Source organism: Leuresthes tenuis, unplaced genomic scaffold, assembly GCF_036924035.1.
Source record: "Leuresthes tenuis unplaced genomic scaffold, fLeuTen1.0.hap1 SCAF_22, whole genome shotgun sequence".
NCBI lineage: Eukaryota > Metazoa > Chordata > Actinopteri > Atheriniformes > Atherinopsidae > Leuresthes > Leuresthes tenuis.
The window spans coordinates 8,096,434-8,373,642 of NW_027325376.1; the positions used below are offsets into that span (position 1 = coordinate 8,096,434).

Here is a 277,209-nt window from a genome sequence, read left to right on the forward strand (position 1 = left end):
CACGAGAGCTCACCAAGCTTGCTGCCAGCTTCTCTCCAGTGTCTATAATTTAAATGCAAATTGTCTTTTACTTTTAGGTTGCTAAACTCATGAAATAGGCACAAAAAGTAGAAATCCATAATTCAAGATGCCTCCCACTCTCCACAACCAGCTCATCAGGCAGAAATCTAGACGAACCACTGTGGAAGTTTACAGCATGAGCAACTTTCTCTTTGTCTGCTAGGACGACGCACTTAGGAAAGCAGCACAGCATAGCTGGACGACAATTCAGAATTGCCTTACATTGAATGCTGAGTTGAGACAGCGAAGATAAACATTGGCTCCTTATGAATGAAAAATTCAAACTGAAAGATGAAGGTAGTGAACGTAAGTCAAGTTGGATTTTGTAATCAAAACATAGCTATCAATTAATAACTTTGGCACAGCTTTGCAGGAGAAATATATTATCAAATGAAGCATCAGAAAAATTAATGATTGTGTGTGACTTTATATTTTGTTTGAAAAAAATATTGATGTTAAGTTCAAAGTTGATATATGGCAATGTACATTTCAAGCAGATATATCACTCAGAATCAGTGGGAATGTGCAAGTTCATCTTGCTATGACAATCTACAGTGAAGCAAGGATATAATTAATGCGGCACAACATCTGTCATTATCACAACAAAATGTCCCATATATTAGTAAAGAATGCCATTTATGCTTTGACCTCAAAACAGCATGGTATGCTAGGTTTACAGTGAGTTTGCACTGCACCTCACTTTCTGCCATGTTCTTCGCATTTCTTGTTTTGTAACAGTTAGGGAACTAGCATTACCTCCGCCTTGTGGTAGGAGTAATGCATTACTACCAGGTGACAGGTTAAAATAAGGGGATCCCATATAAAGACAACAGTCGCATTGACTTTTCAATTACATCTCTAATACTGCCACCCCTACTTTCTGTCAGATAGTTTTTCATTCATTCTTCAAAACAGCAGAACTTGTTTTACTTAACAGAATATGTCAAATAGTGCTGAACTGCTAATAAACATGATAGTCTGGATGAGCACAAACCTATTAAATAACTTTGTTGCTAATCAGTGAAATAACATCAAGTTCCACTGCAAGGTATTACTTTGCATTTTGTATGTGTTTGTGTGTCATTTGATGCTATAAAAAGGCATGTGAAAAGCCTAATTAGAAACAACATGCAGAATCTGCTTCAGCTGGAGGTCTGTTCATGTGCAGAGTTTACCATACATAAAAATCAAGAGCAATGCTGTTTGGTTCTGCGTTTTTCTCTTTACCAAAATGGTAGATAATGAGCACAGATTACGTACAATAGAACAGGAGGTCAAACTTTTGTGCTGCATGCTGTGATGAGTGATGATGCAGATCGAGAGACTATACTTAACTGGAAATGTGAGTCCACTTTAGGGGTAGAAAATTATATCTAAATTTTAAGATAACCAGTTAAACATTAAATTGGCATTTCTGTCAGTTAATTAATTGTGGTAAAACACTATCAGGTTAATTTACAAGGTTCAGAACTATGTCTTCAATTACCAATATTCATAATAAGCTGTCTCTTTGAAATAAAGAAATATTTGTATGACAGTATATTCACCTTAAATGAATACTAACCTTTACTAAACTAGCTTGTATTTGACAACTTAATCTGTTAAAACAGACACATTTCTTGACCTAACCGTAATAATCAACAGTTAATGGAAATCCACCTCATACAAAGCTGCTGCACATCTCACCACACCCAATTGAAATTGTATGTTAAAGCATCTAAAAACTCTGGACAGGATTGTTACACCACAGGCTTTCCTTTGGTCACCGAAGACCATTAAGTGTAATCACTAACATCAGGGTGCAACGCATCCTCTGTGCTCTATTCGTGTAACCTCAAGGTGAAAAGAAGCACCGCCGCATGATATTAAATCAGCGACATATCCCTTCTATTTGCTCTTCTCTTTACAGCAGCAACACCAATCCCTACAGAATAAGTTCAAAACTGAATTATGTACAAATCTACTTTCTTTACAGTGTGACACTCTCTTTTCTCAAGCCTCGTGTCATTTCATTCCTTGCAGCCTCTGTCCAGTGTGTATGCCATAGTTCTGGGAATGATTAAGTACCTTAATGAACAAATGTAGACAGAGGACTAAATCGAGTTTGCTCTGGGGGTGAAAATGAGGCACATATGGGTTTAAAAGATTTTAGTCGGTGTTTGACCTTTCTGCACATTTAATCCAATGTTTTGAAAAATGATCCCAATCTTTCCTTGCACAATACTCAAATCAGTGAATGATTATTCCAGAAGTTTTAAAGATTTCATTAAGTGGTGGTCTGAAGCACCCAGATCATGATGTTGTGATAAGATGATTTTGTCACGCTGGACTGACGTGTATTTGTAGACATGGCAGACGTCCACACACGCATGTAAAAATGTGTAAGACAAGAGGAAGAAACTTTCAATACTTGTTTCATTGAGTCACTTTAAAATTAATAAAATTGCCACTAAAATGCCAAAAGGAACATTTAGTTCCCTCTGAGAGGGCCTGTTGAAAAAAAAAGTTTCAAACCAATTCTTATAATTTATTCCAAACATTTCATGATGAGTGTGTGCAGATCACAGTGTAATTAGTATTGGTATTAAGTTACTGAAGCAGAATATTTAGACTGAAGAGTGAATCTTGGACAGTTTCTAAAGTACAGCGGCCCTCACAGCAACTCATCAACACAATGTTAAGCAAAACATTATGTGTAGTTATATTCAGGTTCAAATCGCACTTGGTCTAGCTTGAAGATGGATAGCGATTAAATAAATAATTATAATAAAAAAAGACTTGCTTGAAGCAAAGAAAAAGCTGTGGTCAAAAAATGAAAATAAGAGAAAAGAAACATTGGACTGGAAAATAAACCCCTGGTGTCAAAGTTCTTTGCTGACACATCTAGAGACTGTCCTTGGAAGAAAAAAAGACAGCATCACTCATTTCTTCAGCGTCCCTGCAACAACATAAGTAGTTTTAATTTTAGGAGATGCTCCAAAATCCTTTCTTCGTCACAGTTATTAATTCCAAGAGCAACAGTAGAGGTCAGGTAGAAACTACACTTTCAGAAAAGGAAGGAAGCTTTCCAAAATGCATGAAAAATTCATCCCCAATTTGCTACAACCTTTATCGCATTGACTATTGTAAACATGGCAGTGAATGACCCCTTAACTGTAAGTGGGAAAGACGTTGCATCCTGAGTGTAAAAATAAAACCATCTAACAGACTTTATTAACAGATCTACAAAGAAGGGAGTTGTTTGACAAGATAACAGAAACTATTTCACCCAAGTGGAGTGTTGCACTGATGCAAATAGACAACGGTTTGTGTTATGTTACGTAATCTTATGTTATGCTAGTTATAAATCCTCTCCTCATAGACTGAAAATGGGATCTGGGCTTGAACAAAACGATGAACAGGTGATGGACAAGAGGAGGACAGGGCTCAGCAACAACTGAAACCAGAATACACAAATTAGATCAAATGCGTGTAAAATCTGCCAAGTAAAGCTGTTTTTTATTGTAGTACTACAACTTATATGAGGAGTAACTTCAGCCTGAATCATCATTCAAGAATTAAGGAGACTGTCAGCTTGTGCTCAGAGGGAGTTAGAATTACTAAATGTTTTATGCGTGGTCATATAGTCATCTAAAGGTCCACGACGTAAAAAGGTCCATGAGGTAAAAAGCTCAGACTGAACTGAATTTAATACTTTATTATTCCAAAGCGGAAATCATAGTGTTGCAACATCATTTAAAAGTCTTGTCTCAGTATAAATAGGAAGAACAAATATGAACTCAAGAGTGTATTTCATCTCTGGGCAAGCAAAGATTTACAGGTGTAACAATTATGCCATCAAAAAAAAAAAAAAAAAATGCTCAGGAACGGCTGAAGACCACAATGTTGACCTAAACTCCCCGCGTCCTAATCTGGCTCCAACACGTATATATCTGACTGAGCGTCCCCAGGATGTGCTGGAACCACTCCGATACATGGAGACCCCGTCCTGCAACCTGCATGGATCCACCGCCCGTCCCAACAGGGTACCAGAGGTCAAATGTTCACGCCCCACAGCTCAGAAGAGGAGCTTTTGTCACTAAAGCCAGTTTGTGTATTTTGTCATTTATAGGGGCCGCTAACCAACCTGCCTTCCTCGTTTCTTGTCGCCAGATTTATTTATAAAACTAAAAAAAAAAATATATATATATATATATCACACGTGTCTCAAAGGGATTAACAATCTGTTAAACATATGGCACGCTCTCTCACGCCCGTGATTCAGATAAGAACCGTTTTCAGAGGAGAGATTCTTCTTTCATCCTTGTGCTTGCAATCTGTGCCTCTAAACACAACACGCGGAGAAAAGATATAGACAATAATAAAGCAAATACGAAGTGTAACAAGTTAAACCATGTTTACCTGCACTGTAATATAGAATGTCTAAAAATAAACACCTTCAGCTAACGGGAATCTTTGCTTCACCTGTGCTTGTGAATTCAAAAGTAGCTTGTCAAGCGTTTTGTTGAAACAACCAAGTGCACATAATCCACCGCCAACAGCAGTGAGCTCCAACTCCTCCTGTTTCAGACACGCAATCAGTACATTCAGAAGCAGGGGACATGCAAATCATCTCACTTCACTGCTCAGCAAACTAGAAGGGACACATTTTTATGCTTTCATCTTTGGTTGTTTTGTTTTGTTTACAAATGCTCCCTCCCCCTTAATTTATGTTATTTGCATTTAGTGCAAGGTGCTACATGATAATAATGACATTTTTATTGCCAAGTCTCCTTGGCTCTCTAAAAGCAGAGATCACAGGCACATCCTAGGGCTACAGCAGGATTACTCTGTAGTGAGACACCGCACAGCAGACATCACATTAAAGCACAGACAGCTCCAAGGATGTTTATTTGCTTGATTTGCTTCTAAGATGGAAATTTACAAAGGAACACAGCAGTAAAAAAAAAAAACTAGACTAAACAAAAGAACAATAAGGTGGGGGGGACTATTAGCTGGGATTTTATTTCTGCGGAGAAAGAGGTGTGCATGAGGCGCCCCTCAGTGACTTTTTGACAGCTGTTTGTTTTTGAAGAGGCACGACGTGGTTTATTTATTTCTTTGACAGATTGTGGATATGTAAAGTGCCTTTGCTCTCTTTGCTCTCCATGTGAAAAATTCCTTGAGCCCTCTTTGTTATTCATTGTTTGAGCAACACCAAGACGGCGTGTGCAATATTAACAAACATTTCCCCACTCGAATGCATCGTCTCTTCCGAAGAGCAAATCTGCTGCTGGTTATATTTAATACATTTGCTTGTCTAAAACAATCTAATGAAAGATAATAAATTAGCTAATGTGAACGATGGCATACCACACCCACTTTCACAATGCTGATTAAGAATTAACTGCTTCAGCTGACACTTAGGCTTCAAAGCCAATTTGCTGTGGTAATTGAAGGAGATGAAACTGTGAGCACAACAGACTTGAGGCAGCTGATTATAATTGATGACTGCGTTCAGTGTTTGTGCTTTTTGTGCGCGTGTGTGATGACACACCTGCTGAGCATCGCTGGTTATGTCAGACTGTAAACAACAAAAGAAAAGATAATGTTCTTAGATTCAGCTTTAATGTTTTAAGAGATCAATCCTCTGTGTAACAAAAGCATAATTCTTATGCTGTCAGTCTAATTCAAAGTTGAGTTAAGCCCTTGGTCTGAATTAATTGCAGCCAGTCTGTAATCTTAATGCTTTGTTTCTTTCCAGTCTACATATCAAATAAACATACAGGTAAACTGCTTTACAAGTGGAGTCGGTGCTTGTCCCTCAGTAAATACGTGCGGTGAAAAACGGTCAAATCTTGACCGTTTTGCAGGCAGCCTTTATCTGCCAAAGGCTTTGTCAATACAGCCATGACTTTTATTAATTTCAGTGCTCCACTGAGACATCGATTAGAGTCTGTGTCTTAGCAATGATCTCATTGCAGGCTGTAATGCAAATCCAAAGGGTCAATACAGACATCTTACTCAGGTCTCATATTTGGCCGGTGAGGAACTGAAAGCGTGCATCTCCATGATAAAAAATATCTTCAGTTTCATGTCGTAACACTATAGGTTGTGTTGCAGAAAGATGTTTACATGGTATTAAAATACAAATCCCTTTTGGACTGCGCTACTTGATTTACAACCCATTTTCAAAAAAAAAAAAAAAAAAAATGAAAGAACGGATTGTAAAAACAGCAGGAAATACAGTTGCCCCGTTTCCACTCTTCTCTAATTCTGCATCAGTTCAACGCAAAGTTGAAATCTGAAGGAAAAATATAAAAAGTTCAATGGATGATATTAGCACATGCCCACAAGGGAAGACCGAGCTAAAAACTTTTTCAAATTGTTTCCCAAAATACAGGAAAACTGAAAAATACCGTTGAACTTTAGGTCTGAAAACAGCCGTTGACAAGCCTTTGTTTGACACCACAGTGGCCGAGTTCGTGTTTTGTAACGAGTCAAAGATCCAGACTTGTTGTTAGGAAGCATTTCCTTCCTCTTCAACCATCTTTAAACTTTTGTGTAGAAATGTGGCTATTCAAAACCCTCACAAATGCGATGTGAAATATAATTTCACTTTAATTCAAGGTGTGGATTCATTCTGAAAGGACATTTTTTTAGATAAATTAAAAGCATGTTTTGCAATACTTCACCTTTCAGAGTGTTCCTTGAGGAGGCCATCTTGTGCTTCTGTTTTAAAAGGAAGCACCTCTCAACAGCAGCTCTTTTATAGGCAGTCAGTGTGTGTTCTCAGCTTTGATTGGATCATGAGTGTGATTAAATCAAATTAATGCTGAGAAAGATAGAAAGTTAGTAGTTCTGAATGTTTTAATTGTGGATGTATGAGCTGAGGAAATGGAGTTGAAAATGTATCAATGTAATGTATCTGCCAATTATATTATTAGTTAACTTGTCTAGAAATTTAACCTGATTGGCCTGTTTGAACTCAGAGGCGGAGTCTCATGCTATTTATATGTGTACTGTCAAACAATAGGGTTGACCTGCTTGGAGGAAACACAGCTCTATGTTGAAATGATTCATTTACAGAATATCTTTTGCCACACTGTTTTGTCATTTTTGGAGGCTGCTGATTTTCTTGGATGTTTGAGAATAAATGGCTAACATCTGATCATTCAAGCCAGTGTGATGCCTTGTTCTTTCTTTCCTACGTTGAAAAAAATTCGATACACAATGAAATGAAAACTTACAATCAGAAGTGACCAAAACAGATGACCGGCTGAAATCCTTTAGTAGACAAGAATAGGGAGACATAACCTTTAAAAATGCAGCACCTGCACTGTTAAAAGAGTTTCAAAGTTTAACACATCAGTAAGATTTTCCATTAAATATGGGGTTCAGATTATTTGAAAAACATGTATTCTCTTAATGTTTACATTCTACGCAGCATCTCAGTGATTTTGGAAACAGGACTGCATTAGTATAATTTGTCTGTGTTGCTGGCATATCTGTCCTTTCAGTTTGCACCATGTTATCAAGCTCTGATTCACATCACTAAATATGTCAAATAAAAGCTAATAGACACAGTAGACAGTGTCTTTCAGTGTGACATTTGCACAAAGATATAAAGCCATTACCAAAAGGCCTTCACATAAAATGCTTCTAAATCATACTTTTAAACTGTGAAATATATCATCCATCGAATCAGATAAGGTCTCTTTTTGTTTGTCTCCCTCAACAAAACTTCCACAGAGAAACTTTCCACCACCACAACAGATAATTTCCTGCCTGAAAGCCATATCACTGTGTACTTTTGCTTTTCATAAAAGGAAAGAAACTGCACAAAATGACCTTGCAGATAAAAGTGACATGCTCTATAATAACTGCACGAGGATGCATCGATATCCCTACACTCCTTTGTCTTTTTTCTTTTTTTGCCTATTCGAGTCGCCCTTTACTTGCAGATAGGGCTTACAATGAGGTAAAAACGGGAAAAACATTGGATTAATAATACATGGGTCATTTGTAAATCAATGAAGGGGCATCAGGCCAGTGAATAGACTTGAGGATTTATTCTGATTACAGAGTGGCAATAAAGGGCCATTTACAACCTGAATGGGACAACTGGTAATTAAGAAGCCTGCATTAAAACAAAGAGAGAGAGAGAGAGACTTCCGTGGGAGTTCACCATTAACTCCGGGGGAAACCACTGCATGCTAATGGGCATGGTGTATTCCACCTGCAGTTGGGAGGCACGACCAAGAGAGCCAGCGCTTCAGGAAAATGTGCCGTAGACATCCATCTTCTTCTAATATTTGGACCGCACTGCAGTACAATACCACTGGCCACTGAGGAATTTGCTGCATTGTAAGGTGGAACACATTGGAAATTGAGTGAATGGAGTCAAAGGGGACAAGGTAGTTGGGCATGATAAAGTAAATTAGTTAAAAATGTATGCTTCTTGCTGTAAAAAAATAATCCAAGCTTGTTGTCGAAAGCAACAGCCATTTTCCCACCAATCATGACTCTTACCTCAGGTATGTCTAATTAACTTCCACTTTATTGTACCAGATTGCAAACACACCAACGTATCGACTACATTAGTGTCAATCTGATTTTATCCCCCTGACAGAATGATGGATTAAGTGCTGGTGGCTGCAGTCAGCCGCCTCTTTAATTGGTTTGTCTCAATGTTTTATGAAATCAAGATAAAATTCAATCAATCTCCCCAAAGTGCTGATTCATCCTAAAACAGCGAAGGACAATTTGATTGATCTGAGTGGCCAAGGGGGCTGCAAAGGTGATATGTGCCCGCGTAGCAACAGCTCAAGGTTAAATGGTGCTAGCAGAGAGTTTTTTACGACATAGGGGGTGGGGTGGGTGCCAACGCCCACACAGTGAGGAGAATCCTGAGGGTTTTACTGCACAACATGCCGTTGCTGCTACAGAGAGGCTATACGGATGTTGTGACTGAGGCATTTAAAAGAGCACAAATTGTGTAGAGCTGCGTGATAACTCTCACACCCTGTACAGACAAGACTCAGTTTATTCATTCCATCATCATTCAAAGAAAATCAATAATCATAAACTTTACCACTTTTGCCTCCAAATTTTTTTTCCCATTCCGTTTTCGCTCAGCGGGACAACTGTTTTGCGTTGAGCTCAAATAATACGACTAAGCTCTGATGACATTTCACCATCGAGCCTCCTCCACTGGAGAAGATGACACGACTGTGTGGCACTGAAAATAAACACTGAAATCCTCTTTTTTTTAATCTTTTTTTTATCTTGATGCGAGAAAGTATAATTATGCTTTAATGGATTTTGTAATTGCAGACAAATTGCTTTTCTTGAATGAGGATCAATGTTTTTATTTAAATGAGATTGATTTCTAATTAAAAGCTAATTGAGCATAAATAAGGGAACAGCCTTGCATTGAAAGCAACCAAAAATAACCATCCAGTTTGTCATATATCTGCACATTTCGCAGGATGAGCTGAAAAAAGGAGTTTGCGAGCTGCCTGCAGTATCTTCGCATAGATATTTTTCTACAGTGTGACATATGCTATCTGGGATGTCAGCTTAAATGAGAAGACGGTTGAAATGTAAAGCCATTTCCCGCTTGTTCTATTGTGCAGCTCAGCCATGTTGCTCACCTATTGTATGGCTTGCTCCAAGTTATCTGTCAGGCCTGGCAAGCACCCTATTATTTTCTGCCATTTGACTGTCCCTCTGCCATAGTGCAACTCTTCTGTTGTGCCATGTGATCAGTCTGATTCTTTTGACATCTCGTGAACAGTATCTAGCGATCTGTAATAGCAGTAATGTTTCCTGTCAGAAAATGTTCCCTGGAAATAGGGTGTGGGAGAGGGAGGGAAAGCTAAAAAGTGAGAATAAGAGACTGAGTAAGAGGAAGAGGAGATAACAGAGAAAGGCAGACAACCTTTATGGGAAATATCACACCCCAGTTTTTACACAAAGTCAGAAGTTTTCATTTTTTCCCTATTTCTGCTTCTACCTCTTCCTAATATTTGCACTCTCTTCCCCATGTTTTAAGCCTGTGGATAAGACAGGACATGCATCACATCGCCTTGGTGAGTATGTAACATTATTTGAGAGGCTTTTAGTTCAAACAGGTTCTATATATTGATTCTCCAAACCTTGGAGAAAAGAGACAGTAGAGGCAAACAGAAAGGGATTATCATTCCACTGCTCCTGCAGAAGTGTAGTCTTTTAGGAGACATTGTAGCTTGCTGTCACTCCAAACCGACAAAGCCATAAAGTGTGTCCTTAGCTTGTTGCACCCTTCATGTCTTGTCACAAGGAAAGGTCAGCTTTGAATAAAGCCTCAGTCATTTCCAGTTTATGGTAATCCAATGTGAAGTAAGAATTAAAGGAAACAAAAAGTGCCATAAAAAGTTTAGTTTAACAGAAAGATTCAGAGGAGGGATCTACTCAACTCTTTGCATAGTGACATACTCTTAATCTTGTGTATTAGTTTATGTATTCTGTCGTATGGTATGTATATTTGCTATATGGCAGGGCTGTACCTTCTTCAAAAATTAGGTAAGAAAATTTATGTGTGATGATACTGTGTTATGTCGTGACTCCCAGTTCTACAGCGAGTTCCCGAAACCACTCTCCTGAAACAGTACCGATGGGCCACAAACCTGTACATTTGAATCTAGCTAGTTTATGGTTGATGGTATGGTTACGAGCCTTTGGCAGGTGGTCTGCTGCAGCTAATCATGCGGAACAGTATGAAGAATGATGATGTTGAACACGTGAGCTGTCCTCACCCGTATATGGTGCATCCGCTGCTGTTTTGCTTTGGCAGGTTTGTCTGAGTCTCATTTGTTCCTGCAAAAAAAAGAAAAAAAAAGTTATAGAATTCAATCAATTGTCTTGGACGCTGTATTATTTCAGTAAACATTGCTAGAAAATACATTTGGTTTGCTACAGTAATAAGTATTCATTGATGACATGAGGATTTTTGATAACATTTGTTCTGATGAAGGAAAATGAAGATTTTTTTGATCAAAGACAATGAGAAAATATAAATAATTCCCAAACTTTTTCTTGAATTAGACCTTTGATTTTCAATCTGCTTTGAATATTCCTTCTCCAGTCTAACTGGAACACCAGAATTATAAGCAGAACCACACGCAAGTCTATAGGAAGAGAAAGAGCACAAGTTTTATCGCTTTGTTTACTACAGAGCAGTAAAACCAACGGCGTCTAAGAAGGAAAGAGATGAATGATTCAACATGAGAGTAACTGCATTTTGAACTGCATTCAAATTGTGGAAGCAAATAATGAAACAGAAAGTAATCAGAACAGACTCAAATCCTCAGCAAATAACTTCGAGCAAAAGACAGAAACCAAAGCACATCAATATTTTCTAGTTTAGTGTTATGGAATCCACAGTCTAAGATAATTAGGAAACTGTTTGTAGTTTACTGACACCACACATCTAATAGACTACAGTGACAGTGAGCTCACTTGTACAATACGAGAACCCAGAAATCTTTTCCAAAGTTTGCTTCATGTCACTCGTACTCTATATCTCCCCCTTTTTCACAATGACAGACGTTAAACATTATATCCAAATTGGATCTGGGAGATGCGCGCGTAGTCTGCATCTGCTCTGAGGGACAAATACACAGAGCTGGCTGATTGTTCCGAGGAGGCACTGAAAATTGTGCTGTCATGGTAGAAAATGCTGAGAGATTAATATGGGTGCATTTCACTGCCATCATCTCGCTTTCATTATCAAGTAACAAGCGCTGGCGAGGGGTGTAGGGGGGGGACAAAACTGTGCTTCACTGCTCAACCTGAGATGTGAGTGTGACATTATGTTGACAATTCAGAGCGTGGGTACTGTTCAGGCAGATGCAGGCATATCAGCGCGAGCCATTACCGTCTTTAGTAGACTGGCTTAGCTTTGTGCTGAGGTGTAATTGCGCAGCTGTCTGGCATTAGTCCTCCCTAACAAATTTGCTTAGGTAAGACCGCCTGACCGCCTTCCAAATGTACCAGCAATGATGCTGCAAACTGAATGTGCCCTCGCTCTTCTACTCTTTGGCAAGGACTTATTGGTCTTAACTTTTTCTTTGACATTATCATTGCAAATCTGCATTTAGAAGATGTGCGGCAGTTTGTGCTCTTTAGCGAAAAAGGTCAGAATGTGTCAACATGCTCGTCGGTCTTGTTGACCTGCCCAGATTGTCAAGGTGAAGAAGAGTAGTCCACACATATGGAAGTCTATCAGTATGCAAAATGTTGACTTTACATCCAAAAACGAGTTTTGAGCTTTTACTGTTTTTGCTGAACCGCTAAGACATGGAGAGTGACAGTGTTAATCTATGCCTGAGCATGACTCTGTCATGGGTTCTCCTTGGAGATTTCTTGGTTTCTGCCTTGACGCATGCGGATGAAATGTCATTTAAGTCATCCTGTTTAAAGCCCTGGGTTATGATACAGAGGGGGCAGTGTGTTTCCAGTAACTGTCTCAGCCAGTACGAGCTACTGATGATACAAAACTTCAGGGGTATGACTCTAAGGTAATAAGAGTAATAAAAAGGAAAACCTCTGAAATGTGTTGTTTTCACTGTGAAATCGCTCTACCTTTTCTGGTGGGGCACACTGAACATGGTAGCCTGTCATACCTCAATCCTGTGCAGTGTGAACGAGGAAAAAAAGATTTTGTACTGTGGCAGAATTAGTCTGCAGTCAGCACTACTCCACTTATTAGAAAGAAAAAAGAAAAAGATCAAATGATGACTGTGAGTCTTCTAACAAATCAAAACGTGATTAATCTCTCCTATAAGCTCTGTGGAACAGGGCCGCCTTTTTATGAATGGACCTTCAAACTCCTCATAAGATGATTAATCAATGTCCGCTGGTAGACCTTTTTTTTTTTTTGTCGAAGGGAAAAGTGTGACTTTTTTGTCAGCGTAACTCTTAATGAGTTTGCCTCCAGAATTGCAGATACCCCCCCCCCCCACACACACACACTTGAAGGGCAAATTTTTAAATACTATTGTTAAATGCAACAAATATCATACTTAGTGACATTATTATTATTGACATTCAAAGAAGGCTGTATAAATGACACTTTTCGTTTGATTAATTGATAGCATCAAATCTTAACAGATTAGCTGCAATTCAGTTTGATAGTTGTAGAGAACTGACTTTTTCATGTTTTAGTAGGATAATGACATATTTTAGTAAATCTATACATGCATTTTTTTACATGCATCCTGGTCAGTTTTTTTTCCCCAATTGAACAGGTATCCAGGTGAAGTGAACATAAAATAACACGAGGCAAATTTCTAAGATCTCAGAAAAAATTCGTACCCAATGAGCAGTCTCAGACTGTTTACGGAACCAACCAAGTATCTCCAAGCTTCATGGAATTGCAAACTGATACTATGAAAGTTTCAGTTCACCCCACTGACGGTAATCCCTTTCCCATCATTCCTTTGAATGCTTTTGGTGCAGTTAAAAGAGGAACGATCGATAATGAACTGAATCTGGCCACATTAGAGCCCTCATCTGGGATTTGAATGTTCTCTACCCCCGTAAATCTATAACATCATGGGTGAAACGCAGTGACAGAGCTAAAATGAGAATTTTTCTCCTAAGTGCACAAACTTTTTCTGTCTTTTTTAACAGTGCTAATACTAATGCAGCCCTCTTGCCCATTTACAAACCCATTGGTATCCATTCACTGAGTCCGTCATTAGTCTTCCATCAATGTCATTCAGAGGTGTCATCTTAGTGTGGTACTATCTCTGGATGATGAAATTTAACAGCATTTTCCATAACTCAAATAATACTTACTAATATCAAATATATACTATAATACTAATATAGTATTAGAAAACAAAAGGCATGTTCTTATTTCCGACATTGATTTGTGCTCTTCTATATCTTCTTTTGTTAAATCTGCTCACACGCGCCCTGTTCCCACACCTGTTTTCCACAGGGTTACATTCCATCTCAGTTAATTGAGTAATTAAATAACTTTATATCCCTGTTCATGAGGGTGGGGACAACCATATAAATACTGTAATAACTGGGCACAGTTTGGGCTTTGAAGGTCAAGCTTGTACCACTGGCTGCCTCTTAAATATTTCATTACTTCAAAATGAAAAATAGTACACCCAATTCAAACATACCTTCAAGTCATTCAAACAGGGTCTCAGTTCCAGTGTTTACAATGTAAGCAGGTTGGCATTGTTTTCATATGTTGTTGAGATCATTGTGCTTACTTGTTTTCCACTACGATCCTGAAAAAGGGACGTGATTCATCATGAGTGATGACAAAGATGGGTGGAATCCCATAAGACGAGAGTGATTGTGCATCACCTTGCTTTAATCAAAGTCAAAGAGGACATGAGATTACATACATTTATTCACTTTTGATTAGGTTTAAGGTATTTGTGGATTAGGCGATTAAGCATTTGGTTTCATATTTCATCAACAATAAAAAACTGCAGCAAAATGTTTCGGCGCTAGTCAGAAAAATCTACAAACATGTTGAATACAAACACCTAAAGAAAAGAGTGTTTAAGTGAGAAAACAAACAAATAACTCATTTAAGTACTTGCACTGCTGAAAGTTTTGCTTTGAAAAGGCTTTATGAAAAAAGAAAGAGGAATTCAAGATGGACCAGTTGCACCAATATCAAGCCTGAGGAGTCTGTGATCACAGTAGCAGTAGATAACTGAACTACAGTCATTTAAATCAGGAAGGGCTCCAGGGTGCGACTAATTAGGTCTGCACATGCATCCAAAAATCTGTGGAGTATGACCAACTTTTTTTTCTTAGTCACACAGGGCTCCTAACATTTAGCAGGTGTAAACCTCACCCTATTTTTTTGTTAATTATTTTTCAAATGTCTGTCTATGTGTGTATCAAAGGCAGAGGCGTGCCATGTCTTCCCCTCTAATTGGTTCTTCCACAGAGATTCTTTTAGGCTGATGAGTGTGTTTTAGAAACTGCGACCTGTAGTGTAGCTAACTCTGAGGAGGGAACCCATAAATTTCATAGGCACCCCCGTAGTAGCTGCTAAGGTACTTCAATATAATTCAAAGCCATAGATCATAGACTGATCAATAAATAGATTTACTGGCTGATAAAGCCGTCCCTTGAGTCATGTTGCTGGCATATCCAGTGACTCAAACTGAAGAATTCAATGCAGCAGTCACTGCCAACATCCTGCAGCACAAAGCTGCTTGGTGACATTTCAGTCATTATGAAAAACAAACACATGTGGCCTCTCTCAGTGCCTGCAAGAAGCAACAAACAAATGAATACGCAGAAAATTAAAGACTGGGTCCAACGGCAAACACCCTGCTGTGCAGCAACTTATGAGCTCACTCTGGCTGGGATAACATTAACATTGATTGGGTTGAAGACTCTCCCTTCAAAGAGCTGCAGACCACTGCTGTTCCATCTCCATCATCGAGCTCTCTTCTCTGTCGTTTGATCTTCCAAAGAGTGAAGACCTTAATGTTAAACATTAATTATTCCACAGACCAGGACTCATTTTGCTAATCAGCAATTACAGGACAAAGAGATGCAGTCGCTTGAGTGGCAAATGCCAATATGCACTCTGTTAGAGGGGGCAAAGGCATGGGTAACTGTGGATTAACAAGCCAATATGGAAGGACTGATCTATCATTTTGCCAGCCAATGTCCAGAGGCTGAACTCTGAGCCTTTCTGATGAGCGGCAGCAATTGCAGTGGTGGGGAGGGTCAACGAGCTACACCTCCCTGACAAATGCGCGGCCATGCGAATAACTGCTACTTACAGCTTTTAATTACAACAGAGAAGCAGAGGTGAGGGAAATGTGTGCCTCTCTTAGCTGCAGTATTACCACGGTACAAAATGCTCTTGTATGAGTAATGATGCTCTGCCAGTGGTATGAGTTTTAATAATTTCTCTGAAAAAGCCAAACGAAACAAAGGCCACATGTTCCCATCATATCATTGTACTCTTGAAAACCCCAGTATCAAAACAGTCCAGAGTCATCTGAATGGTTTCCATTAAAGACACAGGAGCAAAGGGTGCCTGAGTCTGAACTCATCTTCAAACAGATTGTGCACATGTTGAACCCCATTGAATCAAAGTGGCAAAAAAGTGGCCATATTTCAATGGTGCATAAATTATAACCCTCTTTCCTAAAAATGCACTCAATTCCATTCCAGCTTCCCACGCTAGACAAGCACAGCATTTACAGAGAGCTTTTAACCGATTGCATTATTTAAAAAGCCACCCCAACCCACAAAAGCAATTTGGTAGAATAGCAGCCATAAAATATAGCTTTCAGTCGTGGGCACAAATGGTTTGTCTTTCATCTCCGCTTTTTTTTCCCTGCGACTGCTTCTGTCCTCTTGTCAGACGTGACACCCACCACCCCCACCCTGTTGCTGAGAGCATCATAAGGGTTACTGTCGCACTCAAATACAATTGATCTCCCATCAGGTGCACTTGAACCCTCCAACCCCGCCCAATTCAAACAGCATTTTGTCAGGCTCCATATGGGCTCTCTCAATGGAGTTAGACGTGCCTTTATAATGGCTGCACAGAGGTGCTATAGATGTTCAAACTTTCAAAAGGGTATTGACTATTCATGTTTTGGAAAACTCTAAGCACAACACTCATCTTCATGAATTTGTAATTCAAAGTCTGAAAGACCAGTTACAAAAAGACCACTTTTTTTTAACCCCAAGTCATCTGGTTGGAGACTGCGAAATAGACAGGCTACGCAACTAATTAAAATGCTGAAATGGTATAACCTTCAGTTATTCTATGTGTAAGCCGGCCTCTCTTTCCACCAGAAAATGGTAAATTGAATTAGGTCTGAGCAGTGACACACTGTGAGAGACAAGTTCAATATGTATGATTTATCTGCTTAGACAAATGCAATCACTGTCAGCTTATTCTTGCGAAAAGGCTTCCATGTCTCCTCCTTTGGAGCAAATGCAATTTGTATCAAATTTGATTTTGTCACCCCCCCCCACCATCTCCAGTGGCCCTTGGAAATGGTTTTAAAGGGTGAACTTATAGTTTGTTCTCTCACATGAAAATAGAAAGTGGCCCTCCACTGGCACCCAAGTAGTTGGCTTGTTTCTGTTTATTAACTAATCCAATAATTAACTGCTAGTTTCAGTTGTACTTGTAAAGGCTGTTTACATGATAACAAAACATATCTGAAAGGGTCTTCATGTTGTGAGGAACAGTAAAAGATAAATATAATCAGATGAAATTATATTTTAAAAACTGGGGTGACAAGTAAACAAAGGCTTCATGATTAACTGGACTTCCTGACGAACAAGCAAAATAGGACTATTTCATAAAAAGAAAAAGAAAATCGCAATAATTTAAGTGTAAGATCTATCTGCTCCCCCAGTGCTGATCATCCTGCATCATCCATATGTTAAATAGAGCTTGAGCCCAACTACGAGTTCCTGGTGAATTGTAATTTTTCACAGGAAGAAACAGAATAAAAATATTTCAAAGTTGCTGACAGTGGATGTGTTTTAAGCAGCCAACCTCTTCCAATTTCCAAGTGATGCAACTGTCATATACTTTGGGTCTAAACTGCCTCTTTCATGTAGGAAACTTGAAAGTGTCTTGAATGTAGTCTGCAATGTGCACAGTGATACATCACTGACTGAAGCAAATGCTCTTTGAAATGTGTAATCTCAGGGTGGTTTGTTGACATCCTCTCTGCCGTCACCTATGGATACTGAGTGCTTGAAACGATTTGCTGACCTTTTCTTCACATGTTTCATAATATAACCATTTATTGAGTTGCACTAAAGACACCTTAAAAGAGGAGCTAAAAGATGTAATAGCTGAATTTAAGTACATTTCCAATTTACTCAAGCACAATCAGCCTATTTAAGGTCCCCCGGTCTCATCATTTCCCGAATAGCATCCTCAGTGGCCAACACCAGTCCGAACGATAACAATGACAAATGTGCTTATTTTCAGTCTGTAATCACATCACCTCCAAATCCATAGTCATTTTCTCCAAAAAGGACATCCACATTAGCTGAGTGAGTGATTTATGAACTTGTCCATGCAACTTTAAACACAGAAGACACAAAGAAGAGGTCGGACAATCACCGCCATATCACCTAGTGCAACTCTGAGGTGTGCTCATGAACTGTTCAAAGCAGTAATACATGAGGCAAAGGGCTTCAAAAATAACATGCAAACTGTTGTCTCATCTGACAACATCAGAAAGTTTTTGATGCAATGATTTATATTAATTTCAAAGACATAATAAAAACATAGGATGAACATTTAGCTGCCAGAAAAGTACAGTAACATCGGTAGCTTTCATAAACTGAATCTAAAGCTGTCTAAATGGTTTTTTTTTTCATGAAAGGCCTGTTGGGATGTTAGTTACTCTTTACCGAGGTCAACCCAGTTGTGAAAAGGGAAGAGAAATGTTCTACAGCAACATGTAAGATGTAAACGAAGCTCTTTATGCAGCACGCTAGCTTTGTAACTGTGAAGCAGAACAAGTCTGAAAGCAATTATTGATGAAGCCCAAGAGTATGAGAAGTGAGAACAGACAGATGCAGAGAAAAGATACTATTAGCCTGGAAAACTTGTCATCACAAGTCATATACCAAGCCAAGAAATGTCATATATACAAATGGAGCATAAACACAACACCTGAGACTTATAGCAGAGAGGCTGATAGCTAGGGACCGCCCCATTATGGTGCCGGGAGAACAAAGCATGTGAATCATCCACCTGTTCATACATGAGAGAGTCACAGATATTCCAGCAACAGATACAGATTTAGGACTCTAAATCATTTCAGCGAACACTTGAGGTGGCTTTCACTCTACGCAGTTTGGGGGAGTGTAAACAACTTGACGAATCCTTCTTAGCTGCAAAAGTTTCAAATAACTTGACTCACCAGCTGTTCAAAGTCATGTTCCTCCCAGATCCCAGGTATTCTGAGAGATTAAAGTCATTTTTAAAGAAGAGCTCTCTGCATTTTGCTGTTGCAGATGTTTACCACAGCTGTTTTTTAGTTTCTCTTTTGACTAAAAGCTTAAATTTTCTGTTTAGGAGACTTTAGGGGATGCAAATGGTCAGTCCGGCTGTTGGAGAGATGTGCAGCACAGATAAAGAAAGGTGTGACCTTAATCTCCTAAATGGAGAATCCTTTGCCTGAATCAGTCTGCCCGCACCAACTCTCTTTCTCCTTAATTTTGCATGGGGTATAATTCCAGTAAAAGCTTGATTAAACAACACTCGTGTCTTTGATCTCATCTATTCTAATGACATCAGATTTTCACATCTAATATCAGCGAGGGATTTAATTGCTTCCTGGTGACTGACTTCAAAACAGATCAGTAATGATGTTCAATGTGTCTTAAAGCATCACTTTAAAAAGCTTAAAAGGGCATCAACGGGAAATAACCCAGGGAGGGGGGGGGTACCTGTGAAATAACACTATTTATCCAATTTTTATGCTTTGTTGCTTTAAGATATTTAATTGTTAAAAGTTACATGTTGTCGTACACAACATGTAAAACAGGCAGACATTTAGAAGCACAGCAGATGATTTTGTTATTCATATATGGTTATTCTGAGTTGTGCTAAACCATAGCAGACTGTACATGAAATAGGGATGTAACCACAGTGACATCACCCACTGGTTTGTGGACTACTGCTGCTAAAGCTCACGTTCAGCATTTTGGCTATTCTCATTTTGACTCAAGGCAGTACTGCAAAACGACACACACCCATATGGAGGCACAATTTGAAAGACAAAGAATAGATTTCTGCACCTAAAATGTGTTTTTCTAAGTGCCATTAGCTGAAAGCTTATCTTGGCATACGTGTACAGTGTTTGTCCAGAAAAAAATTGAGAACGCTGGACAAGTCGAAGATAAAATAAGTGACAGGTCTAAAAAATCATCTTCAGCTGATGTAAAATATCTGAAAGTGATGTCCTTAAGTAATAGGACAAAAAGTTCTGACACAAATACTTGAAGATGCGTCTGATCCTTCAGTTGATCCAACTACTGTTCACTGAAGCCTCATAAGAAAAGGTCTCTATGGAAGGAGGAGCTGTCAAGAAGCCATTCTTAAGGAAGGGAAACAGCGCTGAGTTATGCCAAATGACACAAGAACTGGACTGAAAATCAGTGGCAACAGGTCTTATGGAGGGATGAATCCTTCCCAGAGCCTGGACCTCAACATTATTGAAGCAGTGTGGGATCATGTTGAAAGAGAACGAAGAAAAAGGCATCCAACATCCAAAGAAGAGCTTTGGGATGTCCTTCAAGAAGCCTGGAGAACTATTCCTAGAGCTATTTGTTCAAAAACAAAGGTGGTCAAATGTGTTTGGTCAAGTTTGTTAAAACTGGATTACCTATTTTCCCCTTATATAAAGGTGGAAACAATTAACCAAATAATTCAAATACCATGAGGCTAAGGCCTTTACTTGCTTCAACAGCTTCAGGTACGAGGCCTTCATTAAAGGCATGTCTTTAATTCAAATTCTCTTTATTATATATTTAGTGTTATATTTAGTGACTTATTTAGCTACTTTCCTTCCTCTAATGCCCTAAAATGAAATCTTGAACACAGCATATAAACACATTTACAAATGTTTCAACAAAGCTAGCTGTGTGTTCAGATGTGAGTCGTTTTTCTCTCCTCCAAAATTTCTCTTAAGTAAAACTGAAAAAAACAAAGCAGCAAACCAGCTACCGAACTAATGGCTCGACAAGCTCTATGCATACGGAAAATGGATGGATGGCTTGGCAAGCAGTGACTACACATTTTACATGTCCTGAACCATGTCAAATTAAAATTCCCTCTGGATTTAACTGGACAGAAACACCCCTGTTCAAAGTACGCACATCCAAATGGCATTCAACAGTTTAATGGACTGCTCCGAAGTGCTTTAAAGGCAAGGAACCAAACACATATTCTGAGTCATTTCACGTGGAAGTACAATCAAAATCAAAACACAGGCGTCAAAGAGGAGTTTATCAGACAACATTGCATTTGTTGAAATTAGTGACTGCTGGTAAATGTGTAGTCTTAACCGAGGTTATTTCAGTCGCAGTTTCTCATTCATTCACTGTCAGATTAGAGAAAGAGAAAAATGTAAATACAGGGCTTTCATAAGGGGAGTTCAGTAGTATTCAAATAAAGGATATGAAAGCAGAGATCGTAGGAATGCAAACAGATAGTAACTGCTGTCTCCACTTGAAATCAAATACAGTTCAAATACGTAGTGTTATAAGGCGCTATTATTATCAATGTAATAAAAGGCAAATTAATTGGAAGTACCCATTTATACCACCATTCTGTCTAAAGTTATGGAGATTTCAATGTGGCACTGAAATGCACTTATGGGCTCAATTCTTTTGAGACATGTACACCATGGATTAATCAATTAAATATTCAGTAGAATACTCGATTTCCAAAATAATGGAGAAAGGCTTAATAACATGCTGTAAACCCTCTCCATTCACCATTACACTTTGTACTCTACTCAACTGGTCAGCATAAGCGGACTTTTGTATTGGTATAAACTTCATTTACAAATCTATTCTTGATCTGCTGCCAACATATCCATCTTCCTACATGTCAAGCAAACAAAGCAGTCATATCCTTCACTTCCCAGTAATGTATTACCTTTAACATTCCCTCCGTACATTCACAGCACAGAAAAAAGACCTTTTTCCTATTCTGCCCCTTCGACTACATGCTACAACAGGATCTGGAGCTGTCTCGATTTATCCTACTCAGGGATTTTAAGAACAACAGGAATAGCATCCTTGGAAATTTGTTCAATTTTTTACTATTCTAGTAAACTTTTACCTTGTTCTTTGAATTGTTTACTCTCTCATAACAGGCTGGAGCAAAAGACTCACAGAGAGAGCCAGTCATGTGCCTATTGTTACACATCTATGATAAGTGTACTTCTTCCTATGTTTAAGTGCTTTTCAGAATGCATGTTTATAGTTTTAAATCCTGTTTAATTCAAGTTGAATTAAAAGTGTCTCTTGGGTTTTAGCCTTATTTGCACAATTATTTGTTGATGATTAAAGTTACTTGACAACAATTAGAACAATTAAATCTGTAATGTGCAGGTAGTGGATAATCCGCCTGCTGTGGCACCCTGAAAACTCTGTTAAGTCCATAATTGTGATTCACTTTAGATTAATAATTGAAGTTAGCTTCCAGTGCATGCAAAGCTCAACGTATTACTAGATGCTAAGGTGATACTTCATTATCTATCAAGTACTCATCATTAAGCATTGCACTCTCTCTACTACTAAAAAGTGCCTGTGTCTGCCAGACGCTGTTGTGAAAAAATCTTGCACTTCTTAATAATTTCTCAAGGGTTTTCCCTCCTTGAATTTCTCAAACTCTGAAACACTTGGGGATTGGTGAACAAGAGCAACATCTTTACCCAGAGGGACAGCTTACATTAAATATTAGCACTGAGAGGTGTAGATTTCTCATGCTAGCAGTTGACTTTGGGAAGTGTTCCCTCACAATTCTAGGAGCAAGAACTGACAACAAGAAGTCTACTTTAGTTGTGTGCAAACTCCTAAATGCAATCAATTCTCAATCAAGACCATCTACTGAAAGCGACAAGATTATGTCAAATCTGAGATCAGGATGACACCGGAAAATTGAGTATCAATCAGGGCTTTAAAAAGAAAAAAAAAGTAGTCTGCACAACCTTTCCCAATGCTAAACTGGTGTTAATTGAGGTTTCCTTTAACATTTAATCGATACATTGCCAGAAGTTTGTGAAACATCAAATATCACAAAACTGTTATCACAATCAGTGGAATTGTTGATAGGCATCAACAAATATTTCATCACGCACTCTTTCATGGACAAAGTTTGGCTGCTAAATGCTTCTGTTGGATAACCGTTTTAATTGGTTAGCTGTTAGCTGCTATGTAACTGCTTATAACATTGACCTGCATCAAGATTGAAGAAACTTTACTGGCTGCCAGAGGTTGATAAAAGCCAGTCATGACTTTACAATATGGACTTATGGACAATACGATGTGTGTGTCTGTGTCACTCTTACCTACAATAGTGGTATACAAATGTACTACTCTATAATGTTCAACTGCTGTTTTTGCTACACATGATTCATTGGGTCTTCATAAGTAATATATGTAATTATTCAAAGGTTTTTTTGGGGAATTCTGTATGAAGCTCAGAGATGCCTCATGAAGCATCAATTTATCTACTGGTTTACTGTCAGAACATCCCAACAACCTCACAGTAAAGTGATCTTTAAAGTTTAGTGGCCAAAGTTAAACTCCAACCAGTTTAATTTCTATCAAAGTGGAACCAGATTAATTATTAAATGAAAGCATAAGCTCTGTTAATGCCAGGCTTTAAAAGATGTGTTGTGTATTCTTGTCGGCACTGGTCTGCAATCACTAAATTTTTTTAGTTTGAAAAAAAACTTTCTTCACAAAGAACCAAAACCAAGACTACAAGTGCTTGAAAAGTATTTTAAAGACAACTATGATAAATGTAAATCGATGCCTCCATGCTCCTTTGTGAGTCTGAAAGAACAGACTGGTTGACATGGCATCATTATGAACTCCTACGCTGCCCCCTGTTGGCGATACTCACACATGCACAATAAAGCTTTGCTCAGATAAGAACCTCAGATTTTTGCACAACACAGTTTAATAACAGAATGTCAGAGCGACCTTGGACTGGTCGAGCAGTCATGGAAAATGGATGGTTGCATAAATGAGGATTGTGTCATGTAAAAATGTTAAAGATATTCAGACCACAACTGCCACTGTATATGCTGTACTGCTTTGGTGAATATACCAGGCTACAAAGGCTTTTATGTGCCATGTCTTACCTTTTAGTAGGATGGATTTAGAATTTTCTTTTCGTGGGGTGCATTGTTACTTACTGACAGAACAGAGAGGATAAATCAAGCCAACGGCCTGAGAAAAGTCGTGTTGCTACAGGAGAGAGGGCGGAGGAGGGATCTCGGGAGTCCACACATTGGAAAATAAACTCCCGTCTTTCAAGCCAAAATCCCACATCATGGGGAAGCAGTGATGTAGCACTGCACTGTGACAGCACCTTGTTAGTGACTTTAGCTTAAGAACTACTACTGCATTTGGCTCCTTCTGAGAGGGTAGAGAGCTGGGAAAATGAATAAAAGGAGAGAAAGAATGGAGGAGCAGAGACGAAAGTTTGAGCCACGGGGGAAAGGAAAAAAGGAACAGTGAGAGAAAGGAGATGCATGTATGGCTATGGATCATTGGGCCTTTCTAGTTCAAGGAAAGTTCATTGGAACTATTGCCCAGATTCGTGTCATCTGTTTAGCCGTTCATTGGTCCCTGGGGTACATTTCTCTGCCTTTACACCCTGTTCAACTTGACAAAAGGGCAGCAGGCTTACCAAATCTCCAGCAGGCATGAACAGTTTCTCAGCCAAGTTACATATTTCAAATAGAATTTACAACATCAATTATGCACTTCTCCCAGTATGGACAAAGTGATCTCGGTTTCTCACTGGCATATATAGGCATATGATGATTTGGAAGCTTCTGAGGGAAAAACAACCTGAATTTTGGCAGGCAGTAATACTGGACTAATTACAAACAGTGCCTGTGACAGTGAGCAAGTGGGCATGCAAAATGGTATGAAAAATTGCTCCTTCTGTCTTTGTCCAGATGACTGAAAAGCAAAAGGAATGAAAGAGAGTCCTACGTAACTGCTTCGACAAATGCCAAAGTGGCAAATAGCTGTTGTCAAATGGAGACATGTCTATGCATGCAAAGACGGAAACTTGGCAAAGGATGGCTTAAAAGACTCTACTTTATAACAAAACTCTGTCTGAAAGCTGTATGTATCAATCAGTAAGCTTCTTAGTGCATAAGACTTTTTCTACAAACTGTGCTAATACACAAACATGTGCAATTCACTGCTGTAGGCCAAAATAAACAGACGAAGAAAGGACACCAGCGTCTCATTAAGATCAGAGTTCAGAAGGCTGCTGTACAGATACATAGCATTAGCAGTTTTTAGACCTCTCAAAGAACAATCGTCATGGGAGTCTTCAAGCACACTCATAGCAAGCAAGTCTGAAATAGTGATTGTCCTGAAAATACATCATGGATCAAAACTGTAAGACGTTGAGTGTTTCTTTTTTGGACGTTAAGAACTAATCACATAATAACATGATAACATAATAACTAAACAGTCATACATCATAACCTTTTTTTTTTGCCAATTCCAGTCCAGACAAAGTGTCAGACACTGGATGAAAATAACCTGTCTTGAATATAAAACAACAAAGCTGGGCATCTGACTAATAGGTATTTTAGAGTAATTCAAGAAAACACAGATGATGATCCATGATGCTGTGGTGCTCTGCAAAACTTTTCCCAATGGGCACTGGGAAGTAAGGGTTTAGTGATGAGTGTAGATTGTATTTCACTCTGAATAGCTTCTAAGAAATACCTCCAAGCAGTCAATAAAAGATTACTGCATAATTAATACTTAAGAAGAATGAGATTATAAACTTGATGCAAGTGTATGTGTGTTTAAGATAAGGGAAGAGATTATGATGTATTATATGTTTTCTAGGCACACTGGTGAGTTTCACTGAAGCATCAATGAGAAAATAGACACTTTTTTCTTTGCATGAAGGGATAAGGTGAATTAGGTGGGACGGATGTTCACAAGAACGCAATTCTAACATGCATGATAAATATATCAGACATTGACACAAAGACGCAAGTTTTGAGGTGGGATTTGCAGACTTTATTAAACACAAACATGCAGGGTCACTTCTGCAAAGGGACTCTTTAGATTTTATTTTACGGAAATGACAAACGTTACTTACTTCGTGTGGTGTCCGGTGGTGGCTACACGGTCAGTTAAAAAATGCCTGAATGCAAAAATAACCATCTTCATTGTCAACAGAGTTGTAATAAAAATCTATCAACACTCAACATTTTTGCTTTCACATATTTTATTAATCTCAAAGAGGACAGATAACTCCCGGAATACTTTCACATGCAATCCAGTACTCAACATGTAAGGTTACTGTAGTGTGTATATTCATTTATCATACAACTGTAATATTCATTTTTCTTCCATTTTTGCATACAAAACTGGACATTAAGTCCTGGTGCCATCTTTGCAGTCCTTGGAAGATACTATCAAAGCTGCTTGGTTAGATATAGAAAAAGATTATCGCTTGAGTAAAACCCGTTCTTTCTAAATGTTTAAATCACGTTACCAGATACCCTGTCGTAGGTTACTTCGGTTACAAGTGCACACACGGTTTTACGTTGACTTTTAGTGAGAACTTTTAACACAAATATAAAATGTAATTAATGCCTTTACTGGTTCCCATTAAAAATTAATCCCGTTTGAGTTGACACTGAATAACAACTTCAATCTGTCATTCTTAAACTATGACTGTGATGTATTGCTATCTATAATAATGATTTAAAGGCGTTCATTTCTAAAATGACACGACAAATTTCTTTGCTTTCACTTAGACCTGCCTCCTCACAATCAACACTGTGATGCCCACAGACAGGCCCACATCACCAGCTGCAATCCACACCATCTCCATTTACTTCAAAGAGAAAAAAAGAAAAAGAAAATCAAGATGAAGGCATAAACCAGGGCAAAGATGGCATGATGCAAACTGCAAAAAATGGGAGAAAAAGAATAAATCGAATGATGTAAAAGGAATGCAGGAAAAATGCCAACATCAACCACACTGGAATAATCCTTTATACGAATTTCTGGAGCACAGAGAGGAGTGCAGATTTCCGCCTCCTTCGTCACTCAAAGAAGTGGAGGCTTTGCTTTCTGAGTGATGCTTCAGCTACACACAGTTCAACAATTGTATGACATTAAAAGGAAGAGAGAGACTGCTCTGAGGTCAAAAGGGGGCCCCATTCCATACTGAACGGAATATAATCATACAGCATATTGCCTCTTTCATCCAACCCCCCCCCCCCTGTTGTATTTCAATACCTTATGATGATATCCTTGTAATAAGGTGCTGTGTAATACAAACAGGAGTGATTTCTGAGCTGAAAAGGTGTGTTTCTTTTTCTTTTTGCCTGTAATATGGAGCTGAACCTCGAGATGCTGTAAAACATTCAAGAGCACCTTATTAAGCACACAGACACAGATGTGCACATACACATGGGAAAAATAAAGAGGCCTTAAATATACCTCCAGGTTGGATCAAATTAAATGTAAAAGCTGTAAAAATTAGCATCTCCATTTGTTTGCCTATTCTGCCTAAACCATGTTTCAATGTGATTAAGATGACACCAACTGCAGAAAGGCCTGAGATAATATAGCAAGAAGTTGTGAGCACATATTCTAATGCTTCAGTTAGGCACTAATTCAAATCGAAAAACAATATGGGCTCATAACAGTGACGTGATTTGCTCATGCTTGTTTTCAGCTGTTGCTTTGCTTGGAGCTGAGAACCTCTTAATTTGCGTCATCGAAACACTTTACATGTTTAATATGAATAAAATACTCTATTGTTCGCCAAACCCAAATGCAAAGCAGAATTAAATGCCTTCCTTTTGCCCTGATGTCAATGTACGACATGCTTCTCCACTGGAAACGGTGGTTATTTTTTCATCAGTTCTTTTGACACGTTTTGAAGGAATACAATCAAGGTCTGGTCTACGGTGAAGTACTTGAAAATATAGACATTTGTGATGTGAAATTTCTTTTCTTTGAGTGACACAAGATAAACAACTTTCCAATCAATGAGAAATAACAGAAATATTTAGGGATTATAATTCAAACTGAAGAAGAAGAATATGGACTGAATTCACCGCAGCGCAGTTATGTTAACCAGTAACATTCATCCACTATCTTTGTGATGGACTTGGAATAGTAGGCAGAGGTACAGAATTTCCACATTACTTTAATTAATTTGAGTCTTAAACTCAAATCATGAACTTAGCAGAAGTCATTTGATGACTCACTGGCCTTCTTTTACTCTCCTCTCCTCTCCTTTCATTTTTTTTTGCTCTCTCCCGACCGATGGGAAGGAGGAAAAAAGTCTATTTACAATTGAAAACAATTGAGAAGCACTGCAAAGAGAAAGTGGACCTTGGCTTAAAGCATTTACAGATAATTGATGGATAGATGGATGTCTGCAAATGTACCAAAATAAGTGAATCAGAACAAAATCAGAATCTGCAATCAGCAGTTCTACTACGTTGATAATTGGAGTCAACAACTGTCTATAAACATGCCTGTCCCACGCTAAAAAACATGCTCATTTTATACACTGCCTCATTTTATCCAATTATTATGAAATATTTCCTGTTATGCTGACAATTTAAGGTGCTAATATATGTTGTCTTTATTCCATAATGTACCCATCGTCACTAACAGATATATTCAATTCCTTATGAGGCTCAAAAATATCCACTTACTGAACCTGTGATGATTTGTGTGTCCTTTTAAAAGCTACGGATAATCATGCAAACATGTGGATCACTTTGTCAAGATCTGCTTTTGGTTTCCTACGAAAGAGTCTTGAAAGAGTCTTCGGTCGTTGTTGTAAACAATAAACACATTGAGTCACATGTGCAACAGCAACTCTTAAATCACAATGAACATCGTATCTATGAAGGATAGTGAGCCAGCAACAAATAAAATATGAGATGAGTTTTTTGAGGGAGAAACTTTAAATTTGTTAAACAATAACTTGTGAGAAGATTAGGAAAACAAAAATGAAGCATTTTGCTCTTGGTCCTTACTAATATTCAGATGTAAGAACACATCAGACAGATTGTGCAGAAAGTAATTTGGCTAAACAAAAACTTTCCAATCACTCGGCAGATCCTCCTGGCAAACGTCCCTGCTTTATAACTCCGTTTGGGTTTCCACGTGCCTCTTTTTCAGTGCCCAATTCATGGCAGCCAATAAAGGCCATTACGCAGCCGTTTAAAGTGACAAAGCATGTGATGTGAACAAGAAACAGGGAAGCCATTATTACCAAACCAGGCCCCAGCTGCAGTGCCAAATCCAGCTGGTACCCGCTGCTTCCCACTATTGCCCCCACGGCGACTTTAAGTCCGCCGAGTAACACATGAGTCTCACTGCCGTCCTGGAATACCACTGAACCTCATCAGGATTTAATGAGGTGACAATGCATTGTATCAAAAGCTAGTGGGGGGTCTACGACTGCCTTCCACTCTTCCCTCATTAAAACACTTTTAATGGGCTCTGTGGAGGGTGAACCTCCTCTCACTAGCCTAATGCTTGTTCAGGTTGTCAAGGAAAATTATCTTTGTTTAAGGACTAACTCGCCATTCAGCAATGAAATATTGATTCAGGAAAAATTCAAGGGAGTTACTGTCTGGCACTCATATAATGGGCGACGTGTAGGCTGTCGGCTTTCAGCGACTCAAAGACAGGACAAAGAACAAAGACTAGACGTAAGTTTAGTGAATTTATTGTTAGGTGTGAAGCAACACTGGAAGTGGTTGGAAAGAATGTACTGACATTTAACAACTGACATCTCTTCACTACCACCCTGAAAAGTAACATTAACAGCACAGTCGGTTTTCATTAGAAATAAGCAGCTAGACTCAGACAAGGTGTGGCTATATTAGGAGGGACTTTACTGGCATGCTGTTGACATTTTCCAACGCCAAAGTGTTTAGCAAACAGTTGAGATCAATTAGAATATAATCTATATGACAGAGCCATGCGCTTAAAAGGCATCAGCCAGCGGCGTACATTCAAGTTTATCTTCATTATCTGCTTTGCACTTTTTAAATTCCTGCCTCAAAAACAAGCCTCAAGCCAAACAAGATGAATATATTCTCCATTTAGTGTGACAGTTCATGGTAATCTAACAGCCCTGGCTGTACTGTTTTAGGTGGCTCTCTTTTGTTGTTCTTTTTGTAATAAACAACTAATTACGTTATCAAGCACATTAAAATAGCTTTGCATTTTAGAAAAGGGCAAACGACTTGTATGGTGCAAAACGCAATCTGCTAGTTTAATGTGTCATTGTAATGGTGCGAGAGGAGAGACGGAAGCTCTGAAAATTAAAGACAGGGCTAAATTAGATGTTAATTAGTATGACAGTAATTGTGTATTTACTCAGTTAATCGGTGCAGATGCTTCAAAGTAGATAACAGGCCAATGTGTCCTCGAGGTGGTGCAATTTTCGTTTTTTCGCTTTTCATTTGGTCAGACTCTTTATCACGGCACAGCAAAGCACAGCTAGGGTTACGATGGCTCAGCGTTCACTAATACAACCAAAAACTTTAAAGGAATTGAATAGTGAAAACCTTTAGCCACAGTATGTAGAGACTGATCAATGCATAAAAAAGGGGGGTGGGAGAATACATCTAAAAATGTACTAAATTAAGTCAAATTACCCAAAATAAACTAAATAACAAATCTGTTACTTTATGTTACTCTAAATAGTAAATGCCATGTTTACACCCAGTGAATTAACAGGGTCCAGAAACAACAGGAACACATGCATCCAAACACAGTTTGTTCACTTTACCAAAGAAATAAAATCTGCTGCTGTTCGTGGCAACTTCCTCCCATAAACCAACCACTGAAACTACAACAATAAACATTGCAACTTGAGCGATTAAACCAATTACTGACATCCCAGCGAGACCTGCAAAAAAAGCCAACACTGCAGCAACATAAACAACTAATCGCCACGACTACAATAATGCCAACCACAGTACACCTGTGATCTGTTTCAGAGGTGGACTGTGGCGTCAGACTTTACATGAAAGCATTTGCTGCGTGAAGAAGCCGACGTCAAAGACTGAATCGCTTAACTTGTGGCTGACAGACAAGTGGTAGAGTGCATGGCAGTTGCTGTGTTCACACGCATGTATCGCTGCAGAATGTATCGCTCAGTGATAATGTTTCCTTTGATAAAGTGTGAAGGAGAGGTTAAATGAAAGGAGGCGAGCACAAATTTCTAAAATATAGACCGACATGTTGAAGGTTTCAGCTCAGGGGTGAAAAGAAAGAGAAAGACAAGGAGGATACAAGCAAGCTGTTGTTCTGTTCTTCATTTTTAAATATAAAAAGTTACTTAATGTACTGAGCACGAATTACTTGTGCAATGCATATTCCCACATTGCCTGCATTTCATTGATTAAATGACTGTTTCAAATGATTAGTAACTTGCTTTTGTATGCATGCAGTGACTTATTCTTTTTTTAATGCATCAGTATAACAAATGGATGAGCAGTATGAACTCTGCAAAAATGAGAGAGTCATTATCAGTTGACCTAAACAGCTCTAAAAGGCAACGCTGAGAATGGAAGGACTTTGACAGAATTTATACTGCTGTTCCTTTTTCTGTCACTATAAGAAAAAAATAGATGATGACCTGTGCCCTCCATTGCTCATGATTCTGATGACAGAAAAGGACATAAAAGCACCACAGTGGGGACTGACCTTAAAACTTCTCCATAAAAAAAGGCTTTCGAATAAAGTTTAAGGATGTGCTCTTTTGCCTTTTAGTTTAAATAAATGCACATCTATCTTGTGCGGTGTGCTCGGTGAAATTGAGAGACAAACTTGAAATCCCTGAATGATTTTTCTGTGGTGCGAGGGGAAGTCATAACTCTTCAAAACAGCAGTTATCCCAGGCAATCTATAAACATACATCATCCTGTAACAACACATTCATCACAGAATGGCAAGAAAAAGAGCTGAGGAAGGGAAGATCTGCGTAATACCTCTGATTGAATCTCGGGAAGACGGCACAAAAGTTACACTCTTCAAGCAAAATCGTTTGTTCTTGGCAAATTAGTGTGGGCAGGTGCTATTATTCTCGCATGAACTCTTTGGCTTTGAGAAAGAAATTCATCTTTTCAGAAATGGAGGAGAGCAAATCACTGTGAAGTTATTCAATCTCCACCTAGCGATTCAAGTAAAATTACCTTTTTTGCTTTGCATGCAACCACTGGGCTTCGGGTGGCATTTAGAACAATGATAGTGACATTCAAAAAAAGAAGTCGTGCTGGTTCAGAGCACCCAGTGACTGCAACTTTATGGACTTTGTGACTGCGCAATTTCGGTTTAAAGCTTCATTTACCCCTTTGATGAATAACCTATTGCTCTACTTGCAAGGACATCGCCTAAGCTTCTCCCTTTTGACTTGCAATATTTCCACCAACAACACCTCAACGTTTTTTTAACTGACCCTTTCCTGCAAAACTACAACTGAATGCTGCTGCAATATGAATAAATGAGCAAACATACGCTCATCTTGTGCCACCTCACACAGCGTACAGTTCTGAACTCAATTTCACACTCCACTGCCTTCTCAGACAATTTAGACAGGCTGATGCCAACGGCAGAAAGTGAAGAGACAATGCATTTATTTATCGACTCTTTGGCAGAGGGGAGGATTTGTAAGACGCTGCGTGTGTGTGTGTGCGTCAGAGGAGTGAGCAAATGACAGCACGAATGTGTGCATGTGCTGCTGCACCTACTGTATATATGACAGAGACACATTGGAGGGAAGCAAGAGAAATGTGATTCAACCCCAAGGAGAAGCATAGGGAGCATGAGAGAGAGGAAGAGCAAGACAACAGGCATATCCAGGGGAATTGTTTTCTTAGTCATTCAACCAGTGTTTGTCCCAGCACTCCTGCAATGTGTCTGAGGAGGGCATAAAACAGTTCATGTCCTACGAGAAGCAGTCTCCACAGCAAGAATGCTGACAAATAAAAATGACTCCAAAGGAGTCCAAACACAACTAAGCCAGTTGTCACCATAAATCCACACAAATCTCATGCAGAACTCTGTGCTCCATGCACTCTTGCAAATGTAAGACATTTACACCACTGTGCCTTAAATTCACCTCCGACAGATGTTACAGGATGAATAAACTTATATTTCAAAACTCACTCTGTATACAAGAAATACTAAGATTTCACAGTTCACTTGATACATGCACCCACAACACCAAACCTGATGTGTTGCAAATTGTGCAGCAATACTACGGATGCCACCTCACTGTAAATTGTTTAAAAGTGTATGCAAATATACAATAGTTGCTGAAGTTTTATATGGCTGAGTCATTCCTGTAAAACTGCTAACAGATGCTTTTAATATACTGTAATTTTAGTACTGTAATTTCATATCTTTTGGGCATATGGAATCTTTCACAGAATACAGTAATGTGCTGTTATTGAACATTGGAGGTGAAATGGGCCTATTTCTCGGAACGGAGCGCCCGCTTTACAAGCTTTGGGATCAATTTGTGGCTAATGTTTGAGCTGCCTCTGCATGTCGCAGGTTTACATGGCCCTAGATCCCTGTAGTCAGGGAAATGTCAAGCATTTTCAGTTCAGTCTCCAAGCATAAGACTACAGCTTTCACCCGGTTAACACGCTTCCCAACCACGCCTAGGCGTCCAAGACAGCAGCTCCACCTTGGAATTAAAGAAAACAGAGCACATGGCTAATTAGCATACAGATATAGACAAGCTCATTCATGCAACCTCTGAAACTATCTCTCAGTTCATATTCGCAGTTATTTACTTAAACTCAAAACATTTTTTTTTCCAAACACATGACTAAAGGCATACTTAAACAGATATTAAGCAGGTTAAACACACCTGTGTTTAGCGGAAGTTTACATTCACTGCCAAGTACTTTAAATTTTTTTGACCTTTATTTGTTTGGGGCTCTTTTCCCAGATATTTTATGACTGCTCATACAGACTCACAACTTCCTTCCTGTCGCCTAGCAACCAGTGTTTCCTTCTTTCTTAATTCAGTTGCTTCTTTACACCATTGTCCAAATTGTCCAAAGCATTAATATGCCATTCATGTTTGCTGCTTATTTGTTTTGTTTTTTATTACCCAGACAAACTATTATGTCACTGATTGTAAAGGGTTACTGGGAAATCCTCTGAACTATTACTACATTTTCATTTCTGTTCTGTTGTTTGAAGTGAAAATGCAAAAGATATTCACTGAACACTGGCTTGTTATTATTGTGGCCATGTAATAGTTCTCTACTGAGTTTGTTTTTGTTATATTTTGCCAGAATATTCTGGAAATCTATGGTAATATGCTGTACATTAAAGAAACTATTGGGAATGAAGTAACAGTATAGCAAACAACGGCAGAGATAATTTTCATTGTGTGGTTACGGTAACAGCTCCTGGTTACGGGTGTAGATTTGAAAAAAAGGGGGAAATGCCTCCTGTTACAAGTTGTGCTTGTTTTTACAGGATCTAGAAAACGCAGCCCAGCCTTGCCTTCAAAATTATCTTTTTCTTCATATCAGCTGCACACACTTTACAAAGTTACATCAAGGACAAAGGCTTTAAGCTGGCTGGGGGAAAATAAAGTGTGTTACCCAAGACGAATTTCTGCTTGAAAATTATTCAAAGCACAGCCGTGTATAAAGTACCCAAGCCACTCCGCTAGTAGAACTGGGGGTTCAGGTCCACTGAGCAGTTTCTTATCACAAAGACTTGGAGTAATTGACTTAGACATATCAAATAAACTTTCCACAGAATTCACAAGTAAGCAGGTATGACATTCTAATGGGCTTCTTCATTAACTCTTCCGGCAGGGGGTAATGTGTTTGAAATTAATGTGACATTTTTCAACTCCAAAGATTCTCAGTCTTCAGTTACTTCTCATCTAATGCGTTCTTTTGTGGTAATTCATGCACAGTTGTGATCTAATAAAAAGCTGTGTTTTCTAAGCTGTTGGAATTCGAGATCATACTCTGCACAACACATGCTCTGGTAAAAGGGAAACAGAGTGCCAGTGGGGCACAAAGTGGAATCTGATTTGATCTGCAAGTTCTTACTGCAAGAGGAGTCGCCGGGTCAAACAGTCTTCCACTCTGTGGCTGCCTCTTTTTAAGACCACTCTGTGAAGAATAATGCGTAGACATTTCCACTTTGCTTGAAGATGTCCAACCATTTTCAACAAAATATGTAGCAGTTGCGACAAGGACGGATTCTCCAGCATGTCAATCTGAATTTAAAAACAGGCCGAAAACCAGCAGCTGTCACAGTTCGAATATGTTTCTGGGTTTTTGAAAAGGCAAGGTTTCAAAGACGCATACAGTTGTGTGACAAAGAAAGTGCACCCTCTGTCAGCTCTAACGTTTTACATATTTGGACATGATTTTAAAAAATCTCCTGTTCCATACCAGGTCTTATACTTGGGTGAAAACAATTTCAGATGAAAAATCATACAGTGACATTATCCATTCATCTAAAACTGAGCCAAATTGCACAAGCAGTGTGTGGAAAAACTAAAAACACCCCATAATTGGCAAGCCTGTAGAACCAGTTTTAGCTGCTTGAAGTGAAGTAATCGGCCTCACATCTAGCTCTAGTCCAGGTCCTGTGGCTGCATAACAAGCCCTAATCATCAGCCCTCCACCTCTGTGCTCTACAGTTTGTATGAGATGTTTGTACTGATATGCGATATGCTATGTTTGGTGCTGTGCTATATGACTTTTATTTAGCATGCTAACCAAGGCCTGTACAGTCTGAGATGTAGACTCTTCTTGTAGACTTTTCATTATGTCCTGATACATGAAACCATAGAATGGAATTACACTTGTCTTTTTCACATGACTATATGTGGGCTGCTATGATTTAAGAAAGAGTAGTATCACCAAATTTGTGGTTTGAGCAGCACAACTGTGTCAGTGTCCTCTTTTTCCAGAAGAGTTACTTAAACTGTCTGTCCTAGTGTGATACATGATTATGCATACTGTGTTACAAAAACTAGCAAAACTGGAATGGTTGGGAGTGGGATAACGACTTTAACTGAAGAAGATTAATGTTTTTTCCCCTACAAAATATAGGGGTTAGTCTCCCTCAGTTGAGTTTTATTCAATGTTCTGCACTATTATCATCATTTCCCAGTAAGCAGAAGCTCCTCAGATACTCCCCAGAGTGCGACATCGAGCTGTTTTAGTGTCTTTGCCGTGTTACCATGGAAACCTTTCCATGGCATAGCCCATTACAGAGGTAGACACTTACACATCACTTTGGAAAAGCTCTCAGGGAAGACTTCAACCCTATTATAAAAAAAACACAGCATATGTCTTTTGCTCAAACAAATCGGAGTCTTGCATTTTCTGTACAAGCATATTTGAGACATTGGTGGAAGCTCAGGCAGGACGAAGTCCTTTACAGATAGTTTCCCAGAAAAAGACATTGTTTGGGGTTTGGCCGTTTTTGGATGAGGCAAATGCTGCTGGCCAAAAAACTCCCAGGAACCCAGAAACGTTAAAAACAACTAGACTGCATTCAGCTTTTAACACAGACGGAGAACACACCACATAATGAAATGCACTTCTGTAATTATCTCTTAACTGCTGACTCATTTCATCAAGCAAAAATTGAAAATAACAAACAGCCCCCTAGCAGCTCCTCGCCTCGGCGTCTGAGCCCTCCATCACCTAAATGAAGACCTTGATGAGGTTAAGTACAACAGTAGCCGCTGCCCGACTGTTGTACACATACAGCTGTGGGGGAGCCAATTTTCTGGAGGCCTGCTTGGTTTTGATTAAGTCACATTTTATTACAACGTCGCTGCACCCATGTAATGAGTCTGGTTTAAGGGTGATAAAGCTTTGATGAAACATTCAACATAGCGGTTATGACTTTCAGATAACTAAAATAAATAAAGAAGGCTTTAGTGAATGCTGAGTCTAACTCTTAGTGGCAGGATGTTCTTTGTTTACCTCAAGGGAGTGGAGAATACAGAGATAGGGTGGGTATCTTTTGGCCCTAGCTGCAAATATTAAACCTGCTCTGATCGTTCGTGTACTGCAACACAACCGGCATGTCTAAAGGCACAGTCATCATTCATATCCAGAGTGCTGATTGCTCTTTTATGACATATCATTACTTCTGTGACTAATGACTCACCTAGCAATAGGTTGAGGTGAGGCTATCAATACTGAGGAGCCCTATAATTGGTGGGCCTTTGCTGTGAATACAGGATAACTTGTGATGGATCTTTTGGTTTTAAGCTGTTGATTTCTGAAGTGACTTATCACTTCCATATGACCTTTAATTGCACAAAGTGGTAGTCAATTCATCTTGGGAAGAAAAATTGCACAAAAGCTGCATTCCCCACTCTTGATTAGTTTGGGTTGGACCTGATTAAAGTAATTGGCAAAGGTTAATTACTGTTGGAATCACTTCAAACTCACCTTGATTAATTCCAGAGAAATCATCAAGTATGCTGAGCTATTTAGCCCGAAAAACAAATAGTCCATTGCCTAAACTCACTCTCACACATATCACATTGACAACTTTCCTCATCAACATTGCACCAGATGGATGTATTTTTTTATTTTTTGCAATAAATACATATGGCAATGTCATTACAGCAGTTCCACTGGGTATAGACAAATGAATGACTCTGTGGAGCCACACTGCTTCAGGCCAGCTGTGCAGATCCTGGGGAGCTGGATCTGATCCAGAGGCTTCAGGTACTCAACCTCAAAGATAAACAGCCACATCTCACATCAAACTGTCTTACTTACACCTGTTCCTGTCTATGTACATAACAGGAAAGACATTCTAACATCTGTTCCAAAGTCCATTGGTGAATCTGGACAGATATAGTGACCTCATTTTCAGTGACACAATTTGACATGTACAATCGTCATGGTGATGAGGAGCATGCTGAATACACAAGAACTATTATATTCCTGTTTTCTATATCTCCACACGAAACACATCCTCCTGATTTGAAGTAATAAAAAAGCTAGATACACCAATGATTTAGGATCACTTTGATTGAGTCATTGCTGCCTTCAAAAACATTTACTCATAATCACAGCAAGAGGTAAGCTATCAGTTCTAAGTAGACGCTTCTTGTGTAAAATGGAACAGAAAATAGCACTCCGTACATGGGATCAGATGATGAAGAGATGTGTATGGAGGTTCATACCTGAGGATGCGTTACGGGGCTTTGCTTCTGTGTGGCCCCATTTATTGGCTTGAGTGACTTGAACAACAGCTTCATGTGTTTAACTTGTTACCTTCAAAAACTCCAGAACTTAAAGGAGGTTTTATAAGATATTCTGGAAGTTATCGTCAGTCTCTATGAATTATACAGGAGAAGAAGTATGCAATTCCCTCTTTCATAAACCTTTTTTTTTTCCTTGCATCTAAATCATGGCTTTTACCAAGATAATTAATGTTTTGTTGTAAAAAAAACCCAAAACATGTCAGAACCATTAAACCAAGAAAAGGGACAAGATGGAAGTCCTGATGTAAAGATGCCCTGAAAGTCAAAAAGCAATATACTCCTCTCCTGAGATTCCCTTTGACAATTACTTATGTAATACAATAGCTTGCCAGCTGGTGCTGGGAAGAAATTTGACAGTTTTATCACAGCATTGACAAAAGTACTTTACTTGGCTCAGTTCTTTTGTTCTTCTGTGGGAAATAAATCATCCAAATAAAGAAATAAAAATAAAAAATGGCACCTCAGCAGCATTTGACAGTCCAGTGCCTTCCAATAACAGTAGCAATGGTGTAGTCTTCACCTTGAATCGTAAAAGGTTCAAGTTAGCAAGACTGTCTGTCGTTATCCATCATCCGTCCTGGGGATATTTTGGTGGTCTATCAATGTTCATTGCACTGCAGGGAGTAAAGTCATGCGACTGTTTAAACATCAGCCTCACAGAAGATACAATTAGTTTCAGGAAAGATATAAAATCACTCCAGTTTTTTTCCCATATTCTTAGGGCCTTTTGAGCATTTTCAGGGTGAATCTTCAATCTTCAATTCCTTGTGTCATGGAATCAGATGTCATTGTGCTATATATATATATATATATATATATATATCAAATATTCTATATTTTATATATAAATGAAAGGTAAGTACAAGAAAGTTTCAAAATATGTTACTTACTGTATTTTAAATTATATTTTCTAATAGTATATTTTGGCTGAAGTTACTAAAAATGTGAAATATCTGGTATTCTGCCAGTTCCTTAAATCGTAGATACAGATCACAATAAAACCACACAGGCAGACCTATAGAGGCAGTGAAACTTACCTATTCTGCAAATCATTCAAGCGGTTTCTATTTCTTTATGTAATATGCAAATGATCCGATTAGGTCGTGATTTATGACATAAGCAATGCCGTTACAGTTTGAGCAGTTTTAAGCACTTTATCTGAAATTCGAGCACTTTTTCTATTCTGAAAACAAAAGCAAAATTTTCATTATTTCAGGTTTTTCATTTTCTCCAGAATTTCTTTTTAATATGAAGATATAATGTGGACAGACATACAAAACCCATAGATGTCGCGATTTCATGTTCACTAATTGTGGAGTTTTATGGATTAATGAACACTGTAAACCACACATTTTACCCAAGTTATTTTGTTATTTGTAAAATACATTTAAGGCCATCAACTGCAATATTTGAGAGAAAACATTTTTTTAAAAAGAGACACCAAGGACTGAGCTTGTTGATCGAGTGGCAGCTGCTATTGTGGTGGGAGTTGTCTTTGATGTAATACTGGGGTTTTTCATTTGATTATGCTGATTTGATTGTGCGAGGTCATCCATCTTGACCAGTGTCTCTTGATATCCTTCAAAAGCATTTTGCTTTATTGGCTCACTGGTCCACCCAGCAGAATTTCAATGGTCGTTTGATGGTATTAATGCACCATTTGAATGCAGACCCCGAAGTTGAAGGGAGGGAAACCCACGCAGGGGGAGCACGGAATGGAATCTGAAAGTCAAATATCAGAACAGTCAGCGGAGGGGAAGAATTGGCTCCAAACGCAGATGCTACACTGGAGTGGAATATCAAATGTTCAAATCTCTTTCTGGAATTTTTGAGTATGACTGAAAAAAGAAAGCCCTCTTATGTCAAATAGCACCAAACTTACAATAACCCACTTTATTTTATTTAGGGAGAGTACTTCCAAACTTATTCCCCTTTGAGAAAAAGCCAAACATTTATGTGCACAAATGAAGGGAATGGTGAACAGATGTGCAGCACACCTGCTATCAAACAGCTTCCTCTCCATTCAAAAACTGAAGATTCAAATGACAACAGATGGATGCATTATTCCAGGACCTATATGCCTCCAGGGAGCCATCTCTTATAATACATACATCCATCCATCTATCCCTGAAAAATCTCAACACCAGCAGGAAGGCGAGAAATAAACACAAATGTTTTATATTACGTAGCATATTTCAAACCATCCTAAAGACAAAAACAGTCAAATATTAATGAAAATCATCACTGAATTAAACATTTAATCAAAACAAAGGACAAGTAACAATAAACATCTCCTCTGCTTTGGCAAGAAAAACTGTTTTGTCTGCAACTTGAAGAAAATGAAATGTGTCCGATGAGTCATTGCTTGAGGAAATCAATTAATTTAGTCATACAGAGGTGCTAAGTTATTTATTGCCTGTCAGCATGCGCTGTTGGTTCAATTTAATTTCTAGCAGGAGAAAAGAACAGAGATTGTGTGGAGGAAATTTGAAGAGAATTACTCTTCTTATGCAAACAGGATGTGTTCCTGAAGATAAGTGGCATCAACATCTTTTTTGTACTGTGGTACTACAGTATTTCTCTGTCGTACCACTGTCCTTCTACTACTTTTAAAAGGAATTCAAGCCACCAAAATGGGAGCATGAGAAAGAGCAATGTACCCAAATCCAGAAAAATCCCGACACAAACCCCAGAGATTTGCATAGAAAAACAAAAAAACAGCGCAACACAACGCAAAGCTGCAACTCACTCGTGCATTCAAAAATGGATGAAGCTCATGCACTTAACAAAGTGGAGATCAAGAGCCTCAGCTGTCACCTGTCACCATTCAGATGCGATATTAGCACTGGTACAGTAGCTGTGCTTTAACGTGACATAAACATGCCAGAGTACTGCAGATATCACGATAAATACAGCTGACAGACCATTCTAAATGTTAGCGTTTGCAATATCAAGCAACCAATAAATATGCTCCCACACCTAAAGTACCATCAGATACATACACACCAGTAAATATCGTTCTTGAGATTGTTATTTTGTATTGAAGTTTCAGTCATACTGCTGTATCTCTTGGTTTATATTCCTCCTACATGTCAATCAAGCAGAGTTCTTTGTGTATCAGGAAGCATTTGTAAAAACCCTGGATGGAATGTGGCTGTGCACTGAATTGACAATTTAAATCATAATAAAAACATAACTAAGTTTAGTTACTACTAATATACTGTTATATATAACAGTATAATAAACAAAGAGGTACAGATTCAAGTTCTAAACAGACATCAAGTGTATTAAGTGTGACTTGGCTTTGATTCTGTAAGGCTGCTAAATTCTACTAGAGGGCCCTCACTGCTGGGGTCAAGGGTTCATGGTTTTTCCTTTAATTTGTCCTTTGTAATTATCTTGATCTCTACTGGCTACGACATCTAAAATAATAAAAAAGAAAAAAAAATCTCCTTAATTGTATTAATAAGTGCTGCTGCAATTTACTAGCTTGTTAGAACTGTTGACACTTTTGAACTTTTCATTGCTCGTATTTCAATGCCTGACTGGTTGACCTCCTGCTAAAACTTACTGCTTTCATTTATGTAAAGCATCCAAACATTTTAGCAACATAGCCACAGAGAGCCTGTCAACTGAGAATGGGTGTGGTCACGATAGGAAACGATACCCGTTTTTTTTAAAGCTAAAAAGTAAGAGGTACAAATTATTCATACCCTTCAGGACGATGGATGTCTGTGCAAACTTCAAGAGAAATCCCAAACTGACATCCCTGTTTGTTAAACTCATCTCTCCCTCGCTGCAGCTTTATATTGTTTGACATTCGCAGCGTTGTGCAGTACTGGTCTCACGCACTGCTTATGCTCATGCTTTTTGTATTTGCTTTGGATTTTGAGGGGAGTCTGAGACACATTACTCCCCATGTTTGCATTTTCATTTCATTATGTGTTTTGGCCACTGGACCAAAGTGAATTAATAAATCTTATATTCTCAAATTAGGATCACTCTTTGAGGAGTGTATACCCAAACACACACACACACACATGCACACAGAAATGAAGGCACAATTGCTTAAGGTAGCCCGAGGAAGTCTTGCAGATAGCTGGCATTTCATTATCGATATAATACAATCTCTGCCTACATGACTTTTATAACACAGCAGATCCCACAATATTTAGCAGTCTTCTATCATACGTGACCGGGATTACATAATGGAGAAGAAACATTAAGATCTGAGTTGCTGCCGGAGTAAAATTAAACACAGGATTAACTGCTCTGAAAGGATTACTGTAAGGAGAGCGTTTTAAAGTCTCTAATAGCCACCACAGTACAAAGGCTTGGTCAAAACACCTAACACAATAACAGGTTTGGCTACTATTAACCAGATGCAACAGTGGCTTCAGCAGCTTTAGGAGTGACCTCTTTTTGACTTTCATAAGAACATTCACTGAAGCGTCACGCCTCAATATTTTAATGTGGATCATCAGGTTCATTTGAATTCACAAAGTATCATCTCACCTCCATCAGCCCATTTTCCAGCCCATCTTCATTGGCATGTCTGCTTTAACATCCATTTATTCTCGCAGGATGAAAAAAAAAAACAATTGGCATTCTAATAGCAGTAAAATGACACATAAATACTAACCCATCACCGGCACTGCAAGCATTTTAGCATCGTCACTAAAGCAGACATTTTTCTCTTTAGAAGAGTGAGGAAACCTGCACACAAATGCAAAGAGAATGACACATTTAACCCTCCCACCTTCACCTCTACCATGAAATAAACCTTTTAAATGCAAATACCCAGGAGGCAAATGGCTTCTTATCTCACATTTCATTGTCTGCTTTGGGGTAGAGAGCTGTTTTGCACGGCGACAGCATCAAACTACACACAAACTTGTTTATCTACTACACACCAACATACACACACAAAATGGCACTTTAACTATCTATACTGAAACAAGCCCACTTTAGAAGAAATTACAGAAAAAAATCTCTGTCATTAATTCTCGTCGATAAAGAAATTCAAGAAGTAGTAGTCTTTACTTAGATATAGATGTGAAAATAGCAAGTGTATCTTTTTGGAAGCTTAGCTGCTACAACTAAACTAACCTTTATCAGATGTAAATATGAGAGAAAGTGCAGCACATGGTATTCCTACGTCAGCTTTCTGTGTGTCTGAATGATCCTGTAACCCTGCTGCTCCTTCTCCGGCTTGCAATCCCAGGTCGACATACAAAATAAGAGCTTTCTGGTCTTCTCCAACACGAAGTCAAGGAGAGCTGCATTGCTAAGTAACATCATTATTAAGAGAGCCTGACTGTCATGCTGCCTAAGACAATTTGGCCTGTAATGTGAGCCAATAAATCGACACTTGAAGCCCTGTGCAGGTTCTGTGGCAGAGTGTCGCTGCCATCTAGTGATCAGAGGGGAAAACACATTTAAGTTAAACCATCCCAGGAAGCATTTCTACAGTATGTACAGTTTTTTTTTTGTTTATTCTTTTGCATTAAACAGACTGTAGAATCATTCCAATATGGAGTAAAAACACAATGTGGTTTGAAAATACACTCATGAAACAAATGAGGCGTTCAAAGGTAATAAATGTTTTTAAAGTTAATCCGTATCTTTCAAACATAGAATTCTTCATAAGTAAATTGAAGTGTTTGAAGACTACAAAACTAACAGAGTAAAACATGATTAAAACAAACTAAGTGTTCTTTGTTACAGTCGGCTTTTTCCCATCACTAGCTTTCATCAGAGCCTTTATGGCCCTTGCCCTCATTTCCAACTCCAGGAGCGCCAGCTGCTGAACGGACGGTTGACAAACTGCAGGGGCTCCACTTTGAACAGGTCCGCCTTGAACAGGCACACTGACGTCTGCAGACTGCGGCGGCCCGCTCATTTCTTTCGCTTCTTCTTTGCTTGAAGTGGAAGACACAGCTAAAATCTCACTGACGCTTTTGTCTATGTCGCTTTGAATGTCTTTCTTTGGCTCTGGATTCGCCGGCTCAGGGTCTCCAGCTGAATCAGAGCTTTCCCCTCCAGCGTCACCTGCTTTGACAGCCACATCTGCAGCTTTGGCAGCCTGCTCCTCTTTGGGTCCCTCTATGTCACTATCATAAGTGTCGGCGTTTATGCTCAGGACATCACTCTCTTCGCCAGAGCCACCGCCTTCTGTAAATAAAAGTACAACAAATGTTAAAGGCCCTTTAACATTTCCTTTCCTTTTTAAGGCCAGTTTCAGTTTGATGCTTTTGACCGAATGCTTGATTGAAACAAAAGACAGAGACGTTCTTCGTGAGTATTTACCTTGCTTAGGGTCCTCAGTCTTTGTGGTTTCTTTAGGGCACGATGTCGAGTCGATGTTGTTGTCTTGCCTAAATGAAGGGGAAAATAAAAGTAAATACCAAGGATGAAAACTATCTCATTCTGAAATTTTGCCCTGGATATTTACACAACCGAAAACTCACTGGCTCTCCAGGGTCCCTTTGGGGTTTTCACAGCCGTGTCCGGGTGTCAGTTCTTCCCCTTTAAGTGAGTGAAAAAACATGGTTTATGACATTTTAAGCACACATGCTCCAAAAAGCTGCTTTGAAAATTTGCCAAACCGGCCTTAAAAAATTTTACCTGCTAGAACCTGCATCAGGTGTTTCTCAGAGAACGGCTCCAGCTGATCCCAGCAAAGCGTTTTGATTTCCTCTAAACTACAGCCCTGTGAACGATAATGTCTTTAAAGAGTGCCAAACAGAAAAGTTCACTTTTAATCAAAACTTCTTCAAGCAAACAAGCTCCACTGCGTTTCTATAGCTCAGCTCAGCACCTAAACAGACAATATGGAAAAAAAACTATGTTTTTAACTAAAGCAAAGTTTTGAAATGCTGAGGGAAAGAGCTAAATATGTCTGCTTTTCTCAGCTTCACAAGAAAAACAACACAACATAATGACAAAAGCCTGCGAAATCTTTCCAAGAGATGATAACTATCTCCCTGAAGAACAGTCATGCGTCTTCCAGTTTCTGTTTAAAGAGAACAACCTAATGCAGAAAATAATCTGAATCAAACCACTAACCAATAGAAGGCAGATATCATCTGGCATTGCTGTAAGTTATTCAAGTGTCAGACATTCGTGAAAACATGCTGGCATTTCAGACATAAAGTCCACATGCTCACAAATCACCTTGAGTTCATCAGGCAGCATCTTCTGCAGCTTCTTCTCCCCCAACACGCGGAAGCACTGCTCCAGCATCTCCTTCTTGTTCCCGATGTAAGCTGTGATGGGCTTGAAGGGCAGGCCAAGGTCCAACCCCCCTTCCTCAATGTCACTGCCAATCCTGTCTAGCTCAGGGTCAGCGAGCTCATCCTTGGAGTCCTTTGAGATGGAAACAAAAAAAATAAAATAATTCAAATTAAATCCTTGAAACTGCACAGCTGTTCTCACTGGATATGATTGAAAAAACAAAAATGTAAACGTCTTACATTAAAACAGCTTTCAAAGACAAACCGGTGCAGGGCGAGGAATGCAAATTCAGCTTTGTTAGGAACACAATATTCACACATTCTTTGAAAACAATCAGAGCAAAAACAGCATTGGAAATCAATAGAAGAATACAAACTCAACTGGAAGTTATGAACTCAATAAGTAACAATAAATATCCTTCTGAGGCTTCATTTTCAGACTTTTGGACAAAAAAAAAAAAAAAAAAGAGTTACTTTGATTCCACAGGAAAAAATATCAACTTCAGCAACTGTGGCTTCCAAAACACCAAAGTAACAATATCCATGTTGTCCATTTGTTTTCCGTTTGGCTGGTTTCAGTAAGAAGGCTATTCTAACGATGTCTGAAACCATTCTAACTGCATTACAGTGATTGCTTTGAGATGAACGATTTAGTTTTCATTCACCTGTATAAAAAACGAGATCACACCCATCTTTAAATACAGAGGTATAGTTTTTAATACTCCGATTGTTTCTACTGTTTTATGTTTTGACTAAAATCTTTGATGAAAGACTTAATCATCGTGAAAACCCTACATGTCTGCATGAATAAAATGGAGAAGCATCGTCTTATGCCAGGAGAGAGCAGTACGTGCATAGCTGCTTACTTTGAGCTGCACTCTGACTTTGAGATGCAGGAGTGGCAGACTTGTTAGAGTGGCTGCATTTTGTTTACGGAGGAGAATGGGCAAGATTCTCCCCAGACCATGCGTGCAGATAACCTGACCTGTAGGGATAGTCTGGAGCAGGTTTGGTACCACCCGCCCAGGTGGAGAAACGCTCTGGAGGGATGACAAGTCGCATAGAGTAAGGGGTGGAGGAGTTTAAAGGCCAGGAAGGCAGGATGGAGCACAAAAGAAGATCAATAAGATCACAAACAGGGGTTAGAGGTAATAAAGACAGAAAAGTGGAGCTGGAGTCGGCGGATTGGAAGACGCAAAGAATCCCGATGCCAGATACGAGGACGCTCTGGATTTGGATGAATTCAGAGAGACGCCGTAGGTGCAAATGTTGTGGTACAAGTATGAGCTGGGAGGGAGAGTTGGTTTGGGCATGTTTTTGTGGGGGAGGATGCTGACGATGGAGCCGTCAGGCCAGAGGAAACGGGAGAAGACAGAAGAGATTTATGGATGCGGGGAGAGGAAGATGCATGATGGGAACAGGAAGAAACGAAAAGCAGCGACTCGTTTTGGCGAAGTCGACAGAAGAAGAATGAAACAAGTAAGAAGAAACAACATGATGTAATTACCAGGGAGTTGGAGGTTTGAACCGTTTTTCTTTTCTTACACTCAAGTAAAGAGACCATCATTGTAATAGACAGTTATCTCATCAGTATGTTTTAGAAGATATGTTTGCCTTTTACCGTATAAGGCTTATTTGCTAAGGAGGTGCATTGCATATCAGACACATAGCTTCATAACTGAAGATAGAAAATGAAAAGAAAAAAAAACAAGATATGAAAAGGAGCGTTTAATAGATTCATAGTGCTTAAAATGCATTTGTTCAAGTAATTCCAACAACAAGAGGAACACAGTATCTAATTTAGTGTAAGCTCGTAAACTTAGATAAATGTTAGTTAGTCAATGTTAAAATATTTAGTATATAAAATTCCCCAGTACAGCTTAAATGGATAAAGCATTACTTGTCACAAATGCGGCTTGTACTTGGAGCATGGACAAATAAATCATTTAATACCAGCTGAAGCTTTTCCATTTTTGCTGTTTTTAATACTTCATTACCAGTGAGCTGTCTGAAGTCGAGTAAAAAAGGCAGCAGAGAGGGCTAATCCCACATCTTACCTTTTAAAAAAAAAAAAAAAAAACCTTTGTCTACCATACAGAACGAGGAGAAAATATACATTTAATCCTCCTTAATTCTTGCAATCGCGACATCCTTTCTGAAGTTAAACTGCACACGAGAACTTTTAAAGACTCAAAGCACTTGCTCTAAAGCCTGCACTATGAGGAGTCAGAACATACAACTCATCACATGACTAATAAGTCCATCTCCAACCACTCTTGACACGCACACAGAAGAGAACAGGTGGCAACATTCCCGTCGGTCGGATCTCACTGCTCACATGCTTTAAACGTGCGTACCCATTTGGTTAAGTCCTAAGAGTTTGAATAGGCTCAGCTGGTTGACTTCTTGGATCTTGAAGATGCTTCACCTCTCATCCCGTAACAACTTATAGGTTAGAGTGACTTAAACAACCCAATACATCGGTCCGGTGGCTCAGTGACACGTGGCCGAACGGCCTCACTGAGGATCGACACCGACTATTTGATTTAGATTTCCTGCCAGCACTTTCTAGTTTAAATTGCCAAACTTTTCAGAAAGGTTCTTGCGTCATCATCCTCGCTACATTTCATCATACGGCAAAGAAGAGGTTCTCGCTGTCTGCCTCGAGTTGAGTGTTTATAATCTGTCAGACGTCAATGATCAGAGCAAGCACAGAAAAACCCATTTGTAGGTCGGCCAGACTCGAGTGATGCTGGTAAGTGGTGTGCTTTTATCACTGTACAAGTTACAGGCTTGTTGTGCTTGTTCTTAAAGATCTGCTACATTAGAAAAAAAAAAAACTTGACGCACACACTACTCCTACACCTCTTAATCTGCTTGGTGTGTTTCATGTTCCACTTTCCCCTCGGTGTAGTGATGAAAGCGTTTCGAAAAGGAGAAACTATGTTGTAAAAATGCGAGGAGGGGCTGAAAAGCTGAGGTGAAAAGGAAAGAGTAGATAAATGGTGAAGCAATTGAAAGAGTAAGACATAACCTCCATGGGCGCAATCACAGGACTGACCGCAGGTGAAAGAATAGATGATGAATCTGCTTCTCTGGTGTGTTACATTGTCAGCATGATGCAAAGCGAGGTCAAATCAATAATCACACAATTTTCAAGGCAAGGTTAAACATGACCTGCATGTCCAATGAAACACACCTCCATCAACGCTTTCGCATTTTCACTGTAGATTCAAGTGACAGAGGTCTGCCGGAATAATGCAGCCCAATGAGTCTTAATGTCACATTTCAAATATGCCAAAATCCAATCAAATTTTATTCATATGGCACCTTTCATACTTAAAAAGCAACACAAAGTGTTGATAAAACTAACAACAATGATAAAACAAACCAACTCTCCCACCACCATAAATACCTAGAGAGACACACGCACGCACACATGCACACACATGCTGAGACCCACTGTGCCCATTAGACAGAGACATGGCCGGGCACCGAGACCTAAGGCAAGGAAGACGCCACCCTTGGGGGCCGACCACATTGTGAGGGCTCCCGGCCCACGACTACAGGGAGCCACAGCCCCGACCCAGGCAGACAAGAGGCCCCACACCAAAGTGCAGAGCCCTCTGCCAGTGCGGCACATTTATCGTGAATTGTATTAATAAATAACTGAAAAAAGTTGTTCAACCGATAGCTCAATCACCAACTTACTATCAACTCCATTATTGACATAAGCGCGTTTCCAATCACTAACTTTCCAGGTAAAATTAGCATTACAGCTGTCCTGAAGTGGTACAAACTCTCCAGCGTTGTTGCTTTATATAAACTGTTATAATCGGTTGTTACTGGATTGTGATTAGTGAAGAATAGCAGGCGCCAGCTTGAACATCTCACCTCCAAGTGTGACTCCAAACTCCTTCGTTTATTGCCATCTTGTCGTTCTTCAGATTGCGAGTGTTTCCTTTTCTTTTCGTGGGTGCTGGATTTCTTTTTAAGCATTTTCATGTGAAACAACACGGTCCTTTCATCCGAGAAGACGTCAAACCTGGAAGCGCAACCGTTTCAGGTTGAAAGTCGCGGGGAAAATGTGTCATTAGCGAGCGACGAGGACTTCTTCTTGGTGTGTGGTAATAGACCAACCTCCCCTTTCTTTGCTATCGCCCCCTACTGGACTAGATGTTGTCGCTTGTCGGTCGTCTGTAGCCTAAATCAAAAGAGCTGAATCTTTTGACGTGTTTATTAAGGGAATGTGTCAAGGGAATAAAGAAAGTAGCATGCGTTTGGTTTCTTAATATATTCAATACATTTATCAGTGCTATTACATCTTAGACTCGTTAGTAAACGACCTCAGAACTGCTTTAAAATGTGGTAAAGAGTAAATTATACTCTTATACTTGAGGGTATGATACATCTTTCATAATAATAAAACATACATAGAACTAAACATAAATTAACTTTTATATAAAAACAAATTCCACTGGTGGAAAGAAACTCATCACAACTGCTCAAGCAATGTGCTAAAGTAACATTTTGAGGTAGAGGTGTCATGTTCTGTATTTCATGTTTTTGTCATGTTCTGTGTTTCTGTCTAGTCTTTAGTTTTGCCATGTTCTCCCCTTATTCCTCAGTTCCCTCTGGTCTGGTCATTAGTTTCACTCCCTTCACCTGTGTTCATTATCATCAACTGCACTCACTTGCCAATTCAAGTCAAGTCAAGTCAAGTCATTGTTTATTGTCATAGTCAGGTTTTTGTCTATTCTTTTGTTTGGTCAGTGTTTTGTTTGTTAAGTTATTAAAATAAATCAAGTTTTCTTTTTACTTTATAAATCTACATTTGGGTCCTTTTATCTCCTCGTCAACACCGCATTCCTTGACAAATGTTAGTTTATTTTGCACCATTATTCCCATTGTATGTCACTTTGTTCCTCCACTCCAATACATTTCAGAAGGAAAAGTGCTTTTTACTCCACAACATTTATTAGACAGCTTTAGTTAGTTTCAATATAGAGATTTCACTTAGTAGAGAAGCTTTTCAAATACAACACACTGATAAAAGCCCCCCTCCTCTAAAAAAAAAACCCAACCCAAAACACCTCAGTAACATGTTCCCATGGTGTTTTTTCATTTAATGTGTTACAGGACATATCACAAGCAAAATCAGCTCTATGGTTGAGGATTTCTGCCTTGAATCTGACGAGTTGCTGAAAATGAGCGAAGTTTAACCGGTTGCTGTATCTTATGTCAGTAATATGTTGGAGGCCCATGCAGTATTAAGGCCGTGTGAGGTTTTTACTTAGTAAAAACTTAAAATGATGCAATTCTCTGGAAAACAGAAAAGTTTTTAGGAAATCATCAAAAGCTTGAGAGGGATATTAATATCAAACCAATGCTTTGCAATATCTTTGGCTTAAGACTTTTTACAAAAAAATATAAATGTGCTGTATTAATAACATAAATATGATGACATATACAATTTTTGATAAGATGCCATTGGGACTAAACCATCACAGTCACTACAGAACAATATTGTTTCTGCTTTATATTCTTTTACATTTTTTAAAATTCTTGTTATTTTCATATTGCCATTTTGGTGCATTTACTTACACACCTGAATACTTCTCTTAAACCTGTCAAACAGTCACCCTCTCAGTTTAATAACTGAGCATTTAAGCAACAAATCAAAGTGTTAAGTCTAATATTTGTTTAGTTCAGTTCTGTTTAACCTATATGGCGTCAATTCAAAGTTATCTCAAAACATTTTATTTAAGGAAAGCAGACAACTATGTTTTGACTGGATAAAATATCCAGCTGAACCAGAATCATGGAGAGGAATCATCTGCTTCGACCAGTTAGGGTCGACAGAAGACATCAGCCAGAGAAAAAGAGAAACAAATACCCACAGTAAACACTGGGCAGGCTGTGTTGTAACCACAGCTCCAAACACGCGGCTCTGGAGTAAGAGAATCTTGTAGAATGGCCCAGGAGGCGAAAAAGAAGATATGGAGTAAAGTGCACAGAGTAAGTGACAAGAGATATGATATACTGATGCATGGAGAGGGAGAGTATAAGAAGGATTTGCTCAGTGCATCATCGGAATTTCCCACAGCAATCTAGAGCCAGTGAGACATTACTTAGTGATCCTTCAGGGTCACCCAGAGGAGCTGTAACAACAGTAAGTAAGCAAAGTTTATTTATATAGCACCTTTTGAGAGCAGGCGTCATAAAGTGTTTTACAATAGCAGAATGAAAGTTGAGGTGCAAGCTTCAGGAAAGGAAAGCCTTTAGCCTTAAGTTAAAAGTAGAAAGGGAGTCTGACTCCTGAATCTATGGTGGGAGCTGATTCTACAGGAGAGGAGCCGGATAGCTGCAGGCACTCCCTCCCATTCTACTTTTGGAAACTCCAGAAGCCACAAGTAAACCGACAGTCCGAGAGCAAAGCACTTTGTTGAGATTATCTGAAATCTGGTATTTAAGATATGGTTGAGCTGTCTCTTACTTACTTATATATGTATATATGTATATATATATGAGAAGAAAGATTTAAAATCATGTCCTAGATGTAACAGCGAGCCAATGAAGAGAGGATCAAACTCGAACGACAAACAGATCCAATCTCAACTCTGCGACAATTTGAATCAGCTGGAGGCTTTACAGAAAGCCAGATGGGCATCCTGATTATAACCAATTACAATTAGGAATACAGTGAGTGTGATATATATTCTCTCAATTTCAAAATTCTGCTTTCATACACTGTACGGTACCAATGACTGACAGTCTAATGCCACATTGAATTCTGTACACTTGTGCTACATATTCATGTGTATTTTGACAAAACCTGCTTCTCGCAGTGAGCTGCCTCCCCCGTGACCTGTATCTGATGTGGAAAGTGCAAATTCACCCAAACCATATCCCACGATTGTTATGCATTCCAAAGCTTGCACAGATTTCTAATGACAGCCGGTCACAATTCCCTCTCCTCTATTTTACATGGTCTTTCCATCTCCCAGATTCCATCTGCCGTTAGCATTTCATCAAATGCTGCGCATCAGATTCATTACAAACCTGCAGTCACTGCTCATTCACATCATTCAAGTCACATTTAAAACAAACTGCACTGTCCTTATTTTTTCATGTATGTTTCAGAAGAGTTTGTCAATGAGGATGCATAATGTGGACACAACTTGACAGGACAGTAAAGACTCATATCTGAAAATGCAGTATCTATGTATGTATGTGTAATGCATGCACTTTAAGTTTATGCAAAACTATGCATAAATAGTGACATAAAGGTAAAATGTAACACAGAGATGCTATCCTACAGATAAACTCCCTCCTGACTTAACATAAATGCAAACACATCCATATAGCTTAAAAGTAAATATCATTTAGCAAATCCCTTTGGTAATTAATTTCCTTCATGAAAGGACAAGCTCACAACAGTAACTTTCACCCAGAGTAGAATTAAACATCTCTGCTGCTGTTTCCAGAATGTCCTCATCACTATAAACCAGGTCGCATTTACTTCAGCTGGACCGAGACACAGATTTCAAGGTGGTGACGACACAAGCAAGCTGTAAATCACTCTAATTGGCGTCACCGCCCCTGCCTGAAATAAGGCAGGAGCCTATGCGATGGGCGCCGGGCGCCATGGCGACAGCTGTCTCCACATAATGCAGGTTGTTATCCTGATGCCATCCGCCAAATTATGCAGCGGATATTGAGGGAGGTGCGCATCGATCACAATCACGTCACAGTGCGTTTTCTTTGCAACATCTGCTCCCATGTGTCTGGATATCACCTCATTAAAAGGGCAATGATGGAGCTGGGGATACTGGGTTTGGGAGCCACAGAAAGAGTCAGAAACACAACTACACCCCTCTGTGTGTCTGACTAAATTCGGATAACATTTGCCAAACCAATTCTCTCCAAACTGCATTAGAGAGTTGTTATGAAGCCATTTTGATTCAAACGGCATATTACACACACTTGGATAACACAATGGTCATAGAAACAGTACTTTATGATTCCCACTTTGGCTCCAAATGATAAACGTAAAGTACATTGGACGCACACCAGAGGCTGTAGTTTGATGGGAAACTTTTTTGAGAAACTTTTTTCTAATAAAGCAGTGAGTTGAAACTCTCTGCTGTTCTCATTTATGTATTTATTTTGGGTGTGTCATTCATTTCTGTGAGATACCACAGAAATAATGAGACATTTGTCAGCAAGTGCAAGTGAAATTAAGATCTCACATAAGCTGAGAAAGGAACCTAAGAAGAAACAAAGAATGCAAAGTAAATGAGTAAGTAAAGTAAACACAGTTAGGAAAAAGAGTTCAGTTTAATTCAGGAAAACATCTTAAATGAAAGAGAAAGCATATTGTTGTACATAATCATACTTTTGATTGTTTCATACCTTTAAATAAGTGAACACATACTGTAATTTTCAATTGTCATCACTTTAAATTTGAATAGAAAGCATTACCACGCTTTGTTTTTATGGCAGTTAATCGTATCTGGGTATGTTTATGTGAGTATAATAATGCTATAGTCTTATTACCTTGTGATTATACAAACTCATCCAAAGTTATTATTATAGAAACACTGCTATTTTCAAACAAGCATTGCAAACCATTTTTCTAAAAGAAAAACAGTTAATTTACCTCTGATCCCACATACAAACCCTGTTAAAATGCATTTCATCACCTCAGCTTGTCATCAACACTCCTCTTGAAGCCACATAAGTTGTGAACAGTAAAATCTCCAATCAACACCTATTCGTGACAAATCAACACACACTGACTGTAGGATTTATTAGTTCTGATTAACAACTTTTTTGCCAACTGAGGAAGTCCAGCTGTGCATTTTTACGCCCAAATCATTTGCCACATCTTCGAGACCACGGCCTTTCATTTGTTGCCAATTTTTCTCTCTTTAATCACAGTGAGATCAGCATAGTTTGAAAGTAGTACAGAAAGTGAGTTATTTCATCTAAAGCTCGGTGGATTTACAGTAAAGGCGTCATTTCAAATTTACAGACAATATTGTCCAGTGATGCAAACAGAGCACTTGTGTACCACGATAAGTTCATATCACTGAGACTATATGGGATCTAATGCTAAAGCTCTTTTACAGAAAGCAAACATCCATCAAAGTAATTTGGGCTTAATTTAACATAATTTGATAACTAGCTTAAAAAATGAATTAATTAGATCAGTATTTCCATCTTGATTCCATCATCTTCCACTTTTCATGCACAAACTGGAGTGGAGATTTGTGGAAAAATGTCAAAAGGGAAGCCACAACAATTTCCACAGCAGATGAAACTGCCTGGTGGCACTGTCCCGGGTCAATTTATTTAATCCATTTTCGGCCGATGTCGATTCTTTTTTTTATGTCAAAGAAACATGAATGTTGGACCTCCATATTTCCAGCCTCAAGGACATGGAATGTCTCTCTTGTGGAGATAAGCTTATGCCATCAAGGTGACTCAATGTGTAAGAAATATTTTCAGGAGAACGCGTACAAATGGTTTGGATTGGTAAAGGACACACCCTGGCAAGGAGACTGGCCAAAATCACGGAGTCATTCTCTCATTCAGCATGTACCTGCCGGAGACCTCAGCAATCTTGTTACAATGAAAACAAAAGCTTGTAGCAGGGTGTCACAAGCATTGCGTCTGACAACCCCGAAAGAGTTATGGAAGGCTCTGTTTTTTTATTGAAGAAAAAGAAAAAGAAAGAAGAAAAGGTGTCTGATAGCTCTGAAAATAAGTTGCTGATGCCAGGCTCCCCGCTGCATGGCAGCTCAATGGAAGTATTTGAACAGTGTTCGTAATGGCAGAGCAATACCAAATGCTGCTGTGGATAAGGAAATTAAATTAGAAATGCACACATGGCAGCACAACAAACTCTCTTAAAACTAAAAGTTCAGTACGTTCTGACACAATGATAAAACAGCTATGGCTATGGTTACGCTGTCAGAGCATGTTTGAATAGCAATCTATATATAGCAACAGTACTTCCAGCACCTGCGTTGCTATATGATGTAACTTCAGCACCATGTTGTCTACTCAAACAACACTTTGAATGAGTAGATTTGGTCAGAATTCTTTTTTCTTCAAGAAATATGTGCTGGAGTTCTAACATATATTTAAAAAATCATGTAAATGTCTCGAAATGAAGATAATTTAATCCATCTTGAACTAAAATTTCGACCATTCACAGTTCATTTGCTATTTGTGACAAGACCCTACATTCAGTGCACATGAACAGCAAAAATGACTAGTCTTCACAGCAATGATGCAGACATATCAGAGAATTGAATAATAAATATTTAGTCAAACATATTACTTTAAGCTAATAATGGCTAAAATAGCTTGGCATGTACATACTGTAATATTTGTGTGTTCTCCTTGAACTCAGAGATCTTACTTCACAAGTTCATACTAGAAAAAAAAAACAGCCGGAAGTCTCCACGATGTCAAATTTCCAACTTGAAAAGTTGGAGTAACCTTACTAGCCCTAAACTCAAAGTCCAACATGGTTGCCCCAGGCGGCATAAAAAGTGGTTAAGCTTGCAGTTAGAAACCTTCTCTCTCAGTTTGTGTCATTAAATCAGCAACATACATGGTACTGCCAACCTCTTTTAGTAGACATATAGCTATAATGATTGTATGCACAAAATATGGGCATCGTTATGAACTCATATTGCTAATAAAAGCCAGCTTGTTCAGATAGCAAATTCTACTGCATGACATCATTCCCAGCATAAGTTCTGACTTGATTTTTCATGCATATGACACCAATGAGGACAGAAAAAGCCTTAATTAGTCTACAGTGGACAACAGAATTATTTGAAACAACTTTAAGCCAAAGCAAGTGGTTTTGTATCACAGAGGCAAATATTTTGAACTGCAACCATGAATCTCAGCCAGTTATATTGATCAACTAGAGCATAAGAACTGCAGGCCAACTGACCACCAACACACATCAACTTTTGGTAGAAAAATCGAGACGTGAGAGAACTAGCTTAACAAAATCCAAGAATCTTTTGAATGTCTTGAGAGTCTATTGACACTCCGAGTCTAAAATTTTAACTGTACACAAATGATCTCCCAAGAAAGGGTTTGGAGAATGGTGCTCCAGAAATAATCTTCTGAAGGTGTAAGAGGAGCTCCACAGCAAAAGTGGAAAAAATTGCAGCATCAAAATTAAAACCTAACAATTCACACCGATAATAGTCAGTCGATCGAGCTGTCAACATTAAATTAAAAAACAAACAAGGTGTTAGTTCTCAGTAGTTGTGAAACCACAAGTATGCCAGAAAAACATTTTGAGTTTCTTCTTTTCTTCTTTATATTTTGATTTTCTTTCAAAGAAGATTCCTTCATCATAAACAGACAATCAACATGTGTAACTTTTTAAATAACTCTCCGGGCTCCAGTATTTTCACATTTTGAAGTGAAACAATAATCACGGTAATATTTTGTACCATTCTCATATTTTCACAGTGTAACAATGTCAATATGGCAAAATAGCAAATGCAGCTTTAAAGCCTGTATTTGGTTGTATTGATAGGAATAACTGAGGAGCTTGTGTTACCTTTCAGTGCTTACAGTGTTTAATGCATCACCCTCATATTTTGTTATACAGCGTGCAGAAAATGTGACACATACTCACTTAATGTTTCTGTATAACTGTTTTAGAAAGCAACCTAGAGCATAACGCTTAAAAAAAGCACTGAATAATGACGCTAACAAACATACAAATCAGTCTGTTTTTGGCTGCGGATCAGAACACAACGTCCTGATTCTGTCGTGCAGCATGTCGTTAACTTGAATATCAATTGTTCTCACTTAAGCAGCAGCTTTTCTCCACGATGCTCCGAGGCAGCTTGTTAGATGACTGCAAAAACAAGGGAAAGTGTACAGTACACAGTCACTGCCTTGAGTAATGAAAACCCGAGATGTCTATTAAAAATCTGCTCATTGCCTCACACTGACTTCGAGGAGCTGTGTAGCTCATCGAAAACAGCAGTTGCTGCTGAGTGAAATTGATTTGAACTACAGGCAAGGCAGGAAACAGGAAACACTCTCACACTGTTCCCTTCTGGCTTCTACAAGTCAGTTCATAGTAGCACAAACATCTCTTTAAAATGTACATGGAGCTACTGATCTTTGAATGAAACATGTTCAAGTGCATGGCCTTGTTAGAGTAAAACATATAAGTAGCAACTTTCAGTGATCACTGTGAGTAAAATTAAGTCTGCATCAAGCCGATTGACGGCACAAAACAGTTGTTCCCTGACAGAGAACAACTGAAATCGAGGAGTGTGTATACAAAGAAAGAAATAGACAGTTTTAATTAAAGCACAAATCATGACACCTGGCTTTGCCCAGTCAGATGTAACCACATCCTGCCCTGGCTAACTTGAATTCCCTCACTAGGCGTGGTCTATTCAGAAAAAGGCCTCCCTTTTCTTTCATATTGGATATCTAAATTCAGTTTAAGGGAAATTGCTCTTAGAACGGTCAAAAATGTATGATTACAAACCCATTATGCTCAGATTTCAAGAAGAGGCTGCTTGAGAAGTCCTGAGAAAGTTTGAACCTATTCTAATGACATCCAAGTGGGCTCAATTTGACTAGCAGAGCCAAATCAAGCAAGCAAGTTTGCCTGTGATTGCTACAAGTGCAAGATAAAAAAATTTAACTTTTATGATTAGTTTCTAATCATAACAATTAGTTTGATCACTGAAAAACACTGGGAGACATTCTGCCTCTTCCACACAAAGTTGACATGAATAGATTATGCTTTTCTTTCAAATAAATCAAATAATAAAGAACTTTTTTAAACTTAAAAACAGTAAAAGGGTAGCATTACTCTGTATTCACATAGCTTTCTCTCATCTTCTCGTCTTACTCTCAACAACTGGCTTGCCACACACTTTCGTGCACTCCTTTAACTGAGAGTTCTTTTGTTTAGGTTTCTTTCATGTGACAGTTGGAGTGTGTTTGCTCATCAGTCCTGTATCTAAATTATCCGAAAAAATCATCTTATATCAACATTGTGCCTAACAAATTTTTTTTGTAAAAGAGACTTTTTAACAGCCACTGTGCATTTCACATAAGCTATTCAGGCGCTGTTGGTGGTACTCATATTCCAGCTGTCAGTGCAGTAGTTTTGCTGCTGGGGTAAGCCCCATAATAACCCATGCTGTTGGCTTTGAAATTGTTTATTGAATAACATAAAAAATGCATTTCTTTATGGGATAGGTCGGGGAATGGGGGATGAAAATGATACTGACATGTCTCATCTGCGCTCATTCATGTGAGGAGTGGTTGAAATAAGCAACATGTGAGGGGATTTGTGGAAAAAGGGATGTGAGGAGATACATGGAACTCAACCCATCTGCACTCCTGCAGAGAAAGAGCAATGAACTTTGAAGTTTCTTTGGCGCACAACCAGCAGCTCAGTTGTAAGGTTCCCATGAGCTATGCTCCGTGTGTGTTTGAGTTAGTGAGTGAACAAGCAGGCAGATATAGCCTGTCGGGTGTAGCAGGGTGAGATGAGAACCAGGCACAGGATGGGATTTGGCCTTCCACTCACCTTTGATTCAGTAATTGAGGGCTAAGACTGGAAGGGAAACTGACAGGCTACCAGCCCTTGGGGGCAAACCCTTACCCTTTTGGAATCCTCAGGCACTGGTTCATTCCCAGAGCACTCAGCCTAGGTTGGGTCTGGACATTTCTCATTTAAAAGGGAACAGAAGCAGGTAGGTGAGTTCACTGTTATCTTTTTGCTTGGGGATTGTCTCAGACTGTACCTACCGCCTAACTGTCTTCTTAAAGCTGAATCAGAGCAACTGTCCTGGAAAAAGAAAGAGATATCTGAGAATGCAGGCAGCAACACAGAAAGGTTACCTGCAGCAAAAGACAAAATATAGACTTTTCTTCTCCAAAGAATGACACCGTCGGTTGTTTTTTCAAGCAGGTATTACAACCTATATTATGTTGTCCACAATAAATATCCTCGAGCAGCACATATCGGCTAATCGTGTGAACAAGTTCCTGTGATATTTTCTACTAGTGCTGTTTGTTTCCTTAGGTTTTTCCCTTAAGTACAACCCATAAACAAAAACAATGCCTTACATGCAACAGGAGACTTATATCAGCATCTCAACATCCAAGCTAACATTTAAGTCATTTATTTTTTATTTTTTCAAAACTACATGGTCAGAATTAGAAAATGATCACTTTCAGGACTAAAATACAATCATAATGTATGACATTTTGAAACTCTTAACTGTTACATGAAATTGCGTGTTCCTTAAACGTAATTATAGGTAAGTGCCAGTATCAACAAAAGGGGATTGTTTTTGGGACAAAGACATTCTGGTATTATAATCTAACAGTAATTTAGTGAAACAATGTGTTTAAGCACAAACTATGATCTTGTCCTAATGCTAACAATGTAGTTTTAAGGTCTAAAACTAACCAAGTATTTGTGATGCATCAATCTAAAAAAAGAGAATGTGAAAAGCAGTTCAAATGATTACAAAACCGTGAATGAATGACAACAAAGTGTAAAAAGGAAGCTGTCTAATTGTGGTCCTAGTCTCAAACTCTGCAGTCCCCCACATTTCCTCTTACATGGACTGGAATGCCACAATGGACATAAAAGTCCAATGTTTAGCAGACAAGATTGTATCAGCATCTTTTTTGAAAGATTGCAAAATTTACCAAGATTTGCAAAAACTCTTCCAAATTTGATGAAATCTATTGATTAGTTTAATAAAACTTGGTGGAGAGATGGCACAAAGGGGGAGCACTGATGGGATCTTTATCACTCTTTAAATGACTGAAACAAGGAACAAGTTTACTGTAACAAAGGTTCTGTGGATCTACTTCAGCATAAACAGAATTTGTAAAAAAAAACAAAAACTGTTTTTTATTATGTACCTGTTATTTTTTTTTCTGAACCAAACATTATCATCAACATCATCATCATCATCATTCATTGCCTGACAGAGGAGCTCCCTCACTAGCACAAAACCCTTTCTTTTAACATTGAATGTAACTAGGTTGTACCTTGCTGACATGGCTGGCATCCAAGGATGCTTCCTGGGTCTTTGGAAACTACTGCATAAAAAGAAGAGATTGATGGAAAAACACACTAAAGGTATGCTAATAAACCCCACCTGGCAACTCTCCCTGAAACAGTCCAGCCCGACTCTCTACCCACAGCAGAGAGAAACCTCTCCATACAACAAAACATCACAACATGACGTTTGTTTTAAGTATTTCCTACAAGATGTATATACTGCATACTTTTAGCTTTAAAATAGGACACATTAAGAAGAGAGAACTCAGGCAAAAACAGGAAAGAATATTCGACAAATCTCAGCTTTGAGAGGACAAGCCTTTGGAACAGCTTCTAAGTCTGACTGACAGCAGCCAGGCCTGACATGTTAGTGCCATTTCCAACTTTCAGGATGATATTTACAGTCACTTAAGCCCTGGATTTACCCTCAACTAATTTTTGGAGCAATTTCTCCCTCATGCTCTTTCTCTTAAAGAGTGAATCTGAATCAGGTCAGATAAAAATACATAGAAAGCAACGGAAGGAGCACACTTTTAAAGGATTTGAAGACAAATAGGAAATTGCCTTGCACAAAATAAATGAGGAGGATGAAACATTAACAAGGCTGCCATAGATTTGTCTGCAGTCACTAACAGTAACTAAAACTCAGTATTTCCATAGATGGCACTGTTCCATCATAGAAGAGAAAGAGGGGATCTTTGCTGCTTAGAAACAGCGATGCAGCAACAGACCAGTTGAACAAGAGCATGATGTCATCCTGTGACCACCTTCACCCAAAATTACTAGTCTAAATTAAATGTGGTTTCAATTCATTTGTATTAAGTTGTGATGTTTGTGCATGAAAAAGAGATCTTCAATCAAAACTCAGTGGTTCTACTGTTCTGCCAGGGGGTTAATATGTTGATACTGTAGATATATATATTGTACATTCATAAGAAATGATTCCTTTTGATGCGTGCATACATATCTTGTTAACATAAGAGAATCATTTTCATGATCAATGTAGTTCTCAAGAGAGCAGAGGAGGAAGTGACCAGTCAAGAGTCTAAATTATGTCTAAAAGAAGAAAATCTATTGTGAGCCTCAAGTGTATATTAAAGCCCCTTTGTGCTTAACACTGACTTCAGAGTAGTTTAATTTTGATTGCACTGGTTGGCTGTAGAACAATTTTAATCACAAAAGAATTGAGTTCTCTTCTGAGTAGCCTGTCTGAACGCTGCAAAGAAGGCACGAAAGAGAACATTCCTGCTTTATATTTCATAAATTCCACTTTATACAGAATTTCAGTTTGTTGTAGCCATAACCGAAATGCATCATTATTTCAGTTTAATGGCTTTTCAGTTTTAAAGGTTTCCATGCTATCAAACTTAGTTTGTGAACATATCTTACATATGGGGATGCACAAATATACAGGCTGATATCTAGCTTGTTAAAAGCAGTTGGCCTATCAAATAGGATGACGTTATCTGATGACAACAGCCTTTATTCGTCTGGTGTGTCTCGTGTTGATTTGACTTGATTCATTCAAGGATAGTGTGATGAATGATTTAAAAGTGATTGTGTCTTTTTTTAAAACAATTTGACACAATTTCCTGAAGTCTAAATGTAGAAGACAGGCTTTGGTCATATATATTAGTGGCCTTTCTCTCACCCCTACTGAAACAGCACTTCTGAGAGCAGGCTGTTCGGTTTGGAGAGGCGGAGACCGTGAGCAGCTACTCATCATGCCCCCCCCCCCCTTTCCCTTTATGAGGTTGTTGTTGAGAAAGGCAATGGCTTCGCCTTGCCAGGACAACAGCTGAGCTAAACACAGGGGAAGAAGAAGGTTTTTGAGCTGAAAGTGATTGTCTCTGACAGAACTGAGCAACTATGTCAGTTTAAACTTGAACAACAAGGAGCTCTTGGATGGGATCAACCATTAAGGCATCAACAGGAATTTGATGAATGGTTAGTTCATGTATGTTTATATGTTGGCTAAAGACACACTGTCATGTTGGCTGTCGCTGACACAAGTTTATATCGTTGCTTATCATCAAAACCTGAGTATCCAGTGTGCAACCATTATGTTTTCTTGTACTGTAAATGTTAACTCATTGAGAATGGTACACAGCGTTCAATGTAGAAACAAGAGTGAGGAATGGACCGGTGTTGTGCTGAAAAACACACCACCAAATGATCTATCACTTTTATTTATCAGTCAGGACCTTGGAACAACAAGCTGTGACGCATCCACAGAGCTCACTGAGCACGAAGGGACGTTGGGGCATAAAAAAAATCTGATAACTAATTTGAGCTGAGACTTATCAGGACTTTATAGGTAATCAGCAATAGCTTGAAATCAATTGTGGAGGCAGAAATAAATTAGGGCCAAATCTGTTTTTTTTTTCTCTAATTCTTTATTGCAAAGTAGTAGTAGTGAACATTTCCACAGGTAAGTCATAATTAATCTGAATCCGGGCTAGTGCCCAGGTTAGATCAAAGACATACATGCCTGATTATTTATGCAATCATGTATTTATTTATAAAAAAGATAAAACACGATCATGACCTAAACCCTCCTCAGGTTTTTCAGAGAAATCCCAACAAGAAAAACTTATTAATCAAATAAGAACAAAAAAATATTATTCATGGTCATGTATTTATTGAAGAAAATTATGTATTTATTATCCAATTACCAATTAATTTGATGGAAAAATTAGAGGTATGCACTGCCGTATTTTTTACCCTGTTTGTTTAATTGGGTTCACTTTATCTACTTTTATGACTTTTGTGTACATATGTTGGTCTTTTTGGCCATATTTTTACAGAAATGTACACATCTTAAGCGTCTAAATACCCAAAAAATTAGCCAACTTGTAAGTTATACACTCCCGAAATGATCCCTGAATACAAATGAAGGCTGACAGAGGTGCAGAACCGACCCAACCCTCAACATTAAAGCACCTTTTTAGCAGAGTATTTTGGTCACGAGCATTTTTGGAGCCAACAACGGTAGACAGCTCTGTTTAACCTGAGCAGTTTACTTGTTAAAATAGGCATGAGGGTAAAACAGTGATAATGATATTTTTCTCATCAAGACCGAACAGGATATTTTGGGATTTAGAAACATAATCAAAAATATGCAAAATACACTTTATAAAACAACGTTAAATGAGCAGGACCTGTGAATTTGCCTTACTTATATTGTGCAGGATTGTCATGCACTGTCAATCAGGTGCCCTTCAGCTCTTTCATTGGAGGAACAAAAAGCCTCTAGCGAGCAGGCTGATGACTGATTCTGCATGGCAATAATGTTTCAAAAGCATTCCGCCCACTAAACATGTCAAAACAAAGCACTGGGTGTGAGCTGCTGCAACCCCCAAACTACTTTCAACCTGAGTGCTGCAAAACTACAAAATGTGATACATCATTGATGCTTTAACCACTGATGTTCTCCCATCAGTGGTCCGCTGTGTACCCTCATCATCCATCACAAGTTTCTACCTGTCTCTGCTCTTGCTCCTTACACCTGCACTCTTCACAAATGAGCTCCCAAGATGGAGTATGTCTATTTTACCAATATCAGCCATTTTTACACAATTCTACTACTAGTTTTACTACAAACAAAATAGCTCTATATCTGAGGCCAGCAGTCGGATACATAATTGAGATAGATATAGACACAGATCACAGATTTGCTTCTCTCTCGCAATAAAAGGCTTCACTTGGGGCAACTGAGTCCATGTTACTCTAAAATAACTAACACCTATGTTCTCCACAGCGTCCTTCAGTCAATATGTTATTTTAGAAATTTGTGCACATATACGAGAAGAGCATATTAACTGACAAATAGTCACATCAGTTTTATATTCAAGTAGACCACAGTGGTAAGAGTAGAGTTACTAAGAAACCAAAGAGATGAGATCTTGTCTGCACATGGAACCTGTCAAAGCTCAAGCTGGCTGGACTGACCAATTTGGAGGTCCATCAGACTGATTCTGAGGTGTGAAATGCAGATGTCCAAGGTGCGAAAATGTTTCCTGGCAGGCCTAAACCCTTTGATGTTTAGTGTTATGCACACTTTTATATATTTCACACACAAGAATGGTGATAATTCCTCAAATAGAGTGCAGATCCAGTTAAGGGCTGTTTGGAGTGGGAGTTACTATCCATCAAAACAGCATTTCTGACAGAGACGACATGAAGCTTTTCTCACAGAAAAGATGTAAAGGCTGTGCTATTCCTGGTCATTTCTATTCAGGCAATGTTCTTTTTGCAAAAGCTCTGTGCTGCTATTCTGTATTCTGAGGAAGAGCTTCAACACACTCACGACAAGCAGTGCTCTATTATTTAATTCGACATATTCCACCAATATAAAGTTGTTCACTGAAGCAAACTTAAAGACAGTTTTTTCTAATGTTTTCTAAAATGACAATGACAATGAAAAGTCATTACCTCTAATCTACAACCACATTCTTTTCGCATTATTTTTGGCTCATCTCACTCTACAATGAGTCTTACTATAGGAGGAATTAGCTAAAAGTGCTTTTCCCTAGCATTAAAATGCTGAAGCGTACCTCATTAAGACCTGATGCAACATATGAGTACACATGTTCCTGAGTACTCAGGCACCTTAGGTCCTGGGGGATTAATTACCTCCTCGTATTTAGCTAAGAGACAACTTCAAAACAAAATTAAAATGATATCATTTGCAAAGTGATTAGTAAAAATATGCTTGAGCAAAATGTGGTTTTCGGACACCATTTCCTTTTCGGGTTGCAGGTGACTGATGGTATCTCATACAAGAAATGTGACACTAAAACGACCAGCGAAGACTGACTTCACCTGGCTATCTCCAACTCAACTGGAACCCTATGCATTCAGCTTAATTTAGTATCTATGTACAAAACAGGATGAGGATTTAATGTGTCATCTCTTAAAGCAGGAAGGAATCACATCCTACAAAGCCATAACTCTTTCAATTCACACATGGCATTTGGGTATTGCTCTCATCTGTTCATAGGTCTTTGGCTGTGTGACTGCATGTGTGAAAAATAATTATGTAGAGCCCAATTTGTTCTTCAGAGGGAGTTGTGTGAAATTTGATAAACGACTTTAAAGAAGGCCACATTGACGTCAGCTGGGACCAAGAAGCGACCTCAAAAGATGAAGCCAACAAGGTAGTGTCAAAATATTCATTCATTTTCTCAAATGGCCAGATGGAGTTGGTTCCAAAAATCACAACCAAAAGACCCCTTGTAAAAAGTAGTAGTAGTAGTAACTGCAGGCAGCAAAGTTGTTTGTGGATTAAAGTGGGTAGCATGTTTTTACCATGAACAAGATTAGGTGGAATTTACCCTTTTCATTTAAAAAGAACGGAAATAATTGTTGGACTATTATTTTTTTATGGTGCAATGTGTAGTGTTTAGTGACATCGAGACTGCAACTCAGTGAATACACTTCTTTTTTTTATTTTTTTAGAAAATGGTTTTGCCACATACGGTAGCTGTTGGTTTGAACATGAGGGTTCAACACCCATTTATCTAAATTACAAGTTGCAGCTTGTGTTTGCGTCCACTAGTCAGTCTGCATTGCTGACCTATTTGCTATTTTCAGGACATAATAAAGCCTGAAGCCAACATAAGCCTTAGGCAGTAATCAGTCATTTGCTACTGCATTATATGTAACTACCTTCTAAGCAGCTGGGTGTATCTTCAACCTTCTGACACAGTAGATCATGGCTTTGATGGAGCATTCTGACCTATGGCTCTGTCTCCCATACCACTTGACTCGACCAGCTCATTAGCAAGTCCAAGGGTCCAAACCTGCCATCTGTCCCAGAGTTAAGCTTCACATGAGCTCCCACTATGCCCCACTGCACTCTGTGCGGCTCTCCCAGCTGAGATGCCAAGTTACAGAAGGTGACATTCTAGCCTTTTCTCATTTAACGCCAACTTCAGCCCCAGCTTGGAATTACTCTGAGAGAACTTGGATCCAAGAGAGACATCGCTATGCCAACAATAACTACAAGACGAGGTGGAGAAGGTAAGGTGTGTTTGTTTACTTTGTGAAGACGGCGCAGGGAAGGGTGTCTGTGTGGGAGTCTCAAATCGGCAGCATCTGTCTTTGAACGTCTCACGGTGTGTTTGTGTGCCTGCATTCAGTCCTTGCAAACATTTGCTTATATCCACTGGCGGTGTGTGCTGTGGGAGATGAGCATGTGCAGAAACAAACATTTCTTTTCCTTCTATTTCTTTTCACACTATTTCCGGGGGGCACTGATACTTGATAGAGATGTGCAAGCCCAGCTCAGCATGACAATGTTCACTTCCCTCCTCTATAAAGGCAAACAGAAAGAAGAAGAGGAGCAGTGCAGGGGGAGAGGAGAGTTAAGAGTGGTGAGAAGGAGAAAGAAGCAGGAGGCAGTGCTGCAACTCTCCTGTCAGAGCTTGAAGTCTGTCTGGTGCCGACGCTCACCGTCGCCCAGGCAGAAATTAGGACGGGCTCTGACAGTCATAAATCAGGCACAGAGCTGCCACAACTGTGAATGAATTTCACCATCTAATCACTTTCAATCTCTCTTCTGTGCAGGTACATTTTTCTCAGCTAAAGAGATTTTATGGGGAGTCTAAGTTATGTCTTTAAAGCACAGACATTTCCTCTCCTCAGTCCATTAGTTGTGTTGAGGATATCAGCTTGTCAAATGTTGGTGTTGGTTAAAAATTAAATCTGCCTTTATTTAAAGTCCATTTAGCTTCCCTGTAAATATAATCTATTAAATCACAGCAGCACTATTAACAACATAAACTGTCATAAGAACTTACAAGAACCTAAATATTGATTTTGTACCAAAGCAGAACAGCAGTAAAGACATCCCAGCAGAATAGAAGTTGGTATTCTATTAGTTATACAGGTCACCATGCAGGCCTGCAGCTTTCACTTAAAGTAACATAGTAGGAGTAGGAATAGTAGGATAGTCAAGAGACTACAAAATTATAGCTACCCTGCGGCACTGCACAAGTGTTACTTAAACACTTGTGGTGCTGCTCTCTTATTTCCAGCCTGATCCACTAGGGGCCAGTAACAGAACATGTGATGAACAATGCTTTTCAACAATTCATGTATGAATGACACCTCTGGACTGTTCACCAGAAACATGGCATTTCCTAAGTGATTTTCCTGAAATACAAACACACACTGACAGCATGGAGTGTTCGGCTGATGGGTAATAAGTATAATTTATTGTCCAATTCTCTTCATAATCTCATAACAAAAAAATGATGGCGTCTACCTTGATATTTATGGCACACTGTGCTGGGAAGTAAAGAAAACCTTCCTATCTGGTATCCCAGGCAGGCCTGCAGCAGGAATATTGCAGCCAGAATGCTTTATGGAAGAGGAGAAATAAACCGTGGCATTAATGTTGTGTTGCAAATGACTCAACCTTTGATGCCTCTCCAGTGAGCATTCAACACTGCCACCTCTTTGTCTCCCCATCTCTCCCTCCCCTGTTTTCTCTCTGGTGACAAACTCCAGCCTAAGTCTTATATGTGAAGTTTCTATAGCAACCCTGTTGCCAGCATGATTTCATCAGTTAATTTCCCCTAAGACTGTCTGACAAAGTGAGAAAAACAAAAAAGACTTTGGGCGTCAGGTTGACTTTGTAGGGTTGAGGTCTGTTTCTTCAGCTCTGTTTCTGCTCAGTAATTCCCTAACTGTCACTCCTGAATTGTAACCAGGTAGAACTAATCAGAGGGTAAGATATATATTTTTTAACAACTTAATGACCTCATATTCAGAAGACTAAGTCTTGCTGTCAGCTGGGTTTAAAAATGTCTAACATCTAAGACAAAAAAGAAAAAAATATAAAAATAATAGCAGCAGTCACAGCACGACCGGAAAATGAGTGTTAGGACTTTTCAAGGCAGCAATGCCACATCTGTCACCTTTTTCCAGAGGGTTCACAGAGAGGATGTAGTGAACAGTCAACAGGAAAAACCAGGTGTTGGAGTGCAGAGGACAGGGCACAACCTGCCTTGTTAATGTCTCCCCGACAGCAGGGGACGCCTGGTGTGGGTGGAACACATACAGCCTCTGCATTGATGGGCTTTCGAGGGGGTCGCTCACTCGGCTGGAAATCCGGCAGCTTTTAGGCTCTGACTGTGGCCCTGGAGGTGTTTGGAAATGTCAATCATGTGCCCTTGGACCCCCATGCTGGGGTCTGGGCTTTACTTAACCTGGCCCGGCAAATTCTGTTTCAATCAAAACACCTGAATAGGCCACTTCATCTTAAGGGCCCAGGGAACTGGCACGACATCCTTGAAATTAATCATGATAATTTTGAATAATCTTGAGGACCTTGAAACTGGCCATCTGAAGTATGAACAAAGTATGAAGTAACCTACTGCTGAAGGTTAAAAAAACTTTCAAGAATATTGCGTAAGCCAATACATACAACTGTCATATATTAGAGAGCCTTCCTTGCATTTATAAAACACCAAGTGCACTGCTAACAACTTTATGGTGAAAAAAAAGAATCTTAAAATTTAAATCCATATTGCATCTGCTTTTGTCAGTCTTTTGTGTGGACTGTAACGGACATACGGACTGTAAAAAAAGAAGTGTGAGCAGTGAGCAGGCTATATGGAGATTCCCATTTCTCCCATTTCTGATACATTTTTCATATTTGTATAAAACCATAAATGTAGTTCCTGCTGAGGTTTTTAAAAATGTTTATTGCTATGCTAGGCCAACTGCACACAGTATCTTATGTAGTAGTTATGGAACAAAAGAAAAAGTGCTCATTGCACATTATACTAAATAAATGTTGGGTTTTTAGCCACCACTTACTGATTGTATTGTCAGTTTTGCAGAAATTAAATATCAATGCTTCAGTCATCAAATTTAACCATAGCAGTGTGCATTTAATCCAATAAAAGTTTGATACATGGGAATTTGAACCTCAAGAAAGGTTAACCCTTTTTGAAAAGTAACTGATGAATTAACTACCAAGCCCATTTTACAGTGCAGCTAATAGAAAACAAAGTAATACATCAATTAGTCTTTCAGTACATTATCTATCAAAGATAATATTCAGCTAATGGAATTAACTTCACTTTGATTTAAACAAACCAGGCACATCAAATAGTGTCAAACACTGAGAGTGTACTAAATGCTAAGATTGTTGCTCTATAACAAACTTACACTGCTAACATTACTTTCCAATTTTTCTATTCTTCAAACGCTATAATTGAAGCAGCCTATTTAAAGTTCCCCCTGCCGACATCGCTTTTTTGTTTTCCTTATGTGTCTTTGGCTGCTGCTCTGTGCATGACTTCTGCTTTTGTTATCATCAAACTTTATATTCTCGAACTGTCACCTGTCTGCTTCTTTGTGTTGGATCCTTTCTCTCAGTGAACTCATCACATCTTTAACACGGGAAAGAAAAAAAAAACTGTCAGTGATCTATGTCCACAAGCTATATTACTTAAATTGTTGTGTGCACCAAACAGCAAAATAAAAAAAAATGCAATTCTGTCTGACAGTCTGTCAGACTTTTTTTCTTCTTTTTTCTTCTTTCTGATTATAATGAAGAAAGTGAATATCAAAAGATTGAATTAAATTAACTACCTTAATGAAAACAGGCCATTCTCAATCTCAGGTCCTCACATACAGATATTTGGTTATTTTTCAACATTTAAGATTTGACAGACTTCAGCAGCAGCACGTCATCATCTGTAAATGCAAGCTGATGGCAGAAAAACAACCACCCAATCGCCCTCAACCGATTATTTTAAAAACCCACTTACAGTGTCAAATTCTGCACATTCTGAGACTCATCTGAGCTCATTTTCTTTATCAAGAAACCCTTACAAAAGTAACCCTTGTCAAGGAGAACAAATTATATTTTCCCTCTGATTGCAGCCATACATAATTCAAAACTGCTGTGTAAATGACTATGAGAAAAAACCTGTCCTCTACCCAAGCACACTTTAAAATGAGAGTGCTTTTAAAGCATGCCTCTGTCATAAACTAAACTTACAAACACTGTTAGACCTACGAAAAGTGGCCACCAGGTTTAAATGGTCTAATAATCCAAATCCAAATGCAGACCAGTATTTGTTGAGGTATTGATTTTGTTTTGCTTTTTATTTCTTTATGAGCTCTCAGATTTTACTGTAAGTTGACAAGCCGAATCCTTCATTTGGTTTCATATAATCACTAAAACGTCATTTGTTACCCCATATCCTCCCCACAGTAATGGGATTTATTACAGCTCAATCATTTTATCTTTGCCTGTAAACATTTTGAAACATCATCCTACCACTAAGTTCAGGCAGAGCAGCCAAAAGTGCTGAAAAGTTATTACAACTCACAAATGAATGCTGGAATACTATCGGAAAGGAAATTTTTAAAATTGGAAGTGTAACCAGGGGACATACTTAAAGTAATAAGAATGTTTTTCAGGTCCAGACTTAGGACCGTGTAGTGCTGTTCATAAGCTAAAAAGAGCTTCTACAACAAGTCTGAACTTTTAGCTGACACCAGAAAGTTTCAAAGGTTGGTTTTATGCATAGATAAGCTGTTTTGTTTCTTTCTACTCCTTCTACTTGAGGCCTCAAATTGTTAATTAGCACTCCTACACTCTTCACCATCAATGCTATTCAACAGCTTTTTCTACCTTCCAAACTTTATTCAGACAAAGATATTTTAGACCTCCTCTTTTGTCCTCTTGTCCTTATAGCCAAAAGAGAGAGCACTCTTAGTGTTTAAAAGCTTTTTTTTATTCCAAACTGAATGGATTCTAAATTAAATCTCTGAGTCAATTTGGTCAAATTAAGTGATCAGTTCTACAGTCTATGTCCAAAGAAAAAGGCTTCTTTCAAAAAAGTCTTTCACATACAGGCTGATATATTGATGCTGCCATCTGTTAACTAATGTAAGAACGATCCTCTATAATGCACGAGTTGCCGTCAAAAACACCAATTAGTATAAGCTGCATTTCAGAGAGAGGTTAAACTTGCTATTGATCTGTCGCTGACTGTTCTTGGCTGTAACAGTTTGTGAAAAGACTGAAGTCAGATGAAAGTCTGCCATGCTTTAAGGCATTAGCTTTCACGTTTTTACAAAGCACTCTCTTTTACCTGTTTAAAAGGCCTAATATAATCATATTGGGCCATGACAGCACTTCAAACCGAGCTGAACAGACAGGACTGGCATCAATGATATTTCAGCTCAAGGGTTAGCAAAAAGAAAAGTTTCTTGAACTTTTACTCAATAATCCAGAAAATTCCATCAACAGTCTCAATGAGATGGGTCACTCATGCCAGGTAAAAGCTTTGACATTGTCACTGCAACATCATTATAGAAACAGCTTTGTTGTGCTTCCGCCAGCGTGGCCATGACACCATCAACTCAAAGTTTGCGATTGTGGATGGACCTGCCACTCAGGACGCCCGCCATCCATCAATCACTCATTTCAACGACATATTAATGACCCTCATTATTTGCCACAGCCATATGGCATAGCGTTTTGCCTATGTGTGTGTGTGTGTGAGTGTGTGTGTCAGTGGGTTTGCCGACACACAACCACTTCTGCTCCACTGTCATGAAAGCAGATTGCACTGGGGATGGGGCCAAGCTCTTGGTCACCTCCCTCAGAATCTCATTGCCGTGGTTACAATGACAGAGGAAATATGGCAGAGGAGCTGGGGGCCAACTGTAATGGACTCTTTGCATCTGCTTCAGAATGTCATCCCAGATGTCCCCTTCTGTCCAGCATGAGTAGAAGAATGAGCAGCACACAGAGCCACAGAGGGCTGATTGGGAGCCTCTGAATGGTACAGAGGGGGCATGTGATTCTGATCTTCTTACCCCTCCTGTATTAAAAGTGTCCATCTTCATGGCTTTTATTTGGATCCTAATGAGGTTAGTTTGATCAAAATGTCCGCCCACAGAGAAGATTGAAAAGCTGAAATTAATCTAGGGATGGGTGAAAAACACAGAGACCTCTGTACCTTTTGCTTATACAAGCAACTCTGCTATGAAATGGAAACATCCTCGATCTCTAAGAGTGACAACAGATCATCCCAGTAAGAAACGTAGAGGTTTACATGGAAAATAACTCAACTTTGCTTTTTCAAAACAAACTACCAGACACAACAACCCCATGGTTGTGTGTTAGCAAGAGGGTGATTAAATAGAGGCAGGAATGAGTGAACAGCATTCTAAGTTCAAAAGCTGGACCAACAGTGCCTTTATGGCTTAGTAATTAAGAGGATGCATCTCATGAATTGTGTCTTATGATGTCACACAGTGTGAAGCGTCTCTGCTGGTGGCATATAAACTCTCTGTGATGACAGGGCCTGAAATGCTCACGTTCTCTGAACGGTCTTTCTGCTTAGAGCCATCAAAAGTCTGAGCCTCACCTCTGTACTTACCATATATACCAAAAAACTTGTGATTTGGGTTTGGTTGAGATATGAGAGCATTGTTTGCATAGCAGTGTGGACACACAAGACTGAAGGGAGGCAGCGGACTTGTTCTTGTTATCTACAAGCATTATTATTTCCCTTAATGATGCAGCAAGACTTTTTAGACAACTTTTAGTTGTAACTAGTGTCACGGCTATTTGACATGGAATCTAATACTTTGCTGAGTTATCTTTTGAGGAAGCATAAGTGGCATCCACTAATGTTATTCATCGTTTCACTATTTTTTGTTAACAACCTTTCAGATTTACCACCATTTCAACATAGATTGTTATGTTGTGTTTATGCATTTGGCAGATGCTTTTATCCAAAGCGACTTACAGGTTGGCAGGTAGGGTAAGGGGGTCTTGCCTAAGGACCCCTACTGGAAGTAGTACCTTTCCAGTCTGACTAAAAATATAGCATATAAAATAGAAACTTCTCTCTGTTGGAAAGCTGGATCCAAGGCTCTTTGGGCACAGAAAGTGCTGCTCTTAGGAATCTTTTACACCAGCATAATTGTTTTTAATTTAAATGTACTTCTTGTAATAATTTGTTTCCTCTAATCCATCAAGAGTTGGTTTTTGATATCTCGTTGTGCAAACTCATGCTCACTGCAAACTGAAATGTTAAATCAAAATCATCCAATAGCTGCATATTCTAAAGGTTGTTGATTTGTTGTTTTTTATTCTTATTTTGAGGAAAAAAAGATTCGGTTGTTGAGTTGCTCAGGTTCTGTAATTACACCTTCTATTCAATCATAGTGAGACCCACCTTTGTATGGCTGCAAAACTTGCATGAATGAGGCATTTAAAAATAAAAACAAATGAATATTAATTTAGTTCATTCATGCATACACTAATTGGTTGAAAAAACTTCAGGGTGCCACTGTTGCTCTCTATGATGATGCTCCCAGCATATTTATTTTTTAAACCACAGGAAAAACACCCAGCCTGCTTGTTTCTCTGGCCCTATCCTCTGAGACTACTGCGTGCCGTCAATGTATTCTAGTGATGTTGGGTGCCAAGTGGGTTTCAGCCCGGTAATCAAAGCTGCTAGATACACAAACAAGCAGCTGCAAGACTGGGGCCAAACAAATGCACATGTTGCAAGCCTCACCTCCCTCAGAGCTGAGAGCTGTTGCTCTTGCTGTCAGGTGATCCATTTGACAAGTAAAGTGGTTTGATTAACTGTCGAACAAGAGAGGTTAAGATAAGAACATGCACAGGCTGCAACACTCAGCAAACTCTAAAAAGGTGGTTTGGGTTGATAACAAATTAGTGGACTTTGAAAAGCAATTATTGCCTATAATCTAGGAAAAGCAATTTGTTGCTGTTGCTTTTAGCTTATTTCCTCAAAGTTAGTTTACTTAGCACAAAAAAAGTATCTTAGTTGTGAATAATCCAACCATTTCAATGCAACACAAAATAACTACAAGATATGAAATCTTTCTATTACCGAGTGTTGAGCTGACCTCAGATTCTTACTGTGGCACGAGGAATTGTTTTTAGCTGCAGTGCAGCTTAGAAAGACAAAAACATGAAACATAACCATGATGAAAGCACAAAAAGACAACGTCCAGCTCATACAGCAATATTATCCACCAAGTTGGTGGATAGCTTGTTTCTCTTATTTATTTTCAGGCCTAAGATGCAGCAAGATAACTCGGAAAAGTCCAAAACATCCACACTTGCTCTCCTGCAGGCTTTGCAGACAGGTCAGGGCAGGGCTTTGTTAAAATTCATATAACCTGCAAAGACCCTCTTGCAAACATTTTGTCAGTTACCAAAACGACTATGAATCGCTGCTCTGTTGATCTGATGATAAAGGGCATCAGGTGATAGCTTGTTTTTGTTTCCTTTGAAATAAGGTCTAGAATGAGGTCTTCAACTCTTGCTGATGGTAGCAATGAATTAACAACACCCATCTGGCATTGGGCTCTCTTGATGGCAGTTAAAATGTCCTGTGAACTGCTACTAATTCAGTAATCTTGATAGATCTGTGTAACCATTTGATTAAAATATGTGGATGATATTTCTCTTAAAAAGCAAATCCCTGGATCAGCTCTTGATCTCTCTTGATTTTGGAGTACTGACTTTTGAATTCTGTATAGAACAACTTCAGTACAGGAAGCCTGCTGAGCAAAGACCGGCAAGATGAAATGTGCTCTTTGACAAAAGGTGTTAAACCTCTGCTGATCGATCCGCCTGGCCTTTCGCTGCTACTGTATATACATCCTTAGTCTTTGGCCCATATGATCACAAACAGACCCACATGCACTCAAATCAAATGATTAAGACAGTCGTCACAGCAAAAAATGCATGTTATGTACTACCTCAATAGCTGCTTACCTTTGGGATTAAAAAAAGCTGTAATTCTCATTTCTCACAGAATAAAGTGTTGGGAATTTTAGGGCACACATGTTTTTGCTTCCCCCCCCAGAAAAGACTAGTTGAGATATCATTGCTGTTTTCTGTCAGATTTCTGCTTTTGCAATCTCAGAGGAAAATAAGGACAGTTTAAGGGAATTGTTCAGCTGCTACAGCATTTTAAAGGTCAGCCATTTTGCACGTCCTTACCAGTTTTTCTCCTGATGCAGCGAAGAACAGTGATGGTAAACATATGCATCTCTTTCTTTTTCAGCAGACTGTGCTTATCTGTGAGAGTGCAGGGTGCTGATACTGTTAGTTTTCATGCTGTGTTACCCCATTCAGATCTGCTGCTAAACAGCGTCCCTCTGTCTCGCCTACTTTATATTCCAATGACGGTAAGGTCTAACCTCATTTGATTTAAGAAGGGACATTGGAAAAAAAATAACACACCTCCTTTTGCTTGCGGGAAATTTAGGGCCTTGAGTTGACACCAGCCTTAGCGACAGGCTGTTTCCTGAAGGGGAGCAAAGAGATGGAGGGGTAGGTCTTCAAATGCTGCCCTGAGCTGCTGCATCAAAATAAAGACCAGCGTGAATCATCCTGTTTTCAATCAAGCTTTGCTGATCAGTATGCACCTGCAGACAGATGTGCGTGATGCATTAATATGTTCTTTCGGGCTTACCTTTTTAAGGCATTTAGATTCTCACTTAGACATGCTATCAACCCAGCACAGATCACAACCTCAACCAGCTTGTTTACTGCAGGGCTCTCTGCTTCGAAAGTCAGCCGGAGTTTGATTACAGGGCCGCAACGACAGATTCAAGCATCTGCTCATGCTCCCAGAACAAGCCTGGGTGTAGCTGCTGGGTCATAAAACCCTGTCAAAGTGAATAATGATGTGGTTTCCCAGGCTGAGTCTGTGCCAGACCAGGTAGGTGACGTGCTGAGGGCAAAGCATGCTGGGAGCCGTGTGCTTCTGTCGTCAGGCTGAGCGGCACTTTGTCATCTGGTGAAGTTGGCTTGTGTGCACACAGAAGGGTTTGAGCTGTCAAGAGAATCGGAGGAAGCTGACTACCCCTCATGATGTCAGATAAACACTGGGAGAGGAGAAGCATGCCCAGCCACAAAACAGACTGGAAAGCACTGGGGGGCATTAAGAAGAGCGAGACAGAAGGGCATTAGAGAGTTGGAGCTGTGAACTCTCCTTCAGTTTTCTTTCCTCTTAGTTTTACTCCCCTTCTTTTCCTCAAGCAACCTCTTTGAGAAACCAAGCCTTTTCACCAACCCATTAGACATTGAGGTGTTTGAAGTGGCAAGAGGCTGTGAAAGCCTGCTTGTTATTTCACCCTTTTTGTCTGCAAGAACAATGGTACTTTTTCAAGCGAGTGCCTCACTTTACAGACAAGGTTTTGTACAAAGTTATGACTACTGTTGAGTCTTCAAGGCTCCTCGTAATGGTCAAGACTGCACAGTAAAACAAACCAGACAACATGACAGAGGAATCTGGGAGGAATAAAAGAGACAAACATGGCTGCCAGAGGACGATGTCTTATACATGTTTTATTCTTGAAATACCGCTCAAATCTTAAAAACCTTGCATTTAAAGAGGCCTGATAAAAATCTACTAATAAAAAGGATGTGTTTTGGCCCATATAAAGACAAAACACTCATTTGTGTAAGGCCAGTGCATAGAGAGGTCCAAAATGCATAACAAGTGCATCCAGCACTAGAATTCGATTTGTTTTGACTCTCCCAACTGCCAAACCCTCTAATCTCTCTGGACGACAGGCTTCACAAATTCTGTCAGCCAATAAATTAGTCCATGTGAGTTTTAATGCTAAGCCCCGGTTCACTTGAGGCAGTGTTCATTTAGACAAATCACTCAAAAAATGTCACTAGCTAGTAAATCATAAACTTGCTATCTGTTTCAAAAAGTAAATGCACATGCCTTGTTTACTTTGCTACTACACCAAAAATCCTTTTTTGTAACATGTTGGTGCTAAACCTGTATCAGGTAAACACATTTCTTTGACAGAAGTCTCCCAGAAGAAGACTGGCAACTGGCAGATTAATGGACAGAGAAACTGCCAATACTAGTCTATCCCATCGCTGAAGTTGATCCTTTAAAAAGAAAATGATTTTCTTCTGGTGAAAAGTAGGGTGCGTAATGCATAAATCATTAACTAAACACACATATCTGATTAAATTAATTATGTTATGTGCTGTTGTGTATCTCAGGTATTTAACTTTAAAACCTGGTAAAGATTTTCTTCATTACTTCCTGATTCCATGAACCCTAACTGATTAAAAAGGGGCTGCTTTTTTGTTGTGTGCCAGATGAAGATCTAGCTCAGAAACATAGTTAATTAATGTTTTTCATGAGTTAAAGTGCGGGGGCTCGTTTGCTAAAATAGAGATGACAAGTTTCTCCTTTCACTTTGTCTGCCTTATGTGAAGATATATTTTAGTTGATGATCACTAAATGAAGTGTAAGGGCCACATTTAAGCCTAATAGTTGTTTTTTAGTGGTGCAAACTCTCATTTGATGCAGTTGAAAGTTTGCATTAAAGAGGCACCATCATGTTTCAACACAGTCTTGCAACCGTTTGCAAAAATGTCACCAAAGAACCAAAATATGTTACTTTCAAATAACTGTTATAGCTGTTCCTGTTGCATATGCATTTTTAAGACATCCATCCATTTTCTATACCCGCCTTATCAAATTCAAAATGTTTTTAAAAACTCAGTTTTATTTCAACACATCAGATTAAAATCAACAACTGTCTTCAAGTAATTTTGTGACATTTCTTTGCTGTGTGAAGGCAAAAAGTTTACATTGTATAAACAGCCCTGATTCTTCACCTTCATTCACACAGTATTTATAGAGAAATTAATGCTGACCAAAGAAAAAACTGCAAAGACAAAAGCAAAGAAATGAACTTGTGAAACATTGCTGGATGTCAGTAGTTCAGAAGATGTGTGTATTTGGCTTGACTGTTTGCCTTAAAGTGTCTTTTGATGATTAATTCTTCATCGCTACAATTCTGGAAGTACGTTAATCCAATCAAATGACCTCCCCTTCAATAGACAATTGCAATTTGTAAAAGTTAAGCTACTCCAAAGAGAAATGATGTACGTAATTTCAAAGAACAGGACTTCACTGATTGCAAAGGTGACTTAAAGAAAGCTGAATTATCAAAATGGCCATAATCAGGCAAAGCATCAGTCATTTCCATCCCCACCCATTTGCCATAAATGTGCGCAGTGCTTCGGGCGCAGCGGCCAGACGGGAAGAGAATAGCTGGATGGCGCTGAGAAATGTCTCAGACTGAGCAGTGTTGCAGCGTTCATCGCTGCAGGAGATCCTAAATGAGCACCAATCAAAAGAGAATCGAAGCCCACACAGCGAGCATGAACCCTCATCAAGTCCCAGCGTGGAGCCGCACAGAGACATGTTGTCAAAAAAATAAATAAAAAGCATCACGGGCAACTTAAATTACCCTGGAGTGTAAGTGTGACAATATACAGTCAACATAGCTATTTTTGAAGGATTCCTGCCTTGTTAAAGATAAAGAGATTCGATTAGACTGAACCTCGTCACAGAATTGGTCATCACTGTCTCCTAGACCTCGACACCTGCTGCTGTAAAGGTCATTCAGTCACATGAAGAAAACAGAACAAAGCTCTGAAGTGGCTCAAAACAATCCAAAGCAGTGCTGCATACAAATTATTAAATGCCTCATCTATATGAGCCTCACCACATCCAGTGCACATCACATGAGGGCTTGGAGACTAAAGAAATAATCCTTATTTCATTAAACCAGATATATCACTACTCTCGAACGTAATAGCTACCCTTAAAGAAATTTGTGGGAAGCAATCATTTGAACGCTTTAACACTGCCTTTTGAGAATAAAGACAGAAGAGATGGAATATTAATAATCTAAAAATAAGTCAAAACACAAGATGGAGGGTTTGCAGAAAAAAAAGTCAAAGGCAATTACATGGGGCAGAGCAGAAGCTTTTTCACAAGGCAGCAGAAGCAGTCGTGATATTTTGTCCATACTGTTGACGCAGTCATGCTGAGGTCAGCTGTGTGAAGAATTATTAGTAACTACTTTGGACAAAATGATAAAAAGCATGGTGCAGAGCTGCTCTGAAGCTCACTTATATATTTCTCTTTGATCTGCAAAAAAGCTTTTGAAACTAATTTCCGAAGCGACAACACCAACTGTACCCATACTTGACTTTTTCAGTCATACCGATATTTTGCTATGCATCTTACTGCCATTTAGTTCAGGTGCTGCAACCGAATTCAACAGTGGCACAGATCTACTCAGCGGTTTCAGTATGCCAAGACAGTGTGTCAGTCAGTCAGTCAACTTTATACAACACCAAGATGTTGAAACTGAAGCAGCTGAGGGAAATTCAGGCATCATTCATTACAGTACATCTGTGCTCAGCCTGTCAAAATGTCTTCTCTGGAGAGGCCTCGATATATTTCTGCAGAAAAGTATGATGGTATTTTTTCTCTTTACCCCAACTTAAGTTTGTTTTCTTCTTATCCTGACTTTTCATTTACGAAGGAGAAAATGAATTCTCTATACAATGTTTGACCCAGATTGTCAGCTGGTTTTGTAATACAGCATATAGGAAGTGCCTTCATTTTATATATACAAAGGGAACTTTATAAAACAGACACAGACTTGAGTTTGCTGGGGTTGTAGATAAGAATGGAAAAATCGTACCCTTAATGAATCTTCAGCTCTTAAAGTCATTGTTGAATAAAACTCCAACTCCTTGGCATATACACTCAATTATAAGATCTCAGGAAGTGCATTTGCTGTTATGATACCACATTGAATTATCAATACGAATAAAAATGAATTATTTTGCAATGAAAAATATAATTCATTCAGTGTTATAAGTTGACATTTAATCAAATTCCTGCTTATGTTTAATCTAGCTCCCTCTTACAAAAGATGATCTGAGGACATGGTTTAATCTTTACTGTTCAGTATTGATGAGTAAATCTATCATTTGCATGCATCCATTTGCAAGAGGGGGTCTCCATGTCATCTATAGAGACAAATAAGTAAATAAATAATTCAGTACCTCATTTAAACAGCAAACAAATACTTGAAGTAAGTTCAAGGTAAAAAAAAAAAAGGAAAGGAAAAAAAAATCTGTCTCCAAACCAAAAAAAGGAATCAAAATAGCTTCTCAGTCCTGATAAAAGCTTAAGAAGGACTTTTTTCTCCACAAACACCAAGATCTCGTTGCAATCCCCAAATGTCAGCTACTTCCTTTTATGCTCAGAGCTGCTCTTGGCAGCATATTGTTGTCATCACAGGCCATGGGAATTGCATGTGACATACATGTTTTATATCTTAATTCTCGAGATAAAAAATAGAAATAAGAAAAAGAAAAAGTCTGTATAGTGCTGCAGCCTGCAAAGATTCTTCATATCGATCAAATCACATCGTTATTATTAGTGATAATGATTTTTTGGCCCTTTATAAAAGTGTAAAAAAACGTCAAACGAGAAATAATTTGCATATATGCTGTTTTGTTTGTATCATATTTGATACATCACATGCAATTCGCGAGATAACAAGAACTTTTCTCCTTGGCCATCTGTAACATCTGCATCTTAACACCTAAATCGGGAATAACATGAGTTCTGGGGAAACTGTTAAGCTGCTGGCACCGCGGAGACCCTATATTTACTGTATCAACACATGTTAGGTCACTTTCTTTCAAATTACTTTGCAAACAGTGAGTTCAAGGTCTACAATCATGAGAAGTGAGGTGTTGTTTGGAGTTTACAATACAAAAGAGAAAGATAAAGGATACAGGAGTATATTTGTCTGTAATCACCACTTATACATGCAGTAGTACTTACAGTAATATTGCTGATGTCTGGTTACAGTACAACATGACAGCTTATCACAGGCATTTGAAATTACACCACAAAATCATCCAATGTCGTTTAGCGAGTATTTCATTAAACATCTAGCAGCATATGAATGAAACAGCCATAACTTGATGGCCACCTGTCACGTTTTATGTTTTGACATTCTTGTTTTCTGGTTCTTTGTTATGTTTTCAGGTTCTCACCATGTTTTCAGGTTCTGGTCATGTTTTTCGCCCCGTCATTTAGTCTCACTCTAGTCACCTGTTTTCTGTTCTACAGCTGCACGTCATCACCAATCGCCTCCCCACAGTATATAGTTTACTGGTTACCATCAGTCATGGCAAAATCCTTCTGTCAGTATGTGGTGCGAGAAGGGAGGACCCATATGCAGACTTTCAAAAATAAACAGATTTATTTAACAAAAAAGGCACAAGGCTGAACAAAAGACGCGGCTGAGCCGGATTATCAAAAATACCAAACGTTAACAAAACATGGATAATATGGATAAATAACAAAACGGCTATCGAAACAAGACAATGATTAAACAAGACTATGAAACAAACAAAGCAAGACAAAAACAAGACAAGATTGTGAGAGCGAAGACTATGACTATGATTAATAAAACTGTGAACAACAAGACTATGGAGGCAAAGCCTGACCTGACGAAACAGACAAAAGAACTGTGGCATGAATGGTAAGGTGAGGATTTTGATTGATGATGACGTGCAGCTGTAGAACAGAATGTCAAAACATAGAACGTGACTCCACCTGCTTCAGGCTGCGTTGTGGTGGGGTCCTACAGATGCCATAATACCATCCAGTATTTGGGAGAATGTCCAAAAAACATCCATATGAATGCCAGAGTGCATGTTATCTCACCAGAACATGAAGACTAGGGTTACTCACTATACCTGACAGTGCAGATGCATAGATTTTATAGACAAGGGACAATAATTTGGTATTGGAAGCTTTCTGATTTCCATTAGTGCTTAGAGTAGCTCTGACTAATCACATTTCAGTGGGATTTGGCTTCATACACGAACTCCATGGCAGGCAGAAGAGGAGAAATACTTTTTTTTTTAATATACTAACCATCATTTGAACTACTTTTTAACTGACATTCAACTGACGAAGATTTCATCTCTGAATATTTAACTTTTCAAATATCTATCAATATTCAAACAAAGGCTAGAACAGAAGGTCTTAGGCCAGATATCTATTATCATAGAAATTCTACCAGGCTGACGTCTATAACATCTGACCCAAGACAAGATTTTTGTTCTGTCCTTTTCAGAAGCTGAGCTTTCTGTTCCACTCAGTGTCCAGAGGATTTGAAGTAAAAGAAAATGAGATAATAAAAAATGGAGTTGATGGAAATGTAAAATTAAAGTTAAGTCTTAGCTCATCACCACTATGTTAATAATCTCCCACTCTAAAAACTCCTGAAATGACATTTAATGTATTTTATAGTATTATCCTTATAAAAAGGCTCTGTGAATTATATACATAATGAACTGAGCCTGGGCCCTAAGATCATACTGTAACGTCCTCGACATCATTTGTACCTGAACTATTCAAAGTTCTGAAGTAAAATATTTTAAACTTTAATTAGGCAGCAGACACGCGTTTGCTTTGTAAAGACATAGCAGTGTACACAGTGAATCCCTGTCTAGTTACTTGCCAATAATCATGTTGTTGCTACCAAGATACACGACAGATGTTTTTACTTTTCATCCTTCCTGGCTTACGTGCTCCTTGACAAGAACTGTCATTAGAAAATAAAGTTGTTATAAAAGGAAACAATGCTATGCCAATATGTGAAGTCTGTTTCGAAATCTGCCATGGGGAGATATGAATTATATTATTCAAAGTTTGAGTTTCCCTTATCAAAACAGTTAAAAACATTTATTCACTAAACAAAAGACTGCTCTTTAGATGCATCTTCCCACTGTAGCTCGTTTCACCGCAGGCTTTACAAATAGTTAAAATGACTAATTGCAGACCAAGGAAAGAAAATAAATCTGAAGATAAAACTGAGCCATAGTCATTAAAACAAGAAGCACAGACAAACAGAAGGTCATTTAAAACATTATACTTGACAGAGTGCAGGTTGTCTGAGGTGTCTGCACTACTTTGAGACTGGAATGAGATGAACAGAGACATTGTACCTATGACGAGTTTCTCACAGCAGCCCACAAAAGGTATCTTGAAGCAAATATAGCAAACTGAGAACAGATGATTATTACATTCTGAGAGGATTGCAGAGACTCTGTAATCTTCACATTCTGACTGACAGTGCCTTTTATTGTGTTCTTGTACTTGACATTGAGATTGGTAAAATGTTTAGTGTTTTTTGTATGCATTATGACTGATAAAAGCATATTATCATCATAATAATATGTGTCCTCTAAATGTTTGAGTCGACTGATTTCATAGAAATGAAAATAAAATAATAATTTGACGATAAAAGACATTTCCCCCAATATCTTCTCCCTCTCAGATAGAGCCTTTCTCCAGGAGGAAGGTCTCTCTCCATCTGAAACAATTACAAACTATTTGGAGTAATGATGGGTGCAGAGTTAACCTAGAAGTACCCAGGATTAAGAATTAACAGACAGGAAATCAGCCATATCCACTTTGAAATACATGTAAACATGTTAGTCAGACTGAAATCATAATAACACTATTGTGTTAGCCCATGGTTCTCAAACTGTGGTATTACACACGGGTGGTGTGGTTAGCACCATCGCCTCACAACAACATGGTTCCAGGTTCAATTCCCAGCTGGGGCCTTTCTGTATGGAGTTTGCATGTTCTCCCTGTGTATGCGTGGGTTCTCTCCAGGTACTCTGGGTACTCCGGTTTCCTCCCACTGTCCAAAAACATGCATTTTAGGTTAATTGGTGTCACTAAAATTGTCCTTAGGAGTGAGTGTTTTTGGTTGTTTATCTCTGTGTGGCCCTGTGATGGACTGGCGACCTGTCTAGGGTGTACACTGCTTCTTGGCCAATGACAGCTGGGAGAGGCTCCAGCCCCCCCGCGACCCTGAATTGGATTAAGTGGGAATAGAAAAAGGATGGATGGATGGATGGATGTTGGCATTTTGTCGTTACTTGCTCTCTGAGTGTGTGTGTTGATTTAATTAGGCTAAACGTTTCTGAAAAAATAAAGACCTTGCATTGGTCGACTCAGTTTGTGCAGGAATGTAAAGTGTTAATTGAAACAAGCCAGTTTGTTATCAAAGTTTCTCCAGCTCTGTGCTGCTCGGAATGCGATCAGTTCTGTGATTAGTGGCAACACCACGGTCATGTAATGAGGGATATATTTGAAGTAACAGTGAAATTGACCAATCATATATTTTCCAGGCTGTGTAATCACAAAATGTAGGATAAGTTTCCCTGCTCTGAAATGGCAAGCTGCCTGAAGGCTTCTCAGTGCAAGTTTTAACCGGGTTACGGTTCCAAAGATGTTGGTCACAGTAGCAGCAGATATTGAGGAGGACCAATATCTGGTCCATAAAATCAAAGCAAACCACTTTGACTCCACCAGCTCCACACAGTATTCCTTGATGATGGAATCAACTAAAGCACAAAAGGTTTATTAATGGGGATGTTTGCCATTTAGAAATTCTCAAATTTAAAAAGCTTATCCAAGTCATGTCATTGCCATCGGTTTTCATATAATGGTATCATTAAATGGTCAGAAACAAAAACAATTCCAACTGCTGTTATTCTGATTGCCTACCCACTGTTGTGAAGTTTTTGGGAAAACAGTCACCTTGCTTAATCAGTCATTAATCTATAGATTAATTTCGTCATATACTTTTCCCATCTCTACATAATAACTGTTGGTCTGGTCACTGGTGCATGGCTTGTGTGTGCGCTCTTATTCTGTGTGATTTCAGATGTAAGTAAGTTCATACCACGTGTTCAGCTGTGATGCATTATGCATTGGTGCCATTTTGACCCTGAGTGTACAAACAGCTTGTGTGATAGTGTGATTAGTGGTCGGGAGGATTTCCGTTGTCCCGAAAACATTGAGCTAGCTTTGTGTTTGCTAATTAAAGTGTTTCTAAATTAAACTGCCAGACTATCACCATAACAGGTTCAGAGACGTAGTAGTTGAAGGCGACTTTTGCTATTGAACAGTTATATGAAAGAATAGTAACAAGGTCCAAATAAGGGAATAAGGATCAGAGATCAGAGAGACAATATCTGCAGTCAGAGTTTGCCACCAAGTCTGACTATCACACTTCGATTGGTGGTTGAAGGTAGCGGTGTACAAAAAGACACAGACTTTGATGTCTTCTTATCAAAACTGCTAAACCCTGCAGCTCTGGTTCATCAATCATGGTTCTTTTGCATTGATTTAACATCACATAAACACCAGTTTCTACAGATTATTTGTGCCAAATTAGAAGAGATTATTAGAATGTTTTTTTCAGTAGTTGGCCATGTTAAAAGCAATTTAAAAGCAGACTTCCATTTCTCTGAATATTTTCTTGTGCTTATCTTATGCTTAAAGGTTATCTTTCGATCTCTACCTCCATTACCTGTGTCTTTTCCATTAATAGTCCAGTAAATACAGCTGAACAACAAAATGAAATATCCCACCATCATTCTCATCCTCATCTTTACGTATTAACTGCAGGGTTTCCCCAACAGAAAATTTGGCCGAGGCTTTAAGCTGTCCCAGCACAACTGTAAGCAACATGACTGTGTTAGGCAGCGAGTTCATTGTTTCTTTTACACTGACTTCCCAGATCGTTATGTAGGCAAACACACCGCTTCTGCTTTGACATGGAGCATTCTTCCAGATGATTTATAGCCTATATTTAAACAAAAGAAAAGTTGAAATATAGCCGCAGTTTAAAAATGACCCAGTTTTCCTTCACTTTAAATGACATATGCATCCATTTTTGCCGGATTGTCGCCGTCAAAAAGATTTTTGGCAAACGACAAAACAGATGCACGCACAGTTGTAGCACTGAAATTGTGCTTTAGGCTCAGTGATTTCAATGTAGTCCTTCTAATCTCCTCACTTCATTGGAATAATGATTAAAAAACAACAAAAAGTGAGAAATCATTTCAAACCATTTGGTAGGGTATAAACAGGCTGTCTAGCTGCCTTCTGCATGGCCGACTTTCCTGATCAGAAAAGCAACCTGTGCACACAAAGCAACATGTTACTTGGGGGACAAAAAGTGCAAGGAAATAATTAGGAAAATTAGCGATTAATCTTACCTTCAGAGTTTAATTCTATCACCTCTGTGAGGTTGTGTGATCATGCCGGCATTATGCCCCCCGGAATTGGCATAATAATGAGGAAAAAAAGCAAAAATGTGCTGTACTTAGCTCAACACTATAAACTCAATTTGAACAAAGAGTTTGCATGGCTACATTTTTCCTATACATGTGGCAAATTTGTGGAAGTCAAGTTAGTGCAATCTAGACTAAATAAATTAGATACATTTTTAACCGGGTGTTTTTATAGATGACTTCAAATTAATTTGGAAAAAATGCATTTTAAGGTACATAAAGACAGAACCTTTTATAGCAACTTTTAAAGAACTCTTCATGTCTGGCTGCTGCTCACAAGCTAAACAAATATCCATATACATACTGTTGAAAGTTTTAGTTTTGGAGATGTTTTTATTGGTGAATAGATCATACTTCTCCTGAACTCCTGTGGATTTCAGGAGATCTAAAACACTGTGCCAGTCAGTCTGCATTGATGGAGGGCAGATAGAGACTGTGCAGTCCTGCAAATACCTGGGGGTGGCACTGAACAATAAACTGGTGGATGAAGATGGACCCTCTCAGAACTGTGGTGGAGCAGCGGATGAAGAGGAAATCACCCCCTCCACAGCATCCTGGCAGGACAGAAGAGCAGCTGCTGTGAGAGGCTCATCTCACTGTGCTGCAGGACTGAGTTCAGGAGGTTCAGGATTTCAGGAGCTCCTTTGTCCCCACAGCCATAAGGATTTTTAACAGTGACTGCTGACATGTTCTTATCACATTTATTTATTTATTTCGTATGATAATTTTTGTTCTAATATCCAGTCATTGTAAATATTTTAATAGAGCTGCATGACAATTTGAATTTCCCCCAAGGGGGATGAATAAAGTATTTTTCTATTTCTACTTGATAGCTTTTTTGTCATCGAGATGACAACTCAAAGTGCTTGTATAAGCCACATTCATCCATTCATACACACATCACATTTAAGTCCACAACTTACAGGCGACACAGTGCTTTTTTCCCCTCACCAATATATGCATCTGAGGCAACGTGGGGTTTAGTGTCTTGCCCAAGGACATATAAAAACTCCTGCCTTCCGATTGGGAGACTACGGCTCTTCTTCCTGAACTACAGCAGGCCAAAATGAAAAATTAGCGGACGGACTCCTCCAAAATAAGAGTTATGGAAATTAATTTGCAACACAACTGGTTTGACTTCAGGGACACCAGCTCTGAATTGGCTCCAAGAGGCATAATAAATCGAGAGTCCACACACACAGAAAGTGTCTGTTTGATAGTTTGACAAGATAATGAATTCATTCTCAGGCAAAATATCTTTGGTTTTGAGATGGAGTCACTCCACTAAATGTGAAATAAAGTGCCTTTCCCAGTGTGATACAGTCTGTATTCTGGCATCCCGTGGACTTAAAGTGAAGGCAGTATGAGAGACTGCAGTTAAAAGCTACACTCAAGGAGACAGATAGAAAATAGTGAAACGAAGGACAAGTAAATAGGGCAGCATTTAGAAAGTTAAACTAAAGAGCCTTTCAAATTAGGACCAAAATGTCTCATTGGACAAATATGGCAGCGAACAAACATTAATTCAGAGTCGCATTACAATTTGTTCAAATGTTTAATCACTTGTCTTGGAAAAGCAGTATTCAGTACAAATAGGAGTCATTATTCTTTACAACAGGCATAATAAAGCATTGTGAGGACTTAGCAGAGAATACAAATTACATTAAGCACTGAGGTTTTATTAAGTTTCTGAAAGAAGAGGAGACAAACGGTACTGCTCAGTGACGATATCTCTCTGCCATATGTACAGAAAGTGAATGAAATTAATGTTGCAATAAAAAACCTTATGTAATTATGTGATAGTAGTTCCCATTCAACATTGTTTATAAAGTGTTTATTTATTGTATACAATTTTTTTTTATGGGAAATGACATTTTGCTTGCTTTAATTGTAAAATTCTGTGCTTGAGGGGGAGGCACTGCAGTACTGGTCTGAGAAGGTTATTCATTGACTAAAAAAACAAATACAAGCATATCCAATTATGAAGCCACTGAGCAGAAAAAATCTGAAGGCAATCCATTACAAAACTCATAAAAAAACCCCAAATATACTCATATATGACAATAATGAATTCTAAAGAAATGTGCCTGATATGTGTCAACTTCCGTTCATGGATGCTGCATCTAACGCAGCATCAGAAAAGCTCTAAACAGTGGCATCTGTAAACTTCTGAATGTGTACACATGGGATGCTTCACCATCCTGGCAGACTTGACATGTTATGACAACTTTGCATTTCCCCACGGCCGTAACCTCTGAGTCTGTCACTGAACATCACTTGCAATTAATCAAATGCTAATTCGAACATTCAAAGCCAACATATCTGTTTACATCCCACCAATATTTGTAATGCCTGGCAGAAAAGACAATTTGAGTTTGTAAAAAACTGTTGTCTATTGTCTGTTAGCATCTCTGGTGCCAAAAGACTCTTACATCATTAGCTTTTTTTGCTTTTTCATCAATAGACTCGACAGCTGTAAACAGTAAACAGCTGATAAAACCTTTAAACATAAGTAACTCAAAACATTTTGCAAGTAAAGCTTGAGGTATCCAAGGTGCTGTGCAATATGTGATGCTTACATTGTAGTCGATGATTTGGCCCTTATCCATATCATAATCAACAATATGTCTCGAAACTAAACAGAACTGTCATCTTAGCTTGTTAACCTCTCTGAAATATGACCGTCCATCAATGTGGCAATATTTCTTTACCTTAGACATGAAAATTTACATGAATCTGCCTCTTTTATTGGACTGAGACACATAATTCCACAAAGCCCATGCAAAGTCCTGTAGGATTCACACTTGTGAACCTTTGCAGAAAGCAACAAGACCTGAGCTGTGGGCCTGGAGAAGCCCATTCAGCACAGCTGTTGACTCGTTAATTCACATGTTTTAATTCATAGAGACGGCTAAGCTTGAGTATAATGGAAAACAAAACAAAATATTAAATGTCTACCCGCTTTTTAAAATGTGCAACAAGTTTTGAAGACCACCTAAGGCACAACAGAAGGATTTAAAGCCAAGTACCAAACTTTCTTCAGGTTTATAATTGACTGTCATTACCAGTGAAAACACGCTCATTTTTACTTGTTGAAAATATATTGCTGGCCCACTGTAAGCGCAGTGCATTGCTTCTTCCATTAAACTTTCTCTGCTTCTTGGGAGGTCTTCACAGACTCCAACGGCAGCTCATTCGATATGTCCACTGGGTTGTAATAAGCCCGGGCCTCATCCTCCCCATGTTGTTGCCTTGCAAAATTCACAAAGACCTGGAATATAAATGAGAAGAAGATGGTGCTTAACAGCAAAGTCAAATTTAAAAACATAATGATATCTCAAGGAGTGAGCTGAAAAGCCTGAGGACATTTCTTTATTCATCTCATTTTTGCTCTCCTTCTCCTACTGCCTTTTAAATAAACAGAAGTAGCGATACAGACAACAGGGTGCATGTGAATGAGTTGCCAGACAAGGGCTACGAGGCATCGAGTAAGCGCCTGGACTCACACAGTGAATGTCAGTTTGACATCTTTGACCAGCTGAGAAAGAGAATAAAACAATCATTCTTCTCTCTGTGATGCCCATTTAATGTCAGACGAAATCAATCCTATGGCTTTCATATAAACCCGTGTGTATTTCATTGTGCTGTAAACACCAGCGTAGTGCAGGCTTTCATCCGCCCTGCATTAGCTGTAAAATTACACAAAAACTTTTACTCTGCAGAGAAAAAACAGCAAAGAGGATCATATAAAATGATAAGAGCATTGCTTTTTCATTAAACGAATTTCATCGCTGTGTGAATGTAAAAGGACATGTGATTTACTAGATTGCATTTAAAAGCTCAATGGAAAAAAATAAAATAAAAATGAAGTGGAGTCATCCAGACCAGTTCCATCACAAACTACTCAGAGTTTCTACCAATTAAATCCTCTAAAAATACAAGTGTGCTCAAGTAAATGGCAAATAAACAAATGCAATGGGACATAAATGGACAGATGTAGGCATCAGTATTCGACTGGACTGAGAAACATTTTGTTTTTGTGAAGCTCAGATGATAACAGAGGGGCGAGCTGCTCGTTTTTAAATAACTGCTTAATATAATCTGAATCAAATCATCAACACTAATGTGAATGTCTTTGATGATACATTTCAAGAATAATGGCAGTAGATTTTGACATATTTTCTGTATTTACAGCTGGGGATATATCACATTTTACTGGGACATTTGGACATCAGATTTTTTATCTTTATATATAATATATTATACAGCACATCCAAAATAAAAAGTGTGACTCTTCAGAAGTACACAGTTTGTAATCAAGCTAAATTAGACAAGCTATATAAATGTGATGTAGCAAGAAGGCAACTGTTTCTTTTTCTCATAAAGAGTAAAAAAAATAACCAGAATGACCCTCTCCAAATAATAATTGAATTAACAAGTATGATAAAAAACAGAAAATGTGAAGAATGGACAGACTAGGGAGAAATCATTAGACTACACTGGCACGGATTGCTCTTTAAAAACTCCCACAGGGTCAAACTCATGAATCAAATTATGCTAACAAGAGATTCATACATGGGTGCTTAAACATGGAGCAAGTGCAGTAAGTGCATCATCGTTATCCAGTTAGGGAAAGCAGTTACAGCTTTGCCTCACACGTCTTGTATTTTCTTAAAATAAACTCACACAGTCAGTACAGTCCCAACAATCAGGTGATTATATTTAGATAGCTTACGTCAAATAACCCCTTGTATTTTTTTGCATCAACAAAAAAACCCAAAGCTTTTGGTCTTGTACAATGGACACAGTGTAAAGTTCGGTACTACAAAGTCGTCCCCACCTAGAGCATGACTCGTTACTCTGCAATTATATAAGTGGAGGAGAAGCTTGAGTCATTTTTACACCTTACGCTCATCTGCCAAGAAATGTCAATTACTTGCAGTGTTGAGAAGTCGGGTTCATTTGGCATATTTCAGAGACCAGGCTAAAAGTTTTCAAGTCTCTACCTTTTCTTGTATTCCCAAGACTAAAACCCCAAATTTTGGTCAAGCACAAAAAACCGTCTATTCAATTTTAATTTAGCTTTAACCACATATGTTGTGGTTCCTAACCACAGTGCTACTGAGGTGTTGGAAAGCGCCAGCATGCTATCTTGTAACTGAGGAGCAAGCTACTCCTGCACACTCCAGCCTAAGGCTATAGTATGCTTCTGTGTGTATAATGTCATACCATCAAGGTCAGTGTTGTCAAGGCATCTTGTCAGGGGAGAATGAGTAAGGGGATAAGAATGACAGTAGCAACAAATACACTCTCTGCCCATCTCTCTTGGCCTCTGACCCTGCCACTGGCTGATACAGGCTTGATATGCTGAGGCACGCACAGCATTAGATATTCCGTCAAGGCTGTGTAGTATTTCAACAGAATTTCAAAGTGCTGTTTGTGGTGAACTTTCTGTAAGACACCTAGTTTGAAAGAACTTTATTGATGCAGCATTTCTGACTAAGAAAGCCAAGGTAAATTCATCTTGTGCTGTGAGGTACGATTATTTCCTAATGTTCACTCTCTGTATTTAGCCAACCATCCATTCATGACGTGAACGTTATGCACCAGTGCTGCCGAGTGGCGTTTTCTTATAACAGATGGATACTGGGACTAATTATATTACAGAGGGTGCATTCGGGTGTTTATTTGGTGCCCATTGAGGCATAACTCAGGAGGGGAAGGACTTGAATCACCCAATTAACCTCTGTTATAACCCTTGCAGAGTGTAAAATGTATATATTTTTCAATGCAGAACATGTTAGCTACATGATCACACTCATGTAATTTACCATTGGAAAAAAAAAGAGAGTTCAAGGATTTTTACTGTAGTTGATTAGAGATGGAGAGTGGAGGGAGTGGGTATGGGCGGTATTTGCATAAAATAACAATTCTTCGTAATCATCAAGTTGTAGGCATATTCCCTAAATATTATCAGGTACAGAATGAAACAAAGTTTCAGAATAAAAAAACATCAGCAGACTTTATAGCTGGTTTGAACGATGTGCTTATGAAAGGTATGAAAGCTGCCGGAGGGTTGCTGTCTGCACCAGTGCCTGGTGTGTCGTAGAGGTTCAGTAAAGTTGAGATTACACATCTGTGGCCTACAGACACTTGACAGTTTTTTATTTATTTATCTATTTTCTTTTTTTTTTTTCATTTTGGTGACATGCCAGATGGTTTGTTTTACACATCCATCCAAGGAAGTCACCTTTAGAAACCGAAAAGCAGAGTTTCTTTCAAAACATACTTAGCTGCTGATCGGATTAACCAGCTGTCAAAGTCACTTGTGAACTTCAACCAGTCCAATGAGGTAAGTGTTACCTAGGAAACAATTAAAGATTAGCAGCTGCCATTGTTGACTGCTATTTAGTTTAAAACCAGTAAACAGTTACTAGTAAACAACTCCAACTGTTCTGAACATTTGTGTCACGGCTACAAACCGATAGCTTGGATTAAAGTGGATTTACTCACAATTGTGATCATGTCGCTCTAATGAAGCTCAATGCTTCTAAAATTAAGTTTAGACCTACACAATTGATGTTTTACATCAACCATAACAATCTGATATTGCAGCTATCATAAATCCAGCTGATCGTTGCCAAAAACAGCACTCGCTTGGAGTCTTGTGTCTGGCAACCAGATTTTCATCTGTATAAAATTAGTGCCACACAACTGTCGTGGCTTTGATACACACACACGCAAAAAAAAGACATCCTCACTGAACTTTTGCTTGCCCTTGCTTGTTCGCACTCACCAAACATTCAAGATGAGATGAGCTTCCAAAGAGCAAGTCTGCCATAATGTTTTCACTCCTTTCTGGAGTCATTCAATTCCTCCCACATTTTTTTTTTTAAAGCAAACAAACAAAAAGATTTCTCTCATTCTCAGCACGAATGCATTATAAGTATAATCACTTCTGCGCTGAGAAATAACGCAGTGTTGAGAATTCAAATGTATCAGGTGGGCATGGCAGAATAGAGAAAGCAGGATCAATACTTTCATAGTCAGGTGTAATCATTGGGTCGAGATTCCTGAAAATAAAGATACATGCCACATAAGGCCCACCAAGAGACTTCCTGTTGTTAACCCTTGAAGGAGCCTGGGTGGGTCGTCACAGTAACTGATTGCACCTGAGAGGTGGGAGGAGCAAAAGGCATAAAGGAGTTGCTTGCAGCCGACTCTCTCGCTCTCTGGGCAGCCGTCAAGATGGCCTCTGAATTGGTTTAGGTTTGGCTTTGTTTCAATACTCACCTCCACTCTCTCTCTCACACACACACACACCTTACACTGCTAATGCTCTCCACACTTACACACTCCATCTTTTTAGATTATTTCTGTGGTTAATTGAAATAAATCGCATTGTGTTGGCTTTATCGAGGTGTGTGATTTCCCTGATTGTTACCATACTGAGCCAGGCTGTGACAATAGTAAAAGACTAAACTCTTACTCAAATGCACTTCAATTTGGCTCTGTGAATCTATGCTGTCTGCTTAAACTTGTGTGTCAAGATTTACTCCTAACAACACCTTACAAACAGGCAGCTTAGTAAGGTTTGTCGCCCATTTTACATGCCTTTTGGTTTGGACTGAGTCTGGACTTAGTGCAGCTGATAATGGGGTCCATATGAGTGGAATCTGCTCCAATGCTGTTTTATGACTATGTCAACCAATATCCAAATATCGAAAATTCCAAACACACAATGTGCTCCAAAAGACAGTTGAGAAAGTCACATTTTTCTTTTCAAATCTGCTCTCCACCGTCTTAGTGATAAGCATGAATGCCTGGGCCCTGGGCTGTGTGGATCAATATTAATTGCAGTGCAAGTTGGGTGTTCTACTATAGGTCAAGGCTCCTCTCTATAAATCACCAGCTGAAAGGTGACTGTCTGGGTCTCCACAGGTTCTTGAGCCCTTCTGCACCATGTTTTAAGACCGTGACCTCGTTGTCCAAGTATGATTTATTTACTGCCTCTGATCTGGTAAATATTGACCAGTGCAGAATGTGGGGCAAGTTGACACAACCGTTCAAAGAGAAATATGCAAGGTTAGAAGCTGTAGAATGCCTGAACACCAAATGATCTGCTAAGCTAAAACAGTGTTCTGTTAAAAGTCCTTCAGGGGAGATAAATTCTGACTAACTATTAGTTAAAACATTTAGCTTTCCATGATTTTTTTTTACTCTTTTAATGGAGGACTAAATGCTTCCTGAAAGGCATACTTTACATGAGGAATGCTGCCAAAAATGGCTTAATGTTGAAATATGGGCTGTGCACAAGGGGATCATGTTAATAAAATCATGATAACAAAATCCTTAATATCTCTGCGGTATTCTCTATCAGACATAATTTAGATAAAATACTGCTGTGACGGTGTACAAATGACTCTCTTCTGTATCTGTTGTTCCTTATTCACTCTACTCATTGTCAAGCAGACCGATGACCTTTCTAGACCCGCGAGAGGTCATTTTCACCTCCCGTCTGGTCATCTGCTGCTGAGCTAATGGAGGGTTTGCGAGACCAGACACAACTGTGCTCACCACTGAGTGCGTGATTGTATCGGGTCTCAGAGGCCACGAGGAAAACACAAAGTGAAGTCTATTTCACCAGTCAGGTGTAGCAACTGGGCTGGGGGAAAAAAACATGGTATTGCCTCTGTAGCTTTTCATATTTTCAGTCCAGATTTGTAATCAATACTGGGTGCTGGCAGTATCATGGCAATACAAACTAAGCTTAGTCCTCACTGGTTAACCTGACAGCATTAATGTTAGACAGCGTGCAGAAAGTTTTCCATACCTGATCGGACTTGCATTAAAATAGGGCTCTTAAAATGCACAATGCATTGATTGATGGTTCAGTGATCCATTAAACTGAGTTACCATTACATAAACAACAAAACTGTGTGACAATAGAATTATCATCTCTCTAAAATTGCCCATGTCAGAGGAGAAATTTGGAGTCAAACTATCTCTCCTGCTTCAAGCCAAAGAACAGCTAAAACCAATGTTTTGCCTTCAGACACAAACAGAAATTACTAAACAGCTCAAAGCCACTATTTGTTTATTAAAATACACAACCGAAAACTTCCCCCAAAAGGTTTGAGAGTGGCTCTGGCATCCACATTGCTAAATTTAGATAATGGAAAATCTATCATCGCTGGTGCATTAACTTCCCTGCAGATAGTAAGTGGTTCTTATCTGCACCTCTTCAAGTTTTTATGGGGAAAATGTCAGTAATTTATGTGAAAAATGCAGAGAATTAGGTCCTGAAAAATCAAAACAAAGAAAAAGTTCAATATATTCAGAGTTCAACTGAAAAAGCCTGATGATTAGCCAAAAGTCTGAAGCAGTAGTTTCCTCCATAGTACTTCTGAGTATGAACAAGCCTTCAAATACTGTTATCCCTTCACATATATTTCTCTGCTGAAGGCTGCTTTGGAGATTAAATTTTCTTTGGTCTCACCTGATCTAGAGTGGTCTGGGACACAGAGTAGTCATCCACACCCAGTCTCTGCTGATGGCTGGTGAACTGGCTGAAGATGTTGGCCAAAGCTCCTGGTGTGTATGGGAGCTGGTACTGGAGTGTGTTGTGGTGCTTCTCCTTGAGGATGCTGCCTGGAAAACTCTGCTGGATAAAGTCCTCAACTGGCTTCAGTTCAGGAGGGGAGCCACCAACTCTCACAATCACTGTGTAGCCATCACCAAATCTAGAACAGAGACAACTATAATTAAGCATTTGATACAACTTAAAACTGCAAACAATCATGCAAGTGCCAAGTGGCTCACAGCATGTAATCTAAATAATGAACTCTTTCTTTATTTCCATGGTCAGGGCATGGTGTAAAGGATAACAGGGCGGTGTAATGCATGAAAGAATCAGGCTGGTGAGGATGAGAGAAATAAATAAATTACTCAGAACATAATTGCTCTCAGCCATTTCCAGCTCCCTGCGTGTGATGAGCTGGAGGAGCAGGTGAGTCGCACACAGCTGAGTGCAAAAACAACTTGACTTCTTTGAAACAAGCTGCAAGCTGAAGAATCAAACATTTCTAGTCTTATTCCTCAGCTTAGAATAAACATAATCAACTGTACTAAATATACAGGGAGGCATCAAGTTGAATCACCCAAGAGAAACAAAAAATAGAAAAATCATTTAAACAAGAGGGATTATTATTTCCGAAGCCCTCCCATGGTTAATAGAGCAAGAAGGGGAACAACTACATTTCAGCGCCCCCTGCTGCCACAGAGCAACAGCCTGACCTCAACTTTATTCAAATTAAAACTAATATTTTGGATGCATTAAATGTTAAGCTTGTTATGTGAAATAGGCCACTTGTAGGGATGAATCCACAGAGAAATGTTACCAAACTCAGGTCAACTGAGCTCTGCAGTCTTCAAAAATCTTTTAATTGTTTTGCTTTTTATGCTTTCAAGTTTAATATTATAGTTCAGTCTCACTGCTCCTTTCTACCTTGCTTTAATCAGCAGGTGAGAGCTTTTTTCAGGAAACAAGCTGTGACAAACCCACTATTCTTGATCCACTCAGCATCATATGAAAAATGCATTGTAGCTGAACACTTAGCAGCTGTGCCTTCAGCTGCATTTGACTCAGGAAGCGGTGAAGAACAAAATGGAGACAAATGCAATCCAGTATTGTAATGACTTCCAAAAAGCATCAAGAAAGATGATTTTAATGTTTCCTAGTAAGGACTAAGGGACATTTTTATTCTGGTGAAAAGTGAACTTATGTGATACTTCACTGAATGCATTTATTTTCCACCAGAGAAGAATGAACAAAAAAGGAGGCTTGAACATTTGACACATAGGCTATCTTGTTAGTAGTTGTTTTATGCAGCAGAAGCAGTAGTTGTCCTAACCAAGGAGGAGGATAAAAACAACAATTATGATGGACATTCACTAAAAGAAAGTAGGAAGAACTCTTCTTCTGCAGTTACTTTAATTTCAGATATTATATCATATCAAAGAAGACATCAGTCGGTCACATGAGTTTGTATCAAATGTATCAAATACAGCGATGGCAACCAGGATACTGATGCAAAGTCCCCAGGAACTATCAACAACACCCAAAATGACCAACACAAGAAGCATATTTATTGAATAGATAAAGTGAAGTTGTAAAAATAAGTTTGTCAATAATGCAAACAGATAGAAGCTCTTTGGAGAGTGCTGGGAAAAGTGAACTGTTTTTCTTTTACAAAAAAATAGATTGTACATCTGAGATGGCGTTGATATATTCTTGCTCACATGAAGAGCAACTGACTGAGTTCATATTATTGTGCTTAGTTGCACCTTATTATTGCTTTAAATTAATTTTTTTCCCCAGGTGATTTTGCAGTCTGAATGATGGTTATTCTATGGACATCACCTCGTGTTCTCTTAGCTCATCATAACTTTCACCAAAAAGCTCGTCTGTCATCAATTACAAAAAACACAAATGTCTGATTGTAATAATCGACCAATGCAGAGTACATAGTATAAACCTGTTCCATTGAACAGTGAATATTTGACCGCTGAAAATGGCACCACGGGTTCAACTTTACAACACAATCATCATCCGAAACTAAACATTGTCAAAGATGAAAATGGACCACAGCAAAGCTCTGAAGTTAACTAGCATTCTGCATCTTTGAATGTGTGCCACGTCTGTTGAGCACCAAATAAAACTCTGTGCCTTGTTTTTCTGTCGTTAACACTCTTATGACCCATTGTTTTCTGCCTAATTAATTCCCTAATGTTGGATTTACTCTCCAGAAATGTCCATTGTGGCTGGTACTGAGCTACATGCAATGAGAGAAAGAGGCTCCCTTAGTGGCAATTAGAGATATGGTGAATAAACTGCAGGCCTACATGATCCCAAAGGGAGTGAGGGAGGAAGTGGAACACTGTGCTACTACAGAGAAACACAATGAGTGAACCTCATGGGCAGCAGAGTTAAAACATGACTGCTTGAAGTTAAAGAGCCACACTGAGCCAATAATGTAACTCTGTTTTGTTTATGGGGAAGATTATTCAGTACTCATCTCAATTAAGAATGTACAAGTGCTTTTTATGCTCCTTTTAATTCTGGATCTTCTCAAAGCTCAATAAATGGTAGGTCTGAACTCGACTAAACTTGACTTTTCTTGACCTTATGTCCGAACAAGCAGGAGAACGTTCAATGATTAAATGTCTGAAGTGGATGAACATAAATCAAAGAAGGCTGATAACTGACTCAGCCACCTGCTACAGGTACATCAATGTCCCATAGCCACTGTGCTCTGCCTCCAGATCAATGATTGGTACATGTGGGAATATAACCGTGACAGGGATGTTACAGAAAAAAAAAAAAAAAAAAAGTTAAAAGGCCAACAGTTGTTTTGGGTCCACTGTGAATCTGCGATACTGCGTGTTGCCCACAGACTGAGTTAATCGAGTTACAGCGAGTTGTGGTGGTGGTCAACATCTTAACCATTGAACACTCACACTTTATGGGTGGCTTGAAAACATCAGCATGTTATATTGCCTAGACTCAGTCATCGATACGCCTTTATTTACAAGGCTAAAGTTAGTCTGCTTTGTCCTCATTTACAAAAATCAAATTTTTGCAACTTCAAAATGGCTCAAAACTAAAGAAGCTGATCTTGACTAATTCAGTCAAAGAAATTTTATTTGACTTACCGTAGAGGCAGATTTTTTTAAAGATGTTTATTAGATTGATCCTTTTTGACCTCGGCTTTTTCTGACGTGAGAAATTTAACTACCTTTTATGGGGCATTCTCGTTTCACCTCTAATTTTGTGTGAACCTTGTCTACTTCTTGTGCATTTGTCAAATGTCTGTATGTGTGGTGTGTTGCACCTGTGTTGATGCTGCTGTGTTGTTTTTCCTGGTTAAATAACCGTTGGAAATATTGTCAAACTTTTACTCCACATGCAACAAAGGTCTGAAGTAACTACACTATCTGGCTATTTTCAACACAAAAATGTTCATGATCAGTTTTGGAAACATTTTTTTTAATTGTGCACAATATTGATATTGGCTCGGTGGTTGGTCTAAAGTGTACAACTGTGAATCTATTTTCTTTTAAGAATTGGTAACTTTGGACTGCAAACATGCCTTTCATTCAAAATGAAGGAATCTTGGGCTGTTTTACAAGCCCCCAGGGTGCAGTTATTTTCTTTAGCTTCTTTAGGGAAACAAGTGTTCTCTGCTCAATCCCTGCTTAAAAAAAATGAATATCATTGGACTCCATTCCACCATAGCTGTATAAATGGCAAGCAGCTGTGTGCCAGGCTAAAGCTGAATATGAGACACAAAGCATTACAATTCTGTTGATATGGGATTAGTTTATTATTGGTCCAAATCTCTGATACTTTAAATTTTATTCCAGCAGCAAACAACTACCTATTATCTGAAGATACTTCATTGTTTCGATGTTCTTTCCAGTGTGGGCAGCCTCTCTCCCCTGCGCACCTCATATTTCCTGCTTTTAAGCTCTTTATCTCAGTATTCAGGACAGCTGTATTTGCGTGCACACAAGTCTCTTTATGAGCATGAAAAAAAAAAAAAGACGTGGCTTTTCTTTGACCTTTTGTGGTTAAAATAACTTTAAGAGGTCAGTTTTTACCAAGATATAGTGAAGTACTTCCTGGGATCCAAGTTGGGCTTCACTTTCAGGTTTGGGCTTTTGTGGCTTACTTTTGGTTTGAGTTGGACTTCGGGCCTGCTGCTCTACCGTGACACCATGTGGCTATTCAAAGCTGTACATTACACCTTGCAATGAATTCTGTCTTTTCTGGGCTTAACAATATTCACAGGCAATGTAGAGACTGGCATATTTTAGCAGTGTTACGGCAACATGTCAAATATGAGCTGCTTTAAGCCTTTAGATGAAATTTGAAGACAGCACAGCACCTGTATGAACCACTAAATATCCGTTTTAACCATCTTCCACAAATAAAGGACACATTTTACATGAAGCATAAACTCAACATGTCTCCTGTCCTGTAAAACCTCTTAATATTTCGTGATTTTTATAAGATGCAACAGACTAATCAAACACTACTACCACAATGTCACAACCATCCATGCAAATCAAGCTTAATTAGTCATCCAATCAAGGCTGTGACCATAATTGGCTTATATTTTAGTCATGGCTGCCAGCTTAGGAGATATTCTTTGTCCAAACACTGACAAAGTTCAAGCAAGATGCAAAAAAACACTCCTGCAAAAATCCAATACAGCAAGGAAGCATTGCAGAGAAACGGTTTGGCGAGTTTTGTTGGTAATGAACGGCTGCTTGTCAGAGACAGTAAAAGGCCTTATCAATTAGCTTCCCCTCATTCCCTCCCTCCTGCCTGCCTTTTATTTCCTTTCTTGCTGCAGCAACACAAGGACTCTAGGCAGCATTTTGCGAAAAATATCTTTCTCTCACATGTTCATATTTTACTGTCTCTGTATCCACAACCAAACAAGCTCTTTCATGCTGGACACACGGTCTGTTTTGGCACCCCCACATAAACTCTGTGTGTTGGGAAAAGTCAAGTGTGAATATCAATTATAGAGCCTGCACTGCTTCACGTTGGTCCGAATAGCACCTTATGTTTGAAACAATAAGTCAGCTTTTAAAGGGTGATTTGAAAACGGCGTAAAAACAAGATTAGAAACTTGAGCTTGATTACAGCCTGAGAGAAAATAATGAATAGATTACATTTACAGTCATGATGGCACACATTCTTACAACTAATCCTTTCAAAATATTTTACATGGCTGATATGATACAGCGGCTCAACAGAGTATGGCAGAGCCAGTATAATTTCTGTGCTGCAGTTTTCTCCTTTTCATTTTCATTATTCTGCCTCAATCTTCTCCTTCACCCTGGTCTGCTGAAAAGTCATTCTTCCATGTAATTTAAAACAAACAGCCAGACACAGATAAGGGCAAGACAGGCAGAAAATAATTCGGCTGCCTTCCTTCATCAGAGGGAGTCTAGAAAGGTCACCCTCACCACTGCAAAACCTTGTATTTGTGTAGACAGGGGGAGGGCGAATGCAGGGCGAGGGGTCACAGTATGACTTGGGTGGTATGACGCTTTGATCAGGCAGGAAGTCATCCAAAAAACTTCCTTAGTTCCTGCAGGGTGTGCTGATAGAGCTTGTGGTGGAGACTGCGGTGTGCAATGGGATGGATGGATATTGTCCAATCACTGAAGGACAGTCTTGAGGGCGTTCATGAATTTGTGTCGCAACAAATATGGAACAGAAATCACAACCCTCACTACAAAACAAAGAGCTTGGGACGGTATTTAGAATGTAAATGAAAAAAAAAAGAATGTAATGATTTGCCAATCTCACGAGTCACAGAAAACAGCAAATGTTGAATGCATGACTACTATCTACTATCAGTTACTAACAAATATGAGCAAGGTATTAGCTCAGCTTTAAGTTGTTGGCAGCAGCACATCTCACAAAGGTTGGCAACACAAGGAAGGCAAAGTAAGTGGTACTAAAAAAAATCTTACACGATTGTGCATTAAAATGAGAATGTTGATGTAGTCTGTAAGCACAACATAAGCAATGATAAAAGTTAAATCTGTACAAGGATCAGAGTTTTAAAAAATAACCTTCCCAGTAAGCCATTACAGCTAAAGATGTATATTTTGAATGAAGACATAACACAAACATACAGCACATCCACAGTGCACCATCTATATCTGTCAATGTTTTAAGTGTCATTAATTGCACCTGCGATGCTGATGCATTGTAAACCACAAAGAGAATTGTTTTGCCATTCATCTCCGTGGGTGACAAGCACTTAAATGTAGTAAACTATTTAGTTAATGGCACACCTGCAGAGTTGACACACAGTGAGTGGGAAGGAGTTTATTGGACTTCTCAACGTCAACTTCAGGGGAATTGATCCAAACTTTTCGACACCACACTTGTAAAAACTCCAGCATCTCCAGTGCATTACCTTAATGCATTAAAGTCACTTTACACCCCACTTTTATATCACGACGTGCTTTAAGCAAGGATAAAATAAGACTCCAGGCTGTGGGCTCTACTCTTTACTCTATGAAGAGAGGATATGAATGATATCAATCAGTGAGAAATCCTGGAGTGGCTAGTGGGTGTCCTTCCTAACTGACAAGATTACAGGAGCGCTTTGAAGCTGCTTTTATTGGTTTCTCCACTTCATTTTAGTTTACTTAACACCTGGGATCTTTCATATGAGCACACTACAAAACTAAAAACCCATTTACAGCCTCCTGTGCATTTTTTGCTTATTTATTTCCCTCCTTCTCTATCAGCCTTTCATAAATTCCTAGAAGTGTGATTGATTTGAGGGCCTCAACACTGGCAGTCATAAAAGGAATGTCTTTAACAGCTATGAAGGAAGACGACAAAGATGCTTCTTAAACTGGCTGCCCTACTTCTCAGAATGCACTGCCTAAACCAAATCTCCAGTCCCTTTCAAATGATGACCACCTCTCTAGTGGTGTAAATGGGCTATTTGGGCCCATTTGGGACCTGGCTGATACACAGAGGCTGGGTTGTTAAAGCTGCAGAGGGCATTTCAGTGATAAATACACACTCACCAGCTAAACTAAAGGGGGCAGCACAATCAAGGACTTGGATGGTTGGTTAGGAAGACTTTCCACCTGGAAGAACAGGGGGTAGGATGGACATTGAGGGTCATATGGAGTAGGTTTTTGAAGGAGAGCAGTTGTAGGAGGAGGTATTACAGGTATTACATATAAGCAGTAGGGGGTCAAAATGTGAGAGCTGCCCCTGTGGTGAGATTCTGCACTCCTTTTAGGGACCTGTGATAAAAATGTGATGTACAGGTAGGGGGTGGTGGGGGAAGAACCGGTACCCCCTGCTTTGCAGGTCAGCCGCTCATGCAGTGCAACAATGGCGTGCACCACCTGCCTCTATCGCAATGTCTCCCCTGCTGTCTGAATGCTTCCCCTCTGCAAACCGACAAAGTCTTGTGAAAAAAATCACAAATCAGCCCTTTCCTTTTCACATTAAGGAGAGGATGCATAGATGTATAGAAAGCTTTCTTAGTGTTTTAGGGGTGGCAGTGTCTGGGATGCATGACAGCACAAACATGTGGCGGGATAGTGACGAGAAAAGAAAACAGAGAAGACGTTCCTTAATTGCCTTTTCAGTCATTAACAGGGTCCCACACCTCATGAAACATTAATTACATTGAGCGCTGCAGAGATAGGGATGCTTAATTAGAAATTATTCACTGCATGGTGAGAACTTAGCTATAGTATTTCAGTGGTGTGTAAATTGTCTGTGTGAGATCTAAAATCAGAACGGCACCAAACTGTGTTAGATGCCATGCTTATCTGGTTTCCTCTCACTTGCTTGTCTTGTGAAGTGAGATTCCCTTTTACCTGATAGCAAGTGGAGTGAAGTAGGACATGTGTTAAAGCGCCGTTCTCCTCCCATGTTTGCTGCTCCACCCCCATCCCATCTCACCCCCTGCAGCTCCCATGGCTCTTACCTTTCCTATGCCTCCAGTGTACCTCATAAATTATTTACACCATCCTGCACTTGCCCCTACATTTGGGATGCAATTGACACAGAGAATCTGCCAATTACCCTAACATCTGGGAAGGACTGATTACTACATCCCTCTCCACCCTTAGTCCTTTGCCTTTCAACTCTCCCTCTTTTTATAGCACCATCTACAGAACAGTCTACCTTTTATCTCTATACAGAGATCTAAAAGCCAGGTTATTGATATGACATTAATACTCCAAATTGGAAATACCCTTGACACCGTCGCCTCCGCCTTGCTGTTCCAGGCTCAACCCCTAATCCCCTGTACAACTTGAAAAATGGTCTGCTCCACCCTCTCATCCCAGGTGTATTGATCCTACTCTCCACAAAGCGATTGCCACAACATTTTTTTTGTCAGGAATGCCGCTCTTGGAGGTTTGTGTGGAATGTCCTTCCTGTTACAAGCTCACACAAAAGAGTGGTGACAATGGTAGCAGACTGTTCCTAAGGTAATGGATTGGCCTCACTGTTACATGCAGAGTACAATGCTGGCCTTGGGAAATGTCACATGCATATCAGAGTGTGGACCAAAGTGCTAAGAGTTAACAGAATGGGATGTCTGTGAAGGAGACATTCCAAAATGTATTAGAGAAATGTACAAAGTCAATTAAGATAGTGAATGAGAGCAGTGAGGGTGGAAATATAATTTAAATGTCTGTGGAGGCACATATGTGAGAGATGAAAGATTTTTTTACACAAACCCAAGGCTGCAGACCTGACTGCAATTTTCCCTTTAAAATCAATGCAATCAGAAGATTTCTGGTAAACAAAGAAATTAATATGTTACTGTTGCACAACCATTTAACTTTCACAGGAACTTGAAGCTACCCCAGTCACAATTAGTCAATGTGTATGGATGATATATTATCCCAAAAGTAACTGAAATCAACAATTTTTAAAAAAATTCATGACATTGATACAGTGATAACATACCAGCATAATAATACAAATACATCCAAGGATTTACGCTTCAAATCTGCTCCTCACCACACAGAACCAAAAGGTCATACAGCCTGTATGCTCCATGTAGAACATTGGAGGAACCAACCCTGGCTACATGCTTGGTAACGTTGCACGTTTAATTTGTATGCCTTATGAGGAAAGAAATGAGAAGCTGACGAACTACAGGAGAAGTTAGTATAAGCTAGGTTGAGAACAGAAGTACGGCTGAACAAGGCACTGCAGGACTCAGCTGGCCAGAAGCTTGTTCACAACACAAGCCAGGAGCTTGTGGCTTCTGGCCAAACAGGAGTCAGCCAAGCTGTTTCTCAGCCAGGCCGGGAGGCGATCCTAAGCTAACACACTACAGGAGTGCCAGGTTAGCTTGGCCTGGTAACCAAGGGCTCCTGGGATGCAGCTAGGTGCCGGAGCTAGCAGCTCTCAGAATGTTGAAAGTGAGAGAATGACCAATTAAATTGGTGAAAACATTTTAACAAAATGGTAACAATAAAATCAATAAAAATGTTAAAATATACTCAAGGTAAAAATGGATAAGATTGGTGATCAATCAACTGGAAAAGAATAAAGACATGAATTAATGACACATGACATGCCTGTTTCTGCCTTTTACTGGCAGAAATTTTTTGGGTCACCTAATTGTGGCAATGTACTCTCTATATGTCAACTTTCAAAACACAGGGCAATTATTCTGTACAAAAATGGACCACTGATGGAAATCTGTCAGAATTTAGGAGCATTCACACCTATAGAGGCACCACAACACCACTGCTTAGCATAGCAGTGACAGGGAAGGCAGGTGTCAGCTGCTGGTGGGCTGGGCCAGACAAGCCTGTTCATAGATCCCCATTAGGGTTTTTCTACATAAGCGGTTCCAGTTCAGAGTGAGTGCCTTAACTGAGAATCAGTTATTTCTGTTTTGACTGCCAAAGCACTGGCACCAGCCCCGTCGACCTACAATAGAATCAGCTCTTTGCTGGACGACAGCAAACTACCGCCTACATCAGTGGCTGAGGGCAGGATCATGGAGACCAACCAGACCAGTAAGTGAAATGCTGTTTCTTTTTACAAAATAAAATAAAATACGAACAAACGAAATAATAAAATAAAGCACAAAAAAAAAAAAGCCAGCGTAGTGTTCAGTCTGCTTAATTCAAGTATAGAGATTAAAAAAATTGATCTTCAACGTGGATATGAAATCAGAGTAGCAGGAGAAGAGCATCTGCTGGGTGACGTTTATGTGTTGATATCGCGTGTCTTAACACCTACGATGGCACACAGAGAGTGGTGTTCACAGTCGGCATTTTCATCTTAATCTAGTAACTCCATTTGCAGCTACATTTACAAATATTGGCAGGCTTTTAATTTCACCAGCTGCCGATTATAGATGCGTCTTGAAATGGCATCTATAGATCCTGTGTACAGTTCTACTCATAAATACCAGCTCGTGTTTGGAAATCCACGTAGGTGCTGCAAGGGGCGTTCACAAACTGTTGCTTAAAACCAGCATTTTCAAAGTAAACTGGGGCCTCATTTCCTACTGAAACATGACGTACGCTCAAACCGAAATGCCCTCCAATGTAAAAAAATATCCGGATGTATCAATGTGTGCGCATGCATGAATCCAAGCACATTTCGTTTGTACATCCCAATCAACGTGGAATTGAGTGCACATGTCGGAATACCCGACTCCTTCCTGTCCACGCCCCTACTTAATTATGCAAATCATATTTAAATGAGCCCTGCACCTGCGATTCCTCTCTCTGCATGATCAGGAGGCCTGCAAAAATGAGCTCTTTGGCATGCTGTCCTACGATATAAGCAGCAAACGTAAGAAGAGTGGGTGGGAGAGCATGAGCGAGGCCTTTAATGTTGTGGGCTCTGAGAAGCGCACACAAACAGAGGTGAAAAAGAAGTGGTGCGATATTAAGGTGGATGTCAAGCGGAGACAAAACAGGCGGGAATCGGCACAACTATGGGTGACACTGCTCACTCAGGGGTGGTGGGTGTGGGAGTGTGGGTGACTCTGATTACCCCCAAGGTAAATACCTATATTTGTGTAACTCACATCAAACGTGTTCATACAGTCACCTAGTGAAGAAGCGCACCGGGGAAAATGTGAGGCTGATTAAGACATTTCACACTTTTACGACATTTGCACACAGAGACGATCAGGGGCTTGTTAGAAAGATCTTAAGCTGTTGTTTAACCAGCAAAAAACAAGTTATTAACTTTAATCACCAACTATGATGCTGTGAAGACGGAATAGAAATTTAGGGGAACATGTTCAATGCACGTCACGGGGAATAATATTAGGACAATTACACGAATAAAGCTAATCACCAAGAAGCCACCCATCGCGCACAGTGCCAGTTTGTATTCTGTTCCCAACAATTCTGTTACTGAATGCAGGAATCGTGCGTTGAACCAGGCCACCCCCACAAAGCATTTGTGCATCACATACGATTTGTGCATTGATGCAATGAAAATGTTTCCTGTTGATATACAAATTCATCATGTGATGGCGCTTTTATAGCACTGTGTGTGCAGTCAATAGCTCCGATTATATTAGGAAAACAGGCTCTCGCTTCAAATTGCGCTTCAATGATGGCCTGTTCAACTGCATTGTGGGAATTTGATGTACCTGCTGAATTGCAGATAATTCTGTCCCACCTGGCTGAGATCCCAATCGGTTGGCCAGCTCCCTCTGGAATGCCCCGGTTGCTTAAACCCCAGTGTGCACATCACCTGTGGCACAAGAAGCGCATGGCTCCTCGCTGTGTTGCGCACCAGCGCCGGCCACAGCTCTCAAAACAGCTGATGAGCCAGTCATCATGTGCCAGCAAATCCTCTCAGTCTCTTAACACACGCTCTTTTCCAATTGCACCATTTCCAATGTCTTCCAATACCACTAAAGCAGCAATTGTTTTTAATGGTATGCACTGCAACACTTTTTTCTGCGTACGCACCCTTTGTGCATGAGGCCCCTGGTGATTTTAAGACATTGGTTTGCAAGTACAATGAGACAGAGACTGATCTGTGAAAATAAACAGTTTCCTGCGCCGTGGTTCTCTACAGATAAGCAGAAAACCATCTTTTACAAGGAGAAGTTTAAACCCACATTGGAAGAGTTGTGTAAAGTGATGTAATTGAGGAAATTCAAACCAACTTTCAGACCCAACTCAGAATTGGCTCTGGAACCAGCCCTGAACTACCATCGTGAGTCCTTTGGTTGGAAAGGGGTACTATTATTATTGTTGTCATTTAGATTCAGAGTCCTGGCCAAGACAGAAGCAACATCTCATTTAAATTACACTACACATGTATAAGGATCATACAAAGCTTCCATAAAGATAAAAGCAAAAAGTTAAAGCCTTCATAAAACAGAAAACAGGTAAATATCAAATAAGAATAACATAGACATCTTAAAGTTTCTACCTCACGTAAGATTTTCTCATAGGTCACATAAAATTGTTTTGAAATTCAGTGGGATTAGCTTCTTCGATATTTTTCTGTGTGTGATTTTGAAGTATCATGCGAAGTGAACAACATAGTCATATTAAAAATAAATACATTTTTCACCAATTCAGTAAGGGCTCTGGAAACAGACAGTAGGAATAAATCCTGAGAGCCTGAAAAATAACTTCCTCGTGTAGGTCTGTAAATAAGGAGAAAGCAGATCAACAATAGCCTTGTAGATAAGAACATACCAAGGATTGAGTCTACATGTGGACAAAGCGGAACAAACAACATGAGCATACGACAAGCTGTGGTGAGTTAGATATTTAGAATTTGTTATAATCCTTAGAACTCCATGATACTGTATCTAATGCATGTAAACATTGTGAGGAGGCACGTACGTAAACAACATTGCCATAATCCAGTAGAGTCACACAGAGTGTCCCTAATATGCTGAACTATTCTTTCAACAATATGTCGTTTGTGCTGGCTCCACTCCACAAGCTGCAGCAATGAATGATGAAAGGTACATGCCTTTTTCTCCTTGAAAAACCTGCAATATGCTTCTACAGTCTACATTTTTCTCATTGTAAATGCAAAAGGTATTCATTTACTTATACATACAGTATAAATAACAGAGCACGTCTGTGGGAGAGAGGGATTTGTTTAATCTCAGTTCAATAAACCTCAGATATTCTTCTAGGTTTTTTAAATTTTTCTAATTCTTGCTCTTTGCACTTCGTGGCAAAAGAAAGACCCTTACCTGTTCTTCAGATGCTGGATGCTCCCAAGGCACTTGAAGCGACCGTTTACCATGATGGCCATGCGAGTGCACAAAGCCTCACACTCCTCCATACTGTTGAAGGGAAAAGGACATTTTGAAAAAACGTCTCACGCTGGATGAATTTCTTCGCTCCAACGACATCTTAAAAAGTCAGATTTCAGGGATATTTGAGAGATAATTCCTACTCTTTCAGCTGCTAAAATATAGTCTATTTAAGTTTAGATTATTTTCTACATGAGAGAATTTTGATCACTTCTCCCTTACATTTAAATTGTTGCCCAAGCATTTTTACATGTCCACTCTGATGTCTTAAGTGGAGGACAAATTTAGTAATTAAAAGGACGACAATGGGTTCTTATCTTGTTTTATTCTCTCTCAGTCTTGGGCTGAAGTTCCAGCCATTTGTAGTTCAGGCAACACCTTTGACGTCATTCTGAGGACTGGTGCAATTAGGATTATGGCTTTGTAAAACCCAGTTAATTTGCCACTTTACAAAACATAACCACCTGGTCATGCCATGGACAATTGAATACAGCTCTGCCACATTGCCTGGAACAACAACAAATGCTTTCAGCTCTCCATGAAAGGAGCACACATAATGAGGGGAACATATTCCAAAAGAAACAGATTATTTACTTGCACTGCAAGGAGCGCAAATGATTCAGTTTGGGGAATGTTCAAGACATGGGCTAAAAAGCAGATAGTTAAATATTTGAAAATCAACTTGAATGTTTTTATAGTCTTAAACCCAAATTAGGCATTTTTATTATAAACTGCTGGCCAAACTAAAAGAGGAAAAACTTTGAAAACTCAAGTTTGCTTCAGGAAGCCTTGGATAATGAAAAGACTCCAGCACTGATATTGACAGTTTCTCTTTTCAAAGAAGAGAGAAAAAGCTCCAGTCAGTCAATATGCCCTTACGCTTCATGAAAGCTTTACAGCAGCTAGCACGTTACTGGCAGCCAATATTAACTGCCACTCTGGAAACAATACCTTTCAGCAAAGTGTAACTCCAATCAATTATAATTACAATGATTATGGCTCATATTCATTTATGGATAATTTGATTGTTGTGTTTTCTCTGGTAAGGAATCAAAATATTTTGACAGGGTGAATCTGTGAGAGAGGAATCAATAGATGAGCGATGCTGCACCTGTGTGATGTGAGAATGACTGAGCGCCCCTCTTTGATGATACTGAGGATGCAATCCCACAGGAAGCGTCTGGCTTTGGGGTCCATTCCAGTGGTTGGCTCGTCCTGCAATAAATAAAAACAGTTTCATGTCAGCTCAACCACAGCCCATGCTTTAAGAGTGAATTGCCAATTGTACTGCTTAATCCAGTTTAAAAATCATAAAACAATTTTTTTTTTTACTCGTATCAAAACATAAAAAATGGGAATATTTTTGGAACAATGGTATTCTTTTTGATTCTGTTCTAAATCACAACATAATTAGTATAATAAAAAAGAAAAGGGACATTTAAAAACATACTGATATACAGTGCATATGGGGATTTTTTGACCATACCCATCTGCACACTGTAAGGACACACACTGAGGCACAGTGCAACAAAGCACAACATGCAGACAGAGTATCACTGCTGTTTTCTTTTACCTCAGGGCTAGTCTGTTCATACACGATTAGAAAGTGACAGTGCTCAGTCGGACTGGTTTCATTCCAGACTTTTCCACCAGCAGAATTCTAAAAATCCCATGGGGTTTTTCCCTCAGCATGCTCAACGTGAGCCTGTGCAAACCTTGCGTGGTGCTACCTCAAGGTCACCTGGGCTCCCTGGGCTAGCCCACAATACTCAAACTGACAGACAATAACAAAATGTCATCCCACTGTCTCAACGTGAAGGCCAGCTTGACTTCAGTGAGTAATAAAGTTGGACATCATGTATACAAACTGATCCAGTCACAGTCGGAAAGATCATTCTACTACATGTAATTTATTATGGATTATTTACTAATGTGTTAAAATGATTAGAGGCAAAAACAAATTAACTGCTGTCAGTCAAACCAAGTAATTAGTTTTTTACACTATATAACTCAAATATCTCAGTTTCAGATGCTTCCATGGAACATTTTATGGAGCCACATGAGCCTGCACAAAATTACGCATTCATTATTATTACAAGCATTTCTAGTTGTGGGGTTCATATAGTTTGTTTATCTCTTTGTTTGCACATTTACTCAAAAAGCTATGGACGGATGACATTTTCTTAAGTGGGACGTGGCCAAACTTCAAAGTGACTCATTGTTTGGTGTCGATCCAGATGTGGCAACAAGAATTCACTTTATTTAGGCATGTCAGGTATGGGATATTCAGGTATGTCGTCCCAGACCGTGTGATAAGGCTGTCACTATTTCAACCATCAAGTTTAAACGCTTTTAAATTAAACACTATTGCCTCAAACCAATGCATGATCATACATGGAGCAATACTTGTTTGATCACATTGTTGGTAACTCTCCCCCTCCCTGCCTCAAGCACAGAGAGAGAGAGTCTTTCATGAGCACAGTGAGGCTAATTCAGTGTACAAGGAGTCATGTGACAGCTGTCAACGATGTGACTGAGAATGAGAAAGAAGAAAATGAAGTGTGCTTCTAATCTCATAATGTCTAAAAAATATAACAATGAGTTCATGGGAAAGTACCCACAACCGCTCTACTCCAAAATGAACCAACCAAGGAAAATTAGACAATTGTTGGCTAAAGCTATTAGGGGTCAGCCATAAAAAACCCCACAAAATTCAGCAAATTTATTCAAATGAGTGAAAAGTAAAGTCACTGTCACGTAAACATGGATTGCCAGCTACATCCATCCATCTGTGGTTCAGGAAACTTACTTATCCTTTGAAAACATAATGTTTTTCCACACGATGACATTCACCTGTATTATGCGTGATGCGACTTGGAATTTAGGTTGCGTAAGCTTTGCTTATACTTCTTACCATCTTGTTGGTGATGGAATTTTATTTCCTAAGCAAGCTGTGCCAAATAGCAGGTACTCAACAATGTAGAACACTCTGTATAATGATGTTGAATGTGCTGTCTCCACTATCTTACTTAAGTGGCCACTGGGCAGGTGAGTCCGCAGTTTTTCATGAGAGGTCACAGGGGCATGCATTAGGACAAACTGAATATTACAGAGCTTACATTGATCTGATGCATAGCTATCTGCAGCTGATGGTCTTTAAGACTTACAAACCAAACTTACCAACATTCAAAGTTGAACAAAAGGTGTCCTCCCTGCCATGTGACGGGATAACAACTAATAATTGTCACAATCTGAATAAAAATGTTTTAATCTGGTGAGACACATTGTCAGCTCCAAGTGTGACATGAAGTGATTAAAGTTTGTTGCTGAAGAAACCACATGACAATTTCCTAATGCACATTAAAGCCACTTGTAATTGAAAGCAAGTTATGGAGTGAATTCTGATCCCTGCCTTTGTTATTCTTCCACCGGTGAGAAAATGTCCTGCCCTCACTTCTAAATCCTGGTGAATAAGAATTTAATAAATGAATATGTATAAACACAGTTCGGTGGGCTCCATATTTTCCTAAGAAAGCTGATTATTGTCTTGAAATCAAATGAGTCAAAACATGACCAGTATGTGACCGCTGAAAGGCACCCCCCCTTCTCATGCACAAGCAAAATACTTGAGGATCCTTTGGGAAATTCAGTGAACATTTGCAAGTTTGATCCATATCTTGCTTGTACTTGTTCTTATATACAAGTCCAAATTCTCATACTGTCTGTAATCCCAATACGGTCTGTGCGCATACAAAGAAAATAAGTGATCTGCTTCACTCCACACATCTGCACAGCATCAACATTGACTCAAAGTATTACACATTTCAGTCCTGATGAAACGGCAGCAGATCATATTTTCATCTCATACAGTATAATAATAAAGATGTATCTCACCAAGAAAATCACAGGGGGACACCCGATCAGGGCCATCGCTGTGGAAAGTTTGCGTTTGTTTCCGCCGCTGTACGTTCCAGCTGATTTGCTGCCATATTTGACCAGACCCAACTTCTGGATCCCCCACTCAGCCACCTTTTGAAGAAAAATGACACAGTGACCAATAAATAAAGTGTCAAGAGGAACATTCGAACAGGATAAGCAACCACACTGGACGTATGATCTAATAATGGATGCTATTTGGGCTTGGTTCTCCAGTGAATTTGAGCACTGTGGTTTTCAAGGACAATGCACGACAGCTGGCATTATTGTTAGACCTTAATCACAGGCCACTGAAGGGACTTTACCGCTCTCCCAGCTATTTCAACAGTACCTCCTCAAACGCAGGCTCTTAGGAGCATCACCAAAGTGCAGGCAATAGGTGTTCCAATAAGTGCAGGCTGTAGGAGCCACGGTAGATTATATATCTGTCACATACATATGCATGTATGCATTTACTGATTCAGCAAATAGAACACCAGTAGGGATTAGTTTGGATAGACACCAGCTTTTAAAAAATATATCACAATTGGCCACAGCAGCATTCAGAGTTTTACTAGCAGTGCAGAACTGGGCCTCATTGCATTGCAGCTCCAACATCAAAGCCCTGGCACAAGGTCTGAGGCGCCTATGGTCACCGCCAGCCCCTTCCTCTTTTGATGTTACTGCTGCAGAAACAGTCTGTGCAAGGGGGGAGCAGGGAGGTCGCCTAGGGCAGGCCACACCACTGGGCATTGTGAATAATGTAGAGCCATAACCCACAGCTGCTGCTGTTCTTCTACGGGCCATTTTTCATTATGTATGGCTTCTCCCATTGAGGTTATCTATCACTCTGACATGTATTTCGGCTTGCCCTACATGCATGCTCACTGACAAGCAGTTTGATGCTGAAAACAAACAAACAAACAAAAACCTTCAAGAAAAACACAAATAGAGAGAATTTGTTTTATTTAATATGTTTGATATCCTCGACAAATTTAAGGCTGATGTACACTGGATTTTTATGTGGTCATGATGTCAATTCACATCGCTGACTAATGGGAACCAACAGGGACGTTAATGCAAAAATGCAGTAATTACCATGGCAACCTCTTTTTCAGGCACTCCTCTTAACCGGGCGTAAAACTCCAGATGCTCTCGTCCATTTAGCAGCTCGTTGATAGCATCAAACTGCGGACAGTAGCCCATGTTCTGGTGAACATTCCTCATTTCGGTTCGAATGCTGAGAAAGAGAAACAAAAGTTATGAGAATTGATGCCGTTAACGTTAAAAATGATCAAAATGACGAGTATCAGAGCTTTTAGAAGGTAGAAAAGCTCACATTTTGTGTGACTTTATATCAGAACGCTTTGATCGAAACTGACTCAGAGTCATCAAATGTTCACAATAACCTAACAAGCTACAAGAAGAATACAAAAAAAAGAAATCAGAGTTGACCCAGTAAAAGCCCGTACCTCTCTTTGAAAGTTCTCCAAAAGGATGTAGAACAGCAATGTGAGTGACACATTTCACTGTTCAACTGTTAGTCTAAATCAAATGTCTTTAAAGCAAAAAGTAAAAATATGCACACATGCAAAGATGTGACTCTACTATGTTAGTGAGATATTCATTTTAAAATAGCCAGTAGTTCTGGATGCATTTGCGCCCTTTTCACAGCCTGCAGTATTAATACTTATTACCAAATGAAATGTTATCACCGTTTTTTGTTTTTTTTTCTTTGTCTCATCGACACTTTTCTTTTTTTTTCAATTTAGTATTGGAGCCATTTCCGATAAATGTCATTTTTCGAAGAAGCGCAATCGGCCTGAGGAAAGCTAAATGTGATTTAATGTGTTGTGAAGCTGTTAAATCTAAAAATAGATGATTATGTACAGCTTCAGTGATCTAATACTATAATTCTTCACTTGCTTTAAATGCAGATAATGGCCTATAGCTTCCTCAGGAACCAACCACCACAGCCAGCATGAGAGAAGTAAACAAAGAATATTTTGATCATGTCCTTAAACAGGCTACTTTGTGTGAGAAATATAAGGTTTAGATTTGAACTACTTATTTGGCCAGTTGCACTTCATAGATTTTCCGAAAATACAACTTTCCAGTGCTAAATGCTTTCATTCAATTCTGAAAGGACAATTTACAGTCTGCAATTTCACTCACTTTATGTTTCTTACATACAGAAAAAAATAATAATAAGAAGGAAGTCCCTGTGAGAAGCTTAACAGACTGTAGGAGTATCAGGCTTTTTCAAACCTTTCCCCTGATTTGTTTTAACATCCCTGAGGGAATTCTACATTGACACAATGCATTATCTAGTCCCTTACACTAACCACGACAGCTGAATGTCTTACCCTCACCATAACCCCCCAAAACAAATCTTATCTCTCACAAATCACTTTATACCCATTTTGACAGCAATTCGGTCCCCATGCTAACTTCAGGTTTCGGGTCCCCACCATGATCTACAAACACGCACACACACAATCATGCAAGGAGGCATAGTCTGAAGACTACACTGTTGCCTACTAGATTTACAGACTTTTTTTCAAACCCTTTGAGAGGCCTTGTTCTTTCTTAGAAACAAGTACTTTCTGTTGAAGATACTAACGCTGCCCCTGTTTGATTCAAGCACAAAGAGAGACTTTGTATCGTTGTGTTACATAAAGATCATGAGAGCGCACTGCAGCTAACTCGGTGAACAAGTAGCCGGATGACAGCTGACAACAACCCGAATGTGAGTGAGATGGCGAAACATCAAGGTTGCAAACAATAACTGAAAAAAATCAGGATTGGTTAGTGACAAATTACCAACGACTTCCCTACCAGACAAAAAAATGACCTTCCAATGAGAAATTGATCAACTAACAACTTATTGTCGACTAAAACAATTTGGGGGCAGTCCTGATGTCTTTTTTATGTAATTCATGGTAAAAATGAAAATTATTATTTTTTTATTGCAGTTATAGTTTGTGCTCCCAACACAACTTTTGATTGTCCTCCAGCACAAGTTTGTTTAAATCTGACAGGAGCTGAAAAAGCTGTATAATGAATGAATGGGAGAAACTTGTAAAGGTAATGCATGCCAAGCTTGCAGGATCCTTCCCACAGTCTAACAGCTGAAGCTGCAAAAGCTGCTTAAATCTTTTTAAGTGCTTAGTGTAGGCTCTGCCTTCTTATGTAAATGGACCATTTTAGTCTCTTATTTTTGATAAATTTACAAAACTATTGGAAAACTTTCCGTCTGGACTGTATAACACCGTCCCTGAACAGCACTGGCATATGTGTAGCAGCTAATTTAAAAGAAATCAATTAAATGAGCTAGATGATCAGAGCTAATACTACTTAAGGGAGTTTCTACACGACTGGAGATAAATTAGAATTAGCTTTACAGTGGCTGCTTGCTTTAACTACTAGAATACCAAGAAGTATGCAACAAGAGTTTTTAGTTTTTAAAAAAATATATATATTATTGTGAAATAAATGTTACAACAGAGTTTGCTACAGCATGATAACTTACTTGCAGTGGTGGGTGGCACAGCTACAATCTCTAGTTGATGTACTAAATGCTTCATAGGCAGGCAGTTAGCAGATGTGAAAGCATGACATGAACCTTTTCACCAAACCAAATGACTTCAAACTCACAACTGCACTCACTCAGGTCCCCGGCCATACATCCACAAAGTATAAAATAGAGTAGTAACACACACACATCTTGCATTTATTAAGAGCGAGCAAACTAAATTGAAAATGCTACATTTGTGGTTCTAGCCGAGAGGTCACATACAAACAGTTTTTTAACTTTAATCATCCACCACAATCACAACTGAGGTAATCCACCTCTACTGTCGGTTTTCTCTTAGTGTAGAACAACAGGAGACAGCCAATGAGCCACCACCCACAATGAGCCGGGTAGCTTTCCTCACACCATTTGACAGACAGTAACACTAGGCAGTGAATAGAAGTGGGATGCAGGTATGAAAAGCTATTCCTTGTGAGCCCAAAATTACAGATAAGAGAGACAATTGCCAGGAGAACAGAAACATCCATTTAAGAGCTGCTGCTTTTTCTCTTCTGCCGATCATTCTTCTTGCCAGTTGCACAGAGAGCATAATGAGATGAAAACAGAAGAGTGGGTGTAGCCTGCTCACATCTGTTTTTCTCTCTTTTCAGTTGCCTACCCTAAAGGTCTTAGAGAGTTTTTTTCTTTGATTGTTGTCACCCACATTAATCACCATTATCAGTGCAGTGTAAGGCCTCGCTCTATACAGCTCTCTTTCTTTGTTGAACATATAGTCAATTACCAGATGTATGAATGAACAACTATAGCAACGGCTGTGACACACAACCATGCTCAAATGTACTGCCTTGGAGATGCTTGGCAAGGCAAAGGAATATAGGTGTTTGTTCCTTAAAAATGAGAAACAACAAGCTTACTTTTTCTCAAGTGCTTGGCTTTAATATAGCTCGAGTACAGGTATTCCTTTCTGCCATGTGCAATGATTCTATATGTCTGGCTTTGCAAGGCTCAGACAAACAAAGAAAAAATAGTATAAGGCAAGAATGTCAAAAGGAGAGAAAGAGCAGAGTCAGAGTCTTCAGCTCATATTATCACAATAAAGACACAAAGGTAGAGCAGGCAGAATGTGTGAGAGACCACAGAAACTGCCTTGCTAAGAAAAACAAAGACTGAGAATAGAAAGCAGTGTACCAGAGAATAGAATATGAGATATAACAAAAAAAAAGAAGAAGAGAAAACCTCTGCAGCTTGATTCCCCATCTGAGCAGCCATCTTGGGTGGCTAATTAAGATGAGTTACTTGGTGCACTAGTGGGAGTTAGCGCCTCACCTGTATCCGTTTAGAAAGGCCTCTCCACTGGAGACTGGGATGTCCCCTGTCAGCATCTTGAATGTGGTGGTTTTTCCAGCTCCGTTGATCCCCAGCAAGCCGAAACACTGGCGAAGACAATGGGGAGGCATCTGTTAGAAAAACTGTGTTTTGCAGAAGCAATCTCTTTGGAAAACGGAGGAAAACCGTGTTCAGGAGGCATTTAAAATATTCTGTAAGCTCCCCCCTTTTCTAAATACTTTTCATTAACAACTATAATGAAGTGTATCTCTGGGCTGTTTAAATATCTGTTCCCAACGCATAATTGAAACTACAATTTACAGTGTATGCATGAGTGGTTCATTGTTTAGAAAAATAAATTCTGTACACAAACAAAACACTAAGTCAACACACAGGAGCCAATACTGTAAAAACTATCAGTCCCAGAAGCCTGTGTTCCTGCATCTGTAAATTGCTACAACACACGCTACCCTCTCTTTGTATTATTTTTTTTCCCTGATGCTGCTGATTTTACAAATTCCACATGGCAGGAAGCTGTCCCTGTGGAGCACAGTTGTCATGTGACCTGCCTCAGGTACTCTGGCATAAATATTTAATTTCTGTCATTCATTGATCTCTGCTTGTTTGTGACCTGTGCTTGTGAATGCATAGAGGAAGGCTAAGCTTGACGTAAATAATGCATGGAAATGCAGTGTGTGATCAGCAGTGCCCCGTGAATCACAATATTCCACTGGCATTTACATTGGGCTTTGGGTAAACACTGGCAGGAAGGATGGATACAAGCGGTAGGTCCACTGAGCACGAATGACTGTCAGCTTTTGAGATTGTGTTTGAATCGTGCTTCCAGCAGTACAGTGTGGGTGAGATCGTGTTTAAGCCATGTGCAATGCAGAACATGTCATAAAAACATGCTTTACATGGACAGTTTGTTCAGTTTCCCATTTCCAGATTACAAGTGTATAGAAATAAATTGGATCATGCTTTTGCTCTACAGTCTCAATAGCTACTCTAATCTTGAGCATTTTTAGCATTCCAGCAGTCGTATAATGATGTGAACGATAAGGAGATTAGTGGTCCTTTGAATGCCTTCCACAAGCAGTGTTTGGAAGATATTTTGATAAAACTGATAAGGAAAGACGGAGACAAATATTCTTGATTCAAACCTTAAAAAAAACAGCTAGATAAATAAAAGACAGATTATTACCTTTTGTTTTCATGTCAATATTTTGCAAATAACACTGATATTCAAGTCTTAATTGCCCCTTTTATTCCAGTTAAGAATTTGTGGAAGAAAGCCCTCCAACAGGGACTTAAAAATTCAAACAAACAGTTTGTTTGAAAAGTTGTTGCTTATGTGATCCAGCAGCATCTGGCTCACCTCTGCGGCAGGTACCCCCACACATAGTCTGTCCACAGCGGGGGTGCTCTTCCGAGGGTATACCTACAGTGAGCAGAGAATAAAATGAATCAACCAGCCAGCCAGAGAGAAGGCAGGAGGCAAAGAAGGGTGGGGAGCAGGCGGTGAGAAAGATAGCAAAGTGGATGGCATGAGAAAAAAATACATAGCGATAGACCAGAGCAGCAGGGAGGAGGTGAGATGGAAGAAGCAGGTGGCAGAAAGGAGGGTGAACGGAGAGATGGTGAAAATGGAGGAAACAAATTTGAACAAGAACTGATAATTTGCAACAGTCAGAGTGAGCCAGATGGGGAAAAAGCTATACATTTTTTTTTTTTTTTTAAAAAGACACTTGCGAAGCACAGGGAGGCAGACGACATTAAGATCAGTTTTTGTGATTCCATATTCATGAGGTAATCTGTCTTGACTTTGAGCACAACTTTATCAATCACAATAACCATCAGTATTTACACGCTGTACTTTATGTATGGACACCAACTTCAGGCTCATTTTATCATCTCAACATACTGCGTGATGACTTTGGTGACAGAATCAAACGTACAGCCAGTTCTGTAAAGTCTATTCCAAACCGTGTAAAAGAATAAAGTGAAAGGCCATATTTACTAAATGGGGCAAATAAGAGTGTGACCACAATTCAGAAACAGGATGGAGGTGTGGTTAGAGCTGTGCTCTAATTTTAAGACTGACTAAATCCATCTATCTATTCCAGTGCAAATCCATGCAAACAAGCAGGCCGGCTCATTATCAGTTAAAGGTAATATACCACCCACACAGGCAGTTATGTTGTTGATATTTTATTGGGCTTTTTGGCTCATTTCAAAAGAGTCTCAAACTCAGCTTTATGATTAAATAAACTGCTCTCACATGATTATCATAGTATGCCAATCTTCAGTTCAACTAAAGATTAACACTTAAATGCCTTGTTTTCCACTTTTCAGTACCATAGACAGCACCCAAGAGTGAGGTTATTAAAGCCCATTAAATGTTGTAAAAAAAACAAAACAACGGAGAAATATTTTCAACTTTTATAACAATCAACCATAGCTCATCCTTCACAACTCAATTTCTGGAAAAGGCAGCTGTTTTGAAAAATAAAAGGCACAGGAACACAGACCTGCCCTGAGCTGAAATTGGCAAAGATCAGACAGTATGACTCAAACTCTTAAGCTAACAGATTTGTTATAGGTTTTTTCATCATCTCATTTGAAACGTTCCCACACATGCACTGAGCCCCTCAGTTGCTGACCAGCCTCATTAATGCACATTTTGTTTCCACATTCAAACCTGCTTAATTGGAAATTCTCACCAAAGGCAGTTCAGAATTTGTTCAGATATTATCATACTGCAAAACATATGACAAAATTTGGCATTTGGCGCTTGAGGTGGTTTTCCACATCTGAGAATATGTAGAAGTTTGATGTGTTTTCAAATGGACTGAAAGCCCTGTTCTTTTGCTCTTCCGTGAAAGACAAGACAAGGCCTTTGTTGTCATTTCTGAGAGTGACAGTCAAGACATTTGGCATTCAAAATCGAGGACAACACTGTTCCTCTCCAGGCTACAAAATACTTTTACGTTTTTATGTTACCTAAATCTTGCAAACATATCAACACTGTACATGTGTGTTTTCCTGTGTGTTGCAGTCATCATGAAACCAAAGGAAGTCATTAAACAGTGACAGCACACTGTTCACAATATGGAGCACACATTCCCTGTATAGAGCCTTTCAACCAAATGTTTTCCATTTAAGATTGTAAATTGATTCAGAAAGCTCCAAAGTAAATATATATATTTAGGACACGCACTTAAAGCCTGAACAATGACTTTACAGGGCTCCATCAGACTTTCAGTACCACCTGGCAGCTGCACTAAGTACTTATCAATCTGGATTACACATACTACCTTTCAGTGATAGTTTTTAGTGGTAAAGCTACATCAAAGCATCCAATATGAATGGAGGAAGGCAATTGAGGGATGATTCCCTTCTGACTCGAGTACCAGCGCATCAGTCATGATAAGCAGGCCAACATCTAATCAGATGAGACAGTTGAGAGACTGTGATGATGGTTGTGCGACCTTTAAATATAGATTTAGGTTTTAAAATCACAGGCTTTGAGCTCTGAATGATAGATTTCAGGAGATACACTTTGACATTCGCACAGGTTTACCTAAATGGGCACAGCAATGCGTAGTCTATCCACAACAGGAGGTAAAATACCATAAAAGAAGTTGTTCTGAATGTTTTTCAGGTCTTACCCCCACAGTCTTGGTCGGGGAGCTTGTATCCCATCTTTCTTCATGTTCAGATTCAAAATTATGCCACTTTGTTTTGCCTTCTTTAATCTTTTTTAAAGATTAAAGAATGTGAGCAACCTTTGCCTTTAAAATTGGAATATTTTTCATGTTGGTTTGCAAGATTGTTCAATTCAGAATCTCTTGAGCAACAACCTTGACATTTTTTTCACTAAATTATACTAATTTATGTTTTTTTATTTTCATTTCAATAAAACAAATAATAAAAAGGGCTTCTCTATCTCAAATATCCAGCAAAGTAAACGTACCCTTGGAAGAGCACCGTCCAAAGTAAAACATTCATCGTAAAAAGATATTCATGAACAATTGAGGAAAAACCAATAAAAAAGAAAAATCTAAATCTAACATTTAATAGATTCATTTGTACACGGGGTGAAGTACATACATATTTATGGAGAAGACGTCAGCCTGTATTAGATAACTGGATAAAGAACTCTTGCCAAACAAAGTGTTCTTTGTACCATTTCAAGGCTGTAAGTCCACCTCCTCACATTATCTGACCTGTAGGACACCAAGGTGTCAAAATTCAAACATCTGTCACAGGTTTTTTCTAAATTGTCAATTTAATAAGTGTCTGGAAGGCTAAACTGACAACGGTGGGCTCAGGAAATGCTCACAGATGGACACACTTCTATGAAAGTCGCCATCAATTACAGTACAGGCACTAATGCTGCAGTTAAGTGGACGTTAGCAGGTGGGGCACATAGGAAACTCTCCTGTTCCGAGCAGCAGGAAAAGGAAGGGGAGGAGCAGGAATCTGACACATGACTGATGGCCTGTCAATCGCTTCAGAGGCATGCTTGGATTTATGACAGGGTTTAGGTTGTGGGCGCATGGCCACTGAAGCCATGCACTCATTGATCAATTTGTTATCTACCCCCCAAATGGATGGGGCACAGCTGTTGTGGGAGTCAATGAGGGTACTGCATGGAGAATCTTGATGCCTTCTGCCAATGCTCTACCTGTTTCCGTAGAGATGGGCTCGCGTGTCTCATCTCGGAGACATACTGTCAACTGTAAAGGTGCTTAACGGCAGAGCTTCTCTTCTACAACAGCAGTTCACTCAAATCAAACAAATTCTTTCGCACACTTTTAAAGCCATATGCAACACTGTTTTCACCCTTGTGAAGCTATAAGTTAGCTCAAAAAGCAGTCGCTGAAAAAGGAGCATTCCACCAATCTTCCCTAACTTTTCACCCACAAGATGATTTGCAATACATTAACGATTCAACTGTTTCACCCAGCGCTTGTTCAGTAATTACTCCAGAGAGTGTGGAGCACAACTGTTTGAGTGAGCAAGACATGAAAGATTAAGTGCAGTGAGACTGAGAAGATCAAGGGAGTAAAAGAGAGAAGCAAGGTGGTAAGAGGCAAAAGGCTGTCAGATCCTCCAACTGTCAGCATCGGAGGTGCAAAGCAGGCTGTCGTGACCGTTCCTGCTGCCACGCTGCCCGCAGGGAGGGAACATCTGCTGACGGAGGAAACGTTAATCTTGCCAGTGTGCAGACACGTACACGGCAACAGCGTGCACGACTTCCCCTACTGTGACGAGCGAAGGGCAGCAGTCGTTTATGAGCACAGACCTCTACGCCTTTAAAAAAAAGAAATCTTGCTTGGTTCTTATGTGCACTTGAAAAGGTTCTGAATGTGCACAGCTGCAGGTTACCTACTCATCTTTCCTATTCACTCTGCACATGCAGTGATGAATGCTGCTGTAAGTGGAAAGGAAAGAGTTTGAAAATTGAGATTCATGCATGAGCTAAATTTTATCTCTTAGTTAAAAAAAAATAAGGCAAAACAGAAATAGAAATATGTCATCTGTGCAATTCTGTGCAAGTTAAAATGTATGTCTTCCACAGCTGTGAGACATTAATTATTATGCTGAACATGCTCAAGGGTAAGCATGGAGGCCATTGTATGGGCTTTAAGAAAGAAAAAACTAAGAGGAGAAAGTTTACCATACTGATGGAAAGAAGGAAGAAGCTGTTTCTCTTGTGATGACATTTTTCCATTAATATTACAAAAACAATCTCCCATTCTCGGATAGGCAGCTGTGGCACATCTGGCGGCATCAGATTCTCGTACTAATCGGATGGTCATGGTTTGATCCCCAGCTATGCATAGAATAAATGCACTGTATAAAAGTGTGTGAATATGGTTTCTAGTTAAAGGACTTTCATTATTTGGTTTAACATTTACAGAAAAAAAAACAGACTTTTGTCTTGGCAACATACCTTAGATAGATCACAGATACTCAACAGGTCATTCTGAGCTTTGCCGTCATACACTCGCTTACGCTCGCGCGCAACATCAATATCCTCCTCCTCTGTCGACAATGATATTGCTGAAATAAGTCTGACAGAGAGAATCACACACAGTTATCAAAACCTCTCACTGCAATTAACAAGAACCCACGGGACAAAGTATCACAGTCAAAGTTTAGGCTTAGTGAAACAATCTCTATCATTTTCATAAAGAGCAGAAGCCACAGGTATCAGTTTCTATGGCAACCTTCATTTTCAAGTAAACACCCCAAACACAAAATATCTGGTCGTTTTCGCCAAACATTGCAACAGATGTTTCAGATAAAAAGAATAAACAAATTGCAGAGAATAGAGAAATCAAACTAGCTAAGAACAACTGATATTATAATAAAGAAGTGCAACAGGGACACAGATGAGGAAATGGAAGGTCACAAAAAGGATGGCTTAAAGTTTTTTTGAAGAGCCCATATTAAGCTTATTTAGAGGCTCCTCCTTTATTTGGGTCTAAAAGGTTTAGAAGTTTTAATGAATCATAAAAGATTTGCCCTTAATGCTTCAGTTTTTGATTCTGTCTTTTTAAGATGCTGCACTTTTTTATGACACTATCTGGAGAATAAAACCAACATGACTTTTTTGCTTTGTATAATTTATTTGTAAGATGAGCATTTGCTAGACATTGTTTTCCCACTGTGAGCCCCACATGGAGACTGCTCTCCTTCACATTGGTTGAGCATGTCACATCTCAATATGACAGCAGTTGTGCAAAGACGTTTTATCTGCATGACACAATCTAACGGGGACAGCAATAAGGTGACTGATATAAGATGGGGCCTGGTAGTATTTTTGGTTAAACAAGGGATACATTTCTGGTGGCTGATTGGTTTCCTCTCTAGAATACAAGGGTCAGTGCGCCTGTGTGTGATCTGTTGTCACCTCCAGGACAGACTGCAGCTCAACTGAACTGTAAGTGACTGTTTCAGGTCTGACATTCTTACGTCATTTATACGCATTATCATCTGCAACATTTAGTGTTGAGCTGACGTGTTCTAACTGAAACTGCAGACCTTTTACTTCTTTATGAAAGTATAATAGACTAAGAGAAAAGGAAAAGCCAAAAAAGCCGGACAAATCCTTCTACAATTCTTGACATCTGCTTTTACCTTGGTTTGCAGAAAAAATTGTACTGGATGAGGATTGTAAAGGCAAACATGGCAATTCCCTGGATGGACATGGCACAAAGGTTTTTTCCCACCATTTCCAAGCTCAGAGGGTCCTCGAAACGGTCTTCCCCTAATAAAGAGCCGGAGGGCAGTATAGAGGAGGGAAAAGGGACAAGAAATGGAAAAATAAAAAGAGGGAACAAAGTTAATACACACAAGGTAAATGATTAAATGCATAATTATTAGGATCTTTCTAGCTTCATGTGAATTTCTACTCCTTATCCACAAGCTCAGGGGAGGATTTGGCAGAAACATTGTCATAACTAGAAGATTTAACCTCATGTTTGCTTTCATGGGGAGCCAAATATGTATCTTTGCTCAATTTTGCCAGCTCTTTGAAGTGTCAGTGAAGCATATTTATTGTTGAAAGCCAGCACTTTAAAATCCCACTTGGCCTAAAGCTAAAATAATCTAAATAGCTATCTCCTACGTCATTAGAGGACATTGTTGACATCCTGATTTTTTATTTTTTTTATATTGAAGCCTTTTTTGCCTAATGAACACAACAGTAAAGCAGTTAAAGCCCTCCACACTAATGTTTTTAAACCTGCTCTTTTTTTTCTCCTCCTCTCAGCCTCTACAACCCTCAAGCCCAAGGGGAGAGAGTACGAAGACAAGAAAAACGAAAACGCTTTCAGTCTCATTCTCTGGTAAATAGCCCCTCTCCACGCTAGCCCTTTTAAGTTGTGATTGCTTTTTTTCTCCTTGCTCTCCACTGCCGCCGCAAATGATTCCTCAAACCGCTATTTCCTGCTCCATCTCTCCACAGATAAGACTCCTCTTCCTCTTTCATGTGCCTCTTTGCCTCTTGATGGTCTCCTCAACCCCAGCTCCACCTCCACAAGCATAGTTCCACTCTTCTCCCTCTTCCCTGTCTAAATTCAACTCCTGTGGAGGGACGAGAGCCATGTGACTGGTCAAATATTTTTCTCCTCCTGAACTGTCATTTTGAATGAAATGGTATGTTTTCACTTTCGAAGAAGGGCGGGGCTGAGCTGAGCGTTTCTTTTGGGAAAGGCAGAATGATTTTGTGAGTTTGTGTACGCTGTCAGTCACTGGGTGGACATCCATCACATATGCCAGAAATGTGTAATTATTACTTTGCTGATGTAAGTAAGGGCACTGAGGAACACGGCAGCTGTGAGAAAAACTGCAAACAAGTAAACAGTAAAACATAAAAAGAGTAAAAAAAAAAAAAAAACAACCTTTAATTATGTTTGCTTTTGTCTATTTCAGCAATGAGGTGGTTTGTGTCTCTATTAAGACTTTCGTACGCAAGAAATAAATATTCCAACATGCACAAAATTTCTCACTGCAAACTACTAAGTGAGAGTTTGTTGCATGTGAAATTTAGCCTCAGGCACAGGGTGACATTGGCAATGTTGGCATTATTTCGCACTATTGCATTTCTTTAACTTTGTGTCTTCACTGGCTTGGCCTTTCCACTCTTCGCTTTCTCTCCCTAGAACCTTTAGGAGGGGATCTTACGCATGTATCTAATTTGCACTTCATGGCTTCACCTAACTTATCCGTGTTTGTCATTTCTCAGTGCCTATTTTTCATCTCTTTGTTCTCCTCTCACTTCAGCTGGTGAATAAAGTCAGTCTTGAGTGTGGGCTTGTCTGAAGTTTCTTCTGCTCAAAGGCAGTTTTGCTCCTACTGTCCCCCAAGTCCTTTTAGGTGGTAACAGTGTGTCCTGTCTTCAAAGGTCAAGACGTCAAGCCTCATACAGAAGTTTACATTTCCTACCATGAGAACTGTGACACATCTTACCAAAATTGCTGAAGAGTGTTGCCATCGCCTGGTTCTTGGCCATGTCAATCAACCCTCTGCCCAGACAGAAATGTGGGAATATCAGCAGCACCTGCTTCACTATGTCGTTGATTCGGGAGATATTCTGTTGAGGAAAATTCAAACACATAATATGCGTGTGAAAGTTTTGAATATTTAAGCCTCCAATGGGAATCAGAAGCTCAATATGTTGAATATCCATCTTGAAGCAGCAGGGCCAGAGGAGCGAGAGGTTTAGAAGACAGTGCGGATAATTAAAAACCCTGTACTCCATTTAAATGCTGATTCCTGTGGTGTTGTAGAGCTCCAAATGCAAGGCTCAGGGAGCACAATGCATCAAGGTTTGTCTGCCGTCTTGATGCTGGATTCCAGCAAACATTAGGGAACATACTGTGTGATCTGTGAGGAGGCACACATACTGGAAAGTATGTACAAACGCAAATGGATCAGCTGCTGCTCAGGGAAACAGATGTTCATCCTTAAAATCCTAACTGAGGGTGGAGAGAGCATCAACAAAACAAAAAAGAAAGGATTCTGCATTTTTCTGTTTTTTTCTCAAAATGAAATCAACAAAGAGACAGATACATACTAATACTACTGCATTTTAGTGTTTTAACAGGAATACATAGAAAAACTGTTTATATTAAGTCAATCAGTGTCCATTTTCCTAAACATTGTACGATACTTCTTTCCATTTCCTTCCCTGGTGGCTACAGTTAAGTGGCAGCCAAGTGGACAAAGGAGTGATTAATGAAAAGAAGACTTGAACAATTGGACATGCTTGTAACAATCCAGTGCAGATAAGGACGCCCAGTAAAGTCAGAGAGGACAACAGTGCTAAGAGAGGTTAAAAAAAAAAAAGAACAGAGAAGAGAAGAGGAGAAAAAATATTACAACACACGCCATAGTGTTCAAATCCAAATTCATGCATTATTCATAATGCTTCATTGCGGCAAGGTCTTCAGAGCTCTCACATGCACAGAGAAATTCATAATTTCTGCTTTTGGGTGGGCCTGTGTTAAGATAATAGGGTGGGGGTGAGGGTGTGGTTTGTTGAAGCTGCGCACAAGATTTCAAGATAATAGCCATTATTGTCCAAGAGCTTATTCATGGATGTCTGCGACTGCGCAGGGGAACTAACTTCTGTGACTGAGTTTTCCTGAAATACACGTAAAGCTATGACTGTGTCAGCTAAATTAAAAAAAAGAAATAAATAAACTGACTCTTTAAAGAAGTATCTGGACATGTTATGAGACGTGCTTGTTTGATGGGTTTAAGAGCAATTATCTTGCACTAATTAACAGGCTAAATGTTGCGTTTAAATCTGTCTTGTCTCAGAAATTTGCTGGATCCCTGGAATTAGTGTTTCCTGTCCTAAGTTAGCCTCAGCCACGACTGCCTAACAGATGTACATTTTTGTGATCTTGTCATTTAACTAAACCCTCCTCTTAACTGGTACGTACTTGCCTTGCATATTCCATCATCATAAGAAATCTGACACGAAAGGTGACAAAAAGCTGCTTTTATGTGGAAGTTTTTACGCTTCCTTTCTAAATAGTTAACTTGTGCATAACATGCAAGTGCATGCAGGTTGATGAGAAGAAAGCAGTCTAACCCAATCTTCTCTCTTTGTGAAGAAAAAAAAAAAAGTACTGCTGAAGATCAAAAGTGAGCATATGCAAGATTGCTCTTTTTTTCCTTCGAGTGTGTGGCCACTGGTAGAGTTTCTCAGAGAAGATGAGACCATGATGAAAGGCCTCATTGATCATGATGTCTAAGCAAATCTTCAGATGTTCAGCAATAATTCATTGCTCCTTTTATCTGCATTTATATATTTGCTTGAAGTCTAAAAGGTACAGTACAGAGAGCTGTAATCGTACTCTGCAGTCAAAGTAAATATTTTAGATCATACCAGCATTTTATTTTTTCTTTATTTCCAGTTCTTCAGCAGAGCTTTCTAAAAGGAGAATATATGATACATCCATCCATCCATTTTCTATACCCGCTTAACCCGTCGGTCAGTGGGGGGGGGGGCTGGAGCCCATCCCAGCGGTCATTGGGCGAGAGGCGGGGTACACCCTGGACAGGTAGCCAGTCCATCACAGGGCCACTATATGATACATAAAACCCCATTTCATATTGATATTAACATTGAACATTTTCAGTTAATACTGTGCCAATAATAAGATGTGCATTGTAGACACAACCCACTTTCATCCCACTGCAAACGCATGCTAACAAATAAACACACATTCACATGTGGTATGGAATTTGCTAAAAGGCACCTCTGCTCCTTATGTTCACCACCAATAAGAAAGTCAAATAAATAAACAACGTCTTTGGCCTTGGCTGGTAGAAGCTCCTCTTTCTGGCAGAAGGATGCAAAGAAAGCAACACCTAATCTGAGCTCAAACTATGAAACAAGCACATCTTTTCTAAGAGATGTAAGAGGCTCTTAGTCTGGAATGATGAAATGCTGGACAAGCCCTCCTTATGTTTGAGCTACACACCTATAAATCATTTCAAATGGTTCTGAAAGTGGTAAAGTGTGGGCTGTGCTTATCTGACCTATATTGCTACTTGTGCTTATTCCCACTGCATGGCTCTATTCATAATACCAGGGATCACAGGGAAATCTGACAGACAAAATATATGGCTCAATGAGCTCAGAGGATATTTTCTAAAGTTGAGTGGAGACACAATCAGATGATTCTGGAGTTGTAATGGACTTGTGCTTCTGACATTTAGGAATGAAGGACACACCTGGTCAATAAATGCTGCTGCATTTGATACAATGCACTCCAATCACTTTACATGAGGTAAGTAGTGCTTAGCCACACTGCCACACCTTTACCTTTATCCCCAGAGAATCGGTGCGTCTGTGGTTATCTCTGAGTGGCACATGGTGGAAGTATTGACTCAGACATTGCTTCAAGCTTATGAGGCAGGCTGGGATTGATGCAATCCACAGGGAGTTGGACAGTCCTAAGGGGAAGAAAATCTCCCATTGGTTTCCAGAGAAAACTAGGGCACAGACTCTCTAAAAAGTGCTGCTCTGCTTCCTCACTCTACACTCCCACCCCCCCTCATTTCCTCTCATTGAAAAATGGTGCTATGCCCAAAAGGGATCTGGATTCACCCTGAGCTTGAAAACAGACAATGTGCTGAAACCTGTAGCTTTACTCTTGAGCGACTAATACCACCGCTGAGGAGTCTATAAATGATGAGACGACGCTTTGAAGCTGCAGAAGTTTCAGAAGGAGAGGACTGGATTGAGCTGTCATCTACCCTCTGCGCTGAACTGGAGCAGATCAGTTCACTGTCATGATGACTTCAGCTACTTTGTGAAGAGTCTGTTATGAAGAGGTATCAGCTCCGAGTTGTAACTTTTGCTGAATGATGTTGACCCATCAGGCTTTCTTATCAGCAGTGAAATCAAGTTAGATCAGCAGAATTATTATGGACCCCTGTCACTGTCGAGTCTTACAGAAACACTATTGCTGTGCGTAATGTCTCAAACAAGAGGGGCGTGCTGTAAATCCATCCTTTTGCGCTGCCTGTGGGCGACATGCCGCCTATTAAATTATCAACAACGGCGCTCTTTATGAGCAAGGCGCTCCACTCACACTGTATTAATAAATAAAGAGAATGCAGGCAACAAAACAGACATGCCAACTGAAAAATACAAATGGATGATGACTGCTGCTTATAATGAAATCACAATGCAGATGAGGCGGCCTTGTTAGGAGACAAGAAACATCTCGTGCCACCACCGAGTAGCGCCAGAGGAAACATCAAGATAAAGGCATCCGTGGACAAACTCAGGGAGAAAGACAGTTTCAGACAACATTAAAATGCATGTCGAGTATGAGAGCAGGGCTGAGGGAGACATTCTGATGAAGCATCAAATGTATGAGCAGCTTGCCAGAGTGATGTGGTGTTGCGTCTGTTGATGAGGAACGACTGATCAACACAAAGCATGGAAATGAAAAAGTGAAAAAAACATTATTAGCATGCATCACCCGTACTAAGGAACTGTTAATCCACAGATCATGATATATTTACGTAGTTCAAAAGACAAATAAAGAGAATGTTAAGTAAATTTAGTCATTTTCCTCATTATGTTCAGGTCCTGCTATTAATAGTCCTGAGACACAAACTGTCAAGTTAGAATTAACTGGATTTTTTTTCTTGGATTTTCATTTAAATTGGAAAGAAAAGTAAAATGATTGACAGTCAGCATTTCCCGCTCTTCCTCTCCAAACCAAACTCTCCATTTCTTATTTAGTTCATTACTGGTGTCTTTGTCTTCTTATTCCTCTGAGACTGAAGAAGCAGCTTGCAGTTAAAATGAACACTTGCTGAAAGATGGATGAGGAAAGTTCTCTGAAGACCCAATTCTCAGCAAACAATTAAACATGAAAGAGAATAGAGAAAATAAATTCTTTGAAAATTCCTTGAGAGGATAAAGGAACAGTATTAAGTCATACCAGGTGGGTACACGCTCCACCCACATGTGCGAGGAAGCCTTCGCTTCGAAAACACTGAGCGTTTATCTCAGATACAAGTCAATTAGTCATGGACTGTTGTAGCTTCTGCATGAATATGATTTTCAAGCAGCTATGGGAGGCTAAAAGTCTGTGCCGGCTGTTTCGGGGGAGGCATGTCCTCCATCATGAAAAAAAAATATTCGACACATATACACTTGCTTAATAAATTGCTTGACCAGTGTCGAGGTGTGTGTTTTCCAAACAAGTGTGTATGTTTGTGCAAGGCTGGAGCTTTTACTCACATCATCATCAAAGAGCTCCATGATAAAAGTGGCCACGCTGCCGTTGATACCAATGAAGAGGTTAATGCAGGTCAGCACCACATAAGCTGTGCTGGGCACACTGAAGATGAAGGAGGCGGGGTACATCATGGGGATGATGGCCCACCTAAAGGGAGCAAAACACACTCACTGAGGGGGGAACAAGAATCGCCTGATCGTCTGATTGAAACAAAAACTGGTGAAGTTAAAGTATTCATTAAGATAACCATCAGAGTTAATTGTCACGGAGATGATCAAAATATCAGTTACTGCATCCATGAAGGTAGATTACCAGGTCAGCTGTGGCGTTTCACGACACCGCCAGCCTCTTCTGAACCTTTGCTTTTCAAGTGAGTGACCCATACAAGCACAAAATAAATGCCTCCCACACTTGGCAGTCAGAAGATCAAATTCAGTGTTCGAAGTGGATGCAGCGTGGCAGTGGTGAAGTGGTGTCATGGAGGGTATCTAGTGGCAATAAAAAATGCTCTTTTTTTTTTTCTCTTAAGATTACCTTTTTGTCAAATAGTAATTCCAGTTTGACATGGTTCAGAGGCAAATGCTTACCTTCTATATCATCACATTTGTTTTGCAGATAGTTGCTTTGTAGTGCAAGTTTTTTCTTACTAGATTAAGCTATGCATGGAGTTTTTTGCATAGAGTTGTGCAACATAAAACCTTTAAGTGGCATGTACTGATTAGTGATGTGTACTGATTACAGCAGGAAAACATCTGCCACTGAGAAAATGGAAGTAATGTCTCACATATTGGTCTTTTTACAGGTCAATCCTAAATTGACTTATCTTTTTTTTTTAGCTTTGTGTGTGAGGGTGTTTTCACACGGGGACAGATATTGCTTAACGCATTTGTGTAACGCCTACAGTATGTAAGCAACTTAATGATCTGGTTTTCTCAACTGCACAGTAACCATTTTCTTTGGAATTGATCAATTTGATTAAATGTTTTGTCTGAGGTGGTGCAAAGCAGCATTTACTTACGTGCATTTATGTCAAACAAGTACTGATATATTTCACTCCCATGCCTGGGCTGTTATTGGTAATTACTTTCTGTCAAATTTTTTTGATTAATGGTAATGTTCCTCTGGTTTAAAGCTGCAGTGCGTAACTTCTACATGTCTATAAATATCCGTTTCACCCAAGCTACAACAAGAGGAGATGATACAACGCTGATCAGGCCGTTCAGCTCCTCTAACAGCTCGTGGTATTTTGGCACGCCGTAGCTGGCGCACAGGAAATGACGCATTGTACTCAGTTTTACCTGACGACGTTATATCGAGATGCCGACCGCATCGTTGTAATTCAGCAGACCTCCTCAATGGATATAGAAGACTTCCATCCAGGCAAGTCAAAAGAATGAAAATTTAAATAAGATATGATTTGCTCATCATTCCAAGAGCCAATATTCAATGCGTATGATGGGTCTTCCTCTCAAAAATGAGAACATAGATGGCTTTCACAACTATTTATAATTGCATTTAAGTTTTTATATAAGTGGTGAATAAATGCCTCTCAAGTCATTCTGATGAAGCATCAAATGCATGAGCAGCTTGCCAGATTGATGTGGTGTTGCGTCTGTTGACGAGGAACGACTGATCAACACAAAGCATGAAAATGAAAAAGTGAAAAAAAAACATTATTAGCATGCATGACCCGTACTAAGGAACTGTTAATCCACAGATCATGACATATTTACGTAGTTCAAAAGACAAATAAAGACATTTTCCTCATTATCTTCAGGTCCTGCTATTAATAGTCCTGAGTGTCTAACTGTCTAACTGTCAAGTTAGAACTAGCTGGATTTTTCTTTTCTTGGATTTTCATTTAAATTGTAAAGAAAAGCAAAATGATTGACAGTCAGCATTTCCCGCTCTTCCTCTCCAAACCAAGATCTCCATTTCTTATTTAGTTCATTACTGGTGTCTTTGTCTTTTTATTCCTCTGAGACTGAAGAAACAGCTTCCAGTTAAAATGAACACTTGCTGAAAGATGGATGAGGAAAGTTCTCTTAAGAACCATTTCTCAGCAAACAATTGAGAATTGTAGGGCCACATTTCCCACTGTATAGCTTCCCCTAAATGATCTTCTTTTCAGTTTACAGTGTCTAAACTTATTTTTGGAACTGAGGTTGTTTCAAGTTTTTAAATATACTTACCCATAGAAAATAAGCAGCAGAATCAAGGCGGGCAGGTTAGGAGGGGAAACATAGGCTTTTTGTTGGAAGCAGAGGAAGATCGCAATCACAATCAAGCACGGGACGATGTAGTTGCACTGTCAAAACAATCAAACAAGCACACAGGAATTAAGCAGCTTGCTCTTTCTCTGCCTTTTGATCTATTTTAGACTATCTGAAAGGTTGGTTAATTACCCAACTGTTCCCAAATTCCCAAATCTGACGATGACCTTTCCCATTATTACTTGGATGAATCCAGCTTTAACTTTCTAATTAATTCAGTGAATAACAGACCCCTCTGAATGTCCTTGTATTGAAGCAGATGGTCTCTCAGTGACACAATGAACTAAGTGCCCTGTGACTTCATGAAATTTTCATAAAAGAGATATATATTTTGAATATATTTTTTCATATTTGTTGAAATCAATTCAACTATCAGAACAAAAGGAAAATAAGATTTCAATGTTCACATTTTAATTTCAACCCCAAAATTAACTTCTTTTCAGAACAAAGTGAAAACGTCATTAAAATGCAATGATTGGTGTTCGTTTATTGCTCAAAGAAAGCGTTAATATTGAAACATTAAGTAGCATTATAGTCATTCACTGTTCATTTAAAATGTTCATTATTTTTAATGAACATAAATTATAATGCAACATGCTTCAGGCTAGAATGCTTACACCAACACCTTAGGTGAATTTGTCTTTCACTCAGACTGCATTTATCCACCGTAATGATGGGTGACCTGATGCCATTTCTTTACCAAAGGTGCCTGATGAAATGTTTGCTTCCATTATGCCTGAGGGAAACTACCGGTAAGCCTGTTGAGTATAACCAGCGGGGGCAGCTGCTGTCGATAATTACGACTCAGTCAATAACTGTTTTTCAGAAGAAGCTTTTCCCAGCAGCAAGCAGTGTCAAAGCTGCATTATCAATTACAGTAGATGGGCAGTTTTCACATACAGCCTCAGGTGGAAATAAAATCTTGAGAATAACAGAGTTCAATCTAGGATAAATCGTGAACACTAAAAACTTGGATGCATCACATTGTGGCCCATGTTTGACAGTATTTACATAGATGCATGAAGTAATCAATAAAAAAACCTAAACTGTACCTCAAGGGAAAAAAAAGGGATTATTTGGGAGCGCTAACAAAACCGTAATGAAGCTGGCACTCACCATGTCCCAGGCAAAATTAGCCAACCAGTAGACAGCTGGGTTTACTCCGCTGACAAATTGCAGATGCTTGGCTTTGCTCACCCTCTCTTGGATGAGGAAGAGGACAAAGCTGGCAGGGATGAAGGACATGGCAAATATAACGCAGATGGACACCACCACATCAGTTGAGGTTGTGGCCCTGTGGTTGAAGACAGAACACAGTAAACAGGAAGCTGATTGGAGAGCAGACAACTCGTACAAGGACAAGGGGAAAAAATGAATAGATCAGAAAATCACAGAAACTCAAACTTCATCTAATTGATGTAAAAATGTTAAACTGCTCTGCAGGCTCTTTGAGTTTTGATGAAAGAAATACTTTACCTCAGATGAAACAGTGACATTCAACACTTATTACTGAAGGCAACATTGTTTCTGAAGCACTTTTCAAACACAAATGGCACTCAGTGCTTTACAGAGCAAAAGAAAACAGAAATAAAACATTTAAATGCATTTGCTTGGGCAGTTGATTTGCTATTTCATATGGCTGCAGGGCACTGTTTTATACCATGGTGATCGTTGTCTCTGTAAAAGAAGACTCCACCGAATCAGTAAAGTTTATGCACAATTTTGCCAGAGTAAACACAATAACAACACTTGCAATAACAGCATTTGGCTAATTTCCTGGGTGCAATTAAGACTTTACATCTAACACTTTGCACTTTCCAAGTAATTTAGTTACAAATTCAGTAATACTTGAGGTTACTAATTGATTCAAACATTATGTTGGTTGAAAGGTCAGATAGTGACACAGCAGCCCTTTGAAACAACAATATATTTGGAAGACCTTTTTGGTTTCCTAGCAACTCGGTTAAAGTGGCGCTTAAGAGTTTTTCACACAGACTTTTTGGTTCTATCTGAGCTATCATTGGGTGAGAGGTAGGGCGCACTGGACAGTTTGCTCATCAATCACAGGACCAACACAAAGACAAATGAGACAAACAAACAAGTATGCTTACACTCACACTGATGGTCAATTTAGAATCATAAGGCTGTTTATTCCCATGAGAAAGTGATCCTACATTACAAATCTATGAGTGGCAAAATTACTCGAACTTTAGCTTAGACTATCTGATGTAAAACTCTTTAGCAGAAACTGTGCATAGATAATATCCGTCCTGCACATTTGTAACAGCTTCAGGGGCTCCGAGACATTGATGAAGCGTTTGGAAAACTATCACTTTGTTGTTTTTTTAATCAATCATTCTGCATATGATTGTTGTTTTGCTGAATGCAATTTCACTCGATATTTTCTTTCAAATTTCGCAGGTACAAATCAGAACTCATTGCTTCATCGGCGATGGCAAACCGCTCTGATTTCAAACCATGATGTTAAACCATGTTTCAGAGGAGTGAGAAGATGCATACATTGTGATGCTGTGTTTTCCTTTTCCAAACCTACTATTATATTGGTTTCAAACACCTTCTGCTTTGTCGTGATCTTTCCTTAAACCTTTTGCTGAACTTGTCAGAAATATTGTTGTTGTGGTAATGATCTGCACAGACATGCTTTGAAGATTAGGCTTTGATCCAAAAACAATAAGCTTACTTACACATAATGGTCATCTCAATGACTGACAACACTTCAGTGTAATTATCACTATCATTGAACTAGACTCTAAACCTATAACTTGCAAAATCAGATAAGTAATTTTAGAACATTCTCTCGCAGATATAAGCATGGTAAGATATTACTGGTTGTGTAAGCTGTACAAAAAAGAGAAGAAAATGTGTGTTATTGAATTCAGTACTATTTACCGTACATTTTGGATTAGGGTGCCTTCAAACTTAAATTACATTCAGTATCTAAATCTATAGTGAAGAAGAGCAGCACAATTTAAAGTTTTGACCAGTCATAATATACATTCATTTTCATTTCTGTAAAAACAAGAGAAAAATGCCAATTGCTCCTCTAGGACATCGACCTTGATTTCTCTGTTGTACATCGTCACCGGTGCCATTCCACCTCTGAAAATGTCCTTCAGTCTTTCTTCTCAATTAGCACTGGACATAATTGGGTTACATTCTTGTAACACCCGAATTCCTCAACCTCAGTCCTGCTGCTGCATTTACATGTTAAATAAGCTGCCTTGTGTGGCTACATGGCTGCATTTATCATTGCCCGCCAGGCACAATTAGAACACACAAATACGAAATAATTCACGGTACGTGGGTACCGCATCTCTGCAGGCTTCAAGAGCTATGTGCTCAGTTTGGGTAGGGAGGTAATGTAGGGGACAAAGCTATGAATGATCTAACTCAGAATGCTTGAAGGTGGTTAATTGCTGTGGAAAGAGGACAAGCAATGTGCTAATTAACTAATAATGAAAGAACAAGAAAGATGAGCAATGGGAGTAAAGCTGTACAGAAAGGATTGCATTCCTTTCGGCATTTTTTTTTTATTGCTTAGGGCTGCAGGGCACAGAATCAAATGCAACAGTGTATGGGGGCTGAAAGTAGGAGAAAAGTGTTGAATAGACTCATATTAAGAAAACATTGAGCTGGTAGAAAACCATTTTTGAAGCTGTTAGAATGAATTACAATTAATTTGGCAGCTCAGTTATATATATATAATATTTAAATAGGATAGTTTTGTGTTATGTACAGAATCAAATTGAATTAGATGTAAATAAACAGAATTAACATGCCGGGAGGGAGATGAGCTTTTGTCAGTTGATATTGTGCAGCTATTTAAAAGAAATACACACTGTCTGGCCAAACAAAGTAAGATCAGCACCCAGATTCAACCAAACAAAGATTTTATGGTCTGGAGTTGCTTTTCTTTGTCAGGTTTCCATTCAGCAAAGTTATGTGCCCCAGAAGTGAGGTCTGACAACCAGAATACACCGAATGACCCGTTTTTCCATCACTTACATCAATTTTTTTTCCCCTTCTCTGATGGAATAATCATTTTTCCAAGATGATAAAGCCAGGATTCATATTGGGCATAAATTGTCACAGAGTGGTTTGGGGAGCATGAGAAATGTTCACATATGGACTGGCCACTACAGAATCCAGGTCTCAACCCCACTGCAAATCTCTGGGATGTGGTGGAGGAAACGTATTCAAGTTAAACGCTCACATCATCAGCACTAGATCTTTGAGAAAAATGAATGTAACTCTGGCTGGAAATGAATATTGTGACCTTGTATAAGGTCTTAAACCATGCCTGGACAAATTTGTACTGTAATACAGTACAAATACAAAATATTAAAGCACCAAGAGTATCTCTATTGGTGAGGCAGAGCACATGTTGATGAGTGCAAGTGCCAATTTCTCTTCACCGTGGACACAGCTTCACAATCTTGCGGTTCATGTCATCTCTGTCACTAATCCATCCATCCATCCATCCATCCATCCATCCATCCATCCATCCATCCATCCATCCATCCATCCATCCACCATCTACCACTTATCCGGGGGTTGGGTCGCGGGGGCAGCAGCTTTAACAGAGAAACCCAGACGTCCCTGTCCCTGGCCACCTCCTCCAACTCTTCCGGAGGGACCCCGAGGCGTTCCCAGGCCAGCCTTCGCCTTCTGGCTCCGTTCCTTCTTCACAACGACGGGTCGGTGCAGAGCCCACAACACTGCAGACGCCGCACCGATCCGCCCGTCAATCTCCCGCTCCATTCGTCCCTCACTCGTGAACAAGACCCCAAGATACTTGAACTCCTCCACTTGGGGGAGGAGGAAGGAATGTCAAGAGGACTTGTTCCAGAGCCTAAGCCGTGCGTCGAGGTGAGTCCAACTATATCTAGCCGGAACTGCTCAGCCTCGCGCACCAGCTCTGGATCCTTCCCCAACAGAGAGGTGACATTCCACGTCCCAAGAGCTCGCTTCAGTAGCCGAGGATCAGACGGCCAAGGCCTCCGCCTTCGGCTGCTACCCAGCTCACATTGCACCCAACCCCCTTGGCCCCTCCCACGAGTGGTGAGTCCATCGGAAGGGGGACCCACGTCATATGCCCGACCGAGCCCCATGGGCACAGGCCCGGCCACCAGGTGCTCGCTGCCGGGCCCCAACCCTGGGCCTGGCTCCAGGGGGAGGCCCGGTGACCCACATCTGGGCAAGGAATGACACCGTCCAAATTCATTTTTCATCATAAGGGGTCTTTTGATGTCACTAATATTGGTCTTTAACCCCACTACAGGGAGGTGTCAAGTAAAATTGCATGACAAAGTGCAACATTGGTCACAAGAGAAACTCACAAGAGAACAAATTCTGTGGGATGAATTATCAAACCAGCGATTGTACCAGTTTTTCCTTTCCATAACTTTTCAAAAGTGTCAATGAGAATTATAAACTAATGCATTCCTTTAGGATCCAGATTTAGATAGAGAGGGTTTTTGGGCTTTGGTGGCATTTTCTATTCTTTCAGATCTCTGATTTATTATCCCTGACAATTTCGCTGCTTTAGAAAAAAACCTAGAATGATGTAGTCATGTTATGTTTCTGAAAAATGTAACAATCTCAGCCAAAGACGACTGGTGTCTTTGGGCCCTTGTGACACATTGAAGGTTTGTGAGGACCTTGTAGGTCATACAAGCGTCTTATCACCAAACCATGCCATTTACTCCAACCCCAAACAGGTGATTAGATTTTTCTAATCATAACCAGTTATTTAATTTCTAAAACCTAGCCAGTAGCTTGGGTGTATAGACATAACTAATAGGAGGGAAACAAAAAACTCATTGTATAAAATAAAAAGTAGCAAAAGTGATGTTTTGGTACCGACTGAACATCGTCACATGTTGGCATTGAACAGGCTGATGGAGCGTGTTTGAAAGCACTGACAATAAGGATACCAGTCTTTCCCCTTTGTGAAGCTTTCGTGCCTTTTAAAGGAAACACTTGAGAATGCTGTTTGCACGATGCTGAAATGTCCGTGTGAGTCACATTTCCCTCCTGTCGTCTGCAAAAGGCACTGATTTCCCCATGGGTTGCTTTTACAGATATGAACAAACAGCTCATTTGGTTGCTTAAGTTACATGACTTGAATATATTCCTGCAGGAGTCAAAGTCAGATCTCGCCATTTAAACTGGGACGTTCAACAGCCACCCCTAACAAGCACTTGTTTGTTGCCCGATTAAGCCGATGCATGTTTTGTGCATATATTCGAGAAACAAAGTAAAACAGCTCCACAAGTTATTTAGATATAAGTGAATGCATTTTCTTGAAAGTGTAACTGGTGACTGGGATATGATTTCTTTATATATTCTAAACTAAGTGATCTGAGCTGAAGTGGAGAAAAAGCAGAAAATATAATTTGACAGAGAGCAAATAATTCTGACAAATATACAGCACACAAGTGAGCATCATAAGCATCTAAAAGAATTTTTTGGGGCATCTAAAGAGCTTATTTCTTCCCCAGCTATTTGCTGTCTTTTCCTGTTTTTTTGTTCAGGGTATGTAGCACACTCTTGAATAGTTTGCAGGATGTTTAACCAAAACAACAAACTAAAACATGCTAAAAAAAACATTCTTCATATCTGAGGGAAAAATACTTTAGTGGGAAGTTTTTTCTGGGTCTGACAGTGTGAGCTTCATTTTCAACACATTGTAATAACATGACAAACACATACCGATGCATGGAGCTTTAATCTATCAGTTGCTCACCCCCCCCTTTCAGCCTTACAACTTCCACTTATTCAACATGAAGGAATGTCCAATTTTATCTGGAAATCAGAGCTCTTAAATTGTGTCACATTCTGCAAAGAGAGGTGGTAAGAAAAGAGGCTCATCCTGGATCTATGGTAGGCAGGATGTTGTAATTATCCCTAACCCCGGTGCAGGCTTCCTCTCTAACTCAAAGCTGTCGTCAGCTCCGTTTAACCATATAAATACCATACTGAGAGTAGTTGGAGGACATGGAATAAAACTACTGTGAATGATTAATGAAAAAGCTGTATGTTGTCAGGAGTTGTGATCTTGCCACTGTATGATAATTTGCTGCAGATTGATGTAATCCAGAAAGATCTTTAAACAGATTAATCGCTTTGAGGATTAAGAACACGTAAAAATGCAACACATCAACAAGTGATAATGAGGAACACCTCATAGCTCAAATCAGAAGCCATGATCAGAAAACAAAACATTACGCACATGGATCTATACGGCAAATAGTGGATATTGAATGACTCGAAATATGATTTGGCACATCATTAATCTCTGTTTTTATCTCTGTTTTAATCTCTTTTTTTTAAAAAAACAACAACTGTCATTTAAGGAGCTCCAAGGACATCCAAATCTAATTTATTTCAGTCTTTTGTACATTTCTATTCTGTGTCTTGTTCATCCGTTCTCTTTCTTTGAGATGCTTTCTTTTCCCCATACTGTAAGTTTATGAGTCTGTTCCTCTGACTAGCCTCTCGTGGTTCTTCAGACAGAAGGGAAAACATGAGAGCATTTTTTTAAAGCAATTTCAACATGGATGACAAACCATTAAACAAAATAAAACAACTTTGTTTCACAAAACAACTTCAGAGAGCCTATTCACATTCCCAGAAATATTGTGTTTTCTTTGTTTAGGAAATAGTTAATTTTTCTGTTTGGCTTTGTTCACGATAATTTGTTGTTTTCTGAAATGTCGTTGAATTTTGGGAAAGGTTGCCGTGTTGTCTGCCTCCACTGATAAGAGGGTAGATGTTCCAGCCCTCGCCTCTACGCACAGAAGTTTATTCACGCAAGACAATGAACCTCAAATTGCTCCCTGTGGCAGATGATAACCTTGTTTGCCAGATGTCATTGGTGTGAATGTTTGTATGAATGAATGAATAAATAAATAGGAAAGTCATAATGAAGAACACTGCAGAACCATTTTGAGCTTAAAAGATTCTGTATGTGCTGACCATGACCCATTTTAGATGAGTATGATGTCACCTCAGGGCAGCAATAGCTGGAGCTTCTCTTCGTTGATTGTAGGTGGGTGGCAGGTTTCACCCTGGACAGTTTGCTAAATAATCACACAAAGGCTGTTCAGACCTGGTATTATCACGTGTTCGGGCGATCCCATCGCAAGTTAAACAGGTGTGCTCACACCTGGCAGTAATGCGTCACAACTGGAGCAGTTAAGCATCTTAAGAGAACACTTGGGATCAGATCCCAGTTACCTGCTGCGTATGATATTAAACGTGTTGCCTATGTCAAACGTAAAGCAACACAAACCGGGCATGCAAAGTCTTCTAATGGTGTTGTACAGTCATACATACATTCAATGAGGTGAACCATATTATTCGGTTATCTTTTATTAATTCATCCTTTTCAGTTGGGGCTGTATGAAGTACTCAGGAGACAGCAGATGACCCAGAGTGTGGAGAATGAGAAACTTTACTGGTGAGGTAAAGCTAAAGATGCACAAATTGAAGCTTTCAAACTCTCTTCGGTTTTCATTTAGAACCAGTCTCTGAAGAAAAGGCTGAAAAATGACATCAGCTCACAGTAAATGGAAACCTTTTTCAGCATGATATATCCAAACGTCAGCGGGTTGTATGAGCCTTTTATTGCACAACCAAACATCCCTTATTCAGTTTGATGCTCCACTTTAAGTTCTGCTTAGTTGCATCAAAACACCGGTGTTCAGAAGCAGAAACATGCACATGTCAGTTGTAAGCACTCTGGGCAGCTTCAGTGAAAATGTGACCAGGGCAGACAGAACATCCTAAGAGCTTCTCTTTGACTTATATGGTAACTTATTGATTTTCTATCAGTTACTCCAATCGGGTGATTAATTCATGCCAGCCATGTGCTTTCAGTTTGGTTACAACTTCACACATCAAGATAGATTCAATACTAATGGCTTGTGATATTAAAATGTTTCAATCTAATTTTGATGCCTGGGATATAATTAGAAAAGGAATTTATGAAATGATATAATCCAAATCTGTAAACATTAAATGCTCTGAGCAGATTGTGTATGTTACCATTGTAATTTGGTCTGGTTAAAAGAGAGATAATACAGTTGTCATAAATATGCTCAGCTCTAAACATTCGGGACGAGGGCTGTTAAAATGCGAGTCCGAAGACCAACATAACAGAGGACAAAGACCTCTGAATGTGGCTTTAACATTCAGATCTACATGCACCCTCAATCAGCTCTGATTGCATTCATAACTATACTTAGTGCTGTCTTAGACACATGCTAGTACCAGGTCTCAACAAGCTCACAGAAATATGCCATTTTTTTTTCTACAGGCAATTTAAAATCACCAGTCAGGAAAACAGGAGCACCAGGAGGAAAACCACATAAGCACACACACAAGGTAGCAGCTTCAATCCACAGAGTGCTCATTTCTTGCTGTGAGGCAGTGGTGTTCCTCATTGCACCACCTTGCTGATAGGTTAGAATCTAACCTGTGATCTAACCATTAGATCACTAAATTATACTACATTTCACAATATTCAGTAGAATCTCCACAAAGCTGAAAAAAATAGCAATATGATCATTTCTGATGACTCACATGGCCACAAAGGAGAGCTGTTCCTTGGTGAGATTGAGAGGGTGATTAGAGACAGAGATGCCATACTGATGTGGATCCTGTCCTGCGGGCAGATTTCCTCTAAGGATGCCGTTGCTGGCCACACTGAGAAAGGACACCATGCCATGCCATGCCTGGTTGTAGAACCACACCTGCCATGGAGGAGACAATCATTTCTAATGAAAACAGCATGTCAACTCTGCAGTAGCTTTAGATGTAATGCATTTGACCTCATTTCAGTTTAACACACTCCATATAGAATACTGCTATGGTCCAAAAGATATGCAAAGCCAACTCTTCTAATCCTAATGATCAGCCATCAGGGACGTATGTCAAATCATTTAGACTGCAAACTTTTATCTTTTGCACGACAAAAGAAACCAAGAAAAAATTATACTACAAGGTATAAACCTCATATTTACGACATTTCCCAAAATGCCGTGAATACTTTAACCTTTACTTTAACCATGTAACGTATTCTCCGGTCAAGTGGGACCATTTTTCTGCTGGGTTAGGTTAAGAACAGACTTGCGTGCCAAAGATAAGAAAGACCATCCAGGATGACATGAGGGGAAGGTGAAAAAGCACCTGTGAAGGTTAGGGGGGGGGGGACCAGTGACTGTGTCACGGGTGATTTGCATTTGTGAAAGTACCACTCATGCAGAGATGTATAGCGGCATTTTAGAGAGACACATGCTACCCATCAGGATGACATTTTTTCCCAGGAGGTAAGTGGTTATTTCAAAAGGACAATTCCAGACCTCATCCGGCATGACTTACAACAGCAGAGCTTTAAGGATACACAGTGTGTGTGATTGACTGGCCTGCCTGCAGTCCAGATCTGACTCCTATTGAAAATGCATGGAACATTATCAGGAGAAGAATCAGAGAAACAATACCAGGGACTGTTGAGCAGCTAAAAATCTAATACTAGACAAAAATTGACTTCTTCAATAAACAGTCTCACTAAACTTCCCACACAGTTTTTCTCATTTTACACTTTATATCTCAGTGCTCTCAGTCTACTTGGTGAGCAAAACTTGGTCTGAGCAGAGGGGTCAAATTATTCTCAAAGAATTTTGTTGGGAACATAGTTAATAAAAGTAATGCAACAGAGCTGGAAAATTGCACTTTTTATTAATTAGATATAGGATGTTACATAACATGCAAGCTGTGGAGTAAAACATTTTTTTTTACACATTCTTTTTTATGCGAGTGATTTTTTTGAGCCTGTGGTTGCTGGGGTGCCAAATAAAATGAATAGATGAAAGAAAGCTGGTGTGAAAGAGGACTCCCCGCTGATAATTCAGTGATAATTAAGAGTGGATGGTATCTGAGTGCCAGCCTAACATAACACTGCATCACAAAGGCACATGTGGAGGGACTGGAGAACACACCCAGACACGACATGCACACGTGTTTTTCTCTACTCTTTGACTTTATCTCAGAAAAGGAAATGATATTTTCTCTACAAACCTTTCAGAATTTAACGTCGCATTAATTCAAGATATTAGTAAAGAGCATAAACTTGTTTCCCAAATACAAAAATATAAGATGTGATTTCTACTTCGGAATCTAGTATGAAAGTGTTATAGAGAGGGGAAAAGACTACTCTCAGAATAAAGTGTTATTGAATAAGTTATATATGTATGGGACATTAGTTTCAACAATATTTTCACATCTAATATAAATTTACACGATAAACAGTTCTGCACATTTGCTCAACGTTTGCCTCTGAGAATTATTAAAGTGAAAAGATGAAGGGAAAACACTAAAGCTGAGAGTTTAAAGAAATTTTATATGACCCACGCTGACCTTTTTTTGGCATTCTCTGAGGCACATGAAAACATTTGTCTTTTAACTACAGACTCAACCATCATTTAATCAATCAAAAAATGTGAAGGCATTTACTTGGTATTACGAGGTTATAGCATCGCAATTCGTGATTGGGTAATTTGCACAAGTAAAAAGAGCTGAAAGGTTTTAAGTTTGTGCTTCACTGCCTCTGTGCCTAGTTTCTCTTAATCATCACAGTTCCTCCCCCAAAATCCAAACCTCACTGGACTAATTTCACCTCCGCTATCATCCCGCTTTAATCCCATTCCATTTGATGAAACAGTACCCAACAATTAATGCAATACCTTGACGTTGTCCCTTGTTCCCAGCTTCTTCAGTAGAGTCTCAGCTTGCTGGAGTGTCTGATCAGTCACATTATCCTAATAAAGATGGGGAAAACAAGGAGAGAAAAAAAAAAAACAGGAGTTGGAGACTTAATTGGATGCACTTGGAAAACCACCACTGCTCTTTGAAATGCAAAACATGCAGCAGAAGGAGACAAGAATTAAGACTTCTGGAGATCATTTGGGAGTACTGGGCCACTTATTTTAAACAGACTTTAGGAAAACAAAAAAGTTCCCCCTTGTTTCCTGGCTACTTTTTCCTCCCCCCCCCCCCCAACATTTCTGTTTTATTAAATAGTGTGAAATAATTCAAATCACGAGAAACAAGAGAGAACATGAAACACAGATTCACAGTTTGAAGTAATTGCTTAATTACCCGATGTAGCAATCAGTAAATCACCAAGTGTTCATTTAAGGACATAAATAAAAACAAGATATTTTTCTGCAACTGTCTTCTACATTTTGTGTTTAGATGAAGAGATGGAAATAGTGGAGGGGTGGGAGACTGGACAGGTTGCATTAAAAGCTGCTCTACTCATGTATCTTGTGAAATGAGCCTTGGGATGAGAGTTTGAGATGACAGGCATACGATTTCCAAAGTGTCATGCTGATACCATGCTGTTCGGCCCAGCTATAAGAGTGCTGAGGACATTACATGTGTGATATAAATGCAAATGGACCTCCTGTTGGACTCCACCCTCATCAGAAAGCAGACGAGGGGAATGGAAAAGGGGGGAGAAAGTAAATGTGGCACAGAGTGAAGAGAGATCTATGGAGGTAAAGTGCAGGCGACATTTCTGAGAGAGGTAGGAGGCAGAAAATATAAGAAGAGAAAAATCAAGTAAGACACCAGAGGAATGAATGAGTGTGCTCAGGTGCAAGTTCTTGTCTGCACTGAAACAGGGAAAATGGAGAGAAATTGACAACAAAAAGGCATTTCCAGCACCTAAGACAGTTATGTAAGGGCAAAGGACTGAGGAGATCATTCCAGATCTGTTCTTTTTTTCTTTTCCATTCAACAGTGCCTCCTCGCCCAGTCCTATAACACACTGAAAATCTCAGAAATGTGAGACTTTGTGCATTCAGAGGCCCATTGCCCTGCTTTAGACCCTGTCTGCTTCCACTGTTTAACAAAATGTTTACACATAATTTCAGTAACACAGCATAAACTCTTCATCCTATTCCATATGAAAATGTCGAAAGATGATTGGGAGAGAACAACCTAATCTATGCTGACTGAAGTATTTGTGTTGAATAACAACCTTTCTGTTCCAAGTCTATTCATACGCAGAGCTGAGTACAAGACTCCCACACTTGTCTGTGATGCATCCGACTGCAAAAAAAAAATCAAGAGAATCTATTTTGCATTTTGTGTTTTCACTTCACTCTGATTTGGATTGTGTGAAGCAGGGAAGAGGAGCTCCAATAAACAGCGTTCCTGAGGATTAGTGGTGGCTGAAAAGAGATGAGAAGTGGGCCAGTGGCTGCCTGTCTAATCCTTGACAAACTCCTTCCTGCTCAAGAACAATGACAAGGCTGCTTTGGCCTCCAGACCCGGTCAGTGCCATGGCTCATGACACGAGAATAAAGCCATTCTGTATCTGGTGACTTTTTTGGCCAAAGTGGTCTGTACAGTTCACTACTCAAAGTGTATGTGTGGCAGTGTATTAATGTTTGTCTGTGTGTATTTAATTGCATTAGAGCCTGCCAGGAAGAAATGATACATTATTAAATTAAAGGATTTTTATTTCGCTTAATTATGCAATTTTTTAGCACTTAGGCTTTCTTGCTGTTACCACTCTCCCTGTGTTTTCCTGCATATACCTCCATCTGGCCCTGCTGGACACAGGAAACGCGATTAAACAGAATTTTCAGAGCCCACATCCCACTTGGCAAAGGTGGCTCGGAGTGCAAAAACCACGCTACTTCCAGTCACCGTCTCATATCACAATGTCTGCCGAGCAGCGGCAGAGAGCGAGACATTTCCCAAGGACAGTGTACCACTTTAATAATAAGGACTTTAGAGCTGGAACAGCTAATGCCCGGCCATTAGGGTTACATCATAGCTGCTGCTCAAATTAAAGTCACATTAGCATCGAGATCTGGGAGACACAGAGGGGCAACATGGTTAGGGATGAGGCCGGAGACGCCTGAGGGCAAAGCAATAGGCTGATCTCACAGCAGTTTGAACGTCTAAAAATTTGAAATGTTAAGTGTGTGTGCAAGACAGGGACTGAGAGGGAGATATGATATGACACAAGGAGGGGACATTCATATGCATGTATATCATAGATATGTGTGTTCTGTAATGAATTTATACACACGAAATTGCATAGAAGATGTCAAACAATGACAGGAAATAAAAGAAAGAAAGAGAAGAGGCCGCTGGACTGAATTGTGTTGAAGATTCAGATTTCTTGATCTATTCAAAGCAATGCATAGACAACTGCAGCCTGTTGCCATGGACACTTCAAAGTGGATTGAAAGAATCTTAACTTTCTTTCTCCATCCTTTTTAATTAATTCTTATTTCCTAATCGTTCTTGTATTCAGTGGGTTCAAAAAGGCCACAACAAATGTGAACATTTGTATCCAAGATATAAAGCTAGCTGAACAAAGAATGCAATTCTCCAATCAGAAATAACACGCTCAAATGACTTGTGGCAAGCTGCAGCCTTGACAGGAGAGCAGCAGATTCTAAAATCTCTCTTTACTCACAGAACTGGTTGTAACATTTGATGTTGGATACACCAAATGTCTTTGTACTGTAAAAATTCCCAATGCTCACGTTTATGCGAAATTATTTATGCATGTGTAAAAAACAAGCTTAAAAACAGTTTTATGAGGTTTTTTGAAGCTATTAGCTATTGAATACCTACAGAAACATCAAAAAGGTTGTGTATCCTGAAGAATACATTTCTTTCTTAAACCTAGAGAGAGGCTTTCAACTGAATTATGAGTCTGAAAGTTGGAAATGACATTTAACTATTAACCAAACAATCGGACAAATCAAAAGTTGGCCAAAGTGTAATTATAACTCTCAGAAATGAGCTTCACGTACATCTGTCCAATTATTCTAAGATGTGCTATTATGACAGATGTGATTTGCTTTTTCCTCCTTAAAAAAAGCCGAAATATTCAGCAATGGTTTGAGTTACACATTCCCTCTCAAAAAATACACACAAACCTGTGGACAAAATTCATTGCAAACATCTGTTACATACCATAGATGAATTGAACAGGTCTTTTAGTTCCCTGAATGCAGCTTCAACTCCTGCCTCCGTCAGACGGACCTGTGAGTTGACCGCTCCAACAGAGATTCCTCCATATCTGCGGTAGCAGGAAAAAGAATAAGCAGAAAAAGAATCAGGCTCAAGTGAAGGGAGAAAGATTTAACTTGTGCCAAGGACACACTATGGTGCAGCACAAAAATCTGGACCCCGGTCCAACCGTTACTCTTTTCATAAAAATCATCAGCTGCCGTTTCAAAAGAATAAGAAGATGTAGACTCAAAGTTACGAGTTGTGGTTTGTCGTCGAGATTATTTCTGTCGTAGAGTTTCAGGCCATCGTTATACTGCTATATCTCAAGCACAGGAAAAATATATAAGGCTGTGAACGCTACGATTGTGTTATGAAAGTTATTACTACCATTACCAAGAGTTTTATATCTCCATTTGTCTTGGCGTGTTAGTGCGTAATCTAGTCTAATATTCAAAAGCAATACAATAAAACAGACAACTTGGGCCATTGTTGCAAATCTCATTTCAAAGCAATTGCTGAAAATGACTCATTTTGTAATATTGTTTGATATTAACCCCCCTTTTTTAATTTATTTATAACCGCTACAGAGGGACAGAAAATGCACGGCTGGAGAGGTAATGACAGAAATGGGTCCAGTCAGTTGGGAGTGAAATCGGAGGATGTTATGTAGTTTGTGTCTCAGTTAACAGGTTACTGGGCCACCCCAGAAATTGACCACTAGATATAAATTTTAAATGACACCGTTATGAGGTCAGCTTGTCTGACATCTTCAGTAATAAGACAAGAAGTGGTCAGTCACTATCCAAAGCTGTTTCTCAAGTTGCAGCCAATGCAGCTTCATTCATCAGCAGGTTTATTATTAGCTGGACGGTCAGTCATCCTGAAAAATGCCAGCTTCATTGTATAAACTCCACATCACACAGTAGATGCGTCATCGCCTATCATCATTACTTCTGTGTTGATCTGAGGTCCAAAATATCAGCCATAAAGCAAATATGGCATTTAGAGTTCAGATGCTTTTCCACCATACTGCAGGATTAAACTAAAACATTTGCCCTCTTTAGGTGCGAGTAGACCCATTAGACAGAGGAGTCTTCAGGACTCTACCCAAACAGAAGGGCCCATGCAGGTCTGGATTGTTTCACACAGCCAGCCGGGTCAAGGTTTGACCCGACTCCTTACTGTACCATGCTGGAGTGGGTCTGAAAAGACCTGACAATGGTCAAATGATGATGCGGGTGCTCGGTGTGTGTCATACAAGAACAGCAGCTACAAAGAAAACTGAGGAGTGCAGAGGCCAGTAGGGGGCCTCAAACAACCTAAGCGGGTGGTGAAACAAAGTTTACTTAGCAGACGCAACAAAAGAACAAACAGAATGCGTCTTGGCTGGCTTTCTGTCAGGGTTCAGGCCAAAGTCTGGCATTTCTCAGGTCTGCACGGATCTGGGCCGCAGTTCTCAAGTAATTTATATGACAGATCAGATTCCAGTATAACAGTAATGGGTCTCAACTAGTCCTAACTTTGGGACTAGTGAAAGCCTTACTCGGAAGATCTGGCAACATGTGTAAGCCTTCCCATTAACCTAAATGATGCAAGGAGTAGCTTACATAGTGGGAGACACATCTTGTGGTTGTGGAAATTATGCTTCTGTGTTTTAGAAGGGTTAAATTATTGGTCTGCATCAAGCAAACAACACAGCTAAACTGGGTTAAGAAATGTTCAAAGGATTAATAAAACCTGGAAGAACAGTGATTTACCTTCATCTTTGAGGAAGGTTTGTCAACAAAAATATTGAATGACTGTGATCAAAAAAATCTATACAGTCTAACAGCGCAAAGCAAGAGCATTTCCACCGGCACAATACTCAAGGTATTGGAACGAAACAGCTGGGGCGCATGAAGAAAACCATTCATCAGAGAGGCTAATCAAAAAAATAAAAGGCTGCAGTTTACTAGGGTCTATAAAGACCCTGAAGCAATGGAAAAAGGTCATGTGGTCTGATGAGTCCATATTGACCTTGTTCCAGAGTGATGGGTGCGTCAGACTGAGAAGAGGGTGGAGGAAGTGCTGCACCCATCATGCCTCCTCTCTAGCATGTCAGCCTGTGCAGACTGAGTTATAATCTTGGGTTGCCTCAGTTGGTCAGGACAATTTTCTGCAACATTGTGCCCAAAAGAATAAGAGGTTAGCCGACTCCCTGAATATACTGAATGACAAGGTTTCTCCAGCAACAGCTTTTTCTTTTATGATGGCACGAGCATATTCCAAATGAATAATGGCAGGATTCAAAGAGAAAGTGTGAAAGACTGGATCAGGGAGCGTGAGACATAATTTCCACACTGGGATTGGCCACCACAGAGTCCAGACTTTTACCAATCAGTACTTAACTGTATGCCTGATTTGAACCTTTCATTGATTTTGTACTTGCTCTGCATAACTAAATACACATGATATACAAAAAATATGCATGCAACATGAAGAAGAACTACAAAGGAAATATGGACACAAATATATAAGCCCTGGAATTATGATTGAACAACCGTCAAAGTGATGCTCGCAATTACTTTCTCTCTCTGTATCAGAGAGTGGCCCAGCAGGACTTGTCAAAAAATGACAACTGCATAATGTGTAATGACGGAAATGACAGCGCAACATGCAGGATGCTGTCGTTTCAATCAAGCTATTCTCAGGTGATCTTCTAAAAATGGATGCACCAACACCCCAGCAGCACTTCAGGTAATAGTTTGGCTGACTGAAAAAAAAATAAAACAACAAATTGGTGGGCAAAGTATCAAAGCAAAGCCAGACATTTACAGTCCCATCCCATGTCTAATGGATAAATAAATTAATTGAAAACAATGAAAGCTGTAATCACAACAATATTACCTTGTTTTACCCGAGTGCTCGAAAGTCTTGACCAGGAAGTCCGTCATGTTTCGTCCAGTTAAATTCAGCAAAGTGTCAGTTGTGTTCTGGGTTCTCTGTTTAAAAGAGCAAAAGCCAGTCAAGTTGGAAAGTTAGCATTTCTTAAATAAATACACCTGAATGGTTAATGACATTTTTCATTTCACTGAGCTGAAATTCACATTTAAACATAGTCAACATGTAACATACAGTAAAAACTGCAGACGTTGTGTCGGCAGCAGTTTCTTCTGGAGTGGTCCGGCTAACCAGTGAAAATAATCTAAATTTCATGCACCCTTATTTGGTTTTAGCTCCTGATGAAAAAAAAAAACGGTCTGTCGAGCTGCTAATGGCAGTACTTTTCCCAAGTTACTTGCCAACTCTGTCTGCAGAGTGTTTTTCTGCTGAAAACGACAGCTGCCTGTTGTTAAAAACAATATTCAAGTGTGCAAAACAATAAAGAGCTGAAGAGTTTCATGATAATCCTCTGTGGGTTTGTCATAAGTGACACCTTTTGCATTATACTCCATCAAGTGCCCCGATGTTTGTAGCTGTAAGAAGCTTTAAATGCAGTATTCAGTTTGTTTTTACGTGTTTCAAAGAAGTGAAAGAGAAACCTTGTGAGAATTGTTAATACAAAACATGCAAAACAGCCTCAGTGCCACTTATTATAGTTCTGAAAACATTTTTTAAAAATTGCATTTCGAGCCTCGCTGTGTCAGACTGTACTGCAAGATCCTGAGCAGAGAGGCTGATCAAAGATCGACTCAAGCAGGAACGGCTGCTCACCCACCCAAAAAATATTCATACAGCTGATGCAAAAATCAATACTTAAGAGGACGAATATGTTACAGGTGGTATCTGTTCAGGCCACTGTGAAACATATTCTCTCACCCCTTATCATAATAGTCAATTAAGCTTAACTATGGGAAGCCTTGCTGAAATCTAGACCCCTGCCAAAACTCGAAGAGCTGTGTCTAATGGCAAAGGACCCTAATTAGATGCCCCTCTGTGGATGAATGGGTACATTCAAACATCCAATTAAGAGAGGGTGCGACACACTGCTATGAATACATTCCACCTCGTGCAGAGGGATACTCAGCATACACACACCACAACCCCAAGCTGCTTTTGCCTTACTTATTTAGAGATAAAACACTAATTATTAAGCAGAGTTATCCTTTATAAAGTGCAATTTAGACACCTGACTGCAACGCAATTTACCAACATACTCCTTAGTTACAAATGGCTTAATGTGTGAGCTTTGGATACACATGGTAGGTTGTTTAATTGCTTTATTCTGTGCAAATTAGCTTTGTACATATAACCAATCTTGCTTTTCAAATACAACACCATTTGAAAAAAGTCGGGTCTTTAAAAAGTTAGTTATGAATAAACAAATGCATAAAAAATACAATTCTAAATTTAAAAAAGAATCGTACAAAAACATGACAAATTGTGAATTTTTTTTATTGTATCACAGCAGTCATGAACCACAAGCACAAAAGTGAAGTAACTGTGTGTGAGGTAATACAAGGAAGAAGAAGAAGAACTCGAAAGAGGAGCAAAATTTTGAAGAGGACAAAAACAAATTTAAATACGGGGAGGAAAATTAAGCGAGAACTAAAATCAGAAGGCAAAGAAGAAACAGGTGGAGAAAGCAGAGGAAGAACAGACCCCATCTGGCTTACGAATCAGAGACGAAGACAGCAACGGCACAGCAACCGTGGCTTATCTCTGAACAAACATGCCTCTCTTTGTAAAAGCCACAGGTACTGAGACACAAACAAAACCAAAAATAAGAGCCTTCACGCTCCACTGTGTTTACAATGAGTTTACACCTTGGCCCACTGTCAGTGTGGGTCTAATTATTTTGGACTTGGTCCATATCCCCAATCAAAAAGACAGAAACGGGAACATTATGTGGCTGTGTAATACCTGGGCCTGCATCTCTTGTTCATTACCTGGAAACGGCTTCAATGTGCTTGGCATTCTGTACAAGGCAACGGTTCTCCAGCTTCTTAGCTGCTGAGGCAAATCAGGGTGAGGGAAATGTAAACTAAGAAGTAATCAAATCTGTTGAATGAGCTGGCGTACTTGAGTGCTGCAGAGATAAGTGGCTGTGCTGTGTTTATATTAATCTCGGTGTGTTCATATTAATCATGCTGTACCTATAAGGTGAAATTGAAGTTTAATCTTGTGCGTGAATAGAAAAGCAAAAGCGGTTTCTTCTTTAACTAAACATGTTTCTTTAAGTTGTACCTGTTTTGCAAGTGGTGAACAGAATAATTGTGCTGACATGCATTTGTCTAGTCATTCAAATCCAGTACAGCATGAGGTGGAAGTGTCAGGAAGCCTGTTGTGTGTTAACGTGTGTGTTTGAGGAGATGCTCTTAAATTCAACACATTTTTTTGTGTTGTGGGATTATGCCCAAAATGATCACATTCCCACAAAAATTTGAAACTAAGCCAAACAGTAGCATTCCATCATAGCTGGGGTAGTGTTTAGAGTCAATGACTTCTCAGTTTTTGTTTTCCAGCATCCTCTGCTTTCTGCAGAGGGCGGCTCTGACCAGGTCGTTTTACCCTAAAACAGATCTGCGCATGCTGTGAGTCAAAGTGACAAATCTACTGAGCCTGGTGGAGAAAGCCCCATTTGCAAGGTTTAGTGAGAATGGACATGTTGTGGAGCTGATCAGCACTTAGCTGGATTTGTCTTTTCAACACAAGACAACACTGCACAAAAGAACAAACACAGCATCAAACACTCTACAGAGCAATATAGAAAACATGACATTTCACAGAAAAAACTTTTTTCAAAGAGTTTCCTGACATGTCCACATGATCTCACGGCAGAGATATCAGCTAATAATTGGGTTACGGTGCAAAACGTGTTTCAATAAAGGCTGAAAAACTATCACCACAAAATGTTCCACTTATATCCCTTCTCAAGGCAGCTCAGGGGATGATGTATAGGTTTTAACATTCACTCAGGTTGTTGCTGCACTTCGCTTTTTCAACTTCTCACTGGTGATTCGTCTCTTTTCTACTTCACAAGCAAATGGTAACTGTGCATGGTTAATAGAAACTAAAATAAATTCTTACTTTCAAATTGAAATATGATTCGCGTTCACACTGAAGTAAAAAAAAAAAACGAATTTCTTTGTGCTAAAACCTTCTCTCTGCTCTTATTATTTAAACTGAAGTAACATGTACATTCGCTGTAAACGGTGCCAAACAATGAGGAAACGTAAGGTAACTGATCTCCTCTGTTACTGAGACAGTTTCTGCTCTCGTCTGCCATCTCACATGTTGTGATATTCATCCATTGCCGTTTGGATAATGTCTCATGGACACTCTCATACACAAAAGAACAGTCTACACAAGATGCCATTTCATGATAGCTACGTTTTGAACAAACACACCCTTTATACTTTTTCTTGTGGCAGGAATGTTTCGCCAGTTTCACCGTTGTGCTTTCTGAAATTTGATGGTTTTTTTCGTTTGTTTTGGTGGGCTTTTCGCATTTATTTTTTTTAATGCTGCTGTGTTTTGCACCTCAGGGTCACCATACAAAAGTTTGAAGACTCATTATTATTTTATTGCACACAATGGATAAGTGACACAAGCAATAATAGTTCTGTCTTGTTGAATGTATATGAGTAAACAACACAAAAGTGCATTAAAGAAGCTTGGGGACACCACTGCCATAATAAATTCAACACTTTCAACATTACAATGCTTCCTGCAAACACTCTGGCTGAAAGACTTTTGTTTAGGCATTTAATCCAACAAGCTAATGTAGGTAACACATAGACGTGTCTTTTATCTCTGCACAAATGGTAAGCTAATGGCCAACTTCAGAAGAGTGATAGATGAGGCCAAGCAGGGTAATTTGCAAGCAAGCTGTAGTTAGGCCATTTTCAAAATGATAAAGACATCAATCGTAATGCGGTGAATGTGTCTGCTTTATCAATTCCCCTGCACACATGACTGCCTATTCATCTGTGAAGGTTAAATATCGTCAGTGAACGAGAGTCGATACTTCAGAATTGATAGCAAGCCTGCCATTACCATGGAAACAATGATTTCACACCATCTCCTGTGGTGCTGTGTCCATTTTTTCCCCCTCTTTCTTATTTTCTGTAGTTACTCAAGGGCATATTCGGAGAATCGACAGGATAAAAGATAAATAAAGGGGAAGAAAAATCTCATGTGAACCAGGTACGCTTTGTCATGATTTATTTAGCTGGGGAGTCTTTCAGGTTTAAGTGAATACATCCTCATGATGTGCTTCACTTCCATGGGTGGTCTACCATGGACTTGGGGCATAGATTAATGCCTCTCTACTATGAACCATGTTGTACAGGTTAGCAATGGAGTAATAACATTATATACAAAAAAATGGTGGACATCCTCGCGCATGTGTGCTTTATGCATTTATTTATGTCACTCACAATGTTTGTTATACCTAACATGCATGTATTTTCTTTCTGCACATATTATATTGGTACTATATTTGACAGCAACACTATACACCTAACAGTAAACTGTGTTGTGACCCATCTTCAACAGTAGAGAGACACCAAAAGTTGGAGAATCAAGTGGAGGGTCTATACTTGACATGGTTTAATGAAAAGTCCACATTTCATCACAAAATCACCCTGTATTGTATTATATCTATCATCTCAATTCACAATATCACAGGAACATGAATCATTTACAGTTTATGATGAAATAGCTTGAGGCCTTACTGGCTCACTGAGTTAGAAAAATGGACCTCTGCCAAATGACTAAAGCATTGTTTAGCAGGGAAGATGATAATGAGGGCAGAAAAGCAACTGTTGAATTCCTTTGGTCCAAAGTGGAGATTTCACTTTGCTAGGTATCATAAACTCAAGTTCCTCAAGATGGTTCCCATGCAAAAATAGGGCTCAGATCAATATATTTTTAGAGCATCTTCTCGAGCAAATAAAGCCAGCAAATACAATCAGATATAGGAATGGCCTTTTAAAAAAAAAAAAAAAAATTCTTATTTATCTATTTTTTATCTATTTATCTATCTACTAGGACTACCAAATGCTTATGGCATGGCAGGATAAACTAGAAACTCAGTCAAGTATCAAAGAAGGAGCATTTTATAAGTTAAGACAGAAAGATTTAGGTCAAGAGGCCCCATAAATGAAACAACACACTGGTGTTCTAAAATTAAATATGGAGAGGGAGAAAGATTAAAAAAGACAGACTGTTATGGCCCAGCAGAATATCAGGTAGAAACAGCGTCCTCACAAGCTATGTGCCAAAACACCAGGGACCAAAAATAGTTTACATAAGGGGAAGTTCTCAAGTTTTACTGCCTCAACAATCACTTTTTACATGAGTCCGGGACAGTTGCTCATTTTAAATGTACCTCAATTGCCTTGTCACAGAAAGAAGCACACAGCAAGGCTCAACAAATAATTATAAATCCATGCAGAGTGTGAAATACCATATTACGTGGTGAGATATGGTGTAAAGGGTAAGTATAGATGGTATGTGGGGACATAAAAGAGTGGAAGAGCAGTTTCTAACTGCATGATTAGATGTCCTGCTTGTTGGAAGTCATGGGCTTTGCAAACTGCCTTCCCTGACAATTCTTTCAGTTGTCCTCCTCTGTCATTTGGGGGGGTTGTGATAGCGGTTATTGGACCTATTTAATTTTATGTGGCAGCATCAGTATTTTATTTTTTTACTTTGTAGATTTCCTCATTTATTCAAAGAGCTGAGGCTGGAAGGAGCCGCCTGCTTTTTAAGTTAAACTTACAAAGACTACATAAATGTGCGACTGACACGTCAAAATTTGAAATTCCTTTTGGAAATCATGGATGCCATGACTAAAGAGTAGAGGAACCCCCCGACTTATGCTCCTATCCAGATGACTTTATCAGGGATGCTCTTGCATATTTCAGCAAGGCAATCCTAAACTGAATGCTGCAGCTGTTACAACAGCTTGACTTTGTAGGAGAAGAGTCCATGCTGGAGCTGGACTGGCCTGCCTGCAGTCCAGACCTTTCACAATCTCAAAAAACATTTAGTGCATCATTTAGTGCAACACAAAATGTGTCATAGGACCTGTTGACGAGCTAGAATCCTACATCAGACAGGAATGCACAACATTCCTCTCCCAAAGATTCAATTGCTTGTTTTTAGTTGTCAGACATTTACAGACTGCTATTAAAAAGTGGTACAAATGGCCCTGTACCAACTTTATTGAGATGTGCTGATGCCATCAAATTCAAGATGAGCCAATATTTTTTATGAAACAGTAAAATGCCTCACTTTGAACATTTGACATGTTGGATTGTGAATGACTTATTGGTTTGAGATCTGCAAGTCACTGCATTCCGTCTCTATTTACATTTTACGTTGGGTTTCAACGTTTTCATAATTGGGGTTGTGATCTAATGAGAACATTAGTTTGATTTAATGTACACACTGTATGTCATCATTAAGTTTGTGCAAAGTCAAAGCTATAAAAAGAAACCCTTCCCCCCCAAATCTTTGTATACAGACCAATTCTAAATTCTAAATCCACCTATATTACGAACAACACTTAATCAGTTGTAATTGCTGTAAGTGTGCCCTGACTTTCTGTTGTATGTGTTGAAGTACAAATGAAAACTGATGTCAGTTCTCTTTAAGTCAAAGAAGATCTAAGACAAGGAAAGAAGGCTGTTATCTAGATCTATGTAAGGACAGCACATATCAAAGTCATATTTTGTTTTATTCTAATGTTCTGAAATAAATATTCTGAGTGTCTGAATGATGTGTACATCAACTGTAAGGGAAACACTAATCAGGCTGTCTTGATCTCTAATTGAGTAATATGTAAATGAGCCGTTTCATGAATTTACTAAGTGCTAAAGATTACTTCTGTAATCTGTTTAACAACCATGCAGACAACATGTATGTAATGTATTTATTTTCAATTCAAAGGTCACTGTTGTGATTGTTCTGCTTCAACTTAATTTACTTAAGTAGTAAATGTGTAAAAATAATTTTTTAACACTATAAACAATAAGTATTGGCCAGGATGATGATGGGCTGACCCCAAGGAGAAACACACTTGGACACAAATATTAACAAACCGACATTTCACACAGTTAGGAGGTTCGGAATCAGCATGCAGATGTTACTGTTTTCCATTCACAAGACACAACCTAGTTTTTCAACATGATTTTTCACACCTACCTGCACAACAGGATTTGCTACCACACCCGCTCACTTTTTAAATCCAGTTATACCATGGCTACCCACCTGCTCACTATCCATTCTGTTTGAGCTACGACTTACTTCCCTGCTGACTTTTGGGAGGCGGCTCTAACTTCTTGGGGGAAAATAAGCAGTACTATCAAGATACTTGGTAGGATTAACAAATTGCTGTCACAAAGAAGGTTGTGTGAGATTGGATGTGTTACCACTAAAAAACAAACGGCAGCGTAATAGTTATCGCATCGTCACACAACGACCCATGTTCACGGGCTCATCAATCAACAACCAGCAAGCTGGATGGAAGAAAGTCCCTGCTACCAGAATTCCAGAGCCCGGCTTGATAATCCCATTATGCCCTATATTCTTTCCCTAAGCTCTTTCTCTTGAACTTGTTCTTAAAAAAAGTCATGGGGTTAAGGAAAGATGAAAGAAGAATATCTTCAGGACTTGGGGAAAGACAACCATGCCTCAGTGACCACACTCAGTGAGATGTCTGCACCACTGAAACTACAGATGTTCAAAAAAATTCTATTCTTTAGATACTACACCGAATAAGATCTGAGAGAAGATGACAGAAATGCTGTCATATTAAGATGATAAAATAAAATATTACTTTATCATCAATAAATTACAAAAAAAGAGGGGAAAAGGGGCAAACCCACCCTTCTATCTTCATGTTTAACTACATGAATCAGAGTTAGCGTGAATGGATGTATATATAATTTGGTTTCTCTTCAAATGTTGCGGCTGCAAAGAACTGCACAAAGGAAGCATCTCTTTTATTTTCACAACAGGCACTCGTATGCTCCTTTTCTATACTAAACAGGATAATAAAGGAAGCACTGGTGCTCCTTTCCTTAATATTACGAGAATCCGGACAGCTCTTATCCTGGCTGCTGCTCAAACACTTGTCATTTAATTCATTAAGGAATCTTTCTTAGAAAAGGAAGATTCCCACTCCAGAAGATGTTAACGATTACAAACCAATCCTAAACAACCAGGACTCTCATATGAACAAAAAAAAAAGTAAGGTTACCTTTAAGACACTCAGATCCAATTCTCTTAAAATGCAGCCACATGCTGCAAAGCCTGTGTAAACAGACAAAGTCATTTCTAATAAAATGGCATGGCAGTGGCACTTCTCCATCTACCCCCTTTCTAAACCTTAGATTTCTCATTATCATTGGGACACCACAGCGCAAATCATTTAGCTCCAAATGAGACACCACTTTCTCTCTGTATCATGATCGCTTCAGTCAGCAGGTGATGGCTGCTAGGCAGTGATGCGGGATCCCTCGAGTTCCCCATCGATCTCCGCCTGGATCGCATCATTTCAGGTCAGACCATGCAACATTTGCCCTGGCCGCATTTGGCCATGTATATTGTTAAAGTAATGGCCTATAAAGAATTGGTATTGACTTTTGGAGGATAAGACGTGCAAATCTCTTAGGATATGTGATGCGGGCAGAAAAGGCGAGGTTTATTTCTTAGTCTGTGTCGGCACTGTTGTTAGTGATATGTCATAAAGCATGCTACATGGTGGGAAAGCTGTCATATAACTGATAGAGGTTTAGGACACGCTATATGTGTATAACTCCTCTACATTTTCTTTTTACCAGGTATGTGGAACATCGGCATTGAACATTTCAGTATATTTACAGTGGAATCAAGTTTGGTCCCACTTTCATGCACGCACTTCCCCAGAAAAAGGGAGGCAACACAAAAAGCTGATTTGCATTTTGCAATGCAATGCAAATTCCTTGTAAGTAAGTACCTTTACATTTTCAAATCAAAATGATGCTGACTGGGACTTTCAGACTGCAAGCCAAAAGCTTCCATGATAAGCATTTTCATTGTACTGCTGTGTCACTGATAATATTTCTTTTTTTTTTTTTTTACATTTACACCATTGCACTCTCTTGCTGAACATATTCCGCTACATTTATACAAAAGAACTCCCCAATCAAACAAAGAATAGCCCTGCCTTGTTCAAGAAACCTCAGACAGATACTGGCACACTCATTGTTGCTGATGATCAAACTTGAGGTGTGAAACGACTCCACCAACAAAATTCTGAAGTTCTGGAGACTAACCTGTGGTGGAGGGAGACCTCCTGCACCAAGTGGACAGTCGGGTAACATGATTGTGCGTTTCGGAGTGCTGCACTGACAGGCGGGAGATGGGTTTGACATGCTCCAGTTACCATTGAGGAAGATGTCAGTAACTGACTGATCCACAGGCGGAGTGAACCAATCAGACCCACTGGAGGAACATGGTAATTCCCTGCAGAAAAAACAATGAAGAAAGCAGGATTATTTCCTTGTAAACCAACTACCTGTCTGACGGCATAGACGATAACTTCCTATCTTAGACTGTATCACAACTGTTGTACATCAAAAGAAAAGAAAGAAAGGATTAAAAAACAACTTAGTGATGTAAAATATCTCTAAAACAAAATGGAAAATGCATCTAAGATAAAATATACGTTGTTTGTGTTTGATGGACTTGTGAACTTATAATTTAACTTCTCGGTTTAATCCATTAGCTGAAGTTTTCTGCTTAGGATTCTTTAGTGTGTGTGTTGTTAAGAACTCTTTTAGATCAAATGGGGTTTTTTTTAAATTAGTATTTAACACATGCACTCAGTCACTTCTTTTAAATGCTCTGTGTTGCTTGCTTTTTTTGTTTCTCTTTTATATGCAACATTATGCTTGCAGCAAGATTTTTTTTCAGAAGAGGCCCAAACGCATATACATAGCTTCTAACCGCACAACTTGCAAAACTTCTTATCTTATCAGCATAATCTGTCACTGATGCATGTGTGGATTGATTGTTTTGGCACATCATTCTTGTATACTCACGGTATAGGGTTTCCATACATGCAACGTGTACCAAAGCCAGGGTTGTTCACCAAAGATTCCACCACCTGAGACACCTCTGTGTTTTCTGGCATATCATTGCTGTAAATATTCCAAATTGACCATGAAAAGAAATTTACATTAAACCATTTGGGTGTACGATACAGTCATACATTTGCATTTCCTATGGTAGACACGTCATGTAGTCTAAGAATAACAGCAGATCTGTCCCAATCCGAAAGGAATACCTAATCAGGAGCTAATCAGCTGAATCAGCCTTACTAACAACAAATTCTATTAGTTAGACATCTTTTGACAACAAACAGCTAACGAGATGGTTTACACAAATGTTGAGAGATGGGTCAGATGTAGTTAGCATTTTTAGAACTTCTTTCAGTAATAACCTATGTTATCCAGTCGATAACCAAAAAGAAAATGGAACCTAATTTGAACATTTGTAGACTTTAAGAACATGCAGAATTTTTTTGCAGTTTGCTATTAAAGCAAAGGCTACATGGAGAACTTTTCTCATAGAAGGTGAGGAGTAGACCAGGATGTCATCAAAATGTTATCATGTATTGGCAGCAATATCCCAATACCACATTTTTAAAAATGCAATCTGAGCTGAAGTGTGTTTGTTGGCAGATGATATAATATTGATTGCACCATCCATTATCCATTACTACCCAACACTGGCAGTGGGAGTCGGAGTGAACTGAATCTGAGTCTATTGGTGGTTTGACTGTTTCATTAAACTAAGGTATTAAACATTAAATTTTTCTTTGGGAAGTCAGTTTGATCCGACCATACCACAGAATGGTCAACTCAGACAAGTGAGGGACAAAAATGCCAGAACCCCTGAAAAAGCTTTGGAGTTTAGATGATGAGCCCTAAGATATGAAACATACACACCAGCAGTATGGAGATGGTTTTATATACTTGACAGCAGTGCTGCATGTCACTAGAGGTAACTTAACTTATTGAGATCTAATGCAGCCTATGGGTACACCAGCTCTCATATTAAAATAACAACTTAATCAAGACAGAGAAAACAGTTCAGTTCATCAGAGCTTTTCATGTCTCTGTGGCTCGGGGGACAAAACATGAATTTTTAAAACACTAAAATATTGTCCTCCATAGCTTGAAACTCATGTATGTTTATAGAATATTCTTGTGCCGACATGAGTCTACTCAACAATCCCTGTACAGTAAAGGCTCCTCAAAGCCTTTTATTATTATCTCAGTGCTCTGCTCATATATCTAAGACCTGTGTCTTGCTTAAACAATCTTCCCATTCTCATTACCAGCAACACACTCACTGCCCTTTATCTTAAGGCTACTGTGGGAGTTAAAACAGTGTTTCATTAAAGACCACCATGATGGCTTACAGCCAGCAGTAGCCACAGTCCAGCTGACCATTTGGATTAATACAGCGTTCATTGCCTCATTTGGAGGCATCCCCATGAAGGTCACACGGTCATTTCCTGGCCACCAGTGAGAGTGATAGAAGTGGTCTGCTTGTAAAAATGGATTATGTGCAGCCATCTGTTTTGCAATTAACAATGGATGGGTTACCATGTTATTCGAGATAATAAAACTATTGGATAGCTCCAGACTGAGGACTTGTGCATATACACGGAAACAGTGGAACTAATGAATAGCTCACAGAAGGAGGAACTGAGATAATATCATAAGAAAGTCAAATGAAGGCTATGTGATAACACAACCCTGCAGTGTTTTTGGTATTTCACTGAATTGAAGGAATCATGACCCCACAAGCTGAAACATGGATTACACTAAATCTAGGAGGATTCAGGATGCAAGAGCATAATATTTGTAAAGATAGTATTTAGCAATTGGGATGTTTTAAATTCAGTAAAGAGAAGCATTTAGCAACTGGCTAAAGGGAATTAAAATTAACATTAGCTCTCTGCAGCTTTCAAATCGTAAAACTAAATGTATTGCCCTTTGGCAGTGACTACATGCTAGTCACGGTCGATACCAATCAATAACTAAAAACTCAACACTAAACCATTCTAAACCCCTTACTTTTGTGTATGGACTTTATTCTCTCTTATATTACAATGTTAATAGACTGGCCTGCTATTGGATTATTTACAGTATTCTTTAAATATCAGGGATCTTTTTAATTCATTTGTCCACTATTCCAGTTGTCTTCAGTGCGTAGCTGAGCAGATTCTAATGTCCTCATCTGTGATATTTTGGGATGGGTTGCACAGCCTGACTGGTATGCAAGTTTCAGAACCACGGAGAGGGACATAATTGTGTTAGAAGCTACAAAAACAAAAAAAACTGAACAAATCAGCTTATTTGGTTGCTGTTTTCTTGACGATCAAAGATGAATTGTGCACACACAAGTTTGAATCGAACAAAAACTGATGCAGTGTTAATATATAAATAAAATATAAATACATATGAGTAGGGAGGGAAAGGTGGAAGGCATAGATATACAGGCCTTCATGCAAAATGTTGCTAGTTTGAGACCACTTTACTTCCCTTTCAGTTGCAATGCCTTAAAATAGTACACGGTCATAGGCTGGAATTAATTTACATGGTAAGGTCTACAGGTTAAAAATTAAACGGCTAGATGATTTTCACATTTTACCTCTCAGCGGTCACAATTCATATCATGTCATAGGAATGCTGGCACACAGAACAGCCTGGATATATGTTGTAATTTAAAAATATGGACAAACGTATGTAACAACATATTTTCTGGTCTGTTTCACTGTTTAACTTACATTAAAATATTTTAATCAAGAACCGTGGTTTATTTGGTAAAAAAGCTATTGACTTAAACTGTAAAACTAAGCATCAAAATAATAACATAAATGTTCAGGAGACATAAAACTGCCATATATACAAGAATAATGGGTCCATGCAGTTTTAGAAAAAAATTATGGTTCTACCCTGAATAAACTAATTTCACTGTAATTTTTAAGGCTCCACTTCCTGTGTGTTGACATCATCAAAGTGAATTTTACAAAGTGTTTTGAAAGGAAATCAAATGCCTTCAGAGCTTTGTGGCACAGATCAGTCAACATCAGTCTGAGGGTTTGGACAGATGCTCTAAGCAGCAAGGCGTATTAGAATTCAACTGTGTTTTTGACAGGCAATGCTGCAGCAACTTTAAGATATTTTACCTGTGAAAACATACAGAGAAATAATCCCCATCTGTGCTCTAACAGGTAACTATCATATACAAAAGGAACAGAACAAATATGGAGTATGTCTTAATTCTCAACACTACCCATTATACTATGCTTCATGATATCCACAACATGATGAAATTCTTTTGTAAGTCTTATTTAGGGAGATGCACATCAATGCACTGCATTTATACTTCAAGTCAAGTTCTCTCAGTGAGTTTTATTGTCCATCAAGACTGAGCTGCAGCTCTGTCATCTGTGATTATTTGATATCAAGCTACAGTAAAGGATAGGATAGAGTCCAGATTGATGACTAAAACAAAATCTCCTGCCAATACACAGTGAGTATGGGTCCATGACATCTCTTCAGCTTTGATTTTCTGTCTTTTATGTTTAATGTATGTGGACTTAGTTTCATGAAGGCTAAACATTATTGGCTGTTATCGTTATCTTTTGGAGTAAATGCATTCAAAGGATTCACATTCAGGAACTAAAAAGTTATTTTAATAACAGACTGTTAAAAGAAAAAAAAGGTTAAAATACTTGCATTTTATAGAATCAAAACTTACAAACTATGATAATTCCACAGAATAATGCTGTTACCTGTAAAAGGTGGTTTGAGGCACACCATACATCCAGGGTTGCAACTCCAGACTTGGATATTCAGTAAATGGTGGGACGATGAGGGAGAAGATCAGAGACAGGCACACAAAAACAGCGGGCAAGACCACCTAGGAGGATAGTGACCAACTTAGTCGAATGACCTCATTAAATGGTTACTACTTTGCCTAAGACATTCATCTTGTGAAATCTGAAACTCGTTTGAAGCTAAATGTTACAGAAACAAATTAACATGAGATAAACTTGTGGGAAGTAATGGCGACAGTAGAGGACCTACACAAAAAAAACAAAAAAAATCAATAAATCCCTCTTTCAGATTACATACGTAAGATTTGTTTCTATACAATCAAATCTTCTTTAGTGACCTCAAAAACAGAAATCCTTACAATTTCCTTGCTTTGAAATTTGTCACAAGCCATATCTTGTTTCTTTTTCAGATAAAATTGTACCCGACCTTTTTTAAAATTAACAAAACATTTTGATGTTGTCCTCTTGGGGTGTCTGTACGGTGATACAAATGCATGTTTACATGTGTAAACATTTCAGCACTCAAAAAGTCAACAAGATATCAATTCCATTACTCTTTCCCCGAGCCTCGCTTACCGTTATTACATGCTACAAAATGCAAAACGGCTGATGCAATCAACAATAACACACGAACCAATGCAATAACTTTAGTGCATTATTATGCTCCCCGCCAATTGCATGGCCTCCTCTGCATGTTTATGAGTTTTATTAAACACTTCAAACTCTACCACCATCATCTGACCACTCAGGTATAATTAGTTGTCACCATTCTCTTGTCTTTTCTTATTCAAGAGGAAAAAAAAAAGAAAAAAAACAGATGTTGCCACCTTTCCTTAACCTCCCCTGTCCAATCCTCTTTTCTTCTTCATGTAATTCTGTTTTCATTACATTGTTCGAGCTGACAAAAAGGTTCGGTGGGAAAAGTGCAGGATATCTTTACTGTTTAATCATTTGCAAGTTGGGCCACGCTTGGCAGGAAAGGGGAGGTATGCGTACAGTTGATTAATTGCAGGGCATGCAATTTGCCCGGCCAATTGAAAATTCTAAATTTACCACATGGAGCTATGGCCACAGAAACGTGCTTGGAAGAAAGATAAAGCGCAGCAATGAGACTGAAAAGCCTAATGGAACAATGCAAAAGAAAGAAGTATTCTCGTTCTGTTGCACTCCCTTTCTTTCTTTTGTTTCCCTTTCTCTACAGTAATTGCAGGTGACAGCTGGTGCCTTTGCCATTGAGAGAAACGTGCAAAAAACAGGGACAAGTCATTATGCTCAAACAGCCAAAGCACTCCCATGAACAATGCATGAGTTCATCACATTCTCAAGTTTACTGAGGATTTAAAGAAGAGGATTGGATTATATGCACATCGGGTAAAAACACAACGTGGTTAAGATGCTTTCTCCCTCCACCAAAGTCAAATGCCTTGTTGGACTGAGGTTAGTTTCAAAAGTAATTTATTCCTCATCAGTTTAATTTGTGAATATTAGCTTTTTTGCTGTACCTTGAACTAAGGGGGCTTATCCTTGAGACTTGAGACAAAATATAACAAATTATCCTGTTGTTATACTCAAACTTTTCACAACTTGTTTGTTAAACTCAAACATGGTTTACACAACAGCAAATATCAACTGAAATAGTTTGGATTCTATGATATACAGTAACATGTAGTAAAACAAGTAAAACATGAACTGACTTATAAAAAAACAAAGTGAAATGTGAAATATCATCTTCAGGATGTCAAGCAAAACTGCTTAATCATTTTTGCTTTTTACAAAAATGAAGAAAGGAAATGGGCATCCAGCACAGATCTGAACTCTCAGATAAATTTTCAACCTGACCTTACACCTTAATTAAATTTTTAGGGCAATTGCTTTTTCACATTAATCCAGAAGAAAGGTCACTTCATGCAAATTCTAAAATTCGTAGAAAGTCTGACTCCTCAGCCTTAACAGTCAAGGCTACTCTAGGCAGCAGCTCAGTTTTTGGAAATTAAATTTTTGGATAGCCTATCAAAAGGTTCCTCATCTTATCTAGAAACAGCAGGTACCAGGAGGGGTCAAAGTAAGGTCTGGAAGACCAAACATGTTCAGATACTAATTACACGGCAAAAGATATAGCAAACTCTGGATTGATGCCACTCTGCACTGCAGACAAACCTGCACACATGACTTCCATGGATGAGTCAGCTAAGTCACAGGCTAGAGAGTTTCCACTTTGGTCAGCTTAGGACAGCATCTTTGCAGATGATGTGGTTTAGTCAAGTAAACCAGCATTTTTAAGACGAGTGCAAAGCACCTCCAAGTTTAAGGTCATGGTCCCCAGTCAGAAAAAGGATAGATTACCCTCTTCAGGTTGGGAATGAGACACCCTCTCAAGTCCGCAATAAAGCAGACGCTCTACTGGTCAGTGATGGTGGGGACAAATCAGAGTAGAGAGGAGAAACTATCAATTTACGAGTTGATCCATGTTGAAACCCTAAACTATGATCACAAATACAGGAATAAGATTCCCCAAAGGGTGGCTGCCCTCACTTTTAGGATAAAGCAAGGTGCAAACTTATCAAGGAGCAGCTTAGAGTAGAGTTGCTGCTCTTCTGCATCAAAATAAGACAGTTGAGGTGGTTCAAGTATCTGGTCAGGATGCCTGCAGGGAGGGGTTTTGGACATGTTGTGTCAGTGGAAAGGCCTTGGGGTAGACCTAGGAATCCTAGGTGAGATTATATCTGTCAGATGTCAGTTTTTTTTGGAAATGACATGTGTAGAGAGATGATATTTAATTGTGAGTGAAAAAGATATGCTGGAGACAAAATAGGTTCAGAAATCCATGATAAGAATACATATCTAACCATTTAGGGAGGATTGATCAGGATTTGAGCTTTGCTGCAGCCAGTTAAACATCGTCTCACTGGCAGAGGAAAGTAGAAGTCAGCTTCAGGAAATACTAGTAAATTCTGTAAGGAAACATCACAACATCTGCAAAAAAAAGTATGATGTATTTATAATAAGTTTAAACTGGAGATGAAACAGGATTGTTTTGAAAACAGGATAACAACCCTGAACACACCACAAAACTGAAATTGAACAACCTGAAAACTGCAGACTGATGGTTCTATCATGGCTAATATGCTGATTTGTGAGAGCAGTTACTGAGAAATCTGGGGATAAACTCAGAGGCTGTTTTCAGAAATCATAGACAAAAATCTTTCCAAACAAAGAAATGTCTCATCTCAATTGATTCACCAAACTAGGAACAGAACTCTGAACTGCAGTAGCAAAGGCTACAGCAGGTCAGGGTGATTTCTAAATGCCAGAACTTTTCAACTTCCCCACCAAAATGTAACTAATAATAATTTCTCCCCACTTCTGACAGTGCCAAAACTCACCTGTCTCTCACACGCAGCCCCATAAATCACCTCTTTTGTATTTCATGCCAGAATCTCTTATTCTTACAGCTGCTCACATTTGAGGAGATTACCTCACGACACAATCATATCTGCTAACAGTGGGAGCTGAAAAAAACCTTTAGTCAAATGAGTAAAGCAGTAGGAGACATGCCCTTGCAGACAACGTGGAAGCTTGTATATACACATGAACATCCTTATCCTACTATCCTACTCTGTGTCCTCACTAAAGAGGGACGTCCAAGATTGACAGTGACTAATGGGCATTGGTGCTGCAGAAAATTATCAGAGGAACCCATACACCTCTCAAAGGTGAAAGACTGTTCTTTGTTTCTCTCCCTCTATGCTTCTCTGGCTCACCAACACAGATGAGGAAGTTCTTTTCTTCACAATTTCAGATACAATTATGTCAGCACAATGGCAGATGGCATAATTGATGTGATCACTTGATATTTACAAACACAATACGGGTGTAGATGGAGGCTGGTAAGTGTGTCACTGCAACTTAGATCTGAGCCCACTTTTGATGAACCTGGGAGGGGAAAAAAATAAAAATGTAGAGCTTCTTGGAAATTGCTACTTACCGAAATTGGTTTGGACTTGTTCAAATTTTACCTCTTCATTAGTTTTGACTTTTGAAATTATGTTTATGAGGAACAAAATAATATAGACGTACACTTAATGAGCTAATAGAAGTACGTCATCTGTGTAATTGTTATGCATTCACTTTTAATACATTGCTAATGAAAACGCATGATTAGCACACCGTAAAATGAAGGACAAACAAATCACATGTGTCATGCTGCCTTTCTGGTGCCAATCACAGTGTCCAGATGAAAGCTGCAATGCTGGATGAAGCCAGAGAACTCCAAGACTTTTCAGCTACACGCAGGAATTTGTCAACAGCTTTCAGGCTACACCAAATGTGTTGTACTTTCAAAGGGCAAATGTGTGGCTGAAAAATATCCGCTCTCAGATACCGAGAGCCAGAATGTGACTGATTGAAAGTGAAAACTAAAATGTCCTGCCTCGCTGCAGTAAACTCTCACTTTTGTCCCCCCCAAGTGTCTTCTGGTACAACACATTAGGGGATGATGATGACTGCACATTCACTTTACTGGCATGTAGTTATTATTCCTGATGACCCTGTACACATTCAGCAATTTATGTGTGCTTTCAGTGTAGATTTCTTTTTCAACAACTTAAATTCCACAACTATCGACTCCATCGAGATGGATGACTTTTTCCTGCAGAGTTTAAATGAGCTCACTCTATAATATCTGTCACTTACTGATTTTGGAGGCCAACATGTATTTCACACAATCGTAACTTGATCCTCCCACGTATCCATGCAAGTACAACCCTTCAATTCATCAATATGACAAACGGAGGCCATTACCTGGGCAATGAGTCCCTTGCGACTCCGTCGGGCGTGGTGGAAGCGCTTGATAAAAAGTGCCAGGAACTGCCTTCTGATCAGCTTCCATCCGGTGATGACCACAGATCCTCTTCCGTTGACACTGGCACTCTTCCTTAAGTCTGCCAAGGTGATTAAATAACGTTGTTATTTATCATCTATGCAAAAGATGTGCTGAGCATGCTTTTCAGCACCACTAATGGGCTGATCAAATATAACTTAGGTGTTAAAACTGCCAGCTGCACTCAATCATTCCTCCGTGAAGAACTCATAAACTGGAAAGTGGTATTTGGTGCAATTCTAGAGGAAAAACAATAGAAACATAGAGCTTCGTTGACATGTTGATTTGCTGTCTTTCTATCAAAACGTTTTTTGGAAAAAACAAATGCCAATTTTGTGCTTATTAGCCACTCTGATTACGAAAAAAAGGATTTTCTTCCCTTTCCATAAGAGCAAAATTTGACATATTTAGACAATTTCAATAACTGCAGTTGTACTAAGAGGGACATAAATTCAACACCTACCTTCGACTTTACCTGTAAACTTTTCCTTTAATTCTGCATGAAAAACAAAGAAACACAAATTAGGCAGGAACTAGCTCATATGACCAAATATCCTACAGAAAAGCTAATAAATATCAAGGATTACAGTATGCTCTGTGTAGGGAAATATACTCAGAAATGTGAAAATTTGCTTCCTTAAAATGAAAATAACTTGGAAGGACTTGCCACTCCTTCCATTGATGTGCTCTGTTTTAATGTGGGCGCTGGCAATGCTATTCCTCTTGGATTTGCGGGAGCTCCTTTTCCAGTCTCTCACCAACAGCTCCTTTGCTGCTTTGGGAATACAAATAAGATATGTTGTTTTGGCCTGACCCAATTTGAGGATATAAATAACAATAAGAATAGCTACCTGCCTTGCAAAATGCCACATTAAACCATGTAAAAGCACAAACTCAGGTGTTTTAGGAGCAAAGCAATTTAAGATTGAAAAGAGAAGTTGTTCATTAAAATGTATATTAAAATGTAAATGTTGATCAGTATGTGAGGCTTATCCACTACGGTCAGTCAATCACAAAAAAGAATAATTATCTGTTGAAAGAAAAACCAACTAACTTTGATTTCATGTTAGTACTTATCACAAGCAGGCTGTCTCTATCAGGTCAGCAACACATACAAAAATTGTGAGTTTTACATAAAAAAAGCAACTTTTACAGTTATTGCAAGCAAGATGTAGTTTTTTTTGGACATGGCCTCCGTAATGCATTTGCCAGGAGCTGTCCTTTTGTTTAACCTTTTCGTCCACCACAGATCAATAGTTACATTATTTTCTTGCCTCACCAGCTGCTCATCTCCATGGACACACCTGATTCCGCTTAGCTCATTAACCTCTTAAAGACACAGCGCACGTAAAAGAAATGATGCTTTTCACTTGTCTACATGTTCAGTATATAGTTCGCCACATAAAGAATGCAAAGCTGATGTCACACATCGATCTGTTTGGACTATATTGTATTCTCACTTTCTGTCAGGCTGTCTTTTGTACAGACCCTGGAAACTAATTCCAGGACAGTGTTTACACATGTTTACACATACTTTTAATTATTTTATTATTTTTTTAAACATATCTTTATTATAAACAATGACTCATACATCCACTAAACATCTCCATAATATAAACACATCTTTGAATGCATTTTGTAGTATTATTCTTTGAATTCTTTAATAACTGGGGTTGGAGTTTGTACCGGCCTGTTAATAAGCACAACTTGGATGCAGTGTTGTGATTCAGTTACTCCTTTTTTTATTCTCCATTTTTTCTATTCTCCATTAGATTTGATAATTAGTAGCCAAACAAATCAATATACAACCAGGCCATGAGCATCTTCATCAGAGCTAATGAGAGAACATTCCTAAAAAGACAGATACAAGATAGTGTGACGCATCCTAAAATTCTGTGACTCAGCTTTTAAGCTTTTTTTTTTTTGACAGAGATGGCATCCCTTATTTGAGATGCCAATTGAAATTTTTCACTCACTATGTAATAGACTACAAACTCGTCACATGGCACAGCAAAACACGTGTACTGTATATACTACATTGATAAAATATACACCATCACGCAGTGTATCCTGGAGTCAGAAGCTGACAAAGCATGCTGAGGGTAGCTACCATAAGCTAGCACTTATGTTTGAAGCTCATTATTAAGATTTTCTTAGCCAGTGGGAATAATACAACTGAGACATCTCCACCATGGCATAGTTACACTCTATTTCTGCTTGAGAAGCAACACTTGAGAAATTATCAATAGTTTACCTTGAGGAAGTCATGCTAAGCAAGTTAGGGGTAAGTTGTCATGCAGTTCTCTTTTTAAATGTTTGAATGCAAGCTTCGATGGGTTCATTGGGGCTCGATTTAGTTACATACTTTTGTAGGTGGATACAGGGCAATTTTAAAATATGCTCGTAGTCATACATTTGTGTGATATTCATGTCAACGTTGTGCAGAAAGAAGTCAATTACAACATCTTCTCAACCAAAATCAGCAACCCTGTGCTGTCTAGCACTTCAGATAAGGCATCCACCCATCCTTCTGGCATTTGCTTATGTGACAGGTAACTAAATATGGAGCATGACTTGGAAGCACCACTATATTCAGCAGTTCCCACTGGTGACCCCTCTATGTATCGAATACTATATAATGAGCCAGGAAAGGAGTGGGCAGAACACAGCGCAACTTTCCTCGAGTCCTTATCAGATCCTCCGTTTTTCCTCCATGCTTCTCTCTGTTCCTGCCATCACTGCTGTGTTTCATAGTCGACACCTTTGTGTGTTTTGCTGAGATTTACCTTTTCCCAGCAGACCTTGGGTTGTCTGTCAGTTAGTTTCCATTTTCTTACAGACGTTGAAAAGATAAAGTTTTCATTTTCTTCTACTGATTTCCGCTGCGTTGCATTTGTGTCCTGTTATGGACTTACAGTACAGTGAGACAGAAATGATCACTAAAGCTATTTATTTCCGGTCAGATCTTTCTGTCAGTTGCTATGTGAGCAGTGCTGGATTTGTATTGCTCCACCCTGGAAATGCTAAAGGTTTAAGACAGAGTTTGCAAACATGTTAGCTGCATCTTGGTGTATTACCTGCAGCTGTTGTGATATAAATCTACACATTTACATATATATTGTCATCTTACGTTGTATTTCTTCATCCACGCCGGTATCTTCTGCCACCTTAAGAAATATCTGCAAAATAAAAAAATAGTGTCTGAGTAACTGTGTCCCCCAAACCACTATCAAATAAAACTGCAACGTAAGAGATTGTACTGCTTTGAGCCAAACCCAAGAGTTGTAGAGAGATTAGTTGCAGAAGTCAGTGATACCTGTGAAGATTCTGTTTCAAACCACTTCTGGTTTGTCCATCTCGAGCTAAAACATTCACTCAAACACCTTCCAAGTGACCTCTTAAGCTTCATTTTTAATGGCAGGCCAGGTGTTAGAATGAACAAACCTCCCTATTTGTATGTATTTTCTATGAGACCATCTCTTTTTTTCCAAATCACGTACATCATTTGTGCATGTGCAGCCATGTTTTAACATTTGCCATTCAAAAATATACTCTATGAGGAGCCTCTTTTGGAGAAAAAAAAAGCGCAAAATACCTAAAATGGAGGTACTGAAAAAAAAGACTAAATGTTATTTTACGACAAACTTGCATAATACTTCCTTTCTACTGAATTCGGTTTACAGTATTATCTTTGAATAATCACTGAATATTTCACCCGCAGTCTATTTGGACTTCAAAAGAAAACATGGATGGGTGAAAAAAAACCTTGTCATGGTTGGATTTTAGAAATTCAAAAGGAATTATTCACATTGCCTGCAGGCTGTGAGTGTCTCATGCATGTCTGAGTTACATGAAGAGCATTTGCCAACAGTCACTAAGCTTTATGATCCAACACTAGTATGTCTGGCAAACAGAAAGCATGAGTCATTGGCTTAGGAAATATGAATCTGTGTTCTAAATACATATATAATGACGACAACAATGTTACAACTAGCAAATTTACTTCGTGAAAAATGGGTTGATACTTTTGGGTAAAAAATAACAACAAATCCAACATATCAGTTTCACTTATTAGCTAGAAAAGAAAGTCTTGCAACTGCAAGGAAAATACTACTTTTCTCAAATAAATATGTCATCATGCTGGTGCATCCTGGCAAATTAACAAAAAAATCTGTGACATCAACATGATGCAAGCGGCTGAAACATGCAATGTGTAAAACTTAAAGCCATTTTGACAAAAAAAACTTTGTAAATATATTACAGCAGCTGCAAAGTTGCTCTATAAGGTCACAACAGTATTGAACTTGACCACAAGAGGTCATTGAAAATACATTCAACCATAATAATTAGTTTGGCCTACAGTCAGTCATGGCTTTTATGGTAAACACAGAACTGAAAATCAATACGTGAATCCGAATATTGTTGAATTTATATCACATTTATAAACTGTGAAGATGTTTCTTACAGCAGAGTAGCATTATGATGCATGTTGAGAGATTTGCAAACCAGCTACATAACATAAAGTATGCTCTTTACAGTCCTTGGGAGGCAAAAAACGCTTAAAGGAGCAGTTGTAGGAAGAACAAAGGATCAAATGTTCCTAATCTATATGAAAGATGTTCTATCAAGAAACACTCCGTGTAGTTAAGACATGTGTTTTTCTATGTTTGCAGAAGGTCGTGAGAGTGTGCATGCGTCACCCCCATGTTGAGTTTACCTCTTCCAGCGTGGTGTCAGAGATGCCGTAGGTGGTCAGGCCGAGGTCATCCAGGGCTAGGTCAAGCTTTTGGAAGAGCGATGCAAAGGTCCCATCTCTGGCTCCACCATAGGGCAGTATGAATGTGATTTCCTGCCCAATGCTCTCCAAGAAGACCGCCTCAGGGACATGGCACCGCACAAGCTGAGTCACAGCTGTCAAATCTGCTTGAGGAATAGCCACAAAGTGACTCACAAAGCAGACTGCAGAAGGCAAAGTTTTGTAGGCATTGCTCATCGTTTTGATTAACTTGATTTTCAGAGTGCCACAGACAGACAGGGTATGCAAGAGGAGCCAGCGTTATTGACGACAAGGAATTACCGATTGTATGACACCAAATTTCAAACTCAGTGTAGATGTAAAATGATACAGGTTCACTTATCAAATCTTAAAAAAAAAACATTGTGTAGCATATTGGGATGACTGCACAACTAATGTGACATTTAAAGACACTGTAGCTCAGTAGACATAACTCCTCTGCCACATCCATCCTGAATCTGGGGCTTAGTGAGAATCAATCTGCACAGTGTTGCAGAACACAACACATCCATTATTGATCCAGAACCTCTCATACATAATTACTGAAGCTTAACAACCACTGGCTTGGTGCTTTATGAAGAAGTAAATGGATCTACTTTACACCTCAGACTGAATTATTTGGTAAAATGTGTATGTGTGAGTGTCCGTGTGTGTGTGTGTGTGTGTGTGTGTTGCAGTCTGCTTGATGTGAATTAATAAAGAATAATTTGCTCTCACGGGTAGAAATTTGATTACTTTTGTAAAATGCCCTAGTTTATTTCTAACTATCATATGTATAATCATTTTGAAGGAAGGAGGCAGGTTTAATTGAGCTTTATTTTGAGGGCATTGTAAGCAGCCACCTGAGAGTTTTCTTGTTTTGCAAGACTGATGGTGTTTATACAATCAAGACTAAGAAATATCAAAACCAATCAAATAACCAGTATCATATTATGTATTCCAGTTTAGCCATTTCTCTTAATTTCTGTATTCTGTATAATTGGAAAAGAAAGACTGAAATTAGATGCCTGGTCAGAATTATTTCAGAAAACAATAAAAATGTAAGTATACCTTCAGAAATAAATGGAAATTACACGTTTGTCTAAAGTTACTTAATAGCAATAAAAAGAAAAATTACTTTAATGAACAGATTGACACCAGGAATATAAAAATAAGATTTTTGGCCCAATTTTGATGAATTTATGAAAATTTCAGCATTCACATGACCCGAATCAACCAATGAATAATGGTCTTTCTGCACATAAAAAGAAAAAGAAGAAATTGACTGTTTCCAAACTCTTTCCAAACAGTGAAGACAAGAGAGATTTCTGAAAGCCTCAGAAAAATATGACGCAATGATTTCAAAGGTTGCAAGTCAGGCGCAGAAAATCTTGAAAGCCCTGGTTCAACAGTCTGGTAATGTTGTCAGGACATTCCTCAGTCATATGACTGTTTAGATGCTTCATGGAAGTGGAGCTAAGAAGCTTAGTGAATAAGTCTGCAGTGGTTGGTGTGGATTGTGGAAAAATCCACTATGCACAGCATCTAAAGGCCTTCAGGCTGAGTCTGACCTGGTACAGTTTGGATTGGTAGTTTCAGCCCCCACCATATGCTGCACGCTTAACTGAGTGGGCCTCTCTGAGCTCTATAAAAGCCAAGGAGAACACCATAATTCACTGTGCACCAGTTTGTTTATTGGTCGTGACACGAAGCCCACAAGGAACGTAACACATTACCCACATTTAAACATGGTGGAGTTTCTGTTATACTTGGAGCTTGGATCTATTCCAGCATGTGAGTCCATAACACCTGCAAGGACATATGTGAACTAAAACAGTGACTCACTGCAGCAGACTGAATGGACAGCTACGCCTTGATTCTACCTGAAGGATCACTACAGCTGCTATTCATTGGGAGAAACTGAGAACTGTCCCTATGAATGCTTCTTGTGAACAATAACTACAAATGTTGGGTGAAATAGTCTGTTAGATGCGTTATGTCTATCAGCTGAAAAGAAGCAAAGCTGTGGACAATTATCAGCTGAAAAGATGACATGAGAAGATGACTCTTCTGCTTCACTTAATGGATATCCTACCACTGAGATTTGGATCTTTCTATGTATTATGTGTTGGTGTCAAATTACAATTACTTCTAATTTTTTATGTATTTTATCCATCTGTTCATTGAGACCATAAAGCAAACTAGTTGAAGAAAACAAAAGAAATGTCCTGCATTTTCAGCACAGGTGAATTATGTGTTTTGGCAGAAGATTCACCAGTTAGGTGTTTGTTCTTTAGAAAATATGTGAACAAAACCTCAGTATGTCTTGGCTTTACGTTCTGCTTATCATAAAATCTGTTTGACAGAGGTTTGTACCTGTTGGATCAGAGTTGTCCCAGGTCCCGCTGCCGATGCCGTCATCTGGGCTGCTTCTGGAAGGACAGTCTGTCTCCTGTTAATCAGAATTGGATTAGAAAGACTTTATTGTGCCTTTCCACTTAGAATGATAAACAGTGCCTCCTTGACAACTCTTGTCGAAAATTAATCACTTAAAAAGCACCCACAAGTTTATATTAAATTGCTCTAAATAAAGCTGCATGCATGCATAAATCGAAAATGGTAATGTGGTCAACCTGCGATGGAAACTGTGGCCATCGTCTAATTTAATACAGACGATTGAGGGTTACAGTTTATTCTCAATAGCGATTGAATAAACATTCCTACATTTTTAGAAAACATTTTGGTATTTTTTTACTCAGCCTCTGCCTCCAAGGTCAGCTTGCAAAAGTTTCAGTCAAGGAAGAAGCAACAACTTTTCCATGCCGATAAATATATTAGCGTTTTTCTTTATTTAAAAACAAATTACTCCACTCACCTCGAAGAGCCTTTAGACTAATGGTAATAGCTCTAGTCCTGCTGGCATAAGTACATCTTGTTCATTTGCTTCAATTGATTAAAACTAAGTGTGTGGAGCATCATTGGCAAGTAAAATAAAGAATTAGCCCTTCCCCAGGTGACAATTAGTATCATCCAGAACGTAGCCGCGTTTGCCAATTCTCATGCTGGGAGAGACTAAACACAGATCACTACAGAGGATGGTGGCAAGAGAGAAAGGGAGCACTCTGGAAAGTCAGACAGAACAACACTGGCTTTGCAGAGATAACAGAAGTGAAAGTTGGGGCTGATCAAACACTGAAAGGGCACGAGTCCGAACCTCAAGCGGTGGGTGATACTGTCTCAAATGAATGTGTTGTGTTGTATGATGTGCCTTAGATGTATTAAATCATTTTAGCCCAAACATCATGGGTACACAGAGTCAAAAGTCACCAAACAGTGCTTTGTAATTAACATTTCTTAACTGGGCAACCGAAAGTATCCGTTTGTTGATTCGACACCGCCCAGAAAAACAAGCAACTGTAGTTTGTGTTTACCATCCATTCATACAATTCACATGTTGTGCACCAGGACAAGCAATTAGCAACTTAACCACAGATAACATGCTCAAACATCTTTTTGATTTGCTTTATTTTGTTTCGTTTATGAGCTCCTGGCTGGGAAAATTAGATATTTACAAGTCACCGTCATCTCCTCCTCTGCCCTATCGGAAAGCCTCTCGTTCTCAAGAGAACGCTCCCCCCATGAGAAAGCTCTCCCTCATTCTGAAATAATTACAAACTGCTGGAGTCATGATGAGTGCAAAGCTAATCCTGAATTCCTAAGATTAAGAATTAAATGACTGCAAATGATTGTGCCGGATCCACTTTAAAAGCAAGCAAGGACCCTGTAACCACAGATGCTTACTGTTTTCCCCTCTTTGGCCTGACTGCATATGATACCAGTCCGTTGAGATGTCATCTTCTCATTCCCTCCTCTGACCAGAGTTAGGTAGTAGCCGCTGCCAAAAGATTTTTTCAGGAACAATGAGGAGCCACAGCAGCGCATCTTGCCGTGGGAGATGATTGCAATGCGGTCACCTAAGATGTCTGCCTCATCCATATGGTGCGTAGACAAAATGATGGTGCGACCTGAGGAGGAACAGAGACATGGTGGCTGAAGAGTACAAAATTAACATCAAAACTGAACCGTTAAAGTAGATTTAAAGAAAACAAAGTCAATCTGAAGCATTTATCTCTTCTGACCTTGTTTATCCCAACAAGTGTAAGACTCACACAGACTTGTTGAAATTAGGCTGATATCTCAGTCTGTGACTGCATGTCAGTCACTTATCTTCTGAGTGCTGATTCCACTGTGTCTCTTACTTATGCTTATCAGCATGGCAACAAAGAAAGAGTATGTGGGTGTGAATTTGTGACAAAATGAAAATGATGATGAAGGACATCCAGAGCCTGCTTTTCAGCATTTCTCAAGATTTTATTCCAACTCTTGCTTTTGTTTTCAGAGTCCTTTGATCCAAAAGGCCTCAAACTGAACGCAATTGCAATGACAAATACAGCTTGAATTGCAAGATTATTCACAGGTGTTCTAATCTTTTTATATCATGCTGTATCAGATTACACGTATTAATTATCACATACCCCAGAAAGCAGGCGAAAAAAAGCCTTGATCTGTAATGAAGTCACAGCATGGTCATGTCTCTGCAGTCTGCATGAAAGCAGTGGATTGGGGATGTTTGATCCTTTCATAACTAGAAAGCATTTAACCTGTTACCTCTCTCTTACACTGACAGAAACGTGCTGAGGAGTCAGTAACTTTAAAAAGACTATGTTTTCTCAAGTGAATAATTACTATCTTCAGATAGAAAAGCTACGAGACTAAATAAAGGTTAATCACAGAGGTATTTTCCACCCATGCTTGTGGCAGTCGGTGCTGCTTTTTCCTGTAGTACCTCTGTCTATCTCTACATCTGCAAGATAGCGCACCAAATTATGTGCAAGCATGAGTTTTAGCCCTTTCTTCCCTGCATTTGTGGGTGTCTATACTGCAAAGGGTCAGGTGCTGTGCTGAGCGTGGCTGTTTTTGCACAGAGTTAAATCTGTATCCTCAAAGGTCACATTATCCAAGGGACAAGGACACACTCAGAGGTCATTAACAGCGGCCGGATACAGCCATTTTGCTTGACCAACTATTTCCTCTCTCTCCCCTTTCCACACGTATGCCCTGCAACCAGCTGAGCTGCTAAATCCATCCCGTCTCAGTTAAGTATTGCTGCCTTATGCTAAGCCTAGGAAGTGTGGATCCTTCTCTTTATGAACTCAAATGAAACGCTCAGGTCGTATGAATGCCCACAACTCAGTCAATTTAACATACAGGGGGAAAACGTTATGCCTTTAAAGGGGGAGGGTTGAGGAGATTGCTTGAGGTTTAGTTTGACTGCACAAGCTCATTTTGCATGGGGTGATCAAACTTGAGATGATTTTCTTGAAGTTGTATGGAAAAATAACTTCAAAAAGCACTGAATCAACTGTGAGTTGGAAGAAAAAATAAATGTGTTTGGACTGCACATGGCCCACATAGGTATTCTGATTTATAGTGTGTTGTGGCGCATTACAGCACAAAGTAATATATCAAATGGAGTTGGGTGTGTTCAGGTAAATTGCAAGTACTCGCAATGCGTACAGCAAAGTGGAGCCAGAAAACTGGGTTCTGCTATTTAGCTCCATTCCCTCTAAATCAAGTTGATAGAAATGGATTTCACAGTGGATGAGAAAGGCTAGACAGATATTATGAACATCAGCAGTACGATGAATTATTGCACCAAACTGCATTAACTGCTGTTAGTGGCAATCAATTCAAATCAATACATTTCTAAATTATCCTGACATCATTTATGACCTGTCAACTGAGTTATAACAAACAGATGGCCTTGTGTTCACTGGAAAATTTGAGGAAAATGTTTAAAAATAACGCTCGGACGTGGTCAGTTTACTTGCACAGTTGAAAAGTCTGACGTGTGGTTGTTGTGAAAAGTTTATGACTATTTGCTGAAGGTACAATGATACAAAATACTTATGAGGCATCCATACAAAAAAAAATAAAATATATATATATATATATATACACATATACACATATTTTTTCCAAGCCAGTCTCATTGCATACATTTCTCTCAAAAGGTATTTATCAATCTTTAAAAAACACATTTCATCACTAACAAAAACTATACAACAGATTATATTCACATGAGTGTAAATATATCTTTAGTGAATGCATTTTTATCATTTTAACAATAACACCAATTCAGAATCCTTACCGTAATATTTCCATTTCAAATGCCTACATAGCTGCTGATGCAAGTAGCCAGAATGAAAAAATTCAGTCAGTCTTGTTCATACATGTAAAAATTCCATATTTATGTGGTTGTAAAGGACTAAGGAAGGATGAATAAAACATTTTGAAGAGCCATGTATGTCAGTGCTCCGGGAAATGCTCGAAGACTGGAAAAGTTATCAATTCCAATCAATAAATCAAGTGACATAAGATAATGCAAAGCACAGCAAAACCACACAATGCTGAAGGCACAAGGCTAAATGTGTAGCATCCATTATACTAATGTCATCCTTGAGGGCTCTTACATATTAAAAAAATGAGTGTGTGGGAATCTGACAGCAATCTGCCTGCAATGGGTGATAAAGAAATGAAGAAATAAAAAAATATATCATAATTTACAATTTTATACTTGACCTCCTACTGTAATTTTACAATAAGATACGACAGCAGAGGCAAAAATCAAACAACAACATGTCATTTTAGTATTTTTAGTAAGACCCACTAATCATGACGAGAAAGACAATGTTGAGCCTTCTTTAACATGCACTGAGGAATTACTGTCAGCAGCAACATAATGCAACATAATGCACACTATGTTCCTGCTACAATGGAAGTTGAGCAATTTTAAGGCAGCTTGTGAAGTGCCACCAAACAAATAAGCTCCTACTCAGTTTAATCAAAACTACACCCACTTGGGGGTGTGCGGTCAACCTGTCTGTGTGAAAACCAGCACATTTAATTAGCTGTGAGGAACTGCTGTATTAAGTCCAAGTTCAGCCTTCAGCTTTTTTCATACAAATAGACTGCCTGCAGTTTTTTCTTTTTTTTTCTTTGCTTAATGACAATCCTTAGTAAGACTGCGGCTCAAAAGACTGGAGTCATTCCACCAGCCAGAATGTGGGGGTTCTCATTATAACAGAGTTATCTGCAGCTCCCAATTGAAGTGAAAAGACTTGATTAGAGAGAAGAGAGCACTAATGACACAGTGAGGGCAGAATGTCACATAGTGCACATTAAACATTTAGACATCTGTTGTGAAAATGTGCTACTATAATGTGCATGTCCTGCTTAAAGCCATTTTGGCAACCACAACATTTATACAAGGGTAGAGAGTGACAGGGCAACTAATTTGGCCTACAATTAGGGACTCCGTCAGTAAAAGCTACTTGTCTCCGCTTGCATTTCGATTTGTTTATGTACAGTTCACATTAACTCCCATCAACAATTGAGTGTCACTTACAGCAAGAGTAGAAGCAAAATGCAAAGCCTGCTCTGGATGTCATTGTGATTTCATTGTGTTAAAAGTTCTCTTATTTGATACATGTCAGCCTTGCCAGTTAAAAGTTTACCTTGAGCCTGGATCAGGTTTGGAAAGTTTCTCAGTTTGAAGCAGATCAAACATGCTCTGAACACTCAAGTCAATTCTACAAATACAAAGGGCTTCAAAGCCTTCCGTGGAGCCAAGGATTTTAACACTGAACCCATACCTTGTTTGTACTTTAATAGCAGTTCCCAGATACCCCTGCGGGCATAGGGGTCCACTCCTGCTGTAGGTTCATCTAAGATGACGATTTTTGAACCACCGACAAATGCTATAGCTACAGACAGCTTCCTCTGCATGCCACCTGCAACACAGAACAGAGAACAATAGATATGTTGTGATTATACAAAGTGCAACTGACATCTTTGTGTTGGCTAATAGACAGATCTGTCTTTAGTCTTTGTGAAATCCTAAAAATCTACTTGTCAGCATCAGGTTAATATGTGCACAATATCAGGAAGTGATTATGGAATAAATATGTCAAGACGTTTTTTTTTTTCCATGTTTTATTGCCTTCTGCAAACTGTGAAATGATTGATGGCCGGGACGTAGATACACCTTCCTACCATAATTCCAGTCTCCACTCTCTATGCAAGCTCTTCAAAATGCATCCAATGTAGTGCTAATGTAGTGGAAATGTCAGCATAGATCAACCTTGAAAGTCATATTTCAGTGATTTTGCTCACAAGCAATCCGTGACTAGGGACATTTATCAAGTAGGACTTGCTTATGCCCCCCAGACAATGAATTACAACCTGTGACACACAGGTGCAGTGAATGTTTGAGACAGCTGCATGCACATGATGGTGGAGGAAAAGCATAACCTGAACACCGAGGATAATCTACAGATAATATTTCTTTCTTTCATGTCGTAAAACCTCAAACTCATGCGAACATTAACAACAAAATGCCTAATGTCAATCAGGCCCAAAGAGATCTTCAATATGTCAACATACACACACTCACCTGACAAGTTCTTTGCAAGTTCCTTCCTCTTGTGTGGCAAACCAACATCTTGAATAATCTGGTCCGTCTCAGACTTAACTTCGCTGCGGCTGCGTCCTTTCAGGCGGGCGTAGAAGTAAATGTGCTCCTCCACAGTCAGCCTACAAAGGTGGAAACAATATCTAAAACCAGTTTGACGAAAAATTCAGGTGGCATGAGAGAAATCAAAAAGGAAAACATTTAATCCTTTCCAAGTGTTTGAGATACCCAAAGTGTAATGTTTAATAATTCTATCAAGACTATCCATGACCATCATAATTAAGCTCCCCTGAACAAAAGTGCAGTCTTTAATTATATCCGAATGTCTGAAATGGTTCAAAGCTGAGGATTTCACATGTCGTAACGCCAACCTCTGTGTTTGCATGAATATTTTAACCCTACTGAAAATAGATGCATTCACTGTCTGGAATGGATATAAATGGAAGTAATTTGCAGATACTCAGATGTAATTATGATGTAAGACTCAAGTCAAATTTCAGGTAATCGGTATGTGGAGAAAGAGAAATAGAGGCGAAATAAAAGAAAAAAGAAAAGAATAATGATGTGGAATGGCGCTATTTGGAGAATCTAGCGGAGTGGGTGAATAAAGATGATTTCATTTTTAAGAGGAAAAAAGTGGAAGGAATAAAGGTGTGTTGCTGAGAAGCCAATACTGAGCCCTAATTATGTATAAGATTAAAATCCGGTGATATGACCCCCCCCATTCCTCTGGCTTCTTAATTCTTAGAAATTCACTCACTCATTGAATAAGACATTATGCTGTGGACACATTCCCAAGTACTTCCGGATGTTGTCAATGTCAGTACGAATATCATATCCGTTGATGAGGGCAGTTCCTGATGTAGGTGGGAACAGTCCTGTCAGAATTGACCTGCAAGGAAAAAAAAGGGGGGAAAAAAGGAAGAATTACCCAACAGATATCAAAATAATTGACAGCTGCCTTTATCTTTATCATTGAGAAAATTACTGAAAAATGATTTTAAAAAAGATATGACAACAACCTGGGTCGTTTGTTGGATTATAGCTATAGAAGCTGCTCTGAATGCAGCAACACCATTGTGCTAATACACAGGGTCCCTACATAAGTTCCATAGCAAAATGCTAAACTTTTCCACACTCAAAGGTGTTGAGTACATATTTGACATCACAGCACTCATATCTACCTTCTATGTATGCCATAAAAGTTGCCAACTTACGGTGGCCCAGAGGTGAAAAAAAGGAGGAAAAATCTATTGTTGTTTCTGTTTGAATGTTGTGATGTTAAAACGTTTGTTTCAATGTTGAGATTTGCTATCAGTTTTTGTGTTTCTGAGGCATGTTCCTTACATTTAGCCTTTTCCTTTGAGTTGGGTTAGCTGAAATATTTAAGTTTGTGTTTGTTTTGCCAGTGTATTTTGCACTTCTGTCTCACTGTACTGAGTATTTGTCAAGAGATGACCGCTGTAATTACTGTAGCTTCTGCAGAAACGCAGCAGGACACCAAAACTGGGTGTTTTTCAAAGCTTCATCGCTTTATTCACAGAGAAAGGGACAAATAATGACATCTCTGCACAACGAGAAGGCAGAGCTCCATGTGCTACTTCTGCCACTGTCCCTTCTATCGACTAAATCAACTATTTTCTTCCATGTGTTTCATGCACTGAAAACAATCATAAAATATAATAATAGTAATTTTACTACATAATTAAATCAGCTTGATATCTGGTTATTTGTAATGTTGTCTTTATTGCAACAGACTTGGTTGCAAATGAACAGATTTTGCAGTAATACACGTGGGAAGAGCTGAAACCCTGATAAAAATAGTTTAATTCCTCCCTGAACACAGACTTATTTTTTCTGTGAACTCATAAACAACTTCAGTTGTTACACTACATCTCACAGATAGGGAGGTATTGTGCTCTGGAAATGCATCAACACATAGCTGTAGGTGTGTGACAGAGTCTTTTCTCTGCCCCTTTCTTACTGTGCTCGGTTATGTTTCGTTCCAGCTGCTCAGAGTGGATGTCTTCCCCACAGCCCTTAGTCTTGCATGGCTTGCTCGCTCTGTCGCTTATACTTTCTGGGCCACTGGGTTTCATTTATTTGCTGTCATCCTAAACCCCCACCAACCTTTTACCAATTTTTCAAGCAGCAATTAGATAACTCCCACTATCAGCACAGCAGCTGACTCTGTCTGATAAATGTCCTCTCAGAAGATGTCACTCTTTGAAAGCAGTGACCACAAAATTAATGCAGCTACAGTACAGTCGACAGGGTGCACAATTTTGGATAGCCAGACCCTGCAAAAGTACATAAACACTGAGCTGGTAAATGTCAATACATGGGACAAATGGAGAATATAGCTTACATTGTGGTTGTTTTGCCTGCTCCATTGTGGCCTAGAAAGGATGTGATCTGATTCTCGAAGAAGTCCACACTCAATCCGTCCACGGCAAGCTTCTTCCCAGTCTTGTAGACTTTGACAAGATTGCGAATTGAGACCCCCGCTTTCATATCAGGTGGTGGTTTCTCCAGATATTCTTCAGAAAAAGATTTATTAGCAGTGAAACAGACACAGATTAATACATTCTGAAGAGCCAAGCCATAATTCATACACACCAGTACAAAATGATCACATTAAACTTCAGCATAATAGAACTGTTGACAGTAAAAATCATGTTTACAACAATTATTATTTCACTAAAGCAGGTCTTTTTAGAATATTTTAGATCTATGCAAAATCATACCACACCAAATACTAATTATGATAAATAATTCATATATTAATGGAAACAGTCCTGAAAGACAAAAATAACAAACCACAGTTCATTACCCAGGGTGTTAATTTGGAAAACTCTCTTTTTATCAAGTTCCTGAGTTGAAACACCTTTTCCCCCCAAAGCACCAAGCTCTATTATCGCCAGATGTGACAAATAAGGTGCTAATGTTTGTTTGCGACCCTTCTCAATTCACTTACACCTCTGATGAGAGCTGTGCTCCCTCAAGAACGTAAACAAGTTGTTGGAAATCTAACAAATGCATAATAACTGGTTGGGAAGTTACACAGAGAAGGTGAGAACTTGAGATTGAATCGCAATTTACCGTCAAGTACACCGGAATCTTTTAGCAAAGCGGGGTTATCTTCAGTCACCGATGATGTCCCACACCAATAAGATGAAGTGAAAGGGAAGTACCACGGCTTGGGAATTCCATATTGACCTGTAATCAATTGCAGAGAATATCATTCACATTTTCATACTGGCTTCTTCAAGGGAATACAGTACTTCACAGTATAGTCTTCTCTCCTCCCTGTCACAAATCCTATGATCTTTTAAAAGGGAGCATGAGAAAAGTACAGAAACTGTATGGTTTGAATAGAAACATTTGCCACGGATATATGCAAGAGTTTTAAATCACAATGCTATTTTAGCATCTCTCTCAATCAATACCTTTACATTATTTAAAACGCAGCATCACTGAAAACATTCTTGGGACAACAAAGTTACATGATATTGAAGTAATATTATGATTCTAATGAATCTGCTTGAAATTAGTACCTGGAAAGACGTTTTCTATGTACCAGGTGAATATCCAATACAAGGTAGCATCGACCAGCATCATGATGATGGACAGGATAAAGGTGTAGCGTTCGCCCTCTTCTGGGCTCGTGCCAATGTTGTGCCACTGAATACCAAAGCCTTGCTCCTCATACTTGGAAAGATTCTCACAGCCATAACCGAAGGCCACACATGACAACAAACTCTGGGAATGAAGGATGTGCAAAGTACATACATTAAGTATAAAAAGAGTAGTTCATAAATCCTCTCTGCAAAAAAAGCTCAGACCACTTTCTCTGTCTGCATGCTAAAGATGCAGTTGGAGTGGGCAGCTGGTTGTGTTAGCATATCGCAAAGACTGGAATGGCAGAGAAACAGCTAAGACTGGATCTGGACTCTTGAATGTTTGCCTGACGAGTCGTCCCAGCCAAGACAGCTGGCTCAAACAAACACCATAAAACAGTACATTCCAGTTTTGCACATTAGTTTCTGAATGAAATTGAGAGATAACATATTATTAAGAGGGCTTTACTGGGGCTGCTGCACTCGATTCTCTTGCCCTTGTGCAGAGCCAGACCAGCTGTGGTGCCAAATGTGGCCTTTTTTATGAGCCAAGTTGTTGGCTTAAGACAGATATTGCATTTATAATAATGAGAACTGTATCAGTCTCATCTAATTCATGACAGAAACTCAGTTGACAGAAACAACTTTTGAACCCGATGGCCTCAAAGATCATTTTCTTATACTTCCATCTAATCTGTAAAAATAGCTCAGCAGTAATTACAAAATTGAGGTGATGTCATGAGATACCGTCACCTCGCAGATTAGCTGTACACTGGAATGCATCTGCTGCAAACAAAGATTTGTTGGATCCGCCTACAGTAGGAAGCTGCAAATGATGCTTTGCCCACGAGACATCATCTGCCATGGCCTCTCATTCCGCATCACCATGTTGCCTGCCAGCTGTTTCATCACACCTCATTTGCTCACAGCATTTATACTCCAACAGAAGTGTTTGCTGAAGCTTGGGAGACGAATCATCATGAATAACCGATGTTACACAACCACACAGAGAAGGTCTGCAGCGACGCCAAACCCCTAGCCTGGCTGCGGAGACTGCTGGCAACTTCCTCTGCTGTCCTCAACTGCCAATCAGTCACTAGATGAGGGTTGACAGTAGGGCCAGTGGGCGCCCATCCTTGACCTCTGTATGAACAACGGACAAAACAACAGGAGCCAATCCTTTGGCTGTTGAGAAAAGGGCATGCGTTGGGAGGCAGACAAAACAAGCCTCTACTATTGAACACATGTCAAACCGTGGATTCAGACATCATTCAATTGGCCGTGGACAAAAAACATTGTTAAGAGGAAGAGTAACCAAGGTTGCTGCTCTTTTTATCCAGGATATTTTTGACAAGTACAGCTAGAATGACAGGCAAGGATCACAGCAGAGAGCAATTCGTGTCAAGATGTTTGCTCTGAAAACTGGAACACCCAACCTTACACTAATATCTTGAAAAACAAAACAAAAAGAAGAGTCAAGAGCTGCAATAATCGAGCCATTAATAAACTGACTGAAAACTGTCAACTAATGGCATATTTTCACAGAGAAATACTAAACATTGCCTTGTTTTATCTTGTCAAATATAAGAATGAGCAGTTTGAATATATTTGAGCTTTGAGCTGTTTGTCACACATAAAAAGCAAGCTGATGACATCATCTCCAGCAAATTACACAGCCATTTGGGAAAATATCAGCAGGCAGTGTTACAGCTGGATGGTTAAAGCAGACACAGATTTTGTTGTATGTCATTTCTCTTTCGGCTCACTCCGCCTCTGCTTCTGCACTACCTGCTACTGAATAAATGCTAAAATAACCCCTACTCCCTGTAATTGATAATAAAAATAACCTTTAGTTGAAGCCCTAAAGGAGGCCATCGAGTCTCCTGTATATTCTAATGAATGTCAGAGGAGTCACATAACTGCTGCTAGATGTTGTAGAAGCCCAGATCAATTAACTGATTTACCCAAAGGAGAACCTGACAGGCTCTATATCATTTTTGGGGGAATTGGAATTTTTTTTAGATTTGACTGGTTAATTGAAAACCTCTGGTTTTCTAGCACAAAAGGACTGTGAACGCTCTCTTGTTTCTCTTTCATTAAAAGAAAAAAAAGTGGGGAAAAAAAATCATAGTCCAGTCAAAAGTGTTCCAAGTTTTTAGAGAAACCCACAGTACTCTGCCTCTAGCTCCCGTGGCATGCAGTCAAAAACTGTCCTTATAAATTTAGGTAATCTTTTGAAATTCTGTTCTGATTAAAAATTTCATTATCAAGGACAGCGTGGGGGAGGATCTGTATGCCTTGGCACGGCGTGGTTTCATCCAGGCTGGGAGCAAGAGAGAAAAAGCACAGAGACACACTCGTCTCTGATAAAGTGTAGGGATGAACTGAATAGTGGTTTGGTCAGAGGAACATTGCTCATGCTAATTAGAGGGCTAGAGGGCTATCCATCTAGCTTGAGCAGGAGAGAAAAATCTCAGCGCCATGGGGAGGGCCTCGCAATGGCACTTTGTGGAGAGATTAAATAAGGTTTTTTACTGTGTTTTATATGTGAAATGCCAACTGAACCAGCATGCAGTCAGTAAAAGTCAACTGCCTGAAAAGTTTTCCCGAGAGAGGAACTATTTTGGAGGGGCAACTCAAAGGCATGCAATTCCAGATGATATTCTGGCGTAGCTTTTCAGCAAAAACAAGTGTGTGAAGATGAAAGCTGAACACAGGAGTGACTTCTGTCAGCAACCAGTGGAAGGTAGTATTCCAAATTGAAATAGTGGCAAGGTACCATGAGAATGGTCACACACACACACACACACCTGACACCACGTTGTTGAAGTTGAGATAAAAGAAAACAGACCTGATTAAAATTCCTGCACACACCAACAATGAAGATTCAAGATTTGGTGTGCTTTTGTCAGCAAGAGACAGCGTGAGGACAAATGATACCAGCAGCACTATAAAGGTCACACAGGAAGGCAACAATGAAAGTTGAGCAGTGGTACACTATTTATCTTTATCCCTTAGAGATTACGAGAAATTCGAAAAACTTCCACGGGGCGCATATCTTGTACTGTGTTCTCACTTGAGTTTTAATAAAGTTCTTCACATTCAATACCCTAAAAACAATTCCAACCAGCGATCTTGTCATTTTAAAGTCAGTGGAACCCCTTAATTCATTTGTAAGGGTCACACCTCACATGTTATTATCTGGCGGCTTGCACAGGCAATAACAAATCTTAAACAGATTAGAGCTGAACTCACTTCCTTCCATAATAAGCACCCAAGACATCAGTCTGGTGCCTGTTTAGATTTAGATGGAACATGTAATGGATAAGGAGCAGAAAGCTGTGACGGACAAAGTGTTATTAAAGTGGAAAAAAACACAACCTTGGAATATAACTGAGATTAAAAGTCGGCACTCGCATATTGTAGCAACAGGGGGAAACATGAAAAACCATGTCAGAGCTAAAGATGGACTTACCACAGCAACCTTGGCCCCAAAACCCATGACGTCCCTCCAGGCATAGCAGAGGGTGTGTGGCAGGTAGAGGAGAAAGTAGATGAGGCCACCACATGCTGCTGCTAAGTTAGCCTTGGAGAAGAAGACGCTAATGAAGAAGCACTGAGAGATGGTGGCCAGGCAAAAAACCAGCAGGAAGACGAAGACTACAGAGGGGTCACTGTATTGCAGGATTTTGCCGTACTGTGTGCGAAGAATAAAGGAAGGAAAAAGACAAAGTTAATTAAAAAAAAACAAAAAAAACACGTTTTTTAAGGTGGAGGAGGTCAAAAAGGGAGATTCAGAGAATGTGATTATCGTGGCTGATTTTATTCTTTTTTTAAAGACACACGACGGAGTTAGCCTGGGGATCAGATGAAAACTGAAAGGTTCAGACCAACTCGGTTTTGTGCATTTGTATGGCGATGTTAGGCCAGGTAGAGTAAAATATGTTAGTGGTTAAAACATATTACATAGTTACACATTCTATCATGGACTGATATTCATCTATATTAACTTGCAGTCCTTAAACTGGCCACTCTTTTACTCTACCTGCCTGACAAAGGACCCTCCACTAATTTCAGAGAGCAACTTGTGTCGTAAATTATTCTATTTTGTAAAGTTCAAAGGCCTAAGTTCTTTGTTATTTCAAACTGAGTTCTTATGATTTCATGAAGCTAAAACTCTCCAAAAGTTGTGTTGGGTCCTTTTTGAGCCACTGCTAAATCATTATCAAATCACCTTGAGTATAAGAGTAAGCAGGACAGCGCTGACAGCCAGTGGCAACACACTGGACACGGCCCAGCTCAGCCAATAGATGGAGTTTTTCAGGCCCATGATCCTCACAGTCTCCTTCAGCCTAGCTTCTTTTTCAGCGACAATGCCCTTAACAATCATGGCCACTGAGTAGATCCAGGCTAAAGTCATGTACAAGGGGAGAGAGCTTGCCAGCGTGCGGAGGAACCTGAAAGGTGGAAGAGCCAGACCAGAAAAGACGATGACCTCATTGACACCTGTTGCTAACATCTGATCTGTATCTGGATACGTGATCAGAAATATTTGTTTGTTGATAAGCCTTTGCAAATATGTCACATGTGAATGCATCTCCATTATTTTGTTTCTTCCGGTATTAGAATAAGATCAGAAAAAAAAAATCAAAATTACATAACTGTTATGAGAGGTTGAAGTGAGCTCATCAGTTAGCGGAAACAAAAAGGATTGTTTGGCAATGTTTCACGTGTAATATTTGTCAAACCTCTATGTAGTGAAGTAATTCATTTTTTTCATTGATTTTATGTTCAGACTTTCAGTTTCATTAATGATGAAAGAAGAACTGAACAAAAAAAAAAGCACTTCTTGGGGGAAAGTACGTCTAGTGATAGTGGGCCTCAGATTCTAAGAAGTGTTGTATGGAAAGGTCAGTGCAAGAGACTCATAAGTTGTTAGACCTGTGTGTGTGTGTGTGTCAGGGGGGCGGTCAGGCGACAGTCTATCACACAAATGTCACAGAAAGTTCCCTTTCACACGTTTTGTCTTTGAAGCTTGCATCGAATGTTCTGCTTCCGATACAGCATGCAATCAAGGTGTCAAGGTTTCCATTACAGGCTCTTGTTAGTTTTGCCAGTAGAGGGGTCACATGTAGCATTTTGTCTGTCTAGACTGAACATGTAAGGACAAAAAAACTGTCCCAGGTTTACTGCTTGTTGGATCATAATACTGGTATTTCCATCTGTGTTCATCTTGAAGTTAGAAACTGAACTCTGATTAAACAACTTAATCGATACATTTGCTAAATGTTAAGTTACAAGAGCAAATATTTCAAAGGTGGTTCCATGATGTTAAAACAAGAGCATAGTGCTTGGAATAGTTTAGTAATAGTATTCTGTCAAGACGACTTGATGTGGGAGCCATCTGTGGGAACAGTGTTAATAAATCTGCATAGATGCCAAACGGTAAATGCATTATCTTTGTTATTCTATATGTCATGATGGAAGAGAAAACAAGTGTAAAATGACACAGTACTCAGGTGCAGATGACAAAACTGGTTGTTGTCAGACATAATCCAGATCCAGCCTTATGATAATCACCATTTGATTTGCCATTATTATTAATGTACAAAAAATGGCTGTGAAATTATCATTTAGAATAGGCCTGTGATCTGAATGCACATGCGGCTTGCCTGCTCCTCTTAGGCACTCGACTAACTCAATTTATTGTTATTAATGTTTACGAACTGTTGATGGCGTGCAAACACATTAGGCTGATGGGAAATTACATTTCACCCAGCTGTTCAAATATCACTTTTTATTTACCAGCCACATTTTCCAATTAAACTGCAGAAATTGATTAGCCCAATCTACAATAACCATAATTTCTATTTCATTAAGTATGCCTGCAAAACAAGGAGTTGTTAAAGGATGTGCTCTGCCTAACGGTGACCAATAATAATGCTGCTATGCTATTTGTCACCAAAGATTTATTTTGGTTGGCTACTGCTTGTTCCTTAAGCAAAAAGTCAATCCATTAGATAGGCAGGGTCACTATATGTCACCAAACCATTAACTTTACAGATAAATAAAACAAGAACTATTTAAACTATTTAAACACGTAAAGACATTAACTTAAGTAGAAACATTTAATACATATACTGCACCAAGCAACAGTAAAATGTACAAGTATGTTTTTCCATGTTTCCAAAATGTAATAGAAATGTCACTATAAAGGCACAGAAATTACAAGATGGTAACAATATTCACTCCCTGTTTTCTAAAGGTGACATGATGCAAAGATGATACCGTACCATATGTTTTTAAGCCAAACCCTAACCAGTGGCAAAGTTGAAAAGTGTTGTTGACAGTCTTGGTTCAGATGGGACATAGACTGGAGTTAATGGTGCAATTCAACCTCTCACCTCCTCCTAACCTCTCATTAAAGTTCTGAACATTGAATAGTTGTGTAATATCACACGTGTGACAGTTTCAAGTCATGCAATACAGAGACTTGTTTTTTCTGCCCAGTAAGAGCTGTGATTTTCACGATTTTTGAGCCTTTCTCGTGAAACTCCTCATTTTTGTGATGTGGAGGATTTCTGGTGTAAGACTGTATTATGTGCACATGGCATCTGTTAAAGTTCATATTCATAAAGTTCACCTTTCAGCATACTATACAGAATATCTTCATAAATACATCTAGTCAATATAAATGGAGAGAGGGCCTATGGGATTTTTTTCTCTGTAATTTTTCTTTCTTGCTAAATATGTAACAGCAAAAACAGTTGTGCTTCTCTATCCACTTGTATGTTCCAGTCAGTCTTGGCAATGTATGTATTACAGCAGTGCAGTATAGGAAATATTCATTTCAGGCCCGCAAAAAGTATTTAATCCCGCACACCGCGGCCTCTCAGTCAACATGAGGTCTTTCTTATGCACTCTCCCACTTGAGGTTATTACCAAGCAAATTAGAGGTAACATGATGTCAAGTAGTATACTGCGTTACAATGGCAAAAGACAATTAATTTTCAGTTCAATCACGAAAATATACATCATCAAGCATTCACTTCTCAAATTACGCAAAGAGAAGTCATTGAAATTACATCCTCCGATTACAGGACATAAAAGAAATTACAGCTGCAGTTTGAGTTTCATGCCTAATTAATTAGCCTGATAAGGCTGATTCGGAGAATTGCAGATAATGACCTGATTCTGTGCTTATTAATCAGTTTTGATTTCCAACAGCAGGAGTACCAAAACACAAAGCATAAACAGTTCTCTGCTCTGAATGACCTGTGTGAGCACGACTTGGTCGGTTGCATTTTTTCAGCCCCGTATCCTGTCGGCCGTGCTGCATTTGATGAGCTGGAGCCGTTTTTGTTACGAGTGCTAATTTCTTCTTACGAAGAATTAGGATTCAAATAACTTTCATACGCAATTTGCATACAAATTAGGGATACAATTATTCTCTTAAACACATTAAAATGGAGTAAAAAAAATCTAACAATACTGCTATTTCAGGCAACCACACAGTGTTTCATCTGTGTAGCTGAACAAGAGCTGCATACATTACCTTCATACTGTATGCTTTGTGTTTTGATATTTTCCACTCTTTGACTCTTCTCTACTGACCTTAAGCATGATACTTATGAGCCCACAAGGAATCGTGAGCAGGACAATGTTCTCTGTGAGTCTAGAAGACCAGAGGGCACCATTTTGAACGCCAACGGCTCGCAGCACTTCTTTGAGCCGCAATTCTTTCTCCAGCACCAGGCCTTTGATGATCATGCACACAGAGTACATAAAGGCCAGTACCAGGAACATGGGGAGGATGGTTCCAATACTCTGTATGAAGCTGGTTATAGAGGAAAACAATCAAAAAGATCAGAAGTGAGTGTTCATAGAGGGCATGTGTGGTGACAAAGAAGTGATATGCAGGCAAAACTGTCAGATGGATGCTCAGTGTGTGTCCATATGAAGATGCTGGATACTCAAACGGATTAAAAGCAATTAGCTTCTGCATACACCAGACTTATAGAATAAGGCAGTGAAGGAAATGAAGAAAAATATGCTTGATGAAGATTCTGGGTTTTGGAAAAAGTGACAAATTTAACATTTTCTGAAATTTATTCACCAAAAGAATAATTAAGAATCAAGAATCAACTGTCTGAACAAACTTGTCAGCCAAGGCTCTATGGATAAAAAAAAAAAAAACTCGGAAGAGTTGGTGAAATCTGAAAGTACAGAGTGTGTATCATCATCAGATGGTCAGAGCAAGATTTGAGAAACGCTATCAAAATTCCACAGTTGAAAGCCTGCCTAACCAATACTGAAAATCAGAAAGTAAACACATGTCCAGCCTCATAACAACGAGCGGCTGATACTGTTCTGAATACTTCTGTTCTCAGCAGCAGATTTACCAAATCTTGTGCAACAATGAACCACAAGAAGTCCAACAACTGCTTTAGTCCTTGTACTACCTTGCAATCCATGAGCCATGCTTGGAAAAGCTTCACAGAAATGACTCTGGTTGTGTTTTTATGACAAGAGCAACCAGGCAGAGGACAGGGAGCTGTAGAGAGGACCAGGTTAAAATAATTAGAAGTTCTACAACTACAGCTAACAAATAGATAGCTGCCTTTTTAAACACAAATTGTATTTTACAGGAGTCTTTTTAAGATTTTTTATTTTTTTTGTTGCAGATTGAGACGATCTACCTTGTTGTCATGGTTTCAATGCCGATGAAGTTTTATCATTTTTACGCTGAGCAAACCTTTGTAAAGTTGGTGCATCAGCTCAATCGAACATTTAGTGCTTCGTCTCATGCCAGAGATGATGTACGATTTGATGTCGTTACAACACAATAAGGCAATATTAAACCGGCTTCATAATGCCACCAAAATGCCATGTCAATATCTCCTCCACTGCCAATATAATAAAGTGCTTCCTTTGATTTATTAGACAGTGAAGGAGAGATATCAAATATATTTTGACAAAGTATTCAACACTAATGCTTGCATTCCATAAATACTAACGATACGATGCAGCAAAGCACTGTTCAGCATAAATGAACAGAAGAAGCACGGAGTGCATCTGCTATAACAGGTGGAACCAAGTGATCCTTTCAAGTATTTTCAGATAAACAACTGATCAAAGCACGCTTCCCATACATGTGCAAAAAAAATTTAAAAATCACTCCCATTATAATCTGGTCAAGTTAGTTTTGTTGATTCTTTGCCAAGAAGGAACAGTTCACCCAAACATGCACTTTCCTTAATTGCTGGTTAGCTCTGCATAAGTAGCTTGTTTCAGGGGGTGATTTTGCATCATTTATTTGTTTTTCATCTAACACAGCTAAATTTACTTTTCGATAATTATCTTTGAAAGTTTTCTTTTCTTCTGCTTATCATGTTAGTACCGCAACTTTAATTTCAGTCTACAATGTCTCATTTTACAAGTTAAAAGGGAAAAGTGTTGAACCTCAGCTTTAATCTGCTCTAAATGTTATTTAGCACAGTAAAAAAGCACAACAAAGATACTAAGCCGGTGCACTATGGAGGAATTTCAGTCGCATGAGAACTTGAATGAGACACCAAGAGGGAGAGAGTGAGAGAGACACGTTTTCGAGGACATTTGCACAGCCCTTGTGGGATGGATCACCTTTCAAAAGAGGTCTTGAAATCCGCAGGAAAGGATAAGTTAACGCAGAGTTTCTAAAAGTTCAGACATGGCAACTAAATCCAAAACCCCACGCAAGATTACATAAATAAAATTACCTCTTTGAAGAGGCCACCGAATCAATACACTTCCAGAACTAGCTAAATGATACATTAGCACCTTTTCTTAGGAGGTAAGCAGCCTAAAGTCAGAAGTACATCAAGTTGAATACTAATTCTGGCATTATCTGCTCCCCATCTGCCCAAAAATCTTCGTACCAGCTGACAGTGAGTTAACTCCTTCTGTGACTCTTCTCCAGAGGGGAAGAGATCAGACATGCACACCATGTCTGACACTGACAACCTTGCTACCGAGACTCTCTTGAATTATACATTGACTGATCGATCAAAGGTGCTTAAGTAATAGAACCCAAGGCAGGTCTGTGTTGTGCGGCTCTGGTTACATTGGCAGGCTGACCTAAATTTAGGAAGCTGGAAGACTGATTCTCTGTAAATCGAGAGATAGCAGAGCTCTGTGTCCCCAGAGGTTGGCATACCACGCACCCCCCCCCCCACAAAAAAAAGCTTCTTGTGTCATTCTGAGCAAATATACCATTTAGCTATTTGGCTGTCAAGAAGTGAGCAACTTTCAGAGGGGAACAGACTGCATTTTTCAAGTTTGGTTTCTTTTATTGGTGATACAAATTATCTTTCAAGGAGAAAGTCTATGTGGTTCTGTCATAAAGAGGACTAAGACTTTGTAGACTAAAGATTATCCAAAATCATACCTAAAAATTTGTGTGAAAGTGCACTAGCTTTTATACATGAGACATATCCCATCGTAATCTTACACTTCGGCCATACATTTACCACAAAGAAAAAAAAGAAAACTGACTACCGCTGATGGTGATGCACTGCTTTCATTATTTCTGGCAATTAAATATTAAAGACTAGAATGTAAGAAACTGAAACTTGTGAAAACCATGGCAAATTGTTCAAGATAATGGTCAGTTAACTGTTACATATATTCTAAAATTCTTCAACTTCACACTGAAAACAGGGCAGAATTCCGATTCAATGTAATCTGAAAAAGTATGTAAAAAAAACAAAAAAAACCTGGTGAAAATCTGTTGTTTGGACACTTGAGCTAATAGGTCACAGAATCTGATGTTGCACAGTTTAAACCTTGAAAATACAACCAAAGCAGCAAACACAAGAAACAGCTCTCACCATGCTGAGAGAACACAGACAGAAAGCAGATGGCAAACATGCCAAAGTGTTCCTCTGGCAGATTTAAAATAAAGCTTATAGTTAGGGATGGCTCAGGTGACCCTGAAACATCCTATAAGCTGTTATAGGCCTAGACTGCTGGGGGGCCTCTTATGTCACACCTTTCCTCATTTTACTCTCTATTATCCCTCCGTTTAATTTCTCATATGACATTATGCACATTGGGCATTTTGTTGTCATTAACTGGCGTTTCCCTGTCTCAACAGGTATCCTTTGAATGGCGTTATGGTGTTTTTCCCCCCTCTTCTCTGTCCACTCAAACTCCGGCTGGTCGAGGCGGATGGCCACCCTTCCTGAGTCAGGTTTCTTCCTGTTAAAAGGGAGTCGTTTCCCGCCACAGTCGCCTCAGGAGATTGGACCGAAGAGAAGTTTCAGTGCAATCTGTTGGTTTTCCTTAGCTAGGAATTTGTTTTTGAATTGGCTCTTTATGAATGAATTGGGCTAATTTTGAATTAAATCAATTGGATTATGATTACAATGAATTGGACTCTAATTGGCTTGAATTGGACTGTATTATCAAAGTGCCTTGAGATGACATTTGTTGTGATTTGGCGCTATATGAATAAAACTGAATCTAATTGAATTTAACTAGTACAGGCAGCGTTACGGTCATAGCTTTGTTAATCATATGGCATCGACCCCCCTTGATGCTACTGCATCAGTAGTGCAGTCTTCACACCTCAGTTGCATTACTTGAGTCATCTGTAAATTAACACGCCTTGCTTCTAAACTGTTCAATTTGTTTTACTCTTTTAGCATGGACTAATTCAATCTAACATAAATGAACGCATACCACAAAGTCCTACTCAGAGGGAAACTGTTGCATAGTTTCACTTTGCATGCACCATTCTGTAATTGGCTTTATTCAGTCTTCTCTCAGTTTTGACCAGTCTCCATGTCTGTGCCGCTGAAAAGCCCCCCCACAGGATTACACTGGTACAATGCTGTTCCAATATAAGGATGGTGTGAGCCAATTCGAAGAATAGCGCTTGTGTTTGTCAGACAGTGAGTTCTTCTGGAGGCATTCAACTTTTGTCCCATCAGAGCAGAGTGTCTCTTTTTCATGCTCCAGCATCCTTTAAAAGCTGGCAACCCCAATGTGGGCTGTTATATGCCCTTAACTGCCATCAATTCCTGACTGCTGGAATTTCTGCTCCTCTCTCATCTCTTCAAAGGACATCCGATGCTCCATTTCAGTGACCCATCGGCTTCTCACTGACCCCTCTTGCACGGTTACTCAGTTTTGGCTACATGGCTGTCTCTGTTATGAGTTCTAGTGGTTCTTCCATTCTTCCATTTCACAATCACTGAGGCCAATACTGTAGGAACTCCAAGAAATTTAGAAATGTTTTTCTATTTTCTATCTTTTCTCTATCATGCACCGAGTGACGTGCTTCGGCAAAGATCGACAGTAACTGAGGGGCAAAAAACTAAAATGATGCTTGCTTGAACTTTAGATCTAATGTAAAGGGGTTCAAATTTGATCTATATCAATTAGAGAAAGGAAAATTCATGACTTGCAGTATTTTACAGGGAAGTCCTTTGTTCAAGTAGGCATAAAATAAAATCTCATCTATCACAGGCTGTTCAAACTAATTCTTCCTCAACTGTAGAATGTATTTAACATAAGATGGTTTTATTTCACTAAGTACTGTTTAAAATGCATCACTCTTTTAAGCATGGGATACTAAAAATATGTACGGTCATGTGTTTAATGCTCTTCATGGCAACAAAAAAGGTCAAAGTTTTTCACATTTTCCACTAAAGAAGAATTAATGACAGATAATTTCATGGTACTATTGTGGCAGCTGTAAAAAAAACAGTCTTCAGCCAGTTATACAATGATTGTGAATTAGCTTGGTGATCAAAAACTGTGAATACATGGTTTGCATTTTATTCCAAGTGTACATCATTTTAACTGCCTGGTTAGCAGACTATACTGCAGCATTTGTCATTGAAACTTTAAAGCTACAAAACGCCAAGTCTTAAAAAATGTCACACAAAACCAAATGAATAAACAATCTCAGTAAAACCATCTCTTATTTTGGCTCAGAGCATTAATCAGTGTGTTGATTGGCTCTATAGTGCGGCTTTGCATTGAAACCATTTCATTAGTAATAATGACCACTTTCTAATTAAAGTAGCTCAGTATCATTGTGGTCTTGCAAGACTGAATCAATATATGTGCCGATGGTTCCCCTGTATGTTAGTGAGAAAAAAATACATCTCAAATGCGGAAATTATAGCGGTTATAAAGAGGCTATAAAGGGTTATTTCAGTGTAAGGGGAGACATGAGGCAAATATTTCCCAATATTATTTGTACAGCATGTCACTGCTCCAAGCAGAAGCACCGTAGATATAAGACAAAACGCCAGTAGCTCATTTTTGGTCTCTGTAAGTGTCAGATAGTCTAATTACTGTATATGAATAGTGTTAATTGCTTCCTATAGATGGATATTCCTCAAGTCCACTGCATGCCTATGTTATTGGCTAACACTATTACCAAGCCAGTGTGAATGTGAGACGGTGCCTCAGGATCCAAACAAGCCTCTGATTTAGGAGGATACAATAGTTTAGAGGTTGCAAATAACTGACTGGCTTGTGTGATATCATGCCTTGCAGGGTTCTGGCTGCATCCCACACTGCCATCACAGGCCTGTGCAAAGTGTGGATAAGAAGGTTGTGGGAGTTAAACCAGTTTAGGTATCTCGGGTTCAAAATACCAGCAGGTTAAGCTGTGGTTGAAGATTTCTGTAGTTCATGAGGTGGGCTATGGACAAAAGTTTTGAGGAGGATGTGAGGAAGAAGAAAAAAATTTAATATTTTCAAAGCAGCTCTCAAGAGGAGTTTTGGAGGTCAGTAAAGGTAAAACTGGGCAATAAGCTGAAATGGAAATATTGTGTATGTGAATTTGAAAAGAAAAAGCAAAACTCAAAAGAATGTGAAGACAAGGTCTCTGAGAAACTAAAAGTGTGGTTTCCTGAGACTATTATCAAAACATTTATTGCCAATAACTGCAATTCACTTCAAGTTCCCACATAAAAGAAAAGAAGCTATAACTGTGTACACTACGTCATCACATTTTCTATACTCTTTATACACTTTTACAGAGAATGCCCTTCTTCTGACATCTCCTATACTGAAAACATTAAATTATTGATGGATCATACAAATATTACAGTCTTTTTTAATCACATTCAAAGCCAATTGTTCTCAGTTCTCAAAGAGCAACAGCAGAAGCAGAACACAAAAACAAAAGTCTCACCATCTTTTGACTTGAGAAAACACGGTTCAGGATGAAAGTAATTACCACCAAAGTTCTTCCACATCACGCCTCTCTGTGTTTTAGCCAATCTTCCTTTGTGTGATGTCACTCTCAATTATTTATGAATGGAAAAGCAGTTTTCAAGTGTTCATAATTTATAGAAATGCCCGAATGTCTGGGCAGGCAAAAGAGTAAGTGGTGTAGGGGCTGGGGGTATTTCACTGCTTTATGGCTCCTATTTATCTTGTGTAATTATTAATCCTTTGGTTTGGAAAGATGGGCACTGAGGCGATGAGGCTGGCATGAGCAAATAAGCTGTACCGTGGCTTTCTAATTTCAGATCATTATCAAGACAATGAGTTGCAATATGTTAAAACGGAAATTGTGCTTCTGAAGTTATACATTACGAGCAATACAGGAATCTGGTCCAAGGGGTTGGTTCATGTTGTATTTAAAAAGCTATATTAAAAAAAAGGTGCATTGAAATTAGAGGAGATTATAGTGAACCAACACAAATGCTACATGATGAATCAATAATGCCACTTTGAATCAAATTCTAACATACTAATGCATTTCTTAGTGTTTCCAAGAAAATAAACTGGTATAAGGCATTATATTTTCATATATATGAATATAAATATATATATATATTTAATTTCTTGTAGATATTTGAAACCAAAATGTGTTTCATGTTAATGTTTTATTTGCTTGATCTAAATTTTGATCCAAGGCCCCAAGAAGGTAGATTCCCTGTAAAATCGGAGGCATCCAAAGCACATAATATCTTACAATTTGATCCTCAATCTCTCAGGCTGCATTTTCCCATGGGTTTTAAATATTTGTGTCTACCGAACTGTGAGGGGCACGTTGCATTGTTAGTCTTAAATCTCAGTGGCAATTATCTTACTCTTGATGGCATCGCCGGGCTTTTCCTTTATTAATGGAGATCATAATGTTGTGTGGATGGAAGTCATTTCCAGGACTCTGAGGAAATCTTGGCTGTGGAAATGCTGTGTGATACCTCATCATTTGTGTCCCTAGGTGAGGCATCTAACTTGATAGAAGCCAGTGTTATCAATGGATACAAATACAACAAAAATCGAGTGATACTATTGGACTTTGCATGTGATGAGGATGAACTACAAAGAAGGCACCGACTCTGTCATTGCTTGAATAATTCAAGAAATACCCACAATTCATCCATTTCCTGTTGTTTGACTAAAATCAATATTTTTGACCCACTCTCGCTATCACTGCCTTCATCCATTTAATCTCCCTTGTGGTCCCTCAAGTCAATTTCCAAAACTGAATTTTCTCTCAAAGATTCAGCTCATCATAATTTGCTTTAAACAATAACATCAGCCAAGGAGGTTCCCATCTTAGCTAATTCACCTGTGATCAGTCAGAGCAGTGGGCATCTGCATAACAACACAGATTTTAAAGACAAATAAAGGGAAGCGTCCGTCCACAGGGAAATCTGGGAGGAAATCTGATAAGACCATTACTCAACATTATGGTGACAACTCCCCTGAGAGAACAAAAATGTATTGCTTTAATACCTCTGTCCTCTACTAATCAAGAGGCTGGCAGATAAAAAGGGGAAAAAGTACCGGTACTCACGCATCATCCACAAAGCAAGGATAAGGCATTTGCTGGACAAAAACACCAAGAGGTTGAGTTTTTGATGTGTGCGCTCGTATAATCCCATGGTCCATCATATCTTGCAGGTAGGCAAAGCCCCCCCATATGTAGCGCAGTTCATCGAAGGAGTTGTCTCTGGCTCCAGGAGACCATGACCTAAGAAGCAAACCACAGCCTGAATGATTAGACATCCAGCAAAGAGTATTGAGAATGTGTACGTTATTAAAACAATAAAGCAAGTTGTTGCTTTGGTAGAGAAAGGCTTAGAAATATGTTCAGTCTGACTGTTCAACAGTCTCGTATCTGTTGATGAGATATTGAGCTAAAATGAGCAAATAACTAGCTTAGCTTAGCATTAAGACTTTAAACCATAGACTGCATCATAGATAGACACGGCCACTATGCTAACATTCCCTCATTTCAAGACTGAAGTTCAGTTTCTTTTTTTTTTTTTTTTAACAGTTATTTAATTTCTCCTGTAATCTCACTTTCTAACCACTTTGCCCTATCTGGAAAAAAGAAAAAAAAAGGGTTTTCTGGACAGAATTGAACCATATCTCATAAAAAGATATACCAAAAACTCAGTAAAACTTGACTTCTGCCTACTACAGGAGTCACCTCCTTTCGGCTGTTACACTGAATGCAAGTTTAAGGCACTCTCATATTGGCTTTTAGAGAGTGGTGCATATATCCCTCATTGATACACATTCTATGCTTAAATCAAGGGGAAAAGCCCCAGAAGCTGGTACATGATGTTGAGATATGATAACATTGTTCACGAAAAGGCCAAGTTGAATTACGTACCTGGATTTTGCTTTGTTAGATCGTTCTACCCCCTCAATGTCCATGCGGATTTTGTACTTGACATAGGGAGGTATGTAGCTGGAGTTAGGTATGAGGTCTTCAAAAACAATACCCGCCCAGAACGTATCATTATTCAGGTGCTCCAGGGCTCTGTTCACTAGATGGCCTTCAGTGGGGGCTGCCTCAAACTTATTCAGATCTAGACACTGTTAAGAAACACAGAGATGTTGAAAAATTGTCTTACTCTTCTATAATCCTGACATTTATCAAGCAAATTATTCTATTTTTAAATAAACTCCTGGTATTCACACGTAAAGACATAAAGCAGAAGCAGACATGAACTCACTGGCAGAACAGCAGATGGATATTTAGCAAAAAAAAAAGCTATTCACTCAGCTATTGACTAAACCACACAGTGTATTTTTAAATTATCTGGAGCTGCCAGGGGGTGGGAAATGTTTTGGGCTTCAGCAGAGACAAGCAAATGAGATACAGTCTTGCTAGCACTCCCCTGTTCTGCAGCCTTGTCCCCCGCTTCATGAGATGATAATGAGCTAGCCTTCCTGGGAGGCAGTCACACCTGACAGCTGTCCACGCATCTCTACGCTGCAATAGGTTTATGATTTCTCCCCCAGCTGTGTGCACACAGGGCACAAATATCAAAGAAAACGCCATTTGTTCCCCACATAATTTGCAGAGTTGCACGAGCCAAAAGCACTGAGTGAAATATGGGAAAGAAAATGTTTCACATTACCCTGTTAACAGCTGCGTAATGACTGATCATTTGACTGAGCAAATAATAATAGATTTTTGTTCAAACCAATTTGTGGTAGCAATGTATGCATCTACTGCATTTACAAAAGATCTTCAGAGCCTGTCCTGTCCTGAGTGTCAAATTGGGATATTAGAACCAGTCTTTGCTACTACAGGTCCTACCAGCCAATATGCTCCTACCGGAGGGTAGAGAGTTCATGTTTACTCATTTTGAGTTTTCTTCTCTGACCCCTGGGCCAGCAGCCAAGGCTAAGCAATCTTAACAATCTGACTCTGGCTCGAGACTAAGAAACTGGCCCCACTGATAGCTTGCCAATCCCATCTCGGCGTAATTCAATAAAGCAACACATGCAGTTGTGCCGTCATGCTTATATCATGCCTGCTGTAGTCAAGCCGGTGCCACTGACTGATATGTTGGTGATTATATTAACATCAGCAGATCCCTACAGCACACATAAGCATATGAGTTACTGCCGATGGGCTGGTCAAGTGGCTGTGCTACATGAAATCTGCTCAAGATATACAAACAATAAATCATTTTTACTCTTTCGTGGTAGTGAGACTTTGCATTAAATCATGTCTTTGAATTTGAAAAAAAAAACATTCTTGTGGGGAAATTCACTAATCTGAATAATTATCCGACTGATTTTCTGAGGCTTTCACTCCCAGGGTTATGAAGATGACACAATGGCATTTTTTACTGCTGCTGTTTCCATGAATACCTTCACAATGACCTCCAAGAAAAGGGGTTAGAGGGCACTGACTTGATTCAGGGCTTTTAATTGCACAAACAGGCTTGTGTTTCAGCAGCACTGCGTCCTAATCAGCAACCTCTGATGACGTGTCTTTTATTCTGTAGAAATTTGCTGTCTCCAAACTGAGAGGAGCTTGGTGTACGAGCATTTATATTCTTTTCAAATGGCAACTGCATTTTCCTGTTCGAATTGTTCAACCAACCCACCCATACGAAGCAAGATACAGATATGGAGAAATAATTACCTTTATCGTTTCGTTTCAAGACATTGACATCAGTCATTTGCTTATGATCATGACTATAAGAGCAAAAGTAACAATTTGTAATAAAAGCTGAAAGCTTGAGAACAGGTTTTTTTTTTTTTTTTTCCCCAAACAAAGCTTAGACTTCCGAATGCTTCCTTAAATGTGCCTTGGGTCTTAAATTGTGGGAGTTTGGAAATGAGTTTGTGCTGTTTAAGAGACAAGACCTGACTTTTTGTGCTGCTAGTAGCCCCAAAGAGAGACACTGTGCCTTTTATGAAATTACAACAAATTATTGGGCTTTCATCTGTAGTCATACATTAGCTCTCACCAATTACTATTGCAAGAAAACAAATGACAGACTTGGAAGCTCCCATTAACAAGGAATCCATTCTTCCTTTCTTGTATCTGCACATGCACATTTTATCACATGGTCTCCTGTTTTTCTACATGTTTGCTAAAGAAACCATTTTGCTCTGACAGGGGTTGTTGTTGGTAAGCACCGGTAAGGGATGATATATGAATTAAATCGGGCTAAACTATGTCAATCATCATTGAACAAAGATATTGTCAGTCAGATTAATCCGGGAGGAGCAAATTTTTCCAGATTTTTCAATTATGTCCAGCAAAAAATTTTAATTTGCCGTTTCCATTATCATTGCTCAATGTACATGCCAATTATTTCGGTTAAACGTGCATTCATCCAGAGGAGAGAATAACATGCCGCCATCTTATGAGCTGATGACTTGATGTTAAGTGTTTATGTAAGAGTGTCACAGAGTGAGGAAGGGCAGTGTACATGTGTTTCATCAGTCAGTAAAGAGAAAAAACCACAGACTGTGCCATAATCAGTACATCAACGTAAACTTCCCACTGATGCCATATCAGATTCCCTACAGTCTGGTCCATAACAATGCATCTAGATGATTTTATTAGACATGTTGCACAGACAGATCTTGACAGTTTGTTAAGTCAAGGATATTAAAGTAAAAGGAACAAAAGACCAAAGCCTCTTCTACATATTTTCAAAAAGACACAAAAGCTGAATGAGTGAGCAAGATTAAAAAAAAGAAGAGAAAAGCAGCAGCCTTGATATTTAGTTTGAAGAAGAAACAGAGCATAGATCCTGCAAAACAAAAGAGCCAAGAGACAAAAAAAAAGGAAAAAAAAAAACAAGAAAAGACAAGAAATGAAAAGTAAAGAAAAAAGCACTGCCTGATATGGAGATGTGTGTTAGATATAAAGCACACAGCTTACATATCATGGCATCTCTAATGTTTGGCCAGAGTTGTGACAGTCAGGATCAAAAGTGAATTCAATCAAATCAGTAATTAATTTAGAAAACTTATGCTACATCTTGGTCTTATAAAAAGTCTGCTGAATAGTTCAAACTGAATACATGCGCTGCACAGAAGTACTCGTTAAGGGACTGAAATGAACTGCCACCCACATTAATCATTAAGTAAACAGCTATATATAAAGCAATATTCTGCTGGGAAGTTTTGGATTCTGATGTCCATTTTGTTGTTTTCAAACTGACCAGATTCCACACATCATGGCAGACTAATTACCAGCAACACCCGCAGGTCATCCCCCAGCAAGACAGTGAGCCTAAATGTGCCACAAATACAGCTCAGGAAAGACTCAAGGAACACAAATATGAGGCCAAGGCATTCATCTAAGCTCTAAACTCCCCAGGTCCCAATCCGATCTACAGGAAAAACTGCAACAAGCCCGGTCAAAAGAGGCCCCACCTCACAAAACCCTCAGCAACTCTCGCCCAGATGCCAAATAACACAGGACAACCCCAGAGTTAAATTAAACTGGTGATTTCAGTGTGGCAGCTGATCAGGGTTCTATTCAGTGCGCAAGATGCTGATGAAATTTTGCATATATTTTGTATGGAAATGACCCTAAGAATGCTTATACTTCTTATTTTCAAAGGTCATTTAAAGGTCATGCACCACATGTAGTAAACGACGACTTTAGCAGAAGAAAGTAGCTACAGAGGTGGAAATCAAATAAACATAGTAGGAGGGACTAAAACAATAGTGCAGGGACAAAAGTCACGTTTTGACCACTTTCCTCAGCAGTGAGAATAAAGATTTGGAAAACTTAAAAGTCACAGAACAGCTCCCCCTTTTTTCAAAATCTGTCTCTTTACCAACGAGGTTACACAACCCTGTGGTCCATGACTGACACAGAGGCACGGTGTGTGAGCCATTCTGCACTGAGTGAAAACACAGAAAGATGAATTACATACGCCAAGGAAGTTGGAGAGGAGCTTCAGGATCTCGGTGGTGGTGTTGTAAACATCCCGCCAGTCATAGGCTGGCATGTCAGCCGGACGGTCCTCTGGAGGCCCATTGTACAGGAAGTTGGCTAACAGCTCGGCTGTCCATCGTGTGCCACTGAGACGCTGGTTGAGGGCTGCCGCAAACACAGGATTCCCCAGCAAAGTCTGAGTTTGACAGCAAAAAGATGGATGTATTTAGAAATTAATGTAATATGAAGGCAAATGCATGTTAATGAGGATGAATTAGGTTTGAAACTACTGTGTTAGAGAAGGCATCGGAGGTCAGCTTAGTCTTTTCTGTAAACTCAATTAAAAGCTTTAAGATAGATGGCAGTGTTGCACCTGCCGCCCATTTACGACGCAGCACGTTCCGTATGTTCACAAACAGAAAAGTGCCGGAAACAGACATATAATGAGAATGAAAATGAAAATGAATGCAAAACAAATCTGCCTTCACACATGAGAACACAAAAAGATCCCTTACAGCGCTATGAAACGTACATAGGTCATTACTTCCAGACATCTCAGGTCAGTTTCAGGCTGAAACTGCTCCAATGATGCAACAAATTAGTAAAGCTCACGTGTTGCTCAGAGAGCAGATGTAAGTGCATTGGTAATGCCTCTCTTACAAAGAAAACATGAGTGTGTCTTTATGCAGAAAGAAATAAATGGCTCCTTGATAATGAGGTAATTTCACTCCCAGCTCCTAGTTTAAAAGTGATGCTCTCTATTTAGTAGCCACGATCCTTTCGATCTTTCCCACAAAGTATTTGCATAATTTTGCTTTGAAATGACCAAGTAATAACATGGCAGGGCTGTAATGAAAGAAGCTAAAATCAAACCAAACACTAATAATTTACATGTCATCATAAATGAAAAAACTGTCGATTATAATAAGCAATTTTAATCATAGATTCTATATAATTTGTAAATGCATGATAGTCGAATGCAGTTTCATATCAAAGTGGATAACGTGGACCTTGCTGAACATCAATTAAGCATCGGGCCTCTGCAGTGTAAAATCGGGAGTGTAATTGAAATTCATCGCACTGCCAACTCTTCTGGTAATATTTCGCTTCACCTAAGGACAAAGTATGAAACTGAAGGAAAAAAGAAACCTGAACATCTATCTTTGTGGATGCTAAATCAAGGACATGACGTGTGTATGTCCTTTTGAAACTGCAGTCATAAGGTCACGTTGGCAAACCGAGCGTAACTGTTTAAGCGGCTCAAAGAGGATGAGATCCTCATCCGGCTACTGCTCAGGCTTAATATTCTGTGGCATTTGAAGCAAACAGCTGTAGATACACAACTTACCCTTACTGGTCGTGTTAAATGAACTTATTTGTCACGAGAGCGTCTTACAGTGGCAAAGCCAAATGTGGTTGCTTACCTTCTAAAACAAGGGGAAACCTTAGGTGCTAGTGGTGGTCAGTGAGACTTCCATTGAGCTTACATGATGGTGCACATGTACTGGAGTTTGGAAAGGAGCTACTGCTCATCTCATAGGACTTGAGTAAAGGCGTAATCCTTGAGACTGCCGTTAAATATTACCATGCGTTTCTCACAAATGAGCATTTCTGACATTAAATACAAAACCACACTCGTTGGCATGGTAACCACTGGAGTCTTAGTGGTAAAACATGTAAAGGCATGGGTAGTTACCGTATGTCAAACATATTCCAATCTCTTTCACTAATTGGTGATTTCAAACAACATGCCACAGTGTGTCCTTCTGTTCAGCTCTACACCCTAAATTTTCCTTCCCTAATGTAGTTGTGTGATGATGGTAATTGGTCCATCAATGGAAAAAGTGTCTGCAACCTTGAAGGACCTCTGAGGATGACAAACCTATGAAGCTGCTAGTTTCATAGCAAGGGGTGGGCACAGGGCTGGGCTGGGAGAAAATGAAGACAAAGGAGGATTGCAGGTCCATTTGTGTAAAGGTTAGGACTAGGGTAATGAATACCCTTGCAATATGGAGCTCCCAGTGTCTGCTTCCCTCCAGCTGCCTATAAGCTCATTTGGAGTGACACTGGAGTAATGTCAGTGTCAAGGAAATACACAGAGAGGCAAACAGAGAGAGAGGAGGAGAGGGAGGTGGTGGCAAAGAGTCCACGTCCTTTACTTCCATAGATAATCCTCTCTGCCAGAATGAGAATTATCCTGCACTTATCCATAATTACTTTTCTCCCTCGCTCTCCATAGCTAACTGAAGGTGCAACAAATTGATATACACAACATGTATGTTTATCGCCTGCAGCGTAAAGCCCATCTCCTCTTTAGAAAAGAGTTTATTTTGCAGCAACACTTTGTTCCTTGATATTCACATGCTGTTGCACTGCAGCCAAAAGGAGCTTTTTTCATAAAAGACAAGAAAGACAAGAGTGAGTTGCTGCACATTTGCAAAAAAAACTCTGTTTCTAATGAGGGAAAAAAAAGGAACTGTAAGTCTTACTTTTCAGCTTTGAATCCATCACTGAGTTTGTGTGTCTTTCCCCTACTTTCAAATTACCACATTATGCAACCTGTTTCTTTCTAAATCTGTGGCAAGTAACAAGTGAAACAGAAATTAAATCTAGAAATTGCCAAGTCTAACTTTCAAGAAACAGCTATGTGAAAACTAATCTATGTGCAACCTGCGGTTACTTAGTTACAAAGTCTGTGAAAGTCACATCTCATATGCACACACAAGCTGCCCAATAAGGAAAATATGAAAATTGGAGGTTTATGTTGCATTGCTTTGTGTTATGAGACATTTTATTAAAATTAGCTGTCCATATTCATACAATCTTTAACAGATGGAATTTCTAATGATCTTTACCTCACCGAACTTGGAGGAATCTTGCAGCCCCACAAGGTAAGTTTGAAAAGGTTTGGAAAACCACACCAAAACTTCTTTGTTTGGGTTTGGAAAAGATTGTGGCTTCTTGAAAAAGGATACTGAAGGGAACCTTTTGCACTGTATTGTGATGCCAAAAGCTCACTTAAGTTCTCCCATTAGAGTGAGGCTGTTTTCATTTGAACTAATATTGTATTAGCAAAAAATAAATAAAGACATGTAAATGTGATTTTTTTTTATTATGGTGCACCCCCTTAAACAACAGCTACATCCTTCCCCTCTCCCAGTAATTGCTTGTGTATTCTCAGTGCATTAAGAGCTATCCGTGTACTCAAGCCAAAGATAAATCCAGTAACTCACATGAGAGAATGGTGTTACATGGCATCCAACAGGTGGGCAAAAAGTTCTGATAAGTGGTTAAGTATTTGGTGTCGTGGGGTTCCCGCGCTGGCGCACAGGAAATGACGCATTCTACTCGGGTTTTACCTGACATCGAGAAGGGAGGGGGGAGGAGAGGGCTGCTCGAAGCAACATGGCGGAGAACACGAAGAAGTGACCAAGAGGTTCAGAAGTGGATCACACTAAAAAGAAAAGGCTTTCCCGTTCAGCAGTTACACCGAGCCTTACGTCATACTGAGGTGCCGGCCGCACAGTTGTAATCGCGCAGAAATCCTCTAGGGGGCGACAGAAGTTACGCACTGCAGTTTTAAATAAAATAAAATGGGACTACAGCTGCACTCCTAAAACAAACTAGACTTTGTGAAATCAGCATGCCCATCCAGGTCTTATGTTTATATCAATGCAGATTGCAGCCACAGCTGATAAATACCTGTAAGTCATTTGATGTGGGACTGAAAGCCAAATTCTGAACCCTGTCCCAAAGCAGACAGAAGCCAGTTGACTTTAGTACAGTGTCAGAAAGGTCTTTAAATAACCATCAAAACAATACAAAGTTGAGCTTCAAAACCATACCGCTCTGCTCTTTTTGTATCTTTTAAAATAGCATAATATAAGTCTCTCTTAATTAATTCAACCAAAATAAATTAAATTTCATTCTCATTCACATATTTTTATGTTTCCGTTGTCAGACAAGCTAAAAGTTGCGTCCCCTCCCATGTGTATATATACTGTTATAATTACAGGGGTTCAGTTATAGCGCCACATTAAATTGTAACCATAGCTTGACTCAACTTTGTTACTGAGTTATGTAGATATAAGGGTGACCAAAAAAAAAATATTAATTAATTAATAAAAAAGCTATGTCCTGTGACTTTTCTTGCAATCTTTAACAGATAAATGTAAAATAAAATGTATTTTTTTCATATCACGTTTGCAGAGTAGAATTTGAGTTTTCTGCAAACGTCACAATATCGAATTAAATGGAAAAAAAGGATGAAATAAAATAAAAGATTCATTGCTGTCTGAAACTTTCTTTTATCCTTGAGGTGACATTCTAAAATACTTGGAGAAAAAGAAAAAAAAAAAGATAAAATATGTGCCACTGTGATTCGGGATATCTTGTTGAGCCTGACCCGTATTGTATTGACTTGAGGGCTGTTTTGTAGGAAATCCGACACACGTGGTCCGAGTTCATCCCAGGAATCTGCAAGTTCCTTTAACATTGCCAGGGAGTTGAACGTGCTGTTTGCCTGAAACAAAAAAATACAAAAACAACATTTAACAGCAAATTCATCCCACCCTCCCTTGAAAGGGAACATACCCACAGAGGCCTCTTTTCATGCTGAGCCAACACAGACATGAACATACTCTACATCTGCACTCTCCCTTGAGAAACTCATGACATTGCAACTCTGTTACTCCCCTCTCCTCCACCCATGGGGATGAATGTAAATGGGGTTATTTACCTCAGAACATTGATTTGTAAACAATTTGCGTCTGGTGTGAAGAGTGCTGCTTGAGTAGAACACCGGGCCGCTTGCTGTGAATTTGGCAAGTTTTGCTTCCATTTCTTATGTAATCAGAAAGCAAGAGACTCACTGCATGTCTCGTATGTTTTGCTTATGCAGTTTGCAGAGAAATGGCATGAATTAACAACACGTGCTGTGTGTTTCCACCTGTATGAATATTTGCTTTCCTTTTCCACCAAGATGGTAAAGTGTGACATCCACTTATTTTGCCTACAAACATCAGAAGCCCATTTGACAATTAGACATATGCACATTGTCCTGTGCAAACAAGATACTTGAATATACATATATATATATACAAACTACAATTACAAACTCAAACAAAAAATACAAATTCATACACTTCAACGTGAGTGCATGGACATATATACAAAACCTTTTTTTCTTCTCTAAACCTACTTCTTTCACCAGCAGGCGAGCAGCAGGTGTATCAGGTGCGTACAGGACCTTCCCTTGCAATAATGGTTTGAAGGTGCTCCAAATGTAGCGCAGACCAGGTGTGCCCTCCAGGGTTTCGACAAGAGTCTGACAAAAACCATCTACGGACGAGAGGGGGTGAGGAGAGGAGACAGGGAAAGTCAATTCAAGCACCAAGAAAGCCCCCTTTAAATTCTATACTCCACACGCTGTATGTGTGCTCGAACACAAGTTAAAAGGAGGGAGCATGAAGCAAACATGATAAATATTGCACATGTTCTCAAAAAGAATGTGTGGCTTCCACATGAACCCAAACAGCATTTTAAGTTTATTAGGAAGTAAGAGCGAACATAACATGTTTCAAATACTGCGGCCTTCTTGAGTATTGGATGTAATAATCACTACTCAAACAGGCACTTTTTTTCCCAATACATAGAAGCTAATATACAATTGAAAAATATCCCAAATTTTTCCAATTAAAACATTCTCTTAATCCAAATGTGTCAGGCTGTCCATGGGTAGGAAGCAACTTGCTACAACTTGCTACGAAAGTAGAAATTAAAAATGCAAATCATATAACCGAATTCCTTAAGAACTGAAAAAAAAAAAAAAACAGCTGTGCACATGTGGAGTGAACCGATTAGCACCATAAGTGACAGTATTGATGCAATCACTGCACTTCAGAAAAGAGCTGCCACTAATAGCTCCTTTTTGACGAGTTTTGATTAAGGGTTCTTATTTGTCCATTTATCAGACACAATCAGCAGAGGTTGGTTTGACTAAGTGCTGATGGGGTGTATTGATCACTTTGCAACACTTTTACAAAAACTTTGACCAAACAGAAGTGACAAAAGCTTTGAACACTCAAAGGCAATAGTTCAGAGAGAACAAACTCTAAGTAGTTAGTCTATGAGAGCATATTGTTAGAAGAGGCATGAAATTCAGACACGTCATCTTAACTTAAAAAAAATAAATAAAAGAGGGAAAAAAATCCGTCTTGTGGGTCCGCCACATGTGGGTCAGCCAATCACTGTATTCAGATCGAATGCGATGACTGGCTGACCCCGGGGAGAACTTAATGATTGGCTGGCTTACCAGTTTCTCTTTCTGTTTACCCTTCCTCCTGAACTTACTGTGCGTCACCTGAGGCTGATTGTGTTCGCAGCATTGGTCTTGCATGAGGGAAATGTTAAATCATCACCGAGTCATACCCCCCCGTGCAGTGCACTTCAAGTCAAGAGCAATAACTTAAACCTTCCACACCAAGCACCTCAATAGGAGACATTAAAAGGACATTTAGAAAAGGATGCAAAAAAAATAATAAATAAAAAGACAAAGTTTGGTACAAATAAGAGGTCAAACCAGAGTCACAATTGGAATCACAGAGCCTAAGAAATGACACCATGGTAGCTATTTTTGCTGCTGGACAGTAAGGATTCTGTTAGTAAGTTACTTTATAATCATAATAATTCATGTACATTTTGACACAGATAAATGTTTGGTTTAGTTTTTTTTACTGTGCATTGGCTTAGAAATGATATGGCATAATGCAGTTCAGACTTTAACATATTTTAATAAGGTATTAAATATATTATGATAGTGTATATCATATATTTTTACTGCTAAATTCAATTTCATTCAGTTAATAAGTTTTCAAAGTTAAATTTAAGTCAAATTTTGGGAGATGAACTTAGCTGACAATGCTTATTCTGTCTTGTTATTTATGTATTCATTTAGTTTTTATTTTTTTAGAAAATTGATATCAATATCATGTTAGATTTGCCATGGAACATTATATCATGGGTTGTCCAATAAAATAGTTTAATGAAAGGAATACTGGTTCAGTAACTTTGTAACAGAAAGAGTTACCTTGTGAATGTGCTGATAAAAAAGTACATTTTCACAAAAACAGAAGGGCCAAAGTAAACACAGTCTACAGTCCAGTCCTGAGTACATAGGGAAAAGCTTCTATGAACACACTAGAAAAGTCAATATGCTCACCAGCAGTAGGATCATTACTAATTTAACTTATCTGCCAACATGAATATTGCCAGGCCGGGAGAGTGCTAAATAAGTTATATGAGGTCCTGCACTACGAGCAATAGCACTTGGAGTGGTTATCCCGCTTTTTTTTTTTACTGCCCCTTGCTTGTTCTGACTGTAAATGTATGATTTTTGTGGTGAGGTACTCCAAACAATCGATCGGTTTGCTGTGTCATCTGCCAGTCAAAATGGCCGCTCGTCTGTCTCTTTTGTTCCGACACCTGTCATTGCATCAGTGCTTTTTCCAGCCCTGTTTCATTTTTCGCCTGTCAAGACTGCAACAACACCTCAAAGCTCCTCTCTCCATTCATTTTACCAGGGCAGCCATCAAGGATACTTTAGCAACCATTTTCAATGCAATTAAATGTTAGCGTTTCTGCCTGCTGGTCATCTCTTCCAGGTGCTCATGGGAGGTCAGTGTGAGGACGGCTAATGGCCTCCCCTTAGTCTGGGTCTGGCCAGCTGTTCCCTCCACAGATTGCACAGATGCCACCTTCTGCAATCTGCAACACTTCTGAGACAAGAAATGTGTGTGATACTTAGCTCAGCAGCACACAATTCAATGTACCAGCTTTCAGGGAAACGCAACTCCAAATCAAAGAGTTTCTGTTTGAAAGAAATAGGGATTCTGTGTCAGTCAGGTGAATAGACCTGCACTGGATTTTACACAGGAGACACCACTGGCATCACATTTATCTTTACAATGTCAGAGTTATTAATGTTTGCATAGAGCTGGCAGTGTCACAGTGTCACTCTCTCCTTCTTGTTCCTGACTCTGGAAAAGTCATTTAAGGGAACTTCCCTTTACCAAATCACTGTATTCAGAACATTCTGCAATGTAATCGATGCAGACAGCAATTCCTCCATCCATTCTTTTTAATATAGGAATCACTGTGGATAAACTCATTTTTGGAGCAAACCTCAAGTGTCATTCTTTAAACCACAGTTTTCTGCATGGCAGCATCAACATCATTTTTCAGCCAAAGACGTTGCCACTTATGGCTCTCGTTTTGTGTAACAGGCCTAAACTCCTGTACAATTTGCATTCATACGCCAAATATAAATGTGAAAAGATTTTTCACATATACTTCAGCTCCCTGCAATATGAGTATCCATAAAATATAGTGTTTTACTCCACAACTATATCTCAGATACTGCATGCATTATGGTTCCTTATTTCATAGAATGTGTTCTGACTGTGAGAAACGACAGCTCTGCTCAGCTATAAAGCATGCATAAAGATGTCAGTGACAAATGGATTGCACTCAAATATCGGCATCTTTGTATCTTGGAAAAGACACAGATCACTTTTTTAATATTTTCTGGGCCAAAGGAGGCACTAGATTACAGACATTAGACAGTTCCCAAAGCTCTGTCGTTATTTTTGAGAACAGAACCTTATTTTCTTTCACAAAACACAAGTCTGAAAGATGAAATCTCTTCTTTATACTATGTTTAGCCACAGTCAAATAATTGCTTTGAGCCTCAAGCCAGCCCCTCAACTTACCTGGCAAATTTAATCAATTTGAGTTGTACCCTGGAGATGGGCTAAATTCAGCATTTCAGTTAGACAACGCTGTGAATGCTGTATAGGTGCTGTAACACACACACACCGTCTTGCTCATGCAATCACACACAAAGAAAGTGATATTACTTTAAGTTTGCATGACTCATGTTTGAAGCATTTAATTTCATATATAATCAGAAGTAGACAAGCTTGCACATACTCAGACATGCACTTACAGCACTCTTGGATTACCTAAATGCGTGATGCCAGTTATGCCAGTCCATGTGAACGACCTGATGCACCAATCAAGCAGCACTTACGTTTTACAAGTGGATCGAATCAAGCTATGTCTCACAGCTTTTCAACAGAAAGTCAGTTAAGCTTGAATAAATGTCACTGATGTCACTCTCTTAAGTGACACAGAGAGGCCTCTCTGACATTTAGCTGCATAGAAAAAGAACACCCTCACTCCCAACAACTGTTTGGATACTGAGAGGGAAACAGTTTGCGTCCTTAATATAAATGAAGAAATGTTCCAAGCAATATCAGACAAAATCATAACAGCAAAAACAGCAAAATAGATAAAGTTACTTTGACAATGAAGCCAAGAATAGCTTGTAGATAAGTAGGTAAAAAAAATTATGGGTTATTTGCCCATTTTACCTGAATAAAGTGCACTCCAACCAGACTAATTAAAGGTAAAAAAAAAAAAAACAACAAAAAAGAAAAACATCTTAATGCAATTACAACAAAGTGCATCGATAAATGAAAATATTTGCTTCTTACAAAACCTGTTCCAGGTGGGGGATTTTTTAAGCCGTGGCTTCCATTATTTGGTTACATGGAATAAACCACAAAGTACACAGCTGTTGCTGTTGCAGAGACAACTCTGACTGCACCACGTTAGCAGGATTTATGCATAGCATAGCATAGCATAGCATAGCATAGCATAGCATGCATAGCATGAGGAACATATAAATTGTTTATGTGATTTAATATTGATTGTTTATGTGATTTATTCTCCTTTAATACCAGGGAAACAACTAAATATGATTATGTTTAACAAAGAAAATGAGAAAAAAAGCTTTCAGCCTTCCAACACAATATCTTTGAATGAGCACAAATGATTTTGTTCAAGTGTATTAAAAACCTTTATCATAACCTCTCACATGCAAAGATAATTTGAGTATTTAGAAACAAATTATTCAAAAACTTTTTAACCTTTTACACTTTTAGCAACTCAATATTTTCCAAGCGCTTACATCGTACAGAATTAAATTTATTTGTGCCCAACAACATTGAATGTAAATTAATCTCATCAGGTTCAAGGAGAAAGTTCATGCAACAAAACCATGAGACACTGGGTGAATACTGGCCAATATTGAATACTGATTATTATATTTGCAGACAGGCCAGTTGCCGTCTACAAGCTGGATATTGACTGATATTGATGTTTACCTTATATATCTGTGCATCCATACTACAAACAGTAACAATATAGCCGCCATGCTTGTAGTCCCCTTTCTAAATAGTACAAGAAACTAATTCAGATTCAGATCGGCGAAAAGTGTTTTTGTGACACCATCTGTCCTCTATGGGAAGCAATGTTTGCCATATGCTCAAATTTAAGATATCATATATTTGCACCCTTGTGTGTATACAACAGCCAGGCAGCATCCCTTTCCACTAGGGACAAGCTAGTCTGAAATTTCCTCACCATTAAGAAAACATCATTATGTCAGGCCTAGGAGCATGCAGCTTTTAAATAGAATGAAAATAGTTGATTTGATTGGCCACGGCAGATGCCAGCCGCTGACACAGCCTGAAATGATGTATTCCTAATCAAACCCAGTTTCCAGCTCAGGCGGAAGAGCCAACTGTGTCACAGGTGCATGTTCCTGGATGTGCACAAGTGGTCATATTTTGTTCACCCTGCACAGCTGACTGCGCTGTGTACCATGCCCAGCTAATTCATCTTTCTTTCTCACAAGCATGGATATTTTGGTAAGGAGGAAATGCTTCAGATTTATCAACACTGAGTAATTGATTATTTATGATGAGTGTTTGTCCATTCACCACACGCCTAACATAAAAACTGCTGATGCTGGTGTACCAATTATGGTCTCAATACATCCACTATCTTTACCACAAAACACCATAAGTCTCACTTGAAAGAGGAAAAATACATTTTAGTTGATATATTCTGCCGCTCATAGTGACCAGGCTCAATTTCCAGCAATTAACCAGTCTCCAAATGCAGCACAATTTAAGCTGTTCACAGCAGCAAAATTACCACAAATCAGCTGCTGTGATAAAGCACATTAAGCATCACTGATTCTTAATGTCTCAATTTCTTGGTCACCACGACTATGTATATTGCAGGAAATTTAAAATGGTGATAAATGATTGAGCCATAACGATTGCATTTCTTTATAAAGCAGCTCACTGCAACACTTACTGGAACTGTTGCCCATAATGGACGTTGAGTTGTTGTTTGCCATCTGTCCAAAGGAAGGTAAACTGAGGGTCATGTTGGTAGAGTTGGAGTTCGACTGCATTCCACACAGCAACATATTGATACTTCCGATCATGTCCTCTTGGAAATCCAGGGAACCAGCTGCCTTAAAGATCATGGAGCTCTGCAGCCTGGTCACCTAGATGACATAAAGTTAATTTCTAATAAAATGGCCTCATCAGATCAGAGTATAGATTTAATTTTTTTACATATATATGTGAAAATACTACTAACCTCCTCAATAACTGGTAAGGCATCTTGAGAGGTTTTTCTTATTAGTGCCAATGTGTCTGTTGTATTAAGGTCCAAAGCTGAAGGTAACTAAACCACATTCGGTTTAGAGAGGAATAACAACAGAGGATATATTAGAAAAGAAATAAATAAATAATCAAATTCATAAATTCACCAAGAAAAGGTTCTGGATTTTGACTCAGTAAGTCTGTGGAACTCCACAGAGAGATGAAACACCACTCATCCAAAAGACTTTCTCCCATTGTACTTCTTAATGACTGTGTTGGTGGGCACTGTCTAGCACCTCGGTCCAGAATCTCCTTTAGTCATGTCGAGATCTGGTGTCTGTAAAGGCCAGGCTATATGATTCCCATCATTTCATACTTATCAAACCAATCAATGACCCTTTGTATCCCATAGCTGGGGTGTTGTCATGCTTAAAGAAAGGACTGCTTCAAATCTTGACCAATAAATTGTATTCTAACATCATCAACCCCAGCACTGTACTGCAAAATGACAAGTGTTACGTTGACATTCTGAACAGTGACATTCTCAAGGCACACAATATGAACAGAATTACAGGAACTAAATGGCATGCCCTTTCAACCACTGTCATTTTTATGCATCATGTGTCAAGTATAGCCTGTATTAGGGGTGCTTGCGTTGTCTTTCAGCATATAAAGTATTAAAGCCAAGAAATTAATGCAAGATCAGGGTCAAGAATGACTAAAAGTGAAAAGATCAGATGCCCGAATGAGGCTTAAAGCAGAGATCCATGATTCTCTTGACCAAACTAATCGTAGATAGAGCTTTTGAGCTTTTTTTTATATAATAACCTTGCTGCTGGTTGAGTCTTAAGTATAATGAGGTATACAAAGTGGGCCACAGCACAAAGTAAAGTTCTCAGTATAATCTTTTAAACTTTTTCCTCTTGACTATTTTTGTTCAAATCTCAAGTGGTCATGTGTTTTCTTTAGAAAGGATATATAACTAAACCTCATCTCACAGAAAAAAAAGCAATAAGATGTGCTTAACAATAATGGGTGTAGCTATAATAACAGCAGAGAAATACATGTTGACATTTGACATATGTTCAAATGCTTTCTGTTCAGCATCATTCATGTTTACTATGTTTTTTTTTTCCTTTTTCCATATATACAAATACAACTAACAATAGTGTATGGTGAAAACTAACAATGTCTAAATCAAGCTCTGTTGCTCACTTCCTCATTCGTAGACCCTGATTTCTTCCCTTGTCCTTTTCTTTATATTGTTGTTGTTGTTATCACAATGTCAAACCTTAAGTAGTGAAGGCTTGATGTTCTTTTCCATCTATCTGCTTGAGGCGCTGAGGAGCTTTTCCACCATATCTTGTCTAGGCTTTTTTCTATGTCTGAAAATGCCTGTGGGCTTAAATTGTTCAAAAGCTCTTTCCTACAGACTTCCTGCCTTATCACTTATTTATTGGATTTTCTGTCCCATATATTTCCCCTCAAAGATAAAGTCAAAGAAAAGTGCAGGCTTTCATCATCCAAAAGGGAACTTAGAGATTTAACAGAATTTAAGAAACATTGACTTGAACAAATAAGTCCCACCTGATTGCATAGATGCATTTTAGTATGATCACTACAAGACACAGAGTGTCCGACTCTGTGTGGCAGAAAATGAGGTTTTACTCAGAATATATGAAAAACACATCATCGTATGTAATGTTGCAGCAATTATACCAAATTGATACTGAGGTGTTGCCGGCTGGTTTGGCCTTGAAGTACTCATTAACAAGATTAAACTTTTCTTCATCTCTCTGAGTCACAGAGCTCGACAAGCATCACATTTAACTTTTGAATTACTCAGTTGGCTGGCACGGACTATCATTGTCTTTACATTCAATTTAATTCAAGTCATGCAAGAATTATTGTTGAAGCGGACAGCGTTCTCACTCTACTTTGCAGTTGTAGCGAGATGTGGAGACAGTTTCATCTTACAGTATGTGATTGAAACTATATTTATGTTGAAAAGGTATATTCCTGGATATTTTACTGTGGTATTTATGTCTCAGTTTGTGAAGACCTTCAGTCGACAAAATGCCCAAAAAAACAGAAGATAGTGGCAGATTTTGGCACACAAAAAGCTTCTTTCACCAACATGACATTTCTTTCTTTTTGCTTTTTTTTCTGTATAAACTTCACAACATCGCACCCAATTTTTATGACTCAGTGTCATATGATCCACGGTGAAAATTATTGCAGTTTCACAAAAACAGGCTCCAAATTATAAAATGACTGCAGTGTGAAGACTTCAAACTGTTATGTGCCAATGTTTGCCTTGGATTTTGCATTACTTGAAAGTGTTTTTAAAATGATGTGTTCCAGAAATACAGGACAGGAGGTGCCATGGTGACATTAATCCGCTGACTGCCATGCAAAAGACCTGAATTCAAGTCCCATTCAATAAAGGATTTGTTAGCCTTTGGTCATTTTTCAACCTCGCTGTCACTCATGATTGCTTCACTTTTGGTATTCAAAATATTTAGTTAGGGTTACATCTAACAACCTAACTCCAGCCGCTAAATGTTTGCAAATAGTTTATTTCCTACTGTGTGACATCAAGGCTATTTCAGTTTAGGATCTGCAAGATCATGCTATCTTTCATGTCATTTTTATTTCTGAAAGCATCCAGTCCTGCCTTTAAAAAGTGAAACCTTCAATTTATTTTCTGTATGTTTGTGGCTTTCATTAAATTACATCTATCAATATTGAAACTGAATAGCAGCATTGAAAGACAAAAGCACCCACATGTAAACATCATGACTTTGTCATACCAGAAGAAGAGAAGACTTCATTAAAGTTTAAATTTACATTTTGAACACTGCTTTCATTAATTCCGACAATGCAGATTGTAAAATTGCAGATGTGGGCGACCTTGCAGATCTGGAATTAGGACTTTTTGATGACCTTAGACATTATGGGCAGTATTATTACTTCCCATCAGACCAATCAGTGAAAACACATCAACACCAGACAAGTTATCTCACCCAAAAAAAAAAAAAAAATCTATCCAAATGTGTCAAACTTGCAAAGTTTCATCAAACTCAAATTAGGGAAGTTGTCAGATCTGTTGCTTCTGTGTGTGACAGTGAGGGAAAGCTTACCTCAGAAAGCACTTTTGTCGTGTCCAGGTTTTGCAGAAGGACTTGTTGAGTGTTAATCAGCTGCTGTTGGGTGAGGGAGCAGCTGACATTTTGAAAAGCCTCCCTCTCACCTTGGCTGCTAAATTGGACATACTCATCCAGATCTGTCCCCTCACACAGTGTGCTCCTCAGACTGCCTGTCCCCAGCATGCCTGTCATCTGAAAAGTAAGCATCTAATAAAATGGTCTGTTGTAATGTAACAATAGCATTGAGAAAGAAAGCATTTTAGATTTTATGTGCATACAGTGAGTGAAATCAAAATAAAGAGTGAATGAATGAAAACAGGAAGAGAATAAAAATGTTTATTGTGGTCTTGAACACTTTTCCTAAATAGAGGTATGATCCAGCACCATACCGTGTAACAAAAGATCTAAGAGACACTGTGATATTACAAATGCAGTAGCTTATTGTATTGCAAAAGACATGCTACCAATAAGCACAGTGGAAAATAAGGTGTTCAACTGCATGCAAATGGGGAAAATGTGCAGTGATAACACAGCAAAACAATAAAATCCTAACACGGAGATGCACATATGCAGATAATGTATCATGCACAGCAGTGATAAAGAGTTAAAAAATGATTCATGCTTTGTGAGCTGCATCAGAAACTTTTGCTGTCTGGGTACCGTAGAGGCATTTTAACTAGCAGAGAACTAGTTTGGTTCTCATTTGTGATCAAAGCCCGAGATAGAAAATGATGATTTACAGCCAGAACCAGATTCAAGTCATATCTTAGCAACTATATAAATGAATAAATTGTTGTCATGAGTGTATATATAACAAACCTGTGAAATAGAGTGTGAAACTGGTGCTGCAGTGAAAAGGCATCGGATCACTGCATGCAAATTGTTTTTTGGCTACTGAACAATGCTGGAGAATGTACTAGAACCATTTGCTGGTCTGACTCACCAGATGTAGACTGTTGGGATTAGCCTGGGAATTGGCTACACATACCAAGCAACATACCCTCCCTTCCACTATCTGCTTGTTACCATTTTAAAGATTGCCTCATTTCTGCAAAACAACAAATTCTCAACCAGCACCATTAAATGCCAAGACAAATATTTAGACTTTGCAGTAAGGCAGGTCTGTTCAGCTCCCTCAGTAAAGGATTGAAAAGCCTTCCAAAGACTAAATTAAACATATTTGTTTCCTTACATAGACATCTGCATCTTTGCACCAAAATGTTTCAAACAAAACAAGTTAACTCCAACATACTGGGTGAAAACATTGGTGTTTGGATTTATAAAGTGCCTGTGCACTGTGAAAAACACATGGATGATTGGATGCTTTTCCATTCCAGATGCAGCTGACCACATACCCACCTTCATTAAGAGCATGGTTATTTTCTGATGGCGAACAGGGATTTCTGGATACTGAGTGACAGTTTTCGCAGGACAGTATTGCTACATTCTGAGCTTTCTGTCCTCACAAATAACTTTTAGTTATTTAGTTACAGTTTGCGCTACACACTGTAGAGAGTGTCAAACACATTGGGCATATTTTTGTCAGTGAACAGTGTATTTAAGCATCCTTATCAGTGAAACACAATTGCCTTCTTGTAGTTTATCAGATAATACTTGATATCAACTGGGTGACATTTAGAAAAAAAGACACTCATTACTCTTATTGGCATCCATATCTAAACAAATTACCAATGATTAGCCATTACACCACAGGATTTTTAGTATGTAAATACCAGAGTGCTTTGATCATGAATGTCAAGACAAAGAGTCCCAAAGTTTGCCCTTGGCCATGACACTTCGGTCTGAAATGTTCAAACACAGCACTCCTGACACAGTTGGTCTTTTGAGCATTATGGTAATATTTAATATGCTTTAATCACACAAAAAAGATTGAAAGTAATGTTCTTCAGTGGTCTGGTGTCTTTCTTTCCATCGTGATATTATCACTATAGTAGCAGACTACTCTACTTACTGGTTTGAGTTGAATCTCAGCATTCATGAGGCTTTGGACCACTGATGATGGAACCAACAAATTCTCTGTCAGATGTGTGGAGAAAGTTTCATCGTCTCTCAGGATACTCCTCAGGATGACTGGTTGAGCTGAAACAAAAAGATAGACAGACATTACTTTTTCAAGATTGAAAATGATATTGATGCTTTTGTTGGCAGACATGATGATGGCAGCAGATCTGGAGTCTATGTGTTATTATTATTAGTTATTATCCTCATAGTTTTGGACATGAGTTATCTTCCCTTAGACTCAATACAGCAGATATTCTGCAGCCGGCCCTACAGCCTTTTATCTATCCTGAATTTGAATACTAGACGACTGCACTGCTGCGCATAAAACTGAATGCATGTGGAAGCATGGGTGAAATATCTATCATTTGTCCTAATGGAAACCCATAACTTTGAGTATAGCTCAAACTAAAAGGACACAAACCTTTTTACTGTGGAAGTTCAAAACAAAGCACAAGAGGATTTTTCTTCTGTTGCGTTGAGAACAAAAAGCTTTAAAGCTTAAAAATAAAAGAAATGGGAACTTAACACCACAATCTCACTGAGCCAAGATGTCAAAACAGAAGAGTAATTTTGCTTCCATGACTTGTGTGCTCTCCTAAAATCTCCCCTAAAACAGATGTTTTCTTGATTACAGTTGCTGCAAAATCAAATACTGGTGCAAGTGGGGGTTGAACACTTAGGCTGGGTGAGTTTGAGAGTGGACAATTTGTGGCTTAAAGGCCCTTATACACCTCATACAATTGGCCATCCAGAACTTCTGTCTCTCTTGTCATTTCCGTGTGAACTGCATTGTCCACAATGTCGGACGCCATCGTTTTTTTTTCAACCAATTAAATGTGTATCTGGTCTGTCTGTGAGAGAGATCATTCACACTAGCTATTCAGTGTAGCTGGGGAATTCATGACTCATCCTCTTACAGTACAGTTTCTCCTGACTTTCAACTCTGCCTCTACCTTTTTTTTTCATAAGTAACAGCCCAGGTATTGCCAGTGCCACTGTAACAAAATTCTCAATAACCATATTGTTGACAGACAGACTACTGCACCTTTCAGTGCTGGACAGATGTATCTGGTTGCACAGGAGATAGTACGTCTTAGCTTGCAATTTGAATAGGTGCTTGAGTTGTGTTCAAGTCCTCTTTAGACCCAGCAAGAGGCTCTTTCTTTGCCACTGTTTTTTGCCATTAGTTCAGTGTATAATAGACCTAACAAGCACCCGACTGTTTACCGGCTATTTTGTACCGATCACCTACCAAAAGGTAGTGTTTAAAAAGAGGCATTATTACCCCTGACAGGAACAATGACTCAGCCCAGTAGGAACACCACTCCAGTTTACTCAAACCAATTCCTTGATGAGATTTATTCACATTGTGTTTTCTGCTTCTTTGGACTCCAACGTGCACTGCTGTGATGATGAAGGGGGGATGCAATATAATCAAATTATCACTTTTGCATTTGCAATATGGGTAACTCAGTCACTTAGGGTGTGTGTGTGTGTGTGTGTGTGTGTGTGTGGGGGGGGTAAGTGACTCATGTTGTGCTATTCAAGTTTCAATTATAAGAGATGCTTTATAAAAACCTCTGGAATTAATTACTCTGTTGGAAACATTACTTTCACCTCATACTACACCTTGTGATTCCTACTGATGACATATTATTATGCTCCTCATGACAATAGCAGCTTCAGGGGAATTGGCTGGGTTAGATGATGGGAAAGTGGAACATGCTCTGCACTCTTCCAAAACAAGGTTACCTTTCTGATTGAAGTGACCACCTGAGTCTTTTTTAATCAACCCATGCTGAAAACAAAAAAGGACAACACGATCACCTTTGCCATCTTAGTCTTTTGATAGTACTCCATTTCCTTTTCTTGTTAATGACCTTTTGTGCTCTTGCCTCCGACAGCAAGTCCTATTAATTATGTCCAGGCTTAGATCTTTGATGGATTTAATCTTGTATATTACAAGCCAGCGACCCCAAAATGCAAATGTCCCACAAGCCGCTTGTTGAACAGCCACCCCCCTCCCTCGCTTGCCTTTTTGCAAATTAGATGCTGCATGAAAATCTGAATATCATCAGGGTAAATGAGCCTAATGCAAAGCAGCAACTTATCAAGACAAACGATCTGTCAGTCTGCACAGCAAATTGCATCATAAATAATTATACACCACTGTTTTTGAGGTATAAAGGGGAATAACAAATCCTCCAACTTGTCATCCACATGATGGGGATACTTTCCTTGATGGAGAGTACTCAACAAAGGCACGGCAGAGTGATTTTTGCTGAGGCTGAGCATTTACTAGATCAATTATTTTTTAAACATAATTCAGTGGCGATAAAATTCTTACACTAATAAAAGGAATTTAACCTTCAACCTTACAGCTTCTCGTCAATTTCTGTGCCAGTTTTTGGTAACAATATAATATAATTTCATAATGTCACTGTTTTACAGAGAATACAGATTTCTCATTCATATTACCATTACCAGGGTTTGGCTTTGACAGGATTGAAGTCCATTGGTCGACATCACCTGCCAGCGACTGTGCCTTACTGAGAATGGATTTATCCAGCAAGACGGTTTGAAGCTCTATCAACATCCCAGCAATTCTAATCAATCAGAAAGACAGAAAAATCATATATATGTAAACTAACGAAAACATCTGTGTGCTCTGCCATCTCAGTTGACTGAGTAGATCCCGGTGCTTACATGGAGTTGTTGAAGTTATTTACTTGGCCTGGTGTCTCCCCTGGTGTTGGATAGTTCAAACAGGGATTGTCGATGTTACACATCATACCTTGGAGCCAGGGCAGCACACCAGCAGATGGCATGGCTTTATTTGGGTAGTGACCTGTGGGAAAAGAGATGCATATTTGTTCTTCTGTACAGTTTTATATGGGGAAACTTGTTCTTTTATTGACATCACAACTAAAATGATATAAAAACATAATTGATAATCATATTGAACTGAAATTACAAGTAAATGAAAGTTGAAAATTAGAGGCAAATCAAACTTAACATGTACGTACATTGGCCTTTGAAAATTGGCTTGTTGGTGAACCTCACGGCCACAAGTATGAAGAAGAGAAATAGAGGCCACACTACTTCAACAACCAGTCGCACCTGTGCAAAAGAAAACAATATGAATTCATTTAAATAATTTGCATGTCAAATGCATCTTTGGAAGATATTGTGGCATAAAATGTTTGCATTGCTTTCTCATGAGTCAATAATGTGAATTTAGCTAATACAGTCAAAACAAAGAAAGAGTGCTGAACATTTTCCCCACAAGCAAACAGAAACTGTGCTGCAGCGTTGAAGAATAGTTTGACAATTTGGGAAATGTGGTTATTCACTTGCTGGACTCACGCCACTGTTTTATTTGTCAGCTAAATATAAGAACAGCAGTTGATAGCTTCTTTTTTTTTATTTTTTAGGAAGACTATAAACTGGCTAATGCCAAGAAAAGCAAGCCAAGAAACAGTCCATTATATAACACTGCTTCAAACACCATAATGTTATTCTTACTCTTCTGTTTTGTGTGCATTCAATTAGTAAATAAATTAGTTTTTAGATGGATTTTATGACCCCTGTACATACACTAGCCTACTCCCCCACTGATTTGTACATAGTGTTAAGCTAAGCAAAGTCAAAATTGAGTTTTAAAGACTGCTAACCCTGGATCTCTACCATGTCAACACCCCACAGCCATTTATTGACAGGGAAATGTGCCTTTCTTTTAGTTTAAAGTTTACTGCTGGGAAATTATCTCCAATGATGAGACAATGATTTGAAGTATTTTTCATTATTGAATCCTGATGGCTGTTATGTAATTTTTCAACTAAATTGAACACACTTAAGAGTTTAATCACTGACTATTTACCTCAGGCACTGCATATATAAGACTGTTCATGTCAGCATCTTCACAAAAATGCCAGAGTCCATATATTTTATTTAGTTTTATTCTTGCTATTTCTCTAAGCACAACACTGAGAAAGACCTCTGCTAGTGATGCACTAAACTGAAGCTATCACGCTCTCCTTATCATCTCCTTGCCACGCTCAATCCTCTCTTAGATGAAGAGTGTCAACCACTCCTTTGCGTTAATATAACCATTACTTGCCTGCTAGCAGGCAGCAATCCACGTGGCATATTGTGTTTTTATTTCTACCCGAGGGAAAAGAGAAATCCAACAAAACACACATGTATTACCTCAAGGGTTCACTTTTTGAAATTTTTCCCTTCAGGGCCAAACAGACATAATGTCCTGTTATTACAGGAAGTGCCAGGATTTAATATACAGCTTCATTATCACTACAGAGCCACAGAGTGAATAATAAAAAATATAGATGTAGCTTAATTGTGTTACTCAAAAAAATATGTTGATGGACAGGAATAAAAAAAAAAATCATAATATAAAAACTATATTTCTGGTGGCTTGTGGAGGACATGGGATCAGAGTGCGGCAAGCAATGCATCATGTCTGTTGATACAGTGGGGTTTGTCATTTATATACTGGGTAACCGTCCTGTTCTAAGCTGAAATCTATGGAATAACAGGTTTAATTTCATTTCACAAATTTTCTCTTTAGATATCCCAATTTTGCTTGGAATTGATGATGGTGTTGTTTAGGGGAGTCACAACGTCAGATTTAATTCACAAGATTTTTACTATGAAACTATCTCTTGATTTTTTTTGCTTGTTTTGCAGTGAATTATATTGTTATTTGTGTATTGTGCAACACTAACACTTTTTAAATTCTTGCAGTTATCTTTCATACTGGTCTATCACCACTTATTGCGTCACTGGCACATTTTTATATAGTAAAAATGCCATGAAGCATTATATCAATATGTAGCATGTAGCTATCTTTATGCTTTAGCTTGCAGTGGTTCATGACGGAAAATCCTTCGTGTAGTGAAGTGTTTCTGGTGAATCATATCTTCCTATCCTTTATCACTGCTCCCACACTGTCTGCCATCTAGGATTTTACCCTTGCCACATCATGACACACCACCCCCACTCCCAGTCCTGCACTCACCCATTGAGCCCCACACCCCTAACCTCAGCTAACCTGTCCTGCCGGCTCACTCATTTCTCTCCCTCAGCATCTCTGATAGAATGACCTGCTTAGAGGAATCAGCTGGAAAGCTCCAGTCAGCCGTTCTCCTAATCCTGCCACCGTTACATGTCTATACATGTGTAGACGCTGTATCTAATGATACATATTAACCAAATATTACGAGAAGACATCTGTTTCTTTGTCTTGGTTATTATACTGAAAGACACACAGATGTAAAAAATATAATATTCTAAATATTTATGTTGTTCAGCTGTAGAGTTTATCAATGAATGAAGGACTGGAAAGAAAAATGCAAAAAAATCACACGTAAGTTTGGAAAGAAAACTTTCAACTGCAGTCTTTGTTTGTTGTAACTCTGATACGAGGGTGAAATCTCATAATGTATTCCAAAGAAAAGGCATGGAGTAGAAACATGGAGACCTTTCCAGTGTCAAGCTCCCCAGACATCTGCCTTCGGACACCAGTGTCTTTGTGAATAGATAATCTCTTACTGTGAAATGATATGAAATACTGGACCATAAAATCAGTTTCATGCCTGTTATAAAATCTTAAAATGCTTGGTGAGGCATTCATATAATTGGTCATTAACCTCCACAAGCCCTCCAGAAGCACCATTGTCCTTGTTAACTCCCACTGGTTTTGTCTAATGACAATATTTCATGTTGACATTGGCCAAATATCGCACATTCCATGCACAAAACAGCCACTGTCTGCTTACATGTGCTTGTGGAAAAATAATCCCATTTTTCTTCCTGAGACAAAAGGACACCACCGTGTTTTTTAAATGATCTTTACTATTTTTCAAGGATGAAATCCTTTTCTAAGGTAGAACACTGTAAAATTATCTCTGCTATAAATTATTCTAAGAAACAATGAGCTTTGATGATTTTTTTCTTCACTTTTTGAGTGTGTGTAAAAATGTCTTTTGTTCTGCTTAGGCGACAGAAACACTGCTGTGCTTGAACCCCCTTACAAAACAAGTGGGTGGATGTGACTCCCATCATCACTGCAAGAGAATAAATCAAACAACACACTGCAGCTCTGTGTAACAGCAAAGTCAGCCCCAACAATGACTCATAAGGCTCACTAGATGCCTTGACTACTCATTTGGACCCTTGAAATGATGTTCAATGGTGGGGTAACTTATCCTTCTACAACATGGAAAGTGTGAGTGAAACCACAGGCTAATAGGTCTGCTATTCAGTATATCAATGACTAATCATGTGTGGCTTTTGTGACTAGTGCAAAGGAACAGGTGTTTACAAAATGTGTGGTTTTCATTCATATAAACACCAGGCCTAAATGAAAGTCAAATATTCAACTCAAAGCAGTTTGGACACATTCGTGTTTAGTGTACATTCTATGACAGAGCCTCAAGAAATAAGACCCATTAATCTAGTTTCTTATGAAAAGACTTAAATTGAATTGATCTGGATTGATTTGAACTGTATCCTTAAAAGTGCCTTGAGATCACTGTTGTTGTAAATTAGCACAATGTAAACTCATTGGACTTAAATGGTAACGTTGCATGGAAGATTTAGTTTCAGTTGAAGCATTTAAAGAAGTTGAAAGTATAATAGTGGGAAACATCTAAATCCCTCAATTGTCTCTATGTAAGCTCTTAAAGTCATATTTCGAGAGTAGCACTGAAAGCCGTTAAATCATCATTTTACTGATGAACAATGAAAGCCAATGACATTGAGCAGAAGCATTTTGAAATATCATCTTAATATAATCTTAAAACTCATTTGGCATGTAAGAACTCATTGCAGAGGGATTCTAATGTTAATTGAAAAGTTGTCTGTTTTTTTGTAAACCTTTTTTTAGATAACATTGTCACAGACTATTTGCCCTTCAAATAAGGCATTTAAAACTATACCAAAGACTGGTTTTGTTTGAAGTAAAACACTGGCAATGTGACATAACATGCACAAGAGATAGATCACTAAAAATTGAAGGTGACACTTTGAATTGGTTGGCATTAAGATAAGATTGTTCTTGTTCTCTGGAGGGAGAGTTAAAGGCGGCTTACTTCAATGAAAGAGACCATTTTTGTAGTAAACCCCCCCCTATTACCTCTGCCTCCCCTCCTTTAGTTGCCCTTGATAAGACAACCCTCAGAGCATATCCTCATTTTTCCCCACTGCTGACCACTTTTGGTAGATATATGTTGATTTGCAAAACGGAGGGTTTGTGAACACAAATGTACCTTTTGTCTCTTCCGAAGAGTGAAGTTCTTCCACAGGAGCAGAATGAACTGCGTCAGGAGACCCATTACGGCTTATCCTGGCAATATCCTGCCAAAGCGTCACTATGGCAACTGGCCCACTTAATAAACCCTGGAGGGAATAAAAAGCAGAGTTTGGTTTTAATACAGAGAAGCAATGCATCTTGGGGGAGTGCCACTAATCACTCACTTCCCCAGGCCTTGGGGCTTATGGTGCAGCACCTGTTCGAAGAATTATTATCACCTACACTCAGCAAATCTCAAGAAAGAGCAATGTCTCAGCATGTGGGGGTTACACAGTTTGGCTCTACAGTGCAAGAATTCTATCAAAGATCATGTATTTGTTTAACTATGTTCTACAAACAGTAGAAAACGTTTAGATATCGACCAAAAACTTTCTTTTACTTGTAAAGAGGGCAGTGCAAACTACCGTCTTTGTCTTCCCGACCACTGTCCTACAAATTCCCTGTCAATTAATCTGTCTTTTAGAGCATAGAGAAAAATGGAATAAAATAAAGCATGGACAACTCCATCATTTTTCATGTGGACTAAAGACTGCAGTAAAATATTTATTATATGTTTTACTAGCTACTCAACCCTGATTACACAGATAATAAACAAATAGGTCTGCCATGCCATTTTTACACTGCTACATCAAGTATGACCTTTATAAATACTCCCCAACTGACACACTCTCCACTGTCTTATTTTGATTTATTTGCATGCAGCAAGGTACCACTCAAAGCATATGAATGTTGCTTTAGAGCCTGGGGTACAGTGTGTTTGATCTGTTAATTTCATGTTTTCCACTGAAAGCTACAAATACAGCCATGCAACAAATATGTGCCAAAATGTGTTAAAGGTATGACTACACACATAATCAATTATCTAATACATTACAAATTCCTGAAACACTCATACTTTGATGTACTGGCAATGAGATGCTCAAATAGATATTTGTAACACGATAATATGAATACATAAAAGGAGTCATCATACAGAAATATGTGATAAATCCACTAACACAATCATGCATATTCATAAAATCATGGACAATTTTGGACAAAAATGTCAAACATTTTGAAAAAAGTTCTAATCAAAGAAAAATGTCAGTTATTTTTTTTTAATGTATGCAAACATTTTAGTGCAACCAAAATCGTATGAAAGCAAGCTTCTCAAGGCCTGAGTAAGACAAACAGATAAGGTGGATGAGGGTCAAATCCGTGCATGTACATGCTCAAGTAGACTCAGACTGGCTTAGGCACACGTTCCCATCCAGTACACAAAAGAAGAAGAAGCTGGTAACAGCGAAGAATAACCACATATGTTTTTGTATGAATAGAAAAGTATACTGTAAGTGTACACTAAAAAAGCCAAATTCTCAATAAAGCTTCTTTTTTCGGATGATTAAATGCATCAGTAATTGTGACACAAAATCAGACCATTAAGTCTATATCAAGTCGTACTCACTTAAGTATTTCTAGTGTGCTCTGCTCTAATAAAATCCAGATTTCATTACCACGGCATTATCTGTCCCTCAGAGATGTCTGTGCAGAGAATTTAGCTGGATTCACACATACGATAATCTCCCACAGTGAAAACTACAAGCAGCAGAATATCTTCATATTCTGTCATACCTCATCAGTACATCCAATCTCCTCCTGTGTATGTATACTGTGGCAAAGGAAAGTGGCCCAGTTAACAGGCCGAGTCAAGCTATGACCATTACTCAGCTTAACTGTAAATGTAAACATACAACCTGGAACTGGAATTAAATCTGTTAAAATCTACATTATGAATCTAGACATCTAATGACAAAAAAGGCTATTTTTGACACCTGTAATTTTTAAACTGCACTTTAACCAGTGTGTTACAAATTGTAGTCTTATTACACAATGAACATATATAACTGTTAAATTGTTGATGACTGATAAGAGCGCCAAACCAGCTCATTTGTTGTCCCAGCAAGCTGACTCCTCCGTCAGACAAAATCACAAGTTCGGTTATCTAAGTTGTGTTTGTGTTATATGGATGCACTTCGCTGGAAGACAAAACTAGCATACGGTGTGTTAAACTATTTGTGCGTAAGGATGTTACTTGAGTGCAGGAATTAGTTGTGGTGAGGCAGGTGGGAACTGGGATGGACTTTTTAGCCCGAGGGTAGGCCTGACAAATGTGCCACCTTTTAACGCTCCATTTCCTCTTGCTGTGTGGGTACCATCTTCTCTCTGAGCAGTTACATTATTTAATGCTACTCCATGGATGTTTTATTTACTGTGATGGGCATATTGATGCTCCTTCACTTCCAAACACTAAATTCAGTGCCCCAATTAGCTAAAAATAATAATCTTTTTCATGATATTGATGAAGCGGCTACATAGCTCCTAATCGGCTGGTTGACATTTTGTTTTGCTGGGAGTGCCAACAAATATTGTTAGAGATCCAAAATTGACTAAATCAATCCCTACTGCTATGGTCAATCCAATATTTTTGGCATTTATCAGAAACTGTGTAAAATATAAAATCCCATTCTTCTTCTTTCTCAGTAGTTTTACTTGTAGTGCTCTATTCATTAATTGCTTTAGCCTTCAATAAATGCCTTGCTTTGTCTATATTTTGAAGGCGATACTTATGGAACGAGAAGTAAGAAATGGCCTGGCTGGTTATGTCGAGGCCTACTACACGCCTGAACACGCAACACCATCACATTCTTGTATAATTGAGTATGCGCTGCGTTCTCTTGCACAGCTTTCAAGCCTCATCTTTTCAAACACGGAACGCACAAGAAAGGAAGAGCTCGGTACCACCTCCACTCTGAAATCACGTCAAGCATGAAGGGTAAACAACATCTCCAAGAATACACTCAAGCCATGTGTCAAAAATGTGTGCGTGTGAGCTGCTTTGGTATCTAAAAAAAAGGAGATTTGTGTCTAACATATGATGCGTGTGTGGGTGAGAGTTGTAGGAAAAGCCCAGCTCAAGCACTTGTTTCCAATTTCCCATCCAAAAAGCAGATAACAAGTAACAAGAGAGGGTGTGATTGTGTTTTGCATTGCAACCAGTGCATTAAAAAACACAATGAACACAGCCCTCCGGAGAATAAAAAAATCATTCAGTGGAAGGGTTTTCCAGATCATCATTTCAATCTACAACTTGGAGCACAAAGAATAATTGGAATAAGTTCTTTTGACCACTTTTTGTATTAGTTTTTCTCAAAGCTGTGGCCATTGGGCGCTGGCATCAGCTTTTTACTGTATCATTAGTTCCAAAGAAAGACAGGAAAAGAGGGAAAGACTGTAGTGCTATAAAAAAGAACTACTGGGAAAACATAAGTGCTGACGCATGCCTGGCATTTGAGCTCCGAGGACGGTGAAGTGCGTTATTTCAGACTCTAGGATAATCGAAAGAGAAAACAGATATTTGTCATGCAGCTTGAGAGCAGAGGACAGCGGAGAATGACTGCAAACATCGCTTACAAAGGAGGGATGGCGTGGCCTTCTGAAAAGCATAATGGTCCCTGTGCTCCTACATTCAATTTGTCTTTTTTATCTGTCCAGCTCTATCTCTATCTTAAGCTCTGTACAATTTCACTGCAACAAGAGCACTGCAGACTGTGCAGAGTAGACCAACGAGGCACTCATATCTTCAGTGTCAATTACAGCAACGTTTTAATGGATCTAACGAATTCCACTTCAAGAAGTTACAATCTAGTTGCTATCTGTTCATTGTATGAAGTTATGAAAAAGAGTATTTTAATTGACACTTGTAATTTTGTAACTACGTTAGAAAATGTATCACTTCATTAAGAAAAATGTGTGAATTTGAAACGCTGAAAGATATGGGGGAAATGAAATTCACTTTGATACATTTAGACTACTTATTTAATCAACACTCTAATTAGATTTAACATCACACTTGCACTTGAGGAACTGACAAGAAATTTAGAGCTACCTCTCTGCTCCTGCAAGCAGGTTAGAGCCGATTTCACTTCTGACCCAGTTTTATGGTAGAATAAAGAAGTAAAACATCTATAAAAACTCTTTAAACCACCCTATAATCTGATTCTCCTCAGTCCATTCATATCCTCAGTGTGTTCCATACCCTTCGTTTTTCCCCAAAAATGTGACTAAATGCTTTGCCACCATTTGTTGCACTGTGAGCATGAGTCACAGAGCCTGGTATTTCTAGATCCTACAGCTGCATATCTGTTCATTCTTGGTCATTCCTGCTCAAGGCTGCCCAGCACAATCTCAAGGCAGTTTGTGAAACTGTCACTGCATTGATCTATGTTGTTTTTTTTTATTTACAAGGATTGGAAAACATTTAAAGATATGAGAACAGTCTTTTGTCATATTGTCAAGTGTAAGAGGAGTGTTTAATGCCTCAAATAGAGGAAAAAAGTGGTGTATGAAGACTGGAGTATGTGCAAGTGGAGTTAGACATGACTGTCAACCAGGAGACAAAAGTATGTCTCAAGTCTGACTTTGTAATCTCTTTTTTACTCATTCATTTGTAAGAGTAGAGGCACCTAAACCACCCAGTTACGGTAGGTTTGGTGCATTAAAAACTTATTAGTATGAGTCAATTTAAAAAAAAAAGCCCTGCAGAGAACTAAATTGTGATTAAGGCATGCGAGGAATCCCTCGCTGTAATGGATTATTATGAAAGTTATGCAATTTTTTGCATGCAAAAAACAATTCATGTCCAACTGCACAAATACATTGATTTTTTAAATTTTTATTATGTGCTGTTTAAATGAATACCCTTCTGAAACAGTCAACAAAAACCTAAAACTATAGTGTTCACAGCGGTTGGATTTTACGAAGGGTTGCCACATGAGCTTCTGAGAGAATGTTCTATTAGACTATTATGTTTTGGCTTACCGAAAGCTGTACATTGATATTACTTTCCCTTTTATGTCTGTTTACCATTTCAGCATATTTATTCACACCTGACATATTGCTTATCTTGGTTAAACTCTTGGTCTTTCGTGTCTAAATCATGTGGTCAGCAAATCTAAATCTCCAAAACAGACCGCGTCAAACATGGAAAGGATGTCAGCACTCAAGTACTTCATCTGTTAACCTATCAACAGTCAGCTCTGCAAAACTGTGGTCAACAAGAACCTCAGAGTTTCTACAGTGTAATCACAAGCCTCTGGCAACTGCAAGAATATTCTTTGTATCCCAACATTGCTTTCACTGCAGCACTGCACCATAAGCTATCAGCACTCTGCTCTCCCCCAGGCAACCTCATGCCTGTACCAGCTACGCCAAGCTATCAAAAAAAGACTTTACTGACCTCAGGATGGGACTTACTTTTCCTTTGGAGCTACCACTGAATTCTCAGCAATGAAAGTAGAGTTCTTGTAAAAGACAGCACTTTTTTATGGGAGGTTCATAATGACAATGATATTCATAGACATGCACAGTAAAATTTTAAAAAGGCAACTTAGCCAGCCTGCGTACACTTAACAGCTATGAATTTTGCTCTCTTACCATCAGCCTCTCCATGAGTAAATATGTATATTTTGGAAAAACAGACTTCACTCAGCCTGTAACATTTCTCTCATTAGGATTATTGTAATGCCAAAATTATTTTAATACATACATTTTCCTTTATTTGATTGACTTACAACGGCATGGACCCAAAATTACTAATTTGGTTTGACAAATGATTCCATGCTTGAGAGGACAACGTAGCATAACTCTGCTGCAGCACTATGGTGTAAGCAAGCTTGACAAGATTTGTGCTGATGTTAGTTTTGAGAAGAGCAAATACATTACATCAGGGAATTTTTTTTTTCTTTAGGGAATGAGTGAAAAGCTTGTGTGTATGTTGTTAGATGTATTCTGAATAGATCAGATTTAGCTTAAGTTAACAGTTGATTTGTAATTCCCAACTTGAAAATGTTTATTTGACAACTAAAAGTCACTAGTTTAAACACTAGTTCTACCTTGAAAATTGCAATATCAGGTATTGTTATATTTGTCACCTTACTACGGTTTATGAAAGCAGGATAACTGAGTTGTATGTAATTTCTCACTGTGCATATGTCTATAGTTTACTTATTTACAGAGTAATAAAATGTGCTACTTATAAAACTTTTTTCCAGAAATCCCTTCAAGGCCCTGAGATAAACTGACAAGCTTTCCAGGGTGTAGTCTTATTCAGTGGCATATGGTCCAGGCCGCAGCCCTCCTGCAATCCTATATAGGGTGAAGTGGAAAAATAAAAAAATGACGAATCAATGAATACCTGAAAAGTTTTGGGATTAACATATTGAAAATAATACAGGACACTAACATGCCACAACCACTGATTCTGTTTGTTTTTTTAAAGGCACCATTAAAATTACAATAAACGAGAACAAATAAAAACTCTAAATAACATTCATCTTACTTATAAATTCATCATGTTTGCTTTGTAGGTCCATTTAGACTTTACACAGCAAAGATTCCTCAAAAGCGGCACACATTTTTGCATAGACCTCTATGTATGAACATAACAACCCTTTTTTACTTGCCCTGTAAAACTGCCCTAATTCAATAGAAAAATCAATTCTGTAGAGCTCAGAAATGAAACATTGAACATAATGGAACAAAGATAGAACTGAGTTTGATGGAATATTCATACTCTTTTTGCTAAAATTGGTCAGCTTGTTACCACAAAACTTGAAATTCCTGTACACTTCCACACTGTCAGACAAAAGCACCAACAATTGTGTTAATTTGCTGTCCATTCACCTCTGTTCTTCTGTTCAATAGATGTTTAATTTGGGGGGGATCCTTCAATGAATTAACTGTTTTATTCTGTTAAATTGCAGCAAAGTGCTGCTATCGGTTTACAGTGAGCATTAACTGTTTATTGGATAGAAGGGAAGAATATTTAACTCTTTTCAATTATCATGAAATGGAATAAGACAGTATTGTACATTTACAGTTTAAGACAGATAATTACTGTTGGAGAGGTAATATTTCTAATCTGTAAAAACTATGTTACGTGGGGAAAAAGCACTGTCATCCCACTACCCTGGATGACTCTTTTATGAGAAATAAAACAACACACTAACTCTTGTAAAAGTAGTCAAGGTCCAAGGTAAATCATTAGCAGGCAATACAATTACACAACAGGGGTAAAAGTTCACAGTCTTTGCTATACTGACTTAGGAAACAAACTGTTGGAATATGAGCATGATGTACATTAAGGTAAGTATTTCTAGTTATTGTGTATCAATAAGCTCATTTGATTTTTATATAACTATTTTAAACACAACTAGCCAGAAGATTTGTTTATTAGGTAATTTAAAATAAGGAGAGCAGTTCGCAAGGCACTCTATTTGATCCACGACGGACTAGATAGGAGGAGGAAAACAGACGAGTACACAGCTACTGAGGACCTGAGCCTGAGCTTGCCTCAGGAGTAGAGCTACAAAAACAACAGGCTAAAGACAGCATCACAGGAGGCCTAGCAGCAAAACATGTGTCCTGTGGTAAAAGCAGTGGTAAAAACAGCTTACCTCCTGGCTGTGTGGCCTTCACTCATCAGCACATCTTAAGGTGTATGAATAAAGTGAAACTGTTTTATCTGCTGACCGTCGTGACTCATGCAAAAAGACACTCTTCTTGGTTTCTCATGCCCTGCCTACCTCTCATGACCACCGTGCTCTTTTTCCTAGTCATAAAGTATGCAAATGAGTTCAGCTGAACCTGTTATGGTGACTGTAGCCACAGTAATAACCCTGCCAAGAAGCACACCGGTGGTGTTCATTACACAGCAAGTTCCCTTAAGCGCAGCCCTGCTTCATGTTGTCATGTCTGAGTTACCTGATGAAGCAGAGAGGGCCAACAGGAGCAAAGCCCTACATTTCAGTGGCATTGTTTTGGCATTCAAAGGCTGTGTAAATTTGTCTCACAGTAAACTCTGATAATTAGTCACCTGTTGACTTAGCACAAATTAGTCTTGAAATTAATCTTTTTTCTTTTAATAGATAAAGTGTTCGTAAGGATGGGATCATGAGAAATATTTATTTACTGGGAGACAAGACCAAGCTGCAAATGTTGATGATGTTGTTGGTGTTCGTCTGAATGTGTCACATGGGAGAAAAAGTTAAGTGCATTGACCGCTGGGCCTTATAGCAACTATATAATTTTGCAACAAGGGGATTAAGAGTTTATTATTCTAGGTGATAAAGAATAATGCCATAGGTGCACTGGGAGGATATCATTATGTAAATGAGATGGGTGTTTACTGAAGGGGTAGACAAGAAACAAATAGAGAAGCCTCACACTGAATGATATTTCTGTTCTTATTTGAAAACACCAAATTTACCTATTTACTCATTTATTGTTCTTTTCCTTAGTTTAATCAGGGGCATTCAAGACCAAGATTTACCATTCATCATCTTCAGAGGCTCTAAAGTCAATTTCATACTTGTAATGAATGTGATAACACTTTTATTCTAATTCAGATAATTATAAAGTCCAAATTAAATGTTGAGAGTAGAGTTATTTACATCGGCATATTAACACTTTCCTTGAGAGATAAATCCCCGAAAAGCCTATTCTGCTCTGATTGGTCAGCTCCAGAACCCTGATATGGCTTCATCTTAGAATACTCATCAGCTCAGTTGAGTTTCAATATTCAGGAAAGTGTCTCAGTGGAAAACATGACTCAGCAAAAGTTTAATTAATTTCCAGGAACTCACAAACACTAGGAATGCAATTAATAAAATGTCAATTCTGTGGACAGAGATTAGTGTTTACATATTGTGTTTTGCAAGACAGGGAATATAAATGTTTATAAAGACAATAAACTACTGAATTTGACTTCATGAAGACTTTAAGCTACAAAATAAAAATGAAATGTAAAGGCTAGATCCATCAGCAGTCCAATGAATCAATAAAAGAGTTTGAAATCATATGAGAGGGCTTCTGTCATGATCATGATCAAATTTGTGTCCTCAATGGTCTTTCAAATTACAGAAAACTTTTCTGGCTCTCACAATCACTCAAGGATCAATGTGACTCATTCGTGAGTTTTAGGTCTATATTCTAAATTAGTTACACACATGCAAGCTCATGGAACCCAGGTGAAACACTGGCTGCTCGAAAGTAATTGCTTCGACTAATGAAGTGCCGCCGCTCGAAGGTGCTGGCTCTGTAGAGAACACCTGCTGTTCCCAGGTCAGCAAACCCAGTATTAGTGTATCCATACTAATCAAAAAACAAAGGCTGCATTTGCAACAGCAGGGCCTTGTCATTTGGGTCTTGCATTCCTGAAGGAACAAATGATAATTTTACACAAGCTTTCCAGACAAGAAGAATAAGCTCCAGGCCGCATATTGCAGGAGCATAACGTAAGTAAAGCAAAGTAGAAAAAGAAAAAGAAAGCAGATATTGTTTGTGGCAAACGGATAATTTAGTAGTTTAGTTTTTGTCTCATAAGAGCTCGGTGTCTGTGCATTATTTACTGTCTTTGGGATTTCTGTGAAGAATGATGGACAAATCATTTCTAAAATGTAAAGTAGAAAGGAGAACCTGAGAGAATTTAAAAGCTGTACAGATTCAACTATCCTGGATCAGTTAAATCAATGTTAAAAGTGAGGGGCATTTGGATAAAGCCCCAAATACAATATTTAAATAAATAAAATAAAACAAAGCTAGGAAAACATTCCTCTCAAGCCAGCTTATTTTACATTGCATGACGTTTACTTTAATCACGCAGCTAGAGCAGTTCCCACTGGAGACCTTTAATGCTTTATGCCATCCCTCTTCTTACATGGGTGCTTATGTTTGCTGTAATTTACAGAGGTGAAGATATTTTCCACCACACAACCTAGTTGTGGAGTAGGAGGAGTAAAATCATCCTTTGCACCTCATACTGATTCCATTGCCAACGAGAACTAAAGTAAAGAAAAGTTAGCACAAACTGACTTCAGTGCGTGCATCACAGTTCAAGCTTGGCCAGGCGTCTGTGTGCGCTTCATTTCAGTCAATTTAAAGATGAATTCCCAAGTAAGTAAAGTCAATATTCCAGACTTACTGGGAAGTGGTGGACAGAGAGGCCAACCCGAAGATCCACTGAGATCTCCCCCCAAGAAACTGTTGCTAGCAAGGTAGTTTTTTTCTTAATAATATCAACCCTGTTAAAAGGTGACAAACAGGGTTCAAATATTGATGTGGGAGAGATCAGTGGGTCATGACATTTTATAATCCTGATGACAGTTGAAACTTGTCTCAAGTGTATTTTCATGCACAAGCAGACACTGTAAATTGTAGCCAAGCATAGCAAGATACCTTATGACCACCAGAATGTTTGGATGACATTGTGTCTAAGAATGAACCTAAGTTGGTGTTTTACCTTGGCTGAGTAAACATACATAAACCGCTTCGGTCTTACCTTGAAAATGGTCAAAAGAAAAAAAAGAAATGTGAAACCGTGGGTGTCTCACTCAGGCTAATGAAAATGGTGTCACTACAGCTGTTTTATGCATGAACACTAGACGTTTCCAGGAGAATGTGTAGACAGTTTAGGCTGGCTTTTTTCCGCAGTTGATGCTCACACATGCGCTTCCCAACGAGAAACTTTGAGCTAGAGATGCACTCTGCGAGGCAGGGAGTGCAGGGCAACGGCTGTCCAGAGCGCACATGGAGCAGGATGTGATGCAGAAATAAGTCTGCAGAAGTTACTGAGTTTATCCTCAAATCACATTGAGAATAGCAGATGAGGTGTTATGTTGATAATAGGAGTGCATGTATCAGAACAAACCCACAAAAGCAGTGAATGCAAAAAAAGGAAAATCAGTATATGGGTCAGGACAAAGGAACTCTTTCCTTCGTACTGTATGAGTGAGTGTTTACATGCGCTTACCTGCACAGCAAATGCAAATCTGATTTATTCTATCTCTTTACGATCTTATATCTTTTCAAACTAAGAAAATAACTGACAAATATAGATCAGTAACTAGTCTGTGCCTTTAATATTAGTTGAACATTAGCCTTTATGCCACCTAACTTCATATTTTGATAGTATCTTTCAGAAGAAAATAAAGCAAAGTATGTGCACTGTAAGCTCTTCTGATATATGTAATTTATCATTTTTCACAGGCTGCAAACATATTGCTAAACATGCAAGATACTGCATTGATTGTAAGACTGTAGTGACCGCTTGTGTCGATCTGGCAACCCTTTACCCTGCGGAGACAAAGTTGAACCTCCGGACTGTCACAGTATAATTCACACTCTGGTGATGAGCGTGCACACAGGTGCTTGTTAACCATGTTAATCGGACAGACTGATGGACAGCAAGCAGAGGTGACCAGCCTGTGGGGTCACAGCTGGCATCTCGGCTTTCCATTTTATAGTAATGTCTTCCTCTAAGCAGGTGGAGATTTGTCGTAGGGAAAAGAAAAACTTGAGGAAAACAAATAAGAACCACCCTTAACAGATGCTGCTGCTTCTTCCTGACTGCTGGCCATGGGTAAAACTGTGTTTGTTTTGACTTCAACCTGTATAGCCCACACATGGAGAGCAAAGTCTGAACAACATTTTAGAGATGAATTGATAAAAAAACAAAAAAAACCCGTGTGTAGTCTATTTTGACGTTGACGCTGCTGCATGGACTGCAGGGAGAACAAGTTGTGGAAAAAACATCAGTTTGAATTCTTATTACACCATTAAATCTATGAAGAAGAACTGTTATGTTGCTTCTCCGTAAAGTTTGTAACAATCCAAAGCTAAATTTAGTAGCCTCTTTGTAATAATGAAACTATGATGTTTGAACATATAAAGTTGATCAACCAGGGGTAGAATTTTGGCTTCTGGAAAGCAGTCACTGGTAGAGCTATTTAAAAGCAGCAGAGAATTGTTTGGATCAAACAATGGGATATGCACTGACATCACTTCTTTCGCCAGCAGCTCACAGGAAGCTGCTGTAAAATGGAAGAGCTGTGATAACAAGCAAAAGAAAAACATGAAAAAATAAAAGTAATCTTATTTAACAATGAACAGTGAACATTGGAATTTGAGTAGGGCAGTAAGGCAGAATTTTTTTCCACTTTCAAGAGGTAAGTCAAATTTGAAACAGAATGTGAAAAACCTTTAACATAATGGGGTCCTTTAATTTCTTTTTGCTTGCTATTCTAAGTAGGATTTGTGGCAGCATTTTCTTAAAATAATAGTGATGAGATGGAGCAGGTGAGTCACAACTGAAAGGAAAGTGTCTCTATAAGGTGACTGGCCACAGTGTGCCCCAAGACCAGTTTTGGTGCACTTAGGCATCGATTATATAAACTGTTTTTGAGAGTAAGGGATGCCATTCAGTTCTATCCATCCATTTTCTATACCTACTTAATCCGTCGGTCGGGTCGTTGGGGGGCTGGAGCCTATCCCAGCAGAAGAGTAAAGAGTAAGAGTAAAGGGGTTAACAGTAAAGGTTTTTTGCTAAATAAGCCATGGGAAGGATGGTAAGAGATCCACTTTAAAGAAATTTTTAGATTATGCTATGGTTTCAAAATAAAATTTAACAAATGCACAGGATTTAAAAAACAATAAGAATGCAAGTGTCATGAAGGAACTCTCTCAGACCTGCTTGTTAAAGAGTGAATTCATACAAAAATCAACAAAATAGCTTAGGTTCAGTCTAAAAAATGTAAACAGGTATCTCTCGTACATTTTTACTCTAGCCAGTTTCACACAATGTAAAAACAGCTTAAATAACTGATAACACTTAATTCTCTGTGTGCATGAATACTGTCTGAAGTATATTCACTTCAGAATACACATTCCTGAACCTTAACCCAAAAGCTTGAGGCTTTTTTGAATTATTCATTTTATCGCCAAGGTCTGAACAGCTCAATATATATGCAATCTTCTGTGTATTTCTCTGTCCTAGACACTGTTTTCAAAGCATTAATCATATAGAGCTTTTATGCTGGTCTGACTTCAACACTTGGTTTTATAGGAGACCAGCTTGACCGTTCCAACAGGCATTATCTAAGGGAGTGAACAGGTGTTGATTTAATGCAGATTTAGAGAATAAAGTTGAATATGTGTACCCCTTGGTTTTTTGGAGAATAGCTACAGAATATGCTTAATGGCCTGTTTACTTCCCTCAAAATACCTAAAATGACTGCAAACAAACAAACAACTATAGATAAAAACACAAATTGTCAACTGAGTAGAATAAGGAAACTATGTTTGCACTAATGCGACTAAGCATTTGACAGAGTGGCTTTTTTTGTTTTGTAATACACTGTTTTCCCCAGTGTGCCCATTCAGTAAGTTTACTTTTCGAAAAATTTTGAGAAAGAAATTTTGGAAAGATTTCTGATTTTAGTTGAACAAAGTTTGATTCTAACTTGTCTGTAGGAGTGAGTGTGAGCATGCTTGGGCCCTGTGATAATATGCAACCTGTTCAGGTTGTACCTGCCTGTCGCCCTGTGGCAGCTGGGATAGGTGCACCCCCGCATTCATTTTGGAAAATTAATGAATATTTTAGCACAGATAAGGTGAGACGCTGACTTTACAAAACAAGCTCTTTGGTGGTTAAAGGGATATTTTGTAAGTGAGTTTCTGTGTAGGCCTTGCCAGTAGTCAGTGTGTTACCTTCAGCTGTGGACCGTCAGAATATTCTCACTTTGGAGGATTGGATGGTTTCCCAAAGGGCAAGCTAAAGCAAAAGGCCACTCAGAATGGGGCCTGTCGAAGAGCAAACTTGGTTTGACTGAGTGCTATATCATGGATATTTACACTTCTGCATCAGACAGTTACACAGACTGTGTTCACTTAACACTGTAAATGTTGCCACATGGGGCTACAACCCAAATCGTTTTGGAACGCACCATGGATCCATGGTTACTGCTGCACGGCTATTCAGTGGTTGACAAAGAGTAGTGATACTTGCTCAAACTGCTATAAACATTTTTAAGGTTTGCTTTTTGGATGTACAAAAAACTTATTTTCTTGCGGCCTCATTCTGCGTAGCTTCTGACTCCAAACAAAGAGTATTCTGACTGCTGTCATAAATATTACACACAGCCCCAACCAAAATACAACTAATTATCCCTTTAAGGACCACACAGTTAATGTTCCATCTGCTTCCACTTGTGAACAGGTTTATCTGTTGATCTGAGGTCATAAATATAATCAGTAAAACCTAAATTCAGAATAAGTGTAGGTTTCTGCTTCAAAGTTGACTAATGAGGGATGAAAATCAATTTTGAAGCAAATATAATGCTGTATAATTGAGCCATTTGCTCTATTTTTAAATAATTTCAAAAGTGTCTGTGTTGCTTAGCTCTAGGGAAAGAACAATGAAGATAAAAAAGTCTAATCCAATTTTACACTTATGTTGAGAAAAAGTCATACATTTCTTGTCAAAACATATTTGATGCCTCACTGTTTTCATTCAGACATGAGCAAAAGACAACCTCAAAGTTCTTATAAGTTCCCACTGAAATGGTCATAATACCTTACCTGACTTGTTTATCCTGTAAATACAAATCATGATTTAAGCTTGCGATACAACACTCATTAACATTGATTTGGTGCTTTGGGAGATTATGCTGGAATACAGAAGTAATTTTTTTAAAGTCAGTTTTCAGTGTGGCGGTAAATGTAAAAATACATTTCCATAATTTCTGTGCAAATTGCAGATTAACTTTGTGAAGCAATCTTTTCCTAAACCAACCAAGACCTAAACAGGTGGTTTTGGTTCCCAAACCGAGACAGGAAATTGTGTTGCCTGAACCAAACAAATACTTTTGATGCCAATAGAAACAAGGCCTGAAATCAAAGTGAGGGTAAATAGCAAGTGAAAAGGTAATGAGAAATGCAAGCACAAAAAGAAAAACATAACTGTTTCAAACTGGTCTTGAACTCCATTGTCAAAATTTTGTCACCTTTAACCTCCAGAATGAGATTCAAGTGTTAATGATTTTGCTGTGACAGGTGTGTCAGGGCAGCAATACCAAAGGACGTCTTGTGCTTCTCTCAGCAACTCCAAAAACGTTATATGAGGGGCAGTGTATGATGCACCAGGACAAAAACAGGTTAGCATTACATGAACACAAAAAGCTGTTGATTTCATGCATTCTTCAAATTAACCACTTTTATCCTCACATCATTTAGTCTTTTCAATATGAGACCAATTTCATTATGGCCTCAGATGCATCTTGCTCATTGACAGCATGCTTTTGCTATCCTCAACTTCAGCCATCTGAAATGGTTGGACCAGACTGTGGATGACATTACAAAGCAACAACAATAACTTCAAACAGATATTCAACTCTCTGGTAATCTTTCTCTCTGAAATTAAAAGTTAATTTAATGTTTTCATATTATAGTCAAATCATTTCTCCATTATCAAGACATACTGCCGGTATGTGCAGTACGCAGAAGATAGAAAGAAAAGCATCAGTATCGAATGCAACAACAAGAGCTTTTAATGTTGACCTCGTAATACCCCACAATTCAAAACTGTCCCACTTTGATGTTGTAATTTAAGTTTTTGCACCAAATGCAGTGTGTTGTTCATTTGACTTGTCAAGTCTAAACTGGTCAACATTCACCATCAACCTCTTTAAGCTCCAGGAAGAAAGAAAGTTCATTCACCGCAGCCCTGAGATTGCGCTATCAATACTGTGAGCTTCACAATAGTATCAGTTAGCACATGGCGGTTAAACTGAATTGCCTAATTTCTTTCTGATTGTTCCAGCTATGTCCGTCCCCTCGTACAGTCTGTATCTCCTTTAATGTTGCAAGCAATGTGAAAGTGCAACCGAATTATTCCTCTAAAAGGCTTAATAAAAGAAACATCTGATTGAGTATTGATTACTTTTAACCGAAATAATCAGTGAAAGGCTTAATGTTTTTAATCACCCAGCAATAACCCTGTATTTCATTGGGACCTTTGGAGATAACAGCCCTTCTTCAGCATCTTGAAAAGACCTTATAAATTCGAAAGGATGATGAGATCACCGGACGTTATAGACTACAGTCTTATTAATACTGTGAATGGTGTCACACATTAAAGCATGCTTACACAGAACAGAATGCTATTGGTTCTCCACATCACATAATCACTCAAGAAGCAGTGTTGATACGAATAAGTCGTTATTTGCTATGAATGGCCACATACATCTGCAGCAAAAAGAAAGAATGGCTTTGTGTTTCAGAGAGATCAAATATAAATCACCTGAATAAGAGAAAGCGGTTTTGGGCTTATCGCCAGGTGCGACTGAAGGTCAGTTAGCAAAGCTAACTATGAAGGAAAACTAAAAGCTCTTGAATACTACAAATACTATTTATGCAGCCTGAGAAATGGAAGCAGAGAATGGAATTTTAGTCATGTTGTGCTTAAATAAGAAATTCAATTTGATTGAAACTTAATTTAGTTTTTTTTCCCCTTTTTTGTTGTATCTATTTTGTGAAAGTCTTGGTTCAGTGACTAATAATGTTAACCAAAACTCATAAAAATGATAATAGCAGTCATGCACCTAAAATGAGTAATCTTATTGAGAGCAAGCAAATCCTTCCAGATTACTGACACTTGAAATACAAGTTTAACATTTCCCATTGTTCAGCATAAAAAGTACTCACAAGCAGACAACCCATAAGGAGCCATTCAGATTTTATTGAATCTGAAGGCATTCTAAGAGCAAAATCTATTAAGAGGCTCAGTTTGCACACTGTATACAACTTCCAACATTATTTATCATACTGTAAAGCCTTCAAAGTGAATTAGTGTTTTAATTTGGTGAGTACTGTGCTATGCCACTGTTTATGGTCCCATGTCAAACAAAATGGCAGAGTGCTAATGGTAGGCCATGTTCCCAGAGTAAGCACTCCTCCAACTCAGACACAAATGGCCATGTATTAATGTCAATTAGTACAACCGCCAAATGAGTAGTTAACATGCCTCTTTATGCTTTTCAGCGGTGAGGTACAGATAAGATGTTGCTCTTCGTTAAGCTCAGCATTTAACCTTTCAGTGGTCACATGTTGCAGTTGCTGCCATTAAAGAATATACAGTCTTAGAATGCCTTCACCGAGACTGCATAACAAAATTCATGGAAATAGATCCTGTTGGACATGAAAAGGCAACAACTTCTAAGCCACAGCATCTCCCACATTAAAACATAGCCATTATTTTTAAGTAATCCTAACATAAATAAATATGTAGGCAGCTGCTGAGAAGCCAGGTTTTTTTCCTTGCTTTTACGGATTTGTTGTATTTGCACTTTACATTGATGTTGAAACTGAAAAAGTCAAATCAATAATGTCTGTGTGCATGCCACAAAAGCAGAGCCCTAAATAATTCAACAAATGATTTTTTTATTGTTTGCAAGATATTTTCTTTATTTCTGTAAGAGCGCATTGGTCTTTAATCACTTGATAAAAGGTTCTAACATGTTATCATTTTCACCAGAAATAAAAAATCTTTTGGAATAACACGGACAACAATAAAACTGAAAATATAACAGGCAACATGTACTTGTTTTTCATCTTTTGGCTCTGGTATCATGCATGTAGATGCATTTGCACGTGGATGCCTCTGGTATTGCATAAGCTCTGTTTAAAGTTTGCCTGAGACAAAAAGTTGACAACTGAAACAGAAATAATGACCAAACTTTGCAGTTAAATCTTAAAAGTTATCCACAAACTGTAGAAATGTGGGATTTTAGTGTAAAGATACTGTTGAAACCTTACAATTCAGGTGTCCGTAAACAAAAGAAAGCAAAAGAACATACAAAAATGGATTTCATTATGTCTTAAATCAATTTTTCTTTGTAGACATGAACTGATAAATTCTGTGCTGGATTCTCTGGTTTAATAATCAGTTAAAAGATAAACATTAAATGTAAAGCATTTATTGAAGTGTTCCAGAGGCCATCTAAGTACTGTGATATTTATGCAGCGTTTTCTTTTCACAGCAGAGCACAGAAGATCCACATCTGACTGAGGTTGCTGTGTCTGAGGACTGCATAAGCTTTTAGGTTTAGGTAGCCTTGATAGAGATAATATGGCAAAGATAATTAAGTGGGTATTCAGAGATAGGACTGAAAGTGTTTTTATATAACTGGACAAACAACAAAGAAAATATCCCTTTGTGTCATGTGTAGTATAAACCACCCTATGTGGCAAAGAGTGAGGCAACACAAAGGATAAAATATTTCAATGGAGGGCATTCTGAAAAAATCATTCTATCTTGGGCTTTTTGCAGAAATGACTGTTACCGTTATGTCCTCTCTATCTTCAGAGTTTTGATACAGATCTATCTGATGATATATGTGCATGCTTTGCAATAACCTGCTTATTCTTTTGAGAAAAAAAATCTGCTGCACACCTTGTGGAAACTAAATGATGGTACGAGTTTCATTACTGTCAGAAAAGTCTTAAATTCTTAAATTTGAATTTAATTTCAGCTTAAATACCCACCTTCGAGTTATATTAAGTAAGACATTTCTTTGTCTGGTACCATGTCCAATATGTTAGGGAATTATAAACTAAATGACCTGTCTAGCATCATTTTGAACAAACTATGTGGCGTCTGACTGAGATAATACCTCCTGACATCTCTTAAATGTCTTGTAATGACAATCAGCGTCTGTGATTTCATGGCTAAATATAGTCAATGCCAAAAAAGAGTGTGAACCAGGTTCCATGTTTGACAAAGACACTCAAGAAGCAGTGCAACATAGACTGACTGCTGGTCAGCTGTTGAGTCATCATTAAACGCACATTCATAGTGTGCTCCAAATTATTCTTTACACATCAGGCCAAGGGCAACACCATCACAGACGTTATAATTCGATCTCATTGTGGTGTTGCAGCCTTGAGCTCTAGCTGGCAATACAGGAAATTGACTTGTACCTTTTCATGCTGTATTTGAGAACAAGCGGTTTCTCTGATTCACAACACTGCATGAGAGGAACATCGATAAAGGTGAATAACGTGGCTGGGGGACGTCTGCAGGAGCTGCATCTCTCTTTTTTGTTATAAAGACCAACACCAAAATACTGGTTGCTGGGCGCTTGTTTATGGTCTCTGTGTTTAGTATTTCCTTGACATTTTCTCTTTTTAGTACTAGTGACAGTATAAAAGATTAGTCATTCCCCGTCTTATATAAATATATGGCATACGTGCAATGTACCAGTGTACTACACTGCAGGAAAGTTAAGCAAGTGGTGCAAATACATGTTTAAAAATAATTTATGTTAGTCTTTTAAAGGATCACATACAAACAAAATAGGAGAGTTAAACTCATCTGACAGGTTGGTAAACTACAAAAAAAGGTGCAAAACAAAAGGCTAGCACTTTCCATCAGAGAAGATTTCTTTTCTTGACATATTTTCACCTCGTCTTCCACACGGTAAGGCTCTGGGTGACAAAGGATTTCTAAAAGGTTTGACCTTGGCTTCACACCTCGGAGTGCAGACAGCTCCGAACGATCCAAATAGCTCTCTGTCCAACGTCCGTCTGGCATTTCAAAAAACAGTCCATCGATTTGCCCAGGTTATTTCCTCCAATATGACACACTCCCTGAGCTTTTATCCCAGTTGGAAGTTGACTGGAAGCTTGGAGTAAAACTAAACAGCAGGACATGACTGAAAACACACCACATTACTAGTTAAATGGACAATTGCTGATCAAATACTTAAGTAAGTTAAAGCTCTATACAAATACACAGGAGCTGCAAATATTCAAACTCATTAACTAGTAAGAACAAATTCAGTAGAAGATAAAAATGAGGAATTTTCACAATGCCAAAACTCACATTACCTATAATCAATGCAAAGTAGAGTGTTGAAAATCCTATATTCCTCTGTATCTTCAGGAGTCCTTTTCGTCCTTTGATATTTCTGCTCCAGCGGTATGGTCTAAAGTTACATAAGAGTTTCCAACAATGAACAATGATGCTGTCTCGTCTCTCAGAGGAATTGGACAACACTTTTTCTTTGAAGCCTGGAATTTGTCTCATCTTCTCTCTGTTCTTAGTGAAAAAAGCATAGCTCATCAATATCACTTTAGTGAACTGGAAGGCCTTACATTAGCCATTATGCAACAACGATGGTACATACTAAACAAAAGCAAGTCAAGTTATTACTAGCATCACTGGGGACGACATTTAAAATGATAGCTTTTATAATATTCAATCAGTTATCAAAAGCATGTCACTTGGAACTCAAAGATATGGAATACATAAACATGCATTTGGTGAGAAGCACAAATATTAATACCTACATTTTACAATTAATATATAATTTGCCCGATATGCTTTGGAAGTTGGGATGGATATGTAATCAACAGTCATTGTTTTCACAGTTTTAGAATTCTTTTAACTGACAAAATCCAAAGCCGTTGACAACTGATATTCCAACCTGGATGATTTTCATCCATGTAGTGCATTTGAAAATGAAAACGGCTTTGTCTTGACCCTCTTGTGCTCCATGATTGCCAACAACAAGGGTAAACGGAGGAGAAACATTTACCTGAAGTTTGACTCTTCAGAATGCCATTTTAAATCCCAATCCAAATGAACCCTTCATCCACATCTCTTCAGTGTACCGCCGCTGGCTTGACAAAAATATTTAGCCCTGCCACTCTCTTGATATTGGATATGTCACCCTCCATCGCCTGTGCCATGAACCAATGTCAAACTCATTTTGCCCATGGTGATTTTCTGAACTATGAGCAGCACAATAGCTTTCTAGACATGACACTGTCCATGAGAAGAATTCCAAAAAAGGTAAACACATTTCTGAAACTGAAGTGCCCTAGAAGTGGCATGTAGAGTGATTATGGGCAAGACATATGATTTGATGTATGTGCAGTCAGATAGTCGATGTATGTAGAATGCATTGTTTATGCTAAGGATACCAATGGAATATAGACAAGTGATTTCCACTTATTTTTAGCAATTAGACATTCCTCAGGGGTGTGTGTGTACAGAGCAGGTTTGATTGACATCTCCTTCCCTTTCTCTTAAGACATGTCAACTCATTCTCATCAGTACCTTCAATGATCTAATTTAATTTTCAGCACTACTTTGCCAACATTATATATAAGCAAAGAGATAGAAAAAGAATACCTGCGTGGCTGTGCAAGACTTAAAAAAAACCACAACAAAAAAAACTGCTAGAAAGCTTTTTAATATGTAATAAAAATATATTTTCATATCCATTTAATTATCTTCGTGTCTTGAATTTCTTTTCTTTTCTTTTTTTTTTTTTTTTTTTACATACTTCATAGAGAACTTACCTTTTTTTAATATGTAGATGAGTTTGCAGCAGATAAGGTTTAAAACATCTTTCCACTATGTCTTAACAGCATAACATTTTAAATTATAGCTATTTTGGAGAACAGCTGCTTGCTTGACATCCATGCAATCTCTTCATTGTTACAAATTTGTCAGGAACATGTATTCTTGCATCACATTTTTTAGCAATGCATCACCTTTGACTGACACCTGTGAGCTTTCCAGTGAGAAAGACAGCTAGTATCAGTGACTATACATAAAGCATAGAGGAAAATAAGCAGTGTGATTCCCTAACTGATAGCACATCACCCCATCCTAGTGTTTTAATTAGCAAATAAAGTCAACATGCTGGTTCCCTGCTGTACCCTCACTGAGCCAGTAATCTGTAACACTATCATGCATTGGGGTTGTTATTTTTCCTCAAAATATACCCAAAATATACCCATTTCAAATCTGAGTTCGACTCAAGACCGTTGGTATCAAAACAGGATTCAATCAGCATTACTGATTAGCAATACAAGATCACAAAAAGACTGCATGATTGCTGTATTTTCTTATCTGGAAGGTCTGCATAATGTGTTACCTTCTGTTCCTACCAGCTGCCATTTATTTCTAAACTGAAACTTGTGTTAGGCACCTGGTAAATGTTTGAATTTTTCATCAAACAGTCACTGTCTACAACACTTTACCAAACTGTATACAGTGAAAAAAAAATATTATTCAGTTTCAGTGGAAAATCAGGCGCCACCTTCAGCATGATAAGCCTGAGTCACCACAACAATCTGGACTTTGAGCTAACAGACGGGTTTCCATCTTAAACAATAAAGATTTCCACAAATTGCTGTTTTTCTTGATTTTTTTTTTGTAATCTGTGGACATGAATTTTGCTGATGGTGCTGCTTCGAAAACCATGAACAAAAAAAAAAGAAAGGAAAAAAAAAAATGAAACCGCACTGCAAAGATATGAGGACTGAGAGGCAGAAGGAACATGAAGGAGACAAAGGGGAAATAATACCGCCAACATACTGACAACCAATTTGGCAAAACAATCCTTGTCTGGCTGCCGGAATACAATATTTCACCAAGGGAAGAGAACTTTACATGAAATGTCAGGGCAAACATTGACCGTGACAGGCTGACCATTGAGGTAATCCATTACAGAGCTGTGATAATGGTGCCATGCATGGTGTCCTCAGAATCTCTTCGAGTCTCTCTCAACACCCTTGGGGTTTGAGGGTGGTGGGATGACTGTGAATGATGTAAGTGATGACTGTGAAGATGAATGAGTGCTAGTGGAGCCAAGGCTGAGCCGCAGGGAGCGCCGCAGAGACTTTGCACACCACCTTCAAATATGTTTTCCAAGTCCAAGAGCCAAGATCAACCCATCTGCTTCTGTTATCATGCCATAAGCTACAACACTCCTGTAAATGACTCAGCAGAGAAATGTGAAAATTGACTAGCATTCACAAGTATAATAATAAAGAGATGTACCCTGACGACACTGTTGGCAATAATCAGTGGCTTAAATCAACTTATTCAATAAATCAGCACACAAATACTAGCTATGCATGCTTATTAAAGACTATCACTTGGATTTATGAGGATGTACTGACTGAACTTCACAGTGTTTACACCATTTGGGTGTAATTCAGATATTCATAACACACCTAATCATCTAATCACGTACTGAAAAGATTTAATTGCAATGTGACAGATGAAATGCAAAGTGCTCTTGCTGGCTTCGTCAGAGTTTGTGTCGGTTTGAAGCTGTTACATAGCAAGAAGGGAGAATGTCTCCTTGTTTGGAGCAGATTTCCCATTAGAAGCATCTAGAACAAAGCAGTCATCATTGCGCAGAATGCAGCACTTGCAGATCAGTGGACTATGCTCGCTGGCCTGTAGCAGTCAGGGAAAGATGCAGCCAGTTCCTCTGTTCTGCATCTGGTTGCTACCACGAGCTGCCACACAGCCACCCTAGCTCACTGACTGCGTCCCTGACGAAAAGGAACACGTTGTCACAGAGGCTTGCAGATGTGAGAAGGGTGGAGGGGGGGCCCTCTTATTTTATACCCACTGGCCTGACAAGGATCTCACAATGAGACGACTCCCAAAGGCATGACCTTGCTAATCTCTTGACTTGCTAGTTATGGACCTACACTGATGGGGGAGCGCCTCTGTAAGCCTGCACACCTGCCACGGTAACTTCATCTCAAATAAACCTTATCAGGATTTAAAGCCCTGACCAAATGATTCCTAACAGTTCTGAGGCTTCATGGAGCTCAAACGCTTGGTCAGCTTAAGGACGGGTCCTTACACAGGCTCTCAACCTTTTTTATGATATATGTGTGCGTGTGTGCGTGTGTGTATGCACCTAAGGCTTATCAGTAGAGCTGCTGTAGTGCGGATGCACTGGAGCTTACCTTTCAGGAGTGACACAGTTTCCTCGTAATTGAAGCTCATCTCTTTAGAATATTTCAGTTCTCTCCCAGAGTAAAACATTAATACCAGGGCTTATGAAGCTTTATGGTTTTATTCAGTCAATAATATTTTATAAAAATATCAACATAGACATAAAAAGTTTCAAAGGTATAAAAAAACAAAAAACACGTTCACAGTCTGATTCTTTATACAAAATATCTTGTATATTAAAGCTTTTACATTGAAATTGTTAAGGGTCTCAAGGTTTTATCTCTCATATCTCATTCATTTCGATGAGAAGCAAAGAATTGGTAACTGGCTGATAGTCTGAAGAATGCTTAATAGATCTATCACCCAAGCAAGTCACCCACCAACAGCGCACACTCATGCATGCACCCCAGGCAGCAAGTTACAGGGATCATCCCCCTACCTTTTAACGATGTGATATCCATACACCTAGTTGCAAGCTAAATGCTTGTTGCCGATTGACATCACAAGCTGTAAGACTTCTGACCAGTTTCTTTTAAAAACCTTATATCCTTTTTCTGTGTGTAAGTATTGGCAGTTAACTTTTGGTCATAAAAGCTTCTCAGCTAAATCAGTGAATAAACAGAAAGCTGTGACCAAAGCAAGCTAAGTTAAAACCACAAACTTCTGTGGAAAGTACAAACTTACATGGACTTTCCAACCTAAAGCAATGACTGCTTGACAATGTCTAAGATGAAATCTTTTTTCTTTTCTATATGCCTCCAATTGTTCAAACCTTACAGCTCATGACAAATGCCAGAGAATAACAATGTGGATGAATGTCACCATACATGAAAAAAAAACTTTCAAAGAATAAACATATAAGGTGACACATAAATTACAATTAAGAAATGTTTCTTATTTAAGTTCTTGTCTTTTTTTCATGTTATTTCTTGAGCAGGTGCCAGCCACCTTTGACTACAGAAACCTTCCCCCAATTACTTCACGATCTCTTGCAACTCCAGAACAACCAATGAGAAACAAAAAACATGATAACAACTGTACTTTCATTTCCTTTTTGCAACACTTTCAACAGAGCAACAAGGTAATTTCTCACAAAAATCCATGGGTGTTTTTGAAACTTGCGTAATAAGATGAGAGTCTAGCCACAGGTATGTGTGGTCAGTAAAGAGGAAAACTGACAAATCAAACATGGATTCAGTTTTTATATTTGAGGTTCTGTGTGAGAAATTCTTGAACATGGCTCTTTGCACCCTTCTGTAGTTTCTGCCACTCTTCCACTGCTTTGCATTGTTTAAGATTGCATATCTTTTACGAGATTGTAAATATATATATAGATATATATTTAACATTTGCTAGCCAGTTTGCAACAGTTGTTTATTCATTGTTTTCCCTTTTCCACTGTCTTTTTGTGATATTGGAAATATGATTGTGGTAATTGCGCTGCTGAGATGCTTAAGACCTGCACCCCAAACCCTAATTATATGAACCCTGGTAACACATCTCCTTATAAAATGTCTTAGTAATCTTCTGATTTCGTCATTCCTTTAATGCATCCTGTAATTTCAGTGCTGGAGGCAACAAAGCAGTCCCGTAGCGTGAACCCCCCCCCATGTTTTACTAAAGATTGGGTGTTACTTTGCTTATAGACTTTATTCTATTTCCTATAAGTTATCTCTAGTTTTGTTGTGTCCATTAGACATTATCCAAGAAATACTGACTGATTAACAATCAGCCTCTTCTTCATGCATCACAAGCACATATTGATGGTGACTTAAGGTCATGTGAAATACAAGTGAATTTTATTTTATTTACAGACCTAATTCAGATTATTGAGCAGGTGAAAATAGTTGCAGCCCTTACATTTTGTGTTTGTGCTTTTTATGAAAAATGTTCAACTCATATGAAAGTGCTCAATTTTGTGAAAACTTTTGTGAAAACTAGATCTACAATTCAAGCGTTCTAATTGTTCAAGCTAAGATGGATTTTTCTGAAGCTTTTAGGCTGACGAGACCATTCCAAGGACGCATGTAAGACTTCTTGCACTTCCCAGAGGCGGCCACACAGCTTGTAACCCATCATCTCATTTGCTCAGCATGTATGAACACGTCAATTTCTTTCTCAATAAAGCAAGTGAAGCGGTCAAGATGCCCCTCAAGTGATAATTTACACAATGGGAAGGTGCATAAAAGTGTGGATGTTCTTCCTTTCTTTGTGAACAAGCTTCATTTGCTCAGGTGATAACATCTGTAAATATCTTAGCTTCAGGGAAGTGAAGGCAAGAATACCATGACCAACAGAAAAAAAAGAAAAAAGAAAAAGAAAGTCCAAAAAAGACACAAACTTGTTCAGGCTGAATGCAAAGCTGTGGTCCCTGTCATTACTGCTCTGAGTTACTCTGAGATACTTATTTATCATATTCCACACAAGTTCTGGCACCTTGTCCGATGGGATGTACCCGCTGATCCCCTTGGATATTCAATGGTTATTCAATGTCAATTTGAAATATACTACGAAAAAAAAGCAACTCAAAATCCACCAAAGAGTTTGAGTGGGAAGGCAGTGTGGTGACAAAGGGTGAGACAGAAAGGGCGAAATAAAACATCACTGGGGAAAAGCAGAGGACATCTTCTGATGTGTCCTGGAAAAAAAAAGAAATAGGACTGAACTGCCAAGCATCTTGTCAAGCACCATTGTATTTCCACAATAAAATACCCATCTTGGTATAAGAAAGTTTAATTCCTGTTGATATATATATATAATTTTTTTTTTAAGGCTATGGGCAGTTAGACGAACCAGCAAGCAATACATTGTAAAGTGTCAAAAGAAACTTGGGTGAGGAAGGTTAATGAACCCACCTTTTCCATCATCCCTGTGGGCATTTTTTATGGAGGGAAAAATTAATTACTTGTGACAAATACACCAGAGCTTGGATGAGCTGCCTTCTCTGCCAGGCGGCCTGTGAAGAATAACATTTTTCCAATGTGGTTATATTGGACTTGCTTAATCAGTGCTCCATGCGGAAACTTGTGTCAACACACACAAAAGACACATTGCCGAAGCTGCATCACAAGATTCACTGACAAAACATGACAGCACATAAAAAATGCAAAGTTCACAAGCACTGACACTGATGGCATGCTGTTTCCAGAGTAAAACATTGTGCACACACTCTCACTCTCTGGGAAACAGCAATATGAAGTGACAGACATGCTTCCTATTGAGCTCAGCACTCAACAGTCATTGTGCCTGGAATCCTTAAACAGGAGGGCCTTGAGATTTTTCTCTTTGCTTTATCACAATGCGTTGTGAGGCAAGATGCTTGAAAATGGAAATGAAACAATTTACTCCCATATGAGCACTGCTATGATTAAAATGATGTTTTAGTGTCCCCCTATTAGCAGCATATTGACCCCATTAATCACGCTGCTAAATGCAAGTTTCCTTTTCCGGGTCGGTCACTTTGATGAACAGTTTATTGGCTTCCTGTGCTGGAGTGCGCAAAGGTCTGAACCAGAACCATTAAGCTAATAAAGAGTATGGAGTTTTAATAATTAAGCGCACGCTGGCTTATGATTGCATTCACAGTTCCCAACAGACTCCATGGAGATATGATGCATGTAAATCAAGTATTAGTTGGATGATTAAAAGAAAAGAAAATTGTTCAAAGATCAATAGACACAAAAAGACTATCACTATAACTGTTGTTCACATGAAAACTGCTTCCTTAAAAGAAGAAATGCCCCGTGGTGTGCAGCAGAGAACAACATAAAAGTTTTGGTCATAAAGGTTTCTCTGCTAAACCCTCTTGCACATTAAGATGTGCATCTTCAGCAAAAACAGGAAGCTGTGACCAAAGCAAACTAGTTGTGAAAACCATAGACTTCTGCAGAAAATATAAACTTACTTGGACTTTCCAACCTAAATTGTCAAATTGACAGCAATAACTTCTGTATATCTGAGAAGAAATGTTGTTGTTTCACCATGTATGACAGCAAAAGTCACATCAAAACATAATGACAACTTGTGTAAATTAACTGCTCCAGCCCATTGACGATCAGTAGAAGAAAATCCTACTTCAGTATGTGTGCTTACCTGAAATCCTTTTATAGCCAAAGAGAGGTTTCCTTTAGGGACAGCAATAATCCTCACGTGCGATTCATCTTGAAATAATCCAGAGAACAAAAACAAGAGAACCACAAAGATGAGGAGGGGAAATAGAGGTGTAAAAAGGTGAGGCATTTAATGTGGATCTCAAATCAAAAGAAAACTGGGGAGATAATTCAGTGAGTCTTCACACACTCATGTCAGTGGAAGTGCTGAAGTATGGTCACAGTAAGACAATTAAATAGCGATCCATTACCACTAATGGACACATTTGGTAGAGGAATGACAAATTAGAATTCAATGAAGTTGTACTTATTATAGCTGGATGCTTGCTTTAAAATGCCTGTGCGATGCTACCCTGAACTCACAGACAAATTACTCAGAACACCACAGCAATGAATTATGTATGTACTCTGGGATAATAGACACCTTGAGTTGAAACTTCCACAAGAAAAAAGGGCAAGACTTTAAACAACTGACTCAGTGGCACAATTGCTGTGTTCCATGTGGTTTAGTTAAATAGAAAACATTCATAGTAGCGTTGCTTATATTCATATTAATGCATAAATAATTTGTCTGTTGTTGTAACAATAAAAGATTAATGAAACATGCATGGATATGTAAAAAAGGCACAAAAAAACATGTTTTTCTGAATCAGTTTCTCTTCAGAAACACAAGCATTCACAAACATGTGCACAATAGAAATCGCCTAATGTCTTGTCATTAGGATTATCATGCAATATGATATAGCACAATACTACAAAAAAGATCTGCCATCAAGCTAAATAGAAAGAATACGTTTGTGTATATATGTTATATATGATGCCCTGCAAATGCCATACACTAATAATACAAGAGTGTTAAATCAAAAATTTAAAAAATACCCCAGTTCTGCTTCCTTGCCCCTTAAAATGTTTTATCCGCCAGAGGATGCATTGAAATATAGAATTTAATCAATCCCCTTAACAGGTGGGTGAATCATGGGGAGCTTCACTTAATTGACACTGTGTGCCGGAATATCAAATAAGCAATGGCATAGATTGCCTCTACAGCTTTTTTTAGTGGGACATGTATAATTATGGAAACACAGACGCAGATGCTCTTGATGATGTGAAGGCATCAGAAGGCTCCCTTAATTTAATGCAGGCACATTATTTGTCCGATGGGAGCTCCATCCTCTTATGATAACTTAGACACTAATTTTGGTTATTAATTCAAAGAACAGAGCCAAGATTGCTAATGCTGTACATAAAAGTTTTTTTGGTTTTTTTTGAGGGTTCTGAATTTTGGATTCAATTTGTTTCCAGAGGATGGAGGACATGACCTGCCTGAGAGGAAGAAAAATAATTTCATGATTGGCATACAGCTCAAAGTTTTAAAGATTTTTATGGGGATACCTGGGAGAAATCTTTGAATCTTCTAAAACTGTAAATTATGCCTTTACGAATACCCCCACTGCCAAAATTACAGCTGCATTTTCCACAGAGGCATGGCAATACCTGGAAGACTACAAATGCCAAAAAAAGAAGCAAACTTTCCATACAGGGGGTCATCTGTTGCTTTATATTGTTCCAGAGACAAGGCCATTTGGTTCACTTATGCACGATCTAGTAGAAATGGTGTATTGCCAAAGGCTTGGAGACTTGTCATGGTTAGACACTCCCGGGCATGAGAATATCACATCTGTCCTTGATAAGAGGTATAAGTGAGACTGAACTGTGGTTCTGAACAGAGATGGGTCTGGGTAAGCTCTGGAGTCATTACTTTGAGTTAGATGGTAGAAGGAGGATCTTGGCTGAAAGTCATATCTCAGAAGAAAATATAAGGTCATGACAGTCACATAGATGTTGCAGGAACACAGGAAAAGCGATGAAAGCGTCATGAGGAAGTACTCCCTGTCTTGCAGTGATATACACCACTACTGTTGTTGAGGGGCAGGAGACCTTCAGAAAATGTTGAAACCCTAACCCTTGCTCTGTATTAGAGATACTGCAACATGTCTTGACACAGTAGAATGATAAGTACCCAAAAACAATGGAAAAGTTTTGGTATGTTGATGAATCAGAAGGATATATGAAACGTGCATGAGATCCTAAGATGTATTGTAAGAGGTACAGTCTGGCTACTGCCAGAACCAATAAAGGAAAAAAGAACACAAAATGATTCATTGTTGTTTAGACACATTGTTTCATAATCTAAATACATTTAATGAGCAAATCAGTACCATTCATTAGTTTAAAAGCACTGCATTCATGAACTGCAAAATGCATTCAAATCCAGACAGGAAAGGATATATTTCTCTATGTTCCCTTTAATGGCTGAAGTTACCCAAATGTAGTTTTTTCTCCCTTGATATGACATGTCTGTTTTTTTCCAGGGCTCTGTAGACACAGAAATACTACAATTGATTAATAATCTGGATTGTGTCACTTCAGTATATGGCTGTATACTGGATAGATGCTATGCAACAAGAATGAGGACGCTCATGTCGGATTCCATGAGGCTTTTTGCTTATACACATGCACTGAGCATATCATAAACCTACACCTTCAGTTTCAGAAAGAAATTGAAGAATAAAAATTGACTGTGGAGGAGAGTAATGACAACAGCCAGGGGACCAACCTCTCTTTCTACAGCACAGTTAGGCATAGCCGCTAAAACAGCAAAAAATAGCTGTCTTGTCTCATCTTTCTCAATCTTTTATACATTGAAAAACAATTTGTTCTTGTCATCTGGGGCTAAAGATGTCATGCACAAATGTAGCTTCCATTTAAAAATTTAATCCAGTCTCCAGAGTGATCGCACACGTTTTCTGTTTGTATTGATACAAATTAAACATGAAAAGGTATCTGGTGCATCTGCACGATCTGAATGGGCAGATGTGTTCAAATTAAAAGTCAGATGCAAAATAAAGTTGTAAATGGTTATAAATGTGATTCATCAAATCTATCTGCACTGCTTCAGAACTAAACTACAACTGCTGGTACAGTGAATGTAGCAAACAAAGACTGCACCAGGGACAGTATTTACGATGCCATACTTTACCATTAGAAATCAGAGGTTGCGAAGTGGAGATATGGAACCATGAAATGACCTTCAATAGTATATCAATATTATAAAATGAGAGCAGAAAAAACCATCATAAATGTAATTCAGGCCATTAAATCAGGAATGTTGAGTATGCTTGAATATGCTTGAATAGCTTATCTTGTGATAGTAAAATTAAACAACAAATCATTCCTGACTGAGCAAAAATTAATTTGTCTGTAACATGTAAACATTAGATGATCGAATTTAACAGAAAAATGTGTGTACTTGTTCCAATCATGCAAATATGCTATATCAAACACCAGCACCACCAAAAGAGCTTTTTTCTCTTTCTCCATCTGTTCAACAGTTCAATTTCCTGTGCAATGGTTTAATGTTGAGCCCGCTACCTATACTATACCACTGATACTTGAATTTAAAGCCAACATGAACATCTAGGCACAGGGAACAAAAGGCCATGCACAGGGCACACAGAACATAAAACAAAAGAGTACTTTGTGCTTGACAAGGTTTTGTCAATTTTATCATCTCTAGTTTGTGAAGTTGAATGCAGAAATGTGTAAAGATATCAAAGACAATCACTTGCAAAGCAGCACTAAAGCATGTTTTTGTGATAAAATACATGGATAAAAAAACAAATGACATATATTGCAATACTTCTAGTATAATAAAATATGTACCATTCAACCAGAGAAACTGGCAAACACATTTTCATGTATCATACACACACACACATGCACATACACAAGAAGACGTAGTATTTTATTGATTGAGAGATGCCCTTAAAGTAATTGCCTAAAGTCAATCTAGCCAGATAAACTGTTTTTCTTGCTTCATTAAAGGCAACCACAACTTCTCTCTCAGTTACTCAGTGGGAAGTATTGACTCCCAGTCCAATGACATTTTGATACAAAAGCAAAGTCCCATAGATTTTGAGCGACGTGATTGTGTTTGCTGCCCTTTGTCTTGTAAAAATGCCTTCACTGAACTAAATCTCTTGTTTGTGCCATTGTCTATAAGCACATCCATTCAAAAAGTGAATTGAGGATGTGACTCACAGCTTGATATAAAACCCTCTGATGAGCAGCAGCAGCACAGCTATTTGTTTTTATGTCTGCATGTTATTTGAGCCGTATTGTTGGATATCAGGTCTACGATCATTCTTTTTTGTTTCTACACACTTAATGTCCTGAACATATCAGTTCATTCTTCCTTTTTTAACTGAATAACACTTTATAAAAATCCCAAAATGGGAAATGATTTGATGAAGGAGCAGCTGAGGAAGCATCTTAGTTAACACACTTTGCTGTTTGACCCCCATGTTCTGTAGTGATGTAGCATGTTATCTTGATACACTATCAGTAGCATTACTGAAACAAAAGATTTCTGTTATATAAAACACAATGTCAGGTTTGCATGTATATGTTCATTTTGACCACAGTGAACTTATGCAAAGGTGTACTCTGCTCCTGTAAAACTTGACAATGGCTAACCATAAAGGAGCTTGGGCCAGATTTTTCCCATTTCTCTTTTCTTTCATTCACTCAAAATTCCTCTCTCTTTTCTTTGTTGCAATCCAATCTTCCAATCTCCAATCCAATGGAAGAAAAGTTGCTAAGGCTGAAAAAGCTGTAACCAAGCAACAAAGAAAAATACATAGACCATTTCAGTACATTTGTAAACTTCATTTAATGAGTTGGTTCCTTTCTCTCTACTACTCAGTGGTACGTTAATCGAGCATCTTCTCTGGTAACACATGCAAAACTTCTGTTCCTTTTATTCGATTTTGTGCAAAGACAGTGTCCCTTTAAAATGTGTTCTCTTGATATTTGTATAGCTTGTGAGGTTTGACAATTATTGCGACCATCGTGTCTGCTCTTCTAAACACGCAGGATCAAAAGGACTTAGACAAAAATGACTTATTATATTTGGTCATTTTGAAAACTCTACATCTCTAAGTGGCAAACATTGCAAACTTCTAGTGTTTAAAGCTAATCTGAGGTTGAAATTAAGCTTTGAGTTAGTTTTCAGTTATTTTAGTTTACAGTTTTATTTTTAAAAAAAGGAGATCTATAGAAGTCCAATCTTGACACTACATATCCGCAGCATTGATGGAAGAAATACTAAAGGAAAATGTCATGACAATCATCCATGAAATGAATCTTTACAGAAAGGGAGTAGTAGAGCAAGATAACAATATTGTGCTTCAGATGATGAACATTCAACCAAAGAATTATTACAGATTAATAAGTGAGTTTTGGAATGGTCAAGACTAAGGCTTGACAACGATGACAAAAAGAGATCAGGCTGTGCTGCACATTCACAAAACAAATGCAAATGCCCCTCATCAGTGTGACAACATGTTCTGCAAATGCACACAACGCAACCAATTACATGGCCGCATGGAAAATGCAAAAACACGCTGCAGAGACAACAGAACACAATAGATGATCGTACTGAATATTGTCATAACTCCTGCAAATTGTTGTATCTGGGGACAAATAAATAAGGTAAACAGCACAGAACTAACAGATTTAGAAAAAAAATACATCTTGGTGTTCCAATTAGGGATGTGAGGAAAAAATTGCTGAAAAGTACATTTATTATTGATTGGTTTTAACAGCTTGATTGCATAGTTTAAATATTATTGCAGATTTAGACTCAGTTATGTGCTTGAACTTACAGTATAAATTCAAATAATCTGTTGGGATGTACAGCTGTGGAAGTTCATCATAATGTTAAGTTGGCAAGCTCATTTATTTTTATGTCTGTCATCAAATTTATCTCTTCATGAACAACGTATTGCAAAATGCAAAAACTTCAGGTTTTGCTTTTCATTATCAGATCCACATGCACTGCCCTTTCTGTGGCTCGAAAGTGAAGAACTTAGAGCACCGCTGCTACATTATTTTAGAGTCACACTTAAAGACCACGGATCCTGAAGAGAGAACACTTTCTTGATATGCCTCCTGTATATTATCCACCACAATGTTACGGTTGTCAACAAACATGATCACAATTCACCAAGCCCATCCTATTTTATGAACCACTTATAACCAGTGTCTCCTTCTCTGTCTCTTTTGTATCATGTTTCTGTCAGTGGCACATGTGTTCCTTTCCAGTAAAGTCAGCTCTTCAGTCCACATGGCAGGACCAAGCATTAGGGGAAGCAAATAGTGCTCAGCCTTGAAGATGAATTCCTTTGGCTGATAATTTTTCCTGAATTAAAATATTTTATTCAAATGCAATGAATATAATATATTTACTGGTGTTTCTAATTTACAAATGCTGTTATACTTGTATACATTTTTACTGGACATTGTTATATTGAATCAATTGAAGGCTCTCACCATCATAAACTTAGTGTAATAGTTACACAAGTTCTGATATTGTTGAGGTAATGTTGATACTGCTGATACTGTGGACGTGCTTGGCATATCGGTACAACTCGGGAGCATTTTAGTTCAACATATAGCTGTAACAGTGTATACAAAGTCACTGATGTTAAAAAAATTCAGGGTGAACAAATACATTTCTGCCTCTTAGCTATTTTATCTCTAATAGGATTATAGCCTCTAAATTAATGCACAACAGCTGCACACAAAGAAGCAATGGGTGTAACAGGGTTATTTTAATTACAGGTCATCAATACATGCCAAATAAAAAACATATACAAAATGTATCGATGAGAACACACAAAACAAGGAAACTGCAGATGTGTAAAAAATATAGTTTATCAGCAAAAAGTGTACAGAAAATCAAGCACTAAAAAGATTTAACCAAAACCAAAACCAAAAAAAACACAAGTGCTTTTTTTCCTGATTTTTCAAACAACAGTAAACAGAAATTACTTAAATTTGCCCAACAGCAAGCATAAAACAGATTACTTCACATTACCAGTTCCAGCCCGCCTTGTATTCTTTGTCACTTTTCTTTCTTCTATTTGCACATGCGTAAAATGGTCCAACTCCATATTTCATTGGGTCACTTGGAGCACAGTAAAAATGGTGTATGCATGTTGAATATATCAACAGTAATCAAGTGTAATCAGCCTACGCGATTTAAAAGACCTCCCAGATGGATTAGAGATGTCACTCGAACAGTGCATGCTACCATCAAAATGTAGCAAAGTGAAACATTTTGTTTTGTAAGTAAGGTCAGGACTTTCTCACTGTTAACACCCAAGTTCTGAATAGAACTAAATGTTGTGGCAACTTAACATTATGAACACCTTGTGATCCGACAGATATTTTGAAATCATTAGGCACAGAATAGAGGCTAGATTAACACATATTTGCAGTAACATTTGAATTATGAAAAAAAAAAAATAACAGTTTACTATGTTTCTCCCACATAACTGATAGGAAATTTTTTTGTGTTGAAAAAGAAGCCTATTTCCCGACTGGTCTGCCCCATTTTCCTGTCTCCAGAAATGTGCTTCTGTATTTGCATTTGTGATGAAATGCAGCGCAATCATCTCTTTGGTTGTGTAGCACAAAAGGGTCAGAGTGACAATAAAGTTTCACATAGTTTTCCCACCAACAGAAGGATAATACTCCTCAATAAACAACAAACAAATAACAATATTTTTGTCATTATTCTGATCAGGTTCTCTTGAATAATGCTTGTGCAAAAGTTTTTTGCTGTTTTAGGACATTGGAATCGTTGACGAAAAAAAAGTTCTCTAGAGCTTTGAGTGCCACTGAAAAGATGCCCCTCTGCTGTGTGTTGTGCACAATTCAGATTGTTCATGCACGTTTTGGTTGTATTGCCCAATTTAATTGTCCAACTTGTACTGAACGAAGATGAGTAATAAAATGTAGTTCAACTAAGTTGAAAACAAGGAGGTCCAGATCTGGGGAGATTTGAACTACAAGCCACAAGAATTGATACAATTCCTAAGTGGACTGAGATAGAATTTAGGCTTCCTTTCTATTATAATATCACAGTATCTTGTAAGAAGTGAAGAAAACTTTTTTTTTTTATTGGAAGAACCGGAATAGTAAAGAAATATATGAATAATTCAATAAATGTCAGATGACCAACAAGCGGTCACAAAACATGGTGCACCCAACAAATACAGCAGGTTTATCGTTTATGAGTATAGAAAAACAAGTACACACACAGACACATATGTATACTTTTACAGCCAACCAACATATATTAATTTTTTGAAATAGAACAGGAATAATGTTTACAACTGCAATCTAATATCAAACACACGCTGCAAATTGCAGTCCAAAATTGATTTTCTTGAGCAACAGAAATGAATGGAAATCAATGGCTGCCCAGAAGGAAAGAAAGACATTTAATAATTTAAATCATATGATTTGTCAGCGGGAGAGTGTCAGCAGTGATGTAGAGTATATGTGATTTGTTGTTAAATTGCTTGAAGCATACCAGGATGTGCCAAACAAGAAGACTGGCTGCTGAATTGATTTTATAGTCAGGCCAATGGACATCATACAAATAACTGCACATAATATGTATGTACAAAAACCTAAATTTACAACTGCAATCTAATATCAAACACACGCTGCAACCTCATCATCATGTAAAGTTACAACAAACTTTCAATGCTTAACCAAAATTGATTGTTAGAATTAAATAAGTGATGATGTTTTCTTCAGCAAGGAAACGGTAAACATTTATTCCTGGAAATTATTTTACTGAAGCCTTTTTTGTAGTTCCTGCCAATTCTGGCATGGAATAATCAAAAACATTAAAAAAAAAATCTTCCTTATGATAAAAAAAAAGAAGCTCAGCATTGGTCATTGTATGATTAATTTCTTTCCTATCATGGGAAACTCACAATCAGTAGCTGTTTTAATTCAAATGATGGCTTCCCAAAGTTAGAGTGGCCACACAGGTAAGATATCTTTCAGACTAAAATATGTCACTGGTAAGAACTGACAGCAGAAGTTTTAGCGCAAGCAGGAAATACTGTTAAATGTGGAACATGAAGAGCTTAAGGCAAACCAAAAATGACAGTTTTTTTCTCCTTAGTTACATCAGATGCTCCACTAACTGGCAACAAAGCAGTAAAGTACAGAGTCACATGTTTACCTCAGACACATGCACACACATACATATATATATATATATATATATATATATATATAAACAAAAAAAATAAACTACTTGATCTTCTTTTGAGAGGTGCTCTGATTACCAATGGCACCACTGTTCACTCCCCACATCTTTTCAATTTCCTACTTCAGCCCTTGTTTTTTTTTGTTTTTTTTTTCCCTTTTCATGTTCCTTCTTCTTGATGTTGCTGTCACTTGAAATTGCTACATCTATCACTACTGCCTTCTTGTTGGTCAGCCAATACCTTTTATCAGTCTGAATCTGGGAACCCCACAGGATCTTGGTTCTTTCATTCTCCATTACCTTTGGATGCATCTCCCACTTCCAATCCATACCCAGCACAGATGTTCCTATACACTATTCCTCCCACTTGGTTATGGTCCATGTATTCTGTACTGCCTGCATCTACTCCTCTACTATGTGCTGCACTGTTTCAGAAGCCTCTATGTACAGTCTGCACTTGGGGGACCCCAAGTGTGGTAGACTCTGGCCCAGATTGCTCTTGTTCAGGGCCTGTTAGGCCTGATTAGTGCTACTGTACTGTCTGTCAGACCGGCAGCCACTTCTTCTTCTTCAGCCGCCTGAGACATTTTCTTAGCATCACTTGGAGCATCTTCATGATGTATTCCTGGATATTTGTTGTTTCATCCTGGATAGTGGCTCACTAGCCCCCAGCCTGGCTCTTTCTGCTTGGTATACAATCTCAGGGTGCTGGACTTGGGCAGAAACCCACAAACCTTATGCATTGCAAGGGGCTTTCTTGTCTTGATATCAGTGGCTTCGATCTCCTCACTTGGTCAGGTTGTTATGCCAGCAGGGTATCTGATGACTGGCAGGGCATTTGTGTTGATGACTCTTCAGTAATGTCTTAGTCTTTGTAGGAGCTTAGTCGTGGCTGACTTCCTTGTAGCCTCATCATTGTTGCCATTTGCCTATGCAATCCCAAGGTATTTGTGGCTGTCCTGAATGTCTGCTGGCTCTGGTAGTTCAGCTACTTCAGTTAAAATCGTCTTGCCTTTCTTTGATATTCGGCTGCATTTCTCTGGTCTGAATGACACCCCCAGTGTCCTTGCTGAATATCCTTGTGAGGTGTATCAGTGAGTCGATGTCTCCCTTGATGTTGTTTATGCAGAGGAAGTGGCTGATGGCTACTGCACTTTGGAACCAGTATATAGCCACTCTTTGTGATGATGTGGCTGAGGGGGTTCAGGCCTATTCAGAGCAGCAGTGAGGACAAAGCATCTTCTTGGCAGATACCGCACTCGTTGTTAACTTGTGCAATTAGCTTGGAATTGGCCTCCACAGCTGTCTTCCATAGTACCGTTGTGTTCTTGATAAAGGCTCTTTGTGGCCTGTTGATGTTGTAGAGTTTCAAGCATTCACTGGTGACTGATTCCTCTTCTGTGAGATAGCTATAAAATAATAAAATACTCCTTGTTGTGCGCTTATGGCTTTTTATATTGTTTCGCACGTGCCTATTCCCTGTTATATTGTATCTGATGCTGCAACAATGTGATTTCCCCTACTGTGAGACTAATAAAGGTTTATCTTATCTCATCTTATCTTATCTTATCTTTCTTGTATACTCTTCCAGTATTGTTCAGTCTCAGCCCTGGGTGGGTTTATTCGCATTGAGAGTAAACTTTGGATGGTTCACTGGAGGACATTCTATTTATTTTCCTGGTCTTCTCCAAAGTACCATCTCAGGTAGCAAGTAGTCCGAGCTGTTGCTTGTTGTTTGGCAATTTTAGTGCTGAGCAGTGTTGTACCTCATCAATCTCAAATTGTGATTGAATTGGATTTGATTATGATTGTATTATAACAAATTGGATCCTTGTTGGATTCTAAAAGTACCATAAGATGACATTTGTTGCTGGAGGCATGCCCCGACTGGGAATCCAGAATGTACATATGTATCCTGTACATCATTTCCCCAAGTGGTGGAAATAGTGTACAGTAATATAGCTGGCAGGTTGGCATAGTGGTATTGTTGCCGCGCTTTGTACAGAAGATCAGTACAGAAAATGTCAGTCACATTAAGCCACACACTCCTTGAAAAATTATTAATCCAATAAATTTTCACAATTATGTAGTTCAGAGTTAAGTAATGTGCACAGATACTGATAAGGTCAGACTTGATAATTCTGCATGCAGCATAAAGATTAAGATCAGATTTATTGTCATGTACAGGAATACACGAAATTTGTCCTCCGCTTTTAACCCATCCAGGTTGGCACCTGTTGAACACACATGCACACGGTCACACACTCATAGAGACAGATGCCATACACTGGAGCAGTGGGCAGCCATTCACAGTGCCGGGGAGCATGGGGGTGCGGTGCCTTGCTCAAGGGCACCTCGGCAGTGGCAAAGAGGTGGACTGACACCCCTCCAGCTGTCAGTTTCACCAATCTTTGAGTGGCGAGGGTGGGAATTGAACAGCCAACGACCACTCTAACCACTGAGCTACTAAAGGAATGCTACACCTACCTGCAGTTTGACTTAGTGTCTTTTCTTAGAGATTGTTTCAAATCAATCAAGAATTAACTTTTTATTTTCTTTATCATTTTTTTTTTTTTTTTTGCTATTTAACTGCTGCACTAATCGTCCATCTCTCAGAAACCAAATGCCACTGTGGCATGAAATTGAAGATTTAGGGTGAAATATCTTACCCTTTGGTGGAGTATGAAAACTGAGCCTGTTTACATTGTGTCATCTTCATAAAAGGCTTTTTGAATTATTACAATCATTCCGCCGAGATGCAAATGGAGCACATTCACTGAAAGACTAAATATAATGGTACTGCATAGACTCAGAAGTGGCCAGCAGAGAACTCAAGGTGTCTCTTGGTTTGTTTTTTGTAACTTGAGCTTTTTGTTTCTAGAGTATATCTCTGCTGATCCCACAAACCCAAATGTACCTAGGCTGCTTTGCAACCCAATTAGAGAACATGACATTTTACATCTTCATCACTTATATCAAACTGAGTGTCGTTATGTGCTAGCATCCGAACATAACCCTGTGTTAGTATTAGTATCCAGCCATATCCTGCTCCTGTGATGAAAGCAGATGTGTACACATTAGTGAGATCATCACTTTAGGAGATCTCATTAAATCGCTGGATCACAGCAGTGTCCAATCAACCACATCCACAGAGAACCCAGAGGGACGTATGGTTGAGGCTGAACATAGAGTTCATATTTAGTTTAACCCTCTAAAACGTTTCCATGCTCGTGATTAGTATGTTAAACACAGATCTGCTCCAACAGACAGCCTTATCTTGTTTTTTCAAAAGCATATTTTGAAGGAACACTGATTATAATCAAGCAAGGTCAAGAGATTAAATGATCAGTGAGATTATATGAAACACAAATAATGGCCCTGTGAACCAACATCACCAGAAAGTTTCTCTTTCTATCAAAGCAGTAACCAAAGTGGAAAATATCTGCTGTTTGGAGATGCAAACAAACAAACAAAAAGGTACAAAGCCTGCATGTTACAAGATTTTAAGATGCCGGTTGAGCAGCGGGGAGCAGGCACCTACTCTGCCGTGACACAATCGCCACATTCAATCTACAATATGCTGATTCTATCATAATAAAGAAAATTGCCTCAATCCCTGAGGAGAAGGCCCTAATAGAAAATAATTCTGCCCTTGAAACGCTGCGGGCCTGTCTTTGATTAGATGATGCTATCTTTGTTTAGACTTGAGCATCTGGGGCAGGACCATGTGTTCATATATTTAATTAAAATACCATTGCCTGCACTGACAAAGGGTACTTATCTCATCAAAGTGTTCACCCTGGATTTTTTCTCTTAATTCAAAAGATTATTTTTGCTGATTGGCCATAGAGGTGGGATGGATGGGGGCAGTGGCGAGTATGGAATCCATTGGCTTGCCAGAGTAAGCACTCGTCTGCTGTCTACTTTAACTGTGAGCCAGACATCATCACTACATGCCATCTGGCTCAGAGGAAGAACTGTTTTACCTTTATCATTGTTTTTTTTTTTTTACCATTTATCTAGAGGTGTGTGAAAGCATAATTATACTATCATTATGGTTATCACAACCTTGCACCAACAAACTTTGTTTTGTTGACTCAATAAGAATGACCTTTTTAACACAACATCTTTGATTTTTGGATGGTTTGTCAAACAAAAAAGCAATTTGGAGGTTATTCAGACTGGGGGAAGTATTCCATATTCATCTCTCTCCAACATCTCTTTCAAAAAAATAAAATGAATAAAGTTGCAAATATTTTTGTCCTGAAAATGGTACCTCGATGTTATAAAGAAAATCAAGAAAAAAAACATTGAGATTTTTCTATGAAACAGTTAATACTTTATGCTGGGTTTGAGGAATGTTTTTCCTCAGACATTTTCACACATGAAATATTATTTATAATCCAAGAAGTTCAAAAGTAGAAACACAGAACAAGAAAGATTTTCATAACAGCTCTAAACAAATGCAATCCACCAATATATTGCAGGAAATCACCATCTATGATCCAGTTTAGTTAAATGATGTCCAGATAGACTGTGAACAAGACTGCAGCTGAAACTACAACAAAACTACACCATACTGCAGCAGTCATCTGTTATGAATTGCGCACTCCATTCTGTGAACTGCAGTAACACTAAAATTCCCCTGACAGTCATTACCGCTTTCTTGGCTAGCATACTCCTTCTCCCGTGGCCCTTGCACCAGAAATTATCTTTCAAATGAACTCACAGAGGATTCCTGTGAATGTCACATAACCCGTTTGCCTGTGGCGTGAGTCGGCTGTTTGCTTCCCTTGGTTAAGAAAGTGCTGAGATTCTGTCAGACATTAAATTGGATATCCGAGATTTTGCTGCTTCTACCTTTTGAATGACAGGATGTGTTGAAGATTAAAGAATATGTTACGCATTTGAGATTTATGAGAACAGAGAAAAACACGAGACAGACCAATGACACTTTTAAAGTGAGCAATTCACCTAAATGGTAAATGGCACAAGTCAACTGATGTATTTTTAGACCTAAAAAAAAAAGCAATTTAATAGTTTTTATCATCAATTTATTATTTATTTAAAATTAAAAAAAAGAGTTCTTCGTGTTTTCATCCATCTCCCTATTTACATAAATACAGATTTGTGCAAAATTAATGAAGAAAAGACAAAATGGAAAAAGAAAAAAAAAACTAAATGTCATTCTGATTAACAGAAAAGATTTTTCAGGGATTCAAGAAACACTCTGGAGGGGGCTTGTACTCTAATTTAGTATATGTGTCTAATGACAGGAAAATGTATTAAGTATTGCATCATGGCATTAAGTCATCAGAGTTTTCACTGTAATGCGCTGCATTATTATGTTATTATGTTGTTAGTAATTGAGTTTTTGTTTGTTGATACTAACCTACATTCGGGCATCTATGCAGCTGCTGAATACTTTGAATTTCCCTCAGGATCTATCTATCTATCTATCTATCTATCTATCTATCTATCTATCTATCTAATATTGAGTTTAATTGCAAGATAAGAAAGAATGTAAGTTTCTGAATGAATATGACCACTGCTGTTTGTTAAAAAAAAAATATCCAGAGCAAATATTGAGGGGGCCATTGTCGCTTCAAAGATGTTATCACTGTTGAACATGGTCGACCAGAGTGTCTCAGAATACATACAAGGTGTTTTCCATAATTTGCACTACCAAATACAATAATCAGCACAAATTTTCACAGTTCTAAATATAAAACAATTACATATTTCATCACACTGGTAAAATATTACCAAGCTTACATGTGCCTATCTGGCTGCCGCTGCCTGTCTGAACCCAGCTCTGTTTTCTACCCTTGCTTTCTCCTGAAGACACAGCCATGTAACCCATTCATCAGCACATACATCACCACACTTGATGTACAGTGGCATGAGAAGCAACACTTCTTAACAGAGATGAATCCAGTGAATTTAGTTCAACTTTGCTATTCTTAGTGAATATGTAAAATCCGAAAATTCTATGAAACAAGCTGGAGATTTTTCTAATATTTCACTTAGAGTTTGTGGCATAGTGGGTTGCGCAGGCGCCCCATGTACAGAGGCTATAGTCCTCACTGCAGTCAGCCCCGGTTTGAATCCTGCATCGGACAGCCTTTGCTGCATGTCAGTGCTCCTCTCTCTGTTTCCTGTCTCTCTCTAACTGTACTATCAATAAAGGTATAAAAAGGCCCAAAAAATTATTAAAAAAAAAAGACAAAGATTTAGGAAAACAGGCATTTTTTATTACACTAAGCTCCCAGTATTGTCCTTTCTTTCAAAAAAGCTGTCAAAAGTTCAGCAACTTATGATTACTTTTGTTGTGTGGCAGAAAGGTGTTTGTAATTATTTATTACAAAAGCAGACACAATTTCTGCCTTTGAGTGCATGTTTCCAAGGTACAGGCATACTTCAAGAACTTACAGCGGCCCTTTGCTCTAAAGTGGCAAAGGGCAACAAAAAAACCCTCTCTATTTTAAATCAATTATAAACTCTTTTTAATAAACTGATATATAAATAAATTGATAAAATTGGGCTAAAGCTGTAAGGTTATCCCAATACACATTGCTGGAGATGGCATTGATTCACCTTTCATTTGGAATTCTGCTGGGTATCCCGCCATTGATTTCTCACCAGTCAGTGAGATATGAGATGTGCCATTTTACATTATCACATCTCTGCTTCTTCTACACCGTTGTTCACATGGCATGCAGGTGTTTCTGGCCTCACACACACACAGAATACGTGAACACATATATTAACAGCTACTGATAATGACATGTGGCGAGACTTAGGTTTTCCAATACCATGTCCTCGACCAGACCCCTAACAGATAGCCCCTTATCTGCACATCCACAGTACTCCCTCCACCCCCTCCCTCTCCGTGTGACTTCATGTTGTCACTCTACAACAACCAAAACTATTGCAAACTTACAAAAGACATATTGCTGATCATGTCCATCCGCTGAATTGTAAAATTATTGTTGAGAAATGAAAGGAGTACACACAAATCTGCTTTTAAACATGACATACGTCTAATTATTCAGTTTTTTTTGCGGTAAATTTCGATAAAGAATTTATAGTCTAAGAGATTAAGAAAGCTAGAAACTTGTTGAGTGCAGGATAGGGCGCATGGGAGTCAGACATTTCCCTGAACTGTCAGCAACAAGGATACCTAAGGTCATACGGATTGTCCAATCCAATAGCTTGCGACTGAGAGCCACCGCATCTGCAAGAAACGCCTTGCTTCATTTACTGAAAACATCTTTATTGGCTGTGTTCGGTGTAAATGAAGGTATGTTGCTCAAATGTCATAACCTGCGAATGAAATACACAGAAACAGATGGTAGCATTTTCCCAGAGAACAATTTAATTTCTGTCAGCATCTAAAAGTAGTGTGGCAGACTTCAAAACAAAATTTCTAGCACAAATACCATCAATCAAAGTGGCTTAATTTATAAGCAGTGAGCACATGTCATCTTTTTCTTTGGTTAGGGAGAAAATCTTTAGAGTAGCAATCAAGGATTTTAATCTAAAATCTGATGGCCCAGCCAGTGAAATCAATATACATCTGTGCAAGCCAGAAAAAGTCTCACATGGGTAAACAGCGTGAATAAGAGCTTTAGGACTTCAAAATATACTAAAATGTTTTTGTATCTTCTAATACGCCAGTAAAC

At 38.8% G+C, this 277,209-nt stretch overlaps 2 protein-coding genes across 2 annotated transcripts; both read right to left on the bottom strand.

Moving 5' to 3' along the window:
* Nucleotides 1-42,676: 42,676 nt before the first annotated feature.
* LOC140281618 (caspase activity and apoptosis inhibitor 1) lies at nt 42,677-49,454 on the bottom strand. Its single transcript, XM_072376115.1, has 6 exons — nt 49,270-49,454; nt 45,317-45,508; nt 44,768-44,852; nt 44,611-44,668; nt 44,450-44,517; nt 42,677-44,314 (listed from the first exon to the last, which is right to left on the bottom strand). Exons 1-6 carry the CDS (start codon nt 49,378-49,380, stop codon nt 43,848-43,850), a joined length of 981 nt encoding a protein of 326 aa, XP_072232216.1. The 5' UTR covers nt 49,381-49,454; the 3' UTR covers nt 42,677-43,847.
* Nucleotides 49,455-88,085: 38,631 nt separating this feature from the next.
* Nucleotides 88,086-240,425, bottom strand: LOC140281484 (phospholipid-transporting ATPase ABCA1-like). Its single transcript, XM_072375916.1, has 50 exons — nt 240,129-240,425; nt 232,592-232,721; nt 228,329-228,422; nt 228,009-228,150; nt 227,781-227,908; nt 225,253-225,380; nt 223,275-223,472; nt 220,127-220,213; nt 219,836-220,031; nt 213,810-213,949; nt 213,015-213,131; nt 208,608-208,805; nt 204,575-204,780; nt 203,750-203,926; nt 195,550-195,772; nt 191,411-191,632; nt 187,873-188,077; nt 187,418-187,534; nt 186,684-186,855; nt 185,076-185,207; nt 184,298-184,437; nt 183,498-183,635; nt 179,584-179,807; nt 178,159-178,234; nt 175,726-175,928; nt 174,139-174,187; nt 171,676-171,783; nt 171,472-171,504; nt 170,930-171,069; nt 166,085-166,212; nt 162,315-162,413; nt 161,547-161,736; nt 152,185-152,279; nt 149,260-149,365; nt 145,998-146,072; nt 143,839-144,008; nt 135,346-135,523; nt 134,149-134,264; nt 131,959-132,103; nt 127,149-127,272; nt 125,316-125,445; nt 124,126-124,246; nt 119,542-119,604; nt 118,164-118,270; nt 114,401-114,542; nt 113,282-113,416; nt 110,499-110,602; nt 109,325-109,417; nt 96,034-96,277; nt 88,086-89,805 (listed from the first exon to the last, which is right to left on the bottom strand). Exons 2-50 carry the CDS (start codon nt 232,655-232,657, stop codon nt 89,677-89,679), a joined length of 6,753 nt encoding a protein of 2,250 aa, XP_072232017.1. The 5' UTR covers nt 232,658-232,721; nt 240,129-240,425; the 3' UTR covers nt 88,086-89,676.
* Nucleotides 240,426-277,209: the final 36,784 nt, after the last annotated feature.

Coding starts and splice junctions, on each gene's coding strand:
- LOC140281618 (XM_072376115.1), bottom strand. CDS start 49,380: ATGAAAATGCTTAAAAAGAAATCCAGCACCCACGAAAAGAAAAGGAAA. Junction 44,853..45,316: donor TGCTGCCTGATGAACTCAAG/GTGATTTGTGAG, acceptor TATCGTTCACAG/GGCTGTAGTTTAGAGGAAAT. Junction 44,518..44,610: donor AAAGGGACCCTGGAGAGCCA/GTGAGTTTTCGG, acceptor CCCTTCATTTAG/GCAAGACAACAACATCGACT.
- LOC140281484 (XM_072375916.1), bottom strand. CDS start 232,657: ATGGGTCTCCTGACGCAGTTCATTCTGCTCCTGTGGAAGAACTTCACT. Junction 171,070..171,471: donor GTTTACAGGTAAAGTCGAAG/GTAGGTGTTGAA, acceptor TCACCTTGGCAG/ACTTAAGGAAGAGTGCCAGT. Junction 166,213..170,929: donor GCAAGGGACTCATTGCCCAG/GTAATGGCCTCC, acceptor CTATCCTCCTAG/GTGGTCTTGCCCGCTGTTTT.